At 41.9% G+C, this 248421-nt stretch overlaps 7 protein-coding genes and 1 long non-coding RNA gene across 10 annotated transcripts; 6 read left to right on the forward strand and 2 right to left on the reverse strand.

The window, feature by feature from the left end:
• Positions 1-55277: 55277 nt before the first annotated feature.
• palm3 (paralemmin 3) lies at positions 55278-95358 on the reverse strand. Of its 2 annotated transcripts, XM_055223411.1 has the most exons (9): positions 95104-95358; positions 94934-94973; positions 65519-65571; positions 62874-62954; positions 60603-60730; positions 60411-60495; positions 59748-59778; positions 59502-59549; positions 55278-56604 (listed from the first exon to the last, which is right to left on the reverse strand). In XM_055223411.1, exons 3-9 carry the CDS (start codon positions 65561-65563, stop codon positions 55829-55831), a joined length of 1194 nt encoding a protein of 397 aa, XP_055079386.1. In that variant the 5' UTR covers positions 65564-65571; positions 94934-94973; positions 95104-95358; the 3' UTR covers positions 55278-55828. The 2 variants fall into 2 exon arrangements, with proteins under 2 accessions (XP_055079386.1, XP_055079392.1); XM_055223417.1 differs by lacking the exon at positions 94934-94973 and having other exon boundaries at positions 95104-95334.
• Positions 95359-112035: 16677 nt separating this feature from the next.
• plppr2b (phospholipid phosphatase related 2b) lies at positions 112036-180493 on the forward strand. Of its 2 annotated transcripts, none has more exons than XM_033972297.2 (7): positions 112036-112146; positions 145362-145550; positions 172396-172516; positions 175188-175438; positions 177810-177986; positions 178566-178696; positions 178915-179056. In XM_033972297.2, exons 1-7 carry the CDS (start codon positions 112036-112038, stop codon positions 179021-179023), a joined length of 1089 nt encoding a protein of 362 aa, XP_033828188.1. In that variant the 3' UTR covers positions 179024-179056. The 2 variants fall into 2 exon arrangements, with proteins under 2 accessions (XP_033828188.1, XP_033828195.2); XM_033972304.2 differs by having other exon boundaries at positions 112047-112146; positions 178566-178712; positions 178915-180493.
• A 14892-nt stretch (positions 180494-195385) lies between these two features.
• On the forward strand, positions 195386-199764 carry LOC129456435 (uncharacterized). The gene is made up of 3 exons (XR_008648765.1): positions 195386-195453; positions 198606-198705; positions 199709-199764. It is a non-coding gene; the product is annotated as an uncharacterized LOC129456435 (long non-coding RNA).
• A 2695-nt stretch (positions 199765-202459) lies between these two features.
• Positions 202460-204487, reverse strand: LOC117376285 (transcription elongation factor 1 homolog). The gene is made up of 4 exons (XM_033972721.2): positions 204432-204487; positions 204015-204147; positions 203808-203878; positions 202460-203176 (listed from the first exon to the last, which is right to left on the reverse strand). The coding sequence occupies exons 2-4, from the start codon at positions 204128-204130 to the stop codon at positions 203112-203114; spliced, it is 252 nt and encodes an 83-aa protein (XP_033828612.1). The 5' UTR covers positions 204131-204147; positions 204432-204487; the 3' UTR covers positions 202460-203111.
• pld6 (phospholipase D family, member 6) lies at positions 204177-208843 on the forward strand. Its single transcript, XM_033976012.2, has 4 exons — positions 204177-204202; positions 204808-205008; positions 206112-206341; positions 208578-208843. The coding sequence occupies exons 1-4, from the start codon at positions 204177-204179 to the stop codon at positions 208841-208843; spliced, it is 723 nt and encodes a 240-aa protein (XP_033831903.2).
• Positions 208844-210372: 1529 nt separating this feature from the next.
• Positions 210373-220674, forward strand: rab3da (RAB3D, member RAS oncogene family, a). The gene is made up of 5 exons (XM_033972708.2): positions 210373-210438; positions 213686-213922; positions 218580-218698; positions 219973-220097; positions 220196-220674. Exons 2-5 carry the CDS (start codon positions 213686-213688, stop codon positions 220372-220374), a joined length of 660 nt encoding a protein of 219 aa, XP_033828599.1. The 5' UTR covers positions 210373-210438; the 3' UTR covers positions 220375-220674.
• Positions 220675-224430: 3756 nt separating this feature from the next.
• Positions 224431-234373, forward strand: LOC117379362 (tetraspanin-1-like). Its single transcript, XM_033976068.2, has 8 exons — positions 224431-224500; positions 225843-225921; positions 230404-230619; positions 233143-233217; positions 233304-233411; positions 233495-233635; positions 233717-233809; positions 233880-234373. The coding sequence occupies exons 2-8, from the start codon at positions 225865-225867 to the stop codon at positions 233934-233936; spliced, it is 747 nt and encodes a 248-aa protein (XP_033831959.1). The 5' UTR covers positions 224431-224500; positions 225843-225864; the 3' UTR covers positions 233937-234373.
• A 2909-nt stretch (positions 234374-237282) lies between these two features.
• On the forward strand, positions 237283-241342 carry dand5 (DAN domain family, member 5). The gene is made up of 2 exons (XM_033976023.2): positions 237283-237762; positions 241061-241342. Exons 1-2 carry the CDS (start codon positions 237283-237285, stop codon positions 241340-241342), a joined length of 762 nt encoding a protein of 253 aa, XP_033831914.1.
• The last annotated feature ends 7079 nt before the right edge of the window (positions 241343-248421 follow it).

Consider the following 248421-nt stretch of genomic DNA (forward strand, 5'->3'; position numbering starts at 1 on the left):
CTTAGCAACGCTGTCAATCAAACCTGTTGCTAACACTACCAGGAGTGACCTCGGGGAAAAGAAGGCGCCTGATTTGTCTGTTATTAATGTTCATATCTTGATTTACAGACACAATAGTGAAATAAAAACCCCAGGATCATGTAGAGGGTTAATACGAACATTTAAGACCAAAATGAGTCTGAAGCAGCAGAGACAGAGAGAGAGGACAGTTAAAAAAAACCTAACTCAAAATAACAAAAATAATAATAATTTTAAAAAATAATAATAAAAAACAAACAAAAAAAACATCAAAATAACTAAAAAAAAGAAAAATAAACTTAGAAAAAAAAAAAAAAATCAAAATAACAAAAAAAAAATCAAAATAACAAAAAAAAATCAAAATAACTAAAAAAAAATAAAAATAACTTTAAAAAAACCCTCAAAAATAAAAAAAAGAAACTCAAAAAAAAAAAAAAAAATCAAAATAACTCCAAAAAATGAACCCCAGGATCATGTAGAGGGTTAATATGAACATTTAAGACCAAAATGAGTCTGAAGCAGCAGAAACAGAGACACAGTTTTTCAATAAAAAGTGAATTGGAGCCAGAGTCGATGGAGCAGGAAGTCTATGCTCACGTCATATTTGGAACATGTTGGCTAACAAGTTAGCTCTGTCCATTTATACAAACAGTCTATGATCATCTCAGGGAAAAATGCACAGCTCTCATAATGTAAATCTGATGAACACTTTTAACATTTACATTTAACATAACAATTTACAGCAGTTATGACTAATACACACAATAAAAGTCAATAGTGACAAAGAAACAGATATTAAAGAGTTTGAAAATTAGCAATTAACAAAATATGAGTAGTAAATTTGAGTTGAGAGAGTGTGATTTTCATTACAGTTAGTTTTTTAAATGCTGATTGATAAAGAAAAGACACTGGTGGATAATTTACTAAAGAAATACACTATTTACAAAACCTTGATTAGCAAAAAAAATTATACTTTTGTCTGGAACATCGACTGTATATATAAATGTACATGGCTAACCTGCTAGCCGTCGCGTTCCAAACAGGAAGTGACCGTGGGCTGCACTTCCGGCTCCACTGACTCTGGCTTTACAGTGATATTTTTATTTCACTATTGTGTCTGTAAATCAAGACATGAACATTAATAACAGACAAATCAGGCGCCGTCTTTCCCCGAGGTCGCTCCCGTTAGCGTTAGCGACAGGTTTGATTGACAGCGTTGCTAAGGGCCCGCTCTTTGCTAAACTAATTGAAAAATATTGCATTTCTATTAACCTTAACTCTTCTCTTTGCTGCATAATTCCATACATTTTACTTCTTATACTTGATGTCTTTGTACGTTTGTATTTGATGCGCATAAAACGTAGAAAGTAGTAAAAATAAAGAAAAAGGTTGCGTCCAAACTTGTGACTGATGGTGCAGATAGTCACAGATTTAATGGAAAGTGTCACAGTGACGCGTCGGGAGAAATAGGGGGCGCTGTATTAAAAATAATGACGATACAAACGGCAAACAACAGGGTGAAGTAGAGAGGATGAATGAGGGCAGTGCAGAGCGAGGAGAGACGTTTATTTTACCAGACACAATCCATTATCTCTATGAAGTCTGAGAACTCAATCTTCGCACAAATACTCCCAAAAAACACTGACACAGGGATCAGTTTGGTGCTTTATTTGGCTCGACGAAAACTTATTTCATTATAGAAACAAATCATGTATCCCACTGAATTACAGAAAAGAAACAGTTCAAGCTACTTTCTTTCTGTATTAGATTATGTAGATACACTGCCTGGACACACATTTTTAAATTATTATTATTATTATTATTATTATTTCCATCCAGTGTTGTGTTCATCTTTCACCTGTTTCATTGATGATGGTCGAGTCTGACGCTGAAGCTTCTCCAGCACAAAGACTCTCCCTGGGGTTAAGGTCTGGACTCTGTGGTGAACAAAGTCTCTGTCTCTCTCTCTCTGCTTCTCTCTCTCTCTGCTTCTCTTTGTCTCTGCCTCCCTCTCTGTCTCTTACCCCCTCTCTGCTTCTATTTCGCTCTCCCTCTCTCTCTCTTTCTGTGCATCTCTGTCTCTCTCCCTGCTTCCATCTCTCCCTCTCTGCTTCTATTTATCTCTTTCTCCCTCTTTCTCTCTCAGTGCATCTCTCTACCTGTTTCTCCCTCTCTCTTTCTCTCTGTGCATCTCTCTCTCTGCCTCTCTCTCTCGCTTCCCCCCTCTCTCTGTCTCTCTTTATCACTCTGCCTCCCTTTCTGCTTCTATTTCTCTCTGTCTCCGTCCCTCTCTTTCGCAGTGCATCTCTCTCTACCTCTGTTTCTCCCTCTCTGCTTTCTCTCCCTCTTTCTCTCTCTGTGCTCTCTCTCTGCCTCTGTTTCTCCCTCTCTCCCTCCCTCTTTCTCTCTGTTTCTCCCTCTTTGCTTGCTCTCCCTTTCTCTCTCTACCTCTGTTTTTCCCTCTCTCCCTCCCTCTTTCTCTCTCAGTGCATTTCTCTCTCTACCTGTTTCTCCCTCTCTCTCCCTCTTTGCATCTCTCTCTTCCTCTCCCTCTTTCTCTCCCAGTGCATTTCTCTCTCTACCTGTTTCTCCCTCTCTCTCCCTCTTTGCATCTCTCTCTTCCTCTCCCTCTTTCTCTCCCAGTGCATTTCTCTCTTTACCTCTGTTTCTCCCTCTTTCTCTCTCTGTGCATCTCTCTGCCTCTCCCTCTTTTTCTCTCAGTGCATCTCTCTCCCTGCCTCTGTTTCTCTCTCCCTCTCACTTTCTCTCCCTCCCCCTCAGCCTTCCTTTCTCTCTTTTTTCTCCCTCTCTCCCTCTCTCTCTCTCATACTCCTGATTCTCTCTTTCACAGTTTGACCCTGATGAATCAGACATTGTCATATTGCAATATGCCCTAAAACTCCACTGATGTAATAACCTGATCATTCAGTATGTTCAGCTGACCTCATTGTGCTGACCCTCGACCGGACCGACTGCGTTAGGCTCGGCCCTGTCTGCTCAGTTAAATCCAGGTGGCGACTTTTTATTCAGCCAGACAGTTTATGATCCACACACAGAATTCAGCCTCTACTTTAAACCTTTCACTGACGATGAATTTAACCCCATCACTGTTCAGTCTGTGAAAAAGTACACAGTATAAATGTATTTATAAAGGACTACGATGATAAGACTGGTTGAACTTTGATACAGGGACTTTTAATATGTCTCATGATCGTCTACGGCTAAAACTGTCCGCACTAGAACTGAATCTGGGAAGAAATAAAAGCTTAAAGGTAAAAATGACAAAGCTAAAACGTGCCCTCTGAGTCAGAACGAACATGAGCTCATCAAAAAAAGCTTTTGGTCAAGTTATAATCCTGTTTCCTCCTCACTTTAGTCTGTCTACATCTGCAAAACTCAAAAATATAACAGTAGTTTTCAAGTTAACAGCTCCTTTTACCCTTTGTTCAGTCAAGATCGGCAATTCCAGGTCTGAAATTGTTCCAAATGAGTCGAGTGAAAGTGCACGGAGTTTAAAAACACAGCGGAGCACTTCCTGTATCACTACACGATGACATCACAAGGTGGAACAGAGTGTTTTCAGTTTGAGAGGAGAACAGTTTTGTGCGTTAAACATGTGCGAATGAAACAAAACACAACTCCAGGTCTGTGTGTGATTAAGAAACGACATTAGAACAGATGAGAAAACAGCGTAACACGAGCTCGAACAAGTCTCTCTTCAAATCTCATATTTTTCATTAAGTAAATTATGAGGCAGTTTGTTGATTAGAAAAACGTTTCATATTTTAATCTGTTATAATTCAGTCCTTGCACATCTTTTTCCTCATTACCCACTTGAGCAAATCGCGCTGAAATCTCCAATCAGACGACTATTAGACGGATCTTAAGTCCTCAAACAGTGAAAGGCGTTTCTATGTTTAATCTTTAACTCAAGGCATTATTTATTCATGTTTATTGTGAATAATATTTCATAAAGCAGCTGAGTAAATATTCCCCTGACGACTTCCACTGTGATTATTACGTACTGTGTTAATCTGCGTCTTTACAGCAGGGTTTTATCTCTTTACTTTTATCTCAGTTTGGATTGGGCGTGGGCTTTACTTTAACTGTTTTATTTGAAGGAGTGTTAGTAAAGTCACAAACTAAAAGCTCTCTAGCTCCAGATAAAGGCCAGATTAAACACGTAATGAAACAAAAACAGACGTAGCCCTGTAAAAACCCCGGACTTTGCCCCCAGTCTGCAAACTATGCACGTATTTATGAAAACTCTTTTGTTTCTTTGTCCCGTTTCAGTGTCTGGACGCTGTTCCCTGCACAGACGCTCCATAAACTGTAAATATAAACAGACAGAGCTAACGCAGTAGCCATGTTCCAAACAGGAAGTGATCATGGGCTGCACTTCTGGCTCCATCGACTTGTCAAACTCGTCATTTTGGTCTTAAATATTCATATTAACCCGCTCTACATGATCCTGGGGTTCATTTTTATTTATTTATTTATTATTATTTTTTAAAGTTATTTTGATTTTATTTTTTGTTTATAATTATTTTTTTGTTATTTAATTTTTTATTTTTTTATTTTTTTTTTTAGTTATTTTGAGGTTTTTTTTGTTAGTTATTTTGAGTTTAATTAGACTTTTTTTTTGTTCATTTAAGTTTTTTGTTATTTTGAGGTTCGTTTTTTTAAGTTATTTTGAGTTTATTTAGATTTTTTTTATTTAAAGTTTTTTGTTATTTTGATTTATTTATTTTTTTTAAAGTAATTTTGAGTTTATGTTTTGTTTTTTTGTTTCTCTGTACCTGCTGCTGTCAGACTCGTCATTTTGGTTTTAAAAATTCGTATTAACCCTCTACATGATCCTGGGGTTCATTTTTTATTATTTATTTATTTATTATTATTTTTTAAAGTTATTTTGATTTTATTATTTGTTTTTAATTTTTTTTTTTATTTAATTATTATTATTATTATTATTATTATTTGGTTATTTTGAGTTTTTTTTTGTTATTTTGAGTTTAATTAGATTTTTATTTTTGTTAATTTAAGTTTTTTGTTATTTTGAGGTTTGTTTTTTTTAAGTTATTTTGAGTTTATTTAGATTTTTTTTATTTTAAGTTTTTTTGTTATTTTGATTTATTTATTTTTTTAAAGTTATTTTGAGTTTATGTTTTGTTTTTTTGTCTCTCTGTCTCTGCTGCTGTCAGACTCATCATTTTGGTCTTAAATGTTCGTATTAACCCTCTACATGATCCTGGTGTTTTTATTTCGTTATTTTGATTGTGATTCAAGATATGAACATTAATAACAGACAAATCAGGCGCCTTCTCTCCCCGAGGTCACTCCCGTTAGCGTTAGCAACAGGTTTGATTGACAGCGTTGCTAAGCGCCCACTTCCTGCTAAACCGGATGTGCGGGCGGGACGGGGCGTTACGATGGGCTCTTTGATTCGCCGCTGTACCTGCTCTGGCCTCGACGAGCTTCATTTGTCTGTCTCCGTCGCTTCTTTAGTCCTTTATGTTCTTTATGTTCAGCTCACACACGGTGCTGGTCACGGTGCACTGCGTTAGCTCACTCCATTAGCACAGGGTAAAACTAGGCCGTACGTTAGCCTAAGCTCATTGTGGCTGTTTACTAGGATTACATCAAAATAATAAGAATATCCTACGTATCAAATATGAGCAAATGCAAAGTGAGAGTGAAATCAGTCCTAAATAAAAAAAAATAAAAAAAAATCACTGTTGTATTTTAGCATAACGTCATTGTGTTGTTCACGTTTAAACCTATGGCTGATTAGCCGTATGGACTGTATTTGTTTGGTTAAACCTTTATCGGCTTTTCGACAGGCCCAGATGCAAAATGATTTGGTGGTCTGTGAGAACCTGCGTCTGATTCGTGCCATTGTGAGAACTCCACTCAGCTTCAAGTTCAGCAGAGAGATCGGTCACTGCTCCACAATCGCTGTGATGAGACGCTCTTATCCAGCGTTTGAGTAGTTCACCTGCAGACGCTGCACCTGGAGCCACTTTCTCCATGCAGTTTAATATCTTAAAAGGTTTACCAGCATGGGCCCTTAGCGGTTTTCCTGTGACTAAAAATTATTTTAGCTCTCAAATGTTCAACTTGTAATTATTTCTCTAGAGGTAAAAGACAAAAATAACACTTTGTCAAAGCCAGATTGTCAAAAAGTGAAGCTTTTATTAAACAACAAGAAGCGATTTTTTACTCCACATTTAATCTGAAGCAACAGTCAATTCTAGGTTTGTACATGAAGTGTTTTAGTTCCCCGGTTTCTCTGGACACAGTGGTTTAGAGGGGCTCATCGTCACAGGTGGAATCATCTGGAAACACTGGACCTGAGCCTTGAACTCCTCCAGCTCGCTCTGGGTCAAACTTCTTCTTCTGCTGAGTAAATACATCTCGTTCAGCTGATCGTTGATCATCCACTTCATCACCAAACAGTCCGGGCAGGTTGTGTAGAGAAAGGCTCCAGTGAATGTATATTGAATACTCGCATCAAATGAAACTCTGCTGCCGTCAAACGTGAATCCATAGCTCCCGTACTGGCAGTGGTCTCCGTAGCGGTTGGCGTGGGTGTAGGTCCATGTGCCATTGTTGTCGGAGAAAAACCCGGTGATGCTGGCTCTCTGTTTCAAAGTGTTCATAGCAAAACGATCTCTGTAGCTTGCGGCTATAAAGGCCCAGGTTCCATTTACGTCCGCTGGGGCCAGTCCATCTTTGAGTCCCACCAGCTTTTCACAGACAGGGAAAGCACCGGCCCGGCTCAGAGACACGAGGCCGAGGACGAGGGCAAAGGCAGCGAACATGGTGGAAATGTCTTGTTCAAGCTAAGAGCCAGAGAACAGCTGATAAAGTCTGGGATGAGAAGCTCCGTTTTATACCTGTGCTGGTCCAGAGGAGTTCCCAGACTTGGCTAATGCAGGTTTTGGAGTTGCTGATATTGTGTAATTCTGTGGAACTGTTGCAGCAAAATGTCCTTTAACAGTTTGTTTTTCTGTGCACAATGTTCCCCACGTTTTAAAAGCTCGTGTTTGCCTGGAATATCCCACAATTTGTCATTAAACCTTATCAAGCTCCATGGAGACGAGCAGGAAACACCACCAGACCAAATCACACTTACTGTATAAATAAAAATAAAATAAATAGAATGCAGGTTTTTCAATGTAGTTTTGAGCAACAGCCTTTAACTGGAGACACTGGAACTTTCTAAAATCACAACAAATCAAAACATAATCATCATAAAATGAACATTAAAAAAGAAGAGGCAGAATTAAACCCTTTGTCACAGGCACAACTAAAAAGAAATATTTGAGTCTGGATTTAAACATTGTCAAAGTCGAGGCCTGTCTCACTTCCTGAAGATGTGAGACAGGTTTTAACTGCACAAAACTGAAACGCTGATGACGTTTAGTCCTGGTTTAGTCCTGGTTTAGTCCTGGTTTAGTCCTGGTTTAGTCCTGGTTTAGCCCATGTCTACTTTTGGTCTTGTCTCACATCTTCAGGAAGAATATTCCAGGTTTTAGTAGCATAAAACTGAAATGCCCTGGTTTAGTCCTGGTTTAGTCCTGGTTTAGTCCTGGTTTAGTCCTGGTTGAGTCCTGGTTGAGTCCTGGTTTAGTCCTGGTTTAGTCCTGGGTTAGTCCATGTTTAGTCCTGGTTTAGTCCTGGTTTAGTCCTGGTTTAGTCCTGGGTTAGTCCTGCTTTAGTCCTGGTTCAGTCCCGGTTGATTCCTGGTTTAGTCCATGTTTAGTCCATGTTTAGTCCATGTTTAGTCCATGTTTAGTCCTGGTTTAGACCTGGTTTAGACCTGCTTTAGTCCTGCTTTAGTCCTGCTTTAGTCCTGCTTTAGTCCTGCTTTAGTCCATGTTTAGTCCATGTTTAGTCCCGGTCTAGTCCTCCTCATGTGAGATGTTCTTGTGGCTCATGTGGGAGATGTTCTTTGGTGCTGGTCTGTGGTTTAAAGTCTGTTCTTCAGGACTTACGTTCTCAGTTTTGACATGTTTTTAGATGTAAAAAGCTGCAGATGTTATTGATTTGTTGTGTCTGTTAAAAGTTCAAGTCTGAGTCCATTATTACCTCTAGATTTCTCGCCTAATTTGTAGGTTTTAGAGAGACTGGAGGTGATGCTGACACTTTATGTTTCTGTGGACCAAAGACTATGACTTGAGTCTCTTCTGAGTTTATCTGGAGAAAGTCGTTTTTCCTCCACACACTGATCTGTTGATGCAGTGAATCCACTGTACACATTTTAGACATCTGCACCTTATTTAAGTACATTTTAAAGTGGATAGTTTTTATTTTGACTTCACTACATTTGAGAGCAGTATCTGTACTTTCTACTCCACTACATTTTGAACAGGACCGAAAAGTAAAAGTATTTTTATTATAGAGACCTGCTGAAAAAGTTGAGGATTTATTTTTTAACACATTTGAGCAAAACAAAAATATACCAATAAAAACACCACATTTGAAGCTTCATCAGACCTCAAAATCTGTGCAAAATACTTTAACTTTTTACTCTTTAAGTACATTTTTAAACAGCTACTTTAATACTGTTACTTAAGTCTTTTTTTTTTTTTTTTTTTGCTTTGGTATCGACACTTTTACGTAACAAAATCACCGTGCCTTTTGAACATGTTTACGGCGACCGGCTCAGTTAAATAAAATGCATTCTTAAAGATTTATTCATTACTTAAGTGTTTGAATAGGGACAGATACAAACAAATCATCTGAATTATCGCAACGAAAAATTAACGAGTAATCAAATATTGTTTTTATACGTTTATTTGTCTCGATACATCTGAAGATCTCCGTTTCTTCCTCTTCTTTACGCCGTAGGAGCTTGAGTCGGTTCCTCGCCGTATTGCTCGGGACACAGCTCTTTGGTGGGGTCCATGACGGCCACGTGGGGCATCTTCAGACACTCCACCTGCGTCTTGAACTCCTCCAACTCGTCTGCGTCCACCTCTCTTCTTCTACTGAACAGATACAGCGGCACCGTCCCTCCGTCCCGCTTTTCGAAGAGGATCACCAAACAGTCCGGGCAAGTTGTGCGCAAGAAAATCATCGTAATGTTGAACTCTGCGTATTCGAACCCGCTTCCCGTCAGCGTGATGTCGGATTTGGAATAGTGGCACGATTCGTTTACGAGCGACGCCCGTGAGAAGTGCATCCTGGTGCTGTTGATGGCGACGAACTTCATGAAGGCGCTGTGTCTCGTCTTGAAGCGTTCCAAAAGTGCGGTGTTGTTCAAACCGCCGGCCACGAGCGTCCATTTTCCTTCCACGTCTTGAGGCAAAGCGTGGTCCAAAGGCCGGACAAGTTCTCGACAGTTCGGAGGCGCCGTTTGGCCGTGATGAAGCGAGCCGAGAAAAAAGATGACAAACGTGAAAATCATGTCATCTAAGTTTCAAGGTAACGCGTCAGACAGAGTTCTACCGAGAGCGAGGTTGTCAGTGGAAAAGATGTTTCGTGTTAAGTCACAAAACAAGGATCAGAGAGCAGAGTCCTGTGTATTCTGGCAACTGATAGCATCATGTGAACTGAACCAACCCCGAGTGACCACGGCTACCTGGACGGACCGGGTTATAATCGTGTACTATCTCCATTAGCTTAGTCTGAGCGAGTTTAGTCCATGTTTAGTCCTGGTTTAGTCCATGTTTAGTCCTGCTTTAGTCCATGTTTAGTCCATGTTTAGTCCATGTTTAGTCCATGTTTAGTCCAGGTTTAGTCCAGGTTTAGTCCAGGTTTAGTCCAGGTTTAGTCCAGGTTTAGTCCTGGTTTAGCCCTGCTTTAGTCCATGTTTAGTCCTGCTTTAGTCCATGTTTAGTCCTGCTTTAGTCCATGTTTAGTCCTGCTTTAGTCCATGTTTAGTCCTGCTTTAGTCCATGTTTAGTCCATGTTTAGTCCATGTTTAGTCCATGTTTAGCCCTGCTTTAGTCCTGGTTTAGTCCATGTTTAGTCCTGGTTTAGCCCATGTTTAGTCCTGGTTTAGCCCATGTTTAGTCCTGGTTTAGCCCATGTTTAGTCCTGGTTTAGCCCATGTTTAGTCCTGGTTTAGTCCTGGTTTAGCCCTGCTTTAGTCCATGTTTAGTCCATGTTTAGTCCATGTTTAGTCCATGTTTAGCCCTGGTTTAGTCCTGCTTTAGTCCATGTTTAGTCCATGTTTAGTCCATGTTTAGCCCTGGTTTAGCCCTGCTTTAGTCCATGTTTAGTCCATGTTTAGTCCATGTTTAGTCCTGGTTTAGTCCTGGTTTAGTCCTGGTTTAGTCCATGTTTAGTCCATGTTTAGTCCTGGTTTAGTCCATGTTTAGTCCATGTTTAGTCCTGGTTTAGTCCTGGTTTAGTCCATGTTTAGTCCTGGTTTAGTCCTGGTTTAGTCCTGGTTTAGTCCTCCTCATGTGAGATGTTCTTGTGGCTCATGTGGGAGATGTTCTTTGGTGCTGGTCTGTGGTTTAAAGTCTGTTCTTCAGGACTTACGTTCTCAGTTTTGACATGTTTTTAGATGTAAAAAGCTGCAGATGTTATTGATTTGTTGTGTCTGTTAAAGTTCAGTCTGAGTCCATTATTACCTCTAGATTTCTCACCTAATTTGAAGGTTTTAGAGAGACTGGAGGTGATGCTGACACTTTATGTTTCTGTGGACCAAAGACTATGACTTGAGTCTCTTCTGAATTTATCTGGAGAAAGTCGTTTTTCCTCCACACACTGATCTGTTGATGCAGCGAATCCACTGTACACATTTTAGACATCTGTACCTTATTTAGTACATTTTAAAGTGGATAGTTTTTATTTTGACTTCACTACATTTGAGAGCAGTATCTGTACTTTCTTCTGTAATTTGATTTATGCATGTTTGAGTCCTTCATCGTTCAGTATTTGAGGGTCGAGTTCTCAGAAAATGTCGGTTTTCTGAACTTGGTTGTGTTTCTTTTAAATGTATCTGAATCTGGATCATAAACACGGGGTCTGAAAATGTCACAAAGCCCCTTTTCGACAATAAAAACACAGCTTCTTATGGTGAAAAGACACTATGCCACTTATCAGTTCAGCAGTTTAACATCAAGTCAATGGAGCTGCATCTATTAATAAGAAGTTTACAGTGAAGAAAATGTCAAATACTGATCGATGTAAGTTATAGTTCAATATCAACTACACCAAAAGCACGACATGGCTCTTTTAACCCCTGTGTGTTCCTCCCAGTAGAGTTACGTTGAAGTTCCTCTGGGCCCAATTTATTTTTCTTATAACTCAGCCATAAAATACATATATAATTTGAAGCTTATTTTCAGTCAAACTTCAGACTAATGTACTGATACCAAATGTATTTATTTATTTTATTTTGGTTAGTAGGCCATATTTTAGTAAAGATTGTGGATTTTTGGACTTCAAAATCTCCTGCAACTCTTAATTTCCATCACTGTCCTGTGTTTGTCAAGTGCAGAGGTGGAAATTAAGTTGATCTGAGTTAAAAGAGAAACAAATTGGGGTCAAATTGAACTTTAATGTACTTTCATTTTTGATAGAAATCATCCAAATGAACAAGTGGCCCAATTTTCAACCTACTTGATTAAGAAATGTCCAAGTTCTGCTGTGAGTGAGTTATTTTTTGGGGTCTTAAATTACCCCAGGACGACACAAGGGTTAAGTTCCTATAGCTTTTGTCATATTAAATGGTTTTACACTAAGATGATGTATGAATGTTACAGCGACGTACAACTGCCAACTCTTTACTAAAATAAAAACCAGCAGTGTCACGTTTTAACATGACACTTTCACGTTGTTTCATCATAGAATCATGTTAAAACGTGATAATGGTGATTTTTACTTAAGTACAGATGTGTCGGTTGTACATTGCCGTAATCTACAGATGTAAATTTCTTTCTTATACAACAGAGTAGTCGTCTTTATCTGTAAGTGGTGGGTGGAGAGGACAATTTAACAAAAAAATGACACAACAAAGACACAGTGGGCACCATATGTCTGAATGAGAAGTGTGTTTGCTGCTGTCGTTTGTCATTATTTGCCGAATGATGACTTGGTGTGAGTTTAGTTAAATGACATTTCACAACAGTCAAAACGCCAAAGGCCAGAGTCTCTGATGTTTCACTGTGACATTGACAATATTCTGTCTTAGGTTGTGTTCAGACCAGAGCAAAGTCTATGAAGGACGCACTTCAGATGTCACCACTGAAAAAGTTTCAACCAATCAAAAAACTACACTCCAGTAATGTCATTATCCAGAAGGAGAACAAAGACATGAGCTACATACAGGGCGCACCGGCAAACCTAAAGGACAGTCCAGGACCCAGACGCGCCGCCGCCAAGCCAATCACCTTCATTGCTAAGTTTTATGTAATAAATACACTAAAACCAAACTTTAAACCTGGTCTGCAGCGTTCACAAAGACACAAAACAAAACACCCAAAGGATCTCAAAGAAAACACTAGAGGTGTCCAAAGTGTTTTTGACCCCGCGGTCTGAACGCAGCAATATCTACAAAATTCAGCTTTTCCGACACAAAAACATTTATTATGATTATCCCAACAGCCATACAAATATTACTTGTATATCTACCAAATTACTGCAGGCCTAAGTTAATAAATGACTCCACAGAGACACAGTGGCTCCTGAAAACTGTTGGCTAATGCTAGCTAGCCTGTGGCTGTAATTTTATAATAATAATAATAATAATAATAATAATGGCTTACGCATGTAATGCGCTTTTCAAAGCCTCTCAAAGCTCTACACTAGAGTCATTATTCATTCATTTCCACACTTGGTGATGGTAAGATACTATTGTAGCCACAGCTGCCCTGGGGCAGACTGACGGAAGTGAGGCTGCCCATTTGCGCCATCGGCCCCTCCGACCACCACCTATCATTCACACACACACCACTTTCATACAAGGCAACGTGGGTGAAGTGTCTTGCACAATCACAAATCAGTTTGAACAGGTGAGCTAAATCATTTTTTTCTGGTCAGATTGTGTTAAAACAAAAGCTCAGATTAAAGTCTAACTGGAGCAGCAGAGCTTCAGACAGAGTAGTACCTTTGGTTACATCACACCCAGAGAATGTTCATGATATCAGATGAAACGCATCAGTTTTTATTACATAGAACTTTTATTACACTTCAAATCACTAGAAGCATTTAGCACATTGTTTAAAGTTTGTAAAAAGATGAGACTGTCAGATCAAACATTGATGGTAACAAACTTGGGTTTAGACACAATCATGTTTCAATAAACACTAACACTTCTCAGTCCTCGTTCTTGAGTTTTTCTTCAGGCCAGGGGCAGAGCTCTTTGGTGGGATCCATCATGGCTGGTGGTGGCATTTGAAGACATCGCATCTGCTCCTCGAACTCCTGAATCTCGTTCTGCTCCAGCTCTCTTCGCCGACTTAAAAGGTAAAAACGAGCACTCTTTCCTGATTCCACAGTAAAGCTCATGATCAGACAGTCGGGACAAGAGGTCTGGACAAAAAGGCCGCTGGAATTGCTCGCTGGAATCCCGTCTAAGGTGAAGCTGCTCCCATTCAGAGTCATAATGGAAGAACTATAGTGGCATTTGTCGTCAATCAAAAATCCCCGTGAGTACGAGATATTCGTCTCACTTTGGTTGCCGGGGAAATGGACAGATGCGCCTTTTCCTTTGCTGAATTTCTCAAGGTATGGACGGTAACTCATACTACCAGCTACGAGGGCCCATGTCCCCTGAAAACGTCCAGGATCCAGTTGATCTGCTGGTCGGGTTAGCTGTTCACATGTCAGAGGAGCAGAGGAAGTTAAACTGGCCAAGCTCAACAAAAGTGGCACCAATCCACGAAGAAGCATTTTGTGTTTTGTCGTTTAGAGCAGAGATAGTAGGCCTGTCTGAAAGCACACTGGTGACTGTGATATCAGGCTGGATCTTTTTGTAGCTGAACAGATGATATAGTTTCACAATGAAGGAAATTCCAGCGAGCAGAGTCCAATTAACAAGAGGATTAAGAAATCAGGGAATTATCTGATGTCTCTGGAAGCCGAGCCAAGTATAATTTTACTCAAATCTAGAGCAAGTGAATGAAAATGTCTGAAAATCTTGACTTCTTGAACTGAAGTGTCACCTAATGTCTTTAAACACTGAATAAATAGTGACACGCAGGTAAAGAAATAATTGTGATTTACTATTTACACTAAATAAACAAAACAATAACTAAGAATGACCAAGTTTAGGTAATGGCTGAATTTTGTAGATAAGACAGAAGATGATCGATGTCACAGTGAAACAGCGGAGACTTTGACCTTTGACATTTTGACTGTTGTGAAATGTCATTTAACTAAACTCAAAGTCGTCATTCGGCAAATAGTGACAAAGAACAGCATCATTCAGACATACGGCGCCCACTGTGTCTCTTTTGCGTTTTATTTTTTGTCGTCATCTCCTCTCCGCTCACACTCACATCTGTATATTATTGTATCGTCTTTACACGTGATGCTGCTGATTTTTATTTAAATGAACATTACGCAAGTTAGAGTTTTTGTTTTACCAGTTTGCTTCATCGGGCACGAACCAAACAACTCTCTGAAGCGCATCTTTGGCCTTCCTCCCCAGAAATGAGTTGCTAATAGTGATCCTTTCCTCGCAAATACTTGTTACTATGTCATCACGGCTCATATAAATGCAGCTTGCGAATAAGTCACAGGTTACTTCATAATAATTATACTGGCAGTAACGCTACAAAGACACAGCAAGTGACCAATTCACAACAAGCTGCTATTCGTCTACTGCAAATAAACTAAATGCATAATGTGTGTCCGCCAAACCAAAACACGAGATGTAAGTCAATTCAGTGCCCGTCTTCACCTAGATGAGCATGATAAATATAAGATAGACAAGTTATTCCTTATTTTGTAACTATATCTAACCCTCTCATCAGAAGAAAAGCCAACTGTGGGTGTCTTATCAGTGTTAACGCTGTTTAAACTAGTTTTACCAGTAACGAGTAGTTTAACTAATGACTCTTTGGTCTACGGGGCTCGTTATTTTACTGTAGGTCTCAGCAGGTGACAGATCAGACTAAGCTCTCGTCTTATTCTAAGGAGCTGCAAAGTTTTCCCTTTGTTTTGGGAAATAAACTGAACTGAGATGAGGGATTGTAGACGGTGATCGGCTAAAACAGATTGACTGTAAAGGTGATCAATGAGAAGCAGCGTGAGGCGACGTCCCTGGCCTTCCATTGTTTTGTTTATTTAGACTAAATAATAAATCACAAATATTTCTTTACCTGCGTGTCACTAGTTATTCAGTGTTTAAAGACATTAGGTGACACTTTTATACATTTTCATTCACTTGCTCTAGATTTGAGTAAAATTATACTTGGCTCGGCTTCCAGAGACATCAAATATTTACTTGATTTCTTGATCCTCTTGTTAATTGGACTCTGCTCGCTGGAATTTCCTCCATTGTGAAACTATATCATCTGTTCAGCTACAAAAAGATCCAGCCTGATGTCACAGTCACCAGTGTGCTTTCAGACAGGCCTACTATCTCTGCTCAACGACAAAACACAAATTGCTTCTTCATAGAATTGCTCCACTTTTGTTGAGCTTGGCCAGTTTAACTTCCTCTGCTCCTCTGACATGTGAACAGCTAACCCGACCAGCAGATCAACTGGATCCTGGACGTCTTCAGGGGACATGGGCCCTCATAGGCGGCAGCATCAGCTACCTACCGTACCTTGAGAAATTTAGCAAACGAGACAGCGCATCTATCAATTTCCCCAGCAACAAAGGTGAGACGAATACCTCATACTCACGGGGATTTCGGATTGAGGACAAATGCCAGTATAGTTCTTCCAATATTACACTGAACGGGAGCCGCTTCACCTTTGACGGGATGCCAGCGAGCAATTCCAGCAGCGTTTTTGTCCAGACCTCTTGTCCCGACTGTCTGATCATGAGCTTTACTGTGGAATCAGGAAACAGGACCCACTTTTACCTGTTCAGTCGAAGAAGAGAACTGGAGCAGAACGAGATTCAGGAGTTCAAGGAGCAGGTGCAATGTCTTCAATTGCCACCACCAGCCATGATGGATCCCACCAAAGAGCTCTGCCCCTGGCCTGAAGAAAAACTCAAGAACGAGGACTGAGAAATGTTACAGTGTGGACTGAAACATGATTGTGTGTAAAACCAAGTGTTACCATCAATGTTGGACCTTGCAGTCTCATCTTTTTACAAACTTTAAACAATGTGCTAAATGCTTCTAGTGATTTGAAGTGTAATAAAAGTTCTATGTAATAAGCATTGATGTTTCAGCTGATGTCATCAGCATTTCCTGGGGGTGGGATGCTAACTGAAGGTACTAATCCATCTAAAAAATAAAAATCAGCCTTGTCACGTTTTAACATGATAATGTCATGAAATCCAATCCAATCCAACTTTATTTATAAAGCACTTTAAAAACAACACAGTGCTGTACACAAGTTAAAACACAAAAAACATGAGACGGAATCACATTAAAAACAGAACATGATAAATGTCAAGTCTTTACACTGAGTTAAAAGCCAAGCTGAAAAGTAGTTTTAAGAAGAGATTTAAAAACAGGAAGTGAGTCGGCCATTCTAACATTCAGTGGAAGTGCATTCCAGAGTTTAGGCGCAGCATGAAATAATGTGATATGTAAAACAAGGAACTAGGGCATCAATGGAGGATCTATCCACTTTTGAGCGTTTGTACGGCAACATATAGGATGTTTCTGGTCATTGTGACATTGATAATATTCTGTCTTATTTACAAAATTCAGCCATTACCTAAACTTGGTCATTGCTTTGTTTATTTAGAGTAAATAATAAATCACAGTTATTTCTTTACCTGCGTGTCACTCGTTATTAAATGTTCAAAGACATTAGGTGACACTTCAGTTCAAGAAGTCAAGACTTTTATACATTTTCAATACAGATGCTCTAGATTTGAGTAAAATTATACTTGGCAAGGCAAGTTTATTTGTACAGCACAATTCATACACAAAGTAATTCAAAGTGCTTTACAGAATAATAAAGACATTAAAGTCACAAAAATCAAAACATGAATAATCACAAATCATAATAAAATTAACATTAAAACAGAAGAGTGCAGAATAGAAACCTTTCAGTCGTATGCACAGATAAACAGAACCATTTTGAGCCTGGATTTAAACATTGTCAAAGTAAAGGCCTGTCTCACATCTTCAGGAAGACTGTTCCAGGTTTTAGTTGCACAAAACTAAAACGCTAATTCCCCATGTTTAGTCCTGACTCTGGGCACCAGCAGGAGGCCGATCCCTGAAGTCCTCAGTGTGAGATGGTTCATATGGCACTAACATGTCAGATGTACTTTGGACCTAGGCCATGGAGAGACTTATACACAAGCAGAGCTGCTTTAAAGTCTATTCTTTGAGCTACAGGAGCCAGAGACCTGAGCACAGGACTTATGTGCTCGTACTTCCTGGTTCTAGTCAGGACCCGAACAGCAGTGTTCTGGATGTACTGCAGCTGTGTTAAGGCTCGTTTGGAGAGGCCACTGAGCAGGCCGTTACAGTCGTCTAACCTACTGGAGACAAATGCATGGACAAGTCTCTCTAAGTCTGGCTTTGACAGTTTACCTTTGATTTTTACAATGTTTTTTAGGTGGTAAAAATTTAGTGGGTAACACATCGAGGCAGCATGTAGATGAACTCAGACTGGTGACAATCTCTTGGACAGTTTTTTGTCAGTTACAGGTACAAAGTGATTCAGCTCTGTGTCGCGGTGGCTGCTGAGTTATTTGCGTCGTGGAATTGATGGCATTTTTAATGCCCTGAACCTTGTCATTAAAGAACACTGGGGGGGGGGGGGGGGGGGGGTTGTTAATCTGTTTACTGTTGCAAACAGGATATGAGAGTTGTTACTACAATTTCCAATAATGTCAGAAAAATACCTTTGCCTTGTTGTACATAAACTGTGGTTGTACATGTGCATCTTTTCTCTGTAAATCTCATAATGAACCTGGAGCTTTGACTTGCTCCATTCCCGCTCGGCACTCCGGCACTCCCTTTTCTGTGCCCTGACCGAGTCATCATTCCTCCATGGCGCTTTCTGCTTAATCTTTAACCATTTTAACCTTCATCGGGGCAATGGTCTCCAGAACATTCAAAACACTCGAAGTCACAGAGTTCAACAAATCAACATTAGAAGATGAGGCATTTTCAAAGTGTATCATTTCCATGAACAGTGCACCTGTTTTATCATTTATGTGTCTCCTTCAAACAACTGCAGGACCAGCCGCTGGTTTGGGAATAACAGACATGTCAAAAAAGACAGAAATGATCAGACAGAGCAACATCCACCACATTGCCATTTGAAATATTTACTCCTTTTGTAATGAGCAGGTCCAGAGTGTGTCCTCTGTTGTAGGTGGACTCGCTGACATGAGTCAGACCAAAGGTTTAAAGGACAGGACTGAGCTCTTTAGTGTTTCTGTCAAACACATTATCCACATGTACATTAAAATCACCTGTAATGACTAAATTACAAGGAGAGCAGGGGGGAGTTTGGGTGAGGGACCAGGTGAGGGCCGAGGAGGCGGAGCTGGGGGGAGTTTGGGTGAAAGACGAGGGGGGATAGGTGGGTACGGGGAAGAGTTCTGTATAATTGATGCCAGAACTCTTGATCACACTATATTGGGTGTGAGGGGAGCCATCTTAATTCCTGATCTGATGAGGCTTTCTAGATGGTTGGGAAGGGCCATGGGTGAAGGTGGAGAGGAAAAGGAGAGTGAGGAGTCCCTGGAGGGAGTGGATGTAGCAAAGGGGACCCAGAGCTGGTGATGTGGGTGCTGTTGGGACTGAAACCTCTGTTGGGGCTGTCATAGACAGGTTCAAGGCCTGTGACGAGGGCTCTGGGGAAAGTAAAGCTGGAGATGAATCCTTCACTTTTGAAGGTGGTGATGATGCTGATTTGTTCTCTTGGGGAGGTGGTGGTGCTGCTGAATCCTTCACTGGGGGAGATGGTTGTGCTGCTGGTGGTGACTCCTTTGCTGGGGGAGGTGGTGGTTGTAGTTGTGGTGCTGCTGGTGGTGCCGACACATTGGCTCGGTCTCTGGTTGGCACAGCAGGAATGCTTCTCTCATTCCTCTTTTCTCTCACTGGCCCAGGACCCTGTCTGGGACATTTCCCTTGAACAGGTCGTCTCGTTTCCAGAATAGATAACAGTTCTCAATGTAGTGCAGTCCTCTGGCTGCACATTCGTTGAACAGCCATGTGTTCAGCTGAAACAGCCAGGTAAGTTTGTTCATCTTCCTTCTGTCTATACTGGGAAGAGGTCCACTGATGAAAGTCTTAACCTCCACTTTATCAAGCTCCTCAAATAATTCAATTAAGTCCTTTTTCAAGATTTCAGTCTGATTCATTCTGGTGTCTGGTGCACAATCAGCTGTTCAGCTCCTTGGTATGCTGACAAAACTTTTGGGAGGAGTTTTGTAATCTCAGAAACAGTGTGACTGGGATAAGAGGTGGTTTGGATTCCTCTGTGGCTCACATCTCTGATAGCACCATCTCCTAGCAGCAGCGTATCTCTGACCTTGACGTTTGGCACAGATCTCCTTTCTGCCAACGTCATTGCTCTTGTTTTGTGACAAAAATCCATTTTCCATTTGTATATTAACATCAACATGAGTCTGTGACAGTGGTAAAGATCTGTAAGCTGTTTATAAGCTGTATTTTGGGTGATGTAACTATATTAGCATTGTCTGTTATCACTTGTTGCATTGACTTGGCATTCTTGTCTTTACAAAGTTTTGGAAAATACACAGTATCACTCAGGTTTAAGTTGAAAGTAGCAGTTTTTTCACCCTCTTCTTTGAAAGTATCTGTGGGCTGCTGACCCCTGAAAGTCACAGGGAGCATCTGGTGAAGTCCTTTTTCAGATTCTAAAACAAATATCCGTGCTTGTAGCTCATTGGCTCGGCTTCCAGGGAAATATTTACTTGGTTTCTTTATCCTCTTGTTAACTGGACTCTGCTCTCTGGAATTAAATTTATTGGAATCTATATCATGAGCTCAGCTACAAAAAGAGCCAGCCTGCTATCACAGTCACCAGTGTGCTTTCAGACAGCAGGTATCTGGTATCTCTGCTGAACGACAGACGACAAAAGACAAAATGCTTCTTCATGGATTGGTGCCACTTTTGTTGAGCTTGGCCAGTTTAACTTCCTCTGCTCCTCTGACATGTGAACAGCTAACCCGACCACCAGAGCGACTGGATCCTGGTCTTTTTCAGGGGGCATGGGCCGTTATAGGTGGCAGCATCAGACCCCTGCTTTACCATGAGAGATTCACTCGACGAGATAGTGCAACTATCCATTTTCTCAGCAACAATAGTGAGACAAATATCTCGTACTCACACGCATTTCGGGTCAACAACAAATGCCAGTATATGTATTCCAAGATTTCTGTGAATGGGAGCAGCTACACCTTTGAAGGGATTCCAGCGAGCAATTCCAGCGGTGTTTTTCTCCAGACCTCTTGTCCTGACTGTAAGGTCGTGGGCTTGACTGTGAAATCAGAAAAGATTACCCACTTTTACCTGTTAAGTCGGAGAAGACGGTTGGAGCAGAAAGAGATTCAGGAGTTCAGGGAGCAGATGCGATGTCTTCAAATGCCACCACCAACCATCTTGGATCCCACCAAAAAGTTCTGCCCCTTGCCTGAAGAAACACTCGAGGAGGAGACACAAATGTGATGATCGAGAACATGATTGTGTGTAAAACCAAGTGATAAAAATAAATACTATCAATGTTGAATGTTTCTACAATCTTTCAACAATGTGCTAAATGCTTCTAGTGATTTGAAGTGTAATAAAAATTCTATGTAATAAAGATTCGTGCGTTTCACCTGATATCATCAACATTTCCTGGGGGTGTGATGCTAACTGAAGAAGCCATAGGTAAAGTTAGGTGAGATGTACTGAAAATAACATTAACAGTAACATTCATTTACAAAACAAAACATACCCCAGTGTCCCCATTTGCCTTCATGTTATGTAAAGTCTTAGTAGTTAGTTTGATGCAGTGTGGTACCGTCCTACCACAATCCAATTGTCCGTAGTGGTGGGAGAACAGCCTGCTCACTCAGAAGGACAACTTTGGTTCAGTTCAGTTCAAACGGGAAGGGTCACCATCCCCTCGTCAGGGAGAAATCCAATTCCAAGGTCCACTCTGAAAAAGCTAGGCTGTGTGGAGAACAGGGCTGTGACTATAGACCAGGGGGCGCCAACCCACGGCTCTTTCATCCTTAGACTGCTGCTCTGCGTGGCTTGGAAAAATAAATTTTAAGTATTTAATTGGTGTATTTTATTTGTGTTAGTTCTTTTTTTATTGTAGTTTAAACTGGAGGATTAATATGATCTTGAATAATTCAAATAAAATTATATTTTCTTATTTTTCGTTGATCAAAATAAGAAAATATTTTCTTATGTGCGCACAGGGGTCAGTATCTTCTCCGACGTAACTTTCGCCCGTAATGACGCACTAATAAACTCGTTCCTGGATACATCATGAAAATCCTGAGAGGAAATCGCCACAGAAATCCATTTGATGTAGTGACAAGTTTATTATCTGCTCTTGTCTCCACGATGACGTATCACGTATAACACATCAGACATGACTCCCAAAAGTAGAGCCACAAGCGAGTGAAAATGAATTTTTTCTGCACTTAACTTATTTTTGCCATATTTATCTGCCACGTGTAGAAGGCTTGTCCGTGAAAATAAAACATTCTGTTACGTTATTATACACAGTGTTATCTTTATTTTAGATGTCAAAAAGTATTTGCGGCTCCCAGTGTTTCATTTTCCTTGGAAACTGGGTCCAAATGGCTCTTTGTAGCAGGGGTCGGCAACCTTTAACACGCAGAGTTTGTATTTCTAGCTCATTATTATGGCCATAGAATTAATGCAAGTGGTTTAAACTAAACCATGAGAACTAATACTGTTCTCGTGGTTTATTTTCCATCTAATAGTGCTAAACTGTCCTAAAGCACACACTCCAGACGGGCCCGTGCCTGTGGGGAAACCCCGTACATTTTTCCCCATGGCCAAGACGAGGTAGCTTAGCTTTAGCTGCTAAATTAGATGCTAACACACACTCCAGCTCCGTATAAAACTACTCAACGAGACGCTTCGATGGTTTATTTCACTGGACTCAGTGAAATAAACCATCGACGCGTCCTTCAGTCCAGCTCCTCTACAGATCAAACACAGTGAATTTGTCTTTAACTTGTAAGTTAACGTTAGCATGTTAGCTCCCATGTTAGCGATTGGATTCCACTCACCAAGTTGATTTAAATCCACACTGGTGTCAGACGTGGGTCAGGTGCGGGCCTCTGATCTTCCGGGTCAATGTTGACATATTCAGATTTAGTAAATTGGTTGTAGCTCAGGTTCAAGTTGTGTTTGTGCTCTGTCTCCTCCATCAGCAGAAAAAAACAACAGGTGCGTGCGCCCGTGAGGGGCGGGGCTAATCACAGTCTTGAGCCAATAAGGAATCAGCATTTCTTTTTCGGCCAATCACAGGCGTGGAGTTACTCAACAGAAATGATCCTCATCAAACAAATTAAGTTTTACATCTGTGTCCTGAAATCCACTGTGTTATACCAGCATTAACCAGCAAAAACAAAATAAAATAAATAAATACAATTAAAATATAATACAAAATAAATAAAAATATAAAAGATCCTGTAAAATATGTCCCCCATCAGTCCAGCAGTTTAACAGAAGTCAATGGACCCGTTTCTACCAGTTAACAGATTCAGAATAATATCACTGTTCACAATGAACAAAATGCCAAATACTGATCTATGTAAATAGATCAGTATTTGGCATTTTAATCATTTTGTAAATAATTAAATAGTTAGATAGTTAGTTAGTTACTTTATTGTCCCCGAGGGGAAATTTGTCTTCACAGTCAAAAACACACAGAGAAAAACGCCATACATACATACAATGCCACACAAACACATCACATATATTGGAAAAACACAAAGGTAGGTTATTGACATTGTAAAAGTGCATAATGATAATTAGAGTTCCGTAGTCTATAAATTGTTCAAGTTAATAATGGCTGTGGGTATGAGACTATTTTTGAAGCGTGCTTTGTTACATCTGAGAGTCCTGTATCGTCGTCCTGAAGGCAGTAGAGTAAAGTACCGGTGCAGTAGAGTAAAGTACCGGTGCAGTGGGTGAGTGTGGTCCTGTGTTATTGTCTGTGCTATCCGAGTGATGGCTTTAGAGTTTAACTGTGACAGACTGGGAGTAGGGAGACCAATGATTTTTGCTGCTAGGTGGGTTATTTTTGTAAATGAATTACGGTTTTTAACTGTGAGCATGGTAAGAAAACATGGTGAACAGTACAGTAGGACAGGTTGGATGATGCTGGTGTACAGAATAAGCAGTAGTTTAATACAAATTACCCCAAGAGCATGATATGTCTCTTTTAAGTTCCTGTACAAATCCATAGTATAGTGAAAACACTATCCACTTTTGTAATCTTAAATGGTTTGACAGTAAGATGACATATGAATGTTATGGCCATGTGCAACTATCAACTACTAAAATAAAAATCAGCAGTGTCACATTTTAACATGTCATCATAAAATCACGTGACAGTATCATGTTAAAATCTGGTACAAAAATATGAAATAATGTGATATGTAAAACAAGGAACTAGGGCATCAATGGAGGATCTATCCACTCCACTGCATTTTTTTGGTCACTATTTTCCAAATGATAACTTTGTTGTGAAATGTCATTTAACTAAACTCAGTTTAAATGTCACAGGTCACAGTCTCCGCTGTTTCTGGTCATTGTGACATTAATATTCTGTCTTATCTACAAAATTCAGCCATTATGTAAACTTGGTCATCATTTATTTAGTGTAAATAATAAATCACAATTATTTCTTTACCTGCGTGTCACTAGTTATTCAGTGTTATTCAGTGTTATATTCAGTGTTAATAAAATTATACTTGGCTCGGCTTCGGAGACATCAAATATTTACTTGATTTCTTAATCCTCGTTATTTGGACTCTGCTCTCTGGAATTAATTTTTATTGGAATCTATATTGTGAGCTCAGCTATAAAAAAGCCAGCCTGCTATCACAGTCACCAGTGTGCTTTCAGACAGCAGGTCTATCTCTGCTCAACGACAAAACACAAAATGCTTCTTCGTGGATTGGTGCCACTTTTGTTGAGCTTGGCCAGTTTAACTTCCTCTGCTCCTCTGACGTGTGAACAGCTAACCCGACCAGCAGAACAACTGGATCCTGGACGTCCTCAGGGGACATGGGCCGTCAGCCTCAGTCCCCTTTCTTTCCAGGAAAAATTCATCCAATGAGATAGTGCAGCTATCTATTTCCCCAGCAACAAAAGTAAGACGAATATCTTGTACTCACGCGCATTTCGGACTGACAACAAATGCCGTTATATTAATGCCAGTATTGCTCTGAATGGGAGCAGCTTCACCTTAGACCCGACTCCAGGGACCAATTCCAGCGGTGTTTTTATCCAGACTCTTGTCCTGACTGTCTGATTATGCATTGTACTGTGGAATCAGGAAACAGGACTTACCTGTTCAGTCGAAGAAGAGAGCTGGAGCAGAACGAGATTCAGGAGTTCAAGGAGCAGATGCAATGTCTTCAACTGCCACCACCAGCCATGATGGATCCCACCAAAGAGCTCTGCCCCTGGCCTGAAGAAAAACTCAAGAACGAGGACTGAGAAGTGTTAGTGTTGATTGAAACATGATTGTTACCATGAATGTTGGATCTTGCAGCCTCATCTTTTTACAAACTTTAAACAATGTGCTAAATACTTCTAATGATTTCAAGTGTAATAAAAGTTCTATGTAAAAAAAACTGATGTGTTTCAGCTGATGTCATCAACATTTCCTGGGGGTGGGATGCTAACTGAAGGTACTACTCTATCTGAATAATAAAAATCAGCCTTGTCACATTTTAACATGATAATGTCATGACATTACATGACAATATAATGTTAAAACATGATACAAAAATATCATGAAATAATGTGGTATGTAAAATGAGGAACTAGGGCATCAATGGAGGATCCACTTTTGAGCGTTTGTGTGGCAAGATATAGGCTGTTACTGATGTTGCCGTGACTTTTGCCATCCGCAGCAGTGGTAGTGGTAGTAATAAGTAAATAAATAATACGTTTAACAGCACCTACTTAAGCAGCCTCTGTATCCTCATTCTGACCTGATGCTCTTCTGTCACAGAATAATCAATTCCCCGTGTGTAAAGATGAGCTGGACCCTCGTGCAGAGTGATAGTGATAGGAGCATAAACTGCACAACCTATAATGGATGTTACATTTGGATAAACAGTGTTAATAAAAATTAGGCTGATTTCATGCTGGTCCATGTTTTCCTCCTGGAGCAGCCCTGCTACAGCTGGTCCATTGTTCAATGAAGCTCATCTTCCTGGAGCCGGTGCACCGGGTACTGCACAGAGGCAAAGCTGCAAATAGGTGAAGGGCTCCGGGCGTGAGACTGTGGATACTGGTGATTTTTATAGAAGTACAGATTTGACAGTTGTACACTGCCGCAATATACAGATGTACATTTCTTATACAATAGGGTAGTCCTCTTTATCTGTAAGAGGTGGGTGGAGAGGAAACTAACAAAAACTAAAACAAAACAAAGACACAGTGGGCATCGTATGTCTGAATGAAGAGTGTGTTCGCTGCCGTTTTTTGTCACTATTTGCCCAATGATAACTTTGTTGTGAAATGTCATTTAATTAAACTCACACAGTCAAAATGTCAAAGGTCACAGTCTGTGCTGTTTCCGTCTTATCTACAAAAGCCATTACCTAAACTTGGTCATAGTTTTGTTTAGAGTAAATAGTGTGTCACTCATTATCCAGTGTTCAAAGACATTAGGTGACAGTTCAGTTCAAGAAGTCAAGACTTTCATACAATTTCAATACAGCTGCTCTAGATTTGAGTAAAATTATACTTGTCAAGGCAAGTTTATTTGTACAGCACAATTCATACACAAAGTAATTCAAAGTGCTTTACAGAATAAAGACATTAAAGTCACAAAAATCAAAACATGAATAATCACAAATCATAATAAAATTAACATTAAAACAGAAGAGTGCAGAATAAAAACCTTTCAGTCGTCTGCACAGATAAACAGAACCATTTTGAGCCTGGATTTAAACATTGTCAAAGTAGAGGCCTGTCTCACATCTTCAGGAAGACTGTTCCAGGTTTTAGTTGCACAAAACTGAAACGCCAATTCCCCATGTTTAGTCCTGACTCTGGGCACCAGCAGGAGGCCGGTCCCTGAAGTCCTCAGTGTGAGATGGTTCATATGGCACTAACATGTCAGATGTACTTTGGACCTAGGCCATGGAGAGACACAAGCAGAGCTGCTTTAAAGTCTATTCTTTGAGCTACAGGAGCCAGTGCAGAGACCTGAGCACACTGAGCATGTGCTCGTACTTCCTGGTTCTAGTCAGGACCCGAGCAGCAGTGTTCTGGATGTACTGCAGCTGTGTTAAGGCTCGTTTGGAGAGGCCAGTGAGTAGGCCGTTATAGTCGTCTAACCTACTGGAGACAAATGCATGGACAAGTCTCTCCAAGTCAGGCTTTGACAGTTTACCTTTGATTTTTACAATGTTTTTTAGGTGGTAAAATGCTGCAGATGTTACCGATTTGATGTGTCTGTTAAAGTTCAAGTCTGAGTCCATTATTACCCCTAGATTTCAAGCCTGATTTGAAGGTTTTAGAGAGAGAGACTGGAGGTGACTGCTGACACGTTCTCCATGTTTCTGTGGAGCAAAGATGATGACTTCAGTCTTATCTGAGTTTAGCATAAGAAAGTTGTTTTTCCTCCACACACTGATCTGTTGATGCAGTGAGTGAATCCACTGGTCCATATTCACCTGCTGCAGTGAGACATAGATCTGAGTGTCATCTGCAGAGTTGTGGTAAGACACATTATTGCTGCGTATTAACTGGCCTAACAGCAGCATGTACAGATTGAACAGCAGGGGTCCCAGGATTGACCCCTGGGGCACCCCACAGGTCAGGGACATTTTATCTGAGACACATTTTCCAATTTCAACAAAGTACTCCGTTTTCTAAATAGGACTTGAACCAGTTTAGTGCCGTACCACAGATGCCCTCCCAGTCCCCTAGTCTCTGTAAGAGGATCCCATGATCCACAGTGTCAAAGGCAGAACTCAGATCTAACAGGATCAACACTGAGACTTTGCCTGCATCAGTGTTCAGGCGGATGTCATTTGTCACCTTGATAAGAGCAGTCTCAGTCTGTGGTGGGTCTAAAACCTGATTGGAAAACATCAAAGGAGTTGTTAATTTGGAGAAAGTTAATAAACTGTTGGTAAACACCTTTTTCAAGGACTTTGCCTAGAAATGGCAGATTTGAGATTGGTCAGTAATTGTTCATTATCATGACATTAAGACTTCTTTAGGAGAGGCTTGATAACCGCAGTTTTCAAAGCTCTTGGGAATGTTCCAGATTGAAGTGACATGTTAACTATGTGACTGGTGACAGCAAACTGTTGAGCACAGACTTTAGAAATTTAGTGGGTAACACATCGAGGCAGCATGTAGATGAACTCAGACTGGTGACAATCTCTTGGACAGTTTTTTGTCAGTTACAGGTACAAAGTGAGTCAGCTCTGTGTCTCGGTGGCTGCTGAGTTATTTGCGCTGTGGAATTGATGGCATTTTGAATGCCCTGAACCTTGTCATTAAAGAATACTGCAAACTCATTGCACTGAGATGTGGAAATTTGTTTCAACGGCAGTAGAGCTGGGGGGGGGGGGGGTTAATCTGTTTACTGTTGCAAACAGGATATGAGAGTTGTTACTACTTCCAATAATGTCAGAAAAATACCTTTGCCTTGTTCTACATAAACTGTGGTTGTACATGTGCATCTTTTCTCTGTAAATCTCATAATGAACCTGGAGCTTTGACTTGCTCCATTCCCGCTCGGCCCTCCGGCACTCCCTTTTCTGTGCCATGAACAAGTCATCGTTCCTCCATGGCGCTTTCTGCTTAATCTTTAACCATTTTAACCTTCACCGGGGCAATGGTCTCTAGACCATTCAAAACACTCGAAGTCAGAGTTCAACAAATCAACATTAGAAGATGAGGCATTTTCAAAGTGTATCATTTCCATGAACAGTGCACCTGTTTTTACCATTTATGTGTCTCCTTCAAACAACTGCAGGACCAGCCGCTGGTTTGGGAATAACAGACACGTCAAAAAAGACACAGAAATGATCACACAGAGAAAACATCCACCACACTGACATTTGAAACATTTACTCCTTTCATAATGAGCAGGTCCAGAGTGTGTCCTCTGTTGTGGGTGGACTCGCTGACATGCTGAATCAGACCAAAGGTTTAAAGGACAGAACTGAGCTCGTTTCTGTCAAACACATTATCCACGTGTACATTAAAATCACCTGTAATGACTAAACCATCAAAGTCTGTGCATACGACTGAAAGCATCTCAGTAAAATCATCAATAACTCAGACAGTGCTGGGGAGGTTTGTATATGACTATGGAGGGGAATTGTTTTAGCTCCATTTTAAAAGAAACATACTCAAAAGATGAAAACACCTCAAATGATAATCTGTGAGTAACTACATTATCTCTAAAAAACGCACACACACCTCCACACCCTTTTTGTTTACTCGTTCCACTAGAATAGCATTACCTGTGTTTTTGTCGAGCCATGTTTCAGTTAAAAACAAAGTCAAGATTAAAAGAACAAAATCATTAATTAAAAATGACTTGTAACATAATGATCTGACATTGAGCACAGCAAATTTCAGATTAGTTTCAGTAGAACTGGATGTTATCGTCTTACAGGGAATGTAAACTAAATGTCTCTGATTGGACAGTCTAACTGTCCTTCTGTTAATCAGTCTACGTGGTGTAACTGTAGATATAGCTCCATCACAGGGCCTCAGCATGATATTTTTATCATGACTGTATGTCCTGAGACAGCAGAGGCCCTGTGTGTCCTAGCTCTTGGTGATAACAGCTCTGGGGGAAGGGAGAGCAGGGGGGAGTTTGGGTGAGGGACCAGTTGAGGACCGAGGCATAGGTGGGTATGAGGAAGAGTTCTGTATAGTTGATTACAGAACTCTTCATCGCACTATATTGGGTGTGAGGGGAGCCATCTTAATTCCTGATCTGATGAGGCTTTCTAGATGGTTGGGAAGGGCCATGGGTGAAGGTGGGGAGGAAAAAGAAAGTGAGGAGTCCCTAGAGGAAGTGGATGTAGCAAAGGGGACCCAGGGCTGGTGATGGGGGTGCTGTTGGGGCTGAAACCTCTGTTGGGGCTGTAACAGACAGGTTCAAGGCCTGTGACGAGGGCCCTCGGGGAGGTAACGCTGGAGATGAATCCTTCACTTGGGAAGGTGATGCTGCTGACTTGTTCTCTGGAGGAGGTGGTGGTGCTGCTGAATCCCTTGCTGGGGGAGATGGTTGTGGTGCAGGTGGTGACTCCTTCGCTGGGGGAGGTGGTGGTTGTAGTTGTGGTGCTGCTGGTGGTGCTGACACATTGGCTCGGTCTCTGGTTGGCACAGCAGGAATGCTTCTCTCATTCCTCTTTTCTCTCACTGGCCCAGGAGCCTGTCCAGGCCGGTGCCTCAGAGCGTGGAGGAGGTTTTCCGTCAGCACTTCACCTCTGCTCAGGTGTGGGCCATTTCCCTTGAACAGGTCTTCTCGTTTCCAGAATAGATCAACGAATGTGCAGCCAGAGGACTGCACTACATTGAGAATTTTGAACAGCCATGTGTTCAGCTGAAGCAGCTGGGTAAATTTGTTCATCTTCCTTCTGTCTATGCTGGGAAGAGGTCCACTGATGAAAGTCTTAACCTCCACTTTATCAAGCTCCTCAAATAATACAATTAATTCCTTTTTCAAGATTTCAGTCTGATTCATTCCGGTGTCAAGTGCACCCATGTGCACAATCAGCTCCGTGGTATGTTGACAAAACTTTTGGCAGGAGTTTTGTAATCTCAGAAACAGTGTGACTGGGATAAGAGGAGGTTTGGATTCCTCTGTGGCTCACATCTCTGATAGCACCATGTCCTAGCAGCAGCGTATCTCTGACCTTGACATTTGGCACAGATCTCCTGTCTGCCAACGTCATTGCTCTTGTTTTGTGACAAAACTCCATTTTCCGTTTGTATATTAACATCAACATGAGTCTGTGACAGTGGTAAAGATCTGTAAGCTGTTTATAAGCTGTATTTTGGGTGATGTAACTATATTAGCATTGTCACTTTTTGCGTTGACTTGGCATTCTTGTCTTTACAAAGTTTTGGAAAATACACAGTATCACTCAGGTTTAAGTTGAAAGTAGCAGTTTTTTCACCCTCTTCTTTGAAAGTATCTGTGGGTTGCTGACCCCTGAAAGTCACAGGGAGCATCTGGTGAAGTCCTTTTTCAGATTCTAAAACAAATATCCGTGCTTGTAGCTCATTGGCTCGGCTTCCAGAGAAATATTTACTTGGTTTCTTAATCCTCTTGTTAACTGGACTCTGCTCTCTGGAATTAAATTTATTGGAATCTATATCATGAGCTCAGCTACAAAAAGAGCCAGCCTGCTATCACAGTCACCAGTGTGCTTTCAGACAGCAGGTATCTGGCATCTCTGCTGAACGACAGACGACAAAAGACAAAATGCTTCTTCGTGGATTGGTGCCACTTTTGTTGAGCTTGGCCAGTTTAACTTCCTCTGCTCCTCTGACATGTGAACAGCTAACCCGACCACCAGAGCGACTGGATCCTGGTCTTTTTCAGGGGACATGGGCCGTTATAGGCGGCAGCATCAGACCCCTGCTTTACCAAGAGAAACTCACTCGACGAGATAGTGCAGCTATCCATTTTATCAGCAACAATAGTGAGACAAATATCTCGTACTCACACGCATTTCGGGCTGACAACAAATGCCAGTATATGTATTCCAGGATTTCTGTGAATGGGAGCAGCTACACCTATGAATGGATTCCAGTGACCAATTCCAGCGGTGTTTTTGTCCAGACCTCTTGTCCTGACTGTATGATCATGGGCTTTACTGTGAAATCAGAAAAGATTACCCACTTTTACCTGTTAAGTCGGAGAAGACAGTTGGAGCAGAAAGAGATTCAGGAGTTCAGGGAGCAGATGCGATGTCTTCAAATGCCACCACCAACCATCTTGGATCCCACCAAAAAGCTCTGCCCCTTGCCTGAAGAAACACTCGAGGAGGAGACACAAATGTGATGATCGAGAACATGATTGTGTGTAAAACCAAGTTTGTTACGAAAAAAATAAATACCATCAATGTTGAATGTTTCTACAATCTTTCAACAATGTGCTAAATGCTTCTAGTGATTTGAAGTGTAATAAAAATTCTATGTAATAAAGATTCGTGCGTTTCACCTGATATCATCAACATTTCCTGGGGGTGTGATGCTAACTGAAGAAGCCATAGGTAAAGTTAGGTGAGATGTACTGAAAATAACATTAACATTCATTTACAAAACAAAACATACCCCAGTGTCCCTATTTGACTTCATGTTATGTAAAGTCTTAGTAGTTAGTTTGATGCAGTGTGGTATCATCTTACCAGAATCCAATTGTCCGTAGTGGTGGGAGAACAGCCTGCTCACTCAGAAGGACAACTTTGGTTCAGTTCAGTTCAAACAGGAAGGGTCACCATCCCCTCGTCAGGGAGAAATCCAATTCCAAGGTCCACTCTGAAAAAGCTAGGCTGTGTGGAGAACAGGGCTGTTACTATAGACCAGGGGGCGCCAACCCCCGGCTCTTTCATCCTTAGACTGCTGCTCTGCGTGGCTTGGAAAAATAAATTTTAAGTATTTCATTGGTGTATTTTATTTGTGTTAGTTCTTTTTTATTGTAGTTTAAACTGGAAGATTAATATGATCTTGAATAATTCAAATAAAATTATATTTTATTTTTCGTTGATCAAAATAAGCGTCACACTCGCGGAACAATGTTAAAAACAACACTGCTCACGCCTCAAAGACACACAGCTCACAGTTCTGCGTAAAGACACAGGCCTGGTTTTCAAACGCTGTGCGCACAGGGGTCAGGAGCAGGAGTATCTTCTCCGATGTAACTTTCGCCCGTCCCTAATGATGCACTAATAAACTCGTTCGTAGATGTATCATGAAAATCCTGAGGAAATCGCCACAGAAATCCATTTGATGTAGTGACAAGTTTATTATCTGCTCTTGTCTCCGCGATGACTTATGTATAACACATCAGAAATGTCGCCCAAAAGTAGAGCCACAAGCGAGTGAAAATGAGCCACAACTAAAGTCTTTGGAGAGCTTTTAACAAAGGGGAAAAGGACAACTGAGGAGCCTACGACCTCCAAGAAAAAGAAAGCTAAATTTAACAGTCAACACCAGGAGTCCTAACAGATTCAGAACAATATTACCGTTTACTAGGGAAGGGACGATATACGATATCATTAATCGCGATAAAAAAAGGTCAGAAATTAATCGTTCGTGGCATTTTTTTATAATCGCGATCATCGCGCACGATTATAATCGCCTTTACGGCACCACACTGTCCAGTTCCAATACGTTTAGATGTTAGTTCTGGTGTTTGCCCACAGGGGGGCGCTCTGTCATAGCAATGACACTTGTAGCTTCTGTGCTTATCTTTGTTTATTGTTGATATCTGACAGAATATAGTTCAGACAAAGTCTGATTCGTAACTCTCCACAGGAACGTACCAGTGCGCGCCTCACCCGGGCGCACAGATGAGACGCTAATGTGCGCACATCTTAGATTTGACCTACAATAATGCAACCTGCAGAATAAAACACCATTTAAACAATAGACAAATTAAGTCTAATTCATACAGCTGAACACAAATGTGTCAGAGCGCATGGTCCGAATGTGCACTATGTGCACAGAAGCAAAGCTAACGATTATACACGGTATATTTTACCTACAATTAAGTCAATAGCAGAATAAACCACGCTTACCGATCGAGAACAGCATCCAATCCATCAAAAAATAAGGTCCTTTACTCCTGAGTCCACTGTGGGATCTTTACTCTTTGCCATGAACCGCTCCAGGTCAGAGATGCCTCTAGTTTAACTTGTACAAACATCCACAGTGTCCTCGATCACGTCCTCCCTTTGTTTTGTCCGTATCGTCATGCTTAAAACGCAAAACAACAGTGCGTAAAATGCGCCATTATGCACACATTTCTGCATCCACTCAGCTTCGGCCGTTTCCCAATTCACCAAAGTGCCTTAAATGCATCGTTCTAAGTGTTTGTTGACAGGCAGTTGCGTCACTTCCGGCGCGACAAGGACTGGTCCATTTCGACAGCATGGCATTGAGTACACATTTTCTTCCGGGTACGTCTGTTTACGGAAAACCATGGCATGTGATACATCATCCTGTTCCGCTGCTCATTGGCTGCAAGGGGAAAATGTCACTAAATGTGTGATGTAATTGGTTGATTCTACAAGGGGAAGAGTGGGGCGTAAACTTTCAGTCATCTGTAGCACTGATTCGCTGTCTGCAGCCTCAGTAACCCACAACCCCCACCTTATTGGCCAACACTGGTGTCAATCACAAGCTAACACGTGTGTTTAGCACTGGGGAAGAAAGTTGGCGCTGTCATAAGTTTATTATGCCCGACATCGACAAAAGAAATGCAACTTTGGATTACTTTCCTGCAGCAGATTGGACATGGAGGATCTTATTTTGTGGACACAATTTCTTGACTGGATTATATTCTCTGGACCTTTACGGAACAAATGAGACCAACTTTGTGTGAATGTTTTTGGTTTTTTTTGTGATCAAATTTTTATTAAAGTATCAGTCTCAGGTGCAAATATACAGATTAGAATCTGATTACCTTTTTCCCCCTTTTTCCCCCCCAGCAACAGTAACAGCAAATTTCCTCCATCAAATGGATTATACATATTCATTATGTACTATATATATAAAAAGGACCTGAGCGTACACAAATTGTGCATCTTTCATGAATATACAGTTTGACATAAACATCCACATCGTGCAAAAAAAGAAAAAAAAAACAGTACAAAACAAACACGATATATTCAGATTTTGATTTTGGCTAGTAAGTCGGACCAGCAAAAAATGTTTTTGGGTTTTGCTCCGTGCATTCGAGCAGCAGAAAACTCCAGCTGAATTATTTCTGGGTAAGACAAAAGTTACAGTCAGAGGTTGAAGTGACTTCCAGCGACATGTTACAATTTTTTTGGCAGCTGTGAGGCCTGCTAGTAATGCACGCCGGTTGTTGATTGTCAAATTAAGTTTGGAAATATAATTTAGCAAAATAAGCCTTTGAGTGCAAGGGATAGTTACGCCTATTATTTTAGACAGTGTCCTTGAGACATTTTCTCATAAGTGTTTCACTTCCGGGCACTCTCAGACCATGTGAAGGAAAGTGCCAATAAGTTTTGACACCGCAGAAATCACAGTGTGGGTTAGTGTGGGTTAATAATGGGTCCATAAGGGCTTTTAGCGGTTTTTATGGCAATTTAGCATGTAGCAGGGTGGGCATAGTATGAGGTTTAATCAATTGCGCTTCGATTGGTACCCAAGCTGCAGATTTTCCAGATTTAATCCATGCGGTAAGTGATCTTAAAGCAAAGCACCATGAGTACCATTTGAAGTTAGGAAGGCCCATCCCTCCCAAGGATTTTAGCCTAGACAGAGTTGAAGCCCTGATTCTAGGCTTTTTTTATTCCAGAAATAGGCTTATAATTGAGTGTAGTTTCTTGAAAAAGTCTCGTGGTGGGGCGGATGGTAACAGAGCTCATGAAATTTATACGGGGCAATAAATTCATTTTGATTACGGACATGCGAGCCTGAAACGACATTGGGAGAGAGGCCCACCTTTTAAGATCTCCATCTATGGTAAACAACAGATTTTTGTAGTTATTTTCAATCAGGAGATTTAAGGAGGAGTGAATGAGGACTCCAAAATATTTTAAACTTGATACAATCAGTATATTATAAGAGGGGTCATTTAATATTGTTGATCCCAGAGGCATCAAAGCGGATTTAGCCCAGTTCACCCTATAACCCGAAATGTTTCCAAACAATTCAAATATGTTAAGATGATAAGGTACTGATTGCGATGGATTGCTGGTATAAATTAAAATGTTGTCTGCATACAGTGAGATATGGTGAGGTGTATCATGTATTATAATAGGTGCAATTTCTTCAGACTGCCTTACTAGTTGGGCAATGGGTTCCAAAAACAGACAGAATAAGAGTGGGGATAGGGGGCAACCCTGGCACGAAGAGCGAGACACAGAAAAAACGGGTGAACACACATTACCCGTTAGCACAAGTGCTATAGGATTGGCGTACATAGTTCTAATCATGCTAATAAAACCAGGTGGAAAACCCATAAACGCCTTCTCAGCATCCAGTGGTAGGATAGCGTTTTGATTTGCAGATTGACAAGATGAATCTATGATATGGAGCAGGCGTCAGATATTGTCAGAAGCTCGTCCAGATTTAATAAAACCTGTTTGATCATAATGAACTAAAGTCATATGTTGTTCTAGTCCATTAGCAAGAATTTTAGCAAGAGCTGCTCTGTGTTCAGAAGGCTGAGTGGCCGGTAAGAGGAGCAGTCAGTCGGTGGCTTGCCCTTCTTCAGCAAAAGAGAAATAATTGCCATATTAGCACTATCATTGAAAGATCCTTTGATTATAGAATTATTTATTTATAGCGGACAGTGCATGTTGACCAACAGTAACTGTTTAACATGCCAGAATTAGCCAAAAGGCTAGTTTTCATCTGTTGTCCGTTGCCATGATGTACAGATGGCTCCTTATAAAAACATTTGCAAGCATGGTAAAAAAGTAGAAAAGCATTAAGTCTTAAGAAGTGAATCATAGTGAAGAAACATAATTAAAACAGACAGGTTATTAAGAACAGCATGCAATTAATAACAGTAAAAGATTATGTTAAAAAAGCACAAGAAAATAAACAAAGGGGCAATAAAAGATTTGTTAAAGCAGAATTACAGAGAAGCACATGCAAAGGACAAACACTAGATGGCAGCAGCAGTAGTTTGGTGTTGACAGGTCTGATTTGTTAAAAGCCAACGTTTAAATTGAGACTTAAAGGAAATTAATCATGTCTAGAAGCAACGGGCCAAGCTGAGGCCAGAAGGAAACATACAGCTCTAGTGGCATTCCATCTATTCCCGGTGATTTACCTTTATTTATGGAATGAATGGCTTTACTTAATTCCTCCATAGTTACAAGTGTTTCTAAAGCACTGGCAGATTCAGGTGGCAATTTAGGTAAATTAAGAGAGTTTAAGAAATCACTACGTGCTTTATCATCATGTTACTTCAGATGTATATAATTTAGTATAGAAATCTCTAAATATGCTGTTAACTTTTCCAGGATCTGAGATGACGGTGCCTCCACTGGTGGCTATGGCAGAGATATTTGCCAGTTGTTCATTATTACGAATTTTGTAAGCCAAAAGGTCTGGCACTGTTTAAGTAATATTTCTGTCGCACACGTATCTGAAACTCAGCTTCCCATCTTAATTCATTTAGTTTCTCAGATTTATCTTGCCGCATTTTTAAGTTTTCATGTGTCATTTTAGTAATCATTTTCTTTTCTATGGCACGCATTTCTGTTTCTAGGGTCTCAATTTTAAACTTATTTGCTCTATTTAATTGGGAAGAGAAACTTATAGTAGTGTTTCGTATGCACCTTTTAACTGCTTCCCAGAGTATTCCTGGGTCATCTACAGAGTTCTGGTTTAGCGCAATAAAGAAATCTAATTCCTCAGATAGTATTTTCATATAATTATCATTATATAAAAGTATTAAATCGCCATCTGGGAGCCCTTGATGGGCTGGATTTTAGTATAAATGAATAAGCTACTGTCCTGTGATCTGATAAAGCGCATGGTCTCATGTCAGCACTGAAAATGGTCTCGAACAGAGGCTTTGAAATAAGTATATAATCTACGACGCCAGGCATCACATAAACCATATTCTTTTACTAGATTTTGAAATTCACGTGAAGCCATTTTCTGATCACCGCTCTCTTTCTGTCCTGATCTGTCCATATCATGATGTAACACAGCACTTAAGTCCCCTCCAAGTAAGATCTGGTAATCAGAGAGGTCAAGCAGGGTGGAATGCAGGGTATCATAAAATTGCTTATTGAACACATTTGGGGCATAAACACACACCAATGCAATCTTCAGTCCATTATACAAAATTTTGCGATACGTAATGCGACCATCCTTGCTGCCTCCCATGCCCAGGTTAGTATAGCATAAATTTCTTCTAATTGCAATAAGGACACCTGATTTTTTTTTTGAGTGGCAAGATGCATTTATAGTATTAAAAAAAATGTTCTGGAATTCTGTGTGCATCTGCTTCTAAATAATGGGTTTCTTGAATAAATGCAAAGTGAATATTTTTCCTATACAAAAAATCTAAAATGCTTTGGCGTTTGAGGGGAATTCAAGCCACGGGCATTTAAAGAGAGAACATTAATTCTATCATGTGAAGTGTAGTCTTTCATACCATAACCTTTGTACAGAAGAAATAGATAAATAAAAATGGACCTCCATACCTCCCACCCCACAGAAAAAAACAAAACTAGTAACGAGACAAGACCCACAAACCCAAATAAATAACAGATCCATGCCCCATCAAACCTACCCAAATAATTGTACCAGCTGTCAAAGGCCAAGCTTAGTCCCCTCCCCCCTCATTTATAATTGTGATATACTGATTTAGACAGACTCCCCGAACCGCCACCTTAACGTGGTGGAGGGGTTTGAGCACCCGAATGATCCTGGGAGCTATGTTGTCGGGGGCTTCATGCCCCTGGTAGGGTCACCCATGGCAAACAGGTCCTGGGAGACGGGTCTGACTAAGAGCGGTTCAGAAGCCCATCATGGAAAGTAAAAGATCAAGGCCAGTTACGTCGCCCGGACTGGCGTTACCGGGGCCCCACCCTGGAGCCAGGCCTGGGGTGGGTGCTCGGCAGCGAGCGCCTGGTGGCCGGACCTTTCCCCACGGGGCCCGGTCGGGCCCAGCCCGAAGAAACGACGTGGGGCCGTCCTCCCGTGGACCCACCACCTGCGGGAGGAGCCATGAGGGGCGGGTGCGGAGAGATCCGGGTAGCAGCCGAAGGCGGGGACCTCGACGACCGGATCTCCGGACATGGAGACTAGCTCTGGGGACATGGAATGTCACCTCGCTGGGGGGGGAAGGAGCCTGAGCTTGTGCGGGAGGTTGAGCGTTACCGGCTAGATATAGTCGGCCTCACCTCCACGCACAGCTTGGGCTCTGGAACCCATCTTCTTGAGAGGGGTTGGACTCTCCATTTCTCTGGCGTTGCCCGCGGGGAGCGGCGGCGAGCTGGTGTGGGCTTGCTCATTGCCCCACAGCTCAGCCGCTGCGTGTTGGGGTTCACTCCGGTGAACGAGAGGGTCGCGTCCCTGCGCCTTCGGGTCGGGGACAGGTCTCTCCCTGTTGTGTCGGCCTACGGGCCAAACAGCAGTGCAGAGTACCCGGCCTTCTTGGAGTCCCTGGGAGGGGTACTAGACAGTGCACCAACCGGGGACTCCGTTGTTCTCCTGGGGGACTTCAACGCCCATGTGGGTAACGACAGTGACACTTGGAGGGGCGTGATTGGGAGGAACGGCCTCCCCGATCTGAACCCGAGCGGTGTTTTGTTATTGGACTTCTGTGCTAGTCACAGCTTGTCCATAACAAACTCCATGTTCGAGCACAAGGGTGTCCATCGGTGCACATGGCACCAGGACACTCTAGATCGGAGGTCGATGATCGACTTTGTTGTCGTGTCATCTGACCTCCGACCGCGTGTCTTGGACACTCGGTGATCAGTTGACAGCTCAGCCCCTCTCTTCACCCACCTGGTGGTGAGTTGGATCCGCTGGCGGAGGAGGAAGCCGGACAGACCTGGCAGGCCCAAGCATATTGTGAGGGTCTGCTGGGAACGTCTGGCGGAGCCCTCTGTCAGGGGGGTCTTCAACTCCCACCTCCGGGAGAGCTTCTCCCTGATCCCAGGGGAGGTTGGAGACATGGACTCCGAGTGGGCCATGTTCTCCACCTCTATTGTTGATGCGGCTGCTCGTAGCTGTGGTCGTAAGGTCTGTGGTGCTTGTCGCGGCGGCAATCCCCAAACCCGGTGGTGGACACCGGAAGTAAGGGATGCCGTCAAGCTGAAGAAGGAGTCCTATCGAGCCTTGTTGGCTCGTGGGACTCCTGAGGCAGCTGATGAGTACCGGCAGGCCAAGCGTGCCGCGGCTCGGGCAGTCACAGAGGCAAAAACTCGGGGTTGGGAGGAGTTCGGGGAGGCCATGGAGGAGGACTATCGGACGGCCTCAAAGAAATTCTGGCAAACCGTCCGACGCCTCAGGAGGGAGAAGCAGTGCTTCACCAACACTGTTTACAGTGCGGGTGGAGAGCTGCTGACCTCGACTGGGGATGTTGTCGGGCGGTGGAAGGAATACTTTGAGGATCTCCTCAATCCCACTGTCACGTCTTCCGAGGAGGAAGCAGAAACTGGGGACCCAGAGGCGGACTCGTCCATCACCCAGGCTGAAGTCACTGAGGTGGTTGGCAAGCTCCTCGGTGGCAAGGCTCCGGGGGTGGACGAGATCCGTCCCGAGTACCTCAAGTCTCTGGATGTTGTGGGACTGTCTTGGCTGACACGTCTCTGCAACATCGCGTGGCGGTCGGGGACAGTACCTGTGGAATGGCAGACCGGGGTGGTGGTCCCTCTGTATAAAAAGGGGGACCGGAGGGTGTGTTCCAATTACAGGGGAATCACACTCCTCAGCCTTCCCGGTAAGGTCTATTCCAGGGTGCTGGAGAGGAGAATCCGACCGGTAGTCGAACCTCGGATTCAGGAGGAGCAGTGTGGTTTTCATCCTGGTCGTGGAACACTGGACCAGCTCTATACTCTCCATCGGGTCCTCGAGGGCTCATGGGAGTATGCCCAACCAGTCCACATGTGTTTTGTGGATCTGGAGAAGGCATTCGACCGTGTCCCTCGTGGTGTCCTTTGGGGGGTGCTCTGGGAGTATGGGGTCCGGGGCTCTTTGCTAAGGGCTGTCCGGTCCCTGTATGACCGGAGCAGGAGCTGTGTTCGCATTGCCGGCAGTAAGTCAGACCTGTTCCCGGTGCATGTTGGACTCCGCCAGGGCTGCCCTTTGTCACCGGTTCTGTTCATTATATTTATGGACAGAATTTCTAGGCGCAGCCAGGGGCCGGAGGGGGCCTGGTTTGGGAACCACAGGATTTCATCTCTGCTGTTTGCAGATGATGTTGTCCTGATGGCTTCTTCGAGCCAGCACCTGCAGCAGGCACTGGGGCGGTTTGCAGCCGAGTGTGAAGCGGCTGGGATGAGAATCAGCTCCTCCAAATCCGAGGCCATGGTTCTCGACCGGAAAAAGGTGGTTTGCTCTCTCCGGGTGGGTGGTGAGTCTCTGCCCCAAGTGGAGGAGTTCGGGGTCTTGTTCACGAGTGAGGGAAGGATGGAGCGTGAGATTGACAGGCGGATCGGTGCAGCGTCTGCAGTGATGCGGTCGCTGTATCGGTCCGTTGTGGTAAAGAAGGAGCTGAGCCGGAAGGCGAAGCTCTCGATTTACCGGTCAATCTACGTTCCTACCCTCACCTATGGTCATGAGCTTTGGGTAATGACCGAAAGGACAAGATCGCGGATACAAGCGGCTGAAATGGGCTTCCTCCGCAGAGTGGCCAAGCGCACCCTTAGGGATAGGGTGAGGAGCTCGGTCACACGGGAGGAGCTCGGAGTAGAGCCGCTGCTCCTACACGTTGAGAGGAACCAGCTGAGGTGGCTCGGGCATCTGCTCAGGATGCCTCCTGGACGCCTCCCTAGGGAGGTGTTCTGGGCATGTCCCACCGGGAGGAGGCCCCGGGGAAGACCCAGGACACGCTGGAGGGACTATGTCTCTCGGCTGGCCTGGGAACGCCTTGGGGTCCCACCGGAGGAGCTGGAGGACGTGTCCGGGGTGAGGGAAGTCTGGGAGTCCCTACTTAGACTGCTGCCCCCGCGACCCGGCCCCGGATAAGCGGAAGAAAATGGATGGATGGATGATTTAGACATAACCCTTTATTTGAGAAAAAAAAAAAAAAAAAACGCACAGGCAGCAAAGGTTTCTAATTAAACATAAAATTACTGCTGCCTCTACGCATTCTGCGTCTGACCAAATCCTGATGCCGTTTTGTCCATAAATAACAATAATGATTTAAAGAAAGGTTGACCAGGATCGAGTCTGTAGTGTGAGTCTAACTCTGTAGTTTGGGCCGATTGGAACAGTCAATTTAAGCGTAGTCTCTTATCGTCTCAGCCGCGTATCCAGTGCAAGTCATTCAGCCCTTCCCCAGGTCAGTCTTTGTCAAGTGAATCCAGGAACTGTTCGGCTTTCCCAGGCTCAGTGAAAAGGTCATGCCCTCGCTGAAGTTTAATAGTGGCCGGATGAAGGAGGAACGCATCAAATCCTTTGACGCGAGCCTCATGCATCGTTTTATAGCACACTCTCCGGCGTTTGGATGTGTGCTCGCTATAATCCGCTGCAAACTTCAGAAGTGATCCGGCGACCTCCGGAGAACTCTTACGGGCCTCTTTAAGCAAAGCATCTCTCTCCGTGAAGCGCAGACAGTTGACAATCAGCGGTCACGGACGCAGGCTCTTCCCCACTGGAGTGGACTGGAACTGACGGAGCCGGTACGCTCTCATAAGCTCCGGCGGGGCTGGTGTGAATACTGGGAACCACTTCGGGATGTTCTCTTTCAGGTAGGCCAAGGAGTTTGTGCCTTCCACCCCTTCCTTGAGGTTAAGGATCAGCAGGTTGTCCCTCCGTGCTCTGTCTTCCATGTCTGTGACTTTAGCTGTAAGAGCCTGGGGCAGAATATCGCGTTCATCCGTTGCTTTTTCCAATCGGACCACACTTTCTTGTAGCGTAGTTGTATCTTTACGCAAGGTGTTACTTTCTTCTGTGTGTTAAGAGAGCACCGCGTTCAAACTGTCCAGGCGATTTTCATGTTTTTTGTGCCGAGCTTCTGACTTTACTTCGGCCTCTTTAAAGTACTTGGCCATTGTTTCCTCTATGACATTAACCAAGCCCGTGTTTTCCAAGCCAAGATCTTTGTTTATCTCCGTTGCCATAGCTCATATTATCGCCGTTTTTTTCCCTTAAACATAAGCAGTTAAATTAACACCTTTAATCTGCCTAATTCAGTGATAAAATCTGATTTACAATTAGATTTGAGGAGGGAGGCCGCGTGTGACCTTCTATGCTGTCGCCATGACACCGGAAGTAGAAATCTTTGTGTGAATATGTTCATGTTTGACAGAACCAGAGTGCTCAATGGTAAGTGAAGTCCAAACGCACACTTTGTGACTTTTCTGTAAAAACACCTTTCCTGTCAGCACTGTGGTGATTACAGGTGAAAATGGTTTGCACATCCAGAAAGACGAGAGCCGTACCTTTCATTTGTGTAGATTGTTTGTGTGGGTGACGCAGAAGTATATGTACATTGCTGTCAAGTTGTAAAGTAGGCCCGGGCCGTCGGAACATTAACAGGTTAATTATTGCGATAATGTTAATCGTAATTATTTTGGCCACAATAATCGTGAGTCTAAAATTTAATATCGTCCCATCCCTGCTGTTTACAGTGAACAAAATGCCAAATACTGATCTATGTAAATTATAGTTTAATACAAATTACCCCAAGAGCATGATATGTCTCTTTTAAGCTCCTATAGCTTTTGTAATCTTAAATGGTTTTACACTAAGATCATGTATAAATGTTATGGCCATGTGCAACTATCAACTTTGGACTAAAATAAAAATCAGCAGTGTCACATTTTAACATGTCATCATAAAATCACGTGACAGTATCATGTTAAAATGTGGTACAAAAATATGAAATAATGTGATATGTAAAACAAGGAACTAGGGCATCAATGGAGGATCTATCCACTCCACTGCATTTTTTGTCACTATTTTCCAAATGATAACTTTGTTGTGAAATGTCATTTAACTAAACTCACAGTTTAAATGTCACAGGTCACAGCCTCCGCTGTTTCTGGTCATTGTGACATTGATAATATTCTGTTTTATCTACAAACTTGGTCATTGTTTTGTTTATTTAGTGTGAATAATAAATCACAATTATTTCTTTACCTGCGTGTCACAAGTTATTAAATGTTCGAAGACATTAGGTGACACTTCAGTTCAAGAGGTCAAGACTTTTATACATTTTCATTTCACTTGCTCTAGATTTGAGTAAAATTATACTTGGCTTGACTTCCAGAGACATCAAATATTTACTTGGTTTCTTAATCCTCTTAATTGGACTCTGCTCGCTGGAATTAAATTTATTGGAATCTGTCTCGTGAGCTCACCTACAAAAAGCCTGCTATCACAGTCACCAGTGTGCTTTCAGACAGCAGGTCTATCTCTGCTCGACGACAGACGACAAAACACAAAATGCTTCTTCATGGATTGGTGCCACTTTTGTTGAGCTTGGCCAGTTTAACTTCCTCTGCTCCTCTGACATGTGAACAGCTAACCCGACCACCAGAGCGACTGGATCCTGGTCTTTTTCAGGGGACATGGGCCGTTATAGGCGGCAGCATCAGACCCCTGCTTTATCTACAGAAATTCACTGAACGAGATAGTGCAACTATCCATTTTATAAGCAACAATGAGATGAATATCTCGTACTCGCTCGCATTTCGGACTGACAACAAATGCCAGTATATGTATTCCAGGATTTCTGTGAATGGGAGCAGCTACACCTATGAATGGATTCCAGTGACCAATTCCAGTGGTGTTTTTGTCCAGACCTCTTGTCCTGACTGTCTGATCATGGGCTTTACTGTGAAATCAGAAAAGTTGATCCACTTTTACCTGTTAAGTCGGAGAAGACAGTTGGAGCAGAAAGAGATTCAGGAGTTCAGGGAGCAGATGCGATGTCTTAAATTGCCACCACCAACCATCTTGGATCCCACCAAAAAGCTCTGCCCCTTGCCTGAAGAAACACTCGAGGAGGAGACACAAATGTGATGATCAAGAACATGATTGTGTGTAAAACCAAGTTTGTTATGAAAAAAATAAATACCATCAATGTTGAATGTTTCTACAATCTTTCAACAATGTGCTAAATGCTTCTAGTGATTTGAAGTGTAATAAAAATTCTATGTAATAAAGATTGATGCGTTTCACCTGATAAACATTTCCTGGGGGTGTGATGCTAACTGAAGAAGCCATAGGTAAAGTTAGGTGAGATGTACTGAAAATAACATTAACAGTAACATTCATTTACAAAACAAAACATACCCCAGTGTCCCTATTTGACTTCATGTTATGTAAAGTCTTAGTAGTTAGTTTGATGCAGTGTGGTATCATCTTACCAGAATCCAATTGTCCGTAGTGGTGGGAGAACAGCCTGCTCACTCAAAAGGACAACTTTGGTTCAGTTCAGTTCAAACAGGAAGGGTCACCATCCCCTCGTCAGGGAGAAATCCAATTCCAAGGTCCACTCTGAAAAAGCTAGGCTGTGTGGAGAACAGGGCTGTGACTATAGAGTTTGTATTTCTAGCTTATTATTATGGCCATAGAATTAATGCAAGTGGTTTAAACTAATACTTTAACATTGACAATTATTTTTATCAAATTCTTCAAATAAATATTTTCAGAATAGCTTATCATCATAAGTTGTAAAAAATGTATCCCATAAAAGCCTATTCAAACATCAAGTTTAAATTTTAAACAATAAAACAAGTGTAAACTAAAAACTATGAAAAAACTCTTTTATAGTACAGCAGCTTTAAAAATGTATTGAAAAGCACTCCTCCCTGAACCACCACCTTAACGTGATGGAGGGGTTTGAGTGCCCGAATGATCCTGGGAGCTATGTTGTCGGGGGCTTCATGCTCCTGGTAGGGTCACCCATGGCAAACAGGTCCAGGGGGACGGGACAGACGAAGAGCGGTTCAGAAGCCCCTTATGAAGAAAATTAAATTAAGGCCAGTTACGTCGCCCGGACCGGTGTTACCGGGGCCCCACCCTGGAGCCAGGCCTGGGGTGGGTGCTCGACAGCGAGCGCCTGGTGGCCGGGCCCACGGGGCTCAGCCCGAAGGAGTGACGTGGGGCCGTCCTCATGTGGACCCACCACCAGCAAGAGGATCCGTAAGGGGCCGGTGCATGAAGATCTGAGCAGCAGTCGAAGGCGGGGGCCTCGACGACCGGCTCTCCGGACATGGAGACTAGCTCTGGGGACATGGAATGTCACCTCGCTGGGGGGGAAGCAGCCGGAGCTTGTGCTGGAGGTTGAGCGTTACCGGCTAGATATAGTCGGCCTCGCCTCCACGCACAGTTTGGGCTCTGGAACCCAACTTCTTGAGAGGGGTTGGACTCTCCATTTCTCTGGCGTTTCCCGTGGGGAGAGGCAGCGAGCTGGTGTGGGCTTGCTCATTGCCCCACAGCTCAGCCGCTTCGTGTTGGGGTTCACTCCGGTGAACAAGAGGGTCGCGTCCCTGCGCCTTCGGGTCGGGGACAGGTCTCTCACCGTTGTGTCGGCTTACGGGCCAAGCAGCACAGTTTGTCCATAACGAACACCATGCTCGAGCACAAGGGTGTCCATCGGTGCACATGGCACCAGGACACTCTAGGTCGGAGGTCGATGATCGACTTTGTTGTCGTGTCATCTGACCTCCGACCACCTGTCTTGGACAATCGGGTGAAGAGAGGGGTTGAGCTGTCAACCGATCACCACCTGGTGGTGATTTGGATCCGCTGGTGGAGGAGGAAGCCGGACAGACCTGGCAGACCCAAGCGTATTGTAAGGGTCTGTTGGGAACGTCTGGCAGAGCCTTCTGTCAGAGGGGTCTTCGACTTACACCTCCGGGAGAACTTCTCCCTGATCCCGGGGGAGGTTAGAGACATGGACTCCGAGTGGGCCATATACTCCAACTCTATTGTCAATGCGGCCGCTCATAGCTGTGGTCGTAAGGTCTGCGGTGCTTGTCGCAGAGGCAATCCCCGAACCCGGTGGTGGACATCGGAAGTAAGGGATGACGTCAAGCTGAAGAAGGAGTCCTATCGAGCCTTGTTGGCTCGTGGGACTCCTGAGGCAGCTGATGAGTACAGGCGGGCCAAGCGTGCTGCGTCTCGTGCGGTTGCAGAGGCAAAAACTCGGGGTTGGGAGGAGTTCGGGGAGGCCATGGAGGAGGACTATCGGACGGCCTCAAAGAAATTCTGGCAAACCGTCCGACGCCTCAGGAGGGAGAAGCAGTGCTTCACCAACACTGTTTACAGTGTGGGTGGAGAGCTGCTGACCTCGACTGGGGATGTTGTCGGGCGGTGGAAGAAATACTTTGAGGATCTCCTCAATCCCCCCGTCATGTCTTCCGAGGAGGAAGCAGAGACTGGGGACCCGGAGGCGGACTCGTCCATCACCCTGGCTGAAGTCACCGAGGTGGTTGGCAAGCTCCTCGGTGGCAAGGCTCCGGGGGTGGACGAGATCCGTCCCGAGTACCTCAAGTCTCTGGATGTTGTGGGACTGTCTTGGCTGACACGTCTCTGCAACATCGCATGGCGGTCGGGGACAGTGCCTGTGGAATGGCAGACCGGGGTGGTGGTCCCTCTGTATAAGAAGGGGGACCGGAGGGTGTGTTCCAATTACAGGGGAATCACACTCCTCAGCCTTCCCGGTAAGGTCTATTCCAGGGTACTGGAGAGGAGAATCCGACCGATAGTCGAACCTCGGATTCAGAAGGAGCAGTGTGGTTTTCGTCCTGGTCGTGGAACACTGGACCAGCTCTATCCTCTCCATCGGGTCCTCGAGGGCTCATGGGAGTTTGCCCAACCAGTCCACATGTGTTTTGTGGATCTGGAGAAGGCATTCGACCGTGTCCCTCGTGGTGTCCTTTGGGGGGTGCTCTGGGAGTATGGGGTCCGGGGCTCTTTGCTAAGGGCTGTCCGGTCCCTGTATGACCGGAGCAGGAGCTGTGTTCGCATTGCCGGCAGTAAGTCAGACCTGTTCCCGGTGCATGTTGGACTCCGCCAGGGCTGCCCTTTGTCACCGGTTCTGTTCATTATATTTATGGACAGAATTTCTAGGCGCAGCCAGGGGCCGGAGGGGGTCTGGTTTGGGAACCACAGGATTTCATCTCTGCTGTTTGCAGATGATGTTGTCCTGATGGCTTCATCGAGCCAGGACCTGCAGCAGGCACTGGGGCGGTTTGCAGCCGAGTGTGAAGCGGCTGGGATGAGAATCAGCTCCTCCAAATCCGAGGCCATGGTTCTCGACCAGAAAAAGGTGGTTTGCTCTCTCCGGGTGGGTGGAGAGTCTCTGCCCCAAGTGGAGGAGTTCAAGTATCTCGGGGTCTTGTTCACGAGTGAGGGAAGGATGGAGCGGGAGATTGACAGGCGGATCGGTGCAGCGTCTGCAGTGATGCGGTCGCTGTATTGGTCTGTTGTGGTGAAGAAGGAGCTGAGCCGGAAGGCGAAGCTCTCGATTTACCGGTCAATCTACGTTCCTACCCTCAGCTATGGTCATGAGCTCTGGGTAATGACCGAAAGGACAAGATCGCGGATACAAGCGGCTGAAATGGGTTTCCTCCGCAGAGTGGCCGGGCGCACCCTTAGGGATAGGGTGAGGAGCTTGGAGTAGAGCCGCTGCTCCTACACGTTGAGAGGAACCAGTTGAGGTGGCTCGGGCATCTGCTCAGGATGCTTCCTGGACGCCTCCCTAGGGAGGTGTTCTGGGCATGTCCCACCGGGAGGAGGCCCCGGGGAAGACCCAGGACACGCTGGAGGGACTATGTCTCTCGGCTGGCCTGGGAACGCCTTGGGGTCCCACCGGAGGAGCTGGAGGACGTGTCTGGGGTGAGGGAAGTCTGGGAGTCCCTGCTTAGACTGCTGCCCCCACGACCCGGCTCCGGATAAGCGGAAGAAAATGGATGGATGGATGAAAAGCACTGTAATAAACCACTACTCTGAATCATGAAAACAAACATTCACATTTACTTGCAATATAATACATTTGTATTTTCAGTATAACCAAAATTAAATAAATGTACATGTCTGTTTTTTACAGTGCAATAGGAGCGCGAGGCCGAATGACGACGGCGGTGACGTCACATACTCAAATCACAGCATGCGCCTGTATTACCAGTTAGTACGAAATTAAAATAAAATATTTTTATATTCTTGAAATAGTTTAGCTTCAATGGTGCACTTTACTGTTCTTGTGGTTTATTTTCCATCCAATAGTGCTAAACTGTCCTAAAGCACACACTCCAGACGGGCCCGTGCCTGTGGGGAAACCCCGTACATTTTTTCCCCATGGCCAAGACGAGGTAGCTTAGCTTTAGCTGCTAAATTAGCTGCTAACACACACTCCAGCTCCGTATAAAACTACTCAACGAGACGCTTCGATGGTTTATTTCACTGGACTCTCAGTGAAATAAACCATCGACGCGTCCTTCAGTCCAGCTCCTCCACAGATCAAACACAGTGAATTTGTCTTTAACTTGTAAGTTAACGTTAGCATGTTAGCTCCCATGTTAGCGATTGGATTCCACTCACCAAGTTGATCTAAATCCACACTGGTGTCAGACGTGGGTCAGGTGCGGGCCTCTGATCTTCCGGGTCAATGTTGACATATTCAGATTTAGTAAATTGGTTGTAGCTCAGGTTCAAGTTGTGTTTGTGCTCTGTCTCCTCCATCAGCAGAAAAAAACAACAGGTGCGCGCGCCCGTGAGGGGCGGGGCTAATCACAGTCTTGAGCCAATAAGGAATCAGCATTTCTTTTTCGGCCAATCACAGGCGTGGAGTTACTCAACAGAAATGATCCTCAAACAAATTAAGTTTTACATCCGTGTCCTGAAATCCACTGTGTTATACCAGCATTAACCAGCAAAAACAAAATAAAATAAATAAATACAATTAAAATATAATACAAAATAAATAAAAATATAAAAGGTCCTGTAAAATATGTCCCCCATCAGTCCAGCAGTTTAACAGAAGTCAATGGACCCGTTTCTACCAGTTAACAGATTCAGAACAATATTACTGTTTACTAGGGATGGGACGATATACGATATCGTTAATCGTAATTATTTTGGCCACAATAATCGTGAGTCTAAAATTTAATATCGTCCCATCCCTGCTGTTTACAGTGAACAAAATGCCAAATACTGATCTATGTAAATTATAGTTTAATACAAATTACCCCAAGAGCATGATATGTCTCTTAAGCTCCTATAGCTTTTGTAATCTTAAATGGTTTTACACTAAGATCATGTATAAATGTTATGGCCATGTGCAACTATCAACTTTGGACTAAAATAAAAATCAGCAGTGTCACATTTTAACATGATGTCATCATAAAATCACGTGACAGTATCATGTTAAAATGTGGTACAAAAATATGAAATAATGTGATATGTAAAACAAGGAACTAGGGCATCAATGGAGGATCTATCCACTCCACTGCATTTTTTGGTCACTATTTTCCAAAGGATAAACTTTGTTGTGAAATGTCATTTAACTAAACTCAGTTTAAATGTCACAGGTCACAGCCTCCGCTGTTTCTGGTCATTGTGACATTGATAATATTCTGTCTTATCTACAAAATTCAGCCATTACCTAAACTTGGTCATTGTTTTGTTTATTTAGTGTGAATAATAAATCACAATTATTTCTTTACCTGCGTGTCACTAGTTATTAAATGTTCGAAGACATTAGGTGACACTTCAGTTCAAGAAGTCAAGACTTTTATACATTTTCATTTCACTTGCTCTAGATTTGAGTAAAATTATACTTGGCTTGACTTCCAGAGACATCAAATATTTACTTGGTTTCTTAATCCTCTTAATTGGACTCTGCTCGCTGGAATTAAATTTATTGGAATCTGTCTCGTGAGCTCACCTACAAAAAGCCTGCTATCACAGTCACCAGTGTGCTTTCAGACAGCAGGTCTATCTCTGCTCGACAAGACACAAAATGCTTCTTCGTGGATTGGTGCCACTTTTGTTGAGCTTGGCCAGTTTAACTTCCTCTGCTCCTCTGACATGTGAACAGCTAACCCGACCACCAGAGCGAATGGATCTTGGTCTTTTTCAGGGGGCATGGGCCGTTATAGGCGGCAGCATCAGACCCCTGCTTTACCATGAGAGATTCACTCGACGAGATAGTGCAACTATCCATTTTATCAGCAACAATAGTGAGACGAATATCTCGTACTCACGCGCATTTCGGACCGACAACAAATGCCAGTATAAGTATTCCAGGATTTCTGTGAATGGGAGCAGCAGCACCTATGAATGGATTCCAGTGACCAATTCCAGCGGTGTTTTTCTCCAGACCTCTTGTCCTGACTGTCTGATCATGGGCTTTACTGTGAAATTCAAACAGCTTACCCACTTTTACCTGTTAAGTCGGAGAAGACAGTTGGAGCAGAAAGAGATTCAGGAGTTCAGGGAGCAGATGCGATGTCTTCAAATGCCACCGCCAACCATCTTGGATCCCACCAAAAAGCTCTGCCCCTTGCCTGAAGAAACACTCGAGGAGGAGACACAAATTTGTTCATCGAGAACATGATTGTGTGTAAAACCAAGTGATAAAAATAAATACCATCAATGTTGAATGTTTCTACAATCTTTCAACAATGTGCTAAATGCTTCTAATGATTTGAAGTGTAATAAAAATTCTATGTAATAAAGATTCATGCGTTTCACCTGATATCATCAACATTTCCTGGGGAAAAATAACTTTAACAGTAACATTCATTTACAAAACAAAACATACCCCAGTGTCCCTATTTGACTTCATGTTATGTAAAGTCTTAGTAGTTAGTTTGATGCAGTGTGGTATCATCTTACCAGAATCCAATTGTCCGTAGTGGTGGGAGAACAGCCTGCTCACTCAGAAGGACAACTTTGGTTCAGTTCAGTTCAAACAGGAAGGGTCACCATCCCCTCGTCAGGGAGAAATCCAATTCCAAGGTCCACTCTGAAAAAGCTAGGCTGTATGGAGAACAGGGCTGTTACTATAGAGTTTGTATTTCTAGCTTATTATTATGGCCATAGAATTAATGCAAGTGGTTTAAACTAATACTTTAACATTAACAATTATTTTTATCAAATTCTTCAAATATAGTACAGCGGCTTTAAAAATGTACTGAAAAGCACTGTAATAAACCACTACTCTGAATCATGAAAACTAACATTCACATTGACTTGCAATATAATACATTTGTATTTTCAGTATAACCAAAAATAAATAAATGTACATGTGTTTTTTACAGCGCAATAGGAGCGCGAGGCCGAATGACGGCGGTGACGTCACATACTCAAATCACAGCATGCGCCTGTATTACCAGTTAGTACGAAATTAAAATAAAATATGTTTATATTCTTGAAATAGTTTAGCTTCAATGGTGCACTTTACTGTTCTCGTGGTTTATTTTCCATCTAATAGTGCTAAACTGTCCTAAAGCACACACTCCAGACGGGCCCGTGCCTGTGGGGAAACCCCGTACATTTTCCCCCATGGCCAAGACGAGGTAGCTTAGCTTTAGCTGCTAAATTAGCCGCTAACACACACTCCAGCTCCGTATAAAACTACTCAACGAGACGCTTCGATGGTTTATTTCACTGGACTCTCAGTGAAATAAACCATCGACGCGTCCTTCAGTCCAGCTCCTCTACAGATCAAACACAGTGAATTTGTCTTTAACTTGTAAGTTAACGTTAGCATGTTAGCTCCCATGTTAGCGATTGGATTCCACTCACCAAGTTGATCTAAATCCACACTGGTGTCAGATGTGGGTCAGGTGCGGGCCTCTGATCTTCCGGGTCAATGTTGACATATTCAGATTTAGTAAATTGGTTGTAGCTCAGGTTCAAGTTGTGTTTGTGCTCTGTCTCCTCCATCAGCAGAAAAAAACAACAGGTGCGTGCGCCTGTGAGGGGCGGGGCTAATCACAGTCTTGAGCCAATAAGGAATCAGCATTTCTTTTTCGGCCAATCACAGGCGTGGAGTTACTCAACAGAAATGATCCTCATCAAACAAATTAAGTTTTACATCTGTGTCCTGAAATCCACTGTGTTATACCAGCATTAACCAGCAAAAACAAAATAAAATAAAATAAAATAAATAAATACAATTAAAAATTTAACTAAACTCACAGTTTAAATGTCACAGGTCACAGCCTCCGCTGTTTCTGGTCATTGTGACATTGATAATATTCTGTCTTATCTACAAAATTCAGCCATTACCTAAACTTGGTCATTGTTTTGTTTATTTAGTGTGAATAATAAATCACAATTATTTCTTTACCTGCGTGTCACTAGTTACTCGGTGTTTTAACACATTAGGTGACACTTCAGTTCAAGAAGTCAAGACTTTTATACATTTTCATTTCACTTGCTCTAGATTTGAGTAAAATTATACTTGGCTTGACTTCCAGAGACATCAAATATTTACTTGGTTTCTTAATCCTCTTAATTGGACTCTGCTCGCTGGAATTAAATTTATTGGAATCTGTCTCGTGAGCTCACCTACAAAAAGCCTGCTATCACAGTCACCAGTGTGCTTTCAGACAGCAGGTCTATCTCTGCTCGACGAAACACAAAACACAAAATGCTTCTTCGTGGATTGGTGCCACTTTTGTTGAGCTTGGCCAGTTTAACTTCCTCTGCTCCTCTGACATGTGAACAGCTAACCCGACCACCAGAGCGACTGGATCCTGGTCTTTTTCAGGGGACATGGGCCGTTATAGGTGGCAGCATCAGACCCCTGCTTTACCATGAGAGATTCACTCGACGAGATAGTGCAACTATCCATTTTATCAGCAACAATGAGATGAATATCTCATACTCACGCGCATTTCGGACTGACAACAAATGCCACTATACGTATTCTAGGATTTCTGTGAATGGGAGCAGCAGCACCTATGAATGGATTCCAGTGACCAATTCCAGCGGTGTTTTTCTCCAGACCTCTTGTCCTGACTGTCTGATCATGGGCTTTACTGTGAAATTCAAACAGCTTACCCACTTTTACCTGTTAAGTCGGAGAAGACAGTTGGAGCAGAAAGAGATTCAGGAGTTCAGGGAGCAGATGCGATGTCTTCAAATGCCACCGCCAACCATCTTGGATCCCACCAAAAAGCTCTGCCCCTTGCCTGAAGAAACACTCGAGGAGGAGACACAAATGTGATGATCGAGAACATGATTGTGTGTAAAACCAAGTTTGTTATGGAAAAAAATAAATCAATGTTGAATGTTTCTACAATCTTTTAACAATGTGCTACATGTCATCAACATTCTCTGGGGGTGTGATGCTAACTGAAGGTACTACTCTATCTGAAGCTTGTTGTTCCAGTTAAACTTTAATCTGAGCTTTTGTTTTAACACAATCTGACCAGAAAGAGCTGAGTCAGTTGGAACAACAACAGGTGAGTTGATTTTGGCTGCTAATCAAGTCTCTCACACACAGTCACAAACGAGCTCGCATTAGTCAACAGTTTTTCAGTTAGTCCCTCTCACCTTTTTTGTTGAAAGTCAGTCTCAAACAGGACCATGGACGCTCCTTTTGATCACATGCTCCTGAAAATGTGCTGTTTTTGAGTTTTCAGTCTTAAAAAATAAAATTGCCAAGTGTTTCCTAATGTGTGCATTACGTCACCAAAGTAACAGCTGAACATCCCGCCATAGAGATACATGTAGAACACCCCCAGAGTGACGTCACTGCAAAGTATCAGTAGCATTGTCGTTGTCTGGAGTAATTTGTTGACTTTTGCCTGCAGTAATTTGCACAGCCACAAGAGGTAGCTATACAAGCAATATTTGTGTAGTTGGTACACAAGGGAGGACAATCACTATAGATGTTTTTTGTGTGTGAAAATAAAGTAATCTCTTTCTTTCTCTCTCTGTCTCTCTATTTATGTACACAACTGACCGTGACAACATGTTAAACACTTTACAAATGTGAGGAAAACATCTGCGAGACACTTCTTTTAGAAAGGTGTGTCTTTGTGTGTCAGTGCTAATGCTAATGCTAACCTCTATAAGAAGTAACATAACAAAATTCAGTTTGTTGTAAGGATGACCCAATTATTTTAAAGTGTAACTTATTTAAGTCAGTGGCATTATTAAAATATTTATTAGCTTCCAAAATTAGCATTAGCCACGACACACAAAGACGTACCTTTGTAAACACAGAAGTGTCCTCTGGTGACGTTTTCTTCACATTTGTGTTTAACAAGTTTTCAGTGACACTCACCTGCAGCTCCCTGTCCAATGTCTGACCCTAACCCCGTAACCTCTGACCTCTAACCCACCTGCAGCTCCCTGTCCACTGTCTGACTCTAACCCCCTAACCTCTGACCCCTAGCCCACCTGCAGCTCCCTGTCCAACGTCTCACCCTAACCCCGTAACCTCTGACCCCTAACCCACCTGCAGCTCCCTGTCCAACGTCTGACCCTAACCCCGTAACCTCTGACCTCTGACCCACCTGCTGCTCCCTGTCCAATGTCTGACCCGTCTGGATTTAGTGATTTTAGCGACTCTGCAAAAACCTCCGACATTACATTGGGCTGGACATGGAACTGTCCAGCTACAAACTCCCTTCAGCTTCACTGTGAGCGGAACTACATCCTGTCAAATTTTACCTCTGAGGTTTTTGTCAAGCTAAAACGAATAAATATTTAAAGATCAGGCAGTGGACAGGGAGCTGCGGATGAGTTAGGGGTCAAAGGTCAGGGGTTAGGGGAGGCTGGGGGTGAATGTCACTGAAAACATGTTAAACACTACACAAATAAAATGAATATGTCACCTAAGGACTCTTCTGTGTTTAGAAAGAGACAAGTTTGTGCATCAATGCTAACGCTAATGCTAATTTTGAGGCACAATAAACATTAAAACAACACCACAAACTGAAGTATAGAAATAACTGAAGTAAAAAACTAATAGGGTATTTTTTTTATTTATTTTAATTAATTTGAATCCATATTTATTTTATTTTAGGTGTTTGTTCACTATGTCTCAAAATCAGAAAACATAAAATAAACAAACTATAAAGATACAAAACCACGACAGACCAATGTAGCACAATTGTCTGTTTAATCATTAAATTATTTCATCTCAAAAACTGACAGAAAATCAGCCACTTGTGGTTCTGATAAACGATCTATTTACATTCACAGAGCTCAGGCCTCTGGGAGAATATGTTTAAAAGCACATCTGGTAAAAACAAATTCATAACGATGACCTTAAAAGAGGCTTGGGGATTTCATTAGCTTCAGCGTGAAAATGTAGGTCCAAAACACTATTTAAATCCATACATTATTAAGTTAGAGCAATGTCCCTTTAAGATATTTATTCCAGGAGCTCACGTATCAAATCTTAAACTGGTTATTAATATGTGAATACAGTATTTTCATTGATACATAATATTGTATCAGTTGCAGTTCATTTATGCAGTAGATTGGTCCACAGGCTTTATAAACGTGCCGTGTGGGAACAGTCTTTGAGCCACTCAGTCCAGTTCCTGTAAAAAGGCACTTAAATTTCAAGTCCAAACTACTCTTTACGTTGGAGCGAGTCCGTTTCCTCGAGAATGGGCGTAGAGGAAGAGGTTTAACGGCGTGTCTGCTCACATAACAGAGCAACACTGGCACGTTTTCCTTTTGGGCATCTTAGTTTCTGCCTGATCCGCTCTGTTGGGGCTTTCTGTCTGATTGCTGGTGCCTGCCTTTTCTGTGTCTGTAGCGTGACCTTTGACCTCAGGCAGGAGCGCTTCCTGTTCCCCCGGGGTGTGTTTGTCCTGTGGTTCGGACAGCGGCACCTCCTGAAACTCCACTTTGACGTTGTGTTTTGATCCGACTTCGATCGTTTCCTCTTTACTGGCGACTTCATCCTCAACATCCACCTGTGTCGTCTTAATACACGGTTGCGGCTCAGTGTAGACCGGCACGGACGCCACTACAGCGCCCTCTTGAGCTTGGGTTTGTAGTTGCACAGGCGTTACCTCCTCTACATTATCTTCCTCCACACCATTTTGTATTATTGCACTTTCGGACTGTCCCGCTTCAACAGTAGGAGGCACTGTTCCCTCGATTCCCTCTGTAACAGTCTTTTCGCTTTCCTCTGATACTGAAATCGCATTTTCCCAACCGTTTTCTTTGGCGTCGTCTTCCGCAGCATCATCGCCTTCGTCTGTGATCATGACACACTCTGCTCTGATGACCATAGTTCCCTCCTCTTCCTCATCGTCACCAATATTACTATTAAGATGAACGACTTGACCAGGTATGACGTCTTCACTTAGTCCATTGGAGGTCAGGAGCACATTCACTGAACCGACGTGAACCGTGTCCTCTTCCTTCCCCGCAGCTCCGTTTGTGAGAAAAACCGCCCGGATCGTTTCACCTTTAACAAGAAAAATGAGAATTATCAGCACTGCCAATATATAAGCAGACGGCACGGTCACTAAAACAGAATGCAGTCGATGTAACGGTAAAACGGTCATTGGTCACATTTTTACAGCGCTTTTCCACCTTCAAGACACTCAAAGCTCTTTACATCAAGGGACGACTCACACACTCACACACACATTAATATTCCCGTGTTTTACATCAAGGGACGACTCACACACTCACACACACATTAATATACCCGTGTACACAGACGCTGAGGGCGAGGGTCAAGTGTCTTGCCCAAGATGTAACTCTCGATGTTACGTCTACAAACCGAATTATGTGTTATGTGTCTGGGTATAACTTGGTCTGTCACAGTCTGTCTTGGTCTGTCTTGGTCTGTCTTGGTCTGTCTTGGTCTGTCTTGGTCTGTCTTGGTCCGTCTTGGTCCGTCTTGGTCCGTCTTAGTGCGTCTTGGTATATCTTGTCCTGTCTCGGGCTGGCTTGGTCCGTCTTGGTCTGTCTCCGTTTGTCTCGGTCCGTCTTGGTCTGTGTTGGTCCGTCTTGGAATGCCTTGGTCGGCCTTGGAGTGTCTTGTCTGTCTCGGTCTGTCTCGTTCTGTCTTGGTGTGTCTTGGTGTGTCTTGTTCTGTCTCAGTCTGTGGCGGTCCATCTCAGTCCATCTCGGTCCGTTTCGGTATGTCTCGGTATGTCTCCGTTTGTCTCAGTCCGTCTTGGTCTGTCTCCATTTGTCTCGGTCCGTCTTGGTCTGTCTCGGTCCATCTTGTCTGTGTCAGTATGTCTAGGTCTGTCTTGGTCCCTCTCAGTCCGTCTTGGTATGTTTCGGTCTCTCTCGGTCTGTCTTATCACCACTTGTCCCTACTGTATATGCCTGGTCACAATGTTTGCATTAAATAAAAAAGAAAAGTGTCTTGCCCAAAGACACAACAACAATCACGCGTTCATCTGTGGAAGCTGGAATCGCGCCGGCAACCTCTGGGTCGGTGGATTGGACCGCTCAACCAATGATGTTTACGTCGAGAGCGGGATTCAAACCAATCTTCGGATCAGTGGACAAACGCTCTACTGACTGAGCCACTGTTGCCCCTGATGCCCCGACACCGCTGACGTAACATAATCATCACGTTCAAGCGCCATCACACTGGTTTTAAGAAGCGTTCATAAAGAGAGGGGTGGTCTTTGTGTCGATTTCTGTTTTCACTTGGCATCGTGGACGAGCCCGAGCGCGACAGAACGATGTTGATGTAATGGAGGTTCTGCACTGGCGTCATTTTATTTGAAAAATGCCCCTGAACATTCCGGCTGAGAGGAGCTGAGGCAGAACTATAACAGACCAAATGTGAGTCTTTGCCTCTTATTGCCTCACCTCGGTTTGTGGAGCTGTTGTTTTCGAGCCACAATAATTATTTTCTCAACACAGAGACGCACAAACATGTGATTTAAGAAGAGAAAGGTTCAGTTCATCTGTGTGTGAGTCAAAGTCTGAATCAATGAGTGGAGTGTGCAACATTTTGGATGGTGCAATAATGGGAACTGTGCAATGTGTGTAATGTGCAATGTGTGTAATGTGCAATGTGTGTAATGTGCAATGTGTGGGATGTGCAATGTGTGGGATGTGCAATGTGTGGGATGTGCAATGAGTGTAATGTGCAATGTGTGTAATGGGCAATATGTGGGGTGTGCAATTATGGGAACTGTGCAATGACTGTAATGTACAATGACTAATGTGCAATGTGTGTAATGTGCAAAGAGTGTAATGTGCAATTTTTATTCTGACCCCTTCGTGACCCCAGCCCTTGGGACAACAGATGCAAATGATCTTTTGTCTATAATCTGGTGTTTACCTTCATGTTCAATCAGGTCTGTTCATTAACATGCATTGTCCCAGTCAAATACATACATAAAATCAATTATGTTGCACTTTATTCCCAAACAAAGTTCCTAGTTTGTGAGCGGTGTTCACTGACAATGGCAATAAAAAGTCTTCTGATTCTGGTTTGTGAGCGTAGCCTGCAGTGACCCTGTTGTTCAGCTGTTAACTGGTTTGCTACTGTTTTTGATTTTTTTGTTTTATAAATATTTAGCAGAGTTGTATTTTGAGCTCTTACCACAGACTGTGTAAAGAAGTCGACTAAGTGAGTGTGACGTCGACTCCAGTCAAATGAAGCTCATCGAGGCTAGCAGTCACAGCGGCTAATTTGAAGCAGAGTTCCATATTTGGAATTCCGACCACGAGTATCATAGCAACCAAAGAGCCAATCCGAAGCGAGGCTGCTTCCTTGCCCGCACCACTGGTTTAACAGGGAGCGAGCGCTTAGCAACGCTGTCAATCATATCTGTTGCTAACGCTAGCGGGAGTGACCTCAGGGAAAGAAGGCGCCTGATTTGTCTGTTATCAATGTTCATATCTTGATTTACAGACACAATAGTGAAATAAAAAGACCAAAATGACAAGTCTGACAGCAGCAGTTACAGAGAGAGGACACAGTTTTTCAATAGAAAGTGAATTGGAGCCAGAGTGGATGGAGCCGGAAGCGCGTCCATGCTCACTTACGCTAGCAGGTTAGCCATGTCCATTTATATAAACAGTCTATGGCTCTTATAAAAGAAAATATTGTAATTTGTGAGTGTCAATGGTGGATAAAATTCCAACTTCTATCGATGCTTTTTAAAATTCCATGATTAAAAAAATGTGTTCCAAAGTCCAGTATGCAGTATTATGAAACACTGCTTGAATAAAGAGGCAGCTGGGGACAAAATCCTCCTATACGAAATCCTTAAGGTGCTAATTTGCATTAAGAATAGAATATAAAAGAGACACTACTGGGAAAAAGATCTGATTATAATTTGCACTTCAGATGAGGCGAGATGTGGCGTTTTTGAGTCGTACCTGAATCGGCTCCGTGTTTTCCATTGTTCATCGCATCTTGGACAATTCCTGTGAAGAAGACATGTCGTTTTAAGAGAGAGCAGGACCACGGCGCTGATGGTAGCTGGCAATTGTACGTCTATAGAAGCTACAGAAGTGAAATGTTTGGACAGATTGAAGAGTTTTTGAGCGACGCAAATGGAAGGAAAAACTGTTCACCGGGGAAATTACAAAATGGATGAAATATACTTTGATTTTAACGGTTACCTGTTACTGTTTCTTCTACCGCCGCTGTCTCCTGCAGGAAACAGAGATATTTTTTGATAGTTTAGCTTAAATTATTACAAACCAGGGTCATTTAAGCACATTTGTACAGCAGACCTATTGTACTTGTGTCTGTTCTATAGTTAAAATCTACGACAACCGTGGATCACTGTTATAATTTGCACATTTTAAATCGCAATATTCATCTAAAACGACTTAATAGAAGAAGCAAATCCGCTGACGTCCGTGTTAGAAAACTGCAGTGTCCAATGGGAGCTGATGTCGCCATAAACGTCATCGCAATAAAGAGCCGTGCAAATGAGAAGAAACAACTGTAACACGATTAAAAGTTCTGAAATGTCGATTTTGCAAAATGGATCTGATTTAAGCCAATGATCACTTAATACTACAAGTTTCTATAAATGCTGCTATAAACTAGGGTTAAGATAAAAAAAAGCCTTTAAAACAGAAAAAAGCATGTAAGAAAAGTTCTAGTTTGCTACATATGAAACTCCCATGTGGATACAAGCTCTGAATTGTTTATGTCTGCTGATTCACATCAAAGCAGCATTAGCAGAGCCGATGCATTATTCAGGTACAGACCAACATACATTTACTGTGATGGGAGTGGACAGGGGCAGAGCAGCGCGTGTTTAAGCTCCTTACAATTTGTCCGTCCTCCATCTCTTCTGTTCTGCTCTGTTCGTTCTTCTCCTCGTCCTCTGCCAGCTGCTGTGTCTGCGACTCCAACCTGAGACCAAACAATCAGTGAGATCGATACAGCGCTAATGAAACGCACAGAGCCTGAGTCGTTTGGGTTTTGGCTGTGTCACACACGAATAGGAATTAGAGCATTACTTTTCCAAGTGTTTCTCTGTCTCCTCCTGGGTCTGAGTTCCCCACAGTGCAGAGCGAGGAGCAGTGTCCAAGGAGCTAGGAGACAAGGGAGGACCCTCCATCAGCCACTGGTCTCTCAATGACTTCCTCTGTAATGGAAAAAAACACAGAAATGGTCAGTTGTGTGGCTTTGTTTAACAATTGTGATACAGCTGTCCCTCACTATAACGCGGTTCACCTTTCGCAATCTTGCCGTTTTCTGGATTTTTTTTGTGGAATTTTGCATGTTTTTTTAACATCGTATGAACGTGCACTGTGTTGTGCATCCTGATTGGCTGTTGGACTGTAGACCATTGTGTCGTGCGTCCTGATTGGCTGTTGGACTGTAGACCATTGTCCATCAGTCTCCTCCGTGCCGTGTCTCCTGTACAGTACAGAATGTGTTCAGATAAATTTACATAAACGTTGGATCTCAGTGTGACTCTGAAGTGCTGTACGTTTGCAATTTGTTTTCTCCCCGACAAAACCCACAATGTCGATGAAACGTTCTTGAACTTTGTGTTTAAACGAGAGAGAAATGTGAGAAAATGTTAACGCATGTGTGAGAAAAGTGTATAAAGTGTGTGGTGAGGTGTTTTACAGCCAAAAATATAAAGAATAATTGTAAAATAAAGCTGATACTTCGTGGATTTCACTTATCGTGGCTTAATTTTAAAACATAACCCCCCCGATAAATGAGGAACCACTGTATTTGGTAAACGGTCACATTTTTATACAGCTCTTTTTCACTCAAAACGCTTTGCATCAAGTAACCTACTCACACATTCACACACCAGTGCACACAGACACTGGGGGAGAGGGGGTTAAGTGTTTTGCTCAAGGACACATCAACAGCATTCATCTGTGGGAGCTGGAATCGCACCCCCAACCAGTGTCAGTGGATCTGACCGCTCGACCAGTGATGTTTACGTCCAGTGCAGGATTCGACACACCAGCCTCCAGATCAGTGGACAAACTCTCTCCCAACTGAGCTCGCTTATTTGGATATTTTTCTACTGAAATGCTAAAATATAATTGGATTGTTGGGAAGTGTTGCTAGTAGCAACAAGAATCTCTGGGCTGACACAGAACACACAGTCAGAGTAATATAAAACTGCAGAAAAAGATTATTTAAAAACAATCCAATAATACACCGATATTTCTCCTGTCTCTTTATCTGAGTCTGTCGCCCGACTCAGTCACTACAATCACTGAAAGAAGAGATTTGGTTCAAACAAACAAAAACAAAATGTGCACGACCAGTCAAATGTTTGGACCCTCTCACTCAATGTTTTTTTTCTTAATTTTTACTACTTTTAACGTTCATATACAAACAGAAGACATCAAATATATGAAGTAAGACGTGGAATTATGCAGTAAAGAAAAAAAAATTAAATCACTTCTTAAAATTCTTCGACAAAGGAAAAGGGAGGATTTGACTTTGAAGATTTGACGCTAAAAAACTAGTAGCTTCTTCACTTTTTTTAATTGCTACATAATTCAATATATCTGAAGTCTTCTGTGTGTCAATATATAAAGCAGAAAGTAAACAATGATCCATGTGTGCGGCAACAGTTATTAAAACAACAGCCCGACTTCCTTTTGTTTACGTCTGGAAGCTTCTAATTTGAGATTACGGCGGCGGAGATCCTTCGCTTCCTGTCAGCGTACAGTCCAGTGTTTACTAAACCTGGCGAGCGCGAACTGGAAGCTACCGACTCAACTAAAAGTGTCACAAAACCATCTTTGTACGAGAACAAGCCGTGTGCTGTTCCCTCTTGGTGTGAACTCTTTACACTGTTCCTTCAGGTCAGAGGTAGCGTATAATGTGTTCTTTTTACAACCCCGAGACATTACCGCATATAGAAAACATAATGAAAGCAGCTGTGTATTTCCGCACACCTTACGCTCTGACGGCACTGACACAAACCGCACATAGTAACTCCAGGAATGTGCCTTGGGGCTGTGTTGCAAAGTGCAGGAGGAAGTGGGAACGACTGTCTGGAAGTAGGAAGAAACAATGGCGCAGCTCTGTGTCCGAGTCTAAACATTTAGGGAGAAACTGGACCGCAAAAGACAGGAATTACCGCCGCTCAAGTCGACGGGAGCGGTCAGGAAATAGGGGAGGGTTTGCCGAGTCCGTGTGGTTATGTCTTAAGAAAGAAGCACGTTCTGCAAAGGATTGTGGGTGTTGAAAGTTGAAGCTGACACATGGGAGGCAGAGTAAGTAAATCCCGGGTTAATGAGTCAGACCTTAAGTTGTTGCAGTCTTATCCGCTCATCTTCCATCTCTCGTTTGGCTCGCTCCTGCTCGTCCAACAGTCGCCGCTTTTCCTGCAAAAAACAAACAAAAACATAAGAAAATGAACTTGATTTAATTTTTTATGTGGCATATGAAGCATCTCAGCATCTCACACTCTGAGGACTTAGTCAGGACTAAAGCAGGACTAAAACAGGACTGAACTGGGACTAAAATAGGACTAAAGCAAGACTGGACCAGGACTAAACCAGGACCAAACCAGGACCAAGCCAGGACCAAGCCAGGACCAAGCCAGGGCTAAACTGGGACTAAAGCAGGACTAAACCGGGACTAAAGCTGGACTAAAACAGGACTGAACTGGGACTAAAACAGGACTAAACCAGGACTAAAGCGGGACTAAAGCAAGACTGAACCAGGACTAAACCAGGACCAAGCCAGGGCTAAACTGGGACTAAAGCAGGACTAAACCAGGTCTAAAGCAGGAGAAAACCGTAACAAAACCGGGACGAAAGCGGGACTATAGTGGGACTAAAGCGGGATTAAACCAGGACTAAACCAGGAGTAATCCAGGACTAATCCAGGACTAAATCGGGACTAAAGCGGGACTAAAGTGAGACTAAAACAGGACGAAACCGGGACGAAACTGGGACTAAACTGGGACTAAAGCAGGACTAAACATAGGAAATCAGCGTCTCAGTTTTGTGCAGTTTAAACCTGGAACATTCTTCCTGAAGATGTGACACAGGCCTCGACTTTGACAATGTTTAAATCCAGACTCAAACGGGTCTGTTTATCTGTGAATGTGACTGAAAGGTTCATTTTATGATGATTATTTATGCTTTGATTTGTTTTTATTATATTTTATTGTCCATCTTATTCTGTAAAACACTTTGAATTACTCTGTGTATCCATTGTGCTGTACAAATAAACTCACCTCTAGAGCAATAAAGTTTTTTTTTACATAAATCGTTATTGTAAAATTAAAACTGTGATCCATCTCCAAGAAAATCATTTTACAAAACTCCCACCTCAAACTCTAAGTGATGAGTGTGAATTAATAAACGGAAGAAGAGACGATGCTGAATAAAACATCAGTGAAAAACTAAAGTGGGGACACCTGGGCAGCCATCTGTCAGCAGGACACTGTCACGGCACACGTCGCATAAACTCAATATCCCAGAATGCTTTGAGCAGCTGTCCCCGTGGCAACGCTGTGTTGTTTTTGCAGGAGGCCACATTGCAACACGAGTTAAATTATTTAGAGGTTGTGGCCACAGCTTAGTCTCAGTCTGTCTCCTTTGCACACACATTCAGATGAGCTGCATGGGACCAGACTGAAATGTGTAAAGAATAACTGCGGTTAACGATAATATCTACATAATTATTACATTTGCTGACGGTTTAAAAATGTGACAGATATGAATCGTTATCATTTTAATATGACGAACAGATTCTGTGTTTAAGCAGCTGTTGTAGGCAAAGCGAGGCAAGTTTATTTGTTGACAAAGTAATTCAAAGTGTTTTACAGAAGAAGAAACACATTAAAATCACAATGCAACAAATTAAAACATAAATAATCATCATAAAATTAATATTAAAAGAGAAAAGTGCAGAATAAAACCCTTTCAGTCACATGCACAGCTAAAAATAACCGTTTGAGTCTGGATTTAAACATTGTCAAAGGGTTTTTTCATGGCCGATGCTGATACTGATCGTTACCCTGCACCGATACAGTGGTCCCTCGTTTATCGCGGGGGGTCACGTTGTAAAAATAACCCACAATAGGCGAAATCCGGTGAAGTATCAGTTATTCTCTCTGTTTTTGTCTGTAAAACCCCTCACCACACACTTTATACACTTTTCTCACACAGGCGTTAACATTTTCTCACATTTCTCTCTCGTTTAAACTCAAAGTTCAAACCTTCGTAGGCGTCTTTGTCGGTGCAGAACGTTTCATCGACATTGTGGGTTTTGTCGGGGAGAAAACAAATTGCAAACGTACAGCACTTCAGAGTCACACTGAGATCCAACGTTTATGTAAATTTGTCTGAACACATTCTGTACTGGACAGGAGGCACGGCACGGAGGAGACTGATGGACAATGGTCTACAGTCCAACAGCCAATCAGGACGCACGACACAATGGTCTACAGTCCAACAGCCAATCAGGACACACGTTCACATGCTGTATTAAAAAAAAACTAAAAAAATCGGCGAAAGAGCGAGACTGTGAAAGGTGAACCTCGATATATAGCGAGGGACAACTGTATATAAGGTGGTTTTGATCATTTCTACCCAAGTTACACGATTTCAAATGGCCACAAACTTATCCACGACCTTATTTCATTGCAAACCCATCAGAGAGCAGACTAGTCACATTCTGAACAGTCCCACGTTCACATTAAAGTGTTAAAATTAAGATAACGGTGTGTCCTTTAGCCAAGAGGTCAAGTGAAACAACATATCATAAACATAACACAAACAGACGTGATCTAAAAAAGGGATAGAAGTAGCTTTTTTCTGCACATTCTGGTGGATATTACGGCCTTCGTCTTGGTTGGCGCTCATCAGGATTGTATATAATCTCCCACGAGCGATTACTGTCTAGCTCGCCGGTGGTAGAGCGTTTACGGACTCACCGCTATGGCCTCCAGACGCTGTTTGTACTTCTCGGCTTCATCCATCTTGGCACCTGTGATGTAAGGAAAACATGAGAGGTTAGACTAATACAAGGCCAATGGGTTTCAAGTCCGCGGTCCTGTTTATCACTTTCACGGGCTTTCCAAGAGCACAAACTTGTATCAAACTGCATTAGCGCTCAAATCCCCCCCCTCTCTGGCAGGATGCACACGCAGCTGATAAACCAGTGGCAGGATGTCCCATTTGTGAAGCGTATAATTGGACACGAGTCTGGTATATTCGTTTGTAGATCCACCATGAAACGGCAGCCTCCTCTCACCTTCTCCCCGCTTCAAACCGAACTCTCTCCTTCACACATAATAAGGGCTCATGTCGTCGCAGGAAACTCCTTCGATATTTCGCTTTCTCAACATGTGGCATTTACAGTTTGAGCTGAGGTAAAAGAAAAGGCATTGATCACGAAATCGAAAGAACCTATATTTGGTCCGTTCAATAGAAAACCAATGCTTCTGTTCGCAGGGGCGGCGCCACAGGGCGGGCTAGAGGGGGCACTAGACTCCCTAAGACTAGACCCCCCTGTGTTTTTGTTCTGTTTTGTTTTGTTTTTTTAGTTTTTTTAAGCAGTGTCCACCAGTAATTTGACCAGAACTGAAGAAGCGACATGGATTAACACTCCTACAACTATTTTTGGTCCAGTTGACAGATTTTACTTTTGGTTTTTACTAAGAATCAGACCAGGACGGCTGCGTTTTTTGTTTTTTTTTACCTTTTCCTTGCCATTTCTTCATTTCCTTGTTTTCTCTTGATTCATTTTCTTGTCTCTTTCAGTTTCATTGTTGATTTCTGTTGGTTAAATCAATTATCAGCCCAAAGAAGCGACTCCTGTTGTGATTCTGGGCTTTAAAAAAATAATAATAATCAAATTAAATGGTCTATAGCTAAGATTTGTGTCCCATTTTCATAGCAAATCCAGTCTTGACTAAAAATGTTGTTCAAAATGAGACTCCAATAAAAACTGAATTAAATATTAGCTTTTAAAACTCACTAGAGGGCGCTAACTACATTTAAACTCGACTCAATGGTAGAGGCTCTAAATTAACATGTTAAGTGAGCACCACATTGAAAACCTTAGCCCCGTCTTAACTCTTCCCACAAAAAACTCTGGCACCGCCCGTTTGTTCCGCTAACAGACAGTAGACGTTTTTAAGCACATGGTCACACAGGAAGTCAGAACTGTCAGACTGATCATTGTTGTTTTAAAACGAGAGCGCTGACACGACGAGAACACGGAGAACAAGCGACACCTTCTAATTTGAGTCTTCAACTTCCCCTCCGTTATATTAACACTGACACAATGTGATAATCAATGAGGCTTATTTAGGCCCGGGGCAGTCTGCAGCTCTACCCCATCCATCACAACGCCACATTCTAAGAGCAGACGAGAAATACTGATCAGACACAACATCGCCGTCAAACTAATTATAACAAACACTCTTTACGCTTTTGTGACCCTGCAAAACTGGCACTGTGGGATTTTGTGAATGCAGCAGTTTTCAACAACAAAGACCACAACACAAAAGGCTCTTGGTCCACAGAAAAACACAAAGAGGACAACAGGAGGGTTTTGTTTACGTTTTAGTATCATTTGGCTAATAGACAAAATAAGTGCGCTCCTTCCTGTACCTGTTGTGTTTGGAGCTCGTCTCCACTTTGTCATTATGTAAAATACAAGTCTGACCAACCTCTTAAAAACATTGAAAAATGGCAAAACACTTTTGGCACATCTTTAAGACATTTCAAAAGAGGCAATGAGATGAGAAAATAGACAAAAAACTCCATAGACACAGAAGGATTCTGGCAGCGTCGTGCGTGCGGCGCAGTGACAGCTTACAGTATAAGCTCCATAGGGAGGAGTGAGGCTTGTGCCTCATCAGGGCTCCAGGAGGGAGCCCAGAATAGCAGTCAGAGATAAACAAGCAAACACAAACAGAGCTTTGATGAGGAGGTATTCAGGAGCTCCCCACAGACACGCACAGACACTCTGATAATTAGACATGATACGGGATAAGGACTAAGGCTGACGGAGGCTGACGGAGGCTGACGAAGTCCAAAAGTGACTCAATGAGAGACGACACTGAAGTCATGAGGTCACTGGAGGCTGAAACTCACCAGACAAGTAAGAACAAAAGAAAACATTGTGAGTATAATTGTACATAAGGTTTAGACCCCCCGAGCCAGTTCAGTTTTATTAATCTGAAATTTGTACTTGATTCTTTGCACCTTATCTGTGATTTTTCACACAACTCCCACAATCCTCTGGTGGGATTGAGAGAGCAAAGCAGCCCACTAATGTGCTCTGGGCCTGAACACAAAATGTACTCGCTCTGCCTCCGTCTCACAGTGTAAAACAGCAGCCGCCACGCGGCAGAGGGGAGGTATTTAATTACAGAGAGCAGTTCACCTGGAACACCTGGTGCCAGCGACAGAGACTCCAGCTCTCTCCATCCACAGTGTGATGTAGCTCTACCCTCTGAAGAATGACCTCCCACTCACTACGGGCACTTAGTCACGCTCCAGATTCAAGCTAAGGCCAAGTAAAGGAACAAAAGAACACATGCACTCACTCTGCTTCTGCATTTCTCCACAAATATCTGAATAAGCATCTGAACAGTGCTGATCTAATGTAGCACTCTGTGTTTGGATGTGAAAGTGAAAAGTGGTAGCACATAACAGTTCACATATTGTGAACATACACTGCTCCCCACATACTGTAGTTTCATAATAAAAGTGTTTCTGGAGCATAATAGTGTATATTTTCCATGTTTATATAACTGTGTGTAGTGTGCACAGTGGGGGGGCATTGAGTCTCAGATTAACTGTGTGGACACTAATAGAAACAGATCAACATCACTCACCTAAACTTGTGTAAAATGTGATGGATGATGCAACAGCCCCATCCCTGAGCAGCCAGTCCCTTCTGTATTCTGCTCAAATCCAGAAGGGTCTGGAACCGGGCCAGAGAGGGTGAAAATCCTCCGTTCTAATTTAAGACCATCCAACCACAGCCGCTCATTTGCATCTTGTGTCTCTCCAATGCAGAAGACGTCAACAAAATCAGAAGAAAATATATGAGATAAATAAGTTTCCCCCTTTTTGACATGTAAGCAGCCATGTTTGTTTTGAACATTAACAGACCACGCTTCGCTCTGATTGGTTAATTGCTCCCTATGAAATCGGGGAGACATGATCCGGCTCCACACCCACTCGTCTTTGTAAAGTTTTCTCAAAGTGCGTGGAAAGAACAACGCCACAGCTACAGATCTGAACCGGTTATCATCCGGTTGACGAGTTTAGCCGGGTCTATAGTTAAAACGAGACATAATCGCGAGGTAGAGACGTTTATTTGGCGCAGATCAAAGCGTCAGTGTCGACAAGCGCTTGCTCTAGTCTGGAGATAACAAGCCCCGGACACAGGAGAGACACAGAGGTCCACACAGGACACGGCAACACTCACATTTTGTTTCTGTGTGATGATGCAATTACGCCGAGTGCTTTCTGGTCTATTTCACGGGCAAACGGGGGCGGGAAGAACACACTGAGGGAAAAAAAAGCAATATTAATTACACGGGAGAGCTATATGCCAATGTATAGTTATTGTTTGTAAAACCGACTGATGGCGTTAAAAAGAACCATGTTAAATTTATACTTAAAAGAGACGGGACCAAAATGGCACAATCCCTTTTCACACAGTTAGAGGTGGGAGGCAGGTAGAAAACAGTATGATATCGCAATTGCTGGATTTGCGGTTACATTTGGGATATTTCGTGGCAAAGTACAATGTAATCAATGGGGGAATCTGGCTCTTGCGCCCCCATCTGGGAGTACGACACCATCACACGCTAGAATCTGAAAAGAGATGCACCGATCTGGCTTTTTCTGGTATTGATACGTTGGCTTTAAGTATCTTTTTGTAGAAACGCAAATGGAATGAGGTAAAACACGTGAACAGCTTTGTGAAAATAAAAGTTTAATATAATGAGATGTTTTGCCCGATGCTGGTAAATCGTCTTATTACACCAATTTATAAACCAAAATGGAATATGGCTGAACTTGGAGGCAGATATCTGATCCAAAAAAAAAAATCCCTCCAACTTAAAAACATGTTTGTGTAACCTCTCAGTCGTCCTGATTATGCCATGTTTAAAAAAGTCTGCAAAAAGCTGATTAAAAGTAAAATGGAGAGATATTTGTTGCGTATTATTCTCATACAGTGACATTTCTTCACATTTACTGTATTTTCTGTACTATACGTCGCTCTGGACTCTTGAAAAATGCAAAATAATGAAGAAAAAAAACATCTAAGTCGAACTGGACGATAAGTCGCATTTTTGGGGAAATTTATTTTACAAAATCCGAGACCAAGAACAGACATTTTATCTTTAAAGTCAAGTTCTAATAATAATAATAAAATGTGGACCAACAGGCTGAATATCAGTACATCACGCTAACGCTAATGCTAACGCTAACGTAACACATTTATATTTATTCAGCTCCATGAAGCACAGACAGAACTGAACACGTGTCTGGTTTGTTAACGTAAGATATTAACAGTTAATCAGATAAATAAAGCAGAAAAAACAACAAGTTTACTCTGGATCTCACTCCAAATCAATAAATCCACTGAATTCTTCATCCTCAGTGTCGATTCTGAACAAATCCAACAACTCCGGAGGAAGATGAAGCGTCGCTCGGCAGAATACGACTTTATTTTAGAGCAGTGGTGGGCAAACTACGGCCCGGGGGCCACATACGGCCCGTTGGGCTTATTAATCCGGCCAATCGAACGTGACCAAATTATGGCGCACTTCAGCTACATCAACCTTGTATTACTCTCTTATTCTCTTATCAGCCCTTCTGCAAAAACGAGCTTATCAAAGAAAAGAAAAGTGGATAGTGAGCGCTGAGTGTTTAATACGCAACAAAACGACAACAAAATATTTTCAAGTCTGATCAAAGTACCAAGGTAGGTTCTTTTTACATCCAAATTGGCAAAAGTTAGCAAGCCTTTCTCTGAAGGCGAGTTTTTAAAAGAATGCATTTGGAAAACTATTTGTACAATAAGTCTTGCATATTCATGTTTTGCCACATGTTACAGACCAAATCTCTAATGTAACACTGTATTTACAAATATATATCCTGGCCCGGCCCCTCTGTCACATTTTAGAACCCAATGTGGCCCGTGTCTCAAAAACTTTGCCCACCTGTTTTAGAGGTATTTGTGTTCAGTCTTTCTCAGATGTCTTTTAAATTATTGTAATGTTGAAAAATGTTTAAATTTCCAATGGTACAGGAGTAATAAATACTGGTACACGAGCCTAAAGTGTATTTTATTAATTTATAAGTTTATAACATATAAGTGGCATCTGAGTATAAGTCGCACCCCCCAAACTATGAAAAAATTGCCATTTACAGTCTGGAAAATGCAGTACTTTATTTTTACACTTACTTTTTGTACAATATTTGAACCACAACCAAGATTTACAGGGACGTTTCACACATTTCTTATTTTAACCCAAAACAACACAACACTGGTGACCTTCTCCTGAACACAATCGTTACCGGAGCTGAGAAAAATCCAGACTGACCTCTTTTAACGCTGCACATCACGTAGCAGAGTTTGCTTCTTCCATTGCATCTGTTTATGATCAAGATAAAAATAAAAAAAAGTTGAATCTCAAAGTTTCAGGCTTCCATGGCCAATCTCTGAAAGCCCATTTCCGTTTCTACTTTTGGGAACAGGAGGGGGACGAACATGGCTGCCCTCCAGACGATTTGAGGCAGAGCGGCCGTGACCTCTGACCTGGGCTGGTCCGTCAGGAAGGCCCCACGCGAGCGCACTGTAAAACTAAAACTCCTCCACAAAACTTCAGCAGGAGGTGGAGTTTGTGGTAGAACAGAAACCATCACTGTCACGATAATCACCACATCTACTTATCGATCAAACCTGGATCTGTGTATTTTGGGCCTAAATATTTATCCTGAGGAGTTTTTCTTTGCTAAAAAGGAGAAGTTTGGGGTGTTTTTGTTGTAATATAAGATTTGAGCTGTGGGGAGGTGAATAAGTCTCTTTCATGGTTAAATATTGGTACATTCTGCTGTTTACTTGTTGCAGTTTTAACAAATGGTTCACTGGGATTATCGTGCGTTGTTTAAATTTAAATCATAAATCATAAATTAGTGGATTAAAGTAGTTTCAGTGTTATCACCAACATTGGTAAATCGTCTTATTACAACAATTTATAAACCAAAATGCGACATGGCTGAACTTGTAAGCTGATATTTAATCCATCAAAAAGAAAATCCCTAATTATTGTCTGCAAAATGTAAATATCAAGTATTTATATTTCTTCTTCATTTTTTTTCTATTTCCTCTTCTATTTCTTCAATTTCTTCATTTTTTTCCTATTTCTTCTTTTATTTCTTCTTCTACTTCTTGATTTGTATTTCTATTTCGTCTATTTCCTATTCTGTTTCTTCAGTTGCTTAATTTTTTTCTATTTCTTCTTCTTGTATTTCTTCCATTTCTTAATTTTTCCTATTTTTTCTTTTATTTCTTCTTCTATTTCTTCATTTTTTTTTCCTATTTCTTCTATTTCTTCAATTTCTTCTTTTTTTCCTATTTCTTCTTTTATTTCTTCTTCTACTTCTTGATTTGTTTTTCTATTTCTTAATCTGTTTCTTCAGTTTCTTCATTTTTTTTCTTCTTCTTCTGTGGTATATCTTGCTTTTTTGGTTTGTTACACTTAACATATTGGGGTTTTTTTTTTGCTTTTCCACCTTCACGGCGCTCAACGCTCTCTCCCATTCACACACGGACACTAACAAAGCGGGTTAAGTGCCTTGCCCAAGGACACAGCAACAGTATTTATATCTGTGTGAGCAGGAATCGCACCGTCAACCTGTGAGTCAGAGGAGAAACAGTCCAACTACCAACTGAGCTACTGTCACACTCACTGTTTTGACGATTAAAATAGCGGTTTAACAAATAAACATCGTCGCTAACGTGCATTTGGTTCTGTGGATTATCGCGTATATCGTCATATCGTGATAATATCGTATCGGGAGCCGCGTGACGTTTATTGAATCGCGTGAGATCCGGCGATTCCCAGCTCTACTCTGCAGCAGAATTTGCATTATTGGAGATTGATATTCTGCTTATCCAGATGGAACTAAATGTGACACAGAGTGAGAGTGTAGTCGAGTGTGTGCCTGTTGTGTGTGTGCGTGCGTGTGGGGGTGTGCGTGTGTGTGGTATGGGTGGAATTTGTGTAGCTTGGATGGTGGTGTTTCAACAGCGCACAGCCAAGTTCCTCTGATTGACAGGCCAGGTCGAGGAATGAAAACAGCACATTCCTGCACTGTATATGTGTGTGTGCGAGTGTGTGCGTGTGTGTGTGTGCATTTGACTGTGTGTGTGTGTGTGTGTGCGTGTTTGACTGCGGCTTGGTATTTATTACAATGTGGAGGCGTAAATCAGTTTTACACCGTTATTAGTGAGGACAGGATTCATAATAGGGGTAAAAAGCAGGTCACTGAACATAACTCATACATAAAACATACAATTGAAATGGTTTTAAATCTTCTTCGTCGGTATTAATGTGTTTGGGTAACTCCGCCGCATTTATTATGGATCTGTGAACTTTAAAACGGGGACGCAGCGATCCAGCTTGTTCCGATACTGATGCCGATGCTTTGGCTTTAAGTGTCTGCCGATCCCTGATATGAACCGATACTAAGACAGAGACTGAAAACAGGACACGACGTACAAAATATATCCAAACGTGCTGTGTGTTATTTAAATGGACACTTTTATTTAAATGGACACTTTTTTATACACTGCTTTTCCACCTGGCACTAAAAGAGAGATTTTATTTATCATTTAAATTAACTACAGGACAACTCTGAAAAATATTACAAGGTTTTTAGGCCAACGATGTCCAGAAAAATGTCTAAAATTATTACACAAATTTATAGATCAAAATGGGATATCGAGTGAAGCGATATCGAATGAACTGATATCAGCGGACCCGATATCGCCTGAAATTATATCGACTGAGCTGATATCAACTGATCCAATATCGAGTGAAGGGATATCAACTGAACTGATATCAACTGAACCGATATCAAATGAATCTATATCGAGTGGACCGATATTGAATGAACCGATATCAAATTAACCTATATTGAGTGAGCCGATATCAACTGATCCGCTATCGAGTGAAACGATATCAACTGAATCTATGTCGAGTGACCCAATATCGAATGAACCGATATCAAGTGAACCTGTATCGACTGAATCAATATCGAGTGAACCGACATTAACTGATTTAATATCAAACAAATTGATATCAACTGAACCGATGCCAACTGTGCCGATACTGTGAACTGTTATCGAGTGAACCGATATCAGCTGAATAAATATAAAATGAATCAATATCAACTGAACCGATATCCAATCCATCAAAAATGCAAATATCGGCCCTGATATCGGATCACCAGTATCGTGTCGTGGATCTCTACTTTAAAATAATTCAACCAATGTGATACAAGATTTTTTTTTTTTTTTTTTTTTATGTCGGGGAATTAATGAACTTTGTATTGAGACGTCAGTTTTATGTCCGTGTCTTTTTAACGACGACGTCCACAGCCTCAGGGAAAGAATCTGGACTATTTGTGTTAAAATCGCACTGTATCTTCACAAAATCAATACCTCAAGTCATTTTTATTTCGATTTTGAAAAGAAATAATAAAACGTAAGAGAAGATGGAGATCACAAAAAAAAAAAAAAACACAATATAATCCATTTCTCATTGTGACAAAACGAACAAGTGCAATAGTTTTGGTGGTTCTGGGGAGTCGGGACGGATTTAAAAACGGCCAACGGATCTGTAAAGTGGAATGGGAATTGATGGGGAGAACATTGCGTTTATCCGAGTGAGGAGTGGAGAGGTTCTAAAAACTTGGGCTGAGACAGAAAAAGATGAACATTAAGATCCATAAAACACGAAATCACAGCCTCAGGTTTGTACGAGGATTTCAAACAAGTCAAATGTGCACGGACGACACCAGAGACTCCAAACACACACCTCGATACGCAGGCGACGATACGATACGCATCTCGATATAGTACTTTTTCAATTCAATACAATACGATCTGATATACAGAGGTCCCTCGTTTATCGCGGGGGTCACGTTCTAAAAATAACCCACAACAGGTGAAGTATCAGCTTTATTTTTTACATTATTCTCTATGTTTTTGTCTGTAAAACCCCTCACCACACACTTTATACACTTTTCTCACACAGGCGTTAACATTTTCTCACATTTCTCTCTCGTTTAAACACAAAGTTCAAACCTTCGTAGGCGTCTTTGTCGGTGCAGAACGTTTCGTCGACATTGTGGGTTTTGTCGGAGAGAAAACAAATTGCAAACGTACAGCACTTCAGAGTCACACTGAGATCCAACGTTTATGTAAATTTGTCGGAACACATTCTGTACTGGACAGGAGACACGGCACGGAGGAGACTGATGGACAATGGTCTACAGTCCAACAGCCAATCAGGACGCACGACACAATGGTCTACAGTCCAACAGCCAATCAGGACGCACAACACAATGGTCTACAGTCCAACAGCCAATCAGGACGCACGACACAATGGTCTACAGTCCAACAGCCAATCAGGACGCACAACACAATGCACGCTAATACACTGTAAAAAAAAAAAAAAAAAGCATGTAAAATTGCACTTAAAAAATCCACAAAACAGCGAAAGGTGAACCGCGATATAGTGACGGACAACTGTACGTCTCTGTAATCCCTTAGTGATCCAGGTATGATCCGTAGTAAAAGAAACATTTGACTCTATCAACTGGGCAAAAAGTTAAAGACGTTTGGCTGCTCATACAAGTCGCTTCTTCAGTTTTGGACAGATTACTCCTGGACACTGCCTTATGTCTGTCTGAAGGGCGGAGCTAACTACACTGAAGCTAACACACCTGTTTGTTAGCTCCGTCTACCTTAAGTGTGAACTGTGCCTGAGTCATACTTTGGATAATCACTCGGGCCCTTAATGGCTCCTGTAATTACGAATGAAAAGATCGCAGACCATTTAGAGAGTTGAAAGAAGTTTATTTGATCAGATGAATGAAGTTACAGACGTCAGCACGCGCGTTTCATTTCAAAGGAGTTTTTCCAGCACTTATAACCCGAGAAAGGTACTATCTATAGAACGCTGGTCCTAGTTACATACTGTCCGTACAAGGTCATAAATGGATATACCGAGGAAGGTAGAATGTCACTAAAAGATGCTTGTAGTCAGTGAAAAGATGGATTACAAGGCTTCTGCTCAACCTGAAGATGAAGTAGCAGGTCCCAGTGTCGCATTCTTATTGAGAAACAAGTTTAACTCAGTATTTGTAACACACAGTATTCAGCGCAAGGTTTAAAAGTAAAACAAATACAACAAAAATCATGCTTTCAGGTACTCTCGGCCCTGTTAGCATACTGGATAGCACTACTGTTTCCTAGTTTTGATGAGCTAACTACGCTTAAACTAACACACCTTTCGTTTAGAGTTTCTGTTTGTTAACTTGGTCTATTGAGCTACACTAAGCGCGATCTGAGCCTGAGTCATATTTTGCATAATGGTTCAGGCCCCTAATGGGAGCTTTCACACCTATTAGCATACCGGCTAGCACTGTTGTCGTCCCCGTTTTGATTTAGGTCTGAGGGTGGAGGTATAAATAGGAGAGAATAGATGCCAAAGCTCCCCATTCCCGTTCAAAGATGCATTGTTTTTCCTGACAAAAATCGCCTCTTTATCTCTCGTCTCAAACCGTATTTATTCTAAACATTCAGAAGGTGCGATGAAAAACGTACTTGGGTAACAAAGTCGAACGCTGCCATAGAAAAACCGGAGCAATTATGATATTTTTTTTGTAATCCCTCAGTCGTACACGCCAGTCATAATTAGATTTGTGCAAAAATAAATCGTTTAATTTAATGATACAGTATCGATATCATGGGTTGCTGTATTTATATATATATTTTACCAAATTATTCTGTCACAGTGCTACAATTGTGTGGCTTGATTAGTGGAAAGAAACTTGTTTGTTTTGATGATTAGAACAGGTGTATTTCTGATTAGATCTGCACAGACACTGGTTTAACAAAAACTTTTAGTCTCACGGTTGTTTTAGTCGATGTGTTGTGATACTTCAGAGTTGTTAAACTGCACATGTCTCTGTTCGTGTAAATGTGGAGCTCGTATAAACTGAGGATGAATAAAACTGACCAGTCTGATGTGTTGTTCTACAGAAGATAAAAGCACCATTAACGTTTATGTTTTGTGAAAATGGGGCTGATCATTAAGGGTCACGGAAGTCTATATTTCTGACTGAATTGTATCGAATCGACATGTATTGTGTTCTGCGTCCTGATTGGCTGTTGGATTGTAGACCATTGTGTTCTGCGTCCTGATTGGCTGTTGGACTGTAGACCATTGTGTCGTGCGTCCTGATTGGCTGTTGGACTGTAGACCATTGTGTCGTGCGTCCTGATTGGCTGTTGGACTGTAGACCATTGTCCATCAGTCTCCTCCGTGCCGTGTCTCCTGTTCAGTACAGAATGTGTTCAGACAAATTTACATAAACGTTGGATCTCAGTGTGACTCTGAAGTGCTGTACGTTTGCAATTTGTTTTCTCCCCGACAAAACCCACAATGTCGATGAAACGTTCTGCACCGACAAAGACGCCTACGAAGGTTTGAACTTTATGTTTAAGCAAGAGAGAAATGTGAGAAAATGTTAACGCCTGTGTGAGAAAAGTGTATAAAGTGTGTGGTGAGGGGTTTTACAGCAAAAACAGAATAATTGGAAAAAATAAAGCTGATACTTCACAGATTTCATCTTTTTAGAATCTAAGGCAGTGTCCAGGAGTAATCTGACCAGAACTGAAGAAGCGGATTGGATGAAAAACGATGCCTCTTCAGTCTAAAAAAACCTTTTGTCCAGTTGACGTATTTAAATTTTTCATCATTGTCACTTCCATCTGTCGAAACATTACAGAAATTGTTCTAATTCTTCTTGAGTACAACATCACTGATTATGAAACAGACGAGAGATTATGAAACAGATTGCAGATTACGTCAGCAGCAAACATCACAGGTTTACCTCAGCTCAATTATCGCAGCTGGGGTTCACTGCCCTGACAGCCTCGCGAGGGGAAAGAACTCGCAATTAACCCAGAGCTTCTGATATTAGCTTACGCGGTTCAAACACATCAAACATGTCATTTACCTGCTCGCGTTTGAAGGCCGCCACAATGAGGCGTGCGGCGATCACAGCACGACGCAAATAAACGCCAAGGAGCATCAAAGACATCGACGCGGGGGAACGAGAAATGATCCTACAATTCAACTCATTCAGACTAAAGCGAGTTCAATGCTCCAAAGTCTTTGTTTAGACCCACAAAGGGCTTTACGCAGAATCACTTATGAGTCTCTTTCAACTAGAAGGAAGACAAACACTTTCCATCTCCTACGGATAAGATATGTGGGCAAAAGGTTTGACTGTGTGAGGCCACCGTAGTCTCCTTTATTAGTGGGAAACGACTATAATTTCCTCGTAAACGTTGGATTACGTTCTAAAAAATAACCCACAATAGGCGAAATCTGCAAAGTCGTCAGCTTTTTACAATTATTCTATATGTTTCACAGCTGTAAACCCCCTCACCACACACTTTATACACTTTTCTCACACAGGAATTAACATTTTCTCACATTTCTCTCTTTGTTTAAACTCTCTCAAAGTTCAAACCTTCGTAGGCGCCTTTGTCGGTGCAGAACGTTTCATCGACATTGTGGGTTTTGGCATGGAGGAGGCAAAAAAAAAAAAGCAAAATCGCACTCAAAAAATCTGCAAAAACAGCGAGACCGCGAAAGATGAACCGCGATATAGTGAGGGACAACTGTAATACGGAAAGATTTGAGCTGTAGAGGGTTGAATACGTAACTTTTATGACCAAGTATTGCTTCATTTTACTATTAACATGTATTTAAAAATGGATCACTGGGTTTATCTCGCATTATTGTTATTGTGTCAGTGGCGTAAAGTAGTTTCAATATTATCGTTTTCTATCCTGGTTCAAAACGTATTATCGTGAGAGTCCTACCTCTGCCCCTCTACAGTAGCATGTGAACTGAATACTTTCAGTACTTGGCAAGAACAGGAACTTTAGGAATGGCGCATACGTGTGTACAATGGCGGGTCTGTTTTGGAGGATGTAGTCGTTATTTGGCCCGCAGTACTTTGGTGGAGGAGCACTTAAATACACATGACACGCCCAGCTCTGGATCCAGAAGTATTTTGATGGGGTCTTGAGGGGTTTTTTAATATATATTTAGAGTCCATCATGCAGAAATCCAACCCTTACCTGTTTGGTGAGTAAACGAAGAGAAAATGAACAAAACAGCACATGCATCTATAGAGTAATGTTTTAGAAGGTTTTATTTTATGTTGATTTTATGGTACATTGCCTGCTGAATTCATGTTTATTTATTTATCATTATTTTTATGTATTATTTTTTCTTTATTATTTATTTTTTCTTTATTATTTTTTTCTTTATTATTTATGTTATTTATATATTTTTTCTTTATTATTTATTTTTTCCTTTATTATTTATGTTATTTATATTTTTTTCTTTGTTTATTTTTTCTTTATTATTTATTTTTTCTTTATTATTTTTTTCTTTATTATTTGTTATTTATATATTTTTTCTTTATTATTTATTTTTTCCTTTATTATTTATGTTATTTATATTTTTTTCTTTGTTTATTTTTTCTTTATTATTTATTTTTTCTTTATTATTTTTTTCTTTATTATTTGTTATTTATATATTTTTTCTTTATTATTTATTTTTTCCTTTATTATTTATGTTATTTATATTTTTTTCTTTGTTTATTTTTTCTTTATTATTTATTTTTTCTTTATTATTTTTTTCTTTATTATTTGTTATTTATATATTTTTTCTTTATTATTTATTTTTTCCTTTATTATTTATGTTATTTATATTTTTTTCTTTGTTTATTTTTTCTTTATTATTTATTTTTTCTTTATTATTTTTTTCTTTATTATTTATGTTATTTATATATTTTTTCTTTATTATTTATTTTTTCCTTTATTATTTATGTTATTTATATTTTTTTTCTTTGTTTATTTTTTCTTTATGATTTATTTTTTCTTTGTTATTTATGTTGTTATTTATATATTTTTAATTTTTTTCTTTATTGTTTATTTTTTCTTTATTATTTATATATTTTTTCTTTATTATGTATTATTTTATTAAGTCTGTACATTAGACGTGTAACTACTACAACATTTGCAGCCAAGACTAATTTGCAGTGTCTGTTAAGGCAAAAAACCCACACAGGGCTCACTTTATAATTTAATAATACACAAAGGCAAATGCAGGTCGGGTTTATCAGCGATCACATGTCGGACTGTTCTCAAAGACACGTTTAAGTTCACGTGTAAACGCAGCCCAGTCCAGGTCCAGTTTCAGCTCTGAGTTTAAGTAGTTCCAGAGTTTAGCGGAGTAGGTGGACGGCCCAAAGAGTGTTTTTATCGGGGGCATGTTCACGTTCTCATTGTCGACTCCTCATGTGATGGAGACGACTGCTCTGAGTCAGCTTTTATACATCAATTAGCGATGCACTGAGCTGATATCGGCGGCGATACTGAATCATTTGCTGGATCAAATATCGGCTTCCAAATATCAGTTCAGTCGATATCCTGGTTGGACGTATAAAATGATGTAAAAAGACTTAATTACTGCTCATAGTTTACCCAAAAAGTCTCCTAAATTTTTGAATTTTTATTTAGACAAAGCTGTTAACAGTGGTGGATGAAGTACTGACTGATTGATTGATTTATATATTATTAATTTTTTATATTTATTATTTATATTTATTATTTATATTTTTTACATTGTTTACATTTATTATTATTATTATTATTATTATTATTATTTTATTATTTTATTTATTTATTTATTTTTATTTATATATTTATTTGATAGGGACAAGTTTGTACATTTGACATGTAACTACCTACCCGAACCCTACATTTGTTACTTAACTAAAAGTACAGATATAGAAGTACAAAGTTACTCAAGTAGAAGTAAACGTGTCAAATCTACTTTACGTAAAAGTATTTAAGCAGCTGTTTAAAAATGTGCTTTAAGAGTAAAAAGTACAAATATTTCACACAAGGTTTGTTAATAAGTGTGAATGTGGTGATAATGATTAAAAATGACACGTATTTGGACATTTTTCATATGAATTTTGTGTGTTTATTTTTGTTTTGCTCAAAGAACTCGAAAACTAATCAGGATGTTTCCACGAACATGGTAAAAATAACCCCTCGAAGTGACAAAATACGATAAGTACTTTTTACTTTTTAGTCCAGTGGAGTAGAAAGTACAGATACTGCTCTCAAATGTAGTGAAGTAAAAGTAAGTATCCACTGTAAAATGTACTAAAATAAAGTACAGATACCTAAAAATTCGACTTAAGTACAGCACTTTACTACTTGTACTTTATTACCTTCCACCTCTGGAGAGAAAGAACAGCTACATAACACATTTTTATATCAGTTTTGGCTTATTTCACTTGGATGGATGGAAATAAATGCCATTTTCAGTCTCTACGGCATCGATTTATACAGATACTCACAGCCAAAGTATCAAAATCGATGTCCCAACTGAAAAAGCTGGATCGCTGCATCCCTATTAATTATATCCAACAAGAAAGAAAACAGGAAACTTGGGATTTTTGGTTATTAGGCTGCATCTGATATCGACTCCACTGGCAAATGGAAATGTGAGCCACTTTCTCGTCTAAACCAGGCGGCATGAAGCAGGTCATTAGTGTGAGAGTCTCTTCCTGTGGCTGCTGACACACAGTATCCTCCGAGCCGTCAACACACTATTTGCACGGCCATTATCTGGTTGGCTCCGCACACAGGTGGTTAATACGACGCCGCGAGACGCTTCATGTTGCCCAGAGGTCTTGGAGCGAGGACGCGAGCCTCGTCAAGAGCTCCCATCTGTTTCGCACGTTTAAAATATTAAGCCCGGGAGCGTTTCTAGTGAGAAAAATCACTTCGACGATCATTGAGTGGCGAGAAAGATCAGAAGTGACACCAAATGGAGAAGCCCTTAAACTTAACCAGCTCCTGAGATTAAAATGGCCCTCCAGAACGAGCGCTTTTGTGTGTCGTCTTCGCTCGATTAGTTAAGTGTCAAATTGAATCATGAGAGTAGTGTTTTGTTTCATTCAGCGCACGTTTTATCCCATTTTGAGAGATTATAAACCTGCCCCTGCTCTGTAAACCCACTGTGATCCATGAAGCTTGTATAAATATCAGGACTGGGACCATATCAAACACAGAAAATGATCATTTATAGACCAAACATCGATCAAACCATCACGCTCCTGTCATGAAAATCACTACATCAGCTTATCGTTCTATATATGAAGCTGGAACAATGTTTTTTGGGGTCAATATTTACCGAATGTACTGTTTTTTTTGCACTACTGGGAACATTTTTGTTATTTTTTGGCAATATGACAAGATTCGAGCTGTGAAAAGTTGAATTAATAACTTGTATGACTCATTACAGATGCAAACTACCAACTAAAGTGTTTCATTCTGCTGTTTATTTATTCCAGCTCATGGTTTTTGAACAGTATTGTAGATTTAGATTAGGTTTTGTGGTTTGAATTTGCTCTTGGGTTTTGTGTCGGTGGCATAAATGAGTTTTAACATTATGGTTTATGATTTATATTTATTTAGCATAACATATCAGTCAGTAACTAAGGAAACATATGTGAAATGCAAAGTATTTTCATTTTTCAGCTCAAAATCAATAAATAAATCAACTGTATTCACTCTGCGTTTGTTGAAAATCTTCCAAACTGAGTCCTATGTTCGCATAGTTTTGAGATTATGGTTAAGTTTAGAGCCCGGGTGAGGGTAGACGCTATGGATTTGCTTTCAAAAATATCCCTTAAATGTGAGAAAACAGGACATGGAGCTGTGGGAACATACACTCCCGATGCATGGGTGTCAAGAAATTAGGACTGTTGCCATAGCGATGACAATTTGAAATCAAAATATTCAATCTTGTGCGTTCAATCAAGGACGCGCTGGAGGGACTGTGTGTCTCGGATCGCCTGGGAACGCCCCGGGGTCCCACCGGAGTAGGCCTGTCGTTCAGTACTTGACACATGACGGGGAACAATCATATTTGGAGGTCGCGTGGTTGTTTTTTCTTTATACTAGTGGAGAACATTTTGTTATTTTTCTGTTTAGTAAAAGAAACATTTTAAATCTGTCAATTGGACAAAAAGACATCGTAGGAGTGAAGATGTTTCGCTGCTTCTTCAGTTCTGGTCAGATTTCTGCTGGACACTGACTTATATCTGTGTGAAGGGAGAAGCTAACGACACTGAAACTTAATTTTCTGTTCTAGATGAGATTTGAGCTGTAGAGAGCTGCATAAATAACCAATTCTAGATACAAACTTACTGTTTTAAACCGTATGTTACACTTAGATTAATTTCTACTTAAGAGTTTTTGTGTCAGTGGCATAAATTTGTTTCAATATTATCGTTTATTAAGTGTCTGGGGTGAAGGCAGGGCCGGTTCAGACTATAAACAGACTGAGCAACTGCTTTGGGCCCCAAGGCCAGCAGAGGGCCCCCAAGAGTGCAGCAATTTATATATCAAGTTTTATTGGGCACAGAGCTTGTGTGTTTACAGCAGCTTAAAATATCCCTCTAAAACAATCACATTTGTTTTATATCTATGCTAGTAAAATATCTGCTGCTGCTATTTTGTTTTTGAGTCGGGCAGAGGTGAGGGCAGCTCTGTGTTTACCCCGGAGCAAGGACCCGACATAATGTAAATGTAAGAACACTGTCGACAACTGGAACACATTAAAATCCACCAGAAACGAAGAAAAAATTTCTAAAAATGTTAAAATCTTCCCCCTCACCCCTTATATATTTGTGTTCTGTTGTTGTGACTGTGGTCGTTGTGACATTCTGGATGTTTTCAGTCTGATGTTGCTCAGATAAACAAAAATACAACTGGTCAAAGTGATGAGAGCAGAGTCAGAATGTGTCAAATGTGAATCACCAACAGCTGAGCCAGGAGGGGGCCCCAGAGACACATTCAACTTAGGGCCCCCTGAAAGCTGGGACCGGCCCTGGGTGAGGGACGTTTAAGAGTCTCCGCTTAGACTGTTGTCCCGTTGCCGTCTAAATGATCCTCAAAATCCACCCATAAACGTGAAAACTCCTCGGTAGATTCTTATACACGATCTGAACAACAGGCCTATCCTCTAAACGCAGTAACAGCTTAACACAGTAACAAAACATCAACATAGGCAGGACACTGATCACACCGGTTTGACATTAATCAGCGGGACAGAATGTCTAACAGAGCGAGGAATGAAAGATGCAATTAAAAACGTAAAACCGCAGCAGACAACAAAAAGACAAACTAGTTCTTATGCTGGTACAAACAGAGGCGTCCATTCTGAGTAAACTATGTGCTGTTCACTGAACCGGCAAACGCCTTGACTTCAACGCCTTCAAAAGCAGGAAACAGGGGTTATTCAGGAGATTTCTACAGCTTTATCAAGAGACAGACATTTGGATTACAGAGTGAGTTCAACAGAGCAGCCTTCACACTGAATAGAAGCGAGCAGACGTGAAATTCTGAACGCACGTCCGAGTTTCATAAACAAGACAATGTGAACGGGGACACAATGCCCTCTATTATCACACCGGAGTCAGAATATTCTAAAGTGCAAAACTGAGACGATATAACAGATGAGATTAAATCCGCCATAAAACTTCCGTCCAAACACAGACCCAATCTCAAGGTCGGTGACAACTGCCAACTGTTGGGACGCACGAATTCAGGAAATATCAGAAAAATTTGAAAAAGCCAAGACCGATAACGGCGTATAACGGTTTACGTCACATCCCGTATCTTCTGCTATCTGAAAAACCTTGACACGTGTAACAGAAATTAAATTAAAAAGACCAAATGGGACATGTGGCAAGCCCGGATCAGACTGTGCACTTTCAATACGCGCATTTCAAAGCATCTAAATCCAGTACGTTGATTTTACGTCGCTGGAAACGCTGGATATTTTCTGTAGTTCCGATCATCTTGTACTGCTAATTGTTAATAATAATGTCATTGTGTGTAGCTTTGAGATTCCCTTAAAATGTAAACAGCAATAGAGATAAGCTTTAAACAACGAGGAGCAGTGCGTTCTGCGGTTTTAATGCACAATGTGGAGTCTTAAAACTGCACAACGCACGGCTCCAAATTGTTAAATGCGCTGTTACCACGGCTACAAACTGAAATGTGTCACCTGTGAATGTGAAAAGCCCGTTCGCTGTCTGTAAACGCTTCAGTTATAATCGGTTGTTTCGGTGTTTTAAATATGCTCTGTGCAGAATAGCGCCCGGTAACCTCAGTGTTAGCGTCACTACTTCCTGTCCAGGTTTATCTCTACGAGGTTTTTGCAGAGTCACGTTAAAACGAATAAATATTTAGCTTAAAGATGAAGCAGCGGACGGGGAGCTGCGGGTGGATGTCACTGACAAAATTACGCAAATAAAATAAATACTTCATCAGAGGATACTTTTGTGTTTAGAGAAAGATGTTTGTGTCTCAATGCTAACGCTAATGCTAACCTTGAAGCATAATAAATATTAAAACACCACCACAAACTGAAGTGTCCTACATATAAAAATAATCGTGTAGTCTTTATTTTTACTTAATTTAACTGTTATTAGGTTGTTTATTTTAGATTAGACTGCTTTGAGACACTGTGCGCTAGCTAGCATGCTGCACAGAGCCTATTAAGCTAGCCCCTACATGCTACTCAGAGCCGTTGAGCATTTGTTTACCCGTTGCGATGGTGAGGTCATGGGGATGGCAGCGTAGTGATATAAAATGTGATTTAAACACAGCCGGATTACTCGTGCGTTATGCAGAGTTAGCGCACGACAGTTAGCCGTCGGAAGTCTCACTGATTTTGGTGTTAGCCGTACCGCAACGTCAAGAAAAAAACGAGAAAATACAGTTGATCAGATGGAGGTGAGAAGGAAAAAACAGTAGCTTTGGGGTAAGTCGGTGACAGGAAAGTGAAGAGGGGACGTGATCACAGCCCGACACCTGTTCTGACAAGACTCTGTGACGCACAACAAACAGAAACCACAACACCGGCGTCTGAATGTGCCAGTCTGCACTTCTGCAAGCGCACGCACCCTCCGAGATCACACCAGCAGGGGACCAAACGCAAGAGAGGATGCTACACCGAGAGTCTTACCTCAAAATAAAAGACGCCGCTGCATTTTTTTAATATAAAAGGTTGGGTGAAGGAGAGGGGGATGCGCTTGTGAGAAAAATAAAATGAAATCAAGCTGTGAAAAAGCTGATGAATGCTGTTTTTTAAGAGTTCTCCAGTTTGTTGTAATATTAATGGGCTCAAGAGAGATTCTTATAAATTCAAATTCAATTTTATTTATATAGCACATTTAAAAACACATTTACAAGTGCTTCACATAAAAAACGTATAAACAGATTGTACAAAACATAGGAAAATAACAATAAAACACTAAGATGTCCTGTCTGGATAGTGTTAAATGCCAGGGAGAAGAGGTGGGTTTTCAGTCTAATCTTAAACTGTGTAAAAGACTGAAAATCTGACAGGCAGAGGGCGCTGTGCCGTAATCTGGGCACTGCCACAGAAAAGGCTCTGTAACCTCTGGTCTTGAGTCAGACAGGAGCCACAGAGCGCAGACGGGAGCCACAGAGCGCAGACGGGAGCCACAGAGCGCAGACGGGAGCCACAGAGGGCAGACGGGAGCCACAGAGGGCAGACGGGAGCCACAGAGCGCAGACAGGAGCCACAGAGCGCAGAGAGGAGCCACAGAGCGCGGACAGGAGCCTCAGAGGGCAGACAGGAGCCACAGAGCGCAGAGAGGAGCCACAGAGCGCGGACGGGAGCCACAGAGCGCAGACGGGAGCCACGGAAGACAAGGGTTGGATTCAATACGTTTTCTTCTTCCCAGTCCTTTTTGAGCTTAAATAAGGAATAAATATGTGAAATGTGCATTAAGTGAACTGGATACACGTACACTGACTTCTTTTGTTCATTAATCTGCTCGAAATACATGAAAAAATGAAAATGAAACGCAAAAAAAAGTGAAAACCAGTATCAAATTGCAAGCTTGATTTGTAAGAGAAATATGTTGTTTTAGTGAAAATGTCCAGCTACAGTCCAGCCAGGAGAAAAAATCTGCAATATTTGGCCAGTCATGATGAAATATTTAAGTTTAGCGGTCCATGACGTTAACAATTTAGAGTTCTATATAAACCCCAGGAGCAGTGTGTGCCTATTTCTGACCCAAAGTGGCTCTGCTCCTGCTGCACTCTGTCAATGTGTGAGTGCAGGGACAGCGCTGTGGGCAGGTTACCGTGTTTCCTGGTTTAATCAGTCACTACACGACACATCGGGGCCACGCTTCGGGCCGTACTGGGAGCTAAAGTTTTGGCAGGTGTGAGCGCGAGGATTACCCTAAAGTAAACAAAGGAGGCTAAGTGGAATTTTATTTAAAACCCATTAAGCCGCTTCTAATCTCAACTTTTCCAGGTTAAAAGTAAAGATGAAAATACACGTCTGCCCAAAATGCATCAAACCGACTCTATTCCCACTTGCTGTACAGTTTTTGCAACAAGTTCTGGCCTGCTCTGGCGATTTGTCTGTGTGCGCAGGATTAGGGTTCAAACAGGTTTGGAGAGGAATTTAGGACCGGTGTAATCCAGTCTCGGTTTGTTTTCTATTGTCAGCGAGTCAAAAGCCTGTGGGCCGTTGAGCTGTGGGCCTCAGCGCTGGGCCGTGATTCGACACAAACACCTCGCCATCCCACAAGTTTACACTGGGAATATGGTGGAGAAGCAGGCCTGTCACGAGAGCAAAGTAAATATAAACGATGAGGCTGAAACCAAAACATAAAGCAGAATTATGTCCAAAAAATATTATAAATGTGCAATATAACAGAAAACATAACAGAACGCAACACTTAAGAAGTCAAATTGTGTTTGTAATGAGTCGCAGATGTTCATAATTCAAAGTTCTACAGCTCAAATCTCATCGTAGAACAGAAAAATGACCAAAGTTTCCTCACTATTGCAAAGAAAAACTCCCCACGATGAATATTGACCAAACAAATGACTTTTCCATTTGTCACGTGTCGAATAAAGTCAATATAGTGATTATTTAGACAGGCCAAGGCACATTCGATCCATGTCTGAATCCATTTTGTTCAACACAAAAAGAGAATAAATGGGGCTTTTTACTTCTGCTGATAAAAAACAACGTCTATATAGTGACTTTAATATGTTTAACAATACTACAGGCGTACACAATGACTAGTTCTACCATTTACAGATACAAACTAAGTACAAAAGTGTTTCATTCTGCTTTTTTACGATATAAAAAAACATGAACTGCAATAAAAATAGATTTAGAATAGTTTTTGTGGTTTGCATCTGCTCTTGAGTTTCAATATTATCGTTTACATTTACTTATATGTGAACACGACGCCTCACAGAACACGGATCATACGAGAACACGGCGCTGTCTGCCTCGCGGTTCAGCCACAACGAGCCCACAGCGTCTGGACTTCGGGGGAGCAGCCGTCGCCCTGTAAACACCTTATTCAACTTCCTCTTTTTCTTACTAAACAAACACAAGGACATTCCAGGCCAGTACAAACTCAATTTAACACAATATTGTTATATACAATACTGTTTGGCGAATGGCTAAAACTGTAACAGAGATTATTTCATGTCGTGTTACTTGGAAAGCAGAAAGAATAACTGGGAAAACGCCTGTTGTTGCCTGTACGTCATAGACTGTAAAGGGACAAAGCTAAACTACTCTGGCTCCAATTCACTTTCTATTGAAAACCTGTGGCCACTCTCTCTGTAACTGGTCTTAAATGTTTGTATTAACCCACTCTACATGATCCTGTGTTTTTTATTTCACTATTGTGTCTGTAAATCAAGATATGAACATTAATCAGGCGCCGTCTTTCTACGAGGTCACTCCCGCCAGCGTTAGCAACAGGTTTGATTGACAGCGTTGCTAAGCATTCACGCTCTGCTAAACCAACAGTGAGGACAAGAGGGGGCGTTACATTCAACAACCTCACTCCAGATTGGCTCTTTGGTTGCTATGACACTCACAGTCAGAATTCCTAATATGCAACTTGGCTTCAAACTCGCCGCTGTAACTGCTCTCGCCTCGATGAGCTTCATTTGTCTGAAGCTGAACGTTGTGGGTGACGTCACACTCGCTTAGTTCACACACACATCTTTATATATCGCTTTTCCACCTTCAAGACAGAGCGTCTTACATCAACCATTGAACCGTTAACCTTCGGATCAGCGGACAAACACTCGCCAATGATTATACGCCTGCAAAAAGAAATCCTACCAGATCACAGGAGTTTAATATTTAGCCCCCAATTGTTAAACTTTTACTCTGTTACACAATCAAAGACTTTGACATATCCTTGGGTCAATTCACAGAAAACTGAAAACTGACAAAATTCTATGTCCACAGAGACTGGGCAGAATCCTGGACACGATGTTGATGCTAAACTATTTTTTAAAAAGTCACAAAATGCAGTTATGTAGCTCAGATATGAAGTCAGCAACAGGGATTTACTTTTACCCCAAGCTGTTGAAGCCCGATAAACCATGGAGTGGTGTGCAGAAATTAAACAAACTCCGATGGAAGTGCAAACAGCATTCTGGGCGGACTTGGAGATAACAGCAGCAAATGACGCAAAGCAAACCAGTCAATATTCAGAGCGTAATACCAGACCGAGAGCAGTTGATGTGCTCTATACTTCAGAGAACATGGCCGACGCAGCGAGTTTAGTCACAAGATGAACTCAAAGTGCAAACATTTGAGCAGCTAAATACTGCTATTACACTTCAGTCACAAGTCAGGAGCAAAACACACATTCATTATAACGTGAACCTGCGCTGGCAGCAAGTATAATGAAGCTACGAGCGTGTATTTTGCAAGCTAATCATGAACTGGCAGGAGCGACCCATTCCCCTTGCCTATTTATTTGACATATTCATTGGAAAACAACCAGAATGGCAATGAATGTTTGGCAATGCAAAAATAAGGCTGTGTTACCCCACGGTGGCCCCATCCAAACGCAAATATTTCGTCACAACATTAAATGGAGGCTTAGTTCTACTTGTTATTATGGATGGTATTACGTTAATTTGATCGATGGCACCCGCATCTTCTCCCTCTTTCCAGATTTTCACTCAAAGTCTCAATCTACATTACAAAACAGACTCACAGTTTTGAAAGCGATCGCAGCGATTCACTGGCCTTCAATATAAACGAAGAAAAGTAGAGCGTTCGAATCTCGTTCTCGACGTAAACATCCTTGGTTGAGCGGTTAGATCCACTGATGCACAGGTGGTCGATGCGATTCCGGCTCCCACAGATGAATGTTGTTATTGTGGCTAAGCGCTAAATAAAAATGTCATAAACAAGGGGTGTGAAACGCATTTTCGCCGAGGACTACATCAGGAAAATGGCCGCTCTCAAAGGGCCACATGTAACGTAAAATAAATGTAACAACTTTTTTAACTTGTTCATAAACCTTCTGTATTTATAACTTATTCAATTTACAAATATTGCATATGTATTTCCATAGATGTAAAAAATATGGCTGTATAACTTGTCATACCTTTTACTTTACGTTGTTGTGGGCCACATAAAATGACATGACGGGCCACAATCGGCTCGTGGGCCTTGAGTTTGACACGTGTGATTTAAACGTTACCATTCTATGTACGTAATGAGCTTTATATCATTGCTTGTCTGGCTTAGTTTGTTAGATTTCTAAACTGTAAGCAACAAAAGTCGATATTTTTGGAGAGTTTTTGGTTTTTAATCCATCACAGACTTGATTCAACTAATATGTAAAATTATAACTAGAATTAAAGTGAACACGGTGGTTGAATGTCTTCACTTTCGAGGTGTATAAAGTCGTTTACCTGAATAACATTTCGTGCCAAAATGTTTAAAATTTGGAGTAAAGTTGTGAGCCTTAAGCGCTGGGCTCTCTGACATTTAAAATCAACAGATTACCTCACATGAAAAGAAAATACCGCCCGGGAGCCCACAAAAACAACAATTACTGTAACTGTCCTGGCCTGTCTGAACACGGAGTAAAAAGAAACGTGCAAAAAGACCCACAAAAGGACGAGTGCGTAAAAAACTAGGCCAGTGTCCATACATGACGATCTGGGAGTGGCTAACAGCTCAGGTGTGTTACTCCAAATACAGTGACATAACGCAGTTTGGCACACAGGGGAGATATTTACAACACAACTTCAGACATGTTGGAATCTACAAATACGTAGAAACAAGAATTACGAGAATGCAAATACGTCTCTGCGGGGAGTTTGTGGTAATCGAGAGCAGACAGATAAACCCAGGGTGACCTTTAAAGGGCCCGTGTGACGCGTGTGTCATGAGGTGATACAGGAAGTGCTCCACTGTGTTTTTAAATTCCATTTGGATCATTTCTACCCTGGAATTGGCTCTACAGTGGTCCTCGTTTACGTTCTAAAAATAACCCGCATTAGGCGAAATCTGTGAAGTATCAGCTAAATTTTTTACATTATTCTCTCTGTTTTTGTCTGTAAAACCCCTCACCACACACTTTATACACTTTTCTCACACAGGCGTTAACATTTTCTCACATTTCTCTCTCGTTTAAACACAAAGTTCAAACCTTCGTAGGCGTCTTTGTCGGTGCGGAACGTTTCATCGACATTGTGGGTTTTGTCGGGGAGAAAACAAATTGCAAACGTACAGCACTTCAGAGTCACACTGAGATCCAACGTTTATGTGAATTTGTCTGAATACATTCTGTACTGGACAGGAGACACGGCACGGAGGAGACTGATGGACAATGGTCTACAGTCCAACAGCCAATCAGGACACACGACACAATGGTCTACAGTCCAACAGCCAATCAGGACGCACAACACAATGGTCTACAGTCCAACAGCCAATCAGGACGCACGACACAATGGTCTACAGTCCAACAGCCAATCAGGACGCACGACACAATGCACGTTCACTAAATAAAATCAGTAAAACAGCGAGGCCGCGAAAGGTGAACTGCAATATAGTGAGGGACAACTGTATACTAAACAAAAAGGTAAAAGGAGCTGTTTACTTGGAAACCACCTCTTCGTGACATCACAAGGTGGAACAGAGCATTCTGAGCTTTGGAGATGTTACAGACTAATAATAAAGCGTGACTCAAACATGTGTGAATGAAACAAAACACAACTCCAGGTCTGTTTTGGATGACGTACCGACGCTCTAACGTGACGTAAAGCTCACAGGAGTCCATTTCGCGTAATATAGGACTTTTAAAGTGGGAGGACATCGGAATAATTGAAATAGCTGAGGTCTGTCTAGAACAATATAAAACTCATCACAACAGCGCTCTCGAGTATAAACCAAATGTGAGAGACGCTATTAAGTCCTAAACCAGAAAAGCAGCGATGCAAAGACAAGAGCAGATCCGTGGGAGGGCATTTTGTCAGAAGAATTTCCCTCTTGCTGAAAAATCCTTCAGCCATTTACGAGGGAAAAGTGGAGGTGGGTTTCATCATTCTGCACTTGTCTGCGGACTCTACTTGGCTACTAATCTGTATGTTTTAATCTGCCTTCTCCTCGACAGTCTCGCTCACTCAATTCAAAGAGATTTAAAAGATAACACTAGTGAAGAGTAGTGGGGCTGTCGACCACACAACTCACAGCTTTTGTGCGCTGGCTTATCAGGCTTAGCAGATATCACAGAGGCATTCTCCAGTTCTGCAAAGCTGTGGTGAAACTACAAAACTACTTTTCGGGAATATGTTATAAAAGCACAAACGGGTCAAATTTGGTGTGGTTTTTGCTTTCTAAATGGTTCAGAACTTGAGTAAGAATGGGGATTTGTAGAGTTTGTTAGAGTACGACGCATGTTTTGAGGAGCAATCGGTTAAAACTAGATTAAATGAAATGTTTCAGCAAATGTCGCGATAGAAATACAGCTTAAAGTGGAGTCGTTTTGCCCGTCACAAGATCGGATAAACAGAGAGTTAAGGGCATTCAGTGCTCAAAGACGCAACCCAAACCAACACGTAATTACTGGGGGAATTCAGGATGTAGGTTTCTTCAGCTCTGATACAGATTTCTTTCTTTACCTTTATTTATACAGCCCAAACTGCATTTATTTCCTTTAAACTAACGTAAAATAAGACTAAACCGATCCAAATGTGTTATATATATCTCAAGTAACTACTAGGCCTGTTGTGAGAAATACATTATCAACTTATCATTCAGTACCTGGAAGCTGGAACAGTATATTTTGAGGCTTTATATTTTTACGTGTACATTTTCTTTGTAAACATTGGGAGATTTGGGGGACTTTTGTTGTAATACTAAAACATTTGAGCTTTAAATCGTCGAAAAAGTCACTTCTATATTTTTACGTGTACATTTTCTTTGTAAACACGGGCAGATTTGGGGTATTTTTGTTGTAATACTAAAACATTTGAGCTTTAAATTGTCGAAAAAGTGTCTTCTAAGGCTATTTATTGAGCCTTAAAAGCGCATTCTGTTATTTACCTGTTCCAGCTCAGGCCTTTTGAATGATACTGTCTATTTATACAATGGTTTACTGGGATTATCTTGCATTACTGCTATTGTGTCGTCAAGTAGTTTCAATATTCTCCTTTATCGCAGTGCATCTCTGTACCAACAGATCGTGCTTCGAACTTTGTTTTCGTGACAGGCCTGGTAACGACAGAACATCTTTGCGTGACGAGAAGTTCAAACATTATGAGACTTTCTATGACGAGTAAAAACATCACTAATAAGAACACATTTTTATCCATCGATATCAGTTCATGTCATCTGAGTTTTATGTTTTATACCTTATACTGACGTCAGCTTTAAGAGTAAAAACACATGCTTGCTCTAAACCTTGACGAATGTTACGTGAGCAAAACTCTAAGGACACCCTGCCCTTTAAACCGTCAGTCCCACCGCCCGGCCGCCGCCAAAAGCTCAGCCCGGAGTTGCTGCTGTGATGGCAACTTGTTAATCAGTATATCTACACATGCATGCTAAGCAGTCCTGTTTGATTTCACATTGAAGTTGGTCTGCTCCTTTTCCAAGATTAGCTTCAAGCACTGACTGGGAGAAGCACTATGGTTAAAAACTGATGAACCAGATGTTTCTACGGCGATATAAAGCTAGAAGTTAGAAAAACGACAGCATAAAAACAAACAGTGGTTAGCAGATTGTGACAGAAAGTTGTCACGAGTGTTACAGTTAGAAAAATATTAAATAACAAACACATACGCCGCAGCTGGAAATGTGTCAACACTATCTAAACCACTGCATCATAAAACTGTGGTTTACGGCTTGCACGCTTTGGGTCGTCATTAACACATACGCTGCAAGTGTGTGTGCAAAAACAGCTACTCTGAGATCAATAAATATGAGATGAAAAGACTCAGCAATGTAATAAATATATGTGAATGCCATTAAACTGCTTCATACAACAGAGAGAACACTCAAAATGCAGCTGTTTCATACAATAAAGAGAGAACACTCAAAAATGAAGCTTCTGTTTCATACAATAAAGAGAGAACACGCAAAATGAAGCTTCTGTTTCATACAACAGAGAGAGAACACTCAAAATGCAGCTTCCATTTCATACGAGATAGAATACGCAAAATGCAACTTCTGTTTCAAACAACAGAGAGAAAACACTGAAAATGCAGCGTCTGTTTCATACAACAGAGAGAATACTCAAAATGAAGCTTCTGTTTCATACAAGAGAGAGAGAACACTCAAAATGCAACAGAGAGAACACTCAAAATCCAACTTCTATTTCATACGAGATAGAATACTCAAAATGAAACTTCTGTTTCAAACAACAGGGAGAGAAAACACTCAAAATGAAGCTTCTGTTTGATACAACAGAGAGAACAGTCAAAATGCATCTTGTTTGCACAGTCTAACAGACATCAGGGGCAGACAGGTTAATGGCTCTGGTTGCGCTCACTTCCAGTTGGCTCATAACATAAAAGATTGTGAGATTGTGCGGTCCAAAAATAAGTGTTTATAAAAAATGATAAAACACCTTACCTGTCTGTCTATCCTGTCCAAAACCCGGGACCTTGACAGCCTATATATTCCAATAAACCAAGAGACAAAAAGAAACCACACATCAATCTTACGAAACCGAGCTAAAAATACTGAAAAAGCAATGTAGATTTAATGGAAAAACAAACAGATGAGTGTCCTCTTGCACTGACCTGTCTCCCCCAGAAGCAGCGCCGTCACGTGAACAGCGACACCTAGCTTGATAGATCCAAAGTAAACTTCTACAAACTTCTAAATAAATGCACAACAAAGTTTAACTAAAAGAAAATGGTGATATTTTACGCATAGCTGCCAGGATGTGAAGAAGCGCTCTCACTCTGAGCGAGAGTCCGGGTGCAGGGGGAGTGTGCTCTGTGCCGCGGGTGGTTACCTGACTCCAGTCATTCCGGTGAGACCAGCCTCCACACGGCACACAGAGCTAACAGAGCTAACAGAGCTAACAGAGCTAACGGCGGCTAACGGGGCTAACGGGGCTAACAAAGCTAACAGCGCCCAATAGAACTAATAGAGCTAACGATGCTAACAAAGCTAACAGGGGCTAACAGGGGCTAACAGCATCATGAACGAGCCTCATGTTTCCTGTTGTTGTCTGCAGGACTTAACCACAGCACGTAGGCGTCCCCAAATCACACAGACAAGCTTTATTTTTGTCTACCCCCCGCAGGTGATTATTTATTAATGATGTATAACTGCTAAAGTCTCAGCAAAGCAAGTTTTAACATGTTACCATATTAATTACACCTCATTATGAGTCAGTATGAATTATTATTATTATTATTATTATTATTATTATTATTATTATTATTATTATTATTATTATTATTATTATTATTATTAATAATAATAATTTATTATTTATTTATTTATTTTTGAATCAGTTATTACAGGGTTTCAGATGACATCACAATAGTCTATAAGACAATGATATCTAACATAGATTATATTAAATTTATAGAAATTAAAATGCAGACCTTTGTTGTAGTACATATACTTGGGGGTCTAGTCACTGATAGCAGGGCTGGCCCTAGCTTTCAGGGGGCCCTAAGCCCTAATTTGTCTTTGGGGCCCCGACAGTGTATGTATCCTGGCTCAGCTATTGGAGATTTACCTTTGACAACATTGTGACTGTTCTGACCACCTTGATCAATTATATTTGTATTTATATGACCAACATCAGACTGAAAACATGCAGAATGTCACAACTACCATAGTCACAAGAACAGTACACAAATATATAAGGGGAGTCAAGAATTCTAGACAAATTTCTAGTGGATTTTAATGTGTTCCAGTTGGCGACAGTGGGATTACATTTAGATTATAAAGGGTCTTTGCACCGGTGTAAACACAGAGCTGCCCTCATCTCTGCCCGACTCAAAAACAAATGTAGCAGCAGCAGATATTTTGCTACTCTACATATAAAACAGATGTAATCGTTTGAGAGGGATATTTAGGCTGCCGTAACACACAAGCCCTGTGCCCAATAAAACTTGATAATGTATGGGCTCTTGGGGGCCCTCTGCTGGCCTCAGGCCCTAAGCAGCTGATTAGTCCACTTATAGGCTATTTACAATTTGGATTTTCCATGGCTAAGTACAGTGTTATCAATAGGACAAGCTCTTATCCCGCATCTGAAAGTATGACATCATCAAGTCTGAAAACTACCAATAAGAACGTCTTTTCACTTCACTCTTTTATTTCCATCATTTACATTTTTGGACAGATGTATCTTAAGTTGTTTTCGAGACTATAAATAAACAAATGCCATATCTGTTCAGAGATAACACTTTGTTTGATTCAGCATGTATGAATATATGAATGAATTTACATGTATTTTATGAACTATGATTATATTTTTACGTGTATTGTGTTTTTCAGAGTAGAGTACTATGGATGTCATGCCACACGATGAAGTTAGATCGTCATTACTGAGGTGAGACTGTATGAAGGTGCAATGCAGTAAAAATAGGCCATGCTATTTTTATATTTTTCTATTATATAGGCTACACGGCTTTCCCACAAGCCATGAGAACATATTTGAGGTTTGATTTATGGATTTAGTAGACCGTTAACTAAGTGGCCATGTGAGTTAAGGATGCTCTGTTTCAAATTCCCGTAGGTTTATTAATGTACGTGTCAGAATTTTAGCCAAGTGAGCTAACATGATTCTTTTATTTTCATTTAGCAAAAACAAAAAACATCTGATTAATTCTTTATGTTCCCTCTTCTCTTGCATGTGAGTATAAAGGCAGAATGTCCTTGGCTGTGGTCCACTGTGTTCTGTGTAAATAAACGCACTGACAAGGCCTACTTCTGTTTCTCAAGTCTTCTTCACATGATCAGCTGTAGACGGATACGGCAGCCGCGCAAACACACCGTACAGCTTTGCATGAACAGTTCAGCTAACTGCCTTTGTACTGATGAAAGAGGTGTAGTAACCTTTCTGCGACAACAATGACTCTATCCTTTTGTACCGGTGAACTCATGCATAGGAAGCACTTCTCTTTGTTTGCTTTCAGGCCTGGTGAATGTGCACGATACTGTATGAAGCTGTTTTATTGTTCGAAGTCCATAACTAACTCGAGTCAAATAACCCATGTGCGACATGTGACCTGAATGGCGTCAAAGGAGTCACATAAAAAGATGAACTAAAATACCCGTCGACAGAAGTATAAGTGTTCAGAACAAAAAGGCTTGATTGGTGTTTAATTGTTTAGGACATCTGTTAAGTGTGTTCAATCCTCAAAGTCATAAACCACACAAAATGACTAAGATCTAAAAAAGAAATCTGCTTTTATCCATCCATTTTCTTCCACTTATCTGGATCCAGGTCTCAGTGGGCGGCAGCCTAAGCAGGGACTCCAAGACTTCCCTCACACCAGACACTTCCTCCGGTGTCTGGGACCTCCACAAGGCTTTTCCAGGCCAGCTGAGAGACATTAACCTTGTCGCGATTCGCCCCAGTGCCCTTAAATGCTCTGTTTGAACAGTATATTTAACGGCTTACGTAACTTCCGGTGCGACAAGTGTTGTCCCATTTCATGCACCCGCGGCCAAAAATATGCCCTGTGTTTCCGTGGAGATTGACCATAACCAAAGCGTGCATCCGAGCAACTTCACGCACCGCTATATCCCATCTTGCACCACGGCAACACAAAAAAGAAATGAAAATAAAGTACGCTATGCAATACACGTTCAAATGTAAGTCCTGTTTCACGTCACCTACAACAGTGCGACATGAAACTGTTAAAATGTGAGTAAAGATCTGAATGAGGCGACTCTCAGTGACGTCTTGTTCATTTGTGTTTTACAGTAATCTCTGTGTAACTGACCAAACGGTGAGCGTAATTATCCCTGACACTTGTGTATTAGTGCAGCTGTCGTAATGTTTAATATTCATCCTTATTTAAGAATATGCTTTTGTCTTTAAAGAGCGACGAGCAGACGATGGAGAGGGGAGAATGGGCACTTAGTCACCAGTGCCAAATTCTCCGCAAGCGCACAGACATCGGTTGAAGTGCACTCTATGTCCCATTTCGGCACGAAGGCGGCTACACGGAGGAGTACCCTTCGTCGGGCGGGTACTTCGAACGGTACATCGAAAGGTACTTCAAACGGTGCATTTTGGCGAATTGGGACGCAGCCTGAGTCCCTCTAATCTTTGGTCTTCCCTGGGGACAGATGACTGAACCGCCTCAGCTGGCTCCTCTCTCTACGAGCAGGGGCTCTACTCCGAGCTTCTCCCATGTGACTGAGCACCTCTCCCTATCTCTAAGGAAACACCCAGCCACCCTGTGGAGGATACTCATTTCGTCTGCTTGTCTTGCCCTGGGGCAGTTTCCAGCTGAGTGTGAAGTGGCTGGGATGAGAATCAGCTCCTCTAAATCCGAGGCCACGATTCTCGACCGGAGAAAAGCGTCTTGTCCTCTTCAGGTGGGTGGAGAGTCTCTGCTTTAAGTGGAGGATTTCAAGTATCTCAGGGTCTGGTTCATGAATGAGGGAATATAATTTTATGATGAGTAAAGTCAAAAGGTCCTTTACATTATTAAATAGATATTACATTGTTTAGAACATTATTTTTTCATGTTACATTTCATATTAGCTTGATCTTGTGGACGTAAATTTTAAGGCGGCTGATTTTTTTTGCCTCGTTTCGCTGCGTTTTACCGATTCAACGTCCCTCAGTCGACAAAAGCAGTCACCAGAATTGGGAACATCCAAATCCCTTAACAAGTGAAGAGGCGTAAACATGCAGAAACCAGACTCTTCTGGCCCCAGTGAACTGTGAAAAAGTCAGAAGATGCTGAAGATTTTGAAAATGTTACAGTTCTTTTCAGGCCAGACGACAGAAATTTTGGGGGTTCAGAGCAAGAAGGCTTTTATGCGCCCCTCTCTAATATAAATTCATGGGCAGTGGCTCCAATTCTGGGCCACTAAGACCCTGGGGCCCGGGACACCAGACCCCTTTGTCCCCCCCATCGACTCCCCTGCTTCTTCTGACCCATTTGAAGCCAACTTTTCTAAAATTGTATCACTAAAAGGGTCGATATTACACTATTTTCCAGTCTGTGGTATTATAAAGTTGTTTCCTCATCACAAACAGACCTGGAGTTGGGTTTTGTTTCATTCGCACGTGTTTAACTTAGGCTGAGTTCTTTTCTCAAACAGAAAACACTCTGTTGCAACTTGTGATGTCATGCGGTGATACAGGAAGTGCTCCACTGTCTCCACTGGAATCATTTGGATTATTTCAGCCCTGGAATTGCCCATCTCTGTAGACTGCAGTTTTGGCTTTGAACTGCACCGTATCAGTGGGAATAAAGCAATTAAATTTAAAATGTGATTAAATAAATGAGCACTACACAACAAAAATAAAGCTGTTTGCGATTAAATGTCTTTCTTTTAAACCGCACCGGTCAAACGCAAGGCCCACGGGCTAAATGTGGCCCGCCATGTCATTTTATGCGGCCCACAACAAGGTAAATTTAAAGGTATGACTGTCTTAAAATGTCAGTTTATCAGAAGATTGCAAGTTATACAGACTTTTTTTTATATATATCTATGGAAATACATATGCAAAAATTGTAAATGAAAGAAGTAATGAATACAGAAAGTTTATGAACAAGTTAAAAAAGTAGTTACGTTTATTTTACATTTACATCTGGCGTTTTGAGAGCGACTGTTTTCCTGATGTGGCCCTTGTGAAAATGTGTTTGGCACCTCTGTTTTAAACTATAATATAATGCAACTCAGTGTAAAAGTATTCAAAGTCTCTCTGGTAACACAATACATTACAATATACATTTTAATTTGGGTATTCAGTATTCTGTAAATAAATACACTTCAAACTATCTTTCCCATGTCATTCCCAGAGAAGTCGGCATTACGTAAACACTGAATCATATTTTCTTATTCTTATTATTAACGTCGTCCGGTTCTTCCTAATATTATTGTTCAAACTTGTATAATGACAGAAAATGTGTGCGTAATAATGTTTATATCTCTTTTCTTAAGGCACAGCAGGCAGAAGGACAGATTTAAAAGCTGAAAAGACAAGTCAGGAGGTACGTTCGACTCACGTGCGCTCGTTCTTTTAACTATAACTCTGCGTATTAGCCTGACACAACTTTATTTTTGTTCAGGTTATGCGACGTTCGCCCTTGTCTTCCAAAATCTCCCCCTCTCTCTCGCTCTTTCTGTCTTCACTTTCTGGTTTATAGTGATACCGTCTCACCTTGGTTTTAGGTGAAACTTTTATATCTAGTGGAGACATAAATCAGAAGAAAACTACAGGCCAAATGCATAATGTGAGTTAATGGCTGAGAATAAAAGGGCCCACTGAGACACCGTAGGAGGCAATTGTTCTGCACTTTGTCGTATTCTCCTGCTGCATCCAAGAGTTTGACCGTTTAACAGATAACTCGTTTACTTGTGTTATGCTGCTGCTGTTTTTTAGTGTTAATATGTAAATGTGTATATAAGTATGAATGTTTTAGGACCTGCGGGCGCTCTGTAAACTCCACTGTCTTGGTCGTCTCTGAGCGGCAGGAGGCGACGAACACATCTGGACTGAACTGGCTTTAAACTACGGTAAATTAACTTATTTATGAGAACACTACAGCACTTTAAAATGACTGGAAGCACTTTAGCCACATACGCACTTTATAAACAGGCACTTTAGACCGTATGGAGTGTGATTTTTCTGTGATCTGTGGAGTTGTTTGATTGTTGTTCGTGTTGTCCTGTCTCTTGTCTCGTTTTAGATGTTGAAAATTGAATGAAAATTAGCCGTGCAGCGAACTTCAGCACATTTACACGTGTATTTTTTACTGGTGTTTATTAATGTGCATTGTCCCTTTTAAATAAATAAATAAATAAATAATGCAATCAGACAGTTACAATTATGGTTCATAGAGTTAAGCTGCGAAAATGTGTAGTTTTGGGTTGTTGGATCATTGTGTCGTGCGTCCTGGTTGGCTGTTGGACTGTAGACCATTGTGTCGTGCGTCCTGATTGGCTGTTGGACTGTAGACCATTGTGTCGTGCGTCCTGATTGGCTGTTGGACTGTAGACCATTGTCCATCAGTCTCCTCCGTGCCGTGTCTCCTGTCCAGTACAGAATGTGTTCAGACAAATTTACATAAACGTTGGATCTCAGTGTGACTCTGAAGTGCTGTACGTTTGCAATTTGTTTTCTCCCCAACAAAACCCACAATGTCGATGAAACGTTCTGCACCGACAAAGACGCCTACGAAGGTTTGAACTTTGTGTTTAAACGAGAGAGAAATGTGAGAAAATGTTAATGCCTGTGTGAGAAAAGTGTATAAAGTGTGTGGTGAGGGGTTTTACAGACAAAAACAGAGAATAATGTAAAAAATGAAGCTGATACTTCGCGGATTTCGCCTGTTGCGGGTTATTTTTAGAACGTGACCCCCGCGATAAACGAAGGACCACTGTACTCTGTTTTCTGATCTGTTCTAATGTCGTTTCCTCATCACAAACAGACCTGGAGTTGTGTTTTGTTTCATTCACACATGTTTAACACACACACACAGACGCTGCATAGTTCTTCTCTCAAACTGAAAACACTCTGTTCCACCTTGTGATGTCATCACGTGGTGATACAGGAAGTGCTCCACTGTGTTTTTAAACTCCACACACCTTCATTTCTAGAATCATTTGGATCATTTCACACCTGGAATTGCCAATTTCTACTGAACTAAAGGTAAAACGTAGCTGTTAACTTGAAAACTGCCACTTCATGACATCACGAGGTGGAACAGAGCGTTTTGAGGTTTGGAGACGAATAAATGACACAAAACACAACTCCAGGTCTGTTTTTGACGCAGTAACAACATTATAACATGACTTAAACCTCACAACCATTTTTTTTTTTGATGTGAATATACAATTTTGTCGGTTTAGTGTTTAAAAAAAGTAATGAATCCTGTAAAGTTGAATGCGAATTACGATGTGCGGCCAAACGGGTTTTTTGTAAGTATAGTCGGTTACCATAGAAACCGTGCATCCATATGATCTGTACCGTAATAATAATACAAAAAAAAAAGCTTTCATATCGCTGCTGGTTCTTCCATTTGATCTGACACATTGGCTGCTGTGTTAAATATGAACCGTTGCACAATATGAAGAGGGATCCAGGGCCGTCTCCTTGAAAGGTATAATTGTACTGACAGGTATCGGAGGCCACACGTGATAAATGCGCCACCTCTGTCGTTTCACACGTTCGTATTTCACTTGTTTCTGTGTCTAAGCGTCCCCACATTGACCGTACAGACGTGTGCTGGCCCCGTGTTGACCGTGTGTTATCGTGCGACTCACATACATTCAGACTTTCCTACTGTTCTCTTATTCTCTCTTCCCACTCGCTTCTCTTCTCCTCCTGCTTGCCTCTCACTCTCTCACACTCTCACACACACACACCCCCCCTCTCTTTTTCTCTCTTCCTCTCTCTCTCTCTCCATCTCTCGTGCGATCCTCGTATCCACCGGCAACTGCGCTAAACAGCCTCTTTCCCGGAGCCGCGGATGCTTCACTTGACTAATTATCCTCGAAGTGCCACTGAAGACCCTTATATTTAGCGCGGTGACCTACTGAAGAAGTGCAGACACACGTAGGGCTGGAGGCAGGAGCTTAACACCGGACCAGCGCTATCTTTTTTTTTTTTTTTTTCTATACACAGAGAACGGAGGGTTTCTGCGCGGGCACATCGTCGCCAACTGAGGAGCGCTTTGCTTCAAAAGAAACGAGAAGGAAGCGGCAGACGGAGGGGCACAGCCGGAGAGAGCGCAAAGGCAAACGCGGAATGTTCGTTTTCTGCAAGAGCACATCCTCCTAGAGACGACAACTCTGTGAAATCACCACAGATAAAGAGGTGAGAGCTTTTCAGGGCAGTGCTTTTTTAACCTACTCCCTCGGTGCGAACGAGGCAGCGCATGTACATCATCATGACCCATATTACTGAACCTGTGGTGCGGCGCGGCTGGAGTCCTGTGTTCCCTTCTCCTTTGCTTCTTCTGCCTTCACAGCTCAGACATCACAGCGACCACTTGTTGGCGTGACATCTGAGTTGTGTAATGACTGGTATAATGATGAATGTTTTTTTTGCGCTGTGAGGTTTGTGTAGTACTAGTGTGTGTGTGTGTGTGTGTTTGGGTCCGGGCTGTGGGCTGGAGTGTGTGCCAGGAGTCAGTGAGGCGCTCTTTTCTAGCCGTGGAGCCAGAGCGAGGCTTAAGGATGCACATCATGGTGAACGACAGAGACGGCAACACAAGAGACAATCTGTCACAGCAGCCTAAAGCCCCGTCCCCCCCCCCCCTCCCGAGAGCGCGGGGACGGGACAGTACTCACATCCCACACCAACTTATCGCTACGGCAGACTTTTGAGGCACAAAGCGGACCAGACTGAACCATAAAGAGCCAAATACGGATTTATAAACCATTAACACGCTACGAGAAACAAAATGAATACTGTACATTTGCAGCTACTTCATCCCTGCCCGTAATATCTAAGCCTACAGTGTCCTCTATGTGCGCCTTTTGAAAATACATCTCGCTCTCTCATCTCAGGCAGGATTTCTTGACATTTTCAAAAAGGACACATGGTTTTACAAATAGGAAAGTGTAGTAAATAAGCCACAGGGACACAAACACAGCAGTGACACGTCGTCCATGTTTGGCGATTCTTTTAAAACGGCTCATTTTACCTCGTTTTTTTAAAGTCGTTTCCTCTGCAAAAACAGACCCGGAATTGTGTTTTGTTTCATTCACACATGTTTAACGCACAAATCCTGCATCTTTAGATTCTTGGTTCTTCTCTCAAACAGAAAACACTCCGTTCCACCTTGTGATGTCATCGAGTCGTCCTCGTTTGTTGATTCTTTAAACGGCTCATTTATGCCATTTTTGATCCTACGGTGTGTTATAATGTCGTTTTTCTCACCAAAAACAGACCTGGAGTTGTGTTTTGTTTCATTCACACACGTTAAACACACAAACCCTGCATGTTTAGGTTCTGTTAGTTCTTCTCTCAGACTGAAAACACTCTGTTCCACCTTGTGATGTCATTAAGTTGTCCATACTTGTCGATTCTCTTAAACGGCTCATTTTACATCATTTATGTCATTTCCCCGCCAAAAACAGACCCGGAGTTGTGTTTTGTTTCATTCACACACGTTTAACACACAAATCCTGCATCTTTAGGTTCTGTTAGTTCTTCTCTCAGACAGAAAACACTCTGTTCCACCTTGTGATGTCATCAAGTGATAATACAGGAAGTGCTCCGCTGTGTTTTTAGACACGGGACGATGTTGAAATACAGTGTCACGATTATCCATGGCTGAGATAATTGCGATTAAAGCTGCAGACAGTTTAAAGATGTTATGGATTTGAATAATTATAAGTTTTTATCATGAATGAGGTTCTGTCAGGTGTTTTCTATCAGTGCAGCACCAGTGGATATGGAAGCGTGGGGGCAGTAAGATAACAGCTATATTCTGGTCATGTGGTTAGAACTCCTTAAGGACTGAGGACATTATAGACCATTAGAGCTCGCATGGACTTTTTTTCTAGCCATAAAAATCATGTTAAAGGAAGCGTCAACCTGTACTTTTCCCTTTTTCACACAAGTACGTGAAACTAAATGTGTAATACCAGTTTAAGTAGAAGAAAAATATAAAAACAAATGTACTTTTGACTAACATTTATGCAAGTAAACGATGAAAAACACCATCTCGCAGCTGAGAAACACTTTATATTGCATATTTGAACAATAATCAACATTTATAGAAGAGATTATGCAGATTGTACTTCAGGTTAGGTTTTTTTTACAGCCTTTCTTATTTAAAAAAAAAAGTCAAGCGTTTATGCAGCTAAAACATTGATTTTGCCAGGTCATATATTTTAGAATGTGTGTTAAAAAATATCTGAAGTTCTGCAGTTTATGAGTTTGTAATCGTTAGTAAAATATCCTTTCTGGAATATTTAGCAATAGTTTAAAATGGCTGCATTGCACTGCATCACTATGTACGAGAACAAGAGAAAAAACAAAAACAATAAGAAGATCTGAAATGAATTATTCTTTCAGTGAAGAGGAAATTGAAAATAAATCAACAGTTCAATATTATATACAATGATTTACATTTCAGGCATAGTGTGGTTAAGGACAGTGTCATTAAAGTGTGACCCCCACGAAGAGAGGGTCATAAAACACTCAGCTTGTTCAACTTTGCCGAGAGTTTCTTAGACCAGAAGAGGACCTGCTTCACACACACACATACACACACACACACACACACACACACTGAGAGACACTATAAAATCTGTCACACACACATCTCAGGACTCTCTTTCCGTCCTTTCCGTTGCGTCATTGTTCTTTTTACCTGTGGAACTCAGTAAAACCCTCTGACTTTATGTTCCTCTGACTCTTGTTCCTCTTTGACGCTCACACCAGAACGTTCTTACAGTTCCGTGTTTGGACAGTTCGGTTCAGTTCAATTTTATTTTTCTCAATGGTCAACGTTACGTAAGGCGCACACACACAGGGAGCACACACACACACGAGCGCATCTACACACTCAGCGTTTGTCTTCTGTTACTTCACAATCGTTTCGTGCTTGTTTTGTTTTTGGCGTCTTCTTTTTTTTATTGGAGTATAGTTGGTGAAAGGAGAGACGGTTTACGTGACATGACCTACTCACTCCGCCGCCATGTCCCAGGTGTTGTTGTTGTTGTTGTTGTTGTTGTTGTTGTTGTTGTTGTACTTTGTTATAAGTAAAAACAACAGTGATCGAAAAGGGACCTGCACATTTCACGCACTTTCACTACAATCAGTCAGATCATTTTCAGCTCTGGAATTGCTCATTTCTACCGAGCTAAAGCTAAACAGTAACTTGAAAACTACCATTTCATGACATCACAATGTGGAACAGAGCATTTTCAGCTTAGGAGATGTAGACGGACTAATACAGGGCGGCCCAAAAAAACACTTTTAAATCTTCAGTAGCCATATTTTAGCAGTAGATAAACTGAACCTCAGAGATTTTTGGTAATATATACGGTTATAATTGCTCTCCTACACTTGAATTTATCACTACTTAAACTAGGGGAAGTAAAAATGACGAAATTAAACAAAATAATGCTTTTTTAAGTGTCCATTTTGGGTTTAACAGCCCGATCCAACACACTTTACGTCACATTTTAAAGCATTTCTGGGCTTATGTCTCTTATTTGATCCTCGATGTTACGTTTTAAGTTGTTTCTCGTCTGAGGTTTATTCACAAACACCTTTTCTTTAAGATCGTCCCACAGGAAGAAATCAGGACTAGTCAGGTCTGTGGAGATCACATACTGCCCCCTGTCTGTGAAAAACACTTATTATTCCTTTAATGGCGTTTACACTCGGGGCATCTCTGGGATTAAAATGTCGAATTTGACCCGTGTGACTCAAAGTGCCGCTGTACAATGAGGGTTCGTTCCTCGGTGCTGGATTTGCTCAGATTAATGTGGGAAAGGTCGTTCTAAATGCTCTGAAAAAATAAAATTAAAATATTTAGAAACAAAAGAGTTATGAGTTTTTTTCAACTGTCAGTGACTTTTGGGCCACACAGTCAAACATGTGAATGAACAAAACACAACTCCAGGTGTTTTTGCCGAGGTAACATTATTATAACCCGATTTACAGCTCAAAAAAAGTCAGTTTTGCGTAGTACAGGACCTTTAAGGACACCTAGGCGTGTTTAACAAAATGTGTGCCTTCTAATCCCTTAATCCGACGAGCTCACGCTGCTTCATTGTATTTCGAAATAGTAAATGACAAATGGAACAGTAGAATTATGGTCTTTAGAACATTCTGAATGAAAAGGATCTGAGTGAATCTTTTATGCTATTACATATTTAATGCTTCAGTTTCCAGTAATATCTGCATTTTCACAGCGCGCCCACATATACACCAGATCAAAATGGAGTTTAACTATTCTGTGTAATCTGAAACGGACAGGACAGTTTCTCCTCTGACCGGCGGTGGAAAAAATACTCAGTTTTGTTACTTAAGTACTAAAAAAAACACTCAAGTAAAAGCAAAAGTATCACGTGAAAAGTCTGCTTAAGTATCTGTTTAAAAATGTACTTAAAGAGTAAAAAGTAAAAGTATTTTGCGAAAACTAATAAAGCTTCAAATGTAAAGATATTTGTAGATATTTGTATATTTTTGTTTGCTGAAACTATGAACGTGTTAAATTAAACTCTCAGCCTTTTCAGCAGCTCTCAAACTGTAATAAAAAAGACTTTTACTTTTCTGTTTCAAAATGTAGTGCCTCTTCTCCGTCTCTCCTCTTTGTCTCCTCCATCTCTTCTCTTTCTCTTCTCTCTGTCTCCTCCATTTCCCCTCTCTCTCTCCTGTCTCTCCTCTCTTTCTCCTCTTTATCTCCTCTATCTCTCCTCCATCTCTCCTGTCTCTCCTCTGTCTCCTCCATCTCTTCTCTTTCTCTTCCCTCTGTATCCTCTTTCTCTCCTCCACCTCTCCTCTCTCTCTCCTCTGTCTCTCCTCTTTCTCTCCTCTCTGTATCCTCTCTCTCTCCTCCGTCTCCTCCATCTCTTCTCTTTCTCTTCTCTCTGTCTCCTCCATCTCTTCTTTTTCTCTTCTCTCTGTATCCTCTTTCTCTCCTCCGTCTCTCCTCTATCTCTCCTCCATCTCTCCTCCCTGTCTCTTCTGTCTCTCCTCTCTCTCTCCTCTGTCTCCTCCGTCTCTCCTCTCTCTCTCCTCTTTGTATCCTCTCTCTCTCCTCTGTCTCTCCTCTTTCTCTTCTCTCTGTATCCTCTCTCTCCTCCGTCTCTCCTCTCTCTCTCCTCTGTCTCTCCTCTTTCTCTTCTCTCTGTATCCTCTCTCTCTCCTCGGTCTCCTCCATCTCTTCTCTTTCTCTTCTCTCTTTCTCCTCCATCTCTTCTCTTTCTCTCCTCTCTGTATCCTCTCTCTCTCCTCTCTCTCTCTCCTCTGTCTCTCCTCTTTCTCTCCTCCATCTCCCCCTCCCCTCCGCCCCTCCTTCCACATCCCTCGCTCCTGTGTGCACCTCCTCATTCTTCTCACTGCACATCACCAACACTGGGAGTCATTTGTCGCCGTGTAAATTACCACGAATAAAAAAAACACTTTTACTCCTCTGTTCATAAACGTAGCGGAGTAGAAAGTACAAATACTGCTCTTAAACGTAGTGAAATAAAACTCATCCAGGAGCGACCGCTGCCAATGACAAAGAATCAGTTACAAACACTTTTACGAGAGCATAAATCACAATTAAAACGAAGATCTTTTTAAAAAACTCACATCTTTGCCAAAATATTGCATTAATGCCCCATAGACACTTCCAAAGCCCCGCGGCGTTCAAACTTCTCTTTTCTCCTCTCCTGTGCTTCCCGTGTTGCATATTAATTCCTCCTCCACCTCCTCCAGTGCTGAGTGCGCTCGCTTCACCTCTCTCGTTGTTTCTGAACACTCCCCAAACATCTGAAACGTGTCTGTGTCTCATCTGGATGTGTTAGCCTTTTGTTTTTTGATCATAGCTGCTTTGTTTTTTTGTTTCCACTCTTCTTCTCCTCCTTTCAGCCTCGTTTCTACCTGCCGCCGCGGTCGCTCCCTCCAGATTACCCGCGCTGGCGTGAGTGTACCTGCACCTACATTTTGCCGTTCATCGTTTGTCTGTGTCTGTATTGAAGTGCGGGGGTGGAAGTGTTGCTTTTTTTTTTTTTTGTTCTGATGAAACCAGATAAAAGAAATGCATTTAAATGACGGGAGAGCGCGGCGCGGCGAGCCCCAGAGCCTCCTGATGTTTTAATACACTGAAACGCATTTGAGCTGATTCGATGGAGTAATCCTTCATTTTCAACTCCGGGTTACGTGTTCGTGTCGTCGTTTATCCGCGTTTGTATCGAAAATGAGCGTCTGGAATGAGATTTTGGATTTTTAGACGTCGGGATTGAGAGAGGAACATGTAAAACGGAGCAAATAAAGAGTTTTTGGTGGAGAAGGAGCTGAGATGAAAGACAAAACTCTGGATTTACTGTTACCAGGAGTCTCAAACTCGTGGCCCATGGACCAGTTGTAGCCCGCGAGATGATATTTTGTGGCCCGCAGGCGTTCAGCTTCGTCTCTCCTCTCTGTCTCTTCTCCCTCCTCTCTGTCTCCTCTGTTTCTTCTCTGTCTGTCCTCTTTCTCTCCTCTCTCTCTCCTCCATCTCTCCTCTGTCTCCTCCATCTCTCCTCCATCTCTCCTCTTTCTCCTCCCTCTCTTCTCTTTCTCTTCTCTCTGTCTCCTCTGTCTCTTCTCTCTGTCTCCTCCATTTCCCCTCTTTCTCTCCCGTCTCTCCTCTCTTTCTCCTCCGTCTCTCCTCTGTCTCTCCTCTGTCTCTCCTCTGACTCCTCTATCTCTTCTCTGTCTCTTCTCTCTGTCTCCTCCATTTACCCTCTTTCTCTCCCGTCTCTCCTCTCTTTCTCCTCCGTTCCTCCTCTTTCTCTCCTCTCTCTCTCCTCCATCTCTCCTCTGACTCCTCCATCTCTTTTCTTTCTCTTCTCTCTGTCTCCTCTGTCTCTTCTCTCTGTCTCCTCCATTTCCCCTCTTTCTCTCCCGTCTCTCCTCTCGTTCTCCTCCGTTTCTCCTCTTTCTCTCCTCTCTTTCTCCTACATCTCTCCTCTCTGTCTCCTCTGTTTCTTCTCTGTGTGTCCTCTTTCTCTCCTCTCTCTCTCCTCTGTCTCTCCTCTGACTCCTCCATCTCTTCTCTTTCTCTTCTCTCTGTCTCCTCCATTTCCCCTCTTTCTCTCCCATCCCTCCTCTCTTTCTCCTACGTCTCTCCTCTTTCTCTCCTCCATCTCTCCTCCGTCTCCTCCATCTCTTCTCTGTCTCTCCCCTCTTTCTCTCCCATCCCTCCTCTCTTTCTCCTCTGTTTCTCCTCTTTCTCTCCTCTCTTTCTCCTCTGTCTCTCCTCTCTTTCTCCTCCGTTTCTCCTCTTTCTCTCCTCTCTTTCTCCTCTGTCTCTCCTCTCTTTCTCCTACGTCTCTCCTCTCTTTCTCCTCTGTCTCTCCTCTTTCTCTCCTCTCTTTCTCCTCTGTCTCTCCTCTTTCTCTCCTCTTTCTCTCTTCTTTCCCCTCTCAGTCTCCTCCGATGAAAGGCAAAACTCTGGATTTACTGGTCAGTCTACGTTACCAGGAGCCACAAACCCGCGGCCCAGGGACCAATCGCAGCCCGCGAGATGATATTTTGTGGCCCGCAGGACAATACGAAAGTTTAAATTTAGTGTGGCGTTACGATGTTGCGTGTAGAAGTTTCCACCAAATCGATAAACCCCAAACAGATGTGTCCTCCCGTCACAAAAGATTCAACAAATAATGATGTATATCCATAAAATCCACAAGAATTGGCGTATTTCCTCATGTACGTTGAAAACAGCGACGCCGTTTGAGACGATTTTAACAAAGCTTTTTTTGTGGAGTACCTGATGCGTCCCAGCTTCACTCTGACTCCGCCTCTTCCCAGATCATTTAAGTTTGAGACTCCTCCCATAGACTGTGTAAAGAGGCGGACCAAGGCGTTCAGCTCGAGTCCACAGTTTTTCAATAAAAAGTGAATTGGAGCCAGAAGTGCGCCCATGATCACTTCCTATTTGTAACGCGGTGGCTAGCAGGTTAGCTATGTCCATTTATATATAAACGGTCTGTGGTTTCGCCGCTGGTTTCGTCAGATTTTAACATTTAAATGCAGTTAAATTTCTCACTTTGACGCATAAACGATCGATCCAGAGTGGGCGGAGTAACAACCAGGAAATGCAGCAGGGAGCCGATCTGATTGGTCAGATTTAGCCAAATAAAAACTTCATTGATTCTCTTTGATTCTTTGGTTCGCCCCGAATTTGTTCAGAGCTTCTCTTCTGTCATTATGATGAGTCAGAGAGCAGCAGTTACAGAGAGAGGGGGCGACAGTTTTTCAATAGAAAGTGAACTGGAGCCAGAGTCGATGGAGCTGGATGCGCGCCCACGATCACTTCCTGTTTGGATTGTAGCGGCTACCAGGTTAGCGATGTCCTTTTACCCTACAGCTATGGTTCCTGCCCTCACCTGTGCTCACGCGCTTTAGATAATGACAAAATGGCGGATACTTTTCGGTTATAAATGCGTTTCCTCCGCTCGACGTGGCTGGACGTTCCCTTAGAGACGGGATGAGGAGCTCAGTCACACGAGAGGAGAGACCGAGGACACGCCGGAGGGACTATGTGTCTCTGGGCTGGCCTGGGAACGCCCTGGAGTCCCACTTGACGGACTAGAAGAAGAAGCGTTAGAAGTTTTGGAGACGATGCGTAAAAAAAACTCCCTGTGAAAATGTGCGTCCGGATGAACAAAAGTGTAATAATAATATTACTCTTGGTACTAGAACACTCTGCTCAGACATAATGGGTCCATTTGGTCTGATTACTAAAAGCATTCACCCAAACGCCCGGAGCAAAGTTAAACGGTCTGTTATTTGAACTGCAGCTGTGGCGTTTTACCGTATTGTGCGCCGTCTCACTTTGCCCTTTGACCCTCAGATGATGGAAAACCGATTGTCGATGCAGAGGAGGGCGGCGAGGAACCCCCCAGGAGACAAAGGCCTGATAAAGACCAGCACCTACATCGTGCCCTGCTTCCTCTTTGTCGAGGTCAGTTAACGCTCTTTCTTTCTTTTTTTAATTCTCTGCGGCTGATCGCTCCGGAGACGAATGGAACGAATTACTGTTGTTTTGTGCCCGACCTTATCTGGACATTTCTCTCACTTACGCCATTTACAACAGTTACGTTCCAGATTAATGTGGTCAAACTGGTCAGTCCGTGTAGGTCTTTTCCCCAGTTTTATCTTTTATTTCCCTCCACAGGAATCCTCCATTATTCTTTATTAAAGTGTTTGCTGGGGACTGTATGCTCTGTGTTCAATGAATGCACGACTTTTGATTACATTATAAATCAGTATTTTCATTTGCATAAATAGCCCTAAGTGAAAACACAGCGAGGGCTTGAATATTAAGAGAGTGAATTGCATCGACTGGTCAGATAAAGTGTGAAAACAAAGCGGAGATGGATTTATAATGTTGTTTTTATGTATTTACACGAGGGAATCACACGTTTTTGGAGTTTTTTTTGGTTTGTTTTGTATTAATCCTGATCTCGTAGGTGCTTTTAAAATGGAAATGATGGAACGGACGTTTGTTGGTAGGAAAAGGTGCGTTGAGTTGACAGTGGCTCAGTTGGTAGAGCGTTTGTCCATTGGCGCACAGGTTGTCGGTGCCGTTCCGGGTCCCTCAGATGAACGCCGTCGTTGCGTCCGTGGGTCCTGGATGTAAAGTGATTCCAGAGCCGTGAAGGTCGTGAAGCGTCGAGTGAAAATGTGACCGTGAGACTCTGAAAATGGAAATGATGGAACTTTGTAAAGAAAAGATCCGTTCACTTTAAAATGGAGGTCAGAGCTAAAAATCAGTCTGAGGTTTACGTTTTGATGAGTTTGATACGTGTTTAGTCTGATGTACAGATACCAGAGTAAAAGTAAAAGTATCACATGAAAAATCTACTTCAGTAAAAGTATTAAAGTATTTGTATTTAAAAATGGACTTAAAGAGTAAAACCTATTTTTTTTTAGATCCAATAAAGCTTCAAATGTAGTGTCTGTCCTTCCAGCTCTCCTCTGTCTCTCCTCTGTCTCTCCTCTCTCTCTCCGTCTCTCCTCTGTTTCTCCTCTGTCTCTCCTCTGTCTCTCCTCTGTCTCTCCTCTCTCTCTCCGTCTCTCCTCTATCTCTCCTCTGTCTCTCCTCTGTCTCTCCTCTGTCTTTCCTCTCTCTCTCTCCTCTGTCTCTCCTCTGTCTCTCCTCTCTCTCTCCGTCTCTCCTCTGTCTCTCCTCTGTCTCTCCTCTGTCTCTCCTCTGTCTCTCCTCTGTCTCTCCTCTGTCTCTCCTCTGTCTCTCCTCTGTCTTTCCTCTCTCTCTCTCCTCTGTTTCTCCTCTGTCTCTCCTCTGTCTCTCCTCTGTCTTTCCTCTCTCTCTCTCCTCTGTCTCTCCTCTGTCTTTCCTCTCTCTCTCTCCTCTGTCTCTCCTCTGCCTCTCCTCTCTCTCTCTCTCCTCTGTCTCTCCTCTGTCTCTACTCCATCTCTCCTCTCTCTGTCTCCTCTGCTGTCTTCTCTATCTCTCCCATCTCTCTCCTCTGCCTCTCCTCTGTCTCTCCTCCGTCTCTCCTCTCTCTCCTCTGTCTCTCCTCCGTCTCTCCTCTCTCTCTCTCCTCTGTCTCCTCTCTCTCTCTCCTTTGTCTCTCCTCTGTTTCTCCTCTGTCTCTCCTCTGCCTCTTCTCCGTCTCTCCTCTGTCTCTCCTTTTTCTCCTCTATCTCTCCCGTCTGTCTCCTCTGCCTCTCCTCTCTCTCTCTCTCCTCTGTCTCTCCTCTGTCTCTCCTCTGTCTCTCCTCTGTCTCTCCTCTGTCTTTCCTCTCTCTCTCTCCTCTGTTTCTCCTCTGTCTCTCCTCTGTCTCTCCTCTGTCTTTCCTCTCTCTCTCTCCTCTGTCTCTCCTCTGTCTTTCCTCTCTCTCTCTCCTCTGTCTCTCCTCTGCCTCTCCTCTCTCTCTCTCTCCTCTGTCTCTCCTCTGTCTCTACTCCATCTCTCCTCTCTCTGTCTCCTCTGCTGTCTTCTCTATCTCTCCCATCTCTCTCCTCTGCCTCTCCTCTGTCTCTCCTCCGTCTCTCCTCTCTCTCCTCTGTCTCTCCTCCGTCTCTCCTCTCTCTCTCTCCTCTGTCTCCTCTCTCTCTCTCCTTTGTCTCTCCTCTGTTTCTCCTCTGTCTCTCCTCTGCCTCTTCTCCGTCTCTCCTCTGTCTCTCCTTTTTCTCCTCTATCTCTCCCGTCTGTCTCCTCTGCCTCTCCTCTCTCTCTCTCTCCTCTGTCTCTCCTCTGTCTCTACTCCATCTCTCCTCTCTCTGTCTCCTCTGCTGTCTTCTCTATCTCTCCCATCTCTCTCCTCTGCCTCTCCTCTGTCTCTCCTCCATCTCTCCTCTCTCTCTCCTCTGCCTCTCCTCCGTTTCTCCTCTCTCTCTCTCCTCTGTCTCTCCTCCGTCTCTCCTTTCTCTCTCTCCTGTCTCTCTCCTCTGTCTCTCCTCTGTCTCCTCTATCTCCCCCTCCCCTCCGCCCCTCCTTCCACATCCCTCGCTCCCGTGTGCACCTCCTCATTCTTCTCACTGCAGATCTCCTGCTCTGGGAGTCGTTTGGAGCCGTGTAAATGATGTCTCCTCTGTCTCCTCTATCTCTCCCGTCTCTCTCCTCTGCCTCTCCTCTCTCTCTCTCCTCTGCCTCTCCTCTGTCTCCTCTACCTCCTCCACCTCTCCTGCCCCTCCTTCCACATCCCTCGCTCCTGTCGTTTGGAGCCGTGTAAATGATCTCTCCTCTGTCTCCTCTATCTCTCCCGTCTCTCTCCTCTGTCTCCTCTACCTCCTCCACCTCTCCTGCCCCTCCCTCCACATCCCTTGCTCCTGTCGTTTGGAGCCGTGTAAATGATCTCTCCTCCGTTTTCGACTCGGCGACTCCCTAAAGAAGTGATTCATGGGCTAATTACCCAAAGACTTTATGAGCTGATAACATTGATCTGAGGAGGAGCCACAATAACCAGCCCTTTTTTGTGTGAGCGTCTCCTTCTCTTCTGAGCTTCTCGTTTCTTTCGCTCCTTTGCTCTTCCTTGTAATCCCTAAATGACCTGGTGGATTACTTTGGGCCTCAGCTGTATTTTTAAATTAATTGGCCTAATTAACGAAGGAAACCCAATTAGACCACGCAGCCGCAGACTCTCCCCCAGCCCGCAGCGCCGCTTTAGCTCCGGCTGAACGCGCACCAGAACTCGTCTTTTTTTATATTCGATCTAAAATAGAACGACGGTGAGTTTGCCCGCGGCGCACTTAAGTGAAATATTAAGACGGGTGAATTTTGTTGTGTTAAAATCTGTGAGGGAATTTCAACACGAGAAGTCAAAAGTTCAGGTTTTGCAATAGAAAAATGGAATGAGAGCGAAGTGAAAGAGGAAAAGTGAGTTTGTTTGAACAGGACAAAGTGATTCAAAGAGTTTGACAGACGAGAAAGACGTTAAAATAACAACAAATAAAACGTCAGTAATCATCATGAAAGTAACGGTAAAAGAGAAGTTTAGACCTGGTTTAGACCTGGTTTAGTCCTGGTTTAGTCCTGGTTTAGTCCTGGTTCAGTCCTGGTTTAGTCCTGGTTTAGTCCTGGTTTAGTCCTGGTTTAGTCCTGGTTTAGTCCTGGTTTAGTCCTGGTTTAATCCTGGTTTAGTCCTGGTTTAGTCCTGGTTTAGTCCTGGTTTAGTCCATGTTTTAGTCCTGGTTTAGTCCTGGTTTAGTCCTGGTTTAGTCCTGGTTTAGTCCTGGTTTAATCCTGGTTCAGTCCTGGTTTAGTCCTGGTTTAGTCCTGGTTTAGTCCTGGTTTAGTCCTGGTTTAGTCCTGGTTTAGTCCTGGTTTAATCCTGGTTCAGTCCTGGTTTAGTCCTGGTTTAGTCCTGGTTTAGTCCTGGTTTTAGTCCTGGTTTAGTCCTGGTTTAATCCTGGTTCAGTCCTGGTTTAGTCCTGGTTTAGTCCTGGTTTAGTCCTGGTTTAGTCCTGGTTTAATCCTGGTTCAGTCCTGGTTTAGTCCTGGTTTAGTCCTGGTTTAGTCCTGGTTTAGTCCTGGTTTAGTCCTGGTTTAATCCTGGTTCAGTCCTGGTTTAGTCCTGGTTTAATCCTGGTTCAGTCCTGGTTTAGTCCTGGTTTAGTCCTGGTTTAGTCCTGGTTTAGTCCTGGTTTAGTCCTGGTTTAGTCCTGGTTTAATCCTGGTTCAGTCCTGGTTTAGTCCTGGTTTAGTCCTGGTTTAGTCCATGTTTAGTCCTGGTTTAGTCCTGGTTCAGTCCTGGTTTAGTCCTGGTTCAGTCCTGGTTTAGTCCTGGTTTAATCCTGGTTCAGTCCTGGTTTAGTCCTGGTTTAGTCCTGGTTTAGTCCTGGTTTAGTCCTGGTTTAGTCCTGGTTTAGTCCTGGTTTAATCCTGGTTCAGTCCTGGTTTAGTCCTGGTTTAGTCCTGGTTTAGTCCATGTTTAGTCCTGGTTTAGTCCTGGTTCAGTCCTGGTTTAGTCCTGGTTCAGTCCTGGTTTAGTCCTGGTTTAATCCTGGTTCAGTCCTGGTTTAGTCCTGGTTTAGTCCTGGTTTAGTCCTGGTTTAGTCCTGGTTTAGTCCTGGTTTAGTCCTGGTTTAGTCCTGGTTTAGTCCTGGTTTAATCCTGGTTCAGTCCTGGTTTAGTCCTGGTTTAGTCCTGGTTTAGTCCTGGTTTAGTCCTGGTTTAGTCCTGGTTTAGTCCATGTTTTAGTCCTGGGTTAGTCCTGGTTTAGTCCTGGTTTTAGTCTTTAATCAACATGACGCCTGAAACACAAAAACACAATGTGATTAAACTTTTAACCCCTGAGCTCGACTCGTCTCATCATCTGATTTTGTTCTTATTACATTTTTAAATTACAGACACTTCATGGACACGACGCAATAAACAGACGATAAACGATAATATTGAAACCACAAAAACTATTCTAAATCTACAATATTGTTAAAAAAAACATAAGCTGCGATAAATAAACAGAATGAAACACTTTAGTCTTTAGTTTGCTTTTGTAACGAGTCAGACGAGTTATTAATTTAACCTTTTTACATCTTAAATGTCATTATGAAAAAAAAGAGCAGAAATGTCCCAGAAAAATTCCACTCTGTAAATACTGACCCAGAAATATAGCCCCAAGTTTCATCTACAGAACGATAAGTCGATGTAGTGATTATTTTTATTTTTATTCTGTTTCTGTATCTCTCTCTTTTCCCAGCTCCTTTTGCATTCGCTCTTTCTCGTTTCTCATTGCTCGTTTCTCGTTCGCTGTTTCTTTTTCTCCTCGTTCAGCATCGCCATGACGACCGTTATGACAGTTTTAGCGGTTTTACATTTACGGGTCTAAAGCGTCGCAGTATTAACTCCATCAGCGCTCTCCTCCCTCTCTCCTCCCTCTCTCCTCCCTCTCCCCTCCCTCTCCTCCCTCTCTCCTCCCCCTCTCTCCTCCCTCTCTCTTCCCCCTCTCCTCCCTCTCTCCTCCCCCTCTCTCCTCCCTCTCTCCCCCCTATCTCCTCCCCCTCTCCTCCCTCTCTCCTCCCCCTCTCTCCCCCCTCTCTCCTCCCTTTCTCCTCCCCCTCTCTCCTCCCTCTCTCCTCCCCCTCTCTCCTCCCTCTCTCCTCCCTCTCTCTTCCCCCTCTCCTCCCTCTCTCCTCCCCCTCTCTCCTCCCTCTCTCCCCCCTCTCTCCTCCCTTTCTCCTCCCCCTCTCTCCTCCCTCTCTCCGCCCCCTCTCTCCTCCCCCTCTCCCCTCTCTCCTCCCCCTCTCCCCCTCCTCCTCCCCCCCCTCTCCCCCCCTCTCCTCCCCCCTCTCCTCCCCCTCTCCCCCCCTCTCTCCTCTCTCCTCCCCCTCTCCCTCTCTCCCCCCTCTCCCCCCTCCCCCCCCCCCTCCCCTCTCTCCTCCCCCTCTCTCCTCTCCCAGTCTGTTCCTCCCTCATCACTCTGGACCCTCTGGAGTAATTACATCCTCTGCTTCACTGCTGCTCTTAAAAAGATTCTCTCCTTCATCAGGACTCCTCCTCTTCCTCCTCCTCCTCTTCCTCCTCCTCCTCTTCCTCCGCTCCCGTTTCTGCTTTAAAGACAAACTTCAAGCGACGTTTCTTTTTCTGATGGATTATGTCCGACGTGAACTGTCGGAAAAGAACAACGCCGTGAAATAAATGAGAGAATGTGTTTAAAAGAGAGAATATGATGATCGACGACTCAGTATCTCACCTGTTTAACTTTGATACAGGAACTTTTAATACAAGAGTGCATGATGGTCTATGGTTAAAAACTGAGCAATAGTGAGGAGGAAAGAGAGAGGAGAAGAGAGGAGGAGAGAGGAGGAGAGAGGAGAGAGGGGAAGAGAAGAGGTGGAGAAGAACTTTTAATACTCAAGATCTAAAAACTAAGAAAGAGAGGAGAGAGGGAGAGGAGAGGGAAGGAGGGAAAAGGAGAGAGGAAGAGAGATGAGAGGAGGAAAGAGGGAGAGAGTAGGAGAGGAGCACAGAGAAATAGGAGAGAGGGAGAGGAAGAGAGATGAAAGGAGGAAAGAGAGAGAGAAGGAGAGAGTAGGAGGGGGTGAGGGAGTGATGGAGGGAGAGAGGGAGAAAGAAAGAAGAGGAGGAGACAGAGAGAGGAGAGGAGCAGAGAGAAAGAGGAGAGAGAGGGAGAAGAGAGGGAGGGAGGAGGAGACAGAGAGTGGAGAGAGTGAAAAAGGAGAGGAGGAGGGAGGGAGGGAGTGAGAGGAAGGGAGGAGGAGAGAGGGAGAAGAGGAGGAGACAGAAAGGAGAGGAGGAGGAGAGAGAAAGAGGAGAACATTTAATACAAGCTCTCATGATTGTCTATGTCTAAAAATTTAAAAATAGGGAGGAGAGAAGGAGGAGAGAGGGAGAGGGAGAGGAGAAGGGGAGTGAGAGGGAGGGAGGAGGAAACAGACAGGAGAGAAAGAGAAAGAGGAGGGGAGGAGGGAGGGAGAGGAGGAGTGACAAAGAGGAAAGAAGGAGAGGAGAGGGGGAGCGAGAGGAAGGGAGGAGGAAACGGAGACAGGAGAGAGAGAGAGGGAAGGAGGAGAGAAGGAGGAAGAGAGAGGGAAGGAGAAGAGAGGAGGAGGAGAAAGAGAGAGGAGAGGAAGAAAGAGGAAGAGAGAAAAGGAAACAGAGAGGGGAAGGAGAGAGAGAGGAGAGGAGAAGAGGAGAGAGAAAGAGGAGGAGGAGGGAGGGAGAGGAGGAGGGAGAGGGCGAGTGAGAGGGAGGAGGAGACAGGAGAGAGAGAAAGAGGGGAGGAGGAGAGAAGGAGGAGGGGGAGGGAGAAGAGAGGAGGAGGAGAAAGAGACAGGAGAGGAGGAGAGAGAAAGGAGGAGGAGAGAGAGGGGGAAGAGAAGAGGTGGAGAAGAACTTTTAATACACAACATCTCATGATTGTGTACGACTAAAAACTGGACAGTAGAGAGAAGGAGAGAGGGAGGAGAGAGGGAGAGGAAAGGAGAGGGAGAGGAGGAGGAAACAGAGAGAGGGAGGGAGGAAGAGAGAGGAAGAGAAGAGAGCGGAGAGAGAGAGAGGAGAAGAGATGGACTAGAAGAGAGAGGAGGAAACAGAGAGAAGGGGAAGGAAGAGAGAGAGGAGAGAAAGGAGGGAGAAGAGAAGAAAAACCTTTAATCCGAGATCTCCTGATTGTCTCTGTGTAAAAACTGTCCACACTTGAACTGAACCTGAAAACGGAGGAAAAACCCTTTGATTCTTTCTCTTTGAAGCTCATTTAAACTCGTCTTTACTAAAGTGAGAGAAACGCACTCGTCTGTTTTAAACCGTCACGTGTTTCCTGCGCTCAGAAAAACACCGTCCCCCGTTTAAACAAAGATAAAAAAGATCTGTAGCTTTTTTCCCCCGACACGTCTCTTTGGTGTAACCTTATATTTTACGACTATAATTAGCGCCTCTTGTTTTTCTTTCGCTTTGATTTCCCCGGCATCGCTTCTACCTCCGCGACTTCGCTCTGCAGTTAAACAAAGGCCGGTTGCGTTGTCGTTTGTGCGCCGTGAAGCCGCTCGCCGTGGCGTAGCTCCCCCCGGAGGGCACTGGCTTCTTTGTTGTTACATTAGCATCTCATTAGCCATTTGTTTTCTTTTTCCGTCCGTCCGTTTCTGCGTCGGTTCTCCTCCTCTGTAATGTTTTTTTTTTTTTTTCCTTATCGTTACAACTTCTACATCAGGAATAAACGCCGCCGCTTCCTTCAGCGCGTCCCCCGTATCAGCGTCTTTCTATCTCTCCGCGTCGTCACTCCTCATCGATTATCTCCCCGGTCGGTTTCACTCCGCGGCCTCTTGATTGTTCAGCGAATTTCACTTCTTTTTTTCTTTTTTTTTTTCCCGAAACTGCATCTAATCGTCGTCTCGCTATAAAACGCACCATCCGGATTTTCCATTTTGCAAAACAACGCACACGCTCAAAAGCTGTTAGATTCTTCGTCCTGATGTCTCTTTTGTGTCTCTTTCTCGTTTCTGCTTCTGCTGAGCCGCGCTGGAAATCGGTCTGGGGCCCCATCGCGGTCCCCCGGCTTCAAAGCGGCGTCTTTATGAAGTCATTTTGATACAACAGATTTGCGACTCGCTGGAGACGCCGGTGGGAGGAGAGCGAGCTTGATCTGGGCCAAACGGGCACGCCGCGAAGAGCCGCTCCAAAGCCGACTTACAAAGGACTTACAATGACTATTTTCAGATTCGGAGAGAGCGCCAAAGCCCAGAAGTACCAGTACTTTCACACAAACGACGGAGAGCGACGTTTTATGGCGCCGCAACGTTATGTTCTATAGCGCTATAAAAGAGCTCGTTAAAACCGTGTATTGTAATGTGCAGATTTATGAGGCGTTTTCAGATTACGGACCTCGTCTCTGTTATTAATGCGGCGTTTACGGCCGACCTCGCGTCCCCCCCGTGCGGCGCAGTGACATCGACGCTTTCTAGAAACGACTCGTCCACAGTTTCAAGAGCGAGAAAATGCGGTGATCGTTTAGAGCAGGGGGTGCGCAAACTACGGCCCCGGGACCAAAAACGGCCCGCGGACTAGTTTTTATGGGTCCTCGCGCCTCCTGTTGAACCTTTAAATTAAACTTTTTCTACCTCTATATCCAAAAACATCAGATTTAATTGTGATACAGACCTAAAATGGATGTGTTTCATGTGGTTCTCGATAAAAAAATATAATAAAAAAGTTTGGGCACCTCTGGTTTAGTGTCAAACACATTTTCACCGAGAGCCACATCAGAAAAATGGCGGCTCTCAACGGTACAGATGTAATGTAAAATAAACGTAACTACTTTTTTAGCTTGTTCATAAACTTTCTGTATTTATTACTTATTCAGTTTACAAATATTGCACATGTATTTCCATTATTGTAAAAAAAATATGGCTGTATAACTTTTAATTTACCTTGTTGTGGGCCACATAAAATGACATGGCGGGCCACATTTAGCCCGTGGGCCTTGAGTTTGACACGTGTGGTTTAAAAAGTAGCGACAGTGGCTCAGTTGTTAGAGCATTTGTCCACTGACCTGAAGGTTGGCAGTTCGAATCTCGCTCTTGACATGGTTGGCGGTGCGATTCCGGCTCTCACAGATGATGCTGTTGTTGTGTCCTTGGGCAAGACACTTAAAGGTCTCACTTTACATGAAACTGTGAGCTGATGTTCTAATGCTGTTATCTTCTCAAAAACAGACCTGGAGTTGTGTTTTGTTTCATTCACACATGTTTGAGTCACACTTTGTATTATTTTATTTATTTATTATTATTATTTATTATTCTGTCTACGTCTCCAAAGCTCAAAACGTTCCACCTTGTGATGTCACGAAGTGGTAATTTTCAAGTTAACAGCTACATTTTACCTTTTATTTCAGTAGAGATTGGCAATTTTATGACCGAAATCACCCAAATTATTGTAGAAATGAAGGTGTGCGGAGTTTAAAAACACTTCCTGTATCACCACATGATGACATCACAAGGTGGAACAGAGCGTTTTTTGTGTGTGGTTTGTGTGTTAAACGTGTGTGAATGAAACAAAACACAACTCCAGGTCTGTTTTTGAGGATTTAGCAGCATTATAACGTGACTTAAAGCTAAAAAGAGTCGATTTTGTGTCTTTTAGAACCTTTACCTCCTCGTTTGCGTCGCACTGATGCTTCTGCGGTGGACCAGTACGTCTTTCGTCTTTGCACTGGTCCTGTCTTGATTGTGGACATCTGTCTCCTCATAATTATCCTCCGTGCCTCAGTTTTGGACGGCCTGTTTTGCTAATCATGTGCTCCCGGTTCTTTGTAGCGTTGCCAAGTGCGTGAACATCAGGAAACGGTTAGCTTGACTGTTGACAGGATGTACTGCCTCCAGCTTTACTGTAGCATCACTACCTGGATAATGAACAGCAGCGTCAGATCCTCCTCCTCCTCCTCCTCCTCCTCCTCCCAGGCCTGGACCAAACCGACGGAGCGAGCAATAAACAATAACGGTCGTCGATAATCATTCGTGCGACGTTTTATATAATTTTGATCATCGCCAAAAAAGATAATCGCCGTCATATATCACCAAAATGTGCAGAAAAAGGACTTATCCAGAGGTGAGTCAACAGAAGGGACAGAGGGGGCTGTCTCCTCCCCCTCTCTCCTTCTCCTCTCTCCTTCTCCTCTCTCCTCTCTCCTCCCCCTCTCTCCTCCCCCTCTCTCCTCCCCCTATTTCCTCCCCCTCTCTCCTCTCTCCTCCCCCTATTTCCTCCCCCTCTCTCCTCTCTCCTCCCCCTATTTCCTCCCCCTCTCTCCTCTCTCCTCCCCCTCTCTCCTCCCCCTCTCTCCTCCCCCTCTCTCCTCCCCCTCTCTCCTCTCTCCTCCCCTCTCTCCTCCCCCTATTTCCTCCCCCTCTCTCCTCTCTCCTCCCCCTCTCTCCTCTCTCCTCCCCCTCTTTCCTCTCCTCCTGTAATGAGTAAATTCCGGATGGATTTGTTTAATGTCACATGTGGAACATTCCAGGCAAAACAATGACATCTCCATGACGACAAGTTGAGCAATACATTAAAAATACTTAAGCAAAAGTAAAAGTACCACATGAAAAAATCTACTTAAGTTTATTTCATGTATTTATTTATTTTGAGCAGATTAATAAACACATGTATCCAGTATTTTACACAGGTGTTGTTCATTTATTAAGTTTAAATGTAGTGATTTTGATTAAAAATGACACATATTTTGGTAAAAATACAAATCTATTTCACTTTTCTCATGAATTTTGTGTGTTTATGTTTGTTTTGCTCAAAGCCGAAGCTTCAACTCTTAAACTTTAGTCAGGATGTTTCCACGAAAACGGTAAAAATAACCCCTCAAATCATATGAAAAGTACTTTTTACTTTAGTAGTGGAGTGGAGTAGAAAGTACAGATACTGCCCTCAAATGTAGTGAAGTACAAGTAAAAAGTACACACTGTTAAACGTACTTAAGTAACGTACAGATACCTGAAAATTCTACTTAAGTACAGCAATTTACTACTACAAATGATTCAAGTGAAGGTGGAGTTTAAAAACACAGTGGAGCACTTCCTGTATCACCACATGATGACATCACAAGGTGGAACAGAGTGTAATACAGGCCGTTTACATCCGTTATTTTATCACAGTCGACGTAGGAGACACTTATTTAGCGACGGTTTTCTCTCGCTCCAAACACGTGCAGCTCATTATATCTCACACACTTTAATTCTCTCGCTCTTTTCGCTCTTGAATTCACTTTATTCCATTTCCTCTTCGCAGAAACGAGTCTCGTCTTCTCGTCTTAGTCCCTGCGTCTCTGTCCTTCTAATCAGCAGATCGCATTGTTAATGTTTCAATGGATGTAATATCTCCGCTCGCGTCTCCGGCGTCTGGGAGTTTTACGCTAATATACATTTAATGACGTCTTAAACCGCTCGCACTTTTAAGCGTTTAAACTCCATCAGATCGTCTCATTTTCACGTCACGCAGACATTTATCCACTTTATCTGGATTTCATCAGCGCGAGGACACAGATCTGTTTACCGTTTACTCTCAGAGGTGGAAGAAGTGCGCCGTTTTGTGATTTAAAAGTACAAAACAAACCTACCTAACAAGACAGACACATTACAGTTCAGATCTGTGGAGCGTCGTCCCTTTTCACAGGAGGGATTCTTGGATTTTTGACCCACGGAAACATCTGTAATGAGTAAATGGTTTTGTGGATTTGTTTAAATTCATACACTGAAAAAACTATAATTTATATCCTAAACCACATGCGTCAAACTCAAGGCCCCCGGGCTAAATGCGGCCCCCCCACGTCCTTTTATGTGGCCCACAACAGGATAAATGAAAAGGTTTGACTGTCTTAAAATGTCAGTTCATCAGGAGATACAGTTATACAGCCATATTTTTATATCTATGTAAATGTAAATGCGATATTTGTAACTCAAATACGAAATAAATACAGAGACGGTTAATGAACGAGTTTAAAAAAGTAGTTGCGTTTATTTTACGTGCGGCCCTTTGAGAGTGACCATTTTGCTGATGTGGCCCTCGGAGAAAATGTTAGTCTCACCCCTGGACAAACTATGAAAAAAAGTGCGACGTATAGTCCAGAAAATACAGTACTTAAGTTAATTTCATCAACTGAAGTAGATCAATAAACACGTTTCCAGTCAACTTAATGCACATTTCACAGATTTTTCGTATTTAAGATCGAAAAGGAGTGGAAAGTAAAAAGTAAAAGTAGGAAAGTACCTGTTTAAAAATGCACTAAAAGTAAAAAGTAAAGTAGATCCAGTGTCGTTAGCGCCCCCTTCAGACAGATATAAGGCAGCGTCCAGCAGAAATCTGACCAGAACTGAAGAAAAACGTTTTGTCCAGTTACACATTTAAACTTCTTCTTTTACTTTAGATCAGACCTGGACGACTGAGGGATTACGCAGACAATAAAAAGTCAAAGTAAATCTTTTTTTTTCCTACCTGTTTTTATTTGTATATTTTAGTTTTGCTTAAATTATGAACTTGATAAAAATAAACCCTTTGTCTTTTCAGCAGCTCAGACATAACGCTCGTGGATCTGTGCGTATAAATAGATCGTCTTTCCCACATTTTTCCCACACAAGTTTTATTTTTGTCTGTAAATAGATTTTCTTTCTTGTGTTATATGTGTTAAGGAGGTTTGGCTAAATAAGTGTTAAACCTAAAACCTAAAGAATTAAACCCCTTCAGTCTGTAGAATAAATCATTGTAACACGATTGATATTTACGCTAAAGAACTGAAGAAAATTAACTAACTAATACAAAAAAATCCTTTTCCAAAACGTAGTGGCGTTGAAAGTACAAATACTGCTCTCAAATGTAGTAAAATAAAGTATCCGTATTAAAATTAGCACTTATAAATCGTACTTTACTGCTTTTACTTTGTTACGTTCACTCTGTACAGTTCTATGCGTCTAATTAAAAAGTTCTTTCCCGTTTTCGCAGGCACACAGTCAAACGGAGCAGACACAATAGGAGTTTTGCCCTCATTATGTCGACGAGGCAGCGAGCAGCACCTGTCTGTCTGTCTGTCTGTCTGTCTGCGAACTCTCACTCCGGCTCTAGAGAGATTTTGTAACTTGTTCGCCGCCTCCTGCACAGACAGAGCGTCGGCGTTTCATCAGGACGACGGCACCAAAGTCTGGGCTCTGGGTTCAAACCGTCACGCTACATGTGCGCTAACGAAAAACGCTGATTACAGACCGTAGACTGTATGTATAAATGGACGTAGCTAACCTGCTAGCGTCACGTTCTAAATAGAAAGTGTGAGCTTGAGCTTCGATTCCACGGGCTCCAATTCTCTTTACATTAGAAAACTGTGTCTCTCTCTGCACCTGCTGCTCTCAGACTCGTCTTTTTGGTCTTAAATGTTCGTATTAACCCGCTCTACATGATCCGTCCATTTTCTTCCTCTCATCCGGGGCCGGGTCGCGGGGGCAGCAGTCTAAGCAGCGACTCCCAGACTTCCCTCACCCCAGACATGCCCTCCAGCCTGTTTTGCGTCTTCCTCGGGGCTTCCTCCCGGTAGGACGTGCCCGAGAAAACCTATCCAGGAAGGCGTCCAGGAGGCATCCGGAACAGACGCTCAAGCCACCTCAGCTGCTCCTCTCGACGGGCAGTGGTTCTACTCCGAGCTCCTCACTCTATCGCTAAGGGAGCGCCCAGCCGCCCCCCGGAGAAAACTCATTTCAGCCGCTTGTATCCGTGATCTTGTCCTTTCAGTCATTACCCAACACTCAGGAGGGCAGGAACGTAGATTGACCGGTAAATCGAGAGCTTTGCCTTTGGACTCAGCTCCTTCTTTACCACAACGGACCGATACAGCGACCGCATCACTGCAGACGCTGCTCCAACTGTCAACTCACGCTCCATCTGTCCCTCACTCCAGAACAAGACCTCGAGATACTCTATTGTGTCTGTAACTCACGATTAATAACATAATAAGAGACGAATCATCTGCCTTCTGAGCGTTAGCAACAGGTCTGACCCCCGCTGAACGCCGGCGGGAAGAGTGTTACTGTATAAAAGACTATCCATGAAGCCCATTTAGTTCTGTCATATTACTGGTTTAGTTTAGTTCTTCTTAATTGTTGTTATTTTATTTGTTATCCCTTGTTGCCCCACTAGAGGGAGCGTGAGTGTACACCAGTGCGCCGCGGACACGCAGATGATTGTTTTACAGGCTTGTACAACGTTACGTCCATCGGCTCTGTCTCGGACTGACTTAATGTCTGAATTATAGTGTGTGTCCATTAGATGTAAGTATTCTGTGTATTTTGTGATATTGTGTTCAGAACTTATACTTGTAATTGACCGTGTGTAGTTCAGAGTTTTGAGTATAACTTTCAGATTTATATACGCTGGCCTCGTGTTTATATACTCTGGCCTCGTGACTAGACTTTGTATTTGTTTATTCCTTCTCTTGCACACACACACACACACACACACCCACACACACACACACACATGTTTCTCACACACATATACGCCCACACCCCAGGTCAGGACATTAAAGGAACGTTCTACCTGTACCTGCCTCTTCAGCCTCACCTGAACTTACCTAATCGCTGTCCTGACCCGACACCCTGCAGTGATCGCTGGCCAGGGTTCAAGCTGCTGCATATTACAGTCCTCATTACAGTCACCTTCTACATCGTCGCTACTGATTGGCTCTTTGGTTGCTATGATACTCACTGTCAGAATTCCAAATATAAAGCCTGGCTCCGAATTCTCCGCTGTAAAAACGCTCGACGTCCCACACTCACAGTCCACTTCTTTATACAGTCTATGTTACAGACTGTGTGAGGGGCCCCTCTCCGCCCCGGGCCCCTCTCTGCCCCGGGCCCCGTGTAAACAGTTACTCTTTACCCCCCTCAGCCCGACGCTCCTGCCCTTTATGTCCTTTTATATAAATCTATTGCATATGGCTGTTTCAAAGCGGCAGTAGAGATGTGAGCTCGTTTTGTGTGTGGGTTGAGACGCTTTGAACATAATTTTCTTGGTATATGAATCATATTAATTACCCATAATTGCGCAGCTAATGACTTAATGATTTAATTGAATTTCAGAACAGAAGTGACGATTAGACACAGTTTTGTCTGAGCTGGAAAAAGACTCACCGTGGAGCCAAACATCTTTCATCTTCATTTACATCCAGAGGCTACGGCGTGTTTGGAGAACGGTTTATCGAGGAGATCGTGGAGTGTCCATAGACTGTTTATATAAATGGGCGTGGCTAACCTGCTAGCCGCCGCGACGTTCCAAATGGGAAGTGATCACGGGCTGCGTTTCCGGCTCCATCGACTCTGGCTCCAATTCACTTTACATGAGAAAACCGACGTCACACTCACTTAATCCACGTCTTTACACAACAAGAGTTTGATTCCGGGGAAAATGCTGCGAGTTTTTTCCGCTATCGTGGCTAGTCGAGCTAAAACAAGCGACAATCGACTTCCTGTTTATCTAGGAAGCCCTGACCCAAACGTAGATCTGGACATAGAATAATCTGGGTCAAATGCAGAACCTACAGTCACTAGATAAGACCAGTGCAGATTTAAACATGTTGGGATTCACTTATTTGTGCGTTTGTGTGTATAGTGTTGTGGTTGTATCGTAGAATCGCAGATCTATGGACATATTTACACTTTGCACCTCATGTCGTCAACATTCTAACCTGAGGCACTGCTCTGTCTGTAGCTCTGTTAGACGTTAATCTGAGCCTCATTTCAACACAATCTGAGCAGAAAGAACTGACTTTGCTGCAATTACAACATTTTATTTGAGTTTATTTGTGCTGTTAAACAAAACGTCTCTCTCAAATAGCGTTAAAGTGAAAGCTAGCTAGTGTTAGCCAACGGTTTTTATTTGAAAATCGAGCACATAAACAGGATCATGAACGCTCGGGTTGATCACAGAACTCTTAAATCTTAAAACGTTTTGGCGACAGTGGCTCGTTTGGTCGAGCGTTTGTCCTTTGATCAGGTTTGAATCCCGCTCTCGACATAAACGTCATTGGTCGAGCGGTCAGATCTATTGATCCACACGTTGACGGTGCGATTCCAGCTCCCACAGATGAACCCGGTCGTTGTGTTTTTGGGCAAGACACTTAACCCACCTCATCCCCAGTGTCTGTGAACATGAGTGTGAATGTGTAAAGCACTTTATAAAAATGTGACCATGTGTGTATTGTGTCACTTATGGACTAAACCAGGACTAAACCAGGACTAAACCAGGACTAAACCAGGGCTAAACCAGGACTAAACCAGGACTAAACCAAGACTAAACCAAGACTAAACCAAGACTAAACCAAGACTAAACCAAGACTAAACCAGGACTAAACCAGGACTAAACCAGGACTAAACCAGGACTAAACCAGGACTAAACCAGGACTAAACCAGGACTAAACCAGGACTACTTTGACAAAGTTTAAATCCAGGCTCAAACGTTTCTGTTTATCTGAAAGGGTTTTATTCTGCGTCTTCTCTTTTAATGTTCATTTTATGCTGATTATTTATGTTTTGATTTTTGTTGTGATTTTAACTCTGATTTAAAAGTTGTCGTCACAAGTGTTAACCTCTGGACAGCTCCAACATTTAAATCAGACTCTGTAGTTCTAATCTCTGACACCTGTGGATCATTAAGTTTTTATTTGGACATTTTAAATCAAAATATTCATCTAAAACAACTTAATAAAAGAAACTGCGGCGCCTAATGGGAGCTGACATCACCGTAAAGGTCATTACATCACACTAGGAGCAGATTTCTTGCAAAAAAGTGATTAAAGTTTGCTTAAACATGCACAAATCACTCAAAATAAAAACTGTGAAAAGTCGATTTTACATAATAGGTCTGATTTAAAAAGCAATCAGTGCATTTGTTACATCTGACCTTTTACCCCATACGTTCTCATTTGAAATCACACTTCAAAATGTCAGCCCTAATTGCATAACAGTGACGAAGCGGCGGCGGTTATGTCACATCATCAGTATCAGTAGTACTATGGAAACGACGGCGCGCTCGCTCTGAACAGACTGAAACAGATGTAACAAGATCAAATATATAAACTGTAAGAAAGAATGAAGCAGCGGGGAGTAAATGAGGCGTGACGGCGGGCGTGGGCTCCGCCGAGATGGAGAGATTTATATTTGAATTTGTGATAAAGAGATGATGATCAAATCCACCCACTGAGCAGAGAGTGTGAGCAGAGAGAGAGAGAGAGAGGAGTGTGTGAGGGGGGAGTGTGTGAGGGGGGAGTGTGTGAGGGGGAGTGTGTGAGGGGGGAGTGTGTGAGGGGCGTGTGTGTGAGGGGGGAGTGTGTGAGGGGCGTGTGTGTGAGGGGCGTGTGTGTTTAAGGGCGTGTGTGTGAGGGGCGTGTGTGTGAGGGGCGTGTGAGTGAGGGGCGTGTGTGTGAGGGGCGTGTGTGTTTAAGGGCGTGTGTGAGGGGCGTGTGAGTGAGGGGCGTGTGTGTTTAAGGGCGTGTGTGTGAGGGGCGTGTGTGTGAGGGGGGAGTGTGTGAGGGGGGAGTGTGTGAGGGGGGAGTGTGTGAGGGGCGTGTGTGTGAGGGGCGTGTGTGTGAGGGGCGTGTGTGTGAGGGGCGTGTGTGTGAGGGGCGTGTGTGTGAGGGGGGAGTGCGTGAGGGGGGAGTGCGTGAGGGGCGTGTGCGTGAGGGGCGTGTGCGTGAGGGGCGTGTGCGTGAGGGGCGTGTGCGTGAGGGGCGTGTGTGTTTAAGGGCGTGTGTGTGAGGGGCGTGTGTGTTTCAGGGCGTGTGTGTGAGGGGCGTGTGTGTGAGGGGCGTGTGTGTGAGGGGCGTGTGTGTGAGGGGCGTGTGTGTGAGGGGCGTGTGTGTGAGGGGCGTGTGTGTGAGGGGCGTGTGTGTGAGGGGCGTGCGTGTGGACGGGGCTCTGTTCATGTGGGCGGGGCTCTGTTTGTGTGGGCGGGGCTCTGTTCGTGTGGGCGGGGCTCTGTTCGTGTGGGCGGGGCTCTGTTCGTGTTCCTCTTTCCTCTTTGTGATGAAGGTTTTCTCCTGATTAGATGTGATTTTGTGACTCGGCTCTTTTGAACGATTCTTTACTGTGAATTGTTGGATCTCTTTTCTTTAAACAAACCAAATCTTTATCTTTCTAATTTGTATACATTTTTTTACTGATTAACTCTGAACCAGCTGAAGAATCGACACAGAAGCAGAGCAGGCGACACGAGAGATTTGAGCATAAACAAATATATTTGGCTTCATAGTCACAGGTTTTATAAAGGTCCAAGATTATGACTCATGACAAAGTGATTCAAAGTGTTTTACAGAAAAAGAAAGACAAATCAAAACAGCTTAGTCCCACTTTAGTCCTCATTTAGACCTGGCTTAGTCTAGGTTTAGGTCTTTCAGTCCTGGTTTAGTCCTGGTTTAGTCCTGGTTTAGGTCTTGTTTTAGTCCTGGTGTAGTCTTGATTTAGTCCTTGTTTAGTCCTGGTTTAGTTCTGGTTTAGTCCTTGTTTAGTCCTGGTTTAGTCCTGGTTTAGTCCTTGTTTAGTCCTTGTTTAGACCTGGTTTAGTCCTTGTTTAGTCCTGGTTTAGTCCTGGTTCACGTCTTGTTTTAGTCCTTGTTTAGTCCTGGTTTAGTTCTGGTTTAGATCTGGTTTAGTCCTGGTTTAGGTCTTGTTTTAGTCCTGGTTTAGTCTAGGTTTAGTTCTGGTTTAGTCCTGGTTTAGTCCTGGTTTAGTCCTGGTTTAGTCCTTGTTTAGTCCTTGTTTAGTCCTTGTTTAGACCTGGTTTAGTCCTTGTTTAGTCCTGGTTTAGTCCTGGTTCACGTCTTGTTTTAGTCCTTGTTTAGTCCTGGTTTAGTTCTGGTTTAGATCTGGTTTAGTCCTGGTTTAGGTCTTGTTTTAGTCCTGGTTTAGTCTAGGTTTAGTTCTGGTTTAGTCCTGGTTTAGTCCTTGTTTAGTCCTTGTTTAGTCCTTGTTTAGACCTGGTTTAGTCCTTGTTTAGTCCTGGTTTAGTCCTGGTTCACGTCTTGTTTTAGTCCTTGTTTAGTCCTGGTTTAGTTCTGGTTTAGATCTGGTTTAGTCCTGGTTTAGGTCTTGTTTTAGTCCTGGTTTAGTCTAGGTTTAGTTCTGGTTTAGTCCTGGTTTAGTCCTTGTTTAGTCCTTGTTTAGTCCTGGTTCAGTCCTGGTTTAGTCCTGGTTTAGGTCTTGTTTAGTTCTTGTTCAGTCCTGGTTTAGGTCTTGTTTAGGTCTTGTTTTAGTCCTGGTTTAGTCCTTGTTTAGGTCTTGTTTTAGTCCCGGTTTAGTCCTGGTTTAGTTTAAAAACACAGTGGAGCACTTCCTGTATCACCACATGATGACATCACAAGGTGGAACAGGGTGTTTTCAGTTCGAGCCTAAATCTTTTGGGTTTGTGTGTTAAACGTGTGAACGAGGGAAACATCAGACCAGATCAGAAGTGTAAAATCAGCCCTTTAATCATTTCTCATGGTTTAAAATCATAAACACACTTCTGCTCTCAGTTTGAACCTTTTTAAACTCATCCGTGCTTTTCTCTCGCTCTTCTCTCCGTGTGATCAGTTTGTTGTTAAATTGACTTCTCACTTTGGCTCGTGTCACAAACAAACAGTCAAAGAGCCAGTCTTTTGAACGGCTCTTTGAAAAGAACCGATCACAAGATTCGGACGCCTTAAAGGAGCCGAAAGTCCCGTCCCGGCTCCTGATCTGAGCTCTTTTCCTCCCTCGGATCTGCTCGGTTTGTCTCAGCTCTCGTTTGTTCATTTTATTTCTCACCTGTTCCAGTTCTTTCTCTGATTCCTCTCCTTCTTTTTACCTCGTGTCTTTACCTTTCGTCGTCCCGGGGCTGTTATTTTAGCGCCGCACTCCATTTACTTCACCGTCTGTTCTTTTCTGTCAGGGATAATCCAATTTGTGAGTTGCAGTTCCGCGTGTTGACAGCAGGGGGCAGTCAAAGCCATTCATTGAGTGGTGGATCTTCATCTTTTTGGTGATTAGTTTGAAAAGTGCAGTGAGAACGAATGAAACACACAACGTTTCTGACTTTTTCTGACACTTTTTCATCGTTTTTAGCCCAGTGAGAGTTTCCAGAGTCTCTTTTTCATGATACAGAACAACAACAAAAACAAAAAAACAAAAAAATAAAAACTGCACAGGTCCATTTAAAACATTAAAACAGGAGCAGGTGTGATTATAAATGTTTATGTCACATTATTAAAGTTCGTCTGTGGGATCTGTGCAGTTTTAATGTTCTTCAAATGTGTCTCATTTATGGGAAGAAAAATAAATAAATCTAAAGTTTTTTCCCGTTCAGTTCCACTGCACAGTTTTTAGACGTAGACAATCATGAGATCTGTGTTAAAGGTTTCTTCTCTTCCCCTCTCTCGTCCTGTCTTCTTTCTCTCCCCTCTCTCTCCCTCCCTCCCACTCTCCCTCTCTCCTTTCTGTCTGCTCCTCCCCTCTCTGTCTTTCTCCTCCCTCTCTCCTCTCTCCTCTCCCTCTCTCCTCCTCTCCTTTCTCTCTGCTCCTCTCCTCTCTGTCTTTCTTCGCCGCTCGTCCTCGCGTCACGTGACCAGTTCGCCGCTCGTCCGCTCGTCCTCTCGTCACGTGACCAGTTCGCCGCTCGTCCTCGCGTCACGTGACCAGTTCGCCGCTCGTCCGCTCGTCCTCTCGTCACGTGACCAGTTCGCCGCTCGTCCTCGCATCACGTGACCAGCTCGCCGCTCGTCCTTGCGTCACGTGACCAGCTCGCCGCTCATCCACTCGTCCTCGCGTCACGTGACCAGCTTTCCGCTCGTCCTCGCGTCACGTCACGTGACCAGCTCGTCCTCTCGTCACGTGACCAGCTCGCCGCTCGTCCTCGCATCACGTGAACCAGCTCGCCGCTCATCCACTCGTCCTCGCATCACGTGACCAGCTCGCCGCTGGTCTTCTCTTCCTCGCGTCACGTGACCAGCTCGCCGCTCGTCCTCTCGTCACGTGACCAGCTCGCCACTCGTCCTCTTGTCTCGTTCTTTGCTCTTTTAGGACCGTCTGCTCACACGGCTCCAGCTCCTCGTCAGAAAAGAGTCACAGTGAAACACACGACACAAACGACGTTCTACCTCCCGTGTGTTTTATTTTACTCCCGTGTGTTTTATTTTACTCCCGTGTGTTTTATTTTACTCCCGTGTGTTTTATTTTACTCCCGTGTGTTTTATTTTACTCCCGTGTGTTTTATTTTACTCCCGTGTGTTTTATTTTACTCCCGTGTGTTTTATTTTACTCCCGTGTGTTTTATTTTACTCCCGTGTGTTTTATTTTACGTTCAGGCTCGTTTCCATAAAAAGCTGAAGCTCCGTCTGTTTCTCTCACATCAGCGTCTGTTTAAATTGCACAGATTTGAGTTTTAAGCGGTGATTACACGGCGTCACCTCGTTTCGCCGAGGAGGTCATCTTTAATTTATCCGATTAGGTAAATAAACGCTTCTTTTGTCTGTCATGAAGAATGGAAAGAACAGTTAGATGTATTTTTGTCAACCCTGCTCCTCTGAGGCTTTTTAAACTGAGCAATTTTTGTCTCGTTATTATTAACCTTATTCCGGAAGTTGCCGTGGGCGCCGCCGCCGTCTTTCGGGATGTCGATCTTGACGGCAAACGCGTTCTACAGGGACCGAAGAGCCGTTTTAAAGAAGAATCAACCACAGACTGTGTAAAGACGTGGACTGAGTGGACGTCACCACAGCCAAACGAAGCTCATCGAGGCGAGAGCGGTTAAAGCGGCTAATTTGGACACGAGTTGCATGTTGAGTGAGTATCATAGCAACCAGAGAGCCAATCAGGAGCGAGGATGTTGAAGGTAACGCCTCTTCTCACCCACAACACTGGTTTAGCAGGGAGCGGGCGCTTAGCAACACTGTCAATCAAATGTGTTGCTAACGGTAGCGGGAGTGACCTCGGGGAAAGAAGGACCTGATTTGTCTGTTTTTAATGTTCATATCTTGATTTATAGACACAATAGTGAAATAAAAACCCCAGGATCATGTAGAGGGTTAATACGAACATTTAAGACCAGAATGACGAGTCTGACAGCAGCAGGTACAGAGAGAGGACACGGTTTTTCAATAGAAAGTGAATTGGAGCCAGAGTCAAAGGAGCCGGAAGCGCGCACATGCTCACTTTAGCTTTGTTCATTTATAAATACAGTCGTCCGTCACTACATCGCGGTTCACCTTTCGCGGTCTCGCTGTTTTGTACATTTTTTTAGTGCAATTTCACTCGTTTGAACGTGCATTATGTTCTGCGTCCTGATTGGCTGTTGGACTGTAGACCGTTGTGTCCTGCGTCCTGATTGGCTGTTGGACTGTAGACCATTGTGTCGTGCGTCCTGATTGGCTGTTGGACTGTAGACCATTGTGTCGTGCGTCCTGATTGGCTGTTGGACTGTAGACCATTGTGTCGTGCGTCCTGATTGGCTGTTGGACTGTAGACCATTGTGTCGTGCGTCCTGATTGGCTGTTGGACTGTAGACCATTGTCCATCAGTCTCCTCCGTGCCGTGTCTCCTGTCCAGTACAGAATGTGTTCAGACAAATTTACATAAACGTTGGATCTCAGTGTGACTCTGAAGTGCTGTACGTTTGCAATTTGTTTTCTCCCCGACAAAACCCACAATGTCGATGAAACGTTCTGCACCGACAAAGACGCCTACGAAGGTTTGAACTTTGTGTTTAAACGAGAGAGAAATGTGAGAAAATGTTAACGCCTGTGTGAGAAAAGTGTATAAAGTGTGTGGTGAGGGGTTTTACAGACAAAAACATAGAGAATAATGTAAAAAATAAAGCTGATACTTTGTGGATTATTTTTAGAACGTGACGCCTGCGATAAACGAGGGACCAGTGTACAGTTTATGAAATCAACCTTAACTCAACTTTATATCATAATTTTGCGGTGAAACGTTTCTCAAATTCTCCAGTGAAATGAAATGAACATAAACTCTGGAGCGTTTAGAGGACGAAGTGGACGAAGTGGACGAAGTGGACGAGGTGGAATAAGGTTAATAATAATAATAATAATAATAATAATAATAATAATAATGGACTGTGCCGTTCATCAAGGTCACGGTTCAGACATTTTGGTTCAGTCGATGTCCAGGTTTGGTCGATAAACTGCTGTAAAAAGACGATTTAATGGACAATATTGAACCAAACCATGTTGTAATATTGATTTTTGTGTTTTCAAAGCTGTTCGGTCGTTACTTTAAATGATAATTAACAATTACGTGATCACTTTTTATCTTGCGTTGTTTGTGTTTAAAGGAAATACGTTATAATTTCAGTATCTGCTCTGGTATTGGGTCATTTAAAGATACTTAAAAGGCCCTGATCTGTGATTTAATGTTTTCTCATCAAAAACAGACCTGAAGTTGTAACAAAACACAATTCCAGGTGCATTTTTGAGGAGTTAAAACACGACTTAAACCTCACCAGAGTCAGTTTTGCGTAATATAGAACCTTTAAATCCAAAGTATCGACATCAGAATCAGAAAAAAGCTGGATCCCAAATAACTGGAGGTCAATCACATGGAGCTGCACTGTGTCTTCTAAATGTAAAAGGACACAATCCCAGCCCAGGTCTCATTATTCAAGCAGCTGTTTTGCTGTGAGGTTCTTCCCCCGTGACGCCGCTCCAAAGATGACACGAGGACGCCCGCCTTTTTGACCCCGCGTGACCCCCGTACGGCTCCAGCTCGTCAAAACGCCCCCCCCCCCTCCGTTCCCTCGTCCACGACCGCTCCGCTTTCCAAACAATCTCCCATGCAAATGAACGGACCAAGGTGACCCGCGCCGCCTGTGCCGCCTGCGCCGCTTTACTCGTTTGCAGCCATCAACTCGAAGCAGCTTTGACCTTTATGAATATTTTGATAAAACGCCGCTGTAGTGCAGGAAATTCGGATATTAGCTCGTGAGGAAGTCCCGGAAAAATGAAGATGAAGATGTCCAAACAACGTCCATCCGTCCTCTTTTCTTCAGAGTTTTCCGGGGGTGGGTTGTGGAAATGTTAAATTGTGACGAGAGATGGGACGATTAACAGAAAATATCGTTTATTGGGATAAAAATGAGACACAAAAGTGGATATTTTTCACTTGACGATGGATGAAAATGGATGTGTTTCTGGAGCATTTTGACGAGCAGTGAACAGGCAAATATAGAGTTTGTTACCTGATCCCCCGCACCCTCATTTATTTTTATTAAATTAATTATATTTTTTTATTGTCTATTGTCTTATGTTTTTATTTATTTTATTATTTTATTTATTTTACTATGTTATTTTAATTGTATATATTGATTTTATTTATTATTTAACTTTTTTCAGATTTTTTTTCTAATATTATTAACACATATATAAGGTTATTACCAACTATTACGCTGAAAAACGTCAATAAAAAGATCTTTTTTTTTTTTAAATTGTTCTTAGAGACATTTCATATAAACGTGATAATCGCCAACAAAGATAATCACGTTTATTTCAGCAGAATGTGCAGAACAAAGTTAAAGCAGCTGTTTAAAAGTCCTGTATGACACAAAACTGACTCTTGTAGCTTTAAATCATGTGGTAAAATGTAGAGTAATGTCGCCTTTTTAAACGTGGAATGTATTCATAATGTTAAAATGATAATTATTCATATCCACAACATTTTTAAACTATCAGCAACTTTAGTAATTATTGTGTTATGTAATTATTTTGGCCACGATTTTTTCAGTATCGTTCCGTGTCTAATAAAAGTGTGTCTAATATAAATGAATAAATAAAAAATAAGGATGGAAAAATGGTAAAGTAAGAAGTAATTTAATGAACAGGGTTAAGGATCTAAAATACTTAAACAGAAGGAAACAAAAGTTAAGTTCAACATAGATTTTACAATAACATAGACATGAAATCAAACATACCTGTGACAAACGTATAAATACTAATAAATACTATGAATATATGAATAAATAAAAATAAATAAATACGATAAATACTATGAATATATGAATAAATAAAAATAAATAAATACGATAAATACTAATAAATAAAATAATACATTATATAATTAAATAATGAATAAATAATTAAACACTAATAAATTAATGTCTTCACACGAGGCACTCTGGCTCCGTGAGATGGCGGCTCATTTTCGCGGCGTTCAGGGCCATTTAACGATATGTAGCTAACTGAAAAATGTCACAATCCAAATTAAATCTACAAAATACATGAATTACATATGGAAACATCTGATCAACATGTGTTCTTGTATTTATGCTAACAATAAAATAAACTAAATAAAATACACGGGAGCCACACGCACTTCGTTTCTTTTCAAAATAAAATGTCAAAATGATAAAATTCACATATAAACTCAAACGAAACATAATACACAAACAGGAAATAGTAATACGTGGATTTTTAACTAACATAATAAGCAAATACGAACTATGAAAAGAACTTAAGAGAGAGTCCAGTTCTGGGCCCCCTAAGACCCTGGGCCCCGGGACTACAGCCCTCTTTGCCGCCCCCTGTCGACGCCCCTGCTCGTGACTCGTTTCTACCCATTTCCTCCATTATTTACTTTGTTTTACTCACGTCGACGCTGACAGTGACACAAATCCACGCTCACATTTTAATGCTGCAGCTGTAGTTTAACCGAGATCAAAACGACAGGCGCGTTCTCTCAGCACTTGTCTCCAAATGTTGGTTTAAACTTTGATGACGACGGTTGTTCATGTTGGTATGAATTCCCTCGCTCGAGCCACCCACTGTTTCCACACCTCCCTCCCCCTCCTCCCTCTCTCTCTCTCTATACCTCCCTCAAGCCTTCTGTATACGACTGCGGCTTCGGATGATGGCGAGAACGGCTCAAGCAATGTCAGAGTTCCCACATGCCCACAGAAGCTAAACCGCTAACACGCCCACATGCTAGGCCCATGTGCACGGAAACAAACATGGAGGCAGCTTGATATCCTTGGCCTATTTTCAGGATTCATATTTTTCTTTTTTTTATGTTTTAGCTCTGTTAACTCAGACCTATTCTGCAAAATTTGACCTTTTTTTTTTGGAGCTTTGAGCCGTTTTATAGTCATTTACACTCAACATTTACTCACCTGAAGTTGTTTTTAGAGAGATTCATGTTGGACTAACCTCTAACCGCTTATTTTCAAGACGCCATTTTGCAGATCAATCTCCGTTTTCACCTCCACCTGTGTCGTACGCCCGTCTTATTTTCTCAATCGTTGACGCACGTAGGATTCGGCAGCGTCGCGTCGTCATTTTGGTACAAACGAAAAAAATAAATCCGCTGCTCGCTACTGTGATGCGCAGCTCTCCTTTAGGGGGCGCCAACAGCTACATGGCGCTTTATTGTGACGATGTTTATGGTGACGTCGGCTCCGTTAGACATCGCCGTTTTCTAACTTTAATTCTTTTTTTCTTCTTTTATTAAGTTGTTTTAAATGAATATCTCAATTTAAAATGTCCAGATTTCAACATAACGATCCACGAATGTCAGAGATGAGTTATTTATCTTTATTTTTATCCTGTTTAAAATAAAATACAAACAGAAAAACAAACAAAACGAACAAGTCCACATACATTAAAATTAAAACAAACATTAAAAACTATAGAAATATTATAACTAAAGAGACACACAAGCACAATACGTCTGATTTAATACAAATTACAGGTTTTAATGACTTAAATGTGCCGCTGTAGATCCAGGGATGTTGTATATTAAAGCTGCTCTATGTCACTTTTCTGGTGGAGGATCTGCCACTTACTTGTCTTCACTGAGAATGTATTACTTTCAAGGGAATGCTTCACAGTATGGCATTAAATTTGTTGATATCTGCGTACAGGACAGAGAGCTGCGAAGAGGCACAGATTGATTTCCACGTAGTTTTAATTTTCAGTTTTCTTCCCAAGAGTAAAACAAAAGCGCAAGTGTGAAACGTTTGTCTCCGCAGACCGGTGGCCGCCATTTTTGAAAGCGTCTCTCTAACCGGATCCACGGGACACGCCTCCTTTAATCGTTTCCAGCAGCTGCGATGTAGCTCTGTGCTGCCCTCTACTGGTGGGCAGATGAGTTGCGCTCAGTTGTGCGATAATGACGTTCTTGAACAAACTCTCCTCAAAGTAAGACGAGGCCAGAATCTTTACGCTGTGTCGATAATAATAATAATAATAAAAATCTTCCGCCATTTTGTTTTTGAGAGTTGAAAACCACAACCACAACTGGAAAACACACTCCGGTGTTACTCAAAATGGATTCTTGTAGCGTTTAGTCATGTTAAAATGACGCTACCTCCTCAAAAACATCCCCGGAGTTATTAGCCTGTCTACGTCCCCAAACCTCAAAACGCTCTGTTCCACCTTGTGATGTCATGAAGTGGTAGTTTTCAAGTTAACACCTAACTTTTGTTCAGTAGAGATTGTAAATTCCAGAGGCTGAAATGATCCAAACGATTCTAAAGGTGAAGGTGTGTGGAGTTTGAAAACACAGCGGAGCACTTCCTGTATTACCACTTGATGACATCACAAGGTGGAACAGAGACACACACAGCCTAAAAATGCAGGATTTGTGCGTTAAAGATGTGAGAGTGAAACAAAACACAACTCCAGGTCTGTTTGTGATGAGAAAACGTTATAATATAGCTCAGAAAACGGCATAAAATGGGCGCTTTAATGTCACAGAAATGCAGTTGTTTTTCATTCTTCTTTTCATTTTCTTGAACAGTTTGAACAGTTTCTCCAGTTTCTCACTCGTCTTCTCCAGCTCTCTCCTCGGACAGTCCCTAGATCCAGCCCGATGAGACCTGCCGGGCTCTTCCTCATCGTCCACACAACAATCGAACGCAGTCTTTCAAACCGCAACGCACTTTTTACCAAAACAAAATGAAGCCAAAAAAGCCCAACAGCGTAATGGACCAGAACAAACATGATCCAGATACATCGATCAGGCGAATCTCCACGGCTCTTTCTGTCTCAAAATCGCAACAATTTTCTTAGTCCTGACAATCCAACGATGTTTAGGAGGAACGCTAGAGATTTACGCCCGTTTTCTCCCTCCGTTTTGTCCATACGAAAGCGTTTCACTCCTCTATTCTGCGTTCACTTTAATCTTAAGCGCGTCGTCTTTCTGCTTTTTCGAGGCAGAATTAACGACGTGACCGCTTCAGGTGCGTTTCGCCGACCTCACGTTCCCCTCGGCGTCCTTTATGGAGCGATGGAGCTGGTGTCGGTCACTTTATCCGAGCCCTTTGTTCCGAGCTGACGGCCGACATCCCGGCAACAAACGGTCCCAAAACTTTGAGTGACGCTTGACTCACTTGGAAATCTTTGCTTTTTCTTTTTCTTTTTGTGCTCCACGTCTTTGCAAACTTCAAATTCGCTCTCCGATGACTCAGATTCTCGCTCCGACAGTGTGTTTCCAGTTGCATTGCCCTCAGCGTCCTCTCCTCAAACGTTAAAAAGTTTTTTCAGTAAATTTAAAAATAATACAGACGTTTGCAAATCTCATTTATGTGCAAATGTTTAAAGTGCAAACTGAATGAAACTAACAGGCTTTTCTTTGCAAATTATGAACATGGAGCAGCTGACGACTCCACCGGGGCCGAGTTATAGGTCTGATCTGTGGAGAGATGACCCCACGTACAGTAAGAACACATATAACTGACTGAATGCAAGGTGTAATGTTCCACAGTATGGCACTAAACTTTAAAGTGTTGTGAGGAGCTCCATTTCCATTGGTCGTGTACGTCAGCTGTCACTCACGTCGTTCGACCTCTGACCTCACGCACTCCCGGTCCACTTTTGTTGTCCCTCATCGCCCTCGTCTCCACGGTGTCGTATCATGGCAACCAAAGAGCCAATCCGGACTGAGCCTGTTGAAGGTAACGCCCCTTCCTGTCCACAGGGTTCGGGCGCTTAGCAACACTGTCAATCAAATCTGTTGCTAACGCTAACAGGAGCGGCCTGAAGTGCGACCATGATCACTTCCTGTTTGGAAAGCAACGGCTAGCATGTTAGCTACGTCCATTTATATAAACAGTCCATGGGTCTTGCTTTTCAGTGCGATCTTGCCCTTTTTGTTGTGACCATGAACTGTTTTTTTTCGATGTGCAACAAACTTCAAGAAAGACGGACTTGTTTGAATAGTGATGACGAACAGATGAAATGAAGTATCGCGGTTCACCTTTCGCCGTCTCGCTGTCTCTCGGATTTTTTTGGTGCAATTTTAGATGCTTTTTACAACGTATGAGTGTGCATTGTGTTGTGCGTCCTGATTGGCTGTTGGACTGTAGACCATTGTGTCGTGCGTCCTGATTGGCTGTTGGACTGTAGACCATTGTGTCGTGCGTCCTGATTGGCTGTTGGACTGTAGACCATTGTGTTCTGCGTCCTGATTGGCTGTTGGACTGTAGACCATTGTGTCGTGCGTCCTGATTGGCTGTTGGACTGTAGACCATTGTCCATCAGTCTCCTCCGTGCCGTGTCTCCTGTCCAGTACAGAATGTGTTCAGACAAATTTACATAAACGTTGGATCTCAGTGTGACTCTGAAGTGCTGTACGTTTGCAATTTGTTTTCTCCCCGACAAAACCCACAATGTCGATGAAACGTTCTGCACCGAAAAAGACGCCTACGAAGGTTTGAACTTTGAGAGAGTTTAAACGAGAGAGAAATGTGAGAAAATGTTAACGCCTGTGTGAGAAAAGTGTATAAAGTGTGTGGTGAGGGGTTTTACAGCAACAAACAGAGAGAATAATGTAAAAAATAAAGATGATACTTCACTTCATACTTTGCGTATTTCGTGTTATTTTTATAACCCAACCCCTGCGATAAACGAGGGACCATGGTGCAGCAATGGAACTGTTAAAAATCAAGTTTAAACAGACCTGTCACGACACATTTTGAAGTTCAATATATCAGTAAAAATAAATATATAGACGATAAACAATAATTCTGAAACTCATTTACGCCACTGACACAAAAACCCAAGAATTATCCTCCAGGAAAACAACTCTAAATGTACGATACGGTTAAAAAAAAGAAAAATTACAAAACGTTCTTGACTAATACTTAAAAAAAAAAAGTCCTCACGATTAAAATCAATCCCTAAAAATTCTCAACAACAACTTAAATTTACGATCCTAATGTAAAAAAAATAAAAATAAACCACATAAGGAAAGCAAAAAACAAGTTCCTTTGTGCCGTTTTACACATAAAGTTACTGCATTTAGGGTAATTTTCTTTTGTAAGTTGCTCCATTCACTCATTTCTTTATAATATCGTCTGCGGGCCTGTTTAAACTTTTCACTTTGCGGCTGATCTTCAGAATGCACCATGCCTCGCCGCTTTTTAATGCATTCGATTAAGGAGCCAAGTTGCCACGGGAACGGGCTTATCAATTATTCCATTTTGCAATTCATATAGGGAATCACAATCGCTAATGGAGTCCGGGAAGCGCGGGGGAAAAGAGCCGATCCGACAGAGGAGCGGGTTTAAATTGGGTCAGCGTTTACTACGGTCGCTGCCTCCTGCCATTATTGTCCCTCTTCACTGTGTACGGCGGCTAAATGCGGCGCCGGCGTCTCCACTTTCCTCGCCGTAGCTCTGGATCAAGTGGCACTCCCGAACACGCCGGAGGAGCTGTTTTCACGATGCGTCTGCCATCTGCCGCCATTAAGCCTTTTATCTTGGGCTGTAAAGCGCTCACTCTTGACTTTTAATGTTAATGAAAGTGATTAACTAAAATGAGTTGAAATTAAGTGCTTGGAGAACGACGGAAGACGGGAGAAGAGGTTAACGTTAGCTTGAGCGCTGTGTAAACGTGCGTGCAAAGCGTTTGACCTTCCGCGTTTGACCTTGGGCGTTACAGGCAGCGACGGAAAATGTGTGAATTAAAATATATTTGTGTTACACGGTCCAATCAGAGTTCTGTATTTTGAGTACTCTGAATACTTTTACACTGATTTGCCTCATATTATAGTGAAAAAAACATGAAATCTAATCACAAACAGCTTTATTTTTGTTGCCGTGTTTGTTTTGCATTAACTTACGTCTAATCAGACATGAAAAATCACTCACACGGAGAGATCTGTGCGTGTTTTTTTCTCACTAACGCCGTGCAGTTCAAAGACAAAATGTGTCGCCGTGTATTTATTTTAATTTAGAAAAGTAACTGTTGTCTGAATGCACCAAATGAAAGAGGAACTGTGCCCAAAAATAAAGTTATTCAAGAAGTAAGTACCGTGTTTTCCGGAGTATAAATCGCACAGGAGTCGCACTGGAGTATAAGTCGCACAGGAGCGTAAGTCGCACTAGCCAAAAATCTATAACAATGAAGAAAAAAACTATTTCACATATAAAGTGCGTCTGAGTATAAGTCACATCATACAAAAAATGCGTAATAATGAAGAAAAAAATTGCATCTGAGTATTAGTCGCACCCCCGGCCAAACTATGAAAAAAGCGCGACTTATACTCAGGAAAATACGGTACTAAAAGTATTCAGAATATTTCTTTTTTGTACATGTATTGAGTTACTTCCCAACATGTGAACTTATTTCTCTAGATCTAGTTTAAAAATGTGTTTTTTGTTTGTTGAGGCAAAGCAGCAAAACTTTAAGTTGGTGATATTTGACCATGAGTCTGTGTAGTTTGGTTAAGACGATGAAAATTGCTGCGTTTCAAGTATCGTCACAACATTTTACAGTAGAATCATATGTTCTAATGCTAATACCGCCTCAAAAACAAACCTGGAGTTGCTCCGTTCCACCTTGTGATGTCATGAAGTGGTAGTTTTCAACTTAACATCTCCTTTTTAGCTTTTGTTCTGTAGAGATTCGTGCTGAAATGATCCAAATGATTCTAGTGAAGGTGTACGGAGTTAAAAAACACGATCGAGCACTTCCTGTATCACCACACGATGACATCACAAGGTGGAACGCAGTGTTTTCCGCTTGAAGTTTGTGTGTTAAACATGTGTGAATGAAACAAAACACAACTCCAGGTGTGTTTGCGATGAGGAAACAACATTAGGACACAGACGCAGCTTTAAATCTTTCTTCAGATGACGCTTTTGTGCACTTTTTGAACCCGGTGAAGCAGAAATGAGCAATTCGTGCTTTTATTCGTAAAATCGTTCATATTTTTCCAGTTTATTTTGTTGTTTTTCAGCTGCACTCATGCGTTTACTCCACATTTGTGTTTCGGTCTGAAGGTCATATTTCACGCTCTGCTTAATCTGTTGTGAATGACTCCTCAAACCCGATTGGCCGCCTCTATTTTGAGACTTCGCTAACCAAATCCGCTGTTCTTTTTTACCCCATCTGCGTCTCAGGTCCCTCCCACATCCTCCTCCCTTCTTCCCCTCCTTCCTCTCTCCTCTCGTACTGTGATTTCTGTGATTGCTCCGTTTGTTTCCTCCTCCTCTGCGTATAGACGAGTCTCTCTTTACCCCTTCATCCTGTCTGTCTTTTTCTCTTTCTCTTCTCCCCTCTCCCTCCTTCCTCTTCTTTCCATCTCTCTCTCTCTCTCTCTCACTTCCCTTCATCCTCTTCCCTCTCACCACACACTTTACACATTTCGCTTTTTCGCTCCGTGGAAATGGAACTCACCGCTGTGTTTTTATGATTTTTATGAATACTCTTTGGCGTTTTTACCCTCTTTCTAAAGCTGTGCTCAATATGTTTTATTTCCAGCTCGTCATCATGGCAGGGACCGTACTGTTGGCGTACTACTTTGAATACACGGACACTTTCCCGGTCCACGTCCAAGGATTTTTTTGCTTCGACAAATCCTACTCGAAGCCGTACCCCGGACCCGAGGACAACAGCAGAGCGCCGCCGGTGTTGGTTTACTCCTTGGTGACGGCCATCCCCACTGTGACCGTAAGTGCAAACTTCGCCTCCACAGGTGCCCACCGCGACACGACAACACGGCGACACGGCGACACGACGACGCTCCGCACGCCACACGAGGCACGTCTTTACATTTAGGATGACTTCATGTTCCTGTGGCAGTGGGAAGGAAAGGCGAAAAAGGGAAAAGGGGGGGGGGGTTGTTATAAATCGAACGCTGTCAGGGATGTGTAGGTGTACATCCTCGTGGTCTCGCTGCTCTCTGTTTGTGTGGATGTGGCGTAACCATGGCGACGGACACTATATTTGTCCTCCGCTAAAGCAGCCGTCGCGGATAGCAGGCGAGATAGCGAGCGAGAGTGCGTCTACAGTCATCTGCCTCTGTTAAAGCGTTTTCATTGTGATTTGTGAGTGTTTTGTCACAGCAGTTTGAAGATTAGACCAACTGTTGTTTGATTAAAAGCTGCTAATTGGAAAAAATATTGGTTTTATATATAAAGTTTCTTGTTTTTTGTGAGTAAACTCTTAAATATAGATCCGTATTTTCATCTAAGACTTACTCATTTGTGGCTGATTTTGTGTCTGACCCTAAGAGACAAATGTGAGTTTCATTATTACATTTTTTTAAAAAGGTTAAATCTTAAACGTCCAATATTAGGCTAAATTGACTCTTGTGAGCGTTAACCCTTTAAGGACTGAGCTCGCCTAGACTTTTATTGTTTTTTTTAGCCGTAAAAGTCATGTTAAAGGAAGTATCAGCGTGTACTTTTGCCTTTTTCCCACATAACTACCTCTATTTTACATATCCATCCTTATTTTTCCTTTGCTGCGCTCTGATTGGTCGTCTTCGAGGGACGACGTGAGCACATTACCGTAATGACAGTGACATATTTAAACAGCTCCACGCCTCTGCTTTGAGACGCCGTTTGAATTTACATGATCGCACAATCAGTTGCGGAGTTACGGTAATGGAAAGTCCGCAAACCGCGAGTCTATCAGCGGCGATTGCATCCGACGCTATAGGGTTAAGCAACGCTGTTACCTCGTCAAAAACAGACCTGGAGTTGCGTTTTGTTTCATTCACACAAGTGTGAGTGACCTTTTAGCATTAGTTTGTCTATATTTTCAAAGCTCAAAATGCTCTGTTGCACCTTGTGATGTCACGAAGTGGACGTTTTCAAGCAGTTTTCAGCTCTTTTTTTACTTTTAATTCAGTAGAAATGGGCAGTTCCAGTGGCTGAAACGATCCAAACGATTCTAAAAAGGCAATAAAACACTTCTTTTATTACCACACGATGACATCACAAGGTGGAACAGGGTGTTTTCAGTTTGAGAGAAGAACAAAACATAACTCCAGGTCTGTTTTTGATAAGGAAACGACTTTATTACAGACTGTAGATCAGAGAATAGTGTAAAATGGGCCCTTTAAATCCGTGTGATTATAGCTTAAATAGATGTTTTTCAGTTCAGTTTCTCGTCTTATTTTTTTCCTTCTGGGTGATGTAATCCACTCCAATGACCTCGGCTTAGGACCAGCATCAAACAACCCTGACTCGAGTGATTTAGTCGCCCGCACGGCTCAAGAACATCACTTTCTCTTCTCCTCGAGTCGCTGTAGATGCATAGTGGTAGTTGTAGGCTCATTCTTGTTTTGGACTCAGCTGAGTTATGAAACATGTGGGCTGTGGGCATAAGAAAAGAGCTGCAGAGTGGGAGCAGTGGGCCGTGCTTTGCCTCAAGTGATAAGTGTGTTTTTTTAAGTCAGAGCATCTGCGTTCTCTTCCACCTTGAATTGTTTTCTGTAGGTTTAGCTTCAGAAATATTCCTCTCACGTCGTCGTTCAGTGTGAGTTCCTGGTCTGACGTTTCAAAAGTTTAGAGGAAGAATAGACCAACTCTGAGGTTTTTGTTTGTAAATGTTCTGATGCTATTTCTGATGAGGATTTCTGCATTACAGGTCAAACACAAACCTCAGGGAGTGTGAAGTGTTTTGACCTTTATTTGTGCAGCACAAGTGGGACACAAAGTGATTCAACGTGTTTTAGAGAATAAGAAAGACGTTAAAATCACAAAACGACAAATCAAAACATAAGTTATCAACATAAAAAGAACATTAAACGAGAAGAGGCAGAATAAAACCCTTTCAGTCACAGATAAACAGAACCGTTTGAGCCTGGAGTTAAACATCGTCAAAGTCGAGGCCTGTTCCAGGTTTTAACTGCACAAAACTGAAACACTGATTCCACATGTTTAGTCCCGGTTTAGTCCCGTTTTAGTCCCATTTTAGTCCTGTTTTAGACCCGGTTTAGTCCTGTTTTAGTCCTGTTTTAGACCTGTTTTAGTCCTGGTTTAGTTCTGGTTTAGTCCTGTTTTAGTCCCGTTTTAGTCCCGATTTAGTCCTGTTTTAGTCCTGTAGTTCAGTCCTGTAGTTCAGTCCTGGTGTAGACCTGGTTTAGTCCTGTGGTTTAGTCCTGTGGTTTAGTCCTGTGGTTTAGTCCTGTTTTAGTCCTGGTTTAGTCCTGGTTTAGTCCTGGTTTAGACCTGTGGTTTAGTCCCGTTTTAGTCCCGGTTTAGTCCCGTTTTAGTCCTGTTTTAGTCCCGGTTTAGTCCTGTTTTAGTCCCGTTTTAGTCCCATTTTAGTCCCGTTTTAGTCCCGGTTTAGTCTTGTTTTAGTCCTGTTTTAGTCCCGGTTTAGACCTGTTTTAGTCCAGGTTTAGTCCTGTTTTAGTCCTGTGGTTTAGACCTGGTTTAGACCTGTTTTAGTCCTGTGTTTTAGTCCTATTTTAGTCCTGTTTCAGTCCCGGTTTAGTCCTGTTTTAGTCCTGTTTTAGTCCCGTTTTAGTCCTGTTTTAGTCCTGTTTTAGTCCTGTTTCAGTCCCGGTTTAGTCCTGTTTCAGTCCAGGTTTAGTCCTGTTTGAGTGTTTTTCCTTTACATCTGATCTTTTCCCTGCTGGAGTTGAACTTCTTGTACAATACGGCGTCGCTCGTTGGCTTGACGCGTTGTGACAGCTGTCGACCGTTGGAAGCGAGGACAGAACTGGCGAGCGGCGTCTCCTCGGTGACTCAAACACAGAGCGTCTCGTGAGCCGCTCGTGGACTCGGCGGTGACAGTGGAAAATCTAAGCCCGTGTCCATCGCCATCATGAATGAATCAGACGTGACTGTAAGAAAAATACAACGATAAACGATAATATTGAAACTACTTGATGCCTCTGACACAATAATAACAAAGCAGAAATAAAAAAACATTCTTAAAATCATAAAAAGGCCAGATTAATAGCAGATTTAAGCGACATTTAGCCACAGAAGTTACACATTCAAGCCTTTACAGCTCAAATATTATCGTACCACAACAGAAATAACAAAAATCTCCCCATTATCTTAAAGAAAATGTGCACAAATACAGTTCCATCTTTTATAAACTGAACCATAAGTCGATTATCGTGTTTCCTGGGACAGACCTGCTGCTGTCCCGCCCTCTGCCTGCGCTCGCCGTTATATATGACGTCTGACTTTTTCTACTCCCTCGCACATCTGGTCCCTCGTTACAAATAGTAAACAAAAGGAAACGCTCGCACCATCAGGCAAATCCTCCTCAGACGCAGCCGTTGGAGCTGTCAAATAGATTTAATGTTCGTGTTTATCAAGCCACGAGTCAAATCAACCGGTTTAACGTCCCGTCTTAGGTCGTCACGGCGCCACCCGCTGGTTTACGATAATAAAACCAAAGTCCAGTAACAGACGACAGAACGTGGGAAAGAGCAGAACTCGTCGGTCAGCTCTGTCTCTGTTTATTATGTAATAGATCTTCATAAATTAAACAAAATAAAAATGCTCTTAATGTTCTATTCACACATTTAACACATTTAAAACACAACTTAAGCCGCGCAAACAACATCAAACACGACACAGAGGCAGTAAAACGATAAAACGCCAAGATCCTGTGCAGCTACAATTAAACGCCAAGGAGAAGAGGTGAGTTTTTATATGAAGGCTCGACTGTTCCAAAAAGTTTGAACGTGTAAATGTTGATTTGTGCACTGGCAAAAAATAGAAAATATAAAACATTTACACTTACAAATACTGTTTTTACACGCACAACTTTGTCATTTTACACGTACAAATCTGAAAATGACGCTTTAAGGAGTTTTGAGACATTCGTTGCGCCGAGTTTGTCTCAAAAATATTCGGGAGCGCGGTCGACCCGATGACAGCAGGGGGCGGGGCTAGAGGGACCGGGGTTGCTGCGGTAACGGCTAAACTGATTCATTTACAGTAAAAGAGCAGCTAACCCGACTTCAGAAAGAACGTCGCTTTTATGTGATATTAGGATGTGCATTATTCACCTTTTATAAGTCGTAAACTGAGGTAACGAAATTTGTAAGTGTAAAAAAAAAAAAAAAAAAGTGTTATTTGCCAGTGTACAAAACAAAAACAATCAAACTTTTTGGAACAACCTTCGTATTTTAATCTGGTCTTAAACTGTTCTTCATGACGCTTTCTAAACTGGAACATTATGAGGTTTTAATAACGAACGATATAAATATGAAACTGTCTGAAACTTTGAAAAATCGATGCAACAATCTGAATTTCACACAATTAAATTTTATTCTGAGGTTGAGCTGGCGGGGGGACAGCGGGCAAGGTGCAGGCCGGGGTCCAGGGACAGGTCGGGTGGTGTGGCAGAGCCGACGGTGCGGGCGGCGCCGGGGCGGGGAGCAGGATGCGAGCCAGGGTCCGGGAATGTGGGGCACAGGAACAGACCAACCAGAGCCAGGGAGAGGAGCAAGGAGAGGAGCAGGGAGAGGAGCAGGGAGAGGAGCAGGAAGAGGAGCAGGGAGAGGAGCAGGGAGAGGAGCAGGGTGCAGAGCGGGGTCCAGAGGCGTAGGGTGCGGTGAACAAAGCGAGATAGGACTGTACCGGGTCTGGGAAGCCGGGGTCGGAGCAGAGCCGGGCGCGCGGAAGCTGGGGTGGTCCAGGAGACAGGATGTGGACACGCAGACGATCTGGCCCCGAGTGTCTGTTCCTGGCTCCTCTTATCCACAGCAGGTGGAGGTAATTGCGCTGATGGGGAGGGAGGGAGGAGCCAGGAGATCAGCCCAGCGCCGACAGGTGGGGGAGGGAAGGAACAGGGCAGGAGGTAAGACATGGAGCAGGAACAGTGCGGATCGTGACACATCGTAAGTTTAATTAGAAAAAGAAACGCTGCTGGAAAACTCCACACAACTAGAACAGATTTGAACATTTTCATTAAAAAGAAATAGCTCTTTATTAACAGTTAGAAAAGGAAAGTCAGATCCATGTCACAACCTGGTGTTTAAACATTAACTGATATTTTATTCGATTCAGTTGTTGTAAATTTGTGCTGTTTTTAAGGCGTTTTATCTCTGAGTGTCACGTTTTAGATCATAACGTTGGTCCTTCTAATCTTCTCTGACCTTCTGATGTTGAGTCTGAACTTGGGCAGAACAGTCACATTTTTTCTTTAAGATCTTTCACTTACATTAGGCATGTCCAAACTGTGGCCCAGGGACCAAATGCGGACCTCAGACCAGTTTTTCTTGGTCCTCAGGCTTGTGAATCGGCCCACATCACTTTTAAGCAGTACTTTTTTATTGCAAGTTTTGAGAATTCTTGATGAAAAAAGTCTGGGCACACTGGACTTACATGGAGGTCTTAAATGCTCGCCGCTCCGTAGACCCAAACAGGTCCACAGGAGCCTCATATTTGCCCCATATTTAATTCAACCTGTATTATTTCTTTATTTATCAGTTAAAATGGCAGTAATACCAGAATTATAGAAGACGTCACATGTTTTGACTGTACATAACGGTCGGACAACTAAAAATTAAATCATTTCCGATCAATATCTAAATGACCTTGGTTTAAAAAAAAGGCAGAGTCCCGTCACTGCAAACACAAAAGTTTTAAATGACATTTTCTCAGCCGTTGATACAAACACGATCGTGTCGCTCTGTTTATTGATTTAACTAAAGCTTTTGATTCAGTAGATCTTAAAATCCTCCTGAAGCGTCTGAAGCAGATTGGATTTGACGTCACGTATGATTGGGTCTAAAATTATTAAGTAAAGGAGCACCCCAAGGCTCAATTTTGGGCCCACTACTTTTTATTATATTTATTAATTCCATTTATACGCGGATGATGGTGTTTGTGTGCAAGTTCTCCCTCTGCTAATTGATTTAAAACTGCAACGACATTTTAATGTAATCCAAAATTTCCTCATGAATATTAAATAAATTATCATTGAATGTGACTAAAACTGAGTATTTTATTTTCTTATAAAAACATTTAAGTGATGTGCAAGCGACAAATCTTTATACACTAAATCACATGTGTCAAACTCAAGGCCCGGGGGTCAAATGCGGCCCACCACATCATTTTATGTGGCCCGTGAGAAGGTAAATTAAGGCTTGACTGTCATTTTAAAATAAGTCTGTGCTGCTTTAATGTTTGCACTGACAATAAACTAATGAGATTTTCCCGACAAGTGACACTGAGAAATATTTGCAAATAATCATCACAAAATGTTCATGAAGAGGAAAATTGTCGGCGTGGAAGGAAGTTTGGAGGAAGAAAGATGAAGGTGAAAACAAGTTTGTGCTTTGAGGAGAAAAACTTATGTTTTTTGTGTTATGAGGCGAGGTCAGTACAATCTACGTCGACAATTTCACACCAAACACGGAGCTAAGTATGAAAAAGTTAGTCTGCAAGAAAAATAACAAACTGTCCAATAATTAAAAGGCCGAATTTGAAGCAGAGCTGAAGGTCTGTGAGGAGGTGTGTCCCGACCAGATACACACTTTTAAAAATGACAGTTTATCACAGAAACTGTTATTTAACAAGTTATAAAGTAATTACATTTATTTTACATGACGTTTGTTTACATTTAGTGACATTTATCCTGCCGCACAGTCACACCTGGCCCTTGATGGCGGCCATTTTGCTGATGTGGCCCTCGGTGAAGATGAGTTTGACGCCTCTGATCTAAATGGTGCGTCGATTTAAAGAGTCACCACCTGTAAATATCTCGGGTTTTGGTTTGATGAAACAGTTTAAAATCTTGCATCCAGTGTTGAATTACAGAAAAGATTATACGTCGTCTCTACTTTAAACCTTTAGTTCTACTGTTTCTCTCAGCTCTATGTTTCATAACAGACGACAGACTCAATATCTCATCCGTCTGTTGAACTTTGATACGGGAACTTTTAATACAAGATCATGATTATCTACGGCTAAAACTGAAATGACAAAAAAGCGTTTATTTCGTTTTATTATTGTTTATTCCGCTTCCCACAAATGGAATACATTTCAAGGACATGTAAAACTGTATATTGCACTTTAATAATTTGGAGATAAACATTTATAATCACAGCTGCTCCTGTTTTTAATGTTTTAAATGTGTTTGGTTTGGTTTTGCTCGTATTGTTCTGGATTCAGACGCTGAAAAAGAGACTCTGTTAACTCTCACTGGGCTCCTCCTGTAGAAATAAAGAAAAATGAAATGGGGAAAAAAAAGTGTAGGTTTGAGTTGTTGTGGGAATTTCTTATAGCACAGCGAGAAGTGAAAGTGAAGACTTCTGAGACAAAATGCCTTTTTTGAGTTTTATTCTGCGGCAGAAGGAGACGGTCTAACAGTATCACAGCGGTTCAGAGCCGCTCTGATTCTGTGGGGATGAGATTATAGAGAAGAGAGAAGAGGATTATTGTTGAGAAAGAGATGAGTCTGACCCAGTAAACGAAACCAAACAGTCTCAGATAATTACCACGGACTCAAACTAATAAATATTTGATTTATAACCAAAGAATCAAGGTTACGTGAGATATTTCCATTACAGCGTCAACTAGGATTCTCAAAAGTATCAAAAATCATACTAATCGATACTAAAACTAATATCAAAATTAGATATTCATTTAGACAAGTACTGATGCTGAAAAAAGTCACATAACTGGATGCAATTTGACCTTTTCTGACCAGTTTCATCTTGAGTTTTATCAGAGCCAGTGTTAATAATGAACAAATATGTCTTTTCGGGAGTATAAGTCGCACTGGAGTATAAGTCGCACCAGCCAAAAAATGCAAAATAATGAAGAAAAAAACATATACAAGTCGCACCCTCAGCTAAATTATGAGAAAAAAGCGACTTATAGCCCGGAAAATATGGTACTTTATGTTGAAAATGACAGTATTGTCTAAAAAAAAGCTTTTAAAATGATGATTTGGGTTTCAAAATCATATCAAGTCTATGCTTTAGTATCGAAATTGAGTTTGAAATGTTAGTGTCATTAGTGTCAAATCTACACAGTGTTTTACAAACGTCGCAGGCGCCGCTCTTTCCTTTATAATCCCCCACGGAACAAATGACAATCGCAATTCCCAAAAGTCTCCATTAATCCAGCCTTGTGCTTGGACTTTTCTCATTATACAGACGATTTTATATGAAAATATCACCACATTTCCATCAGACTGACAGATTATAAAAACATCTGGACTCTCTGGTGTGACTGAAGCGTTATATAAAATAAAAATAAAATAATCTGTTAAAGGTGAACTCTGTAACCTGCTTGTCTCACTGTAGATGTTATTGCTTTGCCTGGAATAATCCACAGAAGAGCATTAAACATTTTAATTATACAGGTCAGGTCTATAGAGATCAGTGGCAGAAACACGTCGAAAGAAGCCGTTTAAAGCTACTGTCTGTAACTTTATTTGCCTTTTTAACCAGTAGGTGGCAGATGTGAGACCTGTTCTCCTCTTCCCTCGTCTGGCCTTGGTTCAGACTCAGGATGTGACTCAGTTTGACAAACACACACTTCGATGCACCGTTCGAAGTACTCAGCCGACGAAGGGTACTCAGCCGACGAAGGGTACTCAGCCGACGAAGGGTACTCAGCCGACGAAGGGTACTCAGCCGACGAAGGGTACTCAGCCGACGAAGGGTACTCAGCCGACGAAGGGTACTCAGCCGACGAAGGGTACTCAGCCGACGAAGGGTACTCAGCCGACGAAGGGTACTCAGCCGACGAAGGGTACTCAGCCGACGAAGGGTACTCAGCCGACGAAGGGTACTCAGCCGACGAAGGGTACTCACCCGCGTGGCCTCCGTCGTGCTGAACTGGGACAGGCCTACACCTCGGAGCGTACGTCAACCGCTTACGTTACGTCGTCTAGCAACCGTGACAACTGCTGACTGATGATCTAAACGTGTGAAATGGACACTGAAATAATTCGTTTTACTTTTAATTCTTTATTATTTCATTGAAGAAGAGTCGAGGTGTCGTCGTCGCAGCCGTTTATTTCTGTTTGGATTGAACGACGTAAGGAATTAATCTTTCCCTTTGAATATCAACAGACAAATATAACGTTTGAGGTGATTTTTTTCCCCCAATTGTAGCGAGTATTACATAACTTTGAGAAAATATACCTTGTTTCTCCCATTGAAGAAGTGACGTGTGGTGCATGATGCGATATAGCAGTGCGCGAAGTCTGCTCGGACGCACGCTTCCTTCACGGACGATCTCCATGGAAACGGTAAAAACGCAGGGCACATTTTCAGCCACGTTCGTTGGGTGCGTGAAACGGGACAGGTCTTTTCGCGTCGGAAGTTACGTAAGTGCCCTTCAAATGCACCTGACAAAGTGTAAAACCGTCGAATCGGGACACGCCCCTCACCCGCGCCCCCTGGTCTTCTTCTGTCAAGCCAAAGCGATTGACGTAGATGCCCTCTAGTGGCGATATGTGACAATACAACAGCGCCGTGTCGGTCAATCTAATTACAAATGTTCGCTTTAACTCGTTTAATCTCTGAGACAAACGCATCTATGTATCTGAGGTGAGGGAAATTAACTACAGGACGGCGAAATGAAGAATCGTCACGTCGCCCCCTTGTGAATGGACGCGAGAGTGAGTCACTGGCGGGCGTCCAGGGTGTAGCCCGCCTTTGCACCATATTATCCGGGATAGGTTCCAGCCATCTGTGACCCCTATTACAGAAGGTGGTGATTCAAATCGTTGCAATATCCAGAAACAAATTGATTGCGCTGTTGAATTTCTGTGATTTTTCGGTGTGATTTTTTTTTAGCAGAACACGACAGAACGTCAAACAAACAGCGATGCTAACGAGTCGTGTTTTTCAGCAAACAATCGCACGCGTTTAAATAAGAAAATCGTGGTTGTTCAGGTTGGGTTTGGCACGAGAGCGGGACATAGGAAGTGATCGGTGAGTGAGAGCGTTTGTGTGCGGTACTCGGCATGAATGCTGTACGTTTGGGAGCACGGGTGAAGGTTGGAGCGTGGGTGGATGTCGGTCGTCCGCTCCGTGTGGAGGTGTGAGCGGGTTAGTGTGTGAGAATAGAATCGAGTGATGTAGATGACGCCTGTAGACTCCCAAATCATCCTTTCACAGTTTGTTGTTACTGTATATATCCACAAATCCCCCAGGTTTGCCAGATTTTTATAATATTTAATGACAACAATTAGACTTAATGTAAATATATCTGTGCCACTACTACTACTTTATGATTTGGGTTAAATATCATCGTTTATCGTCTATTTTTACTTCAGATTTTGTTCGTTGCAGGTCCTGGTAGTTGTTATTTATCTCTCAAGTAACCACAAAACAGGAGTCTGAAACTTTTAACCCCTAAAGAGCCATTTGGACCCACTTTCGATGGAAAAGAAAACACTAAAATGAACATAACACTGTATATATTGTTTTTTTTTTCCCTTTACGCTTTGTATAAATGACAATAGTGTTTCAAATGAGTTAAAAAGCTGAATTTAATCATCCATCCACCCGTAAATCATCCTTATTTCACCTTTGGGCTTTCAGAGCGTGTAGCAGAGCCTTGACCTGAATTTAAAAAGTAAATGAGAAAAAACGGACTATGAACAATAAATCTTTGCAAAATATCTGCATAAATATTTGTTTTACCTGGTTTAATGGGACTTCTGCTGCACTTCTTCACGTTTATGTCGGTGTCGGAGATGGAAAGTCTTGATAAATACACGACGTTTTTGGCTTAACGTAGTTCTAGGCCTGTTCCGATAATCACAGTATCGACGTCGTTCCACACACACGACATAACGGATGGTGTACTCAGAGTGTTTCCTCGATGTAAAGAGCTTTGAGTGTGTTAAAGACGGAAAAACGCTGTATTAAAATGTGACTGTTTATGTTTAGGGGCTTATTTTTTTTTATGTGGGACTTTGTCTTTGCACTAAAAGGAACATTTTTGTTATTTTCCTGTTCAAAGATGAGACCTGAGCTGTAGAGGTGGATCATGAACTTCTCTGACTCATTATAGACACAAACTGACTTAAGTGTTTTATTCTGTTATTTATTTATTTATTGCAGCTCATATTACGTAACAAACTTGCACATTTAGAATACTTTTTGGAGGATAATTCTGCTTCATGGTTTGGTTTCAGTATTATCGTTTATCGTCGATACTCACTACACAATAAACCACACTTTAAAAAGGACGAGCAGCTGCTATTTATCTCTTGAGTAACAACAGAACAACTTTGTGTAAATAGAAATTCAAACATTATGAGTTTTTGTGGGTTTTCAGATTTTGGACTGTGATGGTGCCATTCTCCCAGATGGGGGCGCAAGAGCCAGTTTTCCCTATTGATTACATTGTATTTTGCCAAAAGATAAATTTATCTAAAAGGTAAATTCACAAAAGTTGAACCTGATCATTTCTATCAGTGACTCGCCGTATTAGAACAAAACTCTGCATTTTAACAATATTCATTTTAGCTTTTCCATCCGTGTTAAATATTATTGGTCGATACAACAGTGTGATGTCGTCTGAAACCATCCATCCATGTTCCTCCTCTTATCCCAGACTTCCCTCACCCCAGACACGTCCTCCAGCTCCTCCGGTGGGACCCCAAGGCGCCACCTGGATTTAACTGAGCAAATATGTTAGTGTTGCTGCAGTTGGTCCGGTCGAGGTTCAGCATCAGTCTGTGCTCAAAGAATGAGGTCAACTGACACCTGAATGTACTGAATGACCAGGTTATTCCATCAATGGACGTTTTTTGGCCAGGCAGTGTATAAATGGACATAGCTAACCTGCTACGCTAGCCGCCACGTTCCAAACAGGAAGTGATCATGGGCGCACGTCCTGCTCCATCCACTCTGGCTTCAATTCACTTCCTAGTAACCCGCTCTACATGATCCTGTTTTTGTTTTTTTGGGGGGGTTTTTTCGCTATTTTGTCTGTAAATCAAGAAATGAACATTAATAACAGACAAATCAGGCGCCTTCTTTCCCCAAGGTCGCTCCCATTAGCGTTAGCAACAGGTTTGATTGACAGTGTTGCTAAGCGCTCGCCCCCTCCCAAACCAGCTGTCTGGACGGGAAAGGGGCGTCACCTTCAACAGCCTCGCTCCTGATTGGCTCGTTGGTTGCTATGATACTCACGGTCAGGTTTATAATTGATTCGATACCAGTATTGGATCAGTTATAACTTTTAAGGCTTCCACAGTGTGTCGTGGAGCTGAGAATGTTTTATTTCTGTATTGATTTGCGTCCCCCGTTCACAGTGCGACTATGAGCTCTCATGTTTGTGCTCGTTCCCGCTCTGCGCTGGGCCGAATCGCTGGATCAAATGGTAATTGCAGGCTCGAGCACAGTGTGAACCATTACACCGCCGCTGCACACGGCCTCAGGAGAACGGCGACGACAATCTGTTTACGGAACAACTGACATTTTGACTGCGGCGCCTTTCACTGTCTATTTATGCAGATAACTGAAATAACGCTAAGTCTTGCGTTTTGCCCCGGAGGAATCTGTCTAATGCTGTTAAATATATGCGTTTGAAAAAGTGAACACGCTGTGACTGTGGTGTGAGTAACAGCGAGAGTTTGGATAAGAAACACCATCAGGAAAAAGCCAAAAGAAACTGATTAAAGACGGATTACATAACTAAATGTTTGCAGTTTGTTTTAAATCTTAGAGCTGCTCACACATAAAGCTGACGGGTCAATATTAGGGAAGCTCCTGTTTAATCTACATGAACACGCCCGGATTTGCATATTTATGTTACAAATAATAAGAAATGACGGGTAACATCAGGTAACTTACTAGAGTCTGTTACCTGAACCCCGCCCCCTCCCTCCTCCTTTATTTTTATTTATATATTTATTTTCTTTCCATTTATTTATAGATATTTATTAATTTATTGTTTTATTTTATTTTAGTATTATTTATTACTTTATTTATTATTAATTAATTTGTATATTGATTTCATTATTATTATTTTCATTTTACCTATTAAAAACTTGAATAAAAATATAAAAAAATATATAAATATAAAGGAAGTAGTGGTAAGTTCTAAAGCAAAATACTTCTGTGTCATTGTAAATTCCACTTAGATAATCTGGGAGAAAATAACACATTTTTCTGGCAGTTTAGAAAATAAAGATCTTATTGTGGAAAAAAAAAAAAGAAAAAAAAAAAGGAATGTTGCTTTTCTAGGCATCCATTCTGCTTTTTCTGTTCCGATACCGATTCTTATGACTTTGATTATCTGCCGATGCCCGATATCAGCTGATACTAGAGCAGAGACAGAAAACGGCATGTATTTCCTTTAAACTGACATAAAATAAGACAAAACTGATCTGTAGCTGTTAAAAACATTTCAAATAACGACAGAACACCTTTGTATAAATTTAAATCCAAACATGAGACGCAGCTCGACTAGTCAGCGTCAGGGAAGTAACAAAAAACAAATGAAAAATGGTCAAATAAAGAAGCAATTTAATAAACACGATTGTAAAAAAGTAACAAAAATGGTCTAAAATATTCAAGTAAATGTATAAACAAAATCACCTGAACTAAGAAACCAAAAATAACAAGTTTGTGTCTTGAAAAAACTGGTCACGTGGGTCTGTTAAAAACAAAATAAACACCACATGACACAAAACCGAACCACGAGTGTCCCAAAAACACACAAAACTACAAACAACAGAGTGACAAAACAACAAGAGACACAAAAACAGAACTAAATGAGTGTCCCAAAAACACAAAACTAAAAACAACAGAGTGACAAAACAACAAGACACAAAAACAGAACTAAACGAGCGTCCCAAAAACACAAAACTACAAACAACAGAGTGACAAAACAACAAGACACAAAAACAGAACTAAACGAGTGTCCCAAAAACACACAAAACTACAAACAACAGAGTGACAAAACAACAAGAGACACAAAAACAGAACTAAACGAACATCCTAAACACATATAAAACACACACAGAGACAAACGAGTGACTAACAGCTAAATGAGACTGTGGCTGTCTCAGTTCGGCAAATGCACACTTCAAAGCACCGTTCGAAGTACTCGACTGACGAAGGGTACTCCTCTGTGCTGAAATGGGACAGGCAACTCCAGCCTTTACATCTGCTGACTCCTGACCTAAAGGTGTAAAATGGACACTGAAATAATTAGTTTTATTTTAGATTCTTTATTATTTAACAGAAGAAGAGTCAAAGGTGTCGTCGTCGCAGCCGTTCACGTTGAATATCAATAGACAAATATAACGTTCAAGGTGATTTTTACATAACTTTAAGAAAATATACCTCGTTTTTCCCGTGGAAGAAGTGACGCGTCCTTCAAATGCGCCCGACGAAGTGTGAAACGGACAATCTCCTTAAATAGAGGAGACGCTGCAGGTGAGACGCAGGGTTGACCGGGCGGGAAAACAGTCGTCCAATCACCAGCGAGGACTCACACAGACAGGATTACACAGGGAAACGGGATTCAAACACTCACAAAACACAGGACAGACACTAAAAATGAGGCTGTAACAGAGACTTTGAGCCGACGTCGACCTGTAAATCGTCAAATAACATCAGTTTGTACGTCCAGCCAAGACACGGGCAGAACTGACATTTTGAAGCGAGAATCAAGCAAACTTTACAGTATTGATTATTTCCTTATTTCCTTCGTCCTTACTTTGTTTTGTTGGGCACAGGGTCTGATAACCTGCTTTTCAGTTTTGACAAGAAACCGAAGCCATAAAAAACAAAAACCTGCTTGAACTCTGACCCCGTTTTCCTCCGTCCTTTCGTAAATATGTTTGATTCCTTTTGAGTCATAATCCTGTGTGTGTCGTCCAGGTATGACCCCGACCTATTTACTGTCCGTCCTCGTCTCAAACGCTAAAGCTGAATTGCGGTGTTTGATTTGATGTGTCCTCGTGATCCCGGACAGACTGAAACTCTCCTCTGACCTGAAAACGCTTCTTATAACGTTAGAAAAGTCCGTTTAGAGTCAAATGTGTCGACGCTGATTTGCACGTGGAGCTTATATGATCATTTTTGACATATATTTGTACTTTTAATGTGGAAATGTAGAGTGTGAGGTTTTTAAATGAAAGAACGGGACAGTACATGGTTTGATTGTAAATGACCGGATGCTTAAATGTGTTTTTTAATTGTTTGTAATCTGCCCGGCGACTGCAGAACCAATAAACTAAACGATACTGGTCAAAAAGAGGAGGTCACACTCGGGTCCGTAAATAGAACAGAGCGAGTGTGTTGTACAAACGCGTTGGAGTCGTATCGATCTCACAGCTGCGTCCTCGCCCCTGTAGACCCGCCCACCAACCGCACAGTCACTATGGAAACGGACGCAATAACTCATGACGTACTGAGCTTTTCATACAAGATCTCATGATTGTTTGAGTCTAAAAACATCCCAAATCCTCTAATGCTCCTGTTTTTAATGTTTTAAATCAGGGATGTCCAAACTTTTCTCATTAAGGGCCACATGTAAAAAACACAAAACAAAGCTGAGGGCTGATTTAGGGCCATAAACCGGTCGCGAATACAGTGAATACTTCAAATCCGCGATATTATTACAAGTTAGACTGAACCACTCGACCTTTATTCACACTAACATCCTCAGTGGGACACATTAAATATTTGATATGGGCTTGTTAAAGTAGATTTTCAGAAATATATAGTAAAAAGTACTGTTTAAGGTAATATGGGCCGAGAAAAATTGGTCTGAGGGCCGCGTTTAGCCCCCGGGCCACAGTTTGGGCATGCCTGATTTAAATGGACCAGTGTAGTTATGTGTTTTGTTTGTTTTGTTCTGCATTTTAACAAGGCGCTCAGTCTCTGTATAAATAAAAATAATGAAACTTAAAGAGGCAAATCTACCAAATTCCAAAGACGTACAGTTTGAGTTTTGGTTTGTGTCGTTCTGGAGTTGTGTTTTGTTTCATTCACACATGTTTAACACAGAAAAAAAAACCCTGCAGATTTAGGCTGAGCTCTTCTCTCAAACTGTAAACATCATGTTCCACCTTGTGATGTCATCGTGTGGTGATACAGGAAGTGCTCCACTGTGTTTTTAAACCCTGGAATTACTAATCTGTACTGAATTTAAAGCTCACAAGAGTCAATTTTGCGTAATATTTGACCTTTAAGCTTTAATCTGGAACTAAAAACTCAAACTAGAAACTAAAAAACGAACTCTAAACCTGCGTGAGACTGGTTATTACCTCTAGTCGCTGTAAAAGATTCATTCTCAGACTAATAATCCCTTGTATCCGTGCGGTTATCCACGCATGGTTTAATACACTGATTTCTCGATAAAACGTTTTCGCTTCTCGTCTAAATTTGCCTCTTTTGTTGCGCTAATCACAGTTGTCATTTGCAACAAAAAACTCAAAAGAAATCCACTCTCACGCGCTCGAGAACATTCGCAGCGTTCAAACCATAGACTTTGTTATTATAGACAATCTCATATCTATAATCGTTTTATTTATCAGCAGGAACACGGCGTCCCGATAACAGACCGTTCATGCAAATGGGGCAGGAGTTTGCACAGCGCGACGCCTCGGGGTTTCTTTCATGAATAATGGAGCTCCATATGACGGACAATAAGAGCGGTTTTAACTTTTGGCAAAACGCGCGGAAAACTTTTCTCCTTTTACGCTATAATTCACACAAACAAATGTCATAAACAGCCCTGAGCGGCCAATTAAAATGCTGCCAAACAAAACGCACTGTGCTCAGTTTTGCAAAACAACTGATGATTATATAGAATGAAGAGGAAGAGGAGGAGAGGCAGAGTCAGGGGGTTACGTAAAGAACGATAAGGGCGACGTGTGTCAATATACGCGAACAATTATGAGATTTTTATACAGCATCAGGGCATTTAAAGCATTTTACAACAAGGATCGTTCAGAAAGGGGTGTCCATCAGTGTATTAAACCATGCGTGGATAACCGCACAGATACAAGGGATTATTAGTCTGAGAATTAATCTTTTACAGCGACTAGAGGTAATAACCAGTCTCACGCAGGTTTAGAGTTTGTTTTTTAGTTTCTAGTTTGAGTTTTTAGTTCCAGATTAAAGCCTAAAGGTCCAATATTACGCAAAATTGACTCTTGTGAGCTTTAAATTCAGTACAGATTAGTAATTCCGGGGTTTGAATCGGTGTATGGAGTTTAAAAACACAGCGGAGCACTTCCTGTATCGCCACACGATGACATCACAAGGTGGAACAGAGTGTTTACAGTTTGAGAGAAGAGCTCAGCCTAAATCTGCAGGGGTAACATTCACCCTGATCTTTCTTTGAACCATTAATATTAAATGCACGTGAACTATTTAATTTTTTTACCTTTTATTGCAACTGGATTTCACCTTTCAAAAACAAAATTAACTCTACACAGATGATAAATATGAAAAAGTGAACATTTAATCTGTGGTTTTGATTATCACAATAAAATAAGTTCACTGACATTTTCAAATTTATTCACCTCAAAAGAAAACAGATTAAAAAACTGAGACTCAAAGACGGCGGTTTGGACGCACAAAACGTCACGCGGGTCCAGTCAGTCTCGTCCTTAGATCTACTGACACAAAGGCTGACGGTGCGATTCCAGCTCCCACAGATGAACGCTGTCGTTATGTCCTTGGGCAAGACACTCAACCCACCTCCCCAGTGTCTGTGTGAATGTGTGTGTGTGAATGTGTGTGTGGTTCCTTGATGTAAAGAGCTTTGAGTGTCTTGAAGGAGGAGGAGGAAAAGGGCTGTATAAAAATGTGAGCGTTTACCATTTTTACCATTTACCTTGCAGATCACACGAGCAAGTAGCAGATTTATTTGAATTTGTCCCAAAATAACTACGCAATTAAGAAAAATGAAATGTAAAAACAAAGTAATTACAGAGCAGTGGGCGTGGACCGGTGGTGGTGAAATTGAGGATTGATCGACAAAATGGCGTCTTGACTATAAGTGATGAAAGATTAATTAAACGTGTGTGTGTAATCCCTTTCTCTTTCTTTCTTTATTCTTTATTCGTCAGTGACCATGTACAAATTCAATAATCTTACAAAAAAAGTACCAGATTTAACTACTGCGGCTTTTCATGTGCAGTCCCTGTGCAGTGAACGCACATTAAAACACACATTTCATTACAATTACACAATAAGACTAACAGTTTATCATTGACTTTAGCAGGAAAATACAATAAAATGTCTCCATGTCCAATATATGGTGTTTCCTTCAGTCCAAACACATATAAAAATCATTATGTGCAGGTTTTTACAGTGAGACAGAACAAATTTGACGATCTAAAATGCACTTTTTCAAATATATAGTAAAATTGTTCAAATCTACAGACAGTTTCAGGGTCTGGAGCGGATTCTCTGATGGTTTTGAAAAGAAAAAGGCGACTGAGCAAAGGCCGAGGATCTTTTTGCAATTTCAGTTCACAGACCCAGCGGATCGGGGAGTGTGTTCGGAGTTTGTCGTCCTCGGTCGTCCAGGTCTGATCCAGAGTTAAAAGAAAAAGTTAAATCTGTCAACTGGACAAAAGGTTCTTCAGTTCTGGTCAGATTCCTGCTGGACGCTGCCTTATATCTGTCTGAAGGAGGCGCTAACGACACTGAAGCTAACGCACCTGTTTATTTACAGTTTCTGAGCTACACTAAGTGAGAACTGTGCCTGAGTCATACTTTGCATAATCATTCAGGCCCTTAATAGGCGCTCTCACACTTATTAGCATACAAGCTAACACTATTGTTTTCTTTGTTTGTTTGGTGTTCATTCCTCCCCTCTCTAACCATTTAAATGTTGTGTTAGCTTCAGTGCAGTTAGCGCCTCCTTCAGACAGATATAAGGCCACGTCCAGGAGTAATCTGACCAGAACTGAAGAATATTTTTTCCAGTTGACAGAATTGAAATTTTCTTTTGAGAAGGAAACAACTATAACAATATTTAAAAGCTCTGAAAAGTCCATTTTGCTGAATACGTCTGATTTAAATGTAAATCGCTGTTCGTTTATGTCTCAGCAACGATCAAATGAACTGAAATGTGATAGTTTGGGCCGTCGTAGAAGTTTCAAGGTGTCCCAGAACTCAAAAGAGAGGTGACAATCCCAGAGCGCACGGGCGTTTTAGATTCATATCCCGAAAGCAAAAAAATGGTAAAAAATGTTGGTTTATGTTTGCGCTAACCTAGTTTCCTCCTCCACAAAGACCCGGAAAAAGCCGCTTGGCCACAGTGAAGCCGGGCATAAAGGCTGGATCAGACACAGAGTAGGAGATGGATGGAGCGTGTGTGGGTGATGCTGATGAGAGTGAAGCAGCTCCATCGCCATGGTAACCAGCATCCTTGTGAGAATTTCCAGTGTTTTTTGTGTGTGTGTGAAGAGGAGCAACGTCATGTCAACACAAGCCCGGCGATGTTTGAGTAAGAAGCTTCTTTAGAGTTATTAGGAGACGCTAGAAGAAGCTTAAAGTGTAAATATTGAATTAGCAGGTGCTGTACTAAGCTCACGTCGCTCTGAAGACGCCAAACGTTAATCTAGTCCCTTCTGTGGGAGTAAATGTACACACTATTTTCAGATTTGCACACTCCCCCATACGCTTGTGTTGCTTTTTATAGTTTGGTGACGTTTCGTAGCGTGTCCTCAGTAATACCAGAGTGTGCAGAGTGAATTAAACAGGATGCCCTTCCTTCAGCGGTGGCGTTTCCAGGGCTTGAAAATACTTAAACTGCTAACACTTTAAATGCTAATGCTAATGCTAATACTTCCCACATTCTTAAAAGGCCATTTTCTGATGTGTTATCGTAACGCTGTGTCCTCATCATAAACAAATCACAAACGACACACAAACAAACCTGCAGATTTAGACCGAGCTCTTGTCTCAAACTGAAAACGCTCTGTTCCACCTTGTGATGTCATCATGTGGCGATACAGGAAGTGCTCCGCTGTGTTTTTAAACTCCACACATCTTCATTTATAGAATCATTTGGATCATTTCAACCCTGGAGTTTCCAATCGTTACTGAACTTAAGTGTAAAAGTAGATGTTAACTTAAAAACTACCACTTGATGACATCACAAGGTGGAACAGAGCATTTTGAGTTTTGGAGATGTAGGCAGACTAAGCTTTTTTTTTTTTTTTTTTGCGATACATTTTTTAAAATTATTTGTATAGTAACCAAATCAACAAATATAAGATACACATTTTTATTTATTATTATTTTATTTATTTATTTATTGTATTATTATTATTTTATTTTTTATTTAAAGCTGCCTTACATCTTACCTTTTAGTTTACAGTATATTTACGTAAAAAAAAATAAAAAATCTCTTCCATTTATTTTAAGATATTGAACCTTGTTTATTTGAGATTATTCAGTTCTAAAGGTTTTACTCCATAATGAGATGAGTTTTTCTTTTGGCTTCATGCATTTTAGCTCCTGATAATTCCAGGTTAATAAAACGAAAGGTATTAATAATAATAATAATAATAATAATAATAATAATAATAATAATAATAATAATAATAATAATAATAATAATAATAATAATAATAATAATAAAGTGTAACTCAAACATGTGTGAATGAAACAAAACACAACTCCAGGTCTGTTTTTGACGCATTAACTGAAATACAACAACTTAAAGCTACAAGAGTCACTTTTCCATAATACAGGAGCTTCAAGCAACTTTCACAACGATCTTGTAGTAAGGTGGAACTTATCATTCGGGACCATTCCGTTTGAAAAGCTGATCGTTTCTGACCTCCTTTTTAACAATCCTTGTCACTTCCTGTCAGACACCTCGGGACGGCGTGCACAAAAAGGCACGAGTCACCTGTTCTGAGCGGCTGTCACCTCGTCACGACGGGAGCTGAATGAACGAGCCAATTAAAGCCTCCTCAACCCGCGGAGCTTCTGCTGTCACTCTCGCACAAACACGGTCGTCTCTGCTCACATCGTAACCTTTCAATCTCACTGCGGCGGCGGCGGGGTGAAGAGGTGGGACTCCGGGCGTGCTGCGAGGAAGCGTTTTGACGGAGCGTTTTCTGTGCCGAGGTTTACAGAGAAGAGCACGTGGACTATGAGTGTTTAGACCCGTCACCAGGGCAAATTTTGACGCTTTATATGGCTAACATAGACTTTATACGTAAATGCACGTAGCTAACCTGCTAGCTGCCGCGTTACAAGCAGGAAGTGAGCACGGGCGCCATCAAATTACTAAAAAATAATGACTATATCGACTTATTGTTCTATACGAGATGGCTGGACTTTTTGGTATTTTTCTGTTCTATGGTAAGATTTGAGATGTAGAGGGTCAAATAAAGAACGTTTATGACTCGTTATAGATGCAAACTAGCAACTAAAGTCCTTCATTTTGCTGTTAAATTATTGCAGCTCATGTTTTTAGAGTAGTTTTTTGGGTATAGTCCTGCTTCAGCGTTATTCTGTCAGTGGAGAGACCAAAGGTACAGACTCGGGGAAACCGTTCAAGGGTTTGTTTGCAGATACGTGAATGTGAATGAAGGTGGACGGAGCAAACAGTCGAGAGCGGCGTCGTATGCAGTCGTCTCGGGGCTAGTCGAGGGTCGCAGGGTCAGAGGCTGAGGTGCCCGTAGCGGTCGTGGAGAGCTGGGTCGGAGACGGAGGAGCAGAGCGGTTCACGAACAAACAAACCGGAGCGTGACGTGAAGAAAAAAAAACAGGAAAATGACAAGACGATCTGGCCCTGAGTGTCGGGTCCTCAGTCCTTTAGTACTCACAGGTGGAGGCTTGATTTCAGGTGTGTGGAGGCGGTGCCAGAGACTCCGCCCACCTCCAGGCTCAAACACAGAAGGGAGGGGGAAAAACAGCACAGAACACACAAAAAAAACCAAATCCTGACAGACCCGTGCTGCTGATGGGACCAATACCAGGCTGCTGTTCTAATCTTACTACACTTTATACTGAAAATATAAGTAAATTATCCAGTTTATGTACAGTTCATGTTAGCTCTGGCACCAGAAGCTGTTTGATCATAAAGTCTCTGCACATCACTCTCCAAACTCTGCTCTGCTCTGGTGAGACCTTCAAGAGACTTTAAATAAACTCTGAGTTTGAGTGACATGAAAAAGATTGAATTCTAGTTTTTCTGCTTTAAAATGAAATGTAAAAGCAGCACAGTGACGCCGCGTAGAACATTCTGGAGGTGTGTCAGGAGTAAAGTCTAGTTTCACTTACATTGGGTCATAATGTCCAACGTCGTGTGTTATTTTGTCTACAGTATATTTCCTTAAAAAAAAAACGTGCTGTGGGTTACACTGTGCACACGTAAAATCTGATTAATATCACATTTTTGGAGTTACATATTATAAAATCACATGTAAAAAGCAAATCTCGATCTCATTTCTTTCTGATTTTGGTCCTTTTGATTTAGCAGTTTACATGTCAATAACTCTATAGCGTCGGATGCTTGTGGACTTTTCATTACTGTAACTCTGCAACTAATTGTGCTTCATGTAAATTCAAACGGCGTCTCAAAGCAGAGGCGTGGAGCTGTTTAAATACGTCACTGTCATTACGGTCATGTGCTTACGTCGCCCTCGAAGACGACCAATCAGAGCGCAGCAAAGGAAAAATAAGGATGGATGTGTAAAATAGAGGTAGTTGTGTGAAAAAAGGCAAAAGTTCATGCTGATACTTCCTTTAACATGATTTTTATGGCTAAAAAAAGAGAAAAAAAGTCTAGGCGAGCTATACTGGTTTATAATGTGCTCAGTCCTTAAAGAGCCTCATGTCTCTGCTTTAAGACGAGTTGTTTTGGGAGTGATTCATGTTTGAGCGATCTTTAAACACTTATTTTCAAGACACCATTTTGCTGATCGAGCCCCGTTTCCATTTTTTCTTCTTCTTCTGATTCTCAAACCTCTGCTTCTCGCTGGTGTCGATCCACAGGAGGCTCCGACACCTCCACGGCGCTTTGTTGTGATGACGTTTACCTCGACGTCAGCTCCCATTGGGCACTGCAGTTTTCTAACACAGAACTCAACAAACGTATTTATTTTATTTACTTGTTTTAGATGAATATTGCGATTTAAAATGTGAAAATTATATCGGAATGACCCACTATAACTACAGAACATCTACAAACACAGCAGGTCTGATTTAAAGGATAAAGATTTAGAATGTTGAGCTTTAAAAAGTAAAAATTCTTCCTCATTCTGCTCCAGGATCTTGATTGCACAGTACACTACACATACTGTACGTGCATTATTATTATCTTGGTGACTACATACGTTTAATCATTTCGAGCGTCGCGTAGATGTCACCCTGCCTCGTCTTGACATCTCTGACAGCATTATTAATATGTGATTCCCAGCATGCACCATTTTTCTTTGGGCTCTGACAGAGATTTTTTCTTTTAATAATAGCGAGTGGGTAATAAGTTTCGAGAGCAGCCCACCAGTGGAATTATGAAGAGGCAGTTCTATTCTACAGCAGCCGCTCGCTCTATTTCGCCTCCAGGAACAAGCGAACAACAGTGTGTCCAACGTGACGATATCTGACCTCAGTCACACGCAACCTGCTGCAGAAAACCACATCGAAGACAGGACGTCTTTTAATCTGCTTTAAAATAAATGCATTTAGGTTTTCAGGGAGCAGTCACACTTGGTTTGGTCCTGTGTCCCTGATGTAGACTTGGTTTAGTCCTATGCCAGTCCCGGTTTGAGTCCCTGATGTCGACTTATTTTGGTTCTATTCCGGTTTTGGTTTGAGTCTCTGATGTAGACTTGGTTTGGTCCTATTCTGGTCCAAGTTTAGTCCTTGATTTAGACTTGGTTTCGTCCTTTTCCGGTCCTGGTTTAGTCCCTGATGCAGACTTATTTTGGTCCTTTTCTGGTCCTGGTTTGAGTCCCTGATCCAGACTTGGTTTGGTCTTATTCTGGTACTGGTTTAGTTCCTGATGTAGACTTGGTTTGGTCCTTTTGTGGTCCTGGATTGAGTCCCTGATCCAGACTTGGTATCGTCCTATTCTGGTCCTGGTTTAGTCTCTGATGCCGACTTGGTTTGGCCGTATTCCAGTCCTGGTTTGAGTCCCTGAGGCCGACTCGATGTGGACCTATTCTGGTCCTGGTTTAGACCCTGATGCAGATTTGGCGTGGTTCTCTTCTGGTCCTGGTTTGAGTCCCTGATCCAGACTTGCTTTGGTCCTATTCTGGTACTGGTTTAGTTCCTGATGTAGACTTGGTTTGGTCCTATTGCGGTCCTGGTTTAGACCCTGATGCAAACTTGGTCTGGTCCTTTTCTGGTCTTAGTTTAGTCCTTGATGCAGGGACTAAACCTCGGTGTTGTCCCAGGACTCCACTCTGGATGAAGCTCCAATTCTGGGCCCCTAAAACCCTGGGGCCCTGGGACAACAGACATGTTTGTCCCTCTGTGTCTTCTCTTTGGTCACAACCTCTGAAACCCATGAAAATTAAGTTATTATTGGCTGTATTTACTTTTACTACTACTCATCTGTTTCTCTCATTAGCGTTTTGTCTTGAACCGTGTGAAACGTCTTTGAGTGTCACAAAAAAGCGTCCCCCTCCCCGCAGATCTTCACAGTCCTCACACTTGAGTCCGTGTCGTAGTACTGCTCGTGTCGTAGTACTGCTCGTGTCGTAGTACTGCTCGTGTCGTAGTACTGCTCGTGTCGTAGTACCGCTCGTGTCGTAGTACTGCTCGTGTCGTAGTACTGCTCGTGTCAGCCTGTCAGTTGTTGGGTCTTGTGGGCGATGCATTTTATATGAGCTTGTAACCTACATCTTTCCAGGCTCGTGTCAGCGTGGGGCCCGGATCAAAACACGGGGATATACCGCTGTTTACGGACAACTTCAGTGGAGCGTCGTCACGTCACTGTCAAAAACGGGATCTACTTTAAAGAGCCCGTATTATAATGTTCTAATGTCGTGTCCTCGTCACAAACAGACCTGGAGTTGTGTTTTTTTGTTTCATTCACACGTTTAACACACAAACAAACCTGCAGATTTAGGCCGAGTTCTTTTCTCAAACTGAAACACTCTGTTCCACCTTGTGATGTCATCATGTGGCGATACAGGAAGTGCTCCGCTGTGTTTTTAAACTCCATACACCTTCATTTCTAGAATTATCTGGATGATTTCACACCTGGAATTGACATCTACTACTGAACTAAAGCTAAAAAAAAGGAGCTGTTAACGTAAAAAAAACCCCAAAAAACTACAGCTTGATGACATCACAAGGTGGAACGGAGCGTTTTGAGGTTTGGAGATGTAGACAAACATGTGTGAATGAAACAAAACACAACTCCAGGTCTGTTTTTGAGGAGGGAACAGCATCAGAACACGACTTAAATCTCACACGAGTCAAAAAATCTAGATGCATGGAGTGAGTTTTGGGAGTGAACGGAGAGTCTGATCTGTATAATCTGACTTTTCACTTATGAAGTTGTTGTTTACTATTACTTCTGTCGTTTTTTCATGAGATCCTAATATATTTTTTTATCATTTGCCCGTGCCACGCCCCCTTTTAGTCCAGCGTCTTTAGTCAGACCGAGCTGTTCATCTTTAGTGGTAGAAGAAGTACCGTATTTTCCAGACTATAAGTTGCACCAGCCAAAAAATGCATAATAATGAAGAAAAAAACATATATAAGTCAAATTTTTGGGGAAATTTATTTTACTAAATCCAAGACTAAGACCAGACATTTTATCTTTAAAGTCAAGTTCTAATAATAATAATAAAATGTGGAACAACAGGCTGAATATCAGTACATCACGCTAACGCTAACGCTAACACATTTATATTTATTCAGCTCCATGAAGCACAGACAGAACTGAACACGTGTCTGGTTTGTTAACGTAAGATATTAACAGTTAATCAGATAAATAAAGCAGAAAAAACAAGCTGTGACAATAACGAAGATGTGAAATTTAGATATTTGAATAATTTCACATATAAGTCGCATCTGAGTATAAGTCGCCCCCCGGACAAACTATGAAAAAAGTGCAACTTATAATCCGGAAAATACGGTATTCAGTTTTGTTATTTAAGTAAAAGTACCGAAACTGGAAGAAATACTCAAGTAAAAGTGAAAAAACTATGTAAATAAAAGTATTAAAGTACCTGTTTAAATTTGTACTTTAAGAGTAAAAAGTAAAAGTATTTCCCGCAGATTTTGAGTCTAATAAAGCTTCAAATGTAGTGATTTTGATTCAGATTCGTGCTGGATTTTGTTGAACAGAAACAATCAAATCTGTCATTTTTGAAGCTGTTTTTATTTGGATTTTTGTTTTGCGCAAAGAAAAATAAACCTTCAGTGTTTTCTGCAGGTCTCAAACGATAATAAAACATAATATTAATAATAAAAAGTACAGATTCTGTGGAAGGATTCATGTTGAAGCTGTTGTGAAACTCGGAATGTGTTTTACAGTGATGGGATTTGAAGGGTGAGTTTTATACATCCCGAATGCGTTTAAGGGTAAAAAACTCATTTATACGGAGACGGAAAAGCAGTCGTCAAACCTCAAATAAATTAATTCTCTTTTCACGTTTTCAGATCCTGATCGGGGAGGTGACCAGCTTCTTTGTGAAGTCGGACGGAGCTCAGGAGAAGACCATCGTGACCGCCGACTGCTGTTACTTTAACCCTCTGCTGCGGCGGATCGTGCGTTTTCTAGGTCAGTCGTCATCGTCCTCGGCGTCGCACCACGATGGACACGACTGATGGAAAAAAAAAAAAAAAAAAACAGCACGCTCGGACTTAAAGCTGCGGATCGAGCGAGAAAAGCAAAACGCATTGTTATTTGGAGCTCGTGTGGGGTTGTTTCGCTCGCTCGAGTTTAAGATCTGCAGCTGGAAAAAGGAAAACCACATTATATAAAGTCGTTATTATTTTGACCAATCGCACTGAGGGAAACTTAAAGGGCTCGTGTTACGCTGTTTTTGTTTCATTCACACGTTTAACACACAAACCTGCAGATTTACGCTGAGTTCTTCTCTCAAACTGGAAACACTCTGTTACACTTTGTGATGTCATCATGTGGTAATACATAAACAGGAAGTGCACCACTGTGTTTTTTTATTTTTTTTTATTTTTTTATTTAATGCAAGACAGACCAACATCGTGACAAAACATACAGTAGCGACAAGCGGTGATAAGACCAAAACATGTTACAGTTTGTGGATGTAACAGCCATTTACAACTGTGTGTGTGACAGGTTTGTGTTGTGTGTGTGTGTGGGGGTGTGTGTGCTCTTTCTGTACTAGAACTAGTGATTCGTAAATGAGAAAAGAAGGTATAGAGAATATAGATGGGTAAAATAGATAAATAAATTAAATAATAAAAAAACAAAAACACTTAACACAGAAAACACAAAAAATTAAATGAGAGAAGGGAAACAAAATAAAATATTACTTCATCATCATAGTTTAGGAGCCACTTTTAACACAGAAAACACAAGAAGAATTAAATATATAACAAAAGGGAAACAAAATAATAATAAGAAGAAGAATACAAATCTCTATATTTGAGTGCATTCATTCGTTTTGTAAAAAGTGTACAAGGGTATTACAGTTAGGGGGGATTCTGTTTCTTTTTAAACTCCACACACCTTCACTAGAATCATTTGGATCATTTCAGCTCTGGAATTGTCAATCTCGACTGAACTAAAGTTAAATGTAGCTGTTAACTTCAACTACCACTTGATGACATCACAAGGTGGAACGTCGCGTTTTGAGCTTTGGAGACGTAACAGACTAATAATAAAGTGTGACTCAAACATGTGGAAATGAAACAAAACACAACTCCAGGTCTGTTTTTGAGAAGATAACATTATAACATGACTAAAAGCTCATAAAAGTCACTTTTGCATAATATTGGACTTTTAAACTGAGCTTAAACGTCTCTGAGGACAATATTGACACTAAAGACACATTAAAAATAAAGAAAATGTGTCGTTTTTCCTGGAGTCGGGAGACACAGTTGTTTCCACATAGATTTCCTTTCGTATTATATTTTGTAATTATGTTCACTGTTATTGTCATATTTTCTTTATGTAGTCTGGTCTTTTCTGGGGCTTTTAAGGAAACGATCGATTTCAATTCAGAGTATTTTTGTAAAGTCCAAACCCTGAGCAGCCGTCGCCTCTTAGAGCTGAATGAGATCGATTTAACCAAAAGAAAATCCAACAGGGAAACAGACACGGGTCAATAACAGATTAACATAGAAAACAAGGAAAAGGACAACTGTCCCAGAGACTGTCCCAGGGCACCCCCTGTCCTCAGACCCTCCTCCTGCAGAAACAACTGTCCCAGAGCGCCCCCTGTCCTCAGACCCTCCTCCTGCAAGAACAACTGTCCCAGAGACTGTCCCAGAGACTGTCCCAGAGCGCCCCCTGTCCTCAGACCCTCCTCCTACAAGAAGAGCTGAAACAAATCCAATAGAGAGAAGCAAAAACTACAAAAAAAAGAGAGAACCACAGTGAAGGAGAGATCCACTGCCATGGAATAAACCGGGGCTGAACCGGGACTAACCCCTGGTGAGGTTGTCTGCTAATGTTTAATGCCATATAGTGGAACAAGTCCATGGAAATAAGCTGGTGGGGGACCATCCAAAGGAAAAGTTGCTTAATGCACCTTTAATTTTACTACCTTCATTTTACTAAAACACAGTTCAGATCATTATCCTCCTCAGACTCGAGTTCTTTCATGACTTTATTCATTTCTCTTTGTTATTTGGGCTGATTGGACCTGATGATCTAAAAACAAAGAATTATCTTTTTACATCAAGTTATTCTGAGAAACGTGATGTAAATCGAATGTCCTCATATGTGGACGTTTTAATCATTTTGATTAAACATTTGAATGATTTGCAAAAACTATTAAGACCCTGAAAACAGCAACATTTATCCTGAGTAAAAACAAAATGAGAAAACAATTGTGCTTCTTGGAACAATGTGTCTCGTGTGAAGTGACGAAAGGCTCCTGGCCTTTACAAAAACTAATATTCTAAACATTATAAACTCTTACAAATTTTCTAAATTGAATATTTTTGCATAGTTGCTGTTCTACTTCTAAAAATTTGCATTGTGGCCTTGACAACCCAAAATAAAAAAATATAAGAAAAGAACATTTTGTTGAAATGTTTAAAGTATCAGAAAAACCCAGTGTGACGTCGTTAATATGAGACTAAAATAAAACTCAGCTTCCTGCAATTTTCAACATATTTTTCTTCACAAACTTCTTCTCGACTGGTGTAAAACTATAATTTACTTTCACAACAGGTTTTATCCCACTCAAAACACTTTCACATGTTTGCTGTGACTAACCACGCCTCCTCTTTTTCTACAGGTGTTTACTCTTTTGGCCTTTTCACCACCACCATCTTTGCAAACGCGGGTCAGGTGGTCACCGGAAACCAAACCCCGCACTTCCTGACCACCTGCAGGCCGAACTACACGGCTCTGGGCTGTCAGTCTCCTCTGCAGTACATCAGCGAGCGACGGGCGTGCACCGGAAACCCCTACCTGGTGGCATCCGCACGCAAGTCCTTCCCCTCCAAAGACGCGGCGCTCAGCTTCTACTCGGCCATTTACACAGTAGTAAGTGAGCATAAAGAACGACACTGACGTAACCACGGACTGTGAGACGACGTGGACTGAGGGAACGTGACGGTTAGTCCATAATTTGCCAAGCAGCGTCAAGAGAAAAAGAGCAAAACCGGTGTCCAATTATGAAGAGCAGTGGCTGAATGAGATGTTGGATAAACCTAAATTACAAATATATATTCAAATAAAAGATACGTTTATGTCAGAGCAAATTTGAGCAGAAATCAAAGATGGTCGAGGCACATGTAGCATGTATTTGCATGCTAACTTATATTCATTAATTAATTATTAATAAAAAGAAAATGTGTGAATTGGGCTGAGTTTGACTGAGATCAGTAGATTGAGATTCGACTGGAGCTGGTGTAGTAAATAAGAAATGCAGGAGGCAGGAATTATGTTGGTGCTGGTACCGTATATTGAAGTGAATTATATTACAAAATAATATTTACAGAAACAAAAATAGCAAAACACAAAATAGTAATAATGACAATAATGAAAACCCCGAATATTTAGTCTGCAGATTTGAACCGGTAAGATGTGATCGGTAAGTGCACTTTAAGTTCTAGTTCGTTATGATGAGTTGGTTACAACAAAAGGAAAAAAATGAAAGGAAGTTAATCCGTACAGGTGGAGTCCACTTATTACTGACTTTTCAGTATCTGAGAGTTTGTCTTTGCTTAGTATCTATTTGTATTGTTCATTAGAATAGTGTCCATTGGCTTTGATTATAGTTAAAAAGTCAGTAAAAGATAGAAAGAGTGGAGCTGTGTCAGCTCCTACCAGACCCGTAGGTGATGAAGCTGTAGGTTCTGGTCTCGCCATCGTAATCAAGAACCCCTGACCTGTATTTGAATAAACACGACTAAATAAGTGACTTGAATAAATAAAAATCAAATGTCTAAAGTAATTAACCTTAGCTGAGTTACATTGTTCAGTTCCAGTGTGTACACAAAATAATCTACCGTTCAATACAATTAATCAATTATTTACAAATAAATAATCTTTGAAGGTGCTGTGGCTGTAGCCCATAGCTGCAGTGTTAACCTCGCAGGTTTTCACATAAATACATTCAAAATAAACATTTAGCAGTAAATGGTCTTAAATTACCGACATAAACATTAAATAGTCATTTCACAACAAAGTGCTAAATGCTCCACAAAGGCATTAAATGTGTTTTACAATAAGAACAAACAAGAAAACAACGTTAGCCCGAGCATGCTAATGCTAAGCTAATTAGCTTAGCATCGGATGCTAGCAGCACTTTACATTCAAACTCACCAATTCCTCAGTTTAACATCGCGTGATGGCGGTGACTCCCCACGGACCGGAGGTTTAGATCTACAATGTTCAGAGAGGAACTATTTAGTTTGTTGAAGCTTAAAAACACAGAAAAGAGCGAATATTGTAAATTGTTTGGGACTGACCTTTTCACATCTGCCTCGGGAGCTTCCCCCACAAACTCTGACCCGGAAGAACCGACACAGAGAGAAAAGACGCTCTGCTGTGATTGGCGGACTCGGGTCACGTGATTAGGGGTGCGGTTACGTAAGGCACGTATGAGACACGGAGGGCAGAAATAAATATATCAATGTAGCTTTTATATAAACAAGATTTAACGGCAGGTCAAAGCAGGAGTTTAATAAAACATTTTTTTAATAAGACAGAATTTTAACCTGAGTTACACGCAGCTGAGACAGGAATCCTTCTCCTGGACTTAGAAACTGGGAGGTTTTCTCAATAAACTGTATCGCAGTGTGACTCTGAAGTGCTGTATGTTTGCAAGTTTTTGTGAGAGAGGACACAGTTTTTCAAAAAGTAACTCAAAATAAAAATAAACTCAAAATAACTAAAAAAAAAAAAAAAAAAAAAAAAAAAAATCTAAATAACTAAAAAACAAACAAAAACGCTCAAAATAACAAAAAAAGGAAAAATAAACATTTCAAAAAACAAAAAAAAACAAAAAAAACAATTCAAAATAACAAAATAATTAAAAAAAAATTCAAAATAACATAAAAAACCCTCAAAATAACAAAAAAATAATAAAATAAAATAACTTTAAAAAACCCCTCAAAAATAAAAAAAAATAAAAAACTCAACATAACTGAAAAAGAAAAAAAAAAATAAAATAAAAATAAACTCAAAATAACAAAAAAAACAACAAAAAAAACAACAAAAAACCCAGGATCATTTAGCGCGAGTTAATACAAACATTTAAGACCAAAATGAGTCTTGTCTTGAGTCTATGTGACAGTTTTTCAGTACAAAGTGAATTTGAGTGGATGGAGCAGTTTAGCCGTGTCCATTTATAAATACAGTCTATGGTTATAACTTTGTTCAATCGACTGACACCAGGTTGTATTTTTAGATGTACGTGACCCTGGCTTTTCGGACCAAAGGGACGCGTCTGTCAAAGCCGACGCTGTGTTTGGTGCTGCTGTCGCTCGCTGTTCTCGTGGGGGTCGTGAGGGTCACTGAACACAGAAACCACTGGAACGACGTCCTGGCTGGATTTATAACCGGAGGAGCCATAGCAGCATTTTTGGTAAAGTAAATCTATCAAAAGACATACTTAAATTTCATTTTATCTTTTATTTTCCTGTCTTAAGGTCCTATATTACGTAAAAGTGACTGTTGTGAGATTTTAGTCGTGTTTGAATGTTGTTTATCTCCGTTAAAACAGACCTGGAGTTGTGTTTTGTTTCATTCCCACATGTTTGAGTAACATTTTATTATTAGTCAAAGCTCAAAACACTCTGTTCCACCTTGTGATGTCATGAAGTGGTAGTTTTTTTTTTTTAAGTTAACAGCTCCTTTTTATCTTTAGTTTAGTAGAAATTTGCAACTCCAGGGCTGAACTTATTATGATTTTAGTGAAGGAGAATGGAGTTTAAAAACACAGCGGAGCACTTCCTGTATTACCACGTGACATCACAAGGTGGAACAGAGCGTTTTGAGCGAAGAACACAGCCTAAATTTGCAGCGTTTGTGCGTTAAACATGTGTAAATGAAACAAAAACACAACTCCGGGTCTGTTTGTGGAGAGAAAACAACATTAGAACATCATGAAACAGGACTCTTCTCATTCTACTTTTCTCGTTGTTATTCCACCCCCGTCCACCAGGTGTCGTGCGTGATCAACTACTTTAAGCAGACTCAGACGCCGTCACAAGCCACACCAGCTCCCCAGAGACCAGGACCCCCCACCGGGATCCCCCTCCTCAGCCTGCCCCGTGTGGAGAGTCCACTCGAAAAGTTAAGTGGCCTCCAGGTAAGGGGAGGGATGCCATATGAAAAATGGACAGGCTACATAGACTGTGCCATTAGGTAAAATAAACACATATTTTTGTCCATCTTTTCCTCGTTGTCGTCGCCGTTGTGCGTCCTCCATTTTGTCCCCGTTCGTCTTGAAGTCCCGTGTTCGATTCCCTGGCTGACGATGTCTTTCCTCCTGTCTCCCGTGTCTCTCGTAGGCTCCAGGGTTACCGTATTCTGAGATCACATGACCCTCAGCCAAACCCGAGCCCCGCCCCCCCCGACGTTCTTCTTCCCTCAAGACGTTGCCTCACCAGCGCAGTCTAGACCTGCCCCTCGAGTGCCCCCACCCGTGCCCCGCCCACCCGGAAGGACGACACCCGCTCCGACGAGTCAAGTCCACGATGGTGTGATGCTGCGGGTTTTTTTGTTGTTTTTTTTTTTGTTCCCTCCCCGAAACACGAAACGAAACCGAACTGTGAAACTTAAGGATACAAACGCGGCGCCTCCGGGTGAAGCCAGAAACCGAAGTTACGAAGCAATACTGTGTCTCTTTATAGTTCTTTTCTACTAAGACTCGGCTTTGAAATATATTTAAGATGGTGACGACTTGTTAAAACTCTGAAATCTTTACGGAGCTGAGCCGAACCAAACCCTGCGGCTCATCTCTCAAAACGACTCAGGACACTCGATCCAAACAGACCCTCGTTTTATCGAAGCGTCGCTGGAGATGACGGGACTGTTCCGTGAAAACAAAAGGCTCTTTCATAAACGGAGAGACTGCACTTTGGTAGATTAAAGCACAGGTGACGCGGCGGAGAAGCTGTAAACTATTTCAGATGTGGGTCGAATCTTTCGCTTTGGTGTAAATCGATTCGAGTATTTATGTTTAGAGAGAGAGAGACGACGGTTCCACGTTTTTTTGTTTGTGGCACAGGTTCGTTCGCTGCTAAAGTGAAACACGCCAGGTTTGTATCGACTCGACGACGAAACTTTAAACTCAGATATTATAAATGTCTCTGTCCTTGTCCTGTTGAGAAAAAACGCAGTTCATTTATCGCACTGTCCCGAGCGCAGCGGTGGAAGGAGTACGCAGGTTTAGTACTACGAGTAAAAGTACAGATACTGGAGCGAAAAATACGCAAGTACAAGTAAAAGTGTCGCGAGAAAAAGCGACTGAAGGAAAAGTATTAAAGTACATGTTTAAAAATGGACTTAAAGTGGAAAAAGTCAAAGTATTTCACACAACAAAAACAATTAAATCCAATTAAATCCATATTTTATTATATTATTATTGTTTTTATTTGTTATTTTATTTTAAATTACGAACGTGTTAAATTAAACCCTCAGACTTTTCTGCAGGTCTCAAACTATAATAAAAAATACTTTTACTTTTCAGTCCTGTTCAAAAACGTAGTAGAGCAGAAAGTACAGATACTGCTCTCAAATGTACTGAAGTAAAAGTAAAAAAGTATCCACATTAAAGATCTACTTAAAATGAATACTTACGTGCAGTACTTTGCTACTTTTACTCGCCGTTCCACCACTGCCCGAGCGTAGTTTCCTGTTTTAGAATGCGTTTTATAAAATATACCGAACATTTTTACTTTTACTTTTATCCAAATGAAGTTGTATCATAAAATCTGCCTTTAGTTTGATTTATTCTCGACGTAACCGGCCTCTCATTCTCTTCTTTCAGTTTCAGTTGGAGGCGGGGCTTTGTATAGTGTACATTTTACAGGTTTCTTTACATAAATATATTCACAGTACAATGAGTCTTGTACATGAAACATATACCGTATTTTCTGGAGTATAAGTCGCACTGGAGTAGAAGTCGCACCAGCCAAAAAATGCAAAATAATAAAGAAAAAAAAAACACATTTCGCATAAATCGCATCTGTGTATAAGTCGCATCCTTGGCCAAACTACGAAAAAAGTACGACTTATACTCCAGAAAATACGGTAACTTTATGTCTGAACGGTTTTACAGGAGTCGCATTGTGGTTTTTAAAGGAGAATGCTGCATTATGGGACGCAGGGTGGAGGAAACGGCCTGTCACGATCGCACATTTTGAAGTTTAGACGATAAACGATGATATTAAAACTCTGACGCGACAACCCAAGAGCAGATTTAAGCCGCAAAAACTGTTCTAAATCTGCAATATTGTTAAAAAAAAGCACGAGTTGCAATAAATAAACAGCAGAACGAAACACTTTAGTTATTAATTCGACTGTTTACGGCTTAATTTTTATGATATCGCCCCAAAAAATACGCAAAAATGTGCAAAAAAAAAGGACATTCATAGCAAAAATATAGTTGATGTGTCGATCATCGTGACAGGTCTAGAGCGGCGACGTTTGCGAAGAAGAACGCCAAGACGACGACGACGATGTGAAGTTCTCGGTCTGATTTTTTTGTGTGTGTGTGTGTGGCTGTGTGCGCTTCTGGAGAGTTGTGCGTTTGTGATGAGTTCAGAGTGCGGGAGCGGAGCTGTTCGTTTAACCGATCTCTTATTTTGAAACTGTCCAAAGTAGCTGCTACAATAACACAGGCCCCCGTCAGAGGCTCATCACAGCTCAGAGATTATTATTCAGTTTAGCGATATTGTTATTTTATTTTCATGGTTAAATATCTGTTTTGTATTTACTTGGCAAAATAAATCACAATTACCATTTTTCTACTGAGTTGTTTTTTTTTGGTAAATGGTAAATTCTCGTGTGGTTATTGTCGTACCGCTCGGCTCAGGGGGGAACCAAAGATGCAGGACGGACAACGCCGGGAGAACGGAGCGGGGTCTGAGACGGGGAAGCGGAGCGGGTCCAGGGAGGAGGAACAGGGTGAGCGGAGTCGGAGAAGGGGTGGACTGTACCGGCGGGGTGGAGCTGGATCGGAGGCGGGAGAGCAGAGCGGGTCCGAGGAGCGGGATCTGGCAGGAGCGAAAATTCCAGTTTAGTAAAAGTGACGAGAAGGAAAAAACAAGAGCGAAGTCAAGCGTAAACTACCACTGAGGTAGAAGGACGATCTGGCGCCGAGTGTCAGGTCCCGGCTCCTCTTATTCCTCCCAGATCCCCGGGTGAGGCTGATTGGGAATCCGCTCCAGGTGCGCACGAGAGGAGACAGCGCTCCGCCCCAGCTCCGCCCCAGCTCCGCCCCAGCTCCACGCTCGAACGACGACGACGGGTGACAGGACGGGCAGGATCATGACACTTCTAAAGCGTTTTCCCAGCTCTTCACGCACACGTTTACACACCAGAGTACGCAAAAACACTCCAGGAGACGTGGGTTAAGTGTCTTGCCCGACGACACGACGACAGCATGTATCTGTGGGAGCTGGACTCGAACCACTGACCTTCGGATCTACCGCCCGAGCAAACGCCGCGGCTGTTTTTTTTTCGTTATTAATTGAGGATTCTTCTCTCGAGCGGCGTTTGCGTCACGGGGGTCGTGTGATGTTGTGTTGCCAGGGTTACGTCGGACGTCGCTGTAAACGATAAGCCCAAACCTGACACGGTGAAATGTGACGACCAGAAGGACCTGAGTTTGATCAAACCTCACGGTGGAGGCGACACAGACAGAAGAAAACTTTAAAAATGCCCTTTCCAGACGGTGTGAGGGGCCCCTCTCTGCTCTGGGCCCCTGGGAAACTGCCCTCTTTACCCCCCCTGGTCCGACGCCCCTGCACACGGAAAACTGACAGGAAGAAAAACCAACCTGAGATCTAAAAATGATCTAAAACACCTGTCAAACTCAAGGCCCGCGAGCCAAATGCGGCCCTCCACATCATTTTACGTGGCCCTCGACAGGTAAATTAAAGTGTCTGATGGTCTTAAAATCACATTTTATCAGGAGATACATATTTTTACATCCAGGCAAATGCACATGTCATATTTGTAACTTCAATAAGTAAAAAACACAGAAACAGTTAATGAACAAGTTATGAAATTTGTTATATTTATTTTACATCTGACATTTTGCTGATGTGGCCCTCGGTGAAAATGTGTTTGACTCCCCTGATCTAAAATATACACAGCTACAAGTTCATTCAAAGTGTTTTTTTCTTTATTTTTACTACATTTTTACATTTTATATCCACACAGACGACATTAAATACAAGGGTCGTTCAATAAATAAGGTGAATTTTTCAGTATAAGGACTTTTAATACACATAGAAGCTTACTTTATTTTTGTTTGTTTGTTTGTTTTACTTGTTTTTCCACATGGATTTAATTTATTTTGCAGATTAAAAAAACGTTGAGAGTTTTGGCGATTAACAAAGATGGCCGACCAAGAAGCAACCGAAAACTTGACAACTGACCTCTGTCCAACCCTGGAGCTCCTTGGTCGGCCATTTTTGTTAATCGCCAAAACTCTTAACATTTTTTAATCTGCAAAAGAAATTAAATCCATGTGAAAAACAAGTAAAACAAACACACAAAAAAGCTTCTAACTGTATTAAAAGTCCTTATACCAAAAAATTCACCTTATTTATTGAACGACCCTCGTATATAAAGTGAGATATACACATGTGCATTAAACATTTCTGCTCTATAGAATGTTTTGATTTCAATGGAATTATGTAATAATGAAGTTAAATAATTTGACTAAATGTAAATATTTTTCGACAAAGCAAAGGATGGAAACTTTGATGGTTTGAATAAAAAAATATATAAAAATGTGGTTATTTATTTCTTTAATTGCTGCATAATTCCATATATCTGACCTTCATATGTCTATAAGTAAAAATAAATTTAAAAAAAGTGGTAAGATATATATTTTAGGAGCGCAGAACACAAAATCCCACATAAACTATTCTAAATCTACAATATTGTTAAAAAACCTTGAGCTGCAATAAATAAACAACAGAAGGAAACACTTTAGTCGTTAGTTTGCGTCTGTAACGAGTCAGACGAGTTAATAATTCAAACTTTTGCATCTTAAATCTGGTCACAAAGACAAAAAATCACCAAAAATGTCAGAGTCGTGCAAAGAAAAAGTACAATCGATAAATACTGACCCCAAAAATAATGTTATTATTGTTATTTCATATATAAAAGTCGATATAGAGATTATCACGACATAACTCGACTAAATATTTTTCCACAAAGTAAAGGTTGGATATTTTAAGGATTTCAGTATAAAACATATATATAAAAATTTTGTTATTTTTCTTAAACTGCTGCATAATTCCCTATATTTGAAACTTATGTGTGTAAATAAAATAAAAAATTAAAATTAAAAACTGAAAAAAAGAAGATATAATGTAAGATAAGGGTGGATACTTTTTATTTTATTTTATTTTATTTTTTTAACTGCTGCAGAATTCCCTATATTTGACAACTTATGTATGTAAATAAAATGTAGTAAAAATAAACTGAAAAAAAATGAAGATATAGTGGTATGTAATAAGGAAGTTAAATATTATTCAATATTTTTTCGACAATGTAAAGGGTGGATACTTTGAGGATTTAAATATAAAATTGAGTTATTTCGCTTCTTTAATTGCTCCATAATTCCATATTTCTGACATAGTATATTTATAATTTCTGTATGTAAATAAAATGTAGTAAAATAACAACAACAAAAAAAACAATTGTAAGCTCTAGATTTATTTTAGAATCACAGAAACTCGTCTTTGCAGTGAAGTAAACAGATGTAATGCCTCACAGTGAACACCAGGTGGCAGCACGAGCCTGTAAAGCCTCAGTCTGACACTTTCCTCATGTTTTTGTGACTCGAACATTTTATAAAATCACTTTAAGACAATTTAACCTCATTCTCCAAATCCTAAATATCCCGCAGCACTTTATTAACCCTTTATTAACCGGATTAACCCTTTTATTCCCTGCTCTCTATGCTAATTGCCCCCCTCACCCCCTCCTCTCTCTCTCTCTCTCTTTTTTTTTACGTTGTTTCAGTCTCTTTAATGACGAGGCAAACCGCACTGACTCACGCGCACTCAAACGGAGAATTACATGCACTTTCTCAACAACATTATCTTTTCCGGAAATTGCTCCTGGCGCAGCCGGGGCCCCATTAGAACCAAGAGCTCAGCGCCGTAACCTTTTTAAAAAGCCATTAGTGCTGCACCTGCTCCTCCGCCCCATTTGTCTCCTCAACACGGACACGTCTCCTCCTCAGCCGCTCCTCCTCTTCACCTCCTCAGCCTCTTCACCTCCTCAGCCTCTTCACCTCCTCAGCCGCTTCTCCTCTTCACCTCCTCAGCCTCTTCACCTCCTCAGCCGCTCCTCCTCTTCACCTCCTCAGCTGCTTCTCCTCTTCACCTCCTCTTCACCTCCTCAGCCGCTCCTCCTCTTCACCTCCTCAGCCTCTTCACCTCCTCAGCCGCTCCTCCTCTTCACCTCCTCAGCCTCTTCACCTCCTCAGCCGCTCCTCCTCTTCACCTCCTCAGCTGCTCCTCCTCTTCACCTCCTCAGCCTCTTCACCTCCTCAGCCGCTCCTCCTCTTCACCTCCTCAGCCTCTCCTCCTCTTCACCTCCTCAGCCTCTTCACCTCCTCCTTCAGCCCCTCCTCTTCCTCCCTCAGCCTCTCCTCTTCTCCTCTTCCTCCCTCAGCCTCTCCTCTTCCTCCTCAACCTCTCCTCTTCCTCCCTCAGCCTCTCCTCTTCCTCCCTCAGCCTCTCCTCTTCTCCTCTTCCTCCTCAGCCTCTCCTCTTCCTCCCTCAGCCTCTCCTCTTCTCCTCTTCCTCCCTCAGCCCCTCCTCTTCCTCCCTCCTCTTCTCCTCTTCCTCCTCAGCCTCTCCTCTTCCTCCTCAGCCCCTCCTCTTCCTCCCTCAGCCCCTCCTCTTCCTCCCTCAGCCCCTCCTCTTCCTCCCTCAGCCTCTCCTCTTCCTCCCTCCTCTTCTCCTCTTCCTCCCTCAGCCCCTACTCTTCCTCCCTCAGCCTCTCCTCTTCCTCCTCAGCCCCTCCTCTTCCTCCCTCAGCCCCTCCTCTTCCTCCATCAGCCCCTCCTCTTCCTCCCTCAGCCCCTCCTCTTCCTCCCTCAGCCCCTCCTCTTCCTCCCTCAGCCCCTCCTCTTCCTCCCTCAGCCTCCCCTCTTCACCTCTTCCTCCCTCAGCCTCTCCTCCCTCAGCCTCTCCTCTTCTCCTCTTCCTCCCTCAGCCTCTCCTCTTCCTCCCTCAGCCTCTCCTCTTCCTCCTCAACCTCTCCTCTTCCTCCCTCAGCCTCTCCTCTTCCTCCCTCAGCCTCTCCTCTTCTCCTCTTCCTCCTCAGCCTCTCCTCTTCCTCCCTCAGCCTCTCCTCTTCTCCTCTTCCTCCCTCAGCCCCTCCTCTTCCTCCCTCAGCCTCTCCTCTTCCTCCCTCAGCCCCTCCTCTTCTCCTCTTCCTCCTCAGCCTCTCCTCTTCCTCCTCAGCCCCTCCTCTTCCTCCCTCAGCCCCTCCTCTTCCTCCCTCAGCCCCTCCTCTTCCTCCCTCAGCCTCTCCTCTTCCTCCCTCCTCTTCTCCTCTTCCTCCCTCAGCCCCTACTCTTCCTCCCTCAGCCTCTCCTCTTCCTCCTCAGCCCCTCCTCTTCCTCCCTCAGCCCCTCCTCTTCCTCCATCAGCCCCTCCTCTTCCTCCCTCAGCCCCTCCTCTTCCTCCCTCAGCCCCTCCTCTTCCTCCCTCAGCCCCTCCTCTTCCTCCCTCAGCCTCCCCTCTTCACCTCTTCCTCCCTCAGCCTCTCCTCCCTCAGCCTCTCCTCTTCCTCCTCAGCCTCTCCTCTTCCTCCTCAGCCCCTCCTCTTCCTCCCTCAGCCCCTCCTCTTCCTCCCTCAGCCCCTCCTCTTCCTCCCTCAGCCTCTCCTCTTCCTCCCTCCTCTTCTCCTCTTCCTCCCTCAGCCCCTCCTCTTCCTCCCTCAGCCTCTCCTCTTCCTCCTCAGCCCCTCCTCTTCCTCTCTCAGCCCCTCCTCTTCCTCCCTCAGCCTCCCCTCTTCACCTCTTCCTCCCTCAGCCTCTCCTCTTCCTCCTCAACCTCTCCTCTTCCTCCCTCAGCCTCTCCTCTTCACCTCTTCCTCCCTCAGCCTCTCCTTTTCTCCTCTTCCTCCTCAGCCTCTCCTCTTCCTCCCTCAGCCTCTCCTCTTCTCCTCTTCCTCCCTCTTCCTCCTCAGCCTCTCCTCTTCTCCTCTTCCTCCCTCTTCCTCCTCAGCCTCTCCTCTTCTCCTCTTCCTCCCTCTTCCTCCTCAGCCTCTCCTCTTCCTCCTCAGCCTCTCCTCTTCCTCCCTCAGCCCCTCCTCTTCCTCCCTCAGCCTCTCCTCTTCCTCCCTCAGCCTCTCCTCTTCCTCCCTCAGCCTCTCCTCTTCTCCTCTTCCTCCTCAGCCTCTCCTCTTCCTCCCTCAGCCTCTCCTCTTCCTCCCTCAGCCTCTCCTCTTCCTCCCTCAGCCTCTCCTCTTCTCCTCTTCCTCTTCAGCCTCTCCTCTTCCTCCCTCATCCTCTCCTCTTCCTCCCTCAGCCTCTCCTCTTCCTCCTCAGCCTCTCCTCTTCTCCTCTTCCTCCCTCAGCCTCTCCTCTTCCTCCCTCAGCCTCTCCTCTTCCTCCCTCAGCCTCTCCTCTTCCTCCCTCAGCCTCTCCTCTTCCTCCCTCAGCCTCTCCTCTTCCTCCCTCAGCCTCTCCTCTTCCTCCCTCAGCCTCTCCTCTTCTCCAGTTACATTTTAAACGTACAAACTCGCTCCATTTAATTATTTACGTGCGGTTTTTCTAATGGCGTTCGACTTAAACGATCTCAGTCTGGGAGTTATTTTCTCTTCTCCTCGTTCGTGTCATAATCGCGGACGCCGCGCGGGGGCGGAGCTCCGAGAGAAGCCTAATTATGCAGGAATGTGACGTCTCCAGGTCGAATCAGGTGAAGCTCGGATCCGGTTTTTCCGTCACGTTTGAACGACGTGTTTATTTATGTCACTGTTAAAGTTTCACACAGACCTGGAGGTGTTTGTTTCATTCACACGTTTCACACACAAAACTGAAAACACTCTGTTCCACCTCGTGATGTCATTGTGTGGTAAAACAGGAAGTGTTTTTAAACTCCACACACCTTCATTCCTAGAATCATTTGGATCATTTCAGCTCCTGGATCCGATCTGTACTGAAGTAAAGGTAAAAGAAGCTGTTAGCGTGAAAATAAACACCACTTCATGACATCACAAGGTGGAGAGATGTTAAAGACGCTGTTTTTGTTTGGAAACACAATCTTTCCTTTAGGAGGAATGAGGGCTTGAGACATCACCTCTCACAGATCTATGATTCTATCCTCAGACCCAAAACAAACAAAAGAAACAAACAAGTACACAATAGTAGGGCCATTAAAGGTTGAACTGGGCCGTCAAGGCTGAAACTGGAGACTGAAGCTGTTCAGTGTAGTTGGACATAGGGCAGTGTCCAGCAGAAATCTGACCAGAACTGAAGAAGAAGCCAAACGTCTTCACTCCTACAAAGATTTGTCCAGTTGACGGATTTAAATTTCGTCATTTTGAGGTTTGTAGATGTTACAGACTAATAATAAAGTGAAACTGAAACATGTGTGAATGAAACAAAACACAACTCCAGGTCTGTTTTTGAGGAGGTAACGACGTTAGAACATGGATTAAAGCTACAAGAGTCAGTTTTGCGTTGTATCGGATCTTTAAACTGCCGATGACGATAATATGGGTCAAATACTGAAATATCGACGTATCGAGACATCGTGATTCTAAACTTGGAGATACAGTATCGTTCTCGTGGGAATGCTTCTGGTTTATTTTACTAAATTGTTTTGGGACAAAGCTCTAACTCGCTCACGTCGTCCAGGTCTGATCCGCAGCGAAACACGAAGTTTAAATCTGTCAACTGGACAAATCGCTGCAGGACCGATTCACTCGTTCACTCCTAAAACGATTTGTCCATTTGACGGATTTAAACGGCGTCTTTTGCTGTGAAATTCGTTAATGCGACTCGCCTAAATATTCCGCGCGTTAAAATACATTTCATATTACAGATTACACATTCATACAAATCTATAGACGAGTTTCATATTTGGAATTCCGACCGCGAGTATCATAGCAACCAAAGAGCCAATCAGGAGCGAGGGTGTTGAAGGTAACGCCCCTTTACCCTTTAGCAACGCTGTCGATCAAACCTGTTTAATATCTTGATTTACAGACAAAAAAGCGAGATAAAAAATCCAAGATCGTGCAGAGGGTTAATACGTCTGTGTAAACCCTCAGTCGAGAAAAATAACAAAAAAAACTCCTCAAAATAACAAAAAAATTTTAAAAAAAACTCAAAATAACGTTAAAAAAAAGAAAAATAAACTTAGAAAACAAAAAGTAACAAAAAATAATCAAAATAACTAAAAAAAGAAAAATAACAAAAAAACTCCTCAAAATAACAAAAAAATTAAAAAAAAAAACTCAAAATAACGTTAAAAAAAAGAAAAATAAACTTAGAAAACAAAAAGTAACAAAAAATAATCAAAATAACTAAAAAAAGAAAAATAACAAAAAAACTCCTCAAAATAACAACAAAAAAACCCTCAAAATAACGTAAAAAAAAACACAAAAAAACAACAAAATCTCAAAATAACAAAAAAATAAAAAAAATAAAATAACTTTAAAAAAAACCCCTCAAAAATAAAAAAGAAGAAAAAAATCAATAACTCAAAAAGAAAAAAAAAATCTAAATAACTCCAAAAAATGAACCCCAGGATCATGCAGAGTGGGTTAATACGTCTGTGTAAAAAGAGAAAAAGATTAAATTTAAATCAAATCAACTGGACAAATCGTTGTAGGACTGAAGACGTTTCGCCGCTTCTTCAGTTCGGGTCAGATTTCCGCTGGACGCTGCCTTATATCTGTCTGAAGGAGGCGCTAACGACACTGAAACTGTAAACTATGAGCAGCTTTTGTCTCCAGTTTCAACCTTTAATGGCCCTACTATTGTTCTCTTTGTTCCTGTTTTTCTTGGACAAGCAGCGAAACGTCTTCACTCCTTCAACGATTTGTCCATTTGTCTTTCGCTAGCGGGTTTATACGAGTTTTTCAAAAAAGTAACTCAAAATAATAATAATAATAATAATAATACAAAAATAAATAAAGAAAAAACAAACCAAAAAACTCAAAATAACTAAAAAAATAGAAAAATAAACTTAGAAAACAAAAAAATAACAAAAAAAAAGAAAAATAACTAAAAAAAGAAAAATAACAAAAAAACTCCTCAAAATAACTAAAAAATAAAAAAACTCAAAAATAACGTAAAAAACCCCACAAAAAAACAAAATCTGAAAATAACAAAAAAAAATTAAAATAAAATAACTTTTAAAAAAAACTCAAAAATAAAAAAGAAGAAAAAACTCATTAACTCAAAAAGAAAAAAAAAATCAAAATAACTCCAAAAAATGAACCCCAGTATCATGTAGAGGGTTAATACGAACATTTAAGACCAAAATGACGAGTCTGACAGCAGCAGGTACAGAGACAGGACACAGTTTATCAATAGAAACTGAATTGAAGCCAGAGTCGATGGAACTGGAACCGCGCTCATGATCACTACCTCTCTGGAACGTAGCGGTTAGCGTGTTAGCGATGTCCGTGTACATGTCCAGTCTATGGTTGGGAGTAACGTGAACAGAGCAGGCCCTTCTCCTAATCCTCACCCTGGATCATTTCTGCTGGATTCATGTTTTTTGTTTTTTTTTTTTGCTTTTTCCATATCGGAGAGAACAAACTACTGTCTTCCACTGTAAATGAGACATATTGGTGTTCTCTGTGCTGCCGTCTCCTGATTATGCTCTCTGGTCTGCTTCTGACAATTACAAACCCATTAACAGAACGTGGACAGCACTCAGAGAATCCACAGCTGTTTTCTGACTGACTGAGCCCTGAAATCCACAACCAAAACGCCATGACCAAACCGGAGCGTTTTACAGCCTGCCCTCGGAGAAATCCATCTCCTCCTGCGCGGTCAATATATGGAGCTATACTGGACGGAGAGACCACAAGAGATGGGATTAGGAGAACCAACAGACGTCTGACATCAACCCCCAAGAAGCACCGAGCTCTGAGTCATGTGACGTCAGTGAACGAGTCGGCTGCTTTGAACGGTTCCTTAATGTGAATGGTTTTCATTTTTTAAAAGAATCAAATCTTTTTCTTTGGAATTTATATGAATTTTTAAACTGATTAACTCTGAACCAACACAAGAGGCAGCACAGAAACTTTTAAACTTTTAGACTTTTAAATTATTTTTTATTACATTTTTTCTTTTATTTTATTTTATCCTAACATAATTATATATTTTTTATGCTTTTATCTGTTAGGAATTATTTTGTATTATTATTTTTTGCATTATTATTTTTTTGTTATCAATATTAATTATTATTATTATTATTTTTTTTTTTTTTTTTTACTTTATTCTTTTGTCCTTTTGTCTATTAGGCATTATTTTGTATATTTATTATTATTATTATTATTATTATTATTATTATTATTATCATTATTATTATTATTATTATGATTATTATTATTATTATTATTATGATGATGATGATGATTATTATTATTATTATTATTATTATCATCATCATCATTATTAATATATTTATTAATCATTTTTCCCTTTTGATATTATTTTGTATATTTATTATTATTTTTATATATTTTTTATCATTTTGCTTGTTAGGCATGATTTTGTACATTTAATTATTTTATTTATTTTATTTATTTATTTATTTATCTTTATTGCCTTTATAAATTTTATTTTCCTTTCTATATGCTCATCAAAAGGGGATCTCAAGGTAAACAGGTGGGAGGTTTGGTGTTTAAAAAGGTTGTTGCAGACTGTTACTGTTACTGTTACTATAACTGCAGATGATATCAACACTTTATGCACGAAAAAAAAATATGCACAAAAAAGAAACATATTTGGCATCTTAATAACAGTTATTTTTCAAATTAATATTAATATAGTGCAACATTTTATTAAAACTCTCCCACACACCAGAGCCGGGGTCACTTCTCAGTTAAATTAATTCTCACATTGGCTTCTGTTACATAAATAAATCTAAAAAGAGCCAGTCTTTTGAACGGCTCTTTGAAACAATCAGATCCAAAAGATTCGAATCCCACAAAAGAGCCGAAAGTCCCATCGCTGCTGAAAACCCTTACGCTGCTAATGACCAACTCAAGGCTCTGTAGCCCCACAGTCTTTTATTAGCTCCACAATAGACGGCAACACAAACAATGCCACATTTATTATTATAATTGTGGTTCATGAATGTTTTAGAGCAGAGGAAATTAGCAAGTGAATGCAAATAAAACAATTAAAAAGGCTCTTTATGATTAAACCCATGGTCCTGCAAATGTTACTGAAAAGCTTTTGTCCATTAGAACGTCGTTTATGTTGTGGCGTGAGCACATTTCACGTAAAGGTAATACGACCACGGCCCCTGAAAACGAGAAAAAACATCATTTATTTTTCATGTGTCTTTACTTCTACAGGGAGAGTCCAACGAGACGACCATCATGAGCAACCGGTTAAAATACTGGACCATTTCAGTTTTTAGACGTAGACTATCACGAGATCTTGGATTTAAAGTTCCCGTGTCAAAGTTCAACAAAGAAGTAAGATACTGAGTCGGTCTATCGTCGTAATTTCTTTTATCTCTTGTATTATATCTGCATGATCTAGTACAGAATCAAAGGTTGGTTGAACTTTTTCTTTTCTGTAATTCAATGGGATCCAAGTTTGTTTCTATAATAAAATGATAAGTTTGATTTTAAACTGTTGCATAATTCCGAGGATAAGTTTTCGTTGAGCCAAAATGAGAAAAAAAAAGATATTTACAGGTGGAGACTCTTTCAATCAATGTACCTTTTACTGGATAAAATGTTTTATATTAAAAAAAAAATCTTATACTTCGTTTTATTCAAATTCAATGATAATTTAAGAGTTTGGATTTCATTAAAATCTCAATCCTGATCAGCAGAGGGAGCACTTTCTTACAAAACAACATCATCTGCAGATAAATGCACGAGGCGTAATAAATAAAGTAAAAAGTATCGGGCCCAAAATTGAGCCATGGGGCACCCCTTTACACAAAGTTAGAGCATTTTATTTAAACCCATCAGCTACGACTCACTCGTAACTCGATTTGCAACTAACTTTTTTAAAACTTTTGCAAGACAAGATCATTTAGATATTGACCAGAAATTATTTACGTTTTTAGTTTTGGATCAAGCTCCCGTGGACTTGTTTGAGTCTATGGAGCGGCGAGCATTTAAGACCTCCCTGAAAGTGAAAGGTCTTAAAGAGAAAATGTGACGAGATCAGAAGGAGCAACATTATGATCCAAAACGTCTGAGCATCTCCAACAGCTGAATAAAATATAATCTAATAAAATATCGGTTGTTAATGTCTAAATACCAGGTTCTGACACGGATCTGACCGTCCTCCAGAACTTTGTCAGATTTCTGTGAGTCTCTGTCAGCGCAGACATGAAGTAAGATGATTTTTCCTCTCTAACTGTTGATAAAGATCCATTTCTTTCCTTGAGCGTCGCACGAACCCTTCAGCCAGACGTGAAGCTGGAACATCCGACCAAACGTCACTTCAATGAAACTGGAAGAGGAACCAGACTTTACGCATTGTTTTCATGACTTTAAGAGATCTGAAGTCACTTTCCAACAACCCAAACTGTTGAAGTTTAACGTCACTGGAGCTGAAGTGCGTCACAGAAAAGTCCACACGAAACAGGAAGTGATCATGGGCGCACTTCCTGTTCGTATTAACCAGCTCTACATGATCCTGGTGTTCATATTTTTGAGGTATTTTGAGTTTATTTCTTTATTTTAATTTTATATTTTGTTATTTATTTTGAGGTTTTTATTTATTTTATTTTATATTGAGGGATCTTTGTGTGTTTATTTTGTTTGTTTTTTTAGTTCGTTGTTTTTTTTCGAGAGTTTTTTTTGTTATTTTTATTATAATTTTTGTGGGTGTCTCTTTTGTTTTTTGTTTATTTTGTTAATTTTTTGTTATTATGAGGTTTTTTGTTCCTTTTTTAATTATTTTGAGGGGTTTTTTTTGTTTGGTTTTTTGAGAGTTTTGATTATTCATTATTATTTCAGAATATCAGAAAATACTGCAGAATAATCATGGAAAAACAATAAGAATCATGTAATAATCAAATGAAATTACATGTTGCTCTTGAAAATAAACGTCTTGTTCTTTCTTACGCCTTTAACCATCGGCCACACTGTCTGATAAATGTGTTTAGACTGTACTTCCTCGTTTTATAATCATCCCAGAGGCGCCACAAACCGCTACATGAGGATTTGTTTGGAGATGGATCAGTGTTATACGGTAATAGCATTAAAGTCTTATCGAGCCGGGGCCCAGCAGAGGCAGCGGCGCTTCATCGCGTGGCTTTTACGTAGAGTTGTGTTGTACTTTACACTCGTGTCCATCCCCATTATAAAGGTGTGAAGCCGAGGAGGCGGAGAGCACAAAAGACCCTCACAGGGACCATCCTAATAAATATGTAATGCCTGATATATCTTTTCCACATTGTAATGATACGAGACGAGTCATAACAGACGCAAACGCCATGGCAACACCGCGCTCGCCGCTGACTTTGACCAGTTTTATGGAGCTCAGAAACATACATATTTAATGAAAATATGAGAGGGTGCACAGGTTTATAGCCCACGGGCATCTAAATTAAATAGTCAAACGGATGTAAATGTCTTTCTCTGGCTTACTCTGTGTTTACCTCATGCTTTTATTTGGTTCTTTTGAATATTTTTTTTCTGTTTGTGTTTTTCTATCTAAGTTAATAAATGTCTTTGTTAATACATATATTTTTTTTTAAATTTTTCAGTTTCTAAGATGTGTTTAACAGACTCGAACTGAACCGAATGTGGATTTTTAACTTCTCAAATGGATGTAAATGTCTTCCTCTGGTTGTGTGTTTACCTCAATTGGTTAATTTTTTATTATTATTTTTTGTTTCTGTTTTTCTGTCTAAGTTAAGCAACCTCTTTGTTTTATTATTATTATTATTATTATTATTATTATTATTATTATTATTATTATTATTATTATTATTATTATTATCATCACTATTTTATTCATTATTATTATCTTTTTTTATTATTATATATAATTTTATTAGTATTTTTTATATTAGCAATTCCCTGAAAACACATTATTATTATTATTATTATTATTATTATTATTATTATTATTATTATTATTATTATTATTATTATTATTATTATTATTCAATTTTATTTATTTATTTTTTTCAATTTTATTTATTCTTTTTTTTTTTATTTTAGCAATCCCCAAAATCCATAAAAACACATTAATTGTAATTCCGTTGGGACCTGAAGTGGTTCCCGGCTGGACACCGTTGGGTCCGCGCGCCGCAGTTTGAGAACAGCAGCACTGTAGGGCACGCTCTCTGGCGACGGAGAGGAGAGAGAGAAGAGGAGAGAGAGAGAGGAGAGGAGAGAGAGGAAGGAGGAGGGGGGAGAGGTGAGAGGTTGCAGCCCAGTTGCACGGGCGCTGCTGCTGCATCGCTCCATCCTTCCCTCGGAGCTAATGGAAAAAACAAGGAGTGGTTCTGTGGTTCCTCACGAGCAGCAGGAGACGAGCGGGAGAGAAAGGGATGAGAATGAGGAGGAGGAGGAGGAGGAGGAGGAGGGGGGGCGTTTCCCTGCACGGAACAGTCTCTTCTTACACTGGAGCTGTGTGGAGCATCTTCTCTGGACAGCATCTCACAACAGGCGTAACGGTGAGGGTTTTTTTCTTTTTTTTTCCCCACATTACTTTACCCTTTTGTTGTGGTGTTTATAATTGTGTTGGTTTTCCTTCTAAAGTGCCAGAGTTGAGCGTGTGTGTGTGTGTGTGCGTGTGTGTGTGTGTGCGGGTTCATGACACTGCATGCCTGTGAGCCGTCCGCATGGCTCCCGCCGCCTCCGAAACAGGTTGGTCCTCCTGAATCACGCGCAGGTGCTTTAAGGGCTCGAGGAGGAGTGTGTGTGTGTGTGTGTGTGTGTGTGTGTGCACGTGCAGGCGTCTGTGTGCGTCCTGCCTCTGCTTTTTTGTAACGTGCCAAACGACGGAGCCACACACTACACTATCTGCCAGCGAAGGGTTAAAGATTCAACCCACACTGGCCTTTCTGAGCCGGCCCTGTCACTGTGGGCAGCGGATGTATTTACAAACAAAGAAAGCTTAATACCCAGGCGTGTCACGTAGGGGACAGGTGCTGCTGCTTATGGAGTTTTACGCCGGTGAAATCTGTGGGTTTTTCAGGACCACAGACAGCGACACAAACTGGATAGAGTTTCCAAAGGGCGTAAAGACAATACTCGTGCGCTAAACCTGCCAAAAATGACGTTACAACGCACGTCTTTGCACCCCTGGACACTTTATCGCCCCCGTGAGATCAGCAAAAGTGCAGCGTCTGTTAAGTTTCAAAGTTCTGTGTTGGTCCGTCTCATCTCGGGCTGTTTCAGTCGCTTTGCTCAAGTCGTTCGTTGTCCCCAGGTAAAAAATGTTAGCAGAGATTTAGTATTGCAGGCTTAAGCATAAACATGGTCATAACAGTGGCTTTTAGTTCCAAGCAATTAGGCAGTAATGTGCAGCCGCTTCCTTCCGCTGTCTGCCTGTCTCCAGCTCGGCTCTGTCTTGTCTTTGCCTCGGGCGCAGCTACTTGTGATGTTTTTGTCTCCTCTCCCCGGTCAGGTGCATTAGAAAGGTTGATAAGCTCGCTGGAATCAGACGTAAATATGAAACACAGACCGATTTTCTTTCATTAGGCCTCCCCAGATGGAGCCAGTTTGCGTTCAATCAGGTCTCTTCAGGAAATGGATTTTCCAGATGTCTTGAACCCTCGTTTGTGATGTCTGGGGTCTGCGAAAACCCGAGTGCAAACGACAAGAGCGCAGTGATAATGATACTAGTGACAGTTTGATCGTTAAATGCGGAAGTGCTGCGGTAAAACGCCTCACTGTTGGAGGTTTAGTGTTTGGAAACAGCTTCACGTCGATGGTGAAGCGGCGAAATGACCAAAACGTTAAAAATATAAACGCTTCAATCGAATTTGGAGCTAAGTTGGTCTGATCACGAGTATCCTAGCAACCAAAGAGCCAATGAGGAGCGACGCTGTTGGAGGTGACGCCCCCTTCCCGCCTGCACGTTTAACTGTCAAACCTGTTGCTAACGGAGGAGCGCGAAAGTGGAGGATTTGGGAAAAGTTTCAGCGCTAAAATCTTATATAAAAACGGCTCTGTAGACACTGTAGAACTTATTTGTGGATCAATTTGAAGATCGGCAGCTCCAAACTAAATAATAAAACTTAAATGACGATGGTGGCGCCCACGACGACTTCCAGAAAAAGGGTTAGGGTTAGGCCTGTGCACGTGTAATCTCATCTTCTCTAAAACCGTTTTCAATCGTATGCTGCGTTTTTACACGATAATTTAAACGAAACGCCCTCTGATTTGTCTGTTATTAATGCTCATATTGATTTACAGACACAATAGTGAAATAAAAACCCCAGGATCATGTAGAGGGTTAATACGAACATTTAAGACCAAAACGAGTCTGACAGCAGCAGGTACAGAGAGAGGGGTAAGGTTTATTCAATAGAAAGTGAATTAGAGCCAGAGTCGATGGAGCCGGGAGCGTGCACATGAGCACTTCCTGTTTGGAGCACGGCGGCTAGCGGGTTAGCTACGTCCATTTATATAAACAGTCTATGGGGGTCACTAAAGTTCACATTAGTTACACTGACAAATAGGAAGAGACGGTGGGGAAAAAGTGGATTTTTTTGAGCACAGATCTGCATTTTACAAAGAAATTATGAATCATTATTTGAAAATATGACCAAAACAGCAGATTAATTTTGATCAGCTGTTTTTTTTTTCTCAGCATTTTTAATTTATATGTATTTTTTTTTTCATTAAGTTTTTATTTCGGGAAGAACACAGACTATATAGACACATTCTTCTTCTTCTTCTTCTGATTATTATTATTATTATTATTATTATTATTCAAAGTCCCTTAAAGCTTCTTTTCATAAACTTTCTCTGTTCCTTGGTCCCATTTTGTTAATACTAAAAGAGTAAAAAGGAAAAACAAAACTATTTACAAGAACCTGGAGCTTACAAAAAAAACAAAATGCATCAAACAGTTTGTATATCTGCATCGTACAGGAAAATAATAATAATTCTTCACCCGAAATGAACCCAAAAGTCACAAAAATCAGCTCTAGTTGTGGTGATTTACTTGATCCACTTGTTCCAAATATTATAATTTTGATCTGACACTTGAGTTCGCCCTGTAACAATTATACCAAACGCTTATAGTTTAACAAAACCCGTGTACTTTCAGACTAAAATGGCTTGTGTGGAAGGGCATCTGGTGTAAAGTAAGTCCTAAACAATGAGGAACAACACAGGAGAACACACTGTGCACAAGATAAAGAAAAGAACCCACTGAACGAGGACACGGTTGGAAGAACACTTTGACATTTCTCATCACAACTCTCCCATGTTCTGACTCACACAAAAGTACTACGACTAAACTTGAACACAGATCCTTTTACTGCCTTAATACTTCATTTAAGGTCCTGAAAACGCGCGGGAGTAGGCGTAAGGATGGCTCTTCGTAGGGTCAAATCCGGCGTCTACAGTATCTATACGTGTTCTTTAGCGTAAATCTCATCTCCTCGACTCTTGGACTTTCAAACCCCGACACGTCTCACGCCGACACGCCGCAGAAACACGCCTTCAAATTAGACATTTTGAGACATTCTGAGACATTTTGGTGACACAAAAACAGACACGGGTCCGTTCCAATGTTGTATTTGCGAAAGAGTCCAACAGAGGGATGTATTTTTATCCTGGATCTCTGACACCTACCTACATCTCTTCACAGCTCGTGGCGAGAACAGAAGACATGTCCACATGAGTTCCCATCATCAACGCCGCCTCAGACACGGACAGCTGAGGATCGGAGGGACCGCTCGTACATATAGGTAATGAGCCAGACGAAGTGGCAGGATCTCGTGTGATTCCCTTGTTTAACGATGACAGTTTGGGAAAGAGAGACACAGAGAGAGAGAAAAGGGGTGGATTGGGGGATTGTGATTGCGGAAGAAGAAGAAGAAGAAGTGGAGGTCTGGCTTTGATAGGTGAGAGCGTTTGGATGGATAAACACGCCGGGGAGGAGGTTAAACACGGGGCTAAGGAGGGAAGCTGGTGTGATTAGAGCGGAAAGGTTAAAAGCACGAAAACTAGGAAGAAGAAAGAGGAGGAGGAGGAGGAGGAGCTGCCCAAAGGGAGCTGTCCGTGGTGCTGATCCCGCTCCTGTAAACTAACCCCACGTATTGTTTTCACCTCTGTTTTTCTCCCCCAATAATTCTCAGTGTTCCACTTCGCCGCTGATTGACAACTACTGTGTCTCTAATTGGCAAGTGCAGATAGGGAAGAGCCAAGGTTTATTCTCTGTGGGATGGACATGGGAAGACAGAAAGAAGTCTGTGTGCTGCTGAAGAGGAGGAGGAGGAGAACCAGGGAGTCTTTCAGTGGTGAAGGAGACAAAAAAACACACACAAGATGATGTTGAATAGGCAAAGAAGACAGGGAGGTGAAGGCTGAACATGTGTTTGGTGACGTGTCTCTCCCCTCTGTCACACACACTCGTACCTATTTGATAATTGGTGAACCGGGATTAAACGTTCGCCTGATTCCACCCAGAGCTAAAAGGACCGGTAGGCTTTTTTTTTGGCAGCGGCGTGGCGTGTTTACTCGGTTCGGTTCAGGTAAGCACGCGTAGCAGGCTGCCCGTGTGGGTGTGTGTGCGCGCGCCGTTCCTTAACACGTTCAGTAAAGGCAATTAGTCCGACAATGTGTTCAGTGATGGGACCGCCGCGCACGTGTGAAATGTGTGTGGAAGCGTTTCAGCCTCATTGTGATTCAAGGATAAATATGAGTTTCTTTTTTTCTCTCTCTCTATCTCTCTTCTTGTTCCTCTTCTAGGTGCTGTTCTTAAAAGAAATGTCCACAAAGACCTCCTCCTCCTCCTCCTCCTCCTCCTCCTCCCTGCACATGGCAATCTCGCAGAAAAGATATTCGCTGGAAAGGAGAGAAAGAAAAGAATGAGCCACGGAGAGGAAGAAACAGATGAGAAGAGGAGGTGGGCTTCACTGCTCCAGTCTCGGCCACGGGTATTCTTGGGTTGATAATACAGATGTGGATGTTATTGCTTGAGAATACGCGTAGTTGAGTGGAAGCGCTGTCCCCTGATCTAAACGGAAGACGCTGCCCGTTAACGAAACGGCTTAAACGAACTCTACGAAGTTAAGTTGAAACGCTTTTGTTGACACACACTTGTGGCGTGCAGGTGGTGAAATAAACCCCAGTTTTTAAAAAAAAAAGGTTTTTCCGGCTCACGGTTTATCGAGCGTGTCAGTCTTTGCACCTCGGCTGGAAGTGGATTCGGTGCTGAGCTCTACCATGAGGAAAAAGGAAATTGGGGTCCTGAGCTCAACACAGGGTTTTAGTTCAGGGGCTTAACAACAAAATCTTCAGCCGCTAATTCAAACTCCTTTTGATTACATTCTCCTGTCACATGTGAGCTCATAATCTTATCAGCTGATGAGTCTTTTCTCTTCACACTCGACACTTCTTCACGTCGAACAGAAGTCAAATTTGTTACTTTGGTCACAATCCTGGCTGTTTTCATCAGGCGTTATCCGATTTTGTGTCTTGTAAATGTTCCAGCCGATGTGCCACAGTGGTTCCATCTACAGTTGCACCAGTATTTTTGACTATCCAGATTAGGCTAAAAATGTGTGAAGGTTTGATGCCTGTAGCAGCAGCAGACAGTAACACATGAGGACATGTCAGCCCTCGCACCCCGGTCTGACATTTCAGCAGTCGGCTCTGAGTGGCTGTCATGGCGTCTCACAAACACCATCAGGAGTGTATCAGCTGCAGGGCGCTCACCCTCCTCACGCTACAGGCAAATGTGGGATTGATGATGTTTAACTGCACACGCTTTAGACACAAGTGCTCGTATGTGACGCTCCGCACGGTTCACCGGGTCCACATCTGTGGGGAATAAGGGACGGATTGATTTTGTGAGTCACTATTTTTAGGCAGAATGATGGATGTTTATGTCTTTTATTGATCAGTAAAGGGGTGGGTCTTTACAGTTCTTGAATGTCAGGGGATGCTGATTAATCAGGAAGCAGAGCTCTGGCAAATCACAGTTTACATTTTCAGTACATTCACAGTAAGGCTAAGTATTATAAATGAGGAAATCAACATTTCAATGCAAATTCAGCCATATATTAGCATGTGTTTGGACGCGTGCTCATGATGAAGTGCACTCTTATAATTCACTTTTGCGTGACTTACTAACGCTGTGTAAGCAGATCTGCTCTTTATTTGACCAGCAGGAGTAATGTGTTTGAACCTCATTGTTGTGTGAACTTGTTGAATGGGCACAGCCATTTAGGCATTTTGTGTGTATTTGTCTGTGCTTGAGTGTATGTGCTTCTAAGCAACAAAATGACTATTGTGAGCACAGCTCCAGGTGCCTAGCAACCGAATCGCTCTGTTTCCCTGGCAACAGTTGCCTTGCACTCGCTGTGTGGGTGATTGGCAGCCTTGACAACGAAGACAGAGTGACACTTGACCTCGCGTGCTGAATGGAAGAGAAGAAAGACACAGCTAGAACAGAACAGAGGGGCAGGAGCGAGGAGGGGGCAGGAGCAAGGAGGGGGGAGGAGCGAGGAGGGGAGGCAAGAGCAGGGAGGGAGGGGGGCAGGAGCAGGGAGGGGGCAGGAGCGAGGAGGGGGGGAGGAGCGAGGAGGGGGGAGGAGCGAGGAGGGGGGAGGAGCGAGGAGGGGGGAGGAGCGAGGAGCAGGGAGGGGGCAGGAGCGAGGAGCAAGGAGGGGACAGAAGCGAGGAAGGGGGAGGAGCAAGGAGGGGAGGCAAGAGCAGGGAGGTGGGGGGGCAGGAGCAGGGAGGGGGGAGGAGCGAGGAGGGGGCAGGAGTGAGGAGGGGAGGCAAGCACAGAGAGGGAGGGGGGCAGGGAGAGAGGGGGGCAGGAGCAGGGAGGAGGCGCTCAGAGACAGAAGAGACACTAAGTGATAATCATTCCCCATTGTAATCATCCTGCAGCATGTTTCATAAGGCGTCGTCAATACCGCTCCAGCTGGGGTCCATCATCAGACACAATGCACGGAGCAGCACAGGCGCACACTCTTTACACTCTTTACACTGTTCCTGGGTGGAGAGCTTGTACCGGCACTCCACATCTCATCTATTATCACTCAGCTCTGCCGCCGCACAGCCCCGCCACAATGTCCACTTTCATTTTTGCTCCGCTACATCCCGGGCACAGCGGGGATGAGTAGATACTGGACTTCTGTAAAACGTGTCATGTCATAAATAGTCGACCAAGGGAGAGTAGATTACTGTTTACTGACGGCACAAAAGTTTAGATTAAAGGCCAGCTGCAGAGTTGGGTATATGAAACTCAGACCTGGTTGTGACGTGAGGTAAATGGGTTTCATGAACGGGTCACAACTGGGAGAAATGTGGCAAATCAGCGGCGTCGATCTGTTAAAATGACAAAAACGTTGCTTAGACTGAAAGTGTGTCTCGTTATTTATATTATTTAAATATGTAAAAACACTATTTCAAACCTCATCCCTTTGCAAAACCAGTCTTGAAACGATTGCACAGAATTTAATGTTTCTGTTATTAAAGATGAAGCACTTTCTAACACACGCAAACACATTTATTGCTTCTGTCATCCATCACATTCACATTGTAAACTTTTTCCAGGAAGTAAAACACTGGTTTAATTTGTGAAACTTGTCGTCTAAACATTTTCTACACACAGCATAACAGACGTAAACGATTTTGTGGTCAAGTCTTGGGTAAAAACACGCAAACCTGAGACTGAGATGTGCATTTTTTAACAATATAAAGCTTTGTTTATTCTGTACATTGTAACATCCGCGTCACTTGTGATACTTTTCATTGTATTACACTAAAATTCAATTATAAAACTACTAATGCATGATCTTGTTTATTTCAGCATTGCGTCATAAGCTTCTAGAGTGTTGCGCATCATTTTATAAAAGGAAAAAAAAGCAGAATTTACAGCTCAAATCATTTCAAGACATAACATTCAAACTATCTAACTAAGACTCAAAGCTCAATGCGTCTCACGGTGCTTCAGAAAAACACCTCAAATCATTTTTAAAACTAAACTAGAAAATGAAGATGATGCTATTTGGGCTGAAGACGGTGCATGATAGTGAGAACTGATCAGAAAAGCAAATAAAAGAACTCATAAAACAGCAGAATGATTCTCCAGTCCCTGTCGACGTGGCCGTGGCGTCAGCGGGGCGTCTGAGGGGGTTTACTGGTTTGCTGCTTCACAGGCATCAATCCAATCACTATAAACGTCAACGGGCTCTGATAGATCTGGAGTCGTGTGTTAAGGTTGAACATGTCTGTGTGCGATCCCTCAGTCGTCCAGGTCTGATCCACAGTAAAAGACCAAGTTTAAATCCGTCAACTGGACAAATCGTTGCGGGGAAGTGAAGACGTTTCGCTGCTCGTCGAAGCCGCTTCTTCAGTTCGTCTTCATTCTTAAGTTTGGAACAGTTTATTTAAAAATGGATTGCTGGGAGGTTTTCAGGATTTTTTGTGTGTAGATGGAATGTTTGTGGAAAGGCATCATCGATATTAAATAGACACCAGAAGCGTCTTGGATGAGCGGCGAAGCGTCTTCACTCTTACAACAATTTGTCCAGTGATGGATTTAAATTTCGTCTTTTACTACGTTTAGGGCAAAGCTGAAAACCACACAAATAGACTCTTAATGTCCGTCTAATTTGTCTCATTTAAATTCAAAATGCTCAAACACTACACAGCTTTACCGACGCAGGCTCCGCTAGCTCCTCGTCTCATAGAAATTGATCAGTGATTAGTAATTTCAAGCCAAACAGGAACATTCTAGGCGAGGTGATAAAGTAGCATCTGCACGAAGACAAGGAAAGGACGTCCCTCAACCAGAAAACTTACATCGACCACCTTTAAATTGGAAGGATACACGTAATGGGGGTTTGGAACTCCTCCAGGCAGACAGAACAGGAGATTATCCCAGTATTCCTGCTCCGCTCCCTGTTGACAAAGAAAACAACTCAGTGACATTCAACAGGTCCATCAGTGTCAGCAGAGGCTTTGGTTTCTTACATTTGAGTCTATTTTTACTCAACAGAGGCTTTTGTTTGTCACATTAGAGTGTTTTTTTACTCACATTTTCACATCACAGGACTTCTCGTGGTTACAAAAAGGACAAGTGAACTGAGACTCCAGGTCCCCAGTCATCTTCTTCTTTGGGGGAGGTTTTCTTTTAGACTTTCTGCGACCCATAACGCACAAAATCAAGTCTGGAGGAGAAAAAGTACATGTTTAACTCATGGATGAACTGCTCAGACTCGATGTGTATTAACTGTTCAAGGAGAGAGAGGCTCGTGAGAGAAAACAGCTCCAAAACAACAACGTGTATCCAGGAGCAGCTAGCTAGTGTTAGCATGTGTGTTTTTTAGTTACAAAAACACAATTTAAACATGTAAGAAAAGAAGCAAACGTGTCTACACAGCCCGGTTAGACGGATTATACCCTTCGGAGCGTGTTTAAGGTGAAAAAAACACTTTAAAAGCTCAATATTTACCTTTGTTTGTGAGAAACACGAGCTGACACAGAGGAAATCTCGAACCCGCCTCAGTCCCGGCAGCGGCGCATCTGATTGGACGAGGTTTTGACAAATCCCGGGCTGTGATTGGATGCCTGATCCGTCAATCATTCTGACGTCATAAGCCCGTTCCTCTCCCACGTGGTGGCGACAGAAACCTGCAGGTGCGATTTTTCTTTATTTTTAACACATTTTTAAGCGGATTTACATTGATTTCTAAAAAAAACATGGATAAAATAATCATTGTGTTCTATTTTCCTGACTTTAATCCTGTGATTTATAATAAAACCGTGTTATTAAAGCTTGAAGTGAAGTACAGTATTAGCCTGTAAATATAAAACTTGTTGTTTCACAGGACAGTTTTGTGGACAGTTTTGTGGACAGTGATGTGGACAGTGAAGGTGGTGGGGGTCAGTGTGCTGGCTGTCTCTGTGACTGTGGAGCTGCTCAACTGGCTTCGTCGTAGATATAAAAAGAGAAAACCCCTGAATGAAGTGCTCTTTTTCCCCTCTGAGGTGGCCTGTGTGGAGCATCTGCTCAGTCCCTCTGCGCCTCAGTAGGTCCAACATTTAAACACTGACACTGCAAAATGACAACAAGCAAGACACAATCGTACACAAGGTAATTCAGAGCTGTACAGAATAAGAAAGACATTAAAAACACAATACAACAAATCAAAACATAAATAATCATCATAAAATGAACATTAAAGGAGAAAAGTGCAGAATAAAAACCCTCAGATAAACAGAACTGAGTCTGGATTTAAACATCGTCAAACTCGAGGTCTGTGTCACATCAGGAAGAATGTTCCAGGTTTTAACTTTACAAAACAAACACTGATTCAACATGTTTAGTCCTGGTTTAGTCCTGGTTTAGTCCTGGTTTAGTCCCGGTTTAGTCCTGGTTTAGTCCTGGTTTAGTCCCGGTTTAGTCCTGGTTTAGTCCCGGTTTAGTCCTGGTTTAGTCCTGGTTTAGTCCCGGTTTAGTCCTGGTTTAGTCCATGTTCAGTCCTGGTTTAGCCCTGGTTTAGTCTTGGTTTCATCCCGGTTTAGTCCATATTTAGTCCCAGTTTAGACCTGGTTTAGTCCTGGTTTAGACCCGGTTTAGTCCTAGTTCAGTTCTATTTTCGTCCCGGTTTAGTCCCGGTTTAGTTCTGGTCTAGTCCTGGTTTAGTCGCAGTTTAGTTCTGGTCTAGTCCTGGTTTAGTCGCGGTTTAGTTCTGGTTTAGTCCCGGTTTAGTTCTGGTCTAGTCCTGGTTTAGTTCTGGTCTAGTCCTGGTTTAGTCCCGGTTTAGTTCTGTCTAGTCCTGGTTTAGTCCCGGTTTAGTCCCAGTTTAGTCCTGGTTTAGTCCCGGTTTAGTCCCGGTTTAGTCCTGGTTTAGTCCCGGTTTAGTCCCGGTTTAGTCCCGGTTTAGTCCTCAGAGTGTGAGATGGTTCTAATATGTGGGAAATGTTCTTTAAGTCTCTTCTCTGAGCCACAGGTGCAAAGACCTGATCCTCACTTTGTCCTCGTTCTGTCCTCGTTCTGTCCTCGTTCTGTCCTCGTTCTGTCCTCTTTCTGTCCTCGTTCTGTCCTCGTTCTGTCCTCGTTTTGTCCTCGTTCTGTCCTCGTTTTGTCCTTGTTCTGTCCTCGTTCTGTCCTCGTTTTGTCCGTCCTCAGCCCGTGTTACTGTGCGTTGCCTCATGGTGTTGACACGTCCTTCTCTCGTCTCCTTCGCCACGTCCTGTCTGCGTCCTCGTCTTTGGACCTGTGTGTTTTTGCCTTCTCCAACACAGACCTGTGCAGGGCCGTCCTCTCACTGCGGAAAAGGGGCGTGGTCATCCGCGTCCTCAGCGACAAGGATTACATCGCCATAAACGGATCCCAGATCGGGCCACTCCGTAAGGCAGGTGAGGACCGACCCAAAGAGACGCACCTGTCCCGACCCAAAGAGACAAACCTGTCCTGACCAAAAGAGACAAATCTGTCCCGACCAAAAGAGACGAACCTGTCCTGACCAAACCAAAGAGACGCACCTGTCCCGACCAAAAGAGACGAATCTGTCGAATCTGTCCCGACCAAAAGAGACGAACCTGTCCCGACCGAACCAAAGAGACAAACCTGTCCCGACTTAAAATGAAGGTTAAGATCTTATTTGGACGTTCAGCCTTTTCATTCCTGATATCAAAACTCAGTTTTATTACAGAAGTACAGATACCTGAGCAAAAAAGTTCTCAAATAAAAGTAAACGTATTACATGAAAAAATCTACTTAAGTAAATGTATTAAAGTGTGTTTACAAATGCACTTAAAGATTAAAAAGTAAAAGTATTACGTGCAGATTTTGAGGTCTAATGAAGCGCACCTGAGTAAAAAAGTACTCAAGTATCACATGAAAAATCAGGATGGGCTTACATAAGCATGTGGCTTCTGCCCAAAATGTTTTTGTTTTGTCTTTTTCATAAAAAAAAGAAAAATGTAAACAACCAAAATAAAAATGTATTCATTCATTCTTTAGTAAATTTATTAAAGTGCGTTTCAAAATGCACTTAAAGAGTAAAAAGTACAAATGTTACGTGCAGATTTTGACGTCTAATGAAGCACAGCTGAGTGAAAAAATACTCAAGTAGAGCTAAAAGTATCACATGAAAAAATCTACTTTTCTACTTTTAGTGTTTATACTAACTGGTTTGTAAAATTTGAAAAAAAACACAGATCGATTGGAGTAACTGATTTTCTGAAACAGACCTGATGTACCTATGTAGTAGTAGTAGTAGTAGTAGTAGTAGTAGTAGTACAATAGTATATTATTATCAGCAAATAACGATCAATAATAAAAGTTAACCAAAGGCGTAAACGCAGCGTCTCTGTGTTAAATAAACCCTGGTGAACATGCCCCACAGTCAATTTAAGAAACCGCTTCCTCTGAACATTTTTAACTCAGATTAAGTAAGTACAAAATTGGCATTCACACAGCTCATTTCATCAGGCAGAGTGTTTCTGTGGCTCCACGGTGCAAACATCAGCATATCACTTTAGACGAATTCTTCTCACTCAAAATATTCCCCCAGACAGGCTTTTAGTCTCCAGAGGCCGTGACTCGTCCAACACAAACCCAACTGTTTCCTTCAGGTTAATGTGATCGTGAGTTTAGTCGAGCGCTGGCCTCGAGCTCTTTCACCTCAAAGGTTTATAAAGATGATTCTAGTACAGAGACTTTTATTGGAGTATTTCTCTCCTGTTACTGCTGTGAAATACTTCAACTACACGTTTTCTAGAATATGACTGAATACAGGGAAATAATAAACCAGCCGTTTCTTCTATCGCTTTTATCTTGCTAATAATTGAGGAGCAAAAATAGGGAAACATATTGAAACATATTGAAACATGTTTAATCATATTGAAACATACTGAAACATGTTTAATCATATTGAAACATATTGAAACATATTTAATCATATTTAAACATGTCTGAAGCGCAGAGCCACAGACGTTAATATCGAGTCTTTCACTTTGTTTTAGCCTTGACGGAGCCACTGGACCTAATGGACGAGGCAGGTTTATTTAAATAGCACGATTGCTACACAAAGTGATTCAAAGTGCTTTACAGAATAAGTAATGATCATAAAATGAACATAAAAACAGAAAAGTGCAGAATAAAAACCTTTTAGTCACAGCAGATCAACAGAATCATTTGAGTCTGGATTTAAACATCGTCAAAGTCGAGGCCTGGTCCAGGTTTTAACTGCACGAAACTCAAAACACTGATTCACCTGGTTCAGTCCTGGTTTAGTCCTGGTTCAGTCCTGGTTCAGTCCTGGCTTAGTCCTGGTTTAGTCCAGTTTTAGTCCTGGTTTAGTCCTGGTTTAGTCCTCCTCATGTGAGATGGTTCTTGTGGCTCATGTGGGAGATGTTCTTTGGTGCTGGTCCATGGAGAGACTTGTTCACACTGAGCTGCTTTAAAGTCTCTGAGCCACAGGAGCCACAGACCAGAGCCACAGGACACATGTGTGAAGTACTTCCTGGTTTTCTGGACGTGTAATAAACCTGGACCATTAAGAATATGTGATAAGAATGAGTTCCATTTTCAGTAAAAGCCACAGTTTGGACGTCCCTGATGTCTCTGACCTGTCCCTCTGGTCCACAGGCATCTGTGTTCGCTCTGACGGCGGCGCCGTCTACATGCATCATAAGTTTGCACTGGTGGACGGGAGCTTACTCATAAGTGGCTCCCTCAACTGGACGCTGACCGCAGTGCAGGCCAATATGGAGAACCTCATCGTCACCATGGAGCCCGAGCTGGTGAGGCCCTTCGTCCAGGAGTTTAATCGTCTTTGGGAGCTCAGTGACCCCGCTCGAACTCTGTCAAACGGCGTCCAGACTGAGCTGGAGCGCACTGCAGGACACGACTGACGCTGGGAAATACAACACTTGAGTCGAGACAAGTCCTGCACTTTATTTGGGATGTTTTAGATTCTAGTTTGAGTTATGAGAGTTTGCTTTTAGTTCAGATGTTTGGACGTTTGAATGAAATTTTGAAAATGTTCTACCTGATGCTGACGTAGTTTTACTGTACAAAGGTTGTGTCAGTGAGAGAAAAGTCTTTGGTTTCTGTGTTTTTGTCAAATTTTAATTAAAAACTAACTCTTTTTGTCATGTTTTTTGAAGATTCTTTGCTCAGAATTCTCAGAAAAACCTCGTGCTCCTTGTTCAAAGTGCAGGGAAAAAATAAACACGAGTTTAGAGAAGAACTAAAGTATCCAGTGGTGGAACATAAAGTAAAAATAGTGAAGTACTGCACTTAAGTAAAGTACAGATAAATGTATACTTAAGTTTTATAGATGGATATTTTTACTTTTACTTCACTATATCTGAGAGAAGTATCTGTACTTTCTACTCCACTACATTTTTGAACAGGACTGAAAAGTAAAAGTACTTTTATTTTAGTTTGAGACCTGCAGAAAAGTCTGAGCATTTATTTTTAACACGTTCAGAATTTGAACAAAACAAAAATATACAAATAAAAACAGCTGGAAATAAAATGATTGTTTCTGTTGTTTCTGTTAAACAAAATTCAGCACATTTTTTTTTAAATTTTTTTTTAATCAAAATCATCACATTTGAATCTTTATAAGACTCAAAACCTGCATGAAATACTTTTACTTTTACTCTTTTTACATCTATAAACTGTTACTTTAATACTTTTACTTATGTAGATTTTTTCATGTGATACTTTTACTACTGTATATATTTGAATTTTTTGGCATGAGATTCAACTATTGTTTAAAAAAAAAATAATACTTGGGAAGTAGCTGAAGAGGCTGCCAGAAATATATTTTCTGAACATTATTTTTGATTTTATTTTTAAGTTTTGTGGTGCAGTTCCTCTTTCATTTGGAGAAATTCAGAAAATACTCAGAACAAATACTTGACTAAAAACAAAGCATCAGGAAATTTGGGCTTTAAACTGCACATGGGCAAACATTCTGCCTTTACTCTACTAGAGAGCTGTAAAAAAAAAAAAAAATATTCAAGTAGAAGTACAACAGAGCAAAAAAAAAAAAAAGAAAGAAAAAGAAAAAAATAGAAATTGTGAAAAATTAAATAAATTGTGAAAAATAGAAAACCCTGCTCTTATAGTGAGTGCAAATGTGATTTTTCTTCTCAAATTGGACTTATATTAATGAACAAACATTGCTAAATAAAGAAATAAAAAAATAATTCAATAAAGAAAGGAAGAAAGAAAGAAAGAAAGAAAGAAGAACGCTGTTTGTAGTTATATGTCATGTTTTTATAATCCAGTGCGTAAAATGCGTAAAATGCGTAAAAGTGAGACCAGACCACAGTCTCCGATTGGCCCATGAAACTCTCTGTTTTCGTCCTTGTTGTTTTATTTTGAAGCTCCAGGCGGAAGCAGCTCGTCTCTGTCTGACTCTGTTGTGCTGAGGGTTTTTCTGGTGTTTTACGCACAGACTCCGCGGACAGGACACAGACTCCACGCGCTTCAGGTAAAAAATGTCCTGAAAGACTTTAATGTTTCTCTTATTTAAATGCGCATTAGAGTCTGGAGCTGACAAAGTTTGTGAATGTTTGTGATGAAGCTGTTTCCTCTGGAGTGTGACCTGTTGTGCCTTTAGTGCGCAGTGGATCAGCGCGTTATAGACGCGTGATTGTAACGAGGCTCGATTTATGTGGATCAATTCAGTTTGTACGGGGCCCCGCAGAGGACAGAAAGAAGAATAATTACAAAATAAAAAACATTATTATCTTCAGGGAACGAGATATTATCTTTTTAATTAATTAATTAATTAATGTTTGGGATAATGCATGTTAATGAACAGACATGATTCAACATGAACAACACACGGATTTAGACAAAGGATCATTTCAATCCTTTGTCCCAAAGGGCTGGGGTCACTAAGGGTCAACATGAAAACTGCACATTACACTCATGAGGGAACGAGATCTTTTCTCGAGGGAATGAGATATTACCTTGAGGAAACGATATATTATTTTGAGGGAACAATCATTTCTATATAAATATTTTCACAAGCTCACAGGATATTTAACTTAAAAAAGTAAAAATAATATCTTGTTCCCTCGTGATAATGAAGTCGTTCTCTCATGTGGGATTGTGCTCGTGGCATTAATATTATATTTTGTAAGTGTCCTGAGCTGGGTTCCGTAGTTTCTTGCATCAAACACACTTCACTTGAAACCCTGTGCGGCGCATGCGTGTTTCGGTCGTTTCAGTCGTTTCGTTCGTTTCGTTCGTTTGCTGAGTGTTTCTCTCCCTCCTCACTCCGGCTCTGGGAGCTGAAATGCTGAGCCGGTCTCTGGGGAGAGCAGAGCAATCAGCAGAGAGCCGGCTTCTGTCAGACCAGCGATGATGCTCACGAGGGAGAGGTGTGGATGGAGAGAGGAGGGGCTGGATATGAGGATGAATGAACTGCCCCATCCTGCTTATGGTGCAGCGGGACGGAGGGAGGGAGAGGGGGATGGATGATGACAGGGAGGGAGAGAAGGGGAGATAGTAAAGGAAGACGGATGCCCCTGTAAGTGAGATTGTGTGTGTGTTTAATCGGAGCCAGTCAGTGAACGAAAGGTCAGATAGATGGATTTATGGAGCCGTCCAGCGCCTCACGGCAACAACTCAGACGTCCCGGCAAACGGCAGAGATTAAAGACGAGCGAGGAGGAAGACGGTGGGACATTAAAGGAAAACACCCCCGTTTAGCAACTGCTGATGATGCGCTGGCCTACACGGACGTACGCAGAAATATGGGGGCCTGGGATAGAAGCTTCACACGGGCCCCCTTTAATAGGACTGTAGGGACCGGGACAACAGGCCTATATGTCCCTCCTGTCCACTTGTTGTTTCCTCACAAACAGTTTCATTCACACACGTTTAACGCACAAAAAAACCTGCATATTTAGCCTGAGTTCTTCTCTCAGACCATAAACGCCCCGTTCCACCTCGTGATGTCATCGTGTGGCGATACAGGAAGTGCTCCGTCGTGTTTTTAAACTCCACGCACCTTCATTTCTAGAATCATTTAGATCATTTCAGTCCCCGGAATTGCCGCTTATCTCGACTGAACTAAAGGTAAAATGTAGCCGTTAAAAGCTTGAAAACCGCCACTTGATGACATCACAAGGTGGAACGGAGCCTTTTGAGCTTTGGGGATGGAGACAGACTAATAATAAAGTGTGACTCAAACATGTGTGAATGAAAAAACGCAACTCCAGGTCTGTTTTTGAGGAGGGAACAGCGTTAAGACACGACTTAAAGCTACAAGAGTCAGTTTTGTGTCGTATCGCACTTTTAACTTTAGAATCACACGTGTGCGTTTGTTTTTCTGTGGCCTGTTCTCACCTTCTCAGAGTAAGTTAAGTTGTGTTTACAGGTCAAAGCGTCGTGCACAGCTGCATTATTCTAGAAGTAGTTGTTTCGATTGTGAAAAGCCTGTGATAATGAGATTTTTCTGACTCAGATGAAGCCAAAGTGATGCCGCTCCATAGTGTCCTGAGGAAGTATATTTACACACAAAATAGTTTAGATTTTAATTTTTTTGTGTCTGTGTAATCCCCCAGTCGTCCAGGTCTGATCCGTAGCCAAAGACGAAGTTTAAATCTAAATTTTTTTGTATATATATATTTTTTTTTAGATATTCGCTTCATTCATAAATAAAGAAAATACATCAGTGTTATAATGTTTTTAGTCAAAAGCTCTAAATATAAATGTTTTTTCTGATACTTTGATGGAATTCCTGCTTTTTCCTGAGTTTTAAAACCCATTTTTTGGCACATGACATGTTTCAGAGTCTGTGTATCATCTAGAAGCACGTATTTGTTTACCAGACTAGTTTACAATGACCTCAGTAATCGATCAGTTGTGCTTAATCAATTCACTTTTTTCTTGTCTTCATCTTTTAGCCTAAAAAACAACTCAGTCATTTTGCTGTTTGCTGTTGTACATTTTATATAAACTCTGGATAGCAGCCAAAATTCTCTAGGATGTTAATAACCAAGTAAAATCATTGTGAATTAAATAAGAAAAAAAATAAGTGAAACGTGCGGTGGGTTCGTCTTTGACACTCGGATCCTGAAACGCACAAAGAACCGGCTCTTTGCCTTTTACCTGATTCTATAGACACAGACGTGACCTTTGTGAGCGCCGCTGCAGTGGTGCATTGTTTCCCTGTTATCCGCCTTTTTTCTACAACAACCGAAGCATCTGTCATGTTGTAATGTGTAAACAGCCACGCATACTCTGGCCACTAGAGGTCAGTATAAGAACATGTGTTTTTTTAATAAACAAGGCTGAGTTTGTTATTCACAGACAGAAAAAAAATGAAATTAAGGAATATTAAGAGCTAAAAAGAATGTTAATATAAATGTTTGCATGATAAATAGATAAAAATATGTTTATTGTTTAGTTTGGTTTGATTAAAAGTTTGGTAGGTGTCAATCAAAGACTAACACCGTGCAGTTTGTGAGGATTTTTCTAAACTAAAAACTTTACAAAGCAGCATTTTAAGCAGATTCATGACAGAAAATAAGTTTTTTTTTTGCTAAAGCGTAAATGAAATTATTATTAGACCATATTATACTGAAATGACACATGCACATTACATAAAAATGTGGTTTTTTGTTTTAAATTAGTTTATTTGTTGCTAAATCCCCAAACATTCCCACTCTCTAAATGTCTTTTTGTTTTTTGGTGTTTTTTTTTTTGGCCTTTTTGTCTGCACAGATGGCTTTAGCCCGGGAGCCAGGACCGCAGATCCAGGAGCAGAGGGATGCAGCGGATCAGAATTTTGATTACATGTTTAAACTGTTGATCATCGGTAACAGTAGCGTGGGCAAAACCTCCTTCCTCTTCAGATACGCCGACGATTCTTTCACTCCGGCTTTTATCAGCACCGTGGGCATCGACTTCAAAGTCAAGACCATCTACCGCAACGACAAGAAGGTCAAGCTCCAGATCTGGGTAAGAGGAAAGAATACAAAGATTTTATTTTACGACAGGAAAAAGGGGGCGGAGACTCGGGCGCCTGGTTGAGTCAGAGACGGATGTTTGTTCAGTGCGAGAGTCGGGAAGAGAAAAACCTGGAAAACTGGTTTATAGAGAAGAGGAACTGTAATACATTTGAGTTAGTTTTGTTTTGTGTGCAGAAGAAAACGTTGTAATTATGCAGTTTTATTTGAATTTACTACAAATATTTATTATATACAAGAAAAAAAAAAACTGTTATCTGGTCCGTGGCTTTGTTTTTAATGGAATTTTTTGCTTGTTTTGTGTTGTGTCAGCTCACGTGTTACGCAACAGAGACATCGTTAAAAAGATAACAAGAGCACACTATGACAAAGCCTTTTTAACAGGGCCGTTCCCAGCTTTTAGGGGGCCCGAAGCTGAACAAAAACAAATGTTGCAGCAGCAGATATTTAGCTTCTATAGATATAAAAACAAATGTAAGTGTTTTAGAGGGATATTTAAGCAGCTGCAAACACACAAGCCATGATATATTATTTTCAGTATAAATGTATGAGCTCTTGGGGGCCCCCTGCTGGACTCGGGGCCCTAAGCAGCTGCTCAGTCTGATTATAGTCTGGACCGGCCCTGTTTTTTTTACTCATATCTGGCTGTCAACACACGCGCTATGGGTCAAATCTGTTTTTAAGATCCAACATTTTATTGTCATTGTCAACGAAAACGACAAAATTACGTTTAGAAAGTCACAGACACTGCGAGAGTTTTGGTTTTAGCCCAGAAATGAATCTTTGTGCTTCAATACAGTCGACAGTAGCTCAGCTGGTAGAGCGTTTGTCCACTGATCCAATGGTTTAGCTGTGCAATTCCAGCTCCCACCGATGAATACTGTCATTTTGTCCTTGGGCAAGACACTTAACCCGTTTTCGATGACTAGTTCCTTGATGTAAACGGCTTTGAGAGACTCGAAGGTGGAAAAGCGCTGTATAAAAATGTAATAATTCACCATTTACCGCAGCTTTACATCAAAATACTATGATATTTATACATTTATACACATATACTTTGCTCATTCTGATGTTTTCCAAAGGTTTTTTTTAAATAAAGGACTCTCTCTCATACAGTTTTATACCAAATACTGACAAAGACTTAAATGTAAACATGCGTGTGAATGTTTTTTCCTTGATGCAAAGCGTTTTAAGGTGGAAAAGTGCTGTATAAAACCATAACCACTGCCCATGTGACTAGTACATGTCTCTTCTTGACTCCTACACACGTATTGTTGAATTTTTACACGTATAATTCAACTAAAACTTCTCGCATTTAAACAGAATGACGCTCTCCCAAACGCTTAAACGCAGGCCTGTCCCTCAGCGTCCCCCGCAGACTCTTGTGTTTCAAAGCAGTTTGTTAAATCGCCATTACACAACGCCGCTCGCTCGCCCTGGCTCTCGCGGCCTCGGCCTCTCGCGCTCCGCCGCCTGTCGAGGTCCTCGCGTAGACTCATTTTTCTCGCTCTACGGTTAATGACAGTTGATGTTTTACATGGTCCCCTGACGCCGGGTTCATGAAAGATGCATGGATTTAGGCTGCAGGGCTAAATGTGCTTCCTGCTCCGACCGAGGCTCAGATCTGTGACTGAACGAGAAACGAGCAGCAAACCCACAGCACTGGCCCCAGATCAAACTCGCACACGTTTGGAGCTGATGTTTTCTTCACACTGTTCACTCTCTGCGCTTGTGCGGAGCCGAGACTGTTGCCATATTCATTTTGTTGCAATAAACTCGACTGTGATGATGTCGTACTCCCAGATTCGGGGCGTGAGTCGTTGATTACATTGCACTTTGTTATGAAAAATGCAAAAGGTAAACGCACAAACACTGAATCTGATCATTTCTCTCACTGATTAGACTCTAGTCCAGAGGTGGGCAAACTGTTTGACACACAGGCCACAATGGTTTCTAAAGTTTGGCAGAGGGGCGGGGCCAGGATATATATTTATATTACACTAGAGATTTGGCCTATAACATGTAGCAAAGCATGAATATGAAAGGCTCATTGTACAAAGTGTTTTCCAAATGCATTAGTAAAAATCTGTAAATTAGCTGCCAACCCCTGAGCCGCAGTCGCCCGTTCCTGCGTTGACTTCTTGCTAGCGTAGTTAGCGTAGCAAAGTGACGGCTGATATTTTACTCTTTGAAAACAACAAGTTTCTAGACACACAGCCTTTGATCGGACTTCAGTAAAAAATATTTTGTTGTCCACTCCGTATTGAACACGGCGCTCACGATCCACTTTTCTTTTCTTTGATAAACTCATTTTTGCAGAACGTCTGATAAGAGAATAAGAGAGTAACACGTGAACACGGCTGATGTAGCTGAAGGGCGGCCTCTTTTGGGGAAACGTTGGCATTACAGGGGAGAGGTCATTTTGGTCACGTTTGGTGGGCCGGATTAATAAATCCAACGGGCCGTGCGTGGCCCCTGGGCCGTAGTTTGCCCATGTCTGCTCTAGACCTCACTGTCCTCACACAACACAAATCTGTGTCTGTATTAAATATTATTGTCCTATAGAACGTTGTGATATCGTCTGAAATGCAGTAGCAGACTCGTCCTATCTGTGTATAAACGTTCAAATACTGAGCTCTACTTCCTATTTCTACTTCCTTCCATCTATTTTTCAACGCATCAGTTTAATCAGGAACTCCCAGGCTTCCCCACCCCAGACACTTCCTCCAGCTCCTCCGGGTGTGACCCCCGAGACGTTCCTGAGACGTTCCTGGGTCTCCTCCTGGTGGGACATCCCTGCAACACCTCCCCTACTTCAATTAATCCTTCATTAATTAAGCAGAGAACTCCCAGTACTAGACCGTGTGTGTGTGTGTGTGGGGTGTGTGTGTGTGTGTGTGTGTGTGGGGGTGTGTGTGTGTGTGTGTCAGTAGTAAACTTGTAGTAGTAAACCTCTCCAAAAGTTAAGTTAACCATTAACTCCCATTAGTAAAAATAAGTACATTATAAATATTTATTGGCTCATTTTACTTCACATAATCAGCTGAGGTTATTCTGGTAAATACTTGAGGAGTGACGTCATGTTCTATTACACAGAGTGTCCAAGTTTTTATCTTGAATGAGTGAATGGTTACGACACCGTCTCAAGGTCTGCTGACATTCACGTCACTTTGATTTTTTTATGGTTTAATTTATGTTTTTACAGTTTGGGTCATGTTTTTGCACTTTGATTCATGTTTTCACAGTTTGGTTCATGAGTTTCAGTTTAGTTCACGTTTTTACATTTTGATTCATGTTTTTACAGTTATGACAGTTTGGTTCATGTTTAGTTCATGTTTTTAAAGTCTGATTCATGTTTTTACAGGTTAATTCATGTTTGGTTCATGCTTTTACACTTTGACTCATATTTTTACACTTTTGTTCATGTTTTTACACTTTGGTTCATGTGTTTTACAGTTTAGTTCAAGTTTTTACATTTTGATTCATGTTTTCACACTTTGGTTCATGTTTTTACAGTTTGGTTTATGTTTTTACAGTTTGATTCATGTTTTTACACTTTGACTCATGTTTTTACAGTCTGATTCATGTGTTTTTACAGTCTGGTTCATGTTTTTACAGTTTACTTCATATATGGTTTATGTTTTTACAGTCTAACTCATGTTTTTACAGTCTGACTCATGTTTTTACAGTCTGACGCATGTTTTTACAGTCTGATTCACGTGTTTTTACAGTCTAACTCATGTTTTTACAGTCTGACTCATGTTTTTACAGTCTGACTCATGTTTTTACAGTCTGATTCACGTGTTTTTACAGTCTAACTCATGTTTTTACAGTCTGACTCATGTTTTTACAGTCTAACTCATGTTTTTACAGTCTGGTTCATGTGTTTTTACAGTTTACTTCATATGTGGTCTATGTTTTTACAGTCTAACTCATGTTTTTACAGTCTAATTCACATGTTTTACAGTCTGTTTCACGTGTTTTTACAGTCTGATTCACATGTTTTACAGTCTGGTTCATGTTTTTACAGTCTGACTCATGTTTTTACAGTCTGATTCACATGTTTTACAGTCTGGTTCATGTTTTTACAGTCTGACTCATGTTTTTACAGTCTGATTCACATGTTTTACAGTCTGGTTCATGTTTTTACAGTCTGACTCATGTTTTTACAGTCAGATTCACGTGTTTTTACAGTCTAACTCATGTTTTTACAGTCTGATTCACGTGTTTTTACAGTCTAATTCACGTGTTTTTACAGTCTGATTCACATGTTTTTACAGTCTGGTTCATGTTTTTACAGTCTGATTCACGTGTTTTTACAGTCTGTTTCACGTGTTTTTACAGTCTGATTCACATGTTTTACAGTCTGACTCATGTTTTTACAGTCTGACTCATGTTTTTACAGTCTGATTCACATGTTTTACAGTCTGATTCACATGTTTTACAGTCTGGTTCATGTTTTTACAGTCTGACTCATGTTTTTACAGTCTGATTCACATGTTTTACAGTCTGGTTCATGTTTTTACAGTCTGACTCATGTTTTTACAGTCTGATTCACATGTTTTACAGTCTGGTTCATGTTTTTACAGTCTGACTCATGTTTTTACAGTCTGATTCACATGTTTTACAGTCTGGTTCATGCGTTGCAGGACACGGCGGGGCAGGAGCGTTACCGCACCATCACCACGGCCTATTACAGAGGAGCCATGGGCTTCCTGCTCATGTATGACATCACCAACCAGGACTCGTTCTGTGTGGTGCAGGACTGGTGAGACGCCTTTAAAGTGTGTGTGTTTAGAGCTGTGTGTGTTTTTAGAGCTGTGTGTGTGTTTAGAGCTGTGTGTGTTTTAGAGCTGTGTGTGTTTTAGAGCTGTGTGTGTTTTTAGAGCTGTGTGTGTTTTTAGAGCTGTGTGTGTTTTTAGAGCTGTGTGTGTTTGTTTTAAACGCCACGCCCGGTTTGTGAGTATTAAACACAGCTGGTCACCAAGTTTTAAATAGAACAAAATACACACATTACAGTCAAAAAAATGTGTTTGGTAAAAGTCATGAAATCAAGTCTTAAAATAAAAAAAACGTAAATATAAAATGAAAACAGATCATAAACTGGATCACAAATATCAGGCTATAGAGAAATCCACAGCATCTGAAGTTTTAAAGTTTTTAAAAATATATTTGGAAATGCTCAAGGTATCAGAAAAAATATAAAGACGTTTTACTTTTGAAATATAAATCGTCTTCACAAGAAACAACCTATGGAGCCCGGCATAGGACATTTGCAAAATATAATATTACGTGAACGCGAGATAATATCACGTTCCCACACGAGATTATCTTGAGGAAACGACTTAATTATCACAAGGGAACAATTATTTTAACAATTATTACAATTATTTTTATGTTTTAAGTTGAATATCTCGTGCGCTTGTGAAAATATATGTAAAGAAATTATTATGTTCCCTCAAGATAATTATGTCATTTTCTCAAGATAATTATGTCGTTCTCTCAAGATAATTATGTCATTTTCTCAAGATAATTATGTCGTTCTCAAGATAATTATGTAATTTTCTCAAGATAATTATGTCGTTCTCAAGATAATGTCTCGCTCTCTCAAGATAATTATGTCGTTTTCTCAAGATAATTATGTCGTTCTCAAGATAATATCTCGCTCTCTCAAGATAATTATGTAATTTTCTCAAGATAATATCTCGTTTTCTCAAGATAATTATGTCGCTCTCAAGATAATTATGTCGTTCTCAAGATAATTATGTCGTTCTCAAGATAATTATGTCGTTCTCTCAAGATAATATCTCGTTTTCTCAAGATAATTATGTCGTTCTCAAGATAATTATGTCGTTCTCAAGATAATTGTGTCGTTCCTTCAAGATATTATTTTTTGTGTTTTGAAACTATTCTTCTTCTTTGTGTCATCTGCGGGGCTCCGTACACCTCAACATTGTCAGTGCAAATTTAATTTTTGTTTGACATTGTATAATCCCTTTTTAAATATTTTTTTCCATATAAAGTTATGTTTGTGTTTCCCAGGGCGACGCAGATTAAAACCTACTCATGGGACAACGCGCAGGTGGTGCTGGTCGGCAACAAACTGGACTTAGAGGAGGACAGACAGGTTCCCACAGAGGACGCTCGGAGGCTGGCCACGGAGCTAGGTCACTCTTTTATCACTCTTTTATCACTCTGAAAACACACACTCTTCCTGCTTAATCATTAACCGCCCGTTTGACCGCTCGTGTTTTGACTTCTGTAGGTTTTTTGTTCTTCGAGGCGAGCGCCAAAGACAACATCAACGTGAAGCAGGTCTTTGACAGTCTGGTGGACGTCATCTGTGAGAAGATGAACGTGAACGTGAACGGAGACGCCGGGAACACGTCGGCGAACCTCAACCCGGACCCAAATCGAGGGTCTCAGACGGGCTGTTTATGCTGACGGCCACGGGCGAAAGACTGTGCATGTCACAAATACAATAACACAGTGAATGTTTCTCTGCGTTAAAGCTACTATCTGGCACTTTATTTGAGGGTTTTCACCAGTAGATGGCAGATGTGAAGCCTGTTCCTCCTCCCGTCACCTGGGCTTTGTTCAGACTCACCTGTGCAAACAGCAGTAACACAGACAGCATCTAGTGGTGAAATGCGAGAATACAACCGCGGCTCTATTTATTTTTATTTATTTATCTTTATTTATACAAAGGAGCCCAATGAGAGCACTTGGGTTCTCCTTTTTCATGGACGCCCTGTTTAAAATGCAATACAAAAAGAAAAAACACAGTACAACTAATCACAGTAGCATGCTAGCTAGCTCACTATGTCTCAAAGCTAACAGTCACTTTTATTAAAATCGGTTGATTAAAATTCTAAATAATTACGGTAAAGACTACGTAATAGTTTTTAAATGTAGAATACTTGAGTTTGTGGTGTTTTAATGTTTCTTATGCCTGGATATTTGTGGATATTATGCCTCCGAATTAGCATTAGCGTTAGCATTGAACATGTCTCGTGTTTCCCCTGGTGAAGTTTTCATTTTATTTGTGTCGTTTTTAACATGTTTTTTGTGACATCCACCTGCAGCTCCCTGTCCACTGTCTGACCCTAACCCCCTAAAACCCTTAACCTCTGACCTCTGACCCCTAATCCACCTGCAGCTCTTTGTCCACTGCCTGATGTAATGTAAAATAAATGCAGCTGCTTTTTAATTTAGTTAATTAACAGTTTTTAGTCATACGTTTTATTTTTTCTTTGTCGTGGGCCACATAAAATAACACTTAACCTCTGACCTCTGACCCCTGACCCACCTGCAGCTCCCTGTCCACTGCCTCATCTTTAAATATTTTTACTCTTTTTCTCAAAACTAACAGTCACTTTTATTAAAATCAGAAAACATAAAATAAACAACCTATTAAAATTCTAAATAATTACTTAATATAATAATAATTAAAGACTACACAATAGTTTTTAAATGTAGAATACTTAAGTTTGTGCTGTTTTAATGTTTATAACGCATCAAAATTAGCATTAGCGTTAGCATTGAGGCACAAACATGTCTTTTGTGTCCTCTGGCGAAGTTTTCATTTTATTTGTGTAGTTTTTAACATTTATTTAACATTTATTTGTGTAGTTTTTAGCATTTTCAGTGCAGCTCCCTGTCCACTGTCTGACCCCAAACTCCTAACTCCTAACCTCTGACCTCTGACCCCTGACCTCTAACCCACCTGCATCTCCCTGTCCACTGCCTCATCTTTTCTTTAAATATTTACTAATTTTCCCGTGACTCTGCAAAAAACCTCACAGAGATAAACTTGTACAGGAAGCAGTGTCGCTAACGGTGCGGTTGCCGGGCGTCGTCGTGCACGGAGCATGTTACAGATGGTAGCTTTAATGCATCACTACAGACACCAAAGAATGGACATGTGCCTTATGTTTTTGCTGCAGTGGGAAGAGACGTCAAAAGTCAAAAGTATTAAAAAAAATATGTGCAATTATCATCCAGCATCGTCCATTTGCAACTTTTATGTTCTGTGTACATGGTCCCTAAATAAATAAATGTATAAATATAGAAGTAAATAAAAAAACCTTTGCAAAAATGAGAGAAAACTCCAGATATGTGGCTCGTGAGGCTTTAGAGTTGGGTTTAGTTGCGATGTGGCGTCCTCTTGTGTCCGTCGTTATAACTGCATCACTGTGAGTCTGTGAACATGCTGATGGTTTTTATTTTATTCTGTTTAAGTGTTTGTTTGTTTGTTGTTTATACGTTTTGCCTGGAGTTTATCGATGTGTAACGTTTAAACTGAAGTTGGCGAGAATCCAAATGTGTCTTTCTCTTAAATAAATGTGAAAAGGTGTAAGCTTAAAATTAAAAATTAACTTTATTCACAAGACTTCCTCCTTCCCCGATGGAAAACCTTTGTAACCGTCTGAACCGTCTGTGTGTTAAAGAATTACGTTCACAAATATCTCCACTTCAAACCCTCCCTGAATCCTAATCTCTTAATGAAGCTGTTACGAAGCCTGAGTCATTCATAATAAAAATGTGCGTGTGATTCCTCCGTCATCCACACCAAAATACATTTTATTTACACAAATGGGTAAGTGCCATTTGAATAAGTCCTCACTCTGTATAGTCACATTTTCAATAGCCAAATGTATTTTACTACTATGCAAATATAACTTCCTCTCTTCTTGATAAAACCCATTCCAGAATATTACACAAAAGTGACTTTTGTTGAGGTTTAAGTCGTGTTTTAATTCGCACATGTTTGAGTCACACTTTTATCATTAGTCTGTAACATCTACAAAACTCAAAATGCTCCGTTCCACCTTGTGATGTCATCAAGTGGTAGTTTTAAAGTTGACAGCTCCTTTTACGCTTTAATTAGCCTTAAAGGACACGTGCGAGGCTATTATTCTAATCTATGTTATAATGAGCAAAAACAGACCCGGAGTTGTGTTTTATGGACTCATGTTAGTCCTGGTTTAGTCCTGGTTTAGTCCTGGTTTAGTCCTGGTTTAGACCTGGTTTAGTCCTGGTTTAGTCCTGGTTTAGTCCTGGTTTAGTCCTGGTTTAGTCCTGGTTTAGACCTGGGTTAGTCCTGGGTTAGTCCTGGTTTAGTTTTGGTTTAGTCCTGGTTTAGTCCTGGTTTAGTCCTGGTTTAGTCCTGGTTTAGTCCTGGTTTAGTCCTGGTTTAGTTTTGGTTTAGTTCAGTAGTAGATCAGCAATTCCAGGGCTGAAATAATCTAAATGATTCTATAAATGAAGGTGTGTGGAGTTTAAAAACACAGTGGAGCACTTCCTGTATCGCCACACGATGACATCACAAGGTGGAACAGAGTGTTTTTCTTCAGTTTGAGAGAAGAACTCAGCCCAAATCTGCAGGGTTTGTGTGTTAAACATGTGTAAATGAAACAAAACACAACTCCAGGTCTGTTTGTGACGAGGAAACGACATCAGAAAACAGCGTAACACGAGCCTTTTAAAGTTAATCAAAGTGTAATTGGCCTCGTCAACAAATGTTTGGGGGCCCGGGGCAAGAAAAGAAACACACACGGGCCCCTCTGATATAAATGAATAGAAAGAAGGTCCAATTCTGGGCCGTTAAGATCCTGGGACAACAGACCCTTCATCACACCTGATACTCACAGACTGTTTATGTAACTGGACATACCTAAAGTTCCACATTTCTAATAGGAAGTGATCATAGGCGCAACTCTGACTCCAGTTCACTTCCTATTGAAAAACAATCAGCCCTTTTTCCATCACTGCTGCTGTCAGACTCGTCATTTTGGTCTTAAATGTTCGTATTAATCCTCTACATGATCCTGGGGTTTTTATTTCACTTTTGTGTTTGTAAATCAAGATATGAACATTAAAAACAGACAAATCAGGTCCTTCTTTCCCCGAGGTCGCTCCTGTTAGCGTTAGCAACAGGTTTGATTGATTGATGCCAAACCAGCGGTGCAGGAATTGGCGTTACCTTCAACATCCTCGCTCCTGATTGGTTCTTTAGTTGCTATGATACTCGCGGTCAGAATCCCAAATACAGAAATCGACTCCAAATTAGCCGCTATAACTGTTAGCCTCGATTAGCTTCATTTTCGACTGGAGCTGAGCGCTGTGGTGACGTAACGCTCGCTCAGTCACTTCTTTACGCAGTATTTACGGTCATACTTCATAGTACATCCGCAGTACTTTTCTCTGGTTGAGCAGTAAACCTTAGAAAGTTGATGCTGCGTTATCGTTTTTTTCCATTCGTCTTATCAGTCGCCGTTAAACTCTCGACCGTTTCCATCTGATGTCCAAAAACAACGTCACAAATCATTAACATAAAGGTCCCAGGACAGAGCTTAGGACTTGTAAACTTTATGATGGCTCTACATGTTTTTTATGAAGGACTTTGAACCAGGAAGTTTGAAACGTGGTGTCAGTGACGATACGGGAATGACCTCCTCCTCCTCCTCCTCCTCCTCCTCCTGACCTGGACTCGTGAGCAGATAAAGAGACCTGACGACCCGGGCGGAGAGCCAGACTCCTCACTGACCTCCTCGGACACTCTCTGCAGGTAAAACACTCGCTGCTCACATGGGTTTGGGTCAAAATGTCATCGTTGAGACATGTATACGGAACCTTTAAGTGGATTCAAACCAGATTAAGTCTAAATGGTCAAGATTTTGTGAGGCTAAAACTCAAGTGACAAATTCAAAATGAAAAAAAAAAAAAGATCTTAAACTTAAACTTCTCTCTGAACTCTTGTTTTTGTGGCTTTGTGTGGAATACTTCGGGCTGTTCTTTCCTGATCTACAGTTGTAAAAGATGCAGGTTTATGAGGTTTTTCAGCTACTGTCGGACGAACAGATAAGATAAGATTTATTTTAAGAATTATTATGAAACTGCTGCGTTTACAAAGAGTCTGTTCATTTTTACACAAATGTACAGATTTATAAGTGAATTATAAGTGTAAAAGGCTGAGCTCAGGCCTCTTCACTCGCTCAGAGAGACCCCAGGGACCGGACTACTGATAGTCCTGGTTTAGTCCTGGTTTAGTCCTGGTTTAGTCCTGGTTTAGTGCTGGTTTAGTCCTGGTTTAGTTCTGGTTTAGTCCAGGTTCTGTCCTGGTTTAGTCCTGCTATAATCCTGCTTTAGTTCTGCTTTAGTCCTGGTTTAGTCCTGGTTTAGTCCTTGTTTAGTCCTGGTTTAGTCCTGGTTTAGTCCTGCTTTAGTGCTGGTTTAGTGCTGCTTTAGTCCTGTTTTAGTCCTGGTTTAGTCCTGGTTTAGTCCTGTTTTAGTCCTGTTTAAGTCCTGGTTTAGTCCTGTTTAGTCCTGTTTAGTCCTGGTTTAGTCCTGTTTAGTCCTGCTTTAGTCCTGCTTTAGTCCTGCTTTAGTCCTGTTTAGTCCTGGTTTAGTCCTGTTTAGTCCTGGTTCAGTCCTGGTTTAGTCCTGGTTTAGTCCTGGTTTAGTCCTGGTTTAGGGACCGGCCTCCTGCTGATGCCCAGACTCAGGACTAAACCAGATCTAATGTTTTAATTCTGTTTTAATTTGTTGTGTTGTATTTTTTCGTGTTTTTATTGTGTTAAACTCTTTGTGCGACTCTGTGTTCACATTGTGTTGTATAAATATATAAATAATAATATAAATAAACTCATCTTGTGTAAATTGTGTCAATTCTCACAATTTTCACAAGAATAAGTCAAAAACATAGTTGAACCGAAACCTGTGCTGAGAGTAAACTCTGTGGAGCCTGGGCCCCTCTGCTCAAACCTCTCACTTTAGTTAATGTGTAACTTAAGTAAAGCTCGTCTGACCCGCGCTGGTGCGTTTGTGCGTTAGAGTCTGTGGAGTTTCCTCAGCGGTAAATCCCTCTCTACAAACTCTCCTCTTTTTTCATTCAGACTTTTGTTTTCCAGAGCTTGAATTTATCCTTCCAAGATGTGCTGTACGGGCTTCCTCAAGACGATGATGTTCGTCTTCAACGGCGTCATCTTTGTGAGTGCAGTTTTAACCTCGTCATGGTAACGGCTGTGTGATGTTCAAAGGCAGGTCTATGGAGGGGCGAGGTCTTTAAAGCGCTGGTCTGTGTTATAATGTTGTTTCCTCGTCACAAACAGACCTGGAGTTGTGTTTTGTTTCATTCACACATGTTTAACAAACAAACGCCGCAGATTTAGGGTGATTTTTTTCCTCTCAAACTGAAAAAAACACTCTGTTCCACCTCGTGATGTCATCATGTGGTAATACAGGAAGTGCTCCATTGTGTTTTTAAACTCCACACACCTTCATTTCTAGAGTTATTTGGATTATTTCAGCTCTCAAATTGCCCATCTCTGCTGTACTAAAGATAAAAGGAGCTGTTAACATGAAAATGACCACTTCATGACATCACAAGGTGGAACAGAGCATTTTGAGGTTTGTAGATGTAACAGACTAATAATAAAGTGTGACTCAAACATGTGTGAATGAAACAAAACACAACTCCAGGTGTGTTTTTGATGATTTAACAGCATTAGGACATGACTTAAAGCTCAGAACAGTCTCTTTTGTGTCAGGAGCTTTATCTTTATTTACTTTACTTTGTTTATTGTTCATTTGAATCTGTTTCATTACTGCGTCTGTTCACACCAAACAAAAGGGACAAAGTTCAACTTCTTCCTCATCAGTTTGAATAAACAAAATGTCAGTTTATTCCTGTTTTAGTTCTGGTTTAGACCTGGTTTAGTCCAGGTTTAGTTATGTTTTAGCCCTGGTTTAGTCCTGGTTTAGTCCAGTTTTAGTCCTGTTTTAGTCCTGGTTTAGTCCTGTTTTAGTCCTGGTTTAGTCCAGGTTTAGTCATATTTTAGTCATGGTTTAGTCCTGTTTTAGTCCTGGTTTAGTCCAGGTTTAGTCCAGGTTTAGTCCTGGTTTAGTCATGTTTTAGTCCTGTTTTAGCCCTGTTTTAGTCCAGTTTTAGTCCAGTTTTAGTCCCGTTTTAGTCCTGGTTTAGTCCAGTTTTAGTCCCGTTTTAGTCCTGGTTTAGTCCTGGTTTAGTCCTGGTTTAGTCCAGGTTTAGTCCTGGTTTAGTCCTGTTTTAGTCCAGGTTTAGTCCTGTTTTAGTCCTGTTTTAGTCCAGGTTTAGTCCAGGTTTAGTCCAGTTTTAGTCCAGTTTTAGTCCAGGTTTAGTCCAGGTTTAGTCCAGGTTTAGTCCAGTTTTAGTCCAGGTTTAGTCCTGTTTTAGTCCTGGTTTAGTCCAGGTTTAGTCCTGGTTTAGTCCTGTTTTAGTCCTGTTTTAGTCCAGGTTTAGTCCAGTTTTAGTCCAGGTTTAGCCCAGGTTTAGTCCTGTTTTAGTCCAGGTTTAGTCCTGTTTTAGTCCAGGTTTAGTCCAGGTTTAGTCCTGTTTTAGTCCAGTTTTAGTCCAGGTTTAGTCCTGTTTTAGTCCTGTTTTAGTCCAGGTTTAGTCCAGTTTTAGTCCTGTTTTAGTCCAGGTTTAGTCCTGTTTTAGTCCTGGTTTAGTCCAGGTTTAGTCCTGGTTTAGTCCTGTTTTAGTCCAGGTTTAGTCCTGTTTTAGTCCTGTTTTAGTCCAGGTTTAGTCCAGGTTTAGTCCAGTTTTAGTCCAGGTTTAGTCCAGGTTTAGTCCCTGTTTTAGTCCAGGTTTAGTCCTGTTTTAGTCCAGGTTTAGTCCTGTTTTAGTCCAGTTTTAGTCCAGGTTTAGTCCAGGTTTAGTCCTGTTTTAGTCCTGGTTTAGTCCTGGTTTAGTCCTGTTTTAGCCCTGGTTTAGTCCAGGTTTAGTCATGTTTTAGCCCTGGTTTAGTCCTGTTTTAGTCCTGGTTTAGTCATGTTTTAGCCCTGGTTTAGTCCTGTTTTAGTCCAGGTTTAGTCCTGTTTTAGTCCTGGTTTAGTCCTGGTTTAGTCATGTTTTAGTCCTGTTTTAGTCCAGTTTTAGTCCAGTTTTAGTCCAGGTTTAGTCCAGGTTTAGTCCTGTTTTAGTCCTGTTTTAGTCCAGTTTTAGTCCAGGTTTAGTCCAGGTTTAGTCCAGGTTTAGTCCCTGTTTTAGTCCTGGTTTAGTCCTGTTTTAGTCCAGGTTTAGTCCTGTTTTAGTCCAGTTTTAGTCCAGGTTTAGTCCAGGTTTAGTCCTGTTTTAGTCCTGGTTTAGTCCTGGTTTAGTCCTGTTTTAGCCCTGGTTTAGTCCAGGTTTAGTCATGTTTTAGCCCTGGTTTAGTCCTGTTTTAGTCCTGGTTTAGTCCTGGTTTAGTCATGTTTTAGCCCTGTTTTAGTCCAGGTTTAGTCCTGTTTTAGTCCTGGTTTAGTCCTGGTTTAGTCATGTTTTAGCCCTGTTTTAGTCCAGGTTTAGTCCAGGTTTAGTCCTGTTTTAGTCCTGGTTTAGCCCTGTTTTAGTCCAGGTTTAGTCCAGGTTTAGTCCTGTTTTAGTCCTGTTTTAGTCCAGTTTTAGTCCAGTTTTAGTCCAGGTTTAGTCCAGGTTTAGTCCTGTTTTAGTCCTGTTTTAGTCCAGTTTTAGTCCAGGTTTAGTCCAGGTTTAGTCCAGGTTTAGTCCAGGTTTAGTCCCTGTTTTAGTCCTGGTTTAGTCCTGTTTTAGTCCAGGTTTAGTCCTGTTTTAGTCCAGTTTTAGTCCAGGTTTAGTCCAGGTTTAGTCCTGTTTTAGTCCTGGTTTAGTCCTGGTTTAGTCCTGTTTTAGCCCTGGTTTAGTCCAGGTTTAGTCATGTTTTAGCCCTGGTTTAGTCCTGTTTTAGTCCTGGTTTAGTCCTGGTTTAGTCATGTTTTAGCCCTGTTTTAGTCCAGGTTTAGTCCTGTTTTAGTCCTGGTTTAGTCCTGGTTTAGTCATGTTTTAGCCCTGTTTTAGTCCAGGTTTAGTCCAGGTTTAGTCCAGGTTTAGTCCTGTTTTAGTCCTGGTTTAGCCCTGTTTTAGTCCAGGTTTAGTCCAGGTTTAGTCCTGTTTTAGTCCAGGTTTAGTCCTGTTTTAGTCCAGTTTTAGTCCAGTTTTAGTCCAGGTTTAGTCCTGTTTTAGTCCAGTTTTAGTCCAGGTTTAGTCCAGGTTTAGTCCAGGTTTAGTCCAGGTTTAGTCCCTGTTTTAGTCCAGGTTTAGTCCTGTTTTAGTCCAGGTTTAGTCCTGTTTTAGTCCAGTTTTAGTCCAGGTTTAGTCCAGGTTTAGTCCTGTTTTAGTCCTGGTTTAGTCCTGGTTTAGTCCTGTTTTAGCCCTGGTTTAGTCCAGGTTTAGTCATGTTTTAGCCCTGGTTTAGTCCTGTTTTAGTCCTGGTTTAGTCCTGGTTTAGTCATGTTTTAGCCCTGTTTTAGTCCAGGTTTAGTCCTGTTTTAGTCCAGGTTTAGTCCAGGTTTAGTCCTGTTTTAGTCCTGGTTTAGCCCTGTTTTAGTCCAGGTTTAGTCCTGTTTTAGTCCAGGTTTAGTCCTGTTTTAGTCCAGTTTTAGTCCAGTTTTAGTCCAGGTTTAGTCCTGTTTTAGTCCTGTTTTAGTCCAGTTTTAGTCCAGGTTTAGTCCAGGTTTAGTCCTGTTTTAGTCCTGTTTTAGTCCAGTTTTAGTCCAGGTTTAGTCCAGGTTTAGTCCAGGTTTAGTCCTGTTTTAGTCCTGTTTTAGTCCAGTTTTAGTCCAGGTTTAGTCCAGGTTTAGTCCAGGTTTAGTCCAGTTTTAGTCCTGTTTTAGTCCAGTTTTAGTCCTGTTTTACTCTTCATTTTAATCTCTGGTAAACTGTGATAACGTTGAACATTTGTAGTTTGTGAGTTTGTTTTGTTCTTCCTCAGAGAAACTCGAGCTCAGACTGAACCTGACCTGAGTCCACTCCTTTAGTCCAGTTATCATGTGTAAAAAGTAGTAAAAGTAAATAAAACCCCTGAATGTGTCCAAGCGTCTGCTGCTCGTGTTTTATATTAAAGATGAGAATGTTTGACCCGCACAGGCTTCATAAAATATTCTTCCAAGAACTTGAGCCATAACTCTCCTGGTCTCTGTGATGTTTACGGCCACGATAATAATCTACGACACTGTAAATGTCCAGGACCAGGAAGACGAACGAGGCAGGTCTTTGAACGCATCTGTCACTCTGTGTCCAAACGAGCAGCTTCAGGGGTGGAATCAAACCAAGTACGAGTATAAAAGTACTGGACTTTAGTAGGATTTGAAGTATCTGTACTTTACTTAAGTCGATGTAACAGTGGATACTTTTTATTTGGACTTTTTTTACTATTGATTCAGTTGTTTCTTTATCAAAATCACTACATTTGAAGATTTATACGACTCAAAATCAGCATGAAATACTTTTACTTTTTACTCTTTAAGTACATTTTTAAACCAGTACTCTGAAACTTTGAAGTAGATTTTTTTATGTGATGCTTTTACTTGTACTTGAGTATTTCTTTGCTCCTGTATCTGTACAAAGCTGTGTACTTCTTCCTGCACCACTGACGGACTTTTTAAAGCTCTGACGTCCCATAATCCCTCTGTTCTGATGTCGTGTGTGTTTTGTAGTTGGCAGGTGTCGCCATCTTGGGCGTGGGCATCTGGGTGCAGGTGGACAGCGGCTCGCTCACGTCCGTGGTGGAGAGCATACCTGGGGCGCCCCCCGGCCTGGACCAGCTCAGTAGTGTCAGCTACGTCCTCATCGCCGTGGGCGCCGTCCTGCTCGTCATCGGCTTCCTGGGCTGCTGTGGAGCCGTGAGGGAGAGCCGCTGTATGCTGCTCACGGTCAGTATGATATTTAAGTATTTACAGATTTATTATTATTATTATTATTATTATTACCTTATTAATTATTATTATTATTATTATTATTATTATTATTATTAATTTAATCATTTTTATTCATTCGTGAGCGACAGCCACTGTATACTGCTCACGGTCAGTATGATATTTATTTATTTATTTAAGTACTTACATATTTTTAAATAAATTAATTGATTATTATAATTATTTGTATTTATTTATAATTATTTAATTCATTTATTCAGTTATTTTTTTTATTATTAATTCTTCTTTTTATTCCATGAGGGAGAGCCGCTGTATGCCCCTCATAGTCAGTATATTTATTTATTTTTTATTAATTATTATTTGTTTGTTATTTATTTTATGTATTATTTTGTATTTTATGTATTATTATTATTATTATTATTATTATTTATTTTTTTAAAAATATTTTTATTTATGTATTTTTTATTTGCTCTTTTTATTCATGTAATATGGACAGGAGTTACATTAAAGTTACATTAGGATGTATTGCTTTAAATCTTTATAGCATAAGGGTCATTTTCAACCCCTTCCCATAGGGGGCTTTTAATTCAATTCAATTCAATACAAATTTATTTCTATAGCACATTTAAAACATTTCAGCTGCCCAAAATACTTCACATTAAAGTCAATGAAATACACATAAGACGATACGTGGGAAAAGAACAATAAAACACAAAGATGTCGTGTCTAGTGTTAAATACCAGGGAGAAGGGGGGGGGGGGGGGTCACCGTCTCGTCTTAAACTGTGTTAAAGACTGAGGGCGTCTGACAGGCAGAGGGCGCTAGTCCATAGTCCAAACCTCTGTCACCTCTGGGTTTTAAAGGATCTCCAGTCCAGAAAGTAATGTTCAAATTTGTACTTAAAAGCAAAGAGTTACATAAGACGTGACACAGACCCAAGGCATTTTGAACTTTATGTGAGCAGCTCTGGCTGCGCTTCAGACGCAGCTTCAGACTCAGCTTCAGTCCTGTTGAACACGTTTGGGTCTGGAGTTCTGTCGTATCTACCACAGGATTCCAGCAGAACAGTGTTTGGCGTTGGTCCTGACATGTGGGCACCGGGTAAACTTCCCAAAGTGTTTTCATTAAAGTTGAATCATTTTAAATTTTCATGTATCTTTGTGCGCACAGGGAGGGCACCAGAGTCTATTTTTCATGTTAAAATACAGAACAATACAAACAGAAACAAACAACAACAAAAAAATCCCACTTCGAAATGTCGTATCATAACTTTCCGAGGCCCAATTCGTCAAATGAACTGTTCGGAGTACCCTTCCATGTACCGTTCGAAGTACCCGTCCGACGAAGGGTACTCCTCTGTGCAGGTTCCTTTGTGTCGTAAACCAGCACTTACATTTAAACGTGTACTGCGTAGCGTTCTCCTTTTTTTTGCGGGGATATAGCAGTGCGCGAAACATGCTCGGACGCACGCTTCGGCTACGGTCAATCTCCACGGAAATGCAGGGCACTTTTTCGGCCGCGTTTGTCAGGTGCATGAAATGGGACAGCAGGAAGTTCCGTAAGTGGGCGAATTGGGACAAAGTCTAGGGAGGGTAAAGGGGGTAAAGGGCACAGTTTACCCCGGGCCCGCGCAGGGAGGGGCCCCTCACAAACTCTGTAATGTCCATTTTTCATTAAGCGACATGGAGGGTGGGCCCCCGAGACGATTTGTACCCAGGGCCCCCGAATTTAGAGCTACGCCCCTGCTTCCCTCTTATTTTTATTTTTACTACTTTCTACATTTGCTAAACACACAGAAGAGTCAAATCTATGAAGTAAAACCAGTGTGTTGATTGTGTATGTGTATTTTTATTACAAGTTTGTGCTTTAGACGCCAAACCTTGCACATTTTTATATGAGCAGTTTATTATTATTATTATTATTTTATTTTAATTTAAATGTCTTATATTACACAAAATGGACTCTAACTTTGTCATAACCAGCTCAAAATCAGCAGCTCGAAACAGTAACTATTTCTTTAACTATCTCCAACTTTTAATTTCATCTCACTAATACTGCGTTTTTTTCCAGTTTTATTTGTTGTTTTTTTTTTGTATTAATAGCGACTGGCGGAGCTGAGCGGAGAGTCGTACCCGTCTTTCTCAGCGCCGCGTCGGAATCTGTTGTTTGTTTATAAAATGAGCTATTTAAATAAAGATTTGGAGTTAATTAAAAAGCTACACAAGTAAATTGAACCGATTTAACTGTTCTTATCTGTTATTAGTGTTTGTTAATTAAATACTATTCTGGTAAACACAGAACGCGCGTGGTTAAGCGGCGGAGCTCGTGGCATGTCGATACGCGGGAGCTCAGTCGGTAGAGCGTTTGTCCATCGATCTGAAGGTTTTCGGTGCGATTCCCGCTCCAGTCGTTGCGTCCTTGGGCAAGACACTTAACCCAAGTCGCCCCAGTGTCCGTGTGAAAGTTCCCTTGACGTAAACTTCATCGATTTTGACTTTTTCCAATCTGTTTTCCTTCCAGTTCTTCAGTATCGTCCTCATCATCTTCATCATCGAGGTGGCGGGAGCGATCGTGCTGCTCGTTTTTGAAGATCTGGTGAGAGAATCCTCCAAAATAAACCAACAAACAAAACAAAAACTACGCTGTAATCTGATTCTCAACGCTACTTTACCGTTTTTCAGGTCCCAAAACTCCTTGAGGGTCTGGAGGACGAAGTGAGGAAGGACATCACGGAGAAGTACGGGACAGACGAGTCAGCTACTCAAATCTGGAACAACACGATGGAGCAGGTGTTTGGATTATTCTGGATTATTCTGGATTTTAAATCATCAAAAAACGATTATGTTTCTAAATAACGTGTGTTCTGCTTCAGTTCGAGTGCTGTGGTTTTATGAACTACACCGATTTCGATCAGTCGCCATTTGTCACGACGCGTAACACTTACCCGACGGCCTGCTGTAACGGCACCGAAATCCAGCAGGGGGAGTGCTCTAAGACTGGAGCAATGACATCGGTGTGTATCTTGGCGACCGCAGAGTAACGGTCGGTTTGTGGCGGCGGCGTAGGGTCAGTCTCATTGTCGTGTCCTTCACAGATGGTTCCTGGGTGTTATTGGAAGCTGCTGGACTTTATAAAAGAGAACGCCGTGATCGTCGCCGGCGTCGCTCTGGGAGTCGCTGCTCTAGAGGTAAAAATATCGAAACGCAAGTGTCGTAAAATGTCGCAGGTCACTACCACTGTTGGTTTTGTGTTTCCAGATCGCGGCGATGGTGGTGTCCATGGTCCTGTACAAAGACATCGGACGAAAGCGATAGTTTCTCCACAAACGAACGTGTTGTTTTTTGTATAAATCTGGATAAACTGTACATTTTATTTATGTTTGTAAATACGACGCACTGAAGCAGGTTTGTGATGAAGTGAGTCGCAAAAACACGAGCCGCTGTTCATGAAGAAGTGTGTGTGTGTGTGTAGGGGTGTGTGTGTGTGTGTGTGTGTGTAGCTTTAATGAAACTTGTCAAACTCTTTATAAATGATTCACAAAAACGATAAATAAACAGAATGATGATCTGAAGCTGATGTTTAGAATCGTGAGCTTCAGTGTTACATTAAATAAAACTGAACTTGTGTTTTTTTAACTGTTTTTTTACCTCATTAAATCAGATTAAACTCAAATCTAAACGTCTCTTTTGTCAAATCTTATGTGACTTTGTTACTGCAGACGGGACAGAAAAATAATAAACATTTAAACGTCTCAAAATGAAACTACAGCCTCGTAGAATCTTTTACTGAAGCTTTGGTCGACAGAACAGGACCTACAGTACACGGGATGTAGTACACGGGATATAGTACACGGGATATAGTACACGGGATACAGTACGCGGGATGTAGTACGCGGGATACAGTACACGGGATATAGTACGCGGGATACAGTACGCGGGATGTAGTACGCGGGATGTAGTACTTGGTCTATAGTACTTGGTCTATAGTACAGGGTCTATAGTACTTGATTTATTGTCTCTGATAAATCTTCTTCTTCTTCTTCTTCTTCTTCTTCTTCTTCTTCTTCTTCTTCTTCTTCTTCTTCTTCTTCTTCTTCTTCTTCTTCTTCTTCTTCTTCTTCTTCTTCTTCTTCTTCTTCTTCTTCTTCTTCTTCTTCTTCTTCTTCTTCTTCTTCTTCTTCTTCTTCTTCTTCTTCTTCTTCTTCTTCTTAATATGGATCCATAAACCAGAGTAATCTCCTTTTTTCCGTGCGCCCTCTGGTGGACACGGCCTAAACCAAACGCTGTTTACAGACGACTTAAACCCTCATCTGTAAACTGTAAAAACTCTTTATTAAAATGCAACGTGATTTATAATCCCACATAACACACACTTCAAATGGAGATATAAAGACGTAACTGCACTTCATGAAACACACAGTCATTTTTGTTTTATTTCTGTGTGAAAAATCTGAGCGTGTTTTTTTTTTTTTGCTTTTGGCCTGTTTCCTTTGATTTAACAATGAGGGAACCGTGACTTTTATGACGTAAGTGCCGCAGATGGATTTATGGGTGAAAATGTCAAATATTATTCATAAAAACAATAATACCTCAGACTGTGTTATTGCTGTGAAAAGTGTTCTCTGGGGAGTGTGTGTGAGTGTGTGTGAGTGTGTGTGAGTGTGTGTGAGTGTGTGTGAGTGTGTGTGAGTGTGTGTGAGTGTGTGGTGTGACGCACAGGGGAGTTCTCGTCATTTTGGGAGGACACGAAGAGGACGTGGGTCACAAAGACAAAGTCAAACAGGGTCTCATTGTTGAGCCGAGGAAGGGGCTCCCAGCAGCACCCACTGAGTGATCACGTCACGGGTGAGCACCTCCATTCAGACGCAATTGTGTAATAATGACACATGAAGGGACGGGCGGGACCAGGGCTGTGTGTGGGACGACAGCGTTTGCACAAAGACTGTAAAACCATCATCTTTACGGCACAACGCGACAAAAACACTCAGGATTCACGTGAACTTCAAACTATTTTATGTGCACTTCATTCAGGAAAGTGCAAGGAAAAGGGAAAAGTTACAGATGGGACTTTAGGCTCTTTTATGGGTCTAAATGAGCCGAATCTTTAGGGTCAGTCCCCAGTGTGAATCTGTAAAAACACAGACACATCACAGTTTGTTCTGATTTCTGTTACGTTCATGATCTAAAGTGACTCCTGTTTTATCTTTAATATAAAAAAGTCTCAGTCTGTGACAGTAAAGACAAATTCATGTGTTTGAATCACAGACAAAATGGTTCATGGCGACTTTTGAATAGAAACTGAGATTTATGTTTAAATGATTTGATTCTGGCTGAAGTGACCCCATGTCCCCACTGTGTCCCCTGTCCCAGCAGAGGTAAAACCAGGTCTAAACCAGGTCTAAACCAGGTCTAAACCAGGACTAAACCAGGGCAAAACCAGGTCTAAACCAGGACTAAACCAGGTCTAAACCAGGGCAAAACCAGGTCTAAACCAGGTCTAAACCAGGTCTAAACCAGGTCTAAACCAGGTCTAAACCAGGTCTAAACCAGGACTAAACCAGGTCTAAACCAGGGCAAAACCAGGTCTAAACCAGGTCTAAACCAGGTCTAAACCAGGTCTAAACCAGGACTAAACCAGGTCTAAACCAGGGCAAAACCAGGTCTAAACCAGGTCTAAACCAGGTCTAAACCAGGTCTAAACCAGGTCTATACCAGGACTAAACCAGGACTAAACCAGGTCTAAACCAGGGCAAAACCAGGTCTAAACCAGGTCTAAACCAGGTCTAAACCAGGTCTAAACCAGGTCTAAACCAGGTCTAAACCAGGACTAAACCAGGTCTAAACCAGGGCAAAACCAGGTCTAAACCAGGTCTAAACCAGGTCTAAACCAGGACTAAACCAGGACTAAACCAGGTCTAAACCAGGTCTAAACAAGGGCTAAACCAGGTCTAAACCAGGTCTAAACCAGGACTAAACTAGGACAAAACCAGGACTAAACCAGGACTAAACTAGGACAAAACCAGGACTAAACCAGGACTAAACCAGGACTAAACCAGGTCTAAACCAGGACTAAACCAGGACTAAACCAGGACTAAACCAGGTCTGTCCCACTGTACCCTATAGACACAAACATTCCCAAAATAAGCCGCCCGGGAATAATAAAATTCAAACTTTACTCTGTTTTGTTTAGTTTCTTCAGCAGTGAAACTTTCATGGATTCACTGATTTAAAAACCTTTAACTTAAAGACTTTCCAACATTTGTGTCAAAGTTTTGCCTTAATCGTATAATCAGGAGCAGGTCTGTGCGTCGGGCTGACGTCCATTAGAGCTTCACTTGTGAAAACAAAAGCCACAATTAGACTGAGTTGATTCCAGTGTTGTTTTATGGACATGTTAAAAAACCCACCTTAATAAAAGTGTGATCCTCTGAGTCTGGCTCTGATCCTCTACCTGGCCTTCCAAACTGGCTGGATGCGTAGTGCACTGTGGGAAAAGCGACACCTTCTCTGCATTAAAACCCAGGTGAGAATTGGCAGTTTGCTATTTAAGCTCTCCCACTCTCTCTGTGACAGCACGACAGCAAGGTCTCCATTTGGAACCCTGAACCAGAAAAACACAACTTACATTTAAAAACGTTTTCTTCTCGCATTATTCCAAAACATGCCGTCGCTTTTTACCCTTGCGTTTTTGTCACTCACGACAGTCGTTACGCCGATCCCTCAGCACCTTTTGGACGGCCTGCGTAAGGGGCACGGGCCGGACTTGGAGGCATCAGGCGGAGGTTCAGACGATCCCGTCCAGGGAGTGGTGAGGGTGGTGCAGCTGGACCGTCGCGCTTTGATCCAGTCGGGGTTCTTCAGGCGAGGACTGAGCTCCAGGAGAACGCCCTCTCTGAGCTCCAGACCAGCCCCGCCGGCCTTCCTCTCCCAGGGTCGCCCCGGTTCGGTCGGGGCCCTGAAGACGGCGACGTACCCGACGGACAACCTGCATCCGAAAGTCGTTTCCGCCGCAGAAACGAGGAGGAGGCTGGGGCTGCAGATGTGGCAGAGAGTGACGGAGAAAGGAGAGAAGGTGAGAGTGACACTGCCCGCGGCGCTGAAGGACTCCAAACAGACGTGCACCGCGGTCCCCTTTACTCAGGTAAGAAAAAACATTATTATTTTTATTATTCGACATTCCGGAGTCGACAAAGCGGTCTGTTTTCCCGGGTCGCTAGGTCTGAACGCCCCAGAACTGTACTTTTTTTCCTATTAATTTGTATTAGGGGGGCCCGTGTGTCGCTTCATGCCCTGGGCCCCCAAATTTCTGTTGACGGCCCTGGATATGATAGATATGCACAGTGATTATGAAGTTATGAGATTAAGCTTTAAATATGTGTGTGATTAATCTAATTTCGCAGTGTTTGAGGCAAAAAAATGCAAAAAAAAGCCCAAACGAATGTAAAAATTTGTCGTATTTTATTTAATTTTACTTTGCGTACCGACCACAAAAGTTACGCTAAAAATACCTCGAGAAACTACGGCGATGTTCCTATGTTTCGCTGATTTCTGATTCTTTTTGTGCATGAAAAAACCACGCCAAAAATCAGTTGAAATCACCGCGTTTTCTGATCACTCCAGTCCTCTGATTTTGAGCGGCCAAATGCGCTCGTTGTCAGAATACTGTTAGCCATTTGGTTTGGATCAGTGATGCTAAACGGATTACCGGCGTTTGTCTTTTCACTGTTAATTTTGGCTAATTTAGGAGTTTCATTTCATATGTAAATTCGACCTCGCACGTTTCAACCTTTTGCTTCTCAGGCTGAAGTCGGACTCGTTCTGAACCGTGATAAACGCAGTGATAACCCAATAAACGGCTCCGTGCGCAGGGACGTTAGCTAAACTCGCGGGGTCTCAAAGCGTATGCTAACTTTGATTTAACAACATAAATTTCAGATTAATTTAAATAGCGTCTGCCTCATTGTTTTTTATCTGTAGATTTCTTCTTCTTCTTCAGTTCGCCGTGTTGTTTTAATGATTATTGTGCCTCAAAATTAGCATTAGCGTTAGCATTGACGCACAAACATCTCTCGTTCTAGTGTCGTTTTCATTTTATTTGTGTAGTTTTAAAGATGTTTTCAGTGACATCCGCTCCCTGTCCACTGTCTGACCCGAACCCTCTGACCTCTGACCCCTGACCCCTGCAGCTCCCTGTCCACTGCCTCATCTTCAAATATTTACTCATTTTAGCGAGACTCAAAAAAACCGTCATAGAGATAAAAGTTGTAAGAGTGAAAGTGATCGCAGACGAGGTAAAGAGTAAAAATAAGTTTATCTCAGCAGCAGGTACATGTGTTTATACCACAAACGAGACTCCAGTACTTCTACTTCAGAGAAAGTACTTTCTATAAAAGGTTAAACTACATTTACATACAGACAGTACAACGTCACAAATGGGTCGACCCTGAACTGTTGCCTGAAGAAGAACACATCACTGAAAACATGGACTAAACCAGGACTAAACCAGGACTAAACCAGGACTAAACCAGGACTGAACCGGGACTAAACCGGGACTAAACCGGGACTAAACCGGGACTAAACCGGGACTGAACCAGGACTAAACCAGGACTAAACCGGGACTAAACCAGGATTAAACCGGGACTAAACCGGGTCTAAACTAGGATTAAACCAGGTCTAAACCAGATCTAAACCCAGGCTAAACCAGGACTAAACCAGAACTAAACCAGGTCTAAACCAGGACTAAACCAGGACTACACCAGGACTAAACCAGGACTACACCAGGACTAAACCAGGACTACACCAGGACTAAACCAGGACTAAACCAGGACTAAACCAGGACTAAACCAGGACTAAACCAGGTCTACACCAGGACTAAACCAGGTCTAAACCAGGACTAAACCAGGACTAAACCAGGACTAAACCAGGACTAAACCAGGTCTGTCCCACTGTACCCTATAGACACAAACATTCCCAAAATAAGCCGCCCGGAAATAATAAAATTCAAACTTTACTCTGTTTTGTTTAGTTTCTTCAGCAGTGAAACTTTCATGGATTCACTGATTTAAAAACCTTTAACTTAAAGACTTTCCAACATTTGTGTCAAAGTTTTGCCTTAATCGTATAATCAGGAGCAGGTCTGTGCGTCGGGCTGACGTCCATTAGAGCTTCACTTATTCTTTATTTGTCAGGGCTCGAGCACAAATGCATTAATCTGACAAAAGAAAAAAATGATTTGTGTCAGATTTAGCTCCTGCTGTTTTCCCTCTGCAGTGAACACACATTAAAACACACATTAAAACACACATTAAAACACACATTTCAAAACAATTATATTATAAGACGATCAGTTCATCATTAAAATTAACAGGAAAATACAACAAAATGTCCCCGTGTCCAGTATATGATGTTTCCTTCAGTCCAAACACATAAAAAAAATCATTATGTGCAGGTTTTTACGGTGAGACAGAACAAATTAACTAAACTGATGTGGACACGTGATGATTTAAAATGTACTTTTTCAAATTTCTAGTAAAATTATTTAAATCTACAGACGATTTCAGAGTCTGGAGCTGATAAAAGAAGAAAAGACTGCGAAAAGACCAAGAATCTCCCTGGTTTATCGTTTATTTATTCTAAAAATAACCCACAATAGTCGAAATTTGCGAAGTATCAGCTTTATTTTTACAATTATTCTATATGTTTTTTGCTGTAAAACCCCTCACCACACACTTTATACACTTTATACACTTTTCTCACACATTTTCTCACATTTCTCTCTTGTCTCAGGTGTATTTCATAGTTCGTCTCATCGCACGTCTTCGTCCTTTGGTCCAACATTTATGTCAATTTGCCTAAAACAGGAGACACGGCACAGAGGAGACTGAAGGACAATGGTCTACAGTCCCTTAGCCAATCAGGACACGGGACACAATGGTCTACAGTCCCTTAGCCAATCAGGACGCAGGACACAATGGTCTACAGTCCCTTAGCCAATCAGGACGCAGGACACAATGGTCTACAGTCCCTTAGCCAATCAGGACGCAGGACACAATGGTCTACAGTCCCTTAGCCAATCAGGACGCAGGACACAATGGTCTACAGTCCCTTAGCCAATCAGGACACAGGACACAATGGTCTACAGTCCCTTAGCCAATCAGGACGCAGGACACAATGGTCTACAGTCCCTTAGCCAATCAGGACGCAGGACACAATGCAGAGGATCGAGTGGATTGAGGAGTTTGTTCGGAAGAAATTTAGCATTTTTACGGAGAAACAAGTTCACCTCGAAGTTTGAGACGCACAATTTTCAACACAAGGTTTAAGAGTAAAGTATTAAAAGTAAAAATCGTGCTTTCAAAAGTGAACAGGAAGTAGGAGTCTTCATGTTTTATTCTATTTCCTGTGTCACTGTAGATTCTGTTCTCGTTCTGTTCCCGTAGAGCGTGACGTCCGACGGCTGCGACGCCGCGACCCTCCACAACAAACTGTGCTTCGGCCAGTGCAGCTCCATGTTCATCCCGGAGGACGAGCTCTCCGGCGGGACGTCCCATCACCAGAGGACCTCCTGCTCCCGCTGCGCCCCGTCCAGGGTCCACACGGTCGCCGTCCCGCTCCGCTGCGGGGCCCGAGGCGTCAGGGAGAAGAGGGTGATGGTGGTGGAGGAGTGTAAATGTGAAACGGGACGAGAGGAGAGGGCCACAGTGGGGTCCATGCGTCTGTAACAGCAGCAGGAAACTGGGGAGTCGATGTGGGGGAGGGGGGGTTAAGGGGCCCCGTTTGAGGGTCCAGGGCCCCCAAGATCTCTGTGGACGGGCCCCCAGATCTCTGTGGACGGGCCTGCTGAAGACTTTTATGGTTTGAAAGTTCAGGTGTTTGGTCTGAAACTTTTTTAATCCAGTGTGATGTCATTGTTTTGCCTGAAATGTTCTGCAAAAAGGCATAAAATCTCCATGGAGACGAGGAAGTGACCGCACCAAACCAAATATTTTTAAAGTACTGGGAGACTCCCTCAAAACTCGACATTTAGTCCAGGGGCGGGACTTAACATTCATATTGTAACCATGGCAACCAGCTTTCGAACTGTTTTTTCCTATTTACTTGTTTAAAAGTGTAAAAACTGAGTTTTGACTCGACAAAGATTCATTTAGACCTAAAATTATGTCAAAAACACAAACCAGCTCCACTTTCATGCATCATTTTCCCCCAAACACAGCGACGCCAAAAAACTGTCACTTTGCATCAGTGACTCATGTTTAGACCTGGTTTAGTCCTTGTTTAGTCCTGGTTTAGACCTGGTTTAGTCCTGGTTTAGTCCTGGTTTAGTCCTGGTTTAGACCTGGTTTAGTCCGAGTTTAGTCCTAGTTTAATCCTGGATTAGACCTGGTTTAGTCCGAGTTTAGTCCAAATTTAGTCCTATTTTAATCCTGGTTTAGTCCTGGTTTAGACCTGGTTTAGACCTGATTTAGTCCGAGTTTAGTCCTAGTTTAGTCTTGGATTAGACCTGGTTAAATCTTGGATTGGTCCTGGTTTAGACCTGGTTTAGACCTGGTTTAGTCCTGGTTTAGACCTGGTTTAGTCCTGGTTTAGACCTGGTTTAGTCCTGGTTTAGTCCTGGTTTAGACCTGGTTTAGTCCTGGTTTAGTCCTGGTTTAGTCCTGGTTTAGACCTGGTTTAGACCTGGTTTAGTCCTGGTTTAGTCCTGGTTTAGACCTGGTTTAGACCTGGTTTAGACCTGGTTTAGACCTGGTTTAGTCCTGGTTTAGACCTGGTTTAGTCCTGGTTTAGACCTGGTTTAGACCTGGTTTAGACCTGGTTTAGACCTGGTTTAGACCTGGTTTAGACCTGGTTTAGACCTGGTTTAGTCCTGGTTTAGTCCTGATATTTTCAGAGTCGGTTTAACTTCAGGTTTAGAATCATGTAAGTTTATTTTTTTGGGACAGTTTTGCCGACCGGGTCTTTACCAAACTGAGCTGTAATTTTTAGACTAATATAAATAAATAAATAAAGGCAATATAAATAAAAGAGACAGTTAACACATCACACAGAGATTATTTTTATCTTTGATTGACATGGCACCGCCCCCGAATGAAATGCCGAGTTTTTAGCGAGTTCCGTAAACACTGTGGAACATTCCTGCTAATACAAAAACACTATTATTTTTTATTTTATTTTAACAGATTTGTTTTCCAGACCAAGGTTTAGTTTGTTTTCACCCCTGACAGTTTGGACTGCTCACTAGCGCTCTTCCTCACAGTGGTCACGTGATGTTACTGCGACGTGTCCACTCAGTTGATTCAAACAGGTTTTAGCGGCGGACGCAGGACGACGGCGCCATCTGCAGTCCGACGTCTTCAGGACAATATCCCAGGTGTGAGAGAGTAAAAAAGCCCCTTCATCCCGGTTTAAAATGAGCAATCGAAACTGAAAATAGACAAAAACAAACTAAACCCTGGTCTCATTTTCCAGACTGAGGCGTCCCCCTGTCATGAGACAAAGTATTGTTTAATTTATTGTGTAATTTCTTTAAACACACTAACAGTTTGTGTTCGTCCGTGTGACTCTGGTGACGTTTCCACCGTGAATCAGCGACAAACTGACCTCTGTTTTGGTCATAATGTTTTAGTTCATACTGGACTTCATGATAAAGACATGTTTAGATTTTTTTCCTAAACAGAAATTAAAACTGAAGTGAAAAACTAGTCTGAGTCTTTTTTGTGTGTGGGAGGGCGAAGGGGTCTGCTGTCCCGGGCCCCAGATTTGGACGTCTTCCTATTCATTTATATTAAAGGGGCCCTGCAGAGAACTATGAAAATGTTTTATTTAATGGGGCTGGATTACGTCGAATAAAAGGCACATTTTGACACTTTTTTGCACTAATACATCTACAATTTTTCGATATTTACAGGTTTAACTTCTTGTATTAACTTTTTTTTATATATATATTTGAATTCTCAGCGTCAAGTGTGTGTGTGTTTCTTAAAGAGTCCGCGTTAAACTGTTTTTTCATCTGTTTTACTGTTGTTTCCTCATCACAAACAGACCTGGAGTTGTGTTTTGTTCTCCTCTCAAACTGTAAACACTCTGTTCCACCTCGTGATGTCATCGTGTGGTAAAACAGGAAGTGCTCCGCTGTGTTTTTAAACTCCACACACCTTCATTTCTAGAATCATTTTGGATAATTTCAGCTCCGGAATTGCCTATTTCTACTGCAAAAAAAAGGTAAAATTGTACATGCTAAGTTGAAAAGTACCGCTTCATGACATCACAAAGTGGAACAGAGCGTTTTGACCGTTACTCAAACCCGTGTGAACGAAACAAAACACATTCTAACACGGCTTAACGCTCATAAGAGTCACTTTGTGTAACGTGGGACCTTAAATTCTCATTTAAACTGCTGGCGACCGTTAGCATGTTGCACTTAGCGGCGAAAGTGCCCAAACAAGAGGCCTATTGAGCGTTTGTACTTAGCGGTTAGCAAACACAACTGCTCCATCGCTGGCCCTTTAATTATGTATAGGAGCCACCTATTCTCCGTGTGGGAATGTGAGCCTCCTGGAGCACGGACGCACTTAAGCGGCTACATGCGACCATGTCTGTGTGCGCTTTGTTTAGCATTTAGCGCTGAAAGCTGTTATTCATTTATACACTGGCACCTGGACGGGCTAGCATGAGCGCATCTCCGCACATCTCTGCACACGTCCACACATCTCCACACATCTCCACACATCTCCACACATCTCCACATACATTCCCAGAGGAGCTTAAAGAAGGGGGCTCTTTACGTGGCGTTGGCATGCTGTCAGAATGGTTTCTTAGGCGGCCATTTGCATTCCCGTGGCTTTTGGGGTTAGCGGGGGGGAGTGGAAGCGTTCATTGCACTATGGGGGTGCATTGAGTCCCCGGATTCCATTAGCATGTGATTAGCATTTTGCGTTGATGGCTATATTTTCATGATTGATGGGACAAATATTTGCCTGGGTATTTAATATGTAGAATTAGGGCCCACTTTGAATCAATTAGGTTTTCCTGCGCGCACACAGGAGATCGGTTCAGCGGCCATCGTGCGCCGTTACACGTGAGCGTTTACACCCGTCGCTTTACATATAGACGCTCTAATTATGAGCAGAGTGTGATTGGGCGAGCCGTGACCTCAGTGGCTCGTTGACAAAATCCTCTCACCTTTTGTCTTAATTTGAGCGTACAAAAACACAGGCATGTAAAATGGGAGGGGGAGTTGTTGATTGAACAAACAAGGTGCACAAGAGAGTGCACCACTTAGCAAGACAGATGTCAGGCCCCTTTGCATTGTGGGATGGGGCAGAGCACTCCTGCGTCATTAAGGATGGCCTGGTTCCCATGGCGAGGGGAAAGGAAAGGAGCGAAAAGAAGGAGGGCCCCGTGCCAAGTTCAACGCCTCAGGGATGGGATCAGCGTCACGGGGCGCTAAGTGGCCTAGTTAGCGCTTTAAACGCACAATGAGCTGCCTGCTCTTTCTCTGTGTATGCACGCCTTTTAACTGTCAGATGTAGAGAGCGGCGAGGAGGTGGGCCGCTGATGGGGCCAGGCCTACAGTTCAGGCAAAGAGGGACTCAGATCATTACAAACTTCATAAAGAAACCAGATTTTAGCTGATGGAGAGGAAACAGTTAATGAAGCAGGTTTTTATTAGAGCTCGGGCCTCTCTGGTGTCACTGATATAAACACTTTCCCAGGTGAGAGAATTAATAAACCGAACAACCACGGATAATCCTCAGTATGAATGAACAAAGGGACAACGATTTATTTATTAACTGGTACCACAGAGGCCGGGGTTAAGTACACCGAACTGCCCCGCACAGAGATTTAGAGTTATTGTTTTATTCACATTTTATTTTTAGTATTTATTTAATTTTTGTTTTATTTCCATTTTATTTAATTTGTATTATTATTTTTTATTTAATTAATTAATTTTTCATTTTTAAATGTTATATATATATATATATGAATGTTTTTTATTTACTTTTATTGTTATTTTATTTTATTATTTGTTTTTTGTTTTTTTTTTACATTTTTATATATTTAAATGTTGTTGTTTTTTTGGTTTTGTTTTTTACTTTATTTTATTTTAAAGAAACATGAACAACAAACACTGAAAAATCATGCCGCCAAACTCTGTTAAATAAAAAAAAATAAAATAAAAAATGTACATAGTAAAAGTTGTCCTGAGCCTCCACACAGTTCCAGACACATCGCACCACCAGCCCGTCGCAGAGTGGAGATTAGTGCTTGTAAAAGGAGGCCTCTCCCAGGTGTGTGTGTAGACACGGTTCACACCACACTGCCCGCTGATAGAGCCATGCTAACAGCACTCGCCCTGGTGCTAGTCCCAAGCAGCTGGTCAGAGTTGGCTGGGCTGGAGCCTGTGCCCCGGGCCATTCAGGCTGGCGCTGCCTCTGTGCCAGATTGTGGCTGGTGCTGAGGAGCTCACAGAGAGGTGCAGCCTGCGGATTGAGCCTCATCAAAGTTTGTCATTGGATCAAATCCTACTTTGTCCTCAGGATGTGTTTGCTAAATAGCCTTAAAAAAAAGCAATGAAAAACACCAAAGAACATAGGCTACATAAATTGGTACTTTTTTGAACAAAGGATCAGTTAGAAAGCACCAGATAAAACACAATACCAACTTAATATTCAACACCGAAAATACACTGGTGTGAAGACAGAAATAACTCTGAATGTTCTAGAAGAAAAAGAGACTGGGGTTTTACTTTGGCTCCCAGTCGTGACACAATGTGAGCGTCTGCGATCATTTATCTGAGGAGAATTCACTTCACCTTCATGCAGACGCAGAACCAGAAGAGAGGAGCAGAGAGGAGGAGACAGGAGGAGACAGGAGCAGACAGGAACAGAGAGGAGGAGACAGGAGGAGACAGGAGCAGACAGGAACAGAGAGGAGGAGACAGGAGCAGAGAGGAGCAGACAGGAGGAGACAGGAGGAGACAGGAGCAGAGAGGAGCAGAGAGGAGGAGACAGGAGCAGAGAGGAGGAGACAGGAGGAGACAGGAGCAGAGAGGAGCAGACAGGAGGAGACAGGAGCAGAGAGGAGCAGACAGGAGGAGACAGGAGCAGAGAGGAGGAGACAGGAGCAGAGAGGAACAGACAGGAGGAGACAGGAGGAGACAGGAGCAGAGAGGAGGAGACAGGAGCAGAGAGGAGCAGAGAGGAGCAGAGAGGAGGAGACAGGAGGAGACAGGAGCAGAGAGGAGCAGACGCAGAGTGAGCAGACGGGGGCATATAGGGTCACAGCAGGCAGCACAAATAGGAGAAGACGGGAGCAAACAGGAGCAAACAGGAGGAGACAGGAGGAGACAGGAGCAGACAAAAGCAGACAGGAGGAGATGCAGAATCAGCAGACAGGGGCATATAAGGTCACAGCAGGCAGCACAAATAGGAGCAAACAGGAGCAGAGAGGAGGAGACAGGAGCAGACAGGGGCATAATATGACAGACAGGGGCAGACAGACAGGGGCATAATATGACAGACAGGGGCAGACAGACAGGGGCATAATATGACAGACAGGGGCAGACAGGGGCAGACAGGGGCAGGTGCGGTCCAGTGTGCCGCGCAGGTGATGTCTCTCATGCTCACTTAGCTAATGACTCCAATTAGAGTAATTAAGAGCTGGCACTGTGGATCCCGCACGCGCGCTCTTTGCCAGCGCGTCCATTCCCCGTCCCTCGCGCTCACACACAAACTCATAACTTAGTAAAGCCCTGTTTGGATTCGGTATTCCTGATGGACAGCTTTCTGTGATTTAAATCCTTGAAAGAAACATGAACGCCACTTAAGAAACACTTCAGAGACTCTCAGTTCAGAGGAGCAGACGCACAAACGGCGCAGAGGAGCAGGAGGAGCCAGATAATGTCTGTGCTCCGCCCGGGGACCAGGTTCAGGGACTCGAACCGACGCCGTGCAGATCATTTTAGTTCGAGAAGAGCGAAGGCAAACGTCCATGGATGGAAGCGGCACGTCAGAAATACTTAGCTGGTTGCGCACGATCTGGTTTAAACTGCGCAAAGTCAAAACACACATTAATCACTGGATGTGAAATTGTAGTAGCGCGGAGTAAAAACCCGCCAAGCTGAAAAGGCGTCGTTGGCTGCGCGGACCTGGTCAGACTGATTAAGTTTGATCAAACAGTGACATATGATTGTGCGGTGTCTCGATGTTCTTCCCGCTCTTGGACTCGTCGCCCGACAGACGATGGGCCTGGATTTGTTTCTGGCATCACAACGACAAGCGAATTTCCACAAACTCTGCTCTTTTTTTTTTTTGGTGGGAAAATGACTTTGAGACGATGCGGGTTTTTGGGGGCGAGGCTCTTCTGCGGGTTCGTTTCATGCAGATTGCAAATAAAATATGTTGATTATTAGTGTTCGTTTCTGTCAAACCTTCCGCAGACTCGGATTAAACGGCGCTGAGTTGTGCGCGGTCGTAGTTCCATCATTTTGTTTGAAAGTGAAAGGAAAAGCCACAATCATCAGAATTACAGCTGAGCACACTTTGGTGAACTGGCAACGAGCGCGCGGCAAATGATCCTGGTGGGCGGAGCGCGGAGCCAGAGAGAGAAGCACCTCCAACAGCTCATCATCTCCATCAGGCTGTCACCTCCACCAGCCATCACCTCCAGCAGCCACCACTTCCACCAGCCCGCCACCTCCACCAGCCCACCACCTCCACCAGCCCACCACCTCCACAGCCACCTCCACCAGCCCACCACCTCCACCAGCCCACCACCCCCACCACCTCCACAGCCACCTCCA

Source organism: Periophthalmus magnuspinnatus, chromosome 1 (assembly GCF_009829125.3).
Source record: "Periophthalmus magnuspinnatus isolate fPerMag1 chromosome 1, fPerMag1.2.pri, whole genome shotgun sequence".
In the NCBI taxonomy this organism is placed as follows: domain Eukaryota; kingdom Metazoa; phylum Chordata; class Actinopteri; order Gobiiformes; family Gobiidae; genus Periophthalmus; species Periophthalmus magnuspinnatus.

Excerpts from the sequence above, each read along its gene's own strand:
- plppr2b (XM_033972297.2), top strand. The coding sequence starts at position 112,036 with ATGATGGAAAACCGATTGTCGATGCAGAGGAGGGCGGCGAGGAACCCC. Across the intron at positions 112,147-145,361 it reads CCTGCTTCCTCTTTGTCGAG|CTCGTCATCATGGCAGGGAC; the intron begins GTCAGTTAACGC and ends TTTTATTTCCAG. Across the intron at positions 172,517-175,187 it reads GCGGATCGTGCGTTTTCTAG|GTGTTTACTCTTTTGGCCTT; the intron begins GTCAGTCGTCAT and ends CTTTTTCTACAG.
- pld6 (XM_033976012.2), top strand. The coding sequence starts at position 204,177 with ATGGATGAACTGCTCAGACTCGATGT. Across the intron at positions 204,203-204,807 it reads GAACTGCTCAGACTCGATGT|GACAGTTTTGTGGACAGTTT; the intron begins GTATTAACTGTT and ends GTTGTTTCACAG. Across the intron at positions 205,009-206,111 it reads CTCAGTCCCTCTGCGCCTCA|CCCGTGTTACTGTGCGTTGC; the intron begins GTAGGTCCAACA and ends GTCCGTCCTCAG.
- palm3 (XM_055223411.1), bottom strand. The coding sequence starts at position 65,563 with ATGGATGAAGCCGAGAAGTACAAACAGCGTCTGGAGGCCATAGCG. Across the intron at positions 60,731-62,873 it reads TAAGACTGCAACAACTTAAG|AGGAAGTCATTGAGAGACCA; the intron begins GTCTGACTCATT and ends TTTCCATTACAG. Across the intron at positions 59,550-59,747 it reads GGTAGAAGAAACAGTAACAG|GAATTGTCCAAGATGCGATG; the intron begins GTAACCGTTAAA and ends TCTTCTTCACAG.
- rab3da (XM_033972708.2), top strand. The coding sequence starts at position 213,686 with ATGGCTTTAGCCCGGGAGCCAGGACCGCAGATCCAGGAGCAGAGGGAT. Across the intron at positions 213,923-218,579 it reads AGGTCAAGCTCCAGATCTGG|GACACGGCGGGGCAGGAGCG; the intron begins GTAAGAGGAAAG and ends CATGCGTTGCAG. Across the intron at positions 218,699-219,972 it reads TTCTGTGTGGTGCAGGACTG|GGCGACGCAGATTAAAACCT; the intron begins GTGAGACGCCTT and ends TGTGTTTCCCAG.
- dand5 (XM_033976023.2), top strand. The coding sequence starts at position 237,283 with ATGCCGTCGCTTTTTACCCTTGCGTTTTTGTCACTCACGACAGTCGTT. Across the intron at positions 237,763-241,060 it reads CCGCGGTCCCCTTTACTCAG|AGCGTGACGTCCGACGGCTG; the intron begins GTAAGAAAAAAC and ends CTGTTCCCGTAG.
- LOC117379362 (XM_033976068.2), top strand. The coding sequence starts at position 225,865 with ATGTGCTGTACGGGCTTCCTCAAGACGATGATGTTCGTCTTCAACGGC. Across the intron at positions 233,218-233,303 it reads TGCTCGTTTTTGAAGATCTG|GTCCCAAAACTCCTTGAGGG; the intron begins GTGAGAGAATCC and ends ACCGTTTTTCAG. Across the intron at positions 233,412-233,494 it reads GGAACAACACGATGGAGCAG|TTCGAGTGCTGTGGTTTTAT; the intron begins GTGTTTGGATTA and ends GTTCTGCTTCAG.
- LOC117376285 (XM_033972721.2), bottom strand. The coding sequence starts at position 204,130 with ATGGGTCGCAGAAAGTCTAAAAGAAAACCTCCCCCAAAGAAGAAGATG. Across the intron at positions 203,879-204,014 it reads AAGTCCTGTGATGTGAAAAT|GGAGCGGAGCAGGAATACTG; the intron begins GTGAGTAAAAAA and ends CTTTGTCAACAG. Across the intron at positions 203,177-203,807 it reads GTTCCAAACCCCCATTACGT|ATCTATCAGAGCCCGTTGAC; the intron begins GTATCCTTCCAA and ends ACACGACTCCAG.